The sequence below is a fragment of the Argiope bruennichi genome, chromosome 6 (genome assembly GCF_947563725.1).
Source record: "Argiope bruennichi chromosome 6, qqArgBrue1.1, whole genome shotgun sequence".
NCBI classification, from domain to species: domain Eukaryota; kingdom Metazoa; phylum Arthropoda; class Arachnida; order Araneae; family Araneidae; genus Argiope; species Argiope bruennichi.
This window is the reverse complement of record NC_079156.1, coordinates 75,834,902-76,123,259: the sequence shown is the minus strand read 5'-3', so window position 1 is coordinate 76,123,259 and position 288,358 is coordinate 75,834,902. Positions and strand designations below refer to the sequence as shown.

At 29.2% G+C, this 288,358-nt stretch overlaps 5 protein-coding genes across 6 annotated transcripts in view; 4 read left to right on the top strand and 1 right to left on the bottom strand.

Annotated features, from left to right (window-relative positions):
• LOC129973068 (uncharacterized) overlaps positions 1-2,817 on the top strand; it is a 10,490-nt gene extending 7,673 nt beyond the window's left edge. Inside the window, exon 2 of the mRNA XM_056087430.1 lies at positions 531-2,817. Coding sequence (XP_055943405.1) covers positions 589-1,497 — 909 coding nt within the window. The 5' untranslated portion in view covers positions 531-588 and the 3' untranslated portion in view covers positions 1,498-2,817. The remainder of the gene's footprint in view (positions 1-530) is intronic.
• A 16,490-nt stretch (positions 2,818-19,307) lies between these two features.
• On the top strand, positions 19,308-36,260 carry LOC129972590 (uncharacterized). Its single transcript, XM_056086781.1, has 5 exons — positions 19,308-19,483; positions 22,148-22,655; positions 26,810-26,878; positions 30,665-30,769; positions 35,963-36,260. The coding sequence occupies exons 2-5, from the start codon at positions 22,160-22,162 to the stop codon at positions 36,145-36,147; spliced, it is 855 nt and encodes a 284-aa protein (XP_055942756.1). The 5' UTR covers positions 19,308-19,483; positions 22,148-22,159; the 3' UTR covers positions 36,148-36,260.
• A 17,532-nt stretch (positions 36,261-53,792) lies between these two features.
• Positions 53,793-79,135, top strand: LOC129972713 (techylectin-5A-like). The gene is made up of 6 exons (XM_056086951.1): positions 53,793-53,978; positions 62,974-63,148; positions 66,088-66,254; positions 71,760-71,865; positions 74,192-74,356; positions 78,425-79,135. Exons 2-6 carry the CDS (start codon positions 62,974-62,976, stop codon positions 78,712-78,714), a joined length of 903 nt encoding a protein of 300 aa, XP_055942926.1. The 5' UTR covers positions 53,793-53,978; the 3' UTR covers positions 78,715-79,135.
• A 2,840-nt stretch (positions 79,136-81,975) lies between these two features.
• Positions 81,976-93,528, top strand: LOC129972678 (techylectin-5A-like). Its single transcript, XM_056086899.1, has 6 exons — positions 81,976-82,127; positions 84,274-84,451; positions 85,921-86,087; positions 87,707-87,812; positions 90,062-90,226; positions 93,208-93,528. The coding sequence occupies exons 1-6, from the start codon at positions 82,116-82,118 to the stop codon at positions 93,495-93,497; spliced, it is 918 nt and encodes a 305-aa protein (XP_055942874.1). The 5' UTR covers positions 81,976-82,115; the 3' UTR covers positions 93,498-93,528.
• A 2,133-nt stretch (positions 93,529-95,661) lies between these two features.
• LOC129972908 (genetic suppressor element 1-like) lies at positions 95,662-244,666 on the bottom strand. 2 transcript variants are annotated; one of them, XM_056087221.1, is made up of 17 exons: positions 244,436-244,666; positions 130,170-130,400; positions 127,445-127,656; positions 126,039-126,226; positions 125,719-125,922; positions 123,531-123,713; positions 122,984-123,237; positions 120,987-121,216; positions 119,054-119,803; positions 116,371-116,422; positions 114,633-114,866; positions 112,650-112,769; positions 109,386-109,535; positions 106,802-106,987; positions 102,560-102,754; positions 100,385-100,488; positions 95,662-97,666 (listed from the first exon to the last, which is right to left on the bottom strand). In XM_056087221.1, the coding sequence occupies exons 1-17, from the start codon at positions 244,515-244,517 to the stop codon at positions 97,571-97,573; spliced, it is 3,471 nt and encodes a 1,156-aa protein (XP_055943196.1). In that variant the 5' UTR covers positions 244,518-244,666; the 3' UTR covers positions 95,662-97,570. The 2 variants fall into 2 exon arrangements, with proteins under 2 accessions (XP_055943196.1, XP_055943197.1); XM_056087222.1 differs by lacking the exon at positions 244,436-244,666 and adding an exon at positions 136,211-136,272.
• Positions 244,667-288,358: the final 43,692 nt, after the last annotated feature.

The window sequence follows — 288,358 nt, the reverse complement described above, 5'->3', positions numbered from 1 at the left end:
TTAACTAACGCATCTATTTGTAATTGTATTGCAAATGCAAATACTATTCATAATTCAAAAAATAAGTTGTTGTAATTCTTAAATTTTCATCCATTGTGAAATTGTTTAGATTATTGCATATACATAGATTATTGCTAAAAAGTTTTGATGTTGCACTTTTTTTTTCCCCTTACTTTTTTTTTTTTTCAAAACTAAGTAGGGCTTTCATTTCTTTTAATTGCTAATGGGAAAAAAATTACAAAAATACTTTTTTAGTAACAATTGCTGCTGCAAAAATTTAAAAGACGTGATTAAATTTTTTTCTTAAAATTATTCAGCATTTGTGCCATTGGAGAGCATAGTTATTAGACTAACTTGAGATCTTTGATGGTTAATAGCTCATTGCAGTAAGCATGGTATTGTTGATGATTAAATGCCCTCAGGCAGTTAATACAGAAGTATCTTTTATCCTTATAAAAATTCAGAAAGTTTTCTTTTATTGTTTAGTGTATGCATATTTGTTTGTTTATTCTTTTTATACTTTTTTTTAGGTTTAATGTATTCCAATCCATTTATTTGTTGCATACATTGTTATAAGAAAACCATATAATGTCAGCATTTGAAAAAGATTCTTCAGAGTATGATGGACATGAATCTTCTGATTTTCCCAAGATGTCTGAGCAATTAACAGATTCAAATAGTTTGCAATCGGGAAAGACTTATGAAGGAGAAAAAAATTCTGGAAGTTTGTTTCCTCCAGTTTCTCAAGAAACGACACCTGTTTGCACACAGAATGTTAATACTTCTGTCGCTGATGACCACCACACTCAGGATGATAACCAGGCTGTTTCATGTGGGAAGTGTGAAGATTTAGCTAATCCTGGTCCTTGTACTTCCAGTAATAATCATTCAAGTGTGAATACTACGACTTCCTTAGAGAATCGTGTATGTCATAAGCAGGAAGTGAGGGATAAACCATTTTTTACGTCTCGTGCTGTTATTTTCGAGCAATGTGCGAATGATTTTTGTCAAAAAACTCAAAATGTGTGCATATTAAAATTAAAGGAGATAGCTGATGAGGCATTTTCGAGGGAACCTCGTCTGAAAGATATGACTGTGAGGGACTACTTCCAATCCCCTGGATTGGCGGGTATTCTTTCTGATTACTTAAATGATTGTGTTGGTATACCTTCTAATTATCAAGATGTCAATAAAGGGTATGATTTTCCAGAAAATTTTGAAACAGAAAAGCTGTTGAATGTTATAAAGAGTTTTGTACATTGTGTCATTTTTCATATAATTCCAAAAGATGGGCCGATACCTATTAATGTATCATATTCACAAATAATGAATGCTATAGTGCACAAAATGTCAGTTAGGGAGGGTGCAATTACCTTATGCATATTTGGAAAGATGTCTTCATTGGAAATGATTAAAGTGGATAATGTGTTGTCAAAATTAAATTTCGTTGCTTTACTTGTGATATTTGATGAATATAAACGCAGGCAAATTACTTAAATATAAAGAACTGAAACATGGTTATTTTATGTTTTATAATTTTTAATTTGTATGGTTTGATGATTAAATTGTTCTTCGAATAATATTTGAATACATAAATTGCTTGAATTTTTCATTATATCTGGTTCCCACGTCGTTCTGTGTAGACATGTAACCATGTGTCTCTAGGATATTTGTTTTCATTTGTAGATAGAGCAAGGCATGAACTTGTTGTACATACATTGCTTGAATTTTTCATTATATCTGCCTGTAATTCCATTTATTGATGTATAAAGTGTTCATGTTTCTTTTACTTCTGAAATGCATCTGTCTGCGGAAAGCCGTTAACTTTAATGCTATATGAATAATCTGAATTTCGCCATTGTAACAGGTGGAATGAGCACCGTTTGTTGCATAGCATGGAAAAAGTTCACAACACCCACTGGTTCCCTCATCGTTAATTATTGATCCATCTGTGTAGACATGTAACCATGTGTCTCTAGGATATTTGTTTTCAATTGTAGATAGAGCAAGGCATGAACCTGTTGTACATAAATTGCTTGAATTTTTCATTATATCTGCCTGTAATTCCATTTATTGATGTATAAAGTGTTCTTTATTTAATGTTTCTCTTACTTCTGAAATGCATCTGACTGGCGGAAAGCCGTTAACTTTAATGCTATATAAATATCTACGATTTCGCCATTGTAACGGGTGGAATGAGCACCTATTGGTGCATAGCATGGAAAAAAATTCACAACTCCCACATCGTCTTCATCGTTAAACATTGATCCATCTGTGTAGACATGTAACCATGTGTCTCTATGATATTTGTTTTCATTGGTAGATAGAGCAAGGCATGAACCTGTTGTTCGCTCATATGACTCAGAATATTTGTTTTTATTGGTAGATAGAGCAAAGCATGAATCTGTTGTTTGCTCTTATGACTCTAATTAATCTGCATATCCAGCTTCAGACACACCGAGATTTCTCCATTCCCTAAAGGACAAACAGGCCTATAGAGAAGCTGAGAGTTGAAGTGCACTCTTAATTACAGTATAAAAAGTACAAAAAGAAAGGAAAACAGAAATTACAGATGGTTTCTTAACATTGTATTTGTGTAAATAGAGTATTAAGGAAAATAGTTGGAATATTTCCTCAATATTTGAATATATAGAGAGTATAATACTAATATTTACTTGAACTATTAACTGGTATATTTGTTATATGTCTTGATGTGAGCTTGTATTTATTCCATCAGTTTATTGATAAAACATTGTCATTGCTGCATATTTTAATCTCTGCGCTTTTTGAATTTCAACTGTTGTAGAAAAACTCATCATTTTTAATAAATATATGTGTAGAGTATTGTTACGTTGAATTTTATTTTAGATTCAATTTCTCAATGAATGAATAGCTGCACAAGTATGAATTTATATATATGAGCAGATTTTAATCAATTTGTTTCTGGAAGGAAATTTCATTTATCGAGGATGGCCAAACTGGCTTAATGATTCATTTTCGTTTCTTTTTGCTCCCTTTTTTCTGTAACAATGTGCATTGCCATTTATTTAAAATACTAGAATAGTTATCTGGAAGGGGCAGTACAAAATACGTGCTGTTCCATACTTTCTGCAAATCGAAAGGCGTTCGAATTTCAAGGTTTTAGATACAGAAAAATTTATTTAAGTTATGCCAGGTAAGTATATATTTAAACTTTTATGTGTTGTTAAAGAAGAATATGCAGATTGATCTGATCAACGAAATATAAAAAAGCAGAATAAATTTGATGCCCCCAAAAATATATCAACCATGAGAAAAGCTGCTCTAAACACAGTAACATATTCGATCATCATTCTCATTAATATGTCGTTTTGAAGCAATTGCTTGAATGGCCTGTTACAGTAATCAACTATACTATATTGAATTGTAATTGCGGTATTTAATTACGTGAGTCAATCGCGTAAAATTTAGTATGATGAAATTTTAACTTGAAGCTTTTAATTTTCAGTTGTCTTGATTTCTTTCGTGGAGTTATTGAATGTCCCTATTCATTTGAAAAAAAATTTTATTTGTTAGACCGATCTTGCCAAGGAAATAAAAAAAATAAAAAAGTAGACCGATCTTGCCAAGAAAATAATAACAATAAAAAAAAATTTACAGTTTTTTTTTTATCATTTTATAACGATTTTCTTTTCTTTTTATAACTTATAGAAATTTTTTTCCCAAAGAAGTCTCTCTTACTATATTAAGGTTTGTCCTGAGCAATGCCACACATAAAGCCCCTGAAGTTAGGAGCATGAAATTTGGAAAATTATTTTTTGGGCGTTTAATTAAAAAATAAAAACAGAATTTTAATTTTTCATCATAACATCAAATCTGCAATTATTTTCTATTAAAAAATAATCTAAAAAACTCATTTAGAACATGGCATTGTTCTGTCATCAATTCCGTGGCAATTTTGCCAATCGTATGATGATAGCCATAGGAATGCTTTAATTCTTAGCTTGATAAGATTGCAAATAAAATGAGTAAGTGCAGGAAGAAATTTACTTTTTCCACCCCAGCCATGCTGAATCTTATTTATTTTTGTTTTTATGAAAATCAACTACAAATGCTGTGCTTCAACATAACCAACTATCGATAATTTCAGAAATGTTGTATCTATCTAAATGAATTGGTAAATTATTAACCCTCTGGTTGCGTTATTCTTTAAAATCACTATTTAGATGCGAGGTTTGCAAATAAGTTCAACTATTTTTCAAAGAAAGTGAACTAATACTATTGTTACACGATAATAATATAATAAAAATCTGTAATCGTAAAAATAAACACTAAACTGCGAAAAAACGCGGTATGCAACAGAAAATGGATCGATTTCCAACCCACGGGATCGCGGCTGGAGCGTTAATTTTAAGATATATTGAAAAAGATCACAGATTTTTTTATTGTTTTTCTTATAAAAGTAGACTTAATTTGTTGGTATTGATTGTTTTTCATTTTTATGATCATTTCTATGTTTTTGTCGAATCCAAAAAGGCATTACTTTACAGTAGAAGGCATTGTGCAAGTATAAAAATAAATATTAAAATTTAAAGAATATGCTTTTAAAATTAAAAAAAAAATTCAATAAAAAATAACATTAAACATAAATAAACTTATTATAAAACAGAAAATTCCTGTGCTTAGAAAATACACAGTTTACCTATACATAATTATACAAAGGTGCTTAATATTTTTTGGCTATGTTGCTTAAAAGTACTCAGTCTTTGCTGCAATTTCTCACTACGCAGCCAGTAATTGGTCATAATAATAAACATTCAGATCTGTATGAAAATGCAGTACAAATTCTATCCAGTTTAAAAAGAAAATTTAAACTTATTTTTATTTAATGAAATTTAATTATTTTAGTACCAACATAAAATTTTCTATATAAAATCAATTTTTTTATTAGACTGTCCTGGAGGTATTCGATATTTTGGGGCGGGGGGGGGGATCTGACCTTACTCTGTGGATCAATAACCAATTAAATGTGAGAATTGAAACTGAAGAGAAAATGAGATGCGTTTTGATCGTTTCTACCATATCTACTGTCAACAAAGTCAATTTCTTTGTTCGGTCTTTAGTATTTGAATACAAAGCAAAACATTTTTTATATGTTAATATTAAAATTGATTATCACCTGAATAAGACATGCATCATAACACTATCAAAAAATTTGTTTATATTCTTTCCTATTTAAGATCTATGTTCTTCATTAATCTTTATTTTATGAATGCACAAGTTAATAAATTTTACATCTTTCAAACTATTAAAACAAATTAATTCTCTTAGTTTTTATTTTTTAACAAGCGATACATAAAAATTTTCATTCAAATTATTGGTGGAAGAGAAATCTTATTTGCAAAGTAAAATAATTTTTATATTAATAAGTTGCTTTTATAACATTGAATTATGCCGGTAATTTAAAATATTTTGCTATTGTTATTTTTAAATATTTGTTCCAAATATCTGTTATTTCAATCATATTATTAATTAAAAATTATTACTTAATATTAAATATAAAATTTATTAATTGTAATTAATATTTAATTTACTAATATTTAAGTAACGTGTGATTGAATTAATTTATCTATTTCAGCTTACTTCTTAAATTTGATTTTTTTTTCAAAACTATTTATTTAATTTCTTTATTGGAGTAAACCATTTTCTGAAAAATTTGAATTAAATAGATGTGTAATTTCTTTAAATTCTTCACTTTAGTTCTATATTCTACCAATAGATGGCGCCAGGTGTAAACGGAATATATGCAAAGTCAAGTCACAATTAAAAAGGAATAGTGCATCATCAAATTCGAATATCGGAAATTCAAGGTTACTCTCATGAAGTGAAGCGGCGATTTCACACTTTCCAGTGAAATCACCGCTCCGATAAATTTCAGTGATATGCAATTCAATGATACGATAATTCCAATAACCGGTCCGTTCACTTTCCATTCACAGATTTCTGTACGAGAGCTTCCATTGGACAGATCGTATCGATTGTTACTTTCCAGTGAAGTCACCGCTCCAGTAAATTTTAGTGATTTCGTATCGATTGTTACTTTCCATCGTGATCCAAAACCTGTAATCGAAATATCACCAGTAAGATCGTATAAAGGATTTCAATCACACCCCTCTTTGAAAAGTATTGATCACTGGTATTTGTGACTTTTTGATATTGGTTACGTAATAACCGCTCGTAAAATATTCGTCATCCCTAATTAGCTGTACCTGGCCACGCATTGCTGAGACTGGGTCTTTTAAATGGGGGGGGGGGAGTAAAGAGAAAGCGTATGTTTCAAATGTGATTAATTTTGCAATCTTGTGTCTTTTTGTACTTCCATTGTCTGTGCCCATACAGAGATTGTCTGTTTGCCGACTTTAGAATGCTCAACATATAATTGTCCTTGTGAGAAGAATCCTCGTCCAGATTTAAACCGCACATTTCTAAATATAACCCCAGTTTTCTTGTTGATGACTGCAAACGCCATTCGAAATGGGAATTGCAATCTCTTAAATTGAAAGGTCATATTTGTTGGAATCGCAGGATTGCGAAGAATGGGGACATTTTCACCTTTAAAAGGTCCTTTCAAGATTGTTTCCCACTATTTTTTTTTTACTGCAAGCCACGGCCATTGCAAAGTTTTGTTTGATTAATATTTCACAACATGATAATTGGCACGCCAATTTTCAATTACACGTACGATGGCATCCCTGGGAGGTCGGGTGAATACAAAAATTATGTTGGATAATTAACTGCTTCATCTGCTTCCAAAATATTGTCGATGGACTTTTATGTGACTGCCTCAATTTGAATGTTAAACTAAATAATATTGTTGATTTCATAAATGGGCCGCAAAGAATAGATCTTTCACTCAGCCAATCATGATTCTTGTAATTAGTTTAAATATTAGGAAATACTTTTGAACCAATCCTTCTTTTGATGTCACTAAAATGCAGAAGTTATGAGGCAATGAAATTCGTTTCTGAGGTAAGATCAAACAGCACCCCTTCCGTTTCCAATTTCTGGCAATTTAATATGAGAGTATCTCAGATAATCAATAGTTTTATAGCGTGGCATGTATATTTATATTTAATTACTATGTCTTTATGTACCGTCACATAGTAGAGTATTTCAGGCAAATATTTACTTCATCCGCTGGTGTCAATCAGGGAATTACAGCCAATATTTGCCTGAAATCTCCTGCAAGAAATAATGCGTTCCCAAATAGCCTGACGTTTTCCGCCAACGAGGAAGAGCCTCGAGTGAATTTTTATGAGCCTTTGTGCATTATCCCAATTAATAAGTTTGAATTTCTGCAATATTTTTTCCCATGCCGGATGCTTTGGAAATGTTGCCTGTGGGAATTGCAATTAATTGCATGTTTGATGGCAATTTCAAAATGGAATGAATAATTCTTCCAACCTGGCAGTCATTCCGACTTACTGACAGCAATGTCGGTGATATCTCGGGTGCAAGAGCTTAGGTTATTTCATTTTGAAACGGAATTGCTTCCAGAATTAATCGATCTAAGAATATTTTGTTTTACTAGTTCCACCTGGAGCATCTAAAAAAATTTCTCCAGCCCCGTTATCGACAATTTGTATTATTTTATCGTAAATGTATTTTTTGTCAAAGCATTTACTTAAGAATATTTGATTGCACATACAACAAAGGATCACCCTACTATGGTTTTGTTTACGGCGCATTTTTACATCAAACGATGCAATATTCGATAGAATTCCCATTTGATTGGAAACTTTATGAGATATCTAAGTACAAATCTTTGATTATTATCGTCCCCTTCAGGGGCAACCTTCTTCAGGTGAGACTGGCTTCACAAACCCGAGATACGCTAATTTGGTCTGCCTTCAAATTCTACTCCTCAATGTCTACTGCTTTCTGCTGTCGTTCTTCCTTTCCTCGATAACAAGCGAAAGAGCTCTCCACGAGAAGCTGTCGCCGCTCTATTTGCTTCTTATTCTGGACAGCTTAAAACTCCGTGTGTTTGCCGCGCGTGGTGACCCATTAGACGGGTGGTGCACTGAGGTCCCCGGTGTATCAATAGGCTTGTAACTAACCACCAGAATGGTTAGTCTGCTAGGGATCAAGCGAAGGGGTCATCTCTTGGACTTGGCGTTAAAGGTGGACATTGTCCTCGGGGATGACTCTGAATGTTTAGGTTCCGACTAGCACTAAGGTAAGCGCCGAAGTTGGGAAAGGCCAGAGATGGTGGCTGCCTTCCCTTGGGCTCCGTGGAGGGCGGTGCCGTCGTGCCTGAAAATTTAGTAATTTCATACCGGAAAATCTAAACGTTCTTCCTTCAACTGGTAAAACAATCGACTTTTCAAATTAATTTTCCAAGGTACTGTATTGTTCATTTCCGACTAAAGAAACATTCCATGGCGTGTCTCCTTTTCTCGTTGAAAAGGGTATTGTTGAAAACCTATTCTAAGTGAAATCTATTTAAAAAGTCAGATTAGGCGATGTTTTGGTTGAAGTTGGATCTGTCAAGAAGATTTTAAGTAATTGTCAACTATTTCCGTTCAGGTTAATCCTCACCCATCATTAAACTTATGCAAGGGAGTCATATCATGCTGTGAATTCCGTAATTTGCAGATTGAAGAAATTATTGAAAAGCTTAAAAACCCGGGAGTGAAGTTACAGTAATACAATGCAAGACGTATTACTGTAAGAAGGTTATACTATTAAGCATAAAATACATTGTGTTAACATTCAATTCTTCTAAATTACCAGATTATATTAAAGCGTGATACATGCGTCTTTCTGTAAGAGCTTATATACCAAACCTTTTGAGATGCTTCCATTGTCAACGTTTTGGGTATTCAAAATCCTATCGCAGGACGCTGACATGCGTCCGTGGCGCAGAAGTCGGTCATGACAGCACTAACTGTACTAATGCAGAGAAATGTGATAACTGCAAGGAAGATCACGCTTTTTTCCTGAAACTGCTCTACTTGGAAAGAAGAAAAAGGAATAATTTCAACTAAGATGAAAAACTAAATATCTTATAAGGAAGCCTGTAAACTTGTTAAGCCCAAAATCCCTATAGCTATAAATAGTTACGTCTCTGCTGTCTGAAAATTATCCGCAACCATATCCACTCAGTGGGATTCAGCTGACATATTTTCTAGCACAAATACACTTCTACGCACTTCTGCTCCAAAAGTATCTTCATCAGTTAACGTTCAGAATTCTTCCTCTGGATCTATTGCAGTAATCTGTGAAGGCACTTTCGCTTTATCTGATTTAACAGGTTTTCAAACTGTCACAAATTGGGGGAAAAAAACTTTTTTAAAAATCTACCAATTAAAGAAAATGTTATTTCTAATGTAGTTAAAAAAAATTACAAAATTTTAAGCCACGTCCCTTGTTCAGTCCTTAATTCTGTGGTAATAAAAAGTAAAGTTTCAACCATGAAGGCTACTACTAACGTACATCCTGTTAAAACTCCTTCAGTTGGTACTTCGTGTTTTACATTTCTTTCTTCAAAAGAAACAAGAAAAAAAAAATTACAATTACAAGAATCTGATGCCGTTGCCCTAACCTATGGAGCTCCTCCTCTGCATCTGAAGTGGATATAATTGAATATAAGATGTTTGAGGATTTGGAAAGCTCATCTCTCTTACCCTTTAAAAACATGAAAAGAGGAAATACATTATTCCTACAAAATATAAAAATATATAGCATTTTCGCTTCTTTTTTCCCCCACAGGTTTTGTTCCCCTTATTTTTTGTCTGTAAACCTAAACTGAAGACAGGTATATTGAAAATTCGAATTTGTTTAATTATAATTAAATGTTTAAGCATTTTATCTATATGGCTTGCATGGTTGTTCCGCTTAATACTCTTCATACTTCAGATATATATATTTTTTTTACCATAATATTTATCGGCTTTAACAAGTTATATTTTATGATTTTTAGAATTCAATATGAGAAATTTGAAAGTGCTTTTAGATTTTAGCCATTTTTAATTGTATGCCACTATACGTTTTAGCACCTTGATCTTATTTATCTACCATATGTTTGGCGCTGCATAGCCAAACATGGCTTTTGCGACCCTTGATTATTACCACGGTTTCGTTGTAGATTTCTGCTATGAAAATTATGTTCATACTTGAATTTTCCTTGTCTATACAGAAGATATTTTTAGCCATATGTTATTTATATTTCTTCCTTTACTGCTGGAAATGAGGAAAAATAGGTGGTCAGTATGATTGCAAATAAGGCATGAATTTTATATTAATGAGACGTGTTGCGCATGTTATTAATGCATGTATCCGAGTGTCGGTCTTTTTTCAATAAATTCAGAGCTAGACTTCACTGTCGAAATAGACATTGTAAGGCCGTTGACATTTATCAATTACTAAAAACATATTGGACCTGGAACATTTATCAACGGCATGTGAAGGAAGAAGCATTCACCTTGATTGGGATGCCTGGTATACATTCTGCCTAACCTATGTTCTATAAATTTATTAGTTTGTCTTCCGAAATGCTTTCTACGTTTGCATCGTAATTAAGGTAAATATGGAGCAACCCACCGATTATCTACTTTGGTACAACTGTTTCGCATTTCTATGGTTGCTAATTTACCGCCATCTTCTGTGTAAAGGGTATCCTGTAACTATGATGAATACAAATGCTTGAGAGATGCTTGGAGCATACCTCGTCCTTCATGCATGGTGTAATTGGTAATGTGATACAATACCTGAAGGTATATGTATCACATTTTTTGTCTGAACTTTCATGTAAATCCTTATCGACCTCGGCATCGGGTATTTCAGCGCATATTACATGGTCAATTTCATTGGAATGTTATAGAGTTAGATTTATGTATGTGCACGATGCAATCCTTTCTTTTGTCTTTCGGCTGAGTGCACGAAATGAACGCTATGATAAGTCAGCCATCTGACTCTCCGACCCGCCACGAAGGCACACGGATTTAAATCATAAAAACTGAATGACCGGAACGTCGCAACAGCAACATTGGTGGGAACTGTGGTTGAGTCCTAAGGGCCGTCACCGGCCACGGTATAAACCTCTCCGAAGGAAGTACGTCCCATCATCGATGGGAAGAGTCAGATCCCCCACCTATTAGTGTACCCTCCAGGATGGCGAGATCCAACCACCATGCCGGAAGCATCTCATCCTCATTTCGAGGTGCCCCCCGGGGGGTTGAACGCTATGATAAAATACACTTCGGATTCCAACTAAATGCCACATAAAATAATGAAATCAAAATGGAAAAGAATCGAAATTTATGAAAATTCAATTTAACAATACAATCGGAAACACTAAAATGGAATTATAAAAAACTATTACAGGATATCCCAAAATGTATGCAGCAACTAATATTTGCAGATTCGGATAGAATACGTCAAGACGAGTAATTTGGTGTATTACGTGTGGAATATAGCGTCATAGTTTAATTGAGGTGAGCAGTTTGTGTTATGAAAACTTCACTGTTATGAAAAATTTTGTAAGGGAACAGAGCCGCATCCTTCCTCCTTATCCGATGTTCCGTGCTTTTGGACATGTCGAGTTGTCGTGCCATCTGTTATACCGAAGATGATGGAATTACTTTGCACACTTTTTTCACTTTCGGAACATTAGCTTCCGTTCTTACACGCATCTCTTTTTACCCCATCGCTAGTACATTGTCCAACACAGTGCCAGACTCTTTAAATTTTTCGTACTTACTTTTGATCGTCGTGTCATTTATATTATGGTGATTGTCGAATTTTTTTTTCTTGAATTTTTTCACTACAGCCTCTGGTGATTTATGATGAGTTAGCACCATAAAAGACTATACTTAATTGAATATTTGCTCATTTTAGAATCACAACAATTACGTACAATACACAGTAATTTTTTTAGCGAGCGCGGCTCATTCTCAACAAACCTATTATTTCTAACCTTATATGCCACGGAGGTGAATTTGCATATTCATTTGCAGACACAGGTCCTCACAGGTTGCCACAAATTTACGTAGTCACCTAGGAAAATTTCCATGTTGTGCAATCGTCATATGCATCGTAATTTGGAATATAAACTGTCGGATTCGTAATGAACGTTCTTCGTGTAATTAGACTACGTTCCTGTATTCGGGTACTCCACATGTGATATATCTAGGGATGACGAATATTTTCAGAGCTGTTATTACGTAACCAATATCAAAAAGTCACAAATACAAGTGATCAATACTTTTCAAAGAGGGGTGTGATTGAAATCCTTCATACGATCTTACTGATGATATTTCGATTACAAGTTTTGGATCACGATAGAAACTAACAATCGATACGCTATCACTGAAATTTGCCGGAGCGGTGACGATACGATCTGTCCAATGGAAGCTCTCGAAAGAAATCGGCGATTGGATTGAAAAGTGAACGGACCGGTTATTGGAATTATCGTATCGTATCATTGAATTGCATATCACTGAAATTTATCGCAGCGGTGATTTCACCGGAAAGTGCGAGGCTTCACTGGAAAGTGCGAAGTCACCGATATTCGTATTTGATGATGCACTATTCCATACAGATCATTTTTTATTGCTCGTGACATGATTGACTTTGATTACATGTACTCTGTTTACTGCTGGCGCCATCTATTGGTAGAATATAGGACTAAAGTAAACATTTTAAAGAAATGACATATATTTTTAACTCATCTTTTCCAGAAAATGGTTCACTCTAATAAATAAATTAAATAAATAGTTTTGAGAAAAGAAATAAAATTTAAGAAGTAAGCTGAAACAGATAAATTAATTCATTCACACGTTAATTAAATTAGTAAATTAAGTATTAATTACAATTAATAAATTTTATATTTAATATTAAGTAATGATTTTTAATTAATAATATGATTGAAATAACAGATATTTGGAATGCATAGTTAAAAATTACAATAGCAATATTATTTGTTATTCAAAAAATCGTGGATTATGCATCTCTAGATATATCAAAATACTCGTCTTGACGTGTTCTATCCGAATCTGCAAATATTAGTCGCAGCATACTTAGGTGGATACCCTATATATGTAATATTAATATTATAATAATAAAAATTAATATAGCATGTGTTGTTTTTATCTCCAACAGATGGCTCTATTTGATATCTCGCAATCTGTTTGAAACCATAAAAAAAACAGTATAAAAATATGTTTTTACTTGTAACAGGAGTGGCATCTATGTAATAAGTATATAAAAACCGACCTGTATTCGCTGCAACACTGTGTCAAAATTTCAAAGCAATCGGTTTAGAACTTTCAGAGATTACCGCTTTTAAACAAACGAACATTTACATTTTTATTTATATAAATTTTAAAAATAAATAAATAAAACAATTTTTTTCAGCTTTGTTATGATATAAGTGTGTTTTTTTAATTATTTTTTATTCATTATTAATTTATATTATAAGGAAGAATTTATAAGATCTGTTATTGAAAACTTTTGTTAATGTATTTATAAAGTAACTGAACTCTGAAAACTTATTACTTTTTTTAAAAAAAAGTACTATAAAATTAAAAATATATAAAATACGCATATGTTAGACTTCATAATAAGATATTATCTCTTGATATTTTTTGATAAACTGTGAAATATGATCATGTATTCTCAATTTTTTCATGGTGTAAATTGCCTATTTGTTATAAACTGCGAATATTTTTTCAACATAACATAAATAATGTTAAAAGTTATTAGTGAGTGGAACTGCTTCAAATAATGAAATTTTAAATCATTTTGACATTTCATGTAAGTTTAAGAATATTTTATTCCAAATCCTAAATGATGATTTTTTTAATAATTTGGTTAAAACTATTTTTTAAAAAATATTAGAAACAGTGCATATGTATATATGTACAGTGAAACCTCTTCGAACGGCCATCCCTGCGTAGCGGTCATCCTTCTTAACGATCTACTTTTCCTAGCATGGATTTATTGTCCGTAGACCTAACGTTAAAATATTCCCTAACTCCATCTGAACGGTCTCCCGTAAGGGCACCTATTCCATTTTTCAAGAAAATGTAATTACTTCCCGTCTCTAACTGAGAATCGAAAGATTCAAGTTCAGTTTAACCCCCTCTCCCCAAGCGTCTCGTTCGACAGGGTCCTGATTTTGATGCTTTATATGGATGGCTCAAATGTAGAGGCGAGGGTACTATCGACGATTATATTGCTTCAACAGAATAAATACCATTAGAAGTCAGAAGTAATCACAGGCAATTAGAAATTGTCTTCATAGTATTATTCAGTGCGAAGTCACTGAAGTCAAGAAATCACTGATACCACTAATCAAGCAGTGACTTCACACTTGCGAAAGCTATCTGTGAATACCCGTGCAATGCAGTTTCGAATGATTTCAAAGATTCTGTAATTCTAAGAATAACTGTGCTTTCACTTTTCAACCCATTCACAGATTTCTCCCTTTCCCTTTATGACCTCAATTAAAGGAATGGGAGAATAGTTTCCCTGAGATTGAAAGTCTTTTTCTGACATTTCCTGTCCTCCTGAGGGGGGACCCTTTCTTTTTCCTTCTTTACACACTTTCTTTGGGAGGTGTCAGTCTGAGGCGAATCTTATGGGCAGATATTCTCTGTGGGGATCTGAGTTCTCTCACAGTGTGATTGTCCCGTCAATTAATTCTGCGGGAACACAGAAAGATTGAATTGAGGAGACGTGTGTATATATATAAATATATAAACACATTCTTTTTCTTTTTTAGTAAATGGTTGAATAAAACGTTTTATATTTATCATTTATTGATATAGATAAAATTAGATATTTGGAGGATAGATGGTATAGTTTTTTTATTATTAAATTTAGCTAAATAAAATTATTAGGTGATTTAAATTTTGGTTCGAATAACCTTCAATTTTGTATTTAACTCATCAGGTTTATTAAAGTTCTCTTAATACTCTGCAAAAACCAAACTTGGGAATTATTTAATTTAAATATTGTTACGAAATGTCTGGGGTTTGTTTGGATAGTGGAAGTTATATGGTGTGAAGAACGCTCAATCACCAGGCGGCAGTAGAAAATAAAACAATGACGTTTATTTACAAGAAGACACACAGGACAGCACAAAGACGACAACTATATACAGCACAGAAGACGATTATCTTCAGCCGAGACTTGCAGCAACAACAGCATACACAGCAGCATATAACAAGACTCTACTGTAGACAGTAGCGCACAGCTTAGTTCAGCACTAGCTTCACTCCGTCGCTGCTCCGCTTATCTCTGGAAGGCCATTTCTTTACCGTCGATTCCGACTACTCTTCGACTCCACTGGTCCACGACTGCCCGGCACACAAGGAAAAATATTAGGAGCGCCATCTCCGATCGACTAAAACTTGGGGAACATTTCGAAATGGTTTAGACAGAAGTGCGGAAAGGTCTTGAATGAAGTTGGGTGGAAAGGAACATCGTCTTATGTAGTATTGAGGAGATGTAGGAGCGGGCGAATCAGGAGTCTTGTTCTCGGCGGTGGGCGTGGTTGGTTTGATATTCAATTTTCAGGGATGAGAGCGTCTATGATTATGAGAAGTTTTTCTTGCCTGTTTTTTTGCTTTTTTCCTAAGTCTGATGGCCTGCAGGATATTGGGGAATTCAATCAGAAGTTCTCATCTCTCTGAGGTCGTTGAGGTGGCTTTTCATTTCTTTAATGTCGTCAATTTCGCCTGTTAAAGTTGTCTGGAGAGGCTGTGGCCGTCTGGGTTTTGGTCTTTGGGAAATGGTTTCTTGGTCTCTTGAGGGGTTAGTTTCAATGTTTTGGGGATTTCTTCTGTTTGTAACTTCTCATAGGATCTTCTGGGGTAATTTTCTGTTGAAATTTGGGCTCTTGGGATTGCAGGACATCCTTTCCAGGCTGCAAGGTGGCCGGTCATATTACAGTTGATGCATACAGGGTTTTCTATTTTTTCTTTTATTTGGCAGCCGCTGGTGGGATGGTTTCCGTTGCATTTAATGCATCTGGGTTTGATATGGCAGTTCCTGACAGAATGGTGAAAACCGGAGCAGTTATAGCTGGTATGGTAGCTGTATTTTTGGTTCTGTATGGTTCTATTTTCACGGACAGGAAACATAGGTGCTTGAGGTTATAGATGTTCTTGTAATTACCAATTTTTCGGACTTCTACGAGGAATAGGGGGAGGAGGGTTCTGGATCGGAAATTCTTCATCTGGCTGATTCTTTGGATTTGGTAGTTGTTAGATTCAAGTTCGGTTTTAATGTCGTCTGTTTTGGAGTTGATCGGGAGTCCTCTAATTACTATTTTGATAGGTCTTTCTTCAGGGGCTTCATTGATGATAAAATCTTCTTGCTTTTTGATTTGGAGGAAATTAATTATTTCTTGTCTGGTGTCTTCTGTTTTTGGTTGTATTTGGATGCAGTGTCTTTGATATTGGTTTTCTGTTCCTGGGTGATTCTTCATTATTTCTTGAAGGATGAGGTTGTAGTTTTCTTTTATAACAGAAAACTACAACCTCAAACTACTGATTGTTGCAGGGGTTATGGATGTCTTATCAGATTCCTCTAGAAGGTGCGAGAAAGCGTTTTCCGTGCTGAGTTTGAAATTTTCCTCAGTGCGAGGCTTTTTTGCTGCTTTTTTGGATGGAACAGGTTGGAAGTCGTCTTGGGAATTTTTCTGCTTTTGTGATATTGGTGATTCCATGTTTACATCAGAATTTGGAATTTGAGGTGGAGGTTGGGAAGATCTTGGATTTTCAGTCGGAATTTGGCGTGTTGAGGTCGGTGTTGATCTGGAGTTTGAAGTTGTTGATGGGGTGGATCTGTTTGCAAAGTTTATTGAGTTGAAATTGTCATCGAGTATTTTTTGTACTTCTTCGTGACTGCGTGTTCTATTAGCTATATAAGGATCTCTCATATCATTCGTCCTTATAGGAGGTCCGGCTCCTTCCATGACTGAAAAAATTTGTCTAATAATGACATAATCAATGACTGCCCGGCAGCTGTGGCTGCTTCCTTTTATAGGTCTCAGGAGGCGGGGCTAGAAGCCTCTCAACCAATCAGGAACGTCCGAGGCGTAACTCGGTTCCTACTGGACGGATCAGGAAAATTCAGGATGTTTCGGGTATAATCTATTTTGGCGCCAAAGTCGTTGCCAAGTCGCCAAGTTCTGGGATATCCTATGGAACCAACTATGCTGGGAAGCAGCATCACAGGTTTGTAACAATATTAAATTTATGTAAACTAATTTTATGTACTATGTCAGTTAAATGACAGCATCATATAGACTCTGTTTGAATTTTACGCTTTTAATGAATGAGCAACCGCTATAATGTGTGTTTATTTATAAATTGTATATTTGAACCATTAAGCAGCAGAAGATATATTTTTTAGAAAGTTATGTAAATAGAATAAGATTTATGCTGATATTTATTGAATTACCTTATTAAAAGGTAAAATGCTGAAACGAAGAAATGGACCTTTACAAATTTTGATCTTTAAAACTTTTATGATTTTGTTGAACAGTATTTTCAAATTAGAAATTTTTATTTTAAATATGAATTAGTAATGTTATTATATATAATTATTATTTATATTATCGAAATAATAGATTAACTTTAGTGATTTCTTTTAACTTCTAAAACTATATAGTTTTGAGAGCCACCGCATTCTGCTGTGCCTTACTTATAACAATACCATTTTGTAAGAAATTTTCTATGAAACATATTTAAGAAATTTGCAAAAAAAAAAAAAAAAAAAAAAAAAGCAGCATTTATTTTAACATTTAAAACTGGTAATTTGAAGATACTTTTATTTAACTAATAAATATTTTCTTATTGATGAGATTTTATGATTTTTTTAAATACAAACAATGCTTGTTTCTCTTATTAAAACTTTCTCTGAAAAAATAAAATAAAATCCTAATAAAAATAACATGTAGACATTACACACTGGAATATAGTTGGCTGACAGTCAAAAGGCGGGTTACAACCCTTTTTCATTGATTCCTTTATTTTCAGAAATTTCGTTTTTATTCGACTTTTTCCGATACTAAGACTTGGCATTATCGGCATTTTTTTAAAACAAATGTATAGCAAATTTATGAATTATTATATTTTCGAGTCTACAAAATCAATGATATCATTTCTCTTTTATGTAGCTCTCAAATAATTATTAGAAAAAAATGTTAAATTGGCAATTTATTTATTTGCATTACAATTAAAAGTATTTTAAAGAAAAAATTAATTTATTGAAAAATGAAAAAAAAGAAATTGAAATGAATAATTTAATGCGAACATTATAATTTTTTCAGCCAAAGAAAAATCTATGTTAGACTGAAAACGAAATTAATATTATAATAAAAACTTAGAAATTTTAATAAATGAAACTTTTTTTTTTTTTTTTACCATACTGCCAACCTGATTACTGATGGTGTATAAAAATCATTGATTTATACCTTATATCAATATTTAAATTTTCTGTTATACATTTAAAAAAAAGTATTCTTATTTGGATGAATTTCTATGCATCATCCAGAATGTATTTAAAAATCTCTGATGGGAAATTTATCAGTGACAATTTATTTAAAATATGACTTTTATTTTTAAAAGGATTTAAAAATAAGTCATACATTTGTTTAAAACAAAACAAAACTTTGCATTCTTTGACGGCATCGGAATTCTCACACTAACCGGGCTCAGACAATTTAATTAATGTGGATATCAAATCGCTTCAATTATGGAAAAATATTAAATATATAACGTTAATTATAACTTTATCCATTTAAGAGATAGCACATAAAATTAAGACATCAACACGTTAATTGCATTACTCAGTGAAAACATTAAATTTCATTTAACAAACCAGTTGACACACTAGATTCCTACCATTTTATTAAATATAAAAAAGAATGCGGCTGTGGAAAATTCAGCTTTTCCAAGCCTACTGTTCTGAGCCAAAGTCAACAATAATAGCATCATTTTTAGAGAAATATTAGATTTATTAAACGCAATTATGACCAAATATAAATAAATTATATCACGGTATTATCCTTTTATTCAGGAAGAACGCGCATAAATAAGGTCTGTCTTCTTCGCAAGAACCAATGGTTGTTCTCACCATGCCACAGAGAAAGATATCTTTCTCTGTAGAGAAGGATATCTTTCTCTTTGCACCACCATGCATTACAAAACTGCGCTTCATTCTTGGCGTGTATTTTTTCATCGTTTGGCGCAAAAAGCTTTTCGTAAGCAACCATATATCTAGTGTGTCTTTCTCTCTTTTCCATCACTAAAAACTCGTCTTCTAGAGCTACTTCCCTCCATCGCTTCTAATGGATTTCTTCCCTTTGGACTTCTAGATGGGGGATTGAAGCGTCCTCCTGTTAACGAGTCTCTTCGTGACAGCATTTGTTTTGATGTTGTTTCCGATATTCACTTAGCATTACGAAGAAGAAAAATCATTCTTAAATGTTTGTATTATGATTTGTTGTATTAATACCTTACTTAATGGCAATTATAATTATTTGAAGATTTTTAAATTTGCATTATACTCATTTATGATAAAAATTAAAAACAGAAATAATAATTGATAAATTGTTTTATGTCTAGCATTTTAATTATTGTTTTCTGTTTTATTAAATTGTAGTTGGATTTTATTGGTTTATGCTACTTGTAAAACAAAATTTTGCCAGTGAGCCTTTAAACAAAGTAGAAGCTTAATTTAGTTTTCGATATCAAAAACATGAAATTAAAGCGAACTCGGTTCCATCGCAAAATGGCGGCCTCGGACATTCTACAGAATGCCAGATGATTTTTCAGTAAAGAATGAAAAGTATGAGAATTATATACATTCTCTAAACATTGTTTGTAACATAGTATTTCACCCTTAATAGAATACCTGATTAATCAAAGATTTTTAAACTGATTCAGTTTTGGAATAAAGAGTCCACGAAATATGTTTCATCATCTTTACCGGCATAGTCACAGAAAGTAGAAATTTTTGACAGCACTTTACATGCATGTGCATCACTGGTTTTTTAAAATACAAGAACTAAAAAAAATCAATACTAATTAAAATTTTTTTTATAGGTGAGAGTTCAGAGGAATGGGACAGGTGCATTTAAGTTTACATAATAGATTAAAATCTATTTCTGTTTTCTCCATTAGATAGAGTTGTTATAGCCCTTTACTTGATCCTAATTGTTACACCAGTTAAAATATTATTTGTGTTTAAAATAGAAAACCGGATTTTTATGCCTCAGAAATAAATACAATTTTTTTTTGTTTTTGTTTTAGTCTTATTATTTGTGAAATAAAAATATTTTAAATGTATAATAAAGTGGAAGATATAGTGTTTACAAAATAACAGTTAAATTAATCTTAAATGTAACATACTTTATGTGATACACATTTTAAAAGAATGGGGTAATATTAATTAGTGTGGAATGGAACATACCAATTACATTTCGGAATATTTTCTAAATTGCTAAATACGTTATCAATCAAAGTTTTTAATTTTCCTTAGTGTTGTTTAATAAAGTTGTTGGGGTGTTACAATGTAGTAGTAAGTTGATAATTTTAAATTTATTAAAATATACGTTAGTATACATTGATATGTTGAATAATATATATATTAAATAATATAATGTAATGAAGGGCAATAATAAAAAAAGCTGAGCTTCCATTTATCAAAACAAAGAGCATAAAATAAAGTTTCATTCTTTTTGAAAAAAATTATTTAAGATCACCAATATCTTTAAACGTGTTAAAATATTCTTTATGTCTGTTAATAATTGTATCATATAAAATATGAATACGTACTGTATATCATTCTGTATCATTTCGCATAAAAAAATTAATATCTACCTAAAAACATGTTTACTACTCAATTTCAGTTGAGGGAAATTTTGCTGTAAATATAATAAAGTGGCTATATAATAAATATTAAGTAATGAAAAAAATGAAGCTAAATTATTAATGTTATTTATTAAAGCTTTAGTTACTTTTCTTTAAAAAGAATTATAGAATTATTTATATAGAAATGCCATGAATATACAAGAAAAAACACACAGAAAGTGAACAAGAGATTAAATAATAACATGTTGTAAAAGAAAATCAAAGTTTTCAAGAAAAACTTGTTTTTATGTACTTGCTGTTACTCTGTTTTTGAAACAATGCAGCACAAATGGAGATTTCAAAATCAGCTTTTGTTTGCCATGTCCAAAATCATTGAATGAAAAGGATATCAATATACATTATTTATTAATTTTAATTTTCTCAAACCTTGTCCTCTACAAGTGTGAGACAAAAATGTACAATTTTTAAGTATGTGAATAAAAATTAATTGTTTGCATTTTTTTGTTTTTAAAAAAATAAAGAACATATTGTTAGATTTTTATAAATTGCAGTCTTGGAAAGTTGAAACATTTAATAAAAAATAAATAAAATCTGACCCACTCTTTCCAACTCACCCTTATTACTGAGCTATTTAAAAAACATTAAAACCAAATTTCAAACATGTGGCATAAAATTTTGTAGCAGTTTATTATAATGATAGATTATTAAAACATTGTAGTTTTGCAGTGTATAGTTTTTGTGCTTCAATGTTATTGAATCTCATTAAATGTAATTTTTCTTTTGAAGACAAAATATGATTGATAATAAAATATATTATGCCAACAATATATTTTATTATCAATAGAAGAGAATTCTATTATTGCTATAAAAAATATAATACAAGACATATACAATTGAGGAATATAATCACAAATTGAAAACTACAACAATTATTGGGAATTTAGTTTTTATTTTAAGAGAAATCTGTGATCTTAATTTATTTTCTAGTTTCTTGAATATTTTAGTATTGTCTGCCATATTTAATTTTTATTATTTTGTTTTTTAGTATCAATTCACATTTGATCAATTTTTAATGAATTTTTTTCTTCTATTTATATATATTTACTTTTAATCTAAACTTTAAGGCAATTTTTTTTTAATGTGAATTTTGTACTAGCCATTCAGTTTATTCAATTAATTATATTTCCATTTTTAATTCTGAAATCATAATAATTACTTGTTTCTTTATATACCAGTTTTGTTATTTTTTAAGGATTTTTTCTTCTTCTCCTATTTAGAAGATAAGCAAAATGTGTGATCAGAGTGGTAGTTCAAACTATTCACCGTGGAATACTGATTTTTACCACCAGTATTTGCAACAACATGCTAGACTGACTGAATGGATACTAAACCTGCATCAGAATCTTCCACAGACATGGCCGAATCCTTTAGATCATCAAAATCATGTTTGTCATCATAATCATCATCAAAATCATGTTTGTTGTCATAATCATCATCAAAATCATGTTTGTCATCATAATCAACATCAGCCTGTTTCACAAGGTGTAAATTATATTCCTCATCAAAGACATCATTATCAACATCAAAGGCGACCATATATTCGGCGCAGAAATACCAGACAAAATTCGCGTCATGATTCTCATCACAGAATTGGTAATGGTAATGAATATGATGCAGCCAGTGTTGAATATGTTGGTGATAATGGAAATTATGTACAGGAAGAAGATAATGAAAATGGTGTATTGGAGAAAGATAATGAAAATGATGCAGCAGAAGAACATGATGGTAATTTATGAAATGCCTATTTAATTGTTTTTAAAATTTAGTTAATTTAAAAACTGTCAAATACCCTTGAAATATAATCCCCCCTTTTTAAAATAGAAAATATTTTTATATGTTTTTGGATAATTTCTTGACTATTGTTTAAACTGTCTTATGCTATTGAAGTGCAGGTTTCTTCCCCTTAAAATGGTACGTCATTTTTATTATGTTTGCTACAATTTTCTAAATTAACATAAATACTAGCTTAAAAGGCTCATTTTTAAATTAACATTGTTTAAATGTAAATATATGTTATGTGTGGGCGTAGTGCTTTTGAAAATTGGCAATATTAATTTTGGCCTTGATTCCCCCCCCCCTGCTATTGTTTACTAGATTCTTGTGTTAGATCTCCATTTATTAGATTCTAATGGCTAATCACCAAAGATTGCCCACTAGTTGGCTCTTTTTTAATTAATGTTTGATAATAACATGTGATTAATACCAAAGTTTACCAGTGGTATGCAGTTAATACACAAGCACATTTCTATGTTGGGTGCATAATGTCAAAAAAATTTGAAAATCAGTTTTAAGTGCCTTAGTATGGTTATATTTTGAAAAAAAAAAAAAGGTCCTTAAAAAATGTTTAATTTTTTTTTTTTTTTAGAATTAGAAAGGAAATTTTTTGAAGGGTACCTACACATATAAAGATAACATTTAATGACTTTTTCCCATTCCTTCAACCATGCACAATGCCATATTGAAATATTAGGAAGGCTATCCCGAAGTGGCAGTGCAAAATATGTATTGTGTCATACTTTTTACGACTCGAAAAACATTTGAAACTCACCAGAATTCAAAGATGGTAAAGAATTCATTTTCATTATGCTTGATAAATATATGTTTAACCTTTTTATATTTTAAATAAAAATACACAGATTGGTTGGCAAGTGGAAAATAGGAATACTGCAGGGTGAATTGATGCGCCAAAGAGATATATCGAACATGGGAGAAGCTGCTCTAAATTCACATAACAGTGAAGCATTTATAAAACATTACACATTTGATCATTGATATAATTAATATGCCCTTTTGTGCAATCTCATAAACTACTTATTAAAAGGATTATACTGTACTGTATTAAATTGTAATTCAATGTTGCTTGTAATTATGTTAGTCGATTCCGTAAAATCTTATATGATGAAAGCTATAGGTTTTTCAATGATAAGAATTTTTTTAATGGTTTTTTTTTAAATATCCCCATCTATTTGAAGATGTTTATTTGTTGGATCAGTCTTGACAAATTTTAGTTCTTGTATATAAAAAAATCCTGTTAAATCTGGTGCTTTGAAATTTTTAAAGGAATAAACAAAAAATTTCAAAAACAATCTTTAGGTTTGTTTTCAATGTATGTATATGATTTTTGCTTTTTCTCATTTTGTAACTTTTACAGATTTTTGTTTTGTTTTGTTTCCCATTGAAATCTCTCTCTCTATGTACATGTTTGTCGTGATTGACAAAGTAACATACAACACAAATAAATGAAGTTAGGACAGGAAATTTGAGAAAAGTTGCTTCTTGGGTGTTTGGTTACTATGAACAGATATTTCAATTAAAGAGTAGAAACAGAATTTTAATGTATTTCTGCTATAACATCAAAGTTTATTATCACATAAAAAATATTTTTACAACATTTTAAAAGTTTTAAAAAATAATTTTTTAATGATATTAATTTTTTTTAAAAATTAGTAATTTTTAGAAAATTAATTTTGGACACAGTTTGTAATAATTATTTTTATTGTAATGAAATTGAAAACAATGTCATTGCTTCATTGAATCAAGGAGTCACGTTAAACATGTTAATGTTACAATAAAAAAATTTTAAAACTTTTTAAAAAATTTAAAACTTAAGCAGTTCTCTGAATAAAATTCTTTAATTTTTGAGTGCTATTAAATTTTAAGACATTGAAACTTATTATCTTGTATTAGTTTGAAAAACTATTTTTTAGAAAATACATCAACTATTGTTTTTTTTTTATTTTTATTTTACTTCTAACTATAGAACTGATGTCTTTATAATTTTATGAATTTGTTTCTTTTATCTAAAAACTAGGGATTGTGAAATTATTTTCATTTTTGCATAAAAATATTTTGTTTTATTTCACCTCAGTTCTTAAATTTATATGACTTATAATTAAAGAGCATGAGTGAAAGCCTCCTTAATATATAAATTTTGTCTTGCTAAATTCTAGATAATAAATAAACATAAACTGTTTTCTTTTTTTCTGTGTGTATGCAAATATAAACTTATTTTTAATATGCTGTTATTTCGAATAATGTTAAATTGCTACTTTCTTTCTTTACTTTTTCTATTCCTTAAAATCACATTCCATTATAATTAGCGCAAGTGTTATTTGAAATTTTTTCACATCCTGAATATATGTGCAGGAAAAAAAACAAGGATTTTTTTCTTTCCTTCTAGATTTGAGTGGAAATCCTGTACATGTTTTAAATACGAAAATTGAGCACATAGTGCACATTCACAAGGAAATCATTTTTATTTTTGAAAAATTATGGATGGGCAATCTTTTAACAATAAAGAGAATATTTGTTGGTGTTCTACAGGTCAGACCATTTGACATAAAGTTGCTAAATTTGTCTCTTCTATATCTTGTACACTTTCAAGCAATAGTTTTTGAAATTTTATGAGTTAAAAATTAAGCTGAATTTGGTAGTCTTTCCACTATAACTTTCAAAAATATAAATGCATAAAAATAAATTTTGCACAATTTTAAAATTTAAAAAATTGTCTTCTTAATGATGCAAATTTAACAATTGTGCTTATTTTTCCTGAATTTTCCTAATTTTTTGAAAATATTTTTTACCTAATTTCCAACAATAAATTTCATTTTTGCTTTGAAATTCAAACTTTTATTTTTTCATCAAATATTTAATCGTGTTGTTTTCTACCATTGTTGAAAGCTAAAGAAGTAGGATTCTTTTTTTATATCTGTGTAGCTTAAAAGACAAAAAAAGTGAGGTTACAATATTACAGAATTTAGAAGAAATTCTGAAGAAAGTTATTATTATTATTATTATTTTAAACTGTCAGGTCTCCATTTGAAAGGTTCTTGTACATAATAAATATGTTATATAAGATGATTAAAATAATCCGGTTTTAATGGTTGACAATTTGGCAGAATCGTGGATATGAAGTTGTATCTAATGCGATATTTGAAATTAAATATAATCAATATTCCTTTTGAGACAGCCAGTAAGTAATAAAATGATTTAATGAATTCTCAGTGATGAAGCAATGCTTAAGACAAATAAGGAAAAGTAGACTTATGGCATTCTCTGGTGAACTTAGTGAATGGCATGTCATGTTGAGAGAATTGCATGAAATGGTTTAAACAAATTTTTATAAAATAAATTAGTGATATGAGATTTTGACAATATGTTTCAGAAAGTTAGAACTCTGTGATGAGGAAGCTTATGCTATGGTTTAACATATTCTCAGACAATAACAGTACTATATAGAGAAATTAAGTATATTTTTGTATGTAAAATTTTTAGCAAAACCAAGATATGTTCTAGCTACAATCACCATATTGATTTCATTAACTTCATTTCATATGAAATGTCACATACCTTCAACATGTCATCAGTGTTTGCCTGCTCCGCCACCCATTTTTGAAAGATATAAAATAAGAGTTTTGACAAAATCCTTTAGCTTGAATAATTGGACACATTGATCAGTTTAGTTATGGTAGTTCATTTACTGCAAATTTTTGGATTAGTTATAAACTTTATCTTATAGAAAAGCTTGAATATAACATCCATGAGATTTTTAATATTGTATGGACTGATTAAATCAAAATCTGGAATTTTAAATGGTTACCTGAAAGGCATTTAGAAAACAATGAATCATAACTAATACTCTGGAAAGCAATTTGGTTACCAAAGATTTCTAGTGCCAATAAATAATGTGTAATAATGTTCTGTCAAATAAAAATTGATCTTTTTTTTTTTTTAATAATCTTTATTTACTTAAAAAGTATATTAATTCCAATTTCATTAGTTTATTTTTTGTGTGTTTCAGAAAAAGTTATTGAAAAAAGAATAGTGTATTGTATAAGCTCTAAATTTATTAATTTTTAAAATTTATTTTTCTATTACAGAAGATGATGATTCGGAGGGTGAATGGGTTTTTAATATTGAACCATTGATGGCTTTCAGAGCTGAAAATGGTAAAAAAAAAATTCTTTTCTCATTATTTTTTGTATTCTGTTATTTTTTGCATTCTGTTATTCTACTTGATTTCTTGACCATTTTATAACACTTGAATACTATTTGTAGATAAAATTAAATGCCTCTGCTTATTTTTTTCTTTAATGACCTAGCTTAATTTGTTTATAATGTGATTCGATCATAAATGATAAGTCCGAAGAATTTATCTCTTAAGTATGAACATTAGTTTTTAGACTAGATGCTTTATTTTTATATATTATAATTAAGAAGCATTGTTTTGAATTCAAACAATTTTATCCATTTATTGATTTTAAAAGATGTGATGATCTTTCAAGTACTGGAGTATTATTCTGAATTAGAACCATGTTAGGGTATATATTGAGTGGTTTTATTATTATGACCAACTTCTCAATGCAATGTTGCACCACCTTTTGTCTTTAATACTGCACCAGTTCTTCTTGGTATGTATTCTATGAGATGTTGCTAGGTGGAATATGAGACCATATTCAATTAATTGCACTTTCCAATTCCATAAGATTTGACAGCACTGGATTGAGCTGTCTGATGTCCCATTGAATCTCATGCCACAAATTCTCGATTGGATTGAGATCTGGTGATTGCGTGGGTCAACAAAGCAAAATAAATGCTCTGTCATATTCTTCGAACTATTTAATGACAGTGCAAACTTTATGACAAGAAGCATTGTCTTGCTGAAAGTATCCATCCACAGCAGGGTACATCATTAACACAACAGGATGTACTTGATCTGCAATAATACTCAGAGTATAATACATTTAGAGATTGTTTTACAGGAATCAATGGACCCATAAAATACCTAGAAAACATCCTCCAAACTTTAATAATTGCTTTCACCAGCTTGAAGTGTGGTAATGTAGTTGGGGTCCATGCTTTTGTGCTGTTTTCTCCATATTCGCGCCTTGCCATCTGCATGGTGTATTGAAAACACAATTCATCAGACTACATGACCCTATTCCAATCATCTATTCTTTAATCCTTGTGTTCCTTTGCAAACTGGTGATATGTTCTCTCATTAGGTAGACAGTAGAGGCTTTCGAACAAGTCGTTGGCTTCCATAGAAAATACAATTCATTAGACTACATGACCTCATTCCAGTCATCTATTCTCTAATCCTTGTGTTCCTTTGCAAACTGGTGATATGTTCTCTCATTAGTTAGACAGTAGAGGCTTTCGAACAAGTTGTTGTCTTCCATAGCCTGTACAGTGTAATGTACATTGAACAGTTCGTTCAGAGACATTTGCAGCTGCTCCTTGATTCAGATTTCCTGCTATATTCTCTTTTGGACTGAAAACAACTCTGGCAAGTCACTTTTCAGCTCAAACATTCAGTAGTCTGTGATGATTCTCAAGCTTGATGTTGAGACCTAGTTTTCTGCTTTGCAGTCCACTCTGTAAACATTAATAACTACTGATTAATTTTGTAAACATAACACTTCACAAGTTCAGCTGTTTTGTTGATACTGTTCTGATGCCCTGAGTGCCCCCAATTATCTTATGTTCGAACAGATAAATCACATTTTTTGTCTATATTTTAACAAGCAAAACAATTTCGCCCTCAAACGACAACACTGTGATGCAGTAGCTCATTTTTATAAAATTGTCAGGTGGTCGTAATAAAATGGTTGCTCAGTTTATATGATAAGATATTAATATTACAAGAGATGCTGACAAAGGAAATATATTATAATTTAATATTTATTTCCTATTCCTTTCTCTAAATACTTATTGTCTTAAAAAATAAGCATTTACAAATAAAAAAAATTACAACTTAAAAATTAAGGAGTTAAAAAAAATTTTTTTGTGAGCTAGGAGAACCATTTTCCCCCCTGATAATAAGGAAGTAAAAAGAGAAAGATAAAAGTGTGGAGATATCACATCCAAGCTATTGCCACAATTTTATTTTTGTACTTAAAAAATCAGGTTACAAGATTTTAATTTCAAATTTCATAACAATGAATGTTGTCAGATTGTTAGGATATGTCAGTAACTGCAAATAAATACAGTGCAAACTAAATAAATGCTTTGTGTACCTGGGAAATTGAATAATTGTAGTAAGTCAATTAATTCATGATGTGGATTGTACAAAGAACAATATGTGGTGATATTAAATGAAGAGATATTAGCTATAAGAAGAAGCATTGCCTTGTTCCATAACTTGCAACATTTTTTTTTTTTTTTTTTTTTTTTTGTATTTGTTCTAATTCTAAAGGTCTAATTGCTTATTGTTACTAGCAATGCAATGCTTGATCACTGCTCAATAAATTTAATAAATTGGTAACAAAGTATTTTATGTAAGTTAAGAAAATTGAAAAATTATATATCCATTTTTATTACAACAATATTCCATAAAATTATATTTCTGATAACTGTTAATTATTCTTGATAATTTTTGATAGAATATTTCTCTGAATCATTGTAAATTAATGTTTTACTCATTATTTTTTTTTTTTATTTTTGATTGATTTGTTTTTTTGTACTAATTGTATTATAAACAGTTCTAAAAGTATTAGCCTAGGAGAATTACATAGTGTTCCAATTGCTTTGGAACACTATGTAATTGTTTATCATAGACTTAGTTCTCTTTTAAAAATCTGTTTCTGTACTCTGTAGAAACAACTATAATACTACCTTTAAATTAAAATGGCATATGTGTAATTGGGTTCCATTTTTGGTAATAGGATATTTGGTGGTGCTACTCCTAATGTCATGTAATTAGATATATTAATGACATTAGGTAAAGATTTACACTGTAATAAAATACGTTTAATTCATGAAATTAGATTTAGGTCTCTTTTCTAAAATTTCTTCTATATTCTAAATTGAGACTATCATGAAATCACTCCTAGAAGTTGACATGCAAATTATTGCTTTTAAAGCATCCTTTATCGCAGATTAAAGAAAGTCTTAAAGACTAGTCATTCCACACATCAGGAGTATCATTATATTAAGTGTCATCAGATAAAATTGTGCTTATTGCATGCCATAAGAGTGCTTGAAGCACAAATGCCACCTTATTCTTCCTTTAATATTTAGCTCTTTTGTAGAATTTGCTTCTGTATTCTAAATTGAGATCATGAAATTACTTCAAGAATTTTTTTCATTAGTGTTTTCTCATCGTGTTTTGATAAAAGGTTAAAGAATGGAGGTTAATGGTACTACTTTGATGTCTGGCCATATGAAAAATCAAAGGTATTACCATATTGACAGACATGACGCATTTCTTCATTTTATTATTTTTTGTGATTTCTTTATTCTTTTTTTATATTTTTAATATATCAAGCACTATTTGTATAAATTTATTAATTCTATTATTAGTCATACTTATTTTACTACTCAGTGTTTGTGTTTGGTATAATTTATTTTATGAAATTCCCCCCTCCCATCTGTATTATGTTTGTATCAAGAGTCAACCATAACCATACCACCTAAGTTATTAATTGCTGTATGAAATTGCTATTATGGAATCTACAGCATTAAGCACAAAGTTAATTTTATGAAGCAAAGTACTCTTATTCAAACATACAAGCTTAAGTTCATGGTATGGTATATATTTGTGGTTATATAGTGAATGGAGAGTAAAAAGTTAGATTACTGCTGCTCCTGATAATAGAAAAATAACACTTTTTTTGTAACAAAATACTATGACGCAATTATGAATTTATACTTTTAACATTTTGGGAATTATCTATATGTGTGTATATATATGTATATATTATTTAATTATTATTGTTATTGTGTTTCTGAAGAGAAAGAGGTAGAAGAAGACACCAAAAGTGAAGCAAGTATCGTACTTATAGATGCAGTTTTGGATGAAAACTTTGAATTTATTCAGCTGGATGATGCTGGACAGAGTATGCATATAATTTTTATTATCTTGTGTAGTATATGCACAATAGATGCATATTAAGTTAAATGTGAACAGTTAACAAATCTGAACTATTCAGTTTTAATATTTTGAAAGGGAAGTAAATTGCTTATTGTAATTTATTTTGTAGAAATCAATTCAGATATATACACTGCACAGTAGATTGACTCTCTCTTTTTTTAAACATGATTAGAACCATGACATGAACTTAGTGAAAGGTGCCAGATTGCATAACATAATATCTTGCTTTTAAAGTCAGTGAATTTCTTAGAACAAAAAATAGTTATGTAATATTCATTTTTCTAATGATTCATATTAGATGTTATAAGAAAGCAAGCATGAATGGAGGTGAAATCTTTATTATTATTATTATTATTAAACTTTTGGAATATTTCAAATATCTACAGCCCCACCCCCCAATATCTTGTCATCTGTAATTTCTTCAAGAATCTCCTTATAGTAAACTTAATTCATCTGATCATATGTATAATCTTGATGATCATCATATATGTGGGCATTTTTAATATGATTTTTAACTTGAATTTTATATTATCTGAAATTTACCTACTCTGAACTGAAAGGTCAGTAATATTAATAAGAAGTAGTGAAACTTATACTTTTTCCTTTAATTTTTAACTCTTTCTGTATAGATGTGTGTAATAAATCTCTTTTATTCATGCCTTTTTGTTAAACTACCATAATTTATCATTCAGTTGCTACTTTACAGTCTTTTTTGTAAACCAAAATACTTAAACAGTTATACTTATCAGTTATTTCAAAATACTTATCAGTTATACTTTATTGTTATACTTCCAAAATAAGGTAATACAGGGTTGTCACACCACTGGGTAGACAGAGAGAAATGAAAAAATACAGGGAAATTTTCATTAAGACAGGCAATTTTAAGTTTCTTAGTTATTTTTTTCCCATCAAAAATTGCCAATCTCTAAAGACTACAAGAATAAACGATTGTATCAGAGCGTCCAGAAACGAAACAATACCATTCTCGATTGTGTAGGATTCTATACAAAATAAAGGGATTTTGCTGTTTCCCTTCCCTTTGTTTTGTATAGAATCCTAAAAATTTGTCTTTTTAGATGCATAAATATGAACTATAATTTTTTTAAAGGTAAAAATAGACACATGTTTATTAAGTTAAAGAGTGAATTTCTCAAAATATTTTCCTGCGGAAACTGAAACATTGTCCATCTTTTGGGCCACACATGAATTATGTGAAAAGAAAATGTTTGGTTGTTTTGATGATTTGCATAGAAAAGAAAAGAGAATATATCTCTTTCAAGAAAAGGTATTCTGTGTTTAGAAAACAAATATTAGTCTGAAGGATTAACTTCTGGTGAATGTAGCATATAATACATCACATTCGAGTGAAGTGATTTCAAGATTTACTTCATTGGTCTGGCAATGCACGGGCAAGCATTTTTGCTTTTTACCATATTCCGAATGTTTCTCGTTCAATGCTTGTTTCTAATTGATCAACCGTTGCTTGTATCATTCAAAATTGATGATTTGATTCAGTTGTAACATTTCATGTCTTGTGTACTCTTTGTCATATGTATTGAAATGAGCATTTTTAAATCTCTGAAACAGTTATTTGTTTTTTTTTTACAATGAAAAATACATGAATTTTATTGGAAATTTTATACAATGGGGCATGTTTCTTATAAATGCCTAACTGCAAACAATGTGTTTTTGCTGCAGTTTTCTTTACAATGGAATAATTTTGCATCACTTAATCTAGATGCTGTTTGTTTCAGTTCTACATATTTTCTCGGCTAAAAACTAGAAGTGTGCATTAATTTTTTGATTGTTGTGAAACCATTACAAATACAACTAATCTGATTTATTTGCAATCAAATTGTACTATACATACCATATACAGTACCACTCCTGAGTATCCAGCCTAATATAGCAGAAGGGTAGGCCAGATAACAGGAAAGCCAGATAGGCTAAAGTTCGATGTGCTTATTTCTTTGCCCACCTATACCAGAAATAGTTTTTACCAAAACTCACTGCTATAAAACATATTTTCTTTTTTCTTATTGAATATTAAACCCACAATTTATCTCAAGCTACATAAACTGTGAATGCGCCTGCAGTCCAATGAATCATTGAAGTAGTTGCCAATAATGTGTTTAGTTAAAATAAAAGGCTCAGTACTGGTAGTTTATATATGTTTATACATTGCACTGCACATTTCAAGAATTTATATGAGAAAAAATAGATAAAAGGTTATAAACTGTTCACATTTTAACATAAATTTTGTAAACTTCACTTTAATATATTTAAAATAGCATTAAGCGCACCCCAAGAACAATTTACAAATACCATACGCTCTGTGTAGTTATAATCAAGATCAGCAGGCAACAACTGAGGTTTGTTACACACTGACGAAACAATGAACAACAAGCAGAATGGTGTTTTTTTCCTATCACAACTTGTATTTTGCACACGCCACATATGAGGATCATAGCAGATTCCCACTTCCAATGCTTTGGCAATGTTGCTAATGCAACACCTTGCCTTTAACCCATTCACGCCCAACTTAATTTAAAATTGAAATTTTGTTTTAAACTTTTAAAATTATGTTCTAAACACTTAAATTAAATATAATATGCAATTAAACTCCACACCATTAATTTAGGATCCGAGATAATTACTGTCCTATAAATAGGACGCTGGGCGAATATGGAAGTTTTTGAACTCTTAGTACTTCTCCTTTGTTTTTAGTTACTTGATTATGTTTCTGTTCCCAAACAATTGAACTTTAATATTTAATGCAAAATAAAATGAAACACAAATAAATTTGACATTTTTTTATTAAGTTTAAACATATTCACAATATTTATGGTAATTTGGAAAACATTTGGTACATAGAGTTACATTACATTTCATTCAAAATGTAAGAGGTTTTCCCGAACAATTTTGAATTTGACATCGTCTTTGTTTTTCTCTTTTACCAATTATATGGCCAACTCCATTACGTCTAACAGTGTCTATTTCCTTCACTCGAGATGAAATTGTATAACTTGGTCTACTGATTTATTTTTGTCCTGTGTTGCCTTTTTTTAGATAGGCTAGTGCAATATGTCTCCTTATTTCTTTGATATTCTTTTTTTCTGCATTTACCATGTTGTACATAACGCAGGTATTTACAACAGCCATGTCTAGAATTCGGGTAAAAATTGGCCAATACCATTTTTTTCCATGGATCTTTATGGTATGCTTCTCTAAAAGCCAATCATGAGAATCAACACTACCCATGTTTTTGTTATAATTATTTACGAGACATGGCTGTTCCGATTTTATTTTTTTTAGCTTTTCCTTTTACACGCCTTGAAACAGATGTTAGTGGCTCAATTATGTCAAAATTTGTCACAAGTGTAACGCATTTGTTATCATTCCATTTTACCGCAGTAATTTTATTTTTCACATCAAAGTAGAAATCATGTGAACCACGGCTAGTCTTTTTGAAAGTAGAACCAATTTAAAGGGGACAATGCTGTATTCTATCACTTCTTATTGTTCCTATTGCTCGAAATCCACTCTTTCTTAGGTCAACTAATAAATTTTAGAAATTAAAAAAAATTATCAAAATAAACTATATGACTCTTGGGATCAGTAACTGGCTGAAGAATTTTTTTTTACAACTCGAGTTCTCAATGATTCTTTTGAAAGAACCACGGTAGAAGCAGCACCGACAACTTCCTTGCCGCAATACAAATCAAAATTATAGCAGTAATCATTGTTCCTACATAATGCCTACATCTTATACCCGAGTTTCAGTGTCATCAAAACCTTTTTCATCTGTTAATTCATCTACTTCAGGTGGTAAAGCAATCATTTCAGACTCTAATTACTCCGAAAATAGATATTCTACAACTTCCTCAGCAGTTTTTAAAAAAAATCCGTGACATCTTGAGCACCTATGAAATAAACTACATATCAGAAAATTTAACGAATCTGCCCAGCGTCCTATTTTTAGGACAGTAGTTTAAATTGGTAATTAAAACTATTAAAAGTAATAATAATTTTAAAACGTTATAAGATATCTGATAATAGAATATCTGAAATATAAATTCTGAAAAAATATTTAAATTTTCCTTTAAAACCTTTTCGTACGATTACAATGAAATTCAGCAAGAAAAAATCATGAAAATGACGAAGTTCACGTGTCTGCAGCTGGCTGAAAAATGCTTCCATCCGGTCCAAATTGGTTTAAGTAAGTAGGGTGAAACCCTTACTCTTCAGGGGGCAGAAAAAGAATAGACGAAACGTAGAATAGCTTTGTTTATAATGGTGAAAATGAACTGTCCTATAAATATGACACTGGGCGGAAACGGGTTAATTACGATAAACAAAAATTAGGCTGGATAGTCCTGAACCAGTGTTATGGTTCGGGAGTGTACTGTATGAAAAATGGGTTGAATTGTATTTTTGCACCAATAATCTACATATCTACAGTGAGAAAACTTGTATTTTATTAAATCTTAGGTTCTTTTCTATTGATAAGTATTCAAACAAGAAAACCTCCCACCACATTCTAGCAATATGCTATCAGATAATGATTGCTAAGATTTGTTTATCTGTCAGTAGAATTTGGTACTGAGTGCCAAATTATGGCTCCATAATGGAACCTTAATGGAATACCAATTGTTACTGAGCTAAAACATTAGTGTTTAATTTTGGTGCTTACACCCATCATTAGGATTGCCAGAATTTCCAATCTGCCTGTGAATTAAGGTTAAAGTATGGTAATCTCTTGCTGGCATCTAGTGATTATTGTCATTTCTACCAACTGTAGTGATGTATGTTGTCACACACATGGTATTCACTTTACTTGTATAATGTTAAAGGTAGAAACACACATGTACAGACACACACAATGCTAAAGATAGAAAGCAAACATTTTTCATATTGGTAGTAGTAATAATTAACAATTATAAACTGAATGTAACAGATGCAGTAGATGTTTCCATGTGCTGTTTAGTATTCATGGAAATTCACTAAATACACAAAAGGATAAAATTCAGTGTCAATTTTAATCTTAAATTAATCTTAAAATTTTGCAGTCAATCAGAAATTGTAATTTTGTTTTTGATTTTTAGGTGATTGAATTTTTTAAACCAATTTGATAATCACAGATTTTTTATTTTTACAGTGCAGAAAGTGTGTGACAGACCCAGTACTATTGATGCAAAAGATGATCTTGATTATGATAAGTCAACAAGGACTTTTTTATATGGAGATAGAGCTGATAGGATTGCTGGGCTTGAAACGTCTTTGGAAATAATGTTTGATCACATCAGTGACCTGCACGAGCCAATTGTATATCCTCTTGTTTAATTCACACACTGAAATCTGTTATAATGGGGTTTTTTTGATAATTTTCTAGTTCTGTATTTTTGCTTTTCATATTCATGTTTAGTTACTACATTAAAAAGGTACTTTGTTTTGCATTCTTATTGGAAAAATTTATTTGAAAGGTGTCTTAGAATTATTCATAAAGGCCTCCCCCGAACTCCCCCCCCCCAAAAAAAGAGATTTAATTTTGTTCTGTCAAATTTTATCAATATATTATCTTAAAAAAGTCTATTATTTTAGACCAAATTTACCAATATGATTCAGTGTCTCAAAAATTATAAAGATAGTATCTAAATTTATAGAATACATGCCACAAAATAAATAAATAATAGCAAAAATAACAAAAAAAAGGGAGTTATTAATGTTATTATTACCTTCCTTCATATCGGGGATTATATTTGAATTTTAAAATGAGCATTAGAAAGAAAAAAAAATATTTATAAAAAGAAATTTGAAAATCTGGAAGTTTTGTAATTCATTTTTGCAATGTTTAATAAGATTTCTAATATTTATCTATCAAAAACTAATCTCTTTTTGATATAATGCTTATTATAGAGCCATGTTTATGGTACTTTTTGTAACAAATTAAAAAGTTGAAAATATAAGCTTCTCAATTAACACTTTTCCCATAAATAGTATACCAAAGCGGTATAGTTTATCAGTGTTGAGTAATTGAATTAAACTTATTTGTTGCATATTGGTCGTTTTGTAAGATGACAGTAAATCTAATTAATATGGGAAAACAGGCATTTATTAATCATGCTAAAAAAGGAAAACATACAAGACTTATCTGCCAGTTCAAAAGAGTCATCATTGGTGTTGGATAAAAGGTATACAGGAAAAGATATGTCAAATCTGAAAACATCAAATTGAATGTCTGACCGATTTCAAACTTTTTAATTGAAATAAAATCTGAATTTTTATGAGCATTAAAACATGTTGCATCACATTTGTTCTTTAATGCATTCAATGATATTGAAAATGTTTTCACATAGGTTCACTGAAAGTGAAGTAGTTAAAAAAATGTATGTTAAGCCATACAAAAAGGTCATATCTTATTTGTTAAGGATAAACAATGAAACCGATGGCTTAAAAATCTGTGCAAGTTGCAGGAATTGATACTAAAATACATAAATTGACGAAAATGAATAAATAAATTTTAAAAAAGAAAGTAATCTTGCTTTGTAATGTTTTTTGGTTGAGGAGTCATTAAATGATTTTTGTTCATGGTAACAAAATTGTTTTGTATTCTATTTTACCCGAATCCTTAATTTTGTGTGATTTACAGTTAAAGAGCATGAGAGATTATATACCCCTTCTAGATATATAAATATTGTCTTGCTAAATTCTAGATAATAAATTAAGATAAATAGTTTTTTTGCTTTTTGTAAATATTTCAAAGAATGTACAATTAATATATACTCATTATAACTAGCACATGAGTGTTATTCGCACATTTCCTCATATCTTGAATATAAATAGAGGGAAAATACGGAATTTTTTTCCAGATTTGAGTGACAACCCTGATTTAGTAATTTAAAAAGATACATTTTTTTTTCCCCTGCAAAAAAGCATGTTGCCGTGTATCAAGTATGTTCTTCATTGACCTTTTTTAGAGATGTTGCATGTTTTTGTAATAATTTTCTTTTTGTCAGTTTTAGGCATTTCCATCATATGATGCATTATCTGTTGTAACAGTTAGAAAAAAGTTAAAAATAAAATTATTCATTTCATTCCCACTCATTCAGGGCTGCCATGCCACCGAAAGAACCAGGAAAACATTTAATTTAAAAATCGAAAGAAAAATTCAGGACTAATATCACTAAGTGAACTAAGGTTCTCACAAAAGTTTTATTTTGCAATATCTTTCGAGAATGGTAGGTGGAGAAGTAGACCAATGATAGCATATCTAGGAGGTTATGAGTTTACTTAGGAAATAATTATCCTATTGGTTTGGGTTGGGAGATGGGTTCAATTTTTTTGTTAATTATTTTAGATATATACTTGCATATTATTCCTTTAATGTTTCTGCCAGTTATTTTGCTTGCTCAATTTAATTATTTTGTCTCAATATAATACTTTACTTAATTCAGGGATGCCATTCATCTGCGGATCTGCTGTTTTTGGAATTCTCATCTTTTTCTACTTTCTAAGAAATCTGCTGTTGAATTGTGTAAACAAGGTTATATTGAGGGAAAAGCTAGTATATAGGAAATGCAAAGTATATATTTGGCAAATTGCTGAGAAATATTCATCTTAAAATAAGAATGTGGTTTCTGGTCTCAAAAAAATTCTTCCACATCTGAATTTTATACAAATTAAAGTTGCTTGTTGTGCTAATCTGACTTAAAAGTCAACTATGAAATACCTATCGAGTCATGTCAATGAAAAACCTGCAAAAGAAGGGGAAAATAATATTGAGTCCGAGATATAACGTATGAAGATCCATTAAAAAAATAAGCCAGTTATGAATCCGAGATATAACATAAAGATCTATTAACCATTAAAAATTTTTTTTACTTAAACATACTAGCGGGAGTGGGCTCTTCACAACTTTCTTGTGTACTATCTAATAAACTTTTCCTACCAGAGATGTCCCTATATATGTCAGTGACGTACAATAATTACGAAATATTAACTTTTGCTGCGAATTTAACATTTTTACTGAATTTGTAGTGTCAGTCTTGACGATTAATCCCTGGCATGCGTTAATAGTACCCAAAAATCAAATTTGTATTTTATACACATTTTTCTCAACCGATTCAAACAAAACTACACTTGTAGTCACAGATTTCCATATCTAATTTGACATATTTCAATCTTTGCGGTTTTGAATTTTTACGTTTACATATTTTTGAAAGTACAGATCGACAGACAGTCAACCTGTTGTTGATTTAGGTTCAAAATTTGACAGGGATCCACACTAGATGTTCAATGTGTCGACCGAATTTCATGTACCTATCTCTTTTCATTTTGTAATTATCTAGTTAAATTATTTTCGAATACCCGGGTGGACGGACTTCCTCTGTACGGATTTTAAACAAAATTTGATAGAAATCTGCAAATTTGGAGTAATATACTAAATTTCAACCGTCTAGCTCAAAGCGTTTTTGAGTTATCTTTGTCACAGATAGGCGGACGGACATTTTCCAAATGATGTTATTTGAACTCAGGGAAATAATCTAATACGTGGAGATCCGTCAAAATCTTGAGTTCGAATTTTTTGACGAATTCTATACTTTCTCTATATTACGTATATGAGAAAATAACTAGCGAGGTATGCTTACAATCAAGTACTGGCTTTCTCCTTATATTTGTTTTCCTATATACATTTAAATTACAATATACTTATAGCGTCTTTGTGAAAATCAAACTATTGATTTTCGAACTTTATAAATATTTTGAAATGAATATAAAAGCCAATTGGAATGTAGTCTTGTTTTTATTTTTTTTTTTTTTTCTCTATACATTGATAATTTAACTCGTCCTTTTTATATGTTTTCCTTCGCACATTGTTTCGTATTGCTTTTTGGATTTCCTTTTTGGTCAATCACAACCCAGTTAAATAAATGTAGTTGTTTTGTTTAAAATTAATTTTTTTTGAATAAATAACAGTTATTTTATGTAAATATTATTGTTCTATGAGGCTTAATATAAATCATGAATGAGAACTTAACATTAGTTTATCATAAAGCAGATTTTTGTACTATAGAAGTACAAAAATTTTAATTTTTCAATGAATGCATTCAAATTTCAGGCATTAAACTTCGCTTAAGAGCTTGCAATTGTCGAGTTACATAAATTATTATTTTTAAATAATTCATTAAGATAAAGATAAGCAATTACTTAATATCTATTGTATGGAATGATTTAAAGCTGCAAATATTTTTTCTCCTGTAAAGGACTGACAACATTATAAAAAACTTACCTAATTAAAAAGGTGTTTAAAAAATTGTTACGAAAAACAAAATCTTTTTTCAAAAAACAAAATAAAACACGATGGAATATTTATTTAGATATGAATATTTATTTGTAATGAATTATTTTTCATAATGGAAAATAAAAGTAAATAGTCTGATGAAAAACACACACACACACTTTCTTTCATACACACACATAAAACAAAAACAACCTTTGGCGACATATTTATGATCCCACTCATAGCTTGCATTTTCTGTAAACTTTATGGATTGAAACTAGCTTTGGAAGTCTTGAATTTGCAGTGACTTTTTTTCTTACTGCTTGTTTCTCATTCCTGTTATAGGTTTTTTTTCCACTCGTAAAACAATTTCTAAGGCTGCGGTAAAGTGTATAGGTATGTATATGACATAATTTATGATTCAATAAAATATCTCCCTTCCCCTTTTATAGGATACGAAAATATGAATAACAATTCTTTTGAGAATGATTCTCATCCAATAAATCTCTTTTGCATTTACTTCTATCATAATGGGCTAAAACAAATAAGTGAAAAAAAAAAGACTGTTGTATCTGTTATTAGTTTTTGCACATTAGTTGGGAGTGGCATCCTTTTGTGATATGGTTATGGTAATTATTTTTAGATTTTTCTTTTCTTTTATTTTTTTGTATGTCTGGTTGTTGACAAAATTAATTAATTTTGTATCTTTAAATAAGCAATTCTTTATATATATATATATATATATATATATATATATATAATGATATTTTAAAATCTGATTTAAATTTAATTTCTTAAGGTTTTGCTCAATTTAGCCCATATTAACTTCATTCTAAAATATTCTCTTATTTCCTGATCCCATTCCACTTTTTTCTATCTAATTAATTCAACGGAAGCTTTGTAAAATTGCTGAATCGGCTAAAGACAGAGACGTTCCCACACTACGAGTGAAGGGATAAAATATTGCTGATATAAACAAATTCCACAAAAAAAAATCCCTGTGTTTCCCTTGCTTGTGATTCACGTGTGTTAGAAATCCCTATTAAAATCTCACAGTATATATTCACAGGGATAAAATTTTCATGAGCTTTCCCTAATTTCGCTTCTGCTTGTTCATAATGCGTGCTTCCCCGGTATGAAATAAAACAACGTCAAAAATCGAAAGTCTCTTCACTGTCATCGAAACTATTTTCTGCTTCAAAAATTATGCTTACATTATATATATATATATATATAATATATAATTTTTTCTAATTCCGTTCCGTTTTTTTAATTCCGTTTTATTCTCTCTCGGGAGGCAAATATGATTATTTACATGAAGGCCCAGCGCGGCACAAAAGCAGAAGGCAAAAAGGAGATGAACAAATGATCACAAGACATATAACATAGGATTTCCGGCCATGTGCCGATGGAATGACCTTTGACAAGGGCCAAAAGTATCACTTTCATTTGATACGTAGTACTGATGGAGCATTATTATTACAAAAGGATTAATTAAACCGAAAGTGGAATTAGATCACGAAATAAGAGAATATTTTAGAATGAAATTACTATGGGCTAAATTAAGATAAAATCTTAGAAATTAATTAAATTGAAATTAGAATTAAAATTTCATTACATATATATATGCGTATTATTTTTAAGTTATCTATCTTCCCTTGTCTATCTATTATCTTTGCTGAAAAAACGCGATTTTTCTCACTCAAAAAAACATTTTTTATAACTAATTATTAAAGCTTTTTTTTCTATCTGTTCTCATCTCTGACAATGTCATATAGCGCCATCTAGGATCCGATTTCACCACGGTAAAACTGAGTGTAGTTTCAAAAATATAAGTGATGATAGATAAACTGTGAAATGAATGCTGTAATATAGCAGATTGCTTAGAATAACATGTTAAACTAAGTGCATTCATGATTTTATTTTTATTTAAATGACCAGTTCATAGGTAAGATTGAAAAAAAATATTCATATGTAATCAGTATGAGATTCGTATTTAAATTTTTTTCTCAAAAAAAAAAAAAAAAAAAAACGCGGATTTTTACAAAACAGACAAACAAATAAAAAGTAAGAAACTGACGAGCTTAATTTGGTCTCCCTGGTCTATTTATTTATTCGAATATCGAGACTACATTTTTTTTTTTTTTTTGTATTATTTTATCCCTTTGAATTGCCAAACTGCAGCAATTCCTATACTTATTTCAAAACTGAATTTTTTTCATGTATTCGTAGGTTTTTTTGGCCTGACTCAAAGATTAAAGATCGTTCTTTAAAGTTGAATTTTTTGTGGGCGATTTTCCCTTAGATGTAATCTTGACATTTTTTTATTGCAACCCTAAAAGCCATATGTCACATATGTACAATCGTCAGCAAAAACAATGGGACAGCTCTATAACTTCTCTTTTTATTAGATCTTCACAAAACATGTGACGATGGAAAGGACTCAAGAGGACAAGTTTGTTTAGATACATTGATTAACTATGCTAATTAATTAATTAATATCGAAATTTTCCTATTACGTTACCAGATTTTTTTCTTTTCTGTTTTATCGATTGCTGCTTATGGAAGTAGCCACCCAAATCTTTTTTTGTAAGCTTTTGGTGAAGAGTCCAAGAGTTATAAAGTTTTGAAAAATGGCGCGACCAATGTTAAATGAATCATAAAAACTTATGGTGTTATCTCGAAACTATTATATATATTTATTAATTTTTTAAAAATTTAAGAATATAATTTTGCTACACAAAGGCACGGAATAAATTTTTAAATTTAAAAAATTAATATTTTTTACAAATTTTTAAACACGGTTGTGGTGAAAAAGAGAATTGTAACGTGGTAATATTTTTATATGACGACAAAGCTGGAATACTAAAATATTACAATCCTAAAAATTACTTGCATATCTGTAATAGTTTTCGAAATATTTTGATCATAACTCCAAAATTTCCACCGTCGATTGGAAACACCTTGATAAGCCTAGCTTACTTGTTGAAGAACTGAATATTATTTCCAATTGTTTCGTTATAATGCGTTACCTATTTTCAAACACAACACTTTCATTGGCGAAAAAAATTTCAAATGAGTGTTTTACCTAGGGGAAGGGGGAGGGAATCATCAAGGTCGTCTAAAACATGAAATTTCAATAAATTCATGACGTCAAATTAGACGATTACAGTGATTTGTCATGTATACTTGATACACGAGAAAGTAAAAAATAAAAATTTAATTCTAGGGAAATAAAGAAAAAAAATGACGAATTACTTTGTCAGCATAAACATTAAGCGTATGCAGTTATTTTAATAAGATGACGTCAATTGAATTTTCTTCACTGAATTGACTTTTATTTCAGTAATTTAAAGTTTTAAATTTACTTTTATTATATTGATCTACTTAAAGGATTACTGAAATCTATATTAAATTTAAAATCAAAGTGCTATATCTTTATTAAAATCAGAGAGAGTGATGTCCAAAAATTCTATCATAGTCTCTTGCTACTTCGGAAAACGCTTTGAAATACACTAGCGTACAATAGTTACGAAATATTAACTTTTGGCCTGAATTTAACATTTTATCTGAATCTATCGTGTCACCCTTGGCGAGTTATTTGGCGATTAGTCCTTTGCACGCTTTATTAAAATCCAAAAATCAAATTAGTGTTTGAGACACGTTTTTCTCAATCGATGGAAATAAAAATTTGACACAAAAATGCACTTGTAGTCATAAAATCCCATGCCATATTTCATATATTTAAGTCATTACGTTTTTGAATTATCGCTTTTACATGTTACCGAAAGTACAGATCGACAGGCAATCACCCGTAGTTGGATTTGGCTTAAAATTTGACAGGTTTTTATGGATGCTAAATTTATGCGCCAAATTTCAGCTATCTAGCTCTCTTCGTTTCGTAATTATCATGCTAACTTATACTCAAATAGTTGGTCTGATGGACTTCCTCCGGGCAGATTTTACTCAAAATTCGATAAAAATCTGCAAATTTGTTGTAAAGACCGCACACCAGATTTCTAGCTCAAAGCGTTTTTGTGTTATGTGTTTTTCGTGTCAAGAAGATTTGAAACGATAAGATTCGTCAAAATCTGGAGTTTGAATTTTTTGACTGTTGCTATACTTCCTCTGTACTATGTATGCAAAAAAAAAAAAAAAAAAAAAAAAAAAACACCTTCTTAGCTTAACGAATTTCCTGTCTGATTAATAATCGCTTTGACATGAAAATAAAATTTCCTCCTTTCTATAAAGGCTGATTCGTTTGCTTAAAATGCAATTATGCGAATAAGTTTTTTTCCAGTGAAATGAAATTTCATTTAAAAGTATTGGAACCAATTCACTTCATTCACAATAAAAATTTCTGGGCATTATTGAAATGTTTAAGACCGGATCAAAGATAGAGACGGGTTCAAACATATTTTGAAAGGTAAAGAAATGCTTAAAGTTCTTGTTAAAAAAATTAGATGGAAATTGAAAATGAATTTTTATGCTAAAGTTCAATCTGAATCATGTTTGGTTAATTTTTTGGAATTTTAATGAAATAAAATGAAAAAAAAAAAAAGAAAGGACTTTTTGTTTTACTTAATATTTGATCTTTAATGGGTTGACTCTTTTCTGATGGAGTTCTAAGCTAACAAAATTAATTATAACTCAAGAACTATTTAGAATTTTAAAAAGAAATTTTATATGCATGTATAAAAAGACATAACGGATCGAATTATTGAAAATCTCGATTTTTTTCAACTGGAAAATTCCGAGATGCTTCGTTAATTAACATGGTTAATCAGTTCTTCGATCTAAACAAACCTATTTTGAGTAATTTCCCTCGATTTCAATTTTGTGAAAGTTCGATTATAGACAAGAAAGTTACAGAGGTATCCCATTTTTGGTCACTATTGTACATGCTTGCATTATATGTTTTGCCATCCAAGATGGCGGACTTACGGAGTGCTATCCAAAATCGTGCTTCATTTTTCCAGTTTGGCATGATTTTGTCGCGATTAACGAGCATTAGTCTTAAGTCTTATCTGCATTTATAATGAGATTTCAACCATCTTGAGCAATTAAGAATTTAAAATAATTTTTTACTAATTATACTCTTTAATTACAGGCTGTTTGTGAAAATCTGTTGTCTTTTCGTATTATGTCATTTCAAATTGAAAGAGGGTTTAGAGGCAATGGTGTAGCGAGAGTAAGTGGCGCCAGGTCATAATATAATTTTTGCGCCACATTTCCCCAGTTGTAATCAATTACATAGCAGAGCGAAGTCGGATTCGATTAGTGATATAATTTTTCTTTCCCTGGTCTTATTTAACTTTAAAAAGAGGCATAAACGCATTAATGTTCTGTTTTTAAGTATTAAACTCTTTCCAATCAATTTCTGAAAAATATTTTGTAATTTTTATAGTTGCATTTTGTCTATTAGAAGTTTTATAGACCGGAGGATGCCCCCCCCCCCGGTAAGTACAGAAACCTCATCAGGGGAATTATTTGTGGAAAAGAAATTTTAATTTTCTCTGTGTTGGTAACCTTTGTTTCTCCAGAGTCTTTATGAGATTTACTCATATGGATAGATGAATCCTGGATGCTGTTAAGCATAAAAGCTTCGAAACTACACTTGCTAACATTTTTGAAGATAAGATGTTATTGTTTTTATGCATCATTTGTATTGCAGCAAACTGAAAAATTTAAAAATGAACATGAAGAAGGTGCGTCTCGTTTTTGTAATGAAATAAGATGCATCTAAATTAAAAATTTTATAACAACTGGTGTAAATACATTTCTCTCGTTGCTGGCACATTTTACGAATGCTTAAATTTGTTTAAAATTGCATTCACTCTGTCTTCTCGAAGTTCTGTACACTTCAAATTGTTTAAAATTATATATTGTTACCAATACTTCCGGGGTTCTTTCCGATTTGTTGGCGATGAAATAAAGAGTCCTTTAGTAACCAACGACGACTTTTGTTAAACACGAATGCAAAGACAACACAAATCCACAGCCGAGACGAAGACAGGCAACACACAGCAGGAAACAGTAGCCCATAAGTAGTAATAACAACCACGGCACACAAAGCGGCCAGACAAAATTCAACAGGAGGAGGGAATTTATGTAGCTTTACTCTACGGTCTCTCCAAATGTCTGCAATTCTCTACTGTCTCTTCGCTTTAGCTGTATCCAACTGCTGACTCACTACTACACGGTTGGGTGCTCCCCAAAGGATTCGATGCTGCTTTCACAATAAACACCAAGACATGGAACACAGTTCAATTCAGCAATCGCTTGAGCTTCACACAACGCTTGCGCTTCGCCGGACTGACCCAACTATTCTGTCTTCTCTTTCCACGATTCAATACTCGACTCGTTTCACGACTATTTCGGCTTGAGACTGCTAGTCTTTTATAGTTCCCGGGAGGCGGACAGAGAAGTTCCTGGAACAATCAGGTTTATCTCGATTCTTATTGGCTCCATCGCTAAAATTCTGGAAGTTTTCAGTACTATCTGTTTGTAGCCAAAGTCGTCACCAAATTGCCAAATAGTCGCCAAGCTCTGGGATTACTCAGCAGTCAACAGTGAAACGGTCTTTTCAGTGATTGAACCAACCGTGCTGGGAAGCAACATTACAGATTTGTAACAATACGTACTACCAGGCTCAGAATTTTCTTCAAAGCCTCATGGTCATTGAAGTACATAGTAACAGAACTGCAGGTTTTCATTTAATATAAAAGACTGATGAAATTGAATTCTACAGCTCTGATATCATTAGGAACTACTATTATTATGAGCTGGTTAATCTTATTTTCTAATAATGCATAAAAAGTTTATCAATTTGCGGTTATGTCTGTTTTCTAATAGATATCGTATTTGTTTTTTATAATTAAAAAGTCCTTTTTTTGTAATTTTAAATGTTCCCATTCGATACGTGGGAATAAACACAAAACTGACTATGTTTGCAAATATCTAAATAATAAAATTTTCCGATCTTTAAATATACTGGATATGATCTAATATTCTTATAAGTAACCCCCCTGTGAGAGATAGAGTAAGAAACATGTTAAAACGTTGTTTGAAATAAATTGTTGAGATGTATAAATAACACAAGTAATCGTAATTCCAAGATTCATAAATTGACCATCAGCTCTTATTTCTGTATTTTGTTTGAGCACCATTTAAACAGTTGATTAAGGAAACGTAATTGCGTGATTTGAGCTAATTTTATCAGTGATGGGGGCAGTTATTCCCTTTGAAATGTATATAACCAGAATAATAATTTGCATAGAAAATCAGTGGAAAGTGGTCTCCCTAAAACTTTCTCGCATACTCTCTAATAAAGGTGTTATCCCAGAGAATACCTTACATAATGCTGACGTACAATAATTACGAAGTATTAACCTTTACAGTGAATTTAGTATTTTTACTGAATCATTTGCGTGATCCTTGGCATGCGGATAATAGCATTCGAAAACCGAATTTGTGTTTCGGATGAGTTTTTCCCCATCGATCGAAACAAAAATTTTACACATAGCTATATTTGTAGCCACAAAATCCACCCCCTCCCCCCAAATTTGATATATTTAAGTCACTGCGGTTTTAAATTATCGTGTTTACGTGTTTCTGAAAGTAGAATCGACATACGGTCAACGTTGTTAGATTTGCCTCAAAATTTGGAAGATGTCTACATTATAGATAGTAAATCTATGCGCCAAATTTTACCTATCTAGATTTCTTTATTTTGTAGTTATCATGTTAACTTATATTCAGACATCTGGTCTGACAGATTTCTTCTGAAAGGGTTGTGCTCAAAATTTGAAAGAAATCTAGAAATTCGATGTAAATACCATATACTAAATATCAACCGTCTATCTCAAAGCGTTTTCGAGTTATCATTCTTACAGACAGATAGACATTTTTTAAAAAATGTCTGAGGAACTCGCCGAATTCTGATACGTGGGGATTCGTCAAAATTTCAAGCTCGAATTTTTGGAAGATTGCAATATTTTCTATATACTCTAAATACGAGAAAGTAAAAATTCATTTGCATATTTTGACATTGTTTCTATACCTCGGTCATGCAGCAAGTTATTCAACCTGAAGATAAACAAATAACTACCGAAACTTTGAGAGTATCATCATTATAACCCCTCCCTCCCATACATAGGTTGTGCCGCCTTGTTGATCAAATCATTTATTTCTGTGAGATAGACTCAAATGCTTCTCCTGGTAATATAATAGCCTTCTTTTAATTTCAAAACAACACGCGCCTAGACAGATTCTATGCCAGTGTTTGTTTTGAACGGTTTACTGCAATGATATTCGAATATACACTTGTGAAATAAATTAAAAAACAAAGAATAAACAGGTGCTTTATGTTAATTAATTCTGTTAAGCAAAATCCTATGAGAATATGGTTGGTTGATAGCTGAAGGTTAAAATTATCACGTAGTCCAATGGGATTAACACAAATATGCAAATTAATGTACAAATTCTTTCAACAGGTGTAGAAAGTAGTCAATACGAGTGTTGCTCGTTGCCAGGATTGTACGAATAATTAGACAAAACGTTCACTTTTTACTATAGAACGTAAAATTGAACACATACATTTATTATGGAAATAGATAATTCTGGATTTTCAAAACATGCCAGACATCATAAAGTAAGAAAATGATCTTGGATTCTATGTTCTTCATTTCGGAATCGTACATTAGTTCTTATAATTATTCCTTTCATTTATTATTTTAGTGTTAAAAAAACTATAGATAAAGAAAATCTACATAAAATGCATTGGTTCACCGTTTATATTTTGTGAAGCGATCTGTAAACTAGCAGAAAAATGATCATTGATAATCGGTTTTAATTTAATCTGTTATATGAGAGATTTTAAATAGCAAATTTTAGCCAAAAATTTAAAAAAAAAAATGCCTAAGTGCAGAGTACTTTTTAAAAATCCTTATTCTTTTTTAATTATTTATAATGGGTTTCAGTATATTGTATACAAAAAAAAAATGCACAGTTGAAATTGAAAAGTAATTTTAAATAAAATCATTATATAAGAAGACAATATTTCCCTTACCATAGAAAATAATATTTCATGATACAGTCAGAAATTTTTATTAAAATTATAAAACACCGCGTTTTTTAAGAATTATGAAATAACATAAAATAAAATTAATTGCTTGTAATTAGGTATGTTACTAGAATAATATTTCAGGATTAATCAAAGCCATATTTGATTTTAATTTAAGTCAATTGCATGGCCTCTAAAATTATATGAAAGCTCCAAAATAATTTCAAATACCTTTAAAAAATTACAAGTATTCTGGGGCTTCTTAAATTGTGAAGTCAGTAGGCAATTGCTTATTTTTCTTATTTAATAACCCGCTCTTCAATTCAGTATAGATATAAAGCTAATAAAAATACACAACTTGATTGCCTGCCCCAATTTGATGCCTAAAAATATTTTGTTGAGAGAGCCATGAACATTATATTATGTATTAGATATTTAATGAAAATTAAACACAACCATTGCTGAACTATTTGGTCACCAATGATGACTAGACTGAATCATCAATCTAGTGTACACGTTCATATGCTCGCCGCTTATTTTAATTAGATGCGCTAAACCTCTTTAATATTTCACTCGTTAGTACGTCACTTTTAATTGGTTCCGATACATTCCTGTCCGTTTAAAAAGTCTTTATAACGTCGCAAATTGTACATGAGAAAGATAATTCGAGAAAAGATATTCAATAAACAGTGATTTAATTAGAATTTAAGTTAAGCGTTAGAGTATTCGAATCTAAAAGAATTTTGTAATGGGAAAAAAATGTTAAGTATTTCCTTTCAAATTTCTCTTGAAAGACAGAGAAAGTTGAAGGGAAAGAAACCCGAAAAAAGGTTATTTTTATGAAAATTATAATTTTTATCAGTTGATAAATTTATCTAATTTAATAAAATAATCTGAAAAAGTAATGGGCAAGCTATGATCCATTTAGAGGTTATGTTTGGTCCGCCTTAGATTTTGAAATAATAAAATTTTGTAGCTATTAGAAATGTTAAATTTATGGCAAACTATAGATTTCAGAAATTTAATCACTGTTTCATTAATTGCATTAATACTAAATAATTTCTCATAAATGTTTTTTAAATCATCATTTTTAGTTTTAAAATAAAATATACTGGTCGGTCAAAATTTCTTTTTCTTTCTGGCTCTGTCGAAAAAGTCTGCTCTGTTATTTATTAAAATATAATAATATATCCAATAATGGAAATAACATTTTTTATCTAAAATATCATAATATATCCAATAATGGAAATTATATTTTATTGTCACATTCATTATAAAAATATCATAATATATCTAATAATGGAAATTACATTTTATTGTTACATTCTTTATCTAAAATATCATAATATATCTAATTATGAAATTACATTTTATTGTTACATTCTTTATCTAAAATATCACAATATATCTAATAATGGAAATTACATTTTATTGTTACATTCTTTATCTAAAATATCACAATATATCTAATAATGGAAATTACATTTTATTGTTACATTCTTTATCTAAAATATCACAATATATCTAATAATGGAAATTACATTTTATTGTTACATTCTTTATCTAAAATATCACAATATATCTAATAATGAAAATTACATTTTATTGTTACATTCTTTATCTAAAATATCATAATATATCTAATAATGGAAATTGCATTTTATTGTTACATGTTCTGTGATGAAATTCAAGTGAGGGGAAATATGTATGCATAATTACTTTAGAGGATAGTTATCATTACATGGTATTCAGTTATTTAAAAGAAGATTTTAAAATATTCTACATTGTATTGTTTAAAGTTATAAGTATAATAGAGTGATGAGATGAAAATGAGATGAAATCTCATTACACAGCAAACAAACCATTATACTATAATATGGACCTAAAGTAAGAATTTAATTGTATTTTGAATGATCATTCTACAGTACATAGTTAGGGGAGGCATTCATTTTAGATCTTTCTGTTTAACGAATTGTGCCTAGTATTTCATGCAATCGTACAGTTAAAAAGTCAAGACAACATACCAAATATCACTCAAATATGTTGATTATATTTTTGAGTTTCCGTATTTATGTACACAAGGACGGATTAACAAACAATTTATTCTTTGAAAAAATAATACATCCTCTAACTAAAGTATTTTATTGCATTTTGAACAGTAATTCGGTCTGTGTTCATATGGCTAGTTATTTCAAAATATTGAACGAATTTTACTTTGTTTTATTATTTCTACTAATTTATGAGACCTTCTATTTTGAGAATGGTTTGTCTTTTAGATTTAAATAAGGTTCCATAGAATACTTGAGATAATTATGTATTATACTTAACTTTTGGGCCGAATTATAATATTTAATCAGCAAAATGGCATGACTGTTATTTAAAGGTGTAAAAATGTAGTAAATGGATGCACGCATAGCATGCGGTCAAGTTGGTTAAGTGGTTAAAAGAACCATGAAATATTAAATTTAGCAAAATTTGCAAAGGGAAAAATGAAAATAAAATGATTGTATCAAAGAATTAATTTTCTTAGAATTCATGGTAAATGGTTTCATATTCAATACAATAGTTTATCTATTTAACAGATAAAATATACATGAGTGTTTAAGTGCGCACTAGTATTTTAGTAAAATTAAAATACCTTTAATGCAAATACACTGTTTGTGTGTTGTGAAGAATTTAAAAATGCCTGAAAAGTAATTTTACTGGCAAAAATGTCAACTTATAGTAATAAAATTCTGGCAATAAGATATGCGTGATATTTGAATCTGAAATATATATTTTGAAAGTTCACTTGATCATATATAACATTTTGTGTAACATATTTCATTATTATTCTTATTGTAAAATGTTCGAAATCTGAAAGACTTTAAGGCAGAAAAGCAATTTTCAAAATTAATTTAAAGTTGTGATAATTTTACAATATCGCAAGGGGCAAAGACGGATGTCCAAAGCTAAAGTAACAACTGATTTTTAATTCGTGAATATCATTAATAGAATATGAACCAAGAATGTCTAACTCATTAGACGAAATAGGCAACATTCAAATTTTTAAAACAAGTATTATGTTATGTTACTTGTATTTTTATTAATACCGAACTTCCTTGTACCTTGCTTAGCAAGTTGTATAAGGGTCTCCAAAAAGTTAAAAGCTTCAAATGAGCAAGTAAAAGAAAACTTACTTTCATTTTTTTTATTTTATTTGGAATTCTTTCCCTGTAAGCACTATGGTTAGTTAGCATTATGATTAAGTTAATTTGATGGCTTCAACGATAAAAAAAAACCCAGTCGAAGTAAAATATTCTGTAATTACGGACCTTTCTTTTATAACTGCTTCAATCAAAAAGTGTAATCGTGATATTATTCACATGTGAATTACTCAGCTTTTTCAAACCTGATTAGCCGGTATTAGTAGAATTCAATTACCTTCATCTTTCCTCACACGTAAAATCACTGAGCTTTGTTTTCAATTTTTTATACTTTCTAATGATGAATATTATGTTTTCTTATAAATGATCACATTGTATTATATTTTTATAAACTTATTATAACTATAGTGGTAAACAAATAGGCGACAACTGAGATTTTTAGTGATAATTCCATTATTGATATTGAATGACATTCTATGTGTAACGCACACATTGATATTATTCGAGCTACAAATACGAAGCATATTATAAGTCACATAAAATTCTCGGGTTGCAAGCTAGACACGTTTGGTCAAAATCTATCAAATTTGATTTTTCGTCCCCTAGGATATTTTTTATATTACTTCAACTCTTTATCGTCTACCTCTACTAATTTGCTTTGATAAATCTGAATCTTGTTAATGAGGAATCCAAATAAGTTATCCTTTACAAATTCTTTAAATGATATTTTAAATATTTTTATTCTCTTTATTGTTGTTTGACGTTTTAATTCTTGGATATATATATTTATGACAGAAAACTCAGAAATGTTTATTGTAAACTTTTCGATGATCTCACTTTTGCGAATTCGAAATAACAGTAATGCCTAACAAAATGCAATTATTTCATATCAAAACTCTTTTAAAATAACAAACAAGGTTACTTGCGACAGATATCCCTTGACCTAGTTGACTTTCCTAAACTCTAAATGCTTCACACTCATAGGTCAAACCACGAATGTCACTAACGGGCCGAAACATTTCATAGATCAGCGGAAATCTTTTCTCACCTTTTTATCATGATTAAACCCAAAAAAGCGTGAATTTTAACCATTACATCTAACGAACCTAATCAACAAGTGAAATCATTCGAAATATGTTAAACAAACTATCCTGATTAGGGCCTCTGAACATATCGCTGTCCACACCAGGCGACAGTGTTTCCTTGACTGCGTTGAACCTTGATGAACTCGCCGGAGGCAATACATGCATCAACAGCAATAATAAAAAGACGAGCTTTTCATTAATCTTAATAAAAGTTCGTGTAACTTATTTTACGAGAATCTGTCGGATAAGTGATTAGATTGGTGGGAGAAATGCTGCGCTGATTAGGTTCCCGCAAACGAACTGACTGGCGGAATTAACAAGCTGCCTGCCTTATTTGGAGAAAGAGGATATGACGATGCATTATACGATCCTCTGAGGACATGTATTTTACGTCACTTCCATTTTCTGGAATTATATGGTGGATGGAAAGCAAATATTTCTGACATCATCTCTTTTAGACTTTGTTGTTTGCCTCGGGTAGTTTTGTTTTGTTACTGGGTGAGGTCTTGTGCAAGGTCTACGCAGAATTTTGGGTGCACAAAGCGCGGTTTGTATTTGGCCAACTTGGATGCTTTGAATTTGCATAAACATTTCCAAAAGTAAGTTTATTTTTTTTATGTATCACATTCTCCCTTTTTTTTAAAAGGAAAATCTAATTTTATTTAATATTCTAACATTAATTAAGAAGCGTGCTAAAATTATCTGAAGTATTTAAATGTACTATCAGATTATAACTTATGGCATATTTTATTTGACCCAATTTAGTTGCAAAGTAAGGATTTCATCATAAACTGTGCATCATATGGAAATCTTAGATTTTGTAAGTTTAAATTCGAATGCGTGATAATTTTATTTAATGCACTTTTATTTTTGAAGCTATAGCAATTTTTTAAAAAAAGGAAGCAAAAATAATTTCATTCGTTATAATCATTTCCAAATGAAAAAAAATCTAATTTTTAGTATATATATATATATTGCTTTAGTTTGTAATAATATTGCTTTCCACTGGTACACTAAAATTTTCGTTACCTATTCTTCTGTTCTGTCTGTGTTGTCAAAATTTATGCACTCGTACGAATACTTTTAAAATGCAGATTCATGACTGTACCATCGGGAACTAACTACAAATCGTACTAAAGAAAGAAATTTAAGTGTTCTTTTTAATTTTCTTCACGTATTTTTACAAAATGGCACGTTTTGTAATCTTTTTTGGATTTATTTATTAATTTTACGAAAATGCATTTCTTATTATTTATTATTATCGAGATTATGAATAACATACATTCGCATAATTATTTTTAATCAGAAGCTAAAGATTTATAAGTATGTAATAATAAAACAAACGTAATTAAAACAGATGAGAACCTCACCAATAATGTCTAACAAGACATTAACATTTTAATACTTTATAATTCGTAGGTTTTGAATTTTTTTGGCAAAAGGCTATCAATAGTCCTTTAATCAATCTAGTACTTGTGGCTCCCTTTCAGTCCATTGGCAGAAGGCAATCGCCTAGACGAAAAGCCACCACAGGGACAGACACAATATCATTGGCAGATTTACAACTGGCAAATCTAAGCATCTGTCTGGAGTTGACAAATTGCAGGAAAGGACGCAGACATATTGATTAAAAATTTGTCATAAATCTGTTTGTCATATAAATTTGTAAACCAACAGTAGAAGTCACTCCAAAACTTTCTCGCATATTCTCTAATAAAGAGTCCCAGAGAACGTCTTGCATGCCATTAGTGTAAATTAATTAAGAAATATGAACTTTTAGCTTGAATTTAGCATTTTTACTGAATCTATCGTATGACCCTTGGCGTTTTTTTGGCGATTAATTACTGAAATCGAATTTCTATTTTAGAAAAAATTTTCCCTGTCGATTTCAACAAATTTTACACACTTGCAGACACAAATTCACATACCGAATTTCATATATTAAAGTTATTGAGGTTGTGATTTTATCGAGCTTATATGCTTCTGAAGGTACAAACTGAACAAACTTTCAACCTCTTGTCGGATATTACATCTGTGTAACAAATTTTATCGTTCTTGCTTTCTTTGTTTTGTAGTTATCGAGTTCATTTTTATTCGATCAGCCGGACAGACAGCCTTCATTTCAACGGATTTTGCATAAAATTTGACAGAAATCTACAAATTTGATCTGAAGACCGTATACCAAATTTCAAATGTTAGGATTGCTCATCGATGCGACTGCAGTGAGTCGACTGTTTCTCGCCTCATAAAGAGATTCAAAACTGAAGGAACCGTAGATAAAAAGCCTAGAGGTAAAAGTGAAGATTAGTGTGCCCCCATCCGAGTTTGCCGCCAATATGGCAACCCAACGGAATTCTCTTCTAGTAACCCTAATGTTGTTTTATTTACTACTTTTTACAACGGTTGAGTTGTACATGAACTACAACTATTTTATGAAAAATGTTAAATTAAAAATAATAAAAAAAATATCGATTAAAGATTTAAATTTTGTTCTTTATCATAATTAAAAGTTTTTTTACTACCAATAAGAAACTGCAATTTTATTTTTAATGTGAATACGAACAGAAAATATTTATTCTTTTGCATTTTTTAATTGTCAGTATGCGTTTTAAAAAATCGTATGAATTCTTACTTTACGAAATCGTCTGCATTCTCACTTTAAAAATTCAGCTGCAATGGAATTCTTCGCAGTTCTCATAATTGTTTTGGTACTCTAACGTTTGATTTCCTTGATAATTTGTTATGACGGCAATTGTGCAAGAATTGATGTCGGGTAAATGGGATGGAAGGGACAGTATTTCGAATCTGCAGAAGGATGAGTGGAATATATATATATATATATATATATTACGAGTTGATAAAGTTAGGAAAGGATGCTTGTTTGAAATTTTGTATAGAGACTGGTTTGGTTGCTTCTAAATGTGAATGTCCGGTGTGTGGTGAGAATATGAAATTGATTGATTTGGATGACAGAATCGATGAAAAGATCTGGTGTTGCAGAAAGAAAGGATTGAATCCCCATATCCCTTAATTCCCTCTTTTCTATTAATTATGTACGGTTTCTGTTATCCACACAGTCCTTATGTTTAATGTGCTAGCGAAGCTACTAGGTTCCCGCTCCCGCTGCTAGCGAAGCCGTAGGATGTTTTTTTTAAGTTAAAAAATTCTGCTCAGTGCCTTCTGCAGATGCCTTTGTCATCTGTAGAAGGCACTGAGAAGTCTTAAAAAATACATATCAGTGAAAAATCATAATTATATAGCGGGAAGTGGTAACCGTAACTGTTCCGCAGCAGTATTTGTTTACTTTGTCCACCATCTTTATTGGCGACTTGACATCCTTGGCGCAGCAAGGTGCACACTAAAATTCACTTTTACCAGCCTAAAAGTGATTCTTTCGAGATTATCTTCGAAACATGCTGATGCTACATTGACACGATTAGGCCGTAGAAATAAATTTGGAAGTTCTGCTACACTTGAAAGAGAATGGAATGAGTTCACGCTTGTCATTGACAGTCCCAGAACATTTCGCAGGAGGCTCTGTAAAGCTGGTTATAAAGCACAAGTACCTAGCAAAAAAAAAAAAAAAAAAAAAAAAAACTGGCCGAAGCAATACGGAAAAAACGATTGGAGTGAGCCAAAGTGCACAAAAATTGGAGTATTTCGGAATGGAGACAAACTACATTCAGAGACGAAAGTCGCTTTTTTTCTTTTTAACGCCGGACAAGCCTGACCATGTTTGGTGTAAAGCAAAGGAAACCCTGAGACCAGAATGCCTGGTTTGTACATAAAAACACCCAAAAAGTATAATGGTGTGGGGGTGTATGTCATATCAGGAAGCTGGAGACGGCTTCATTTTGTACAGGGAACCAGGAATGGTGATAAGTATGTTGGTGTGCGGAAGGATCAATTGCTTCGTAGTGCTCGTGACACATTCCTGAGGCAGAAATGGAAATTTCAGCAAGATTTAGCACCCTACCATACATAATAAAAGATAAGACAAACTTTACAATTAATATTAAATTTCATTTCATTTCAGTTCTGATCTATATCGAAACATTTGTTATTTTAGGTAAAAGCTGCATCTGCAAAACATGGTATTAATTTTTTCGCATGGCCAGGAAAGTCGGCAGATTTAAACTCCACTGAGAATATATGGAGTATGAGAAAAAAAATAACTGAGAATCATTCTAGAACAAAACGAGAACTTTAGGAGACAATAATCAATTTGGCACCATGAAATACCGAAAGAAATGTTGCAAAACCTTGTGGATTCCATGTCTAAAAGAGTGGATACTATGATCGAAGCCAGAAGCTTTCTAACCAAATATTAAATACTTTTCAGTTAATTTAAACTTATTTATTATCTTTTAGGATTTAAAGAATGTGAAATTTTTTCTTTACTTCATTTTATTGCGAGGAATCAAAATGAATTCCGGTGCTGATAACTCGCAAAATTTTGCTTGTATTTTATTCTTTTTGAAGTTGGTAATTTTTTGTTCAATAACTTAATTACATCTTGCCTTTAGACTAATTTAGCATATTGACTTAAAATAATATCACTTTAAATGAAAAAAATATTACTTTTGGGGACTTATTTTTGAAAAAAATGTGAAATTTCTCAAATTTGCAATACTTTAGACCAGTAGTGTACATATATATATTATAGATATAGTTTGATTGGAGCTGACGTCCTGGCATAGGGGTAGCACATCTTCCCCGTGATCTGGGCGTCCCGAGTTCGAATCCCGGTTCAGGCTTGGTTGTTCTTCATCTGTGTTCTATCTGTGAGGTGTGTGAATGTGCCCCCCTGTAAAAAGGAGTTGTGCAAGCGAATGTGTGGGTTTCATCTTCATATGAGTTAGAAGTCCGACTTCTGCCCTCGGGTGCTCAGGGGTCTTTACCCTTGGAAGCTACTGCACCCACTTTCCGTGGTAACGCGGACACGACATCATCATCATCAAATATAGTTGGATGATTGAAATCGCTAAATTGGCGTCTTTTTTTCTTGGCGCTTTCTGGTCGCTGTTAAAACCTAAAATGTTAACGTAATGAATCATTAATATACTGATTAAATTAAAAAAGTATTTGAATATAAAAAAAGATATTTTTTAAAAGAGGAGCTTCTATTAAACACTGTCTAAGACTGTAAAATATTTAAATCCGACGTTACACAGTGCACAAACATAATTCCAAAAATGTATTCATTAAATTCTGGAGATGGAAATTTTCGATGACATATGAGTGTGTGCGTCATATTTTAAAGCTTTCTCTCTAGAAGGTTATATGCTGTTTTCTTTCCCGCCTTCAGTCTCTGTTTCTATTATTTTAAGAATTTTCTTCCCTCCTAAATAACAGTAATTTATCTATTTATATAAATTGCGTATAAAATTGATGTTTATTCTAAGCATACAACTAAATTCTTTGTCTTGAATATAAATTTTTATTAAGAATAGTATTTCTTTACTAAATTGAATGCTCATAATTTCTAATTTCCGCGTTTCATTTATTTATCCTCTTTGGAATTTTCATAGAGGAAATAATGAGCGACGCAAACACCAAAACTATTGAAGACGGAAATTGAAACGAAATCCTGTTGGGGATGACATCAACAGACGGGAAAAAAGCAAGGAAACGTCGTCTTTTCACCGCTTTTTTCCGACTTTCACTTTCTAAAATACGCAGTATAATAGAAAGGAAATGTATTTTGATCGTAAAATATTCGATCTCCAATAACCAATAAAATTAATAATGAAATTATGTCAGTCTGTCTGAATATGATAACTATAAAATGAGGCAGATAAAAATTGGTATAAGATCTTTGAGCCAAAAAATGCATATTCGTGTCGAATTTTGAACGGTGCCTAATAGAGAACATATCTGCATTTAAAAAAAAAACATTTTCTACGATTTAAAATTTAATTATAATGTAATATTAGGTTAAAAATTAATACTAAAAGAATGCGACTGCAATAAGAATATCGTTTTAATTTTTAACATTCCTTCGAAGTTTAATATTTTTTAATTTGCTTTGTAAAAATAATGACTCTAAAGAATGTTTAACCCTAGAAATCGGGACTTTTTATAATTTTTTTTTTACAAAAAAATGTTTTGAATAGCTGCATATAATTAAGGAAAATTATTAAAATTTTAGTATTATTTCCCGTAAAATTAAAAAAAAATTAAAACGTGCCGAATTATGAGTTACATTATGAGTTAAGCAATATTCCAGCAGCACAAATCACATTATAACAATTCCGTTATAAAAATAAATCTCTTTTCACCAATATATCTTTTACAAAGAAAAAATTTGTATTTTTAATTGTAGAACTATTCATAAAATAGCAATCAAAATATTTTTCCAAGTTTCCAATTTAAATCTAATTTTACTAACCAGATTATTATGTATCAATATTTTTTTACAAGTGTTTACCAAAAAGTATTTAAAAAAGGATTTTCAAGCGCTCATTGTTACCTCTTTGGAACAGTGGTGTGAAACTTATAAATGAAAATAAAAGCGTTTAGCCAAATTGTTACCACTGTAGGATTAACATAGTATCTATGTCATATTAAGATGCAAGTTCCAGAAACTACAACTGGTATTTATGTTCGATTTTGACAATTTTTATACCGTAAAAGAACAAAAGTCTACATATTCTGCTGGCAATTGTTAACATGTCAATCATGTCTAAATTGGTAAGTAAGGTCAGTGTTTTGCTGTTAGATAATTTGGAAGGAGCGAGTTTATATGTTTACCATTGTCAGAGTTCTAATTATTTACGAACCATTCATCGAATCTGATCCCATTTCTTTTGTTTTTCTTTCTCTTTGTCTTTTTTCATATTATCGTAAGAAGAGAGAATGCTGAATAAAAGTCAATTAATGATCACGTGATACACGTCATGTCGATTTTAATTCGCAATACGTATCTTAATTTGGATTCCTGTAATATATCTCATTATAGTGTAAGGTCAGGAACATACGAAACACTATTTTGTTATTGAACTATTTCGTCTCTTCTCTAAACGATTAGGTCCATAAATATGGTAATACGACAACTTGGCGATCTTTTTGGTCCAAAAAACAGGATCTTTTGTTCCTTCTCGACTGATAGTACGATCATGACCGATAGTATGGCCGCATCCATTTTATATAATGACTCTTTACTGATTTGGTTTCACTAATTTGAATATTGAATCATGAAATAATTGTTCATCAAATACATGTTTTTTAAAACCAGTGCAGCAAGATTGTCAAAGACAAAATTGTTCAGCAACAAAAACTCGCCCGTATGCTTTTGGTCTTTTGGAATGTAGTTTCACTTTTGGTGGAATTAAATAAACAATTGATCATAGGTAAAAATTGACGTTGAGAGGCGCTCTTCAGGAGGGGAAAAAAAAAAAAGGTCGTCAAGTTTGTGTGTCACCATATGTAGGGGATGGGTAATCATTAAAACTTCAACAAAACTAGCTTGGCGCACGAATTTATTACGTGTTGTGATGTCATGTAAATAGACCTCATTATATAAAAAGAATTACAAACCTTTTGACTGCAAACACTATCGAATACAATTGTTAATATTTTTAAATGCAATTAAATGAAGGTATTTAATACATTTTTTTGCGTTAAATGAATTATACAAACTCGGATAAAATCTCCATATAAGTTCAATATGTGATAAAAGTAAATAGTAAAAAATATTATAAATATGCGGTAAATGAATTTATTTAAGTATTTTAATTTGATCATGTTGATGTATCATGTATGTTCTCATGCCAATATAGTATGTAATATTTTGAAAAATAAAATATCAATCACACAGTTTTATTCAGTATTAATTAAATACGATAAAAGTCAGATTTAATAAATTTGAGAAAAACTGATTAAGAGATTCCATAAAATAATAAATTATTAAATATACTAAAAATTAAAACGTGCGGGGTTTCAAAAAGTACAATTTTATTAGCATACAAAAATATTAAAATTAATTTCCGTCAAAAAAATGTGGCGGTCGAAAAAATTATAAGAGTGTGAAGAACTGGAAACATTACGACAAGGAAATTAAAATATTAAAAAGAAAAAAAAATCCTTAACAGTAATTAAAAATCAAAATATATTATGAATGTAATTAAAATTGCGATTTTGTTATAACTTACAGTATCAGTTCCTACAGTTTTTACAATTTTTGTTCTGATTTCCAGATTTTTCATGAAATATTCTTCTGTTAGTGCTCTACTAAAAGTGCATTTAAAAAAAATTAGTTTATAGCAGTTAAATTTTTAGAATAAAATATAAATATTCGTTAATAACAACAACAACAACATCGTGCAATTTCAGACCATTTGGAAGTTAATGCAGCGGATTAAAAAAATCGTTTGCTTTTTTTTTATTAAAGTACAGTAATTAGATGTTTAGTATTTTTTTATTTTTATTTGTCGTCTTTCGAAAGTGTTCAAATAGATTGTTTTGCGATTTTATTAAAAAGTGATTTTTTTGATGGTAGATGTTTTTCTTTTCTCTCCTTGTTTTTTTTTATCTGAATCAAGTTTTATCTAGAATTTTTCGCGCTTTTAAAAAAAATTATCTAAAACGACATGCACTTTTCTGATTCTATAAAAAATACTCTTTTGAAATATTTAAGTGAAATATTTCTATTATTAAAAAAAATCGGAACCTTGTGACAATGAAATTTATTAACGCTCACATGATAACAGTCAAATATGTCACATCAGTTTAGTTGCGTTTCTTTCCTTGCAGAAAGAAAATAAGAAAAGGAAATAGAATAAGACAACTTCCAACTGGATGTTAAATGACATGCACGTTCGATACGTGAATTGACTACATCATCATCAAACCCTTTATAAATAACCAAAAATCATTCTTAAATATGAAGATTTTTTTATATAATAATTGCCATATACACAGCCAAAGGAAGGTGAAAGTTGTCACTTTTACAACTGTAATTCAAATGTATTAATTAATTATTAAAAGTATCATCTGCAAAAGACGATTATCGATTCTGATCAATTGCAGAATATTATTTCTCGGTTGATGACAAATGATATTTGTAATGTGCAGATCGTTCTGCAATTGCTGATAAATGACAGTAATAGTTGTGGCGTATGGATTATTTTGCGGCTGATAAAAATTGAGAGTTGTAGCGAGTGGATTATTCCGCAGCTAATTATAATTAAGAATCATCCTGAGTTTATTATTTTGCGGTTGAATGTAACTGAGAGTTGTCGCGAGCGGATTATTCCGCGGCTGATTATAATAGAGTTCACGCGAGTGGATTATTTAGCCATGATAATTGGGAGTTGTCATGTGCGTACTATTACGCGGCAAATGATAATAATTGATCAGACGCAAGACATGTTCTTCGGTTTATGATTATTGATTGATTTCATGTCAGAATAGTTCCGCTTATGTATGCGCATATAGCTATTATATATGTAAAATAATAAATATTGTTTCTAAATTAGTTAATAAGAAGTTTGTTTCATGCCTGTAAGAAACTTTTTTTTTATGTGAAGTAAAAGACTCTCTTATGCAAGTTATCTTCATTTGTTTTATTAATTCTGGTTTTATTTTTAACAGATGATTTTCTCCTCATACCGGTTTCTGCAAATAGCAGTCTTGGCCGTTCTGTATCTGGCGGTGAAATGTGATGAACCTCCAAAGGAGTGCGGGGCTGTCAAAAATGCGAAGGCGGAAACGTATCTCGAAACTGCAGCTGCTCTGATTGACAAATTAAGAGAAAACTTGCCAGAAGGTAACCGGATTTCAACAGATTTTTTTTTAACCAGTTAACTGTATTTGACGAGTATACTCGTCATGGAAATGGGCAGCAATTTGCGTTGTGACGAGTTTATTCGTTAGGAGTAATAAGTAGTAAATATAGCTAAATTTTTGCGACTCATTTTAGATACGCATTTTCAGAAGAGACCGAAACAGTTAATTGGTTAATAATTGAATATAAAAGTAGAAAAATATTTCTTTGTAATTTTATCTGCAATCGCTTAGTGGCAAGGTCGGATTATCAAATAGACAACTATCTAAAGACCTTAAAATTTCGAGGGCCCGAAATTTCGATATTTTTTTCCAATATTTTTCAATATATTAATTTTTTATGCTTTTATTTAATTTACAAGAGCCGTGCACTCAAATTTATACAAAGTAATATTGAATGTTAGAACATTATTTTAATTTTCTTCATTATTTTTTTTCAAGTTTTATATTATGTCATTTAAATACCTTGAAAACATTTTGCTTTATAGTTTTAAAATGTTTGATTCTATAACTAAGCAGAATTTATATTTTGTTCATGATTATTTTTCTAATTATTCAGTTTAAAATTGTTTTTAAACGTGAAGCTTGAATTTTTTTATATATGGTATACTGAAACCAACTGTCTTGATAAAGACTTTCAAACGAATTGACAAAATATTTCATTGCATTTTCTTCAAAACATTTCTTATATAGAAAATTAAAATCAGTATAAAATCAAACGAGACTTGCCTTGTTTAAGAATCTTTAAAAGTCTGAATTCAGCACGTGGATTGCAATGGAAAGATGTTGAGTTTTACTTGAGTAATTTTTTTGAGGATAATCTGTGTCGAAACCAAGTTGATTTTAATTTTAAAATCCAAATTATAAAGAAGTCATGAAAATTGGATTTTTAAACTACCAGTTTAAAATTAAAACGAGGAAATTAAATAACTGCAAACAATTAAATCTTTAAAATACAAATTAACTGAGACTCTTTTTGAGTTTTGGAGGATAAGGAGCCGACTAGACGTGGTATCTATACCATAATGACAAAAACTTCGTCTTGCATACGGACATAGAATATGCTTAATCCATTCTGAATCAAATGTTCTGATATGATGAGGGAGAAGAGGTTCCAGCACAAGTATCGTCCTCGTCATTTCCCATTGTTCAAAATTATATTTTCCCTAAGAAATCATTAAATACCTTCTAAATAGAATGATTATTGAACCAAACCAAACTTTTCTTAGTTTTTAAACCATTAAAGCCGCATTAATTTTTTAAATAATTTTTTTATTAATTTCTTGTATATTTTAAGTATATATTAATTGCATTGTTAATCCTTTCGCCTGCATTGACACGTCTATTTTTTGCATCTATTTAGAGAATTTCCGATTTTAAATTCGATTAAGTATCTCGTATAATTGTAGCGATGACAGATCGATGCAAAGCAAATATCGATATTCTCAGAATCGCTTGGTCTTTGTCAAGAAAATTTGCTAAAGGTAATTATTTTTCGCATCAAAAAATGTCGGCATGCACCAATGGAGAATGTTGAATTAAAAACGGATAACTTTCTCTGTTAGATAAAACTGCAATTTTTGAGCTCGCATTTTAGTATTAAAACATATATTAAAATAGAAACACGCTTAAATAATAGCTCAATTTAAGTAAACTGTTGATCCTAAAGCGATCAGTACATTCTAAATGAGGAAAGGAAATTATATTAATAAGTTTATACACACAAAAAATTGTTACAATTTTATTTATTGTATCTAACTTTAATTTTTATGTTTATATTTCTGGTTGTGTCTTTTCGGCTCTGTTCTCACTAGAATCTATCTGTGCTTGTCGACGTATAAATGCGATGGTTCAAATGTATAAAAATGTAATTAAATATTCAGTCTTCCACAGAGTTATTTAGTATGTGTTGACAATTACCCGATTACACTAACATGTTCTAATTTTAATCTTTTACGGTAACAAATACAACCATTCTTCTTTATAGTATACCTTTTTTTTTCAAATGTTTTTGTCCGATTTTGATGAAATTCGGCTCATATGTTCCTTAAGAAAAGAGAAAAGTCTTGTCATTTTTTTCAAATTCGGAGGCTAATTAAAATATAAATTAATTATAAAGAAAGGTTGATACTTTTGAAAATATATTCTTTTCAATTCTTTTGAAAATATATCTGAAAAATAATTTTCACATTATCCTAAAATTAAAAATCACCTTCGTGATGATGCCAATTTAATTTCTGTAATATTTTTTCTCTAATTTTACTAAATTCCTTTAACTAGAATTGATGCACAATTAGTAATAACAATTTTATTCTTATGATTTAGATTCATTGTTTCTTCTAATCATTCAACTGCGCGCTTTTGTCAGTGCTAAAATTAAGATAAAATTCTTTTTTTTTTTGGGCATAACTCTGAAGTAAGAATTTAATTTACACTTTTAATTTATATTAGTACATACATATATATTAAAAATTTTTCACACTCAATCATTTCTGTTCGACTGATTGTGTTAATTCATATTTTCAATCTTATGAAATAATGAGGTGAAATGTTAAATACTTTCCATATTAACCCTTTACATTCGGATGGTGCTTCTAATCATCATTCAAAATGGTGCATCATTTCGACGTTTTATATATTTATTGTTTAATTTTAACAGTTAAAAGTAACTGCAGAGTGGTAAGAAGATGTAGATTAACGTTTCGGGGAAATTCAATTTAAAACAATTATATATATATTTATTTTTCTGAGCGATGAATAACTCGTTGTATTAGATGAATAATCCTGCATCGAATTATTTTTCAGAGTGCATTGGGTTAATATTAAACACCGTGGAACATTAATGCTACGGGGAATAAGCTGGCGACAAAAGTGCTTAGTGTACCATAAATTTGTTACTGTAACTATTATTTTCTCTAACAGAAGGCAAAAATGACTGTAGTTGCCCTCCCAAGCCTATGGATTGCGATGAAATAATGCAGTGTGGGCATAACAAAAGTGGAGTCTATCAAATTTGGCCACGTAACCGAGTAATGGTTGGAAGCGTCTATGTATATTGCGACATGGAAACCAGCGGAGGAGGTTGGACAGTAAGTATTCATCTTTTCATTTCCAGAAACGATGACCTACATTATGAAAAAATAATCTCAAAAGGTGAAATTCGGCAACAATCACTGAAAAGTGGGATGGGTAAAATTGATAGGGAAACTTTAATCCTAAATGTTAAAAATCTGAAAACCTATGCATTTCGAGTTATTATTCTACTGTAATAATTATTATTATTATTTATATTATAACGCAAAAGAGAATATTGATGGATTAGTTCCCCAGATATCCAATGAAAATATTAAACTTATCAGTTAATTAGGAAGAAAACTGAAACAAGTGTTATTTTATAAAAGCCTTATACGAATAATGCTTCTGGTTTTTATCATATGATCAGACTGTAACCGTGATTAGAATAAAAACATCTATAGATTGAAAAAAAATCTCATTGCAAATTATTGTTGTTGCCATCTGTTGTTTAAATCAAGAAAAATTTGATACCGTTTCCTGAAACCCAAAGGCAATGGAAATTTGATTTAGATATACAGCCATTAAGATATTAAACAATAATTGTGGAACCTGCATTTCACTATACCTCAAATGTACCATCATGGGATCTATATGTATTGAACATGAACCGAAGTTTTTGTGTGAATATGTGTGTGTGGGGGGGATGAGCTGTTCATGGGGGGGGGCAAGAGCAGAAAACGATTCAAACTGAGTTGTTACTCCAAAGGTACTCTAAACTCAGTTGTTACAGGGGTGGGATCGATTACCATGGGGACTCGTCAGCTGTTCTGCTTTCTCTAAGACTTTAAAATGTGATTGAGGGCCTCAAATTAGATACTTATGAAAAATTGAAATTTATAGAATAATGAAATGGAGCTAAATTAGTTTTCTAATGTGGTTTTGTGAATTCCTAATTTGACGAATTTTATTGATAAACATAAGCTCACATGATAGTTGCTATTTGGTATTATTTATTTTCTCTTAAGCAGGTGTTATACGATGTGTCGAACCTACCCTCGAATGTTGGATCCAAAGTAAAAAAAAAAAAAAAAAAAAAAAAATTGGGCAGTTGTTTATCACATAGCAGAGACAAATGTTTCTGCTATTTGATATGAATAATATTTGATCCGATAAAACTTGATCTAACGTTTAAAAGTTTGAGTGGACCAATTAAAGGTGGAAGAAGTTGCATTTGTTATTACTGCAGTAGTGGTATTTTTTGATCCAGTTTATTACTTAACTGATCAATTATGTCTCATTTTTTTACTTGATTAACGGTAACAAATTGATTCGTGGCGTATAGCCGTGCGTTCACCCAAACGAATGATTTGGATGGAATGTTCGATATTTCCTTTAACATGGACATAAAAGACGGACAGCAGGCGCAATATTTTTCAACTAGAATATTCAATACTTGGCATTGGAGTCTCGTAATTCAAAGATCCGCCACATGAAACTACAAACTATCAAGTTCCCGATGATCGACTTTGTATCATTTGGTGTATACGTCAAATTTCGTCTTTCAACAAAGTGTTCTAATTATCTCCGATTTGAATTCAATTATTATAAATAATCACTATTGACATCTGCTCTTAAACAAAATCCGTTTGCGCTTTTCTTTCCTGTAACCTTTAATTAGTCATTTTTTTTAAAAAAAATTAAGTACTTTCTGCTGTCGTAACTGATCGCATTCATACCTTTTGAGCAGATATTTTATCAAAAATTTAAAGGGTTTAGTTTCGAATCAAAAGATTGGAATTGATTAAATGATGAGAGTCTGATTTATTTTTCATTTAAATATTCATTGCATCTTTTTTTATTTCATAAATTTTTATTCCATACTATAGGAAGCCCTTTGTATATGAAACATACAAAGAAAAAGTAATGCAATCGTGAAATTCTAACTCGAGATTTTTAAGGAACTTCACGTTATTAGATTTCACCGAGTGTGTAAAAATACAGCTTCAGAAATGTTTATCAGTTTGTGAATATAATAACTAAAAAAATGTTTTGGGTTAGACAGAGGAAATTAGATATGTGGTCTTTGTATAAATTTTGTAGATTTCCTTTGACTTTTAATCGAAATTCACTGGAAATTTGACCGTATATCTTTCCAAATATAAGTAAACACACGATTACTGCAAAATGTAAACGTTTTGGTACTAGGAATTTTTAACTAATTGTTGGTTTGAGTTCATTTGTTTTTTTTTATGGCATAAAAGCCATCTTTGGCTAAGTCGCTACACATTCATGGAATGAAAATATTTTTTATCAATTTATAATAAAATGGAAACATAGAATGTCTACGAAATCCAGACGTGTAAAAATGCGAGTCATGAAGACGCACAACAATGATGTAGGGTATGGTAAATTATTAAAAAGCGTGGCTAATTTTTATATGCTATTATAAAAGCTAACAATTTTTTTAAAAAACTAAAAAGGTTGATATGAGGTGTTTTGGAAAATCAGGGTGATACTTCTGAAAAAAAGTGCAAAACGCTGTGAAGGAAATCGTGGACATTCTACATGAAATGTAATGTATAAAACGGATATAGGACTGTTATAAATTGTGAAAAATGGTGATGGTTCTCCCATCAACAAATGTTGGTGGGTGATTCGAGTGGTACCAATCTTCACTCTACGATGTTGTCCAGATTTTTGCTGGGTAATTTGGAACAGAAATCGATTGTAGGCTTAATTGTATGGACCTTATTACGAATCTGTGCGTCCCAATCAGTTTGCTACTGGGACTGTGCATTATATATTCTTGTAAACTGAAAGAGATATCTCTGTTGGCAGGAAAGTTGTAGTAGATTTTGCTGCCATATCAGCTTTTTTATTTCACGAAATTCCCACACGTGCAGGTGAAGATTATGATCAAATTTTGAATCAAATCTGTTAAAGGTTTGACCGTTGGTCAGTCTGTATTTTCTGATTTATATAAATGCGATAACTCAAACACAATGACTTAATAAAATTTTATTATTATTCGCCGCTTTAGTATCTAAAATGTATATTCATTTCAAATTTTGAATTAAATCTATTAAGAGGTACCCACCTATCATGGCTGTCGATTCGCATATGTCCAAGCTTGGTAACTCAAAAACACAAAAATTTAAATTTGAAGTTTGGTGTGGAATTTTGTTACTGAAGTTTTAATTTTCAATCGATTGGAAAAAAAATGTTGTTTAAAATGAATAATTCCTTTTCTTTATTATACTATGAAATACAACATTCTTGTATGTATTCTCGGGAAAAATTAGAAACTGTGAATTCGAGGCGTTCCCAAGATCCACAATTTTATGAAGGGTAAAAGAGAATAAATCCTTTATTAAAGAATATGTGAGAAATTTTGGAAAAGACATCTCTCACTGGATTGTAATAGTATTATTTTCAAGGTCCCTACAAATGAAAAGATTGAAAGATAAAATTCACTTTTTATGGTGATCAATTATTGCAATGGGAAACAATTTTAATAGTCTTTCAGTTTGTTTTTATGAAGCCGAGTTCTCCAAACTTAGTTTAATTGAAGACAGATGCAATATCATATCTGGATTTGCATTAATTAATTAATCAAATTATTAACTCACGCATAAGATAATTTTTATATTTGTGGAAAGTATTTAAATATTTTATTGCTTTTAGTTAATTCTTGATTCTATTCTTTTTCAATAACCTTTAGGACCTTCTTTTCTATTTTTTTTATTCGAGCTTGGATATCAAAATCCTTATTAGCCATCCTCAACTACCAGATCTTCGCCAATTACATCAGTAGTGTTAATCTGATCATGTCAGTCAATTTTGATGAGCTACATATTATCACAAAAAAAAGTGCAATTTTAAATGGAAACCTTAGCAGTAAATATGAGATTTTTGAATGGTTAATAATGCCTGTATATTGTTAAAATCTTTCCAGTTCTTTAAGCTAGTGTCTCTTCTGAAATTATATCTTGTTTTATTTCTCAAAAAATTAGGATGGTGTGATCATTGATCACATATCAAGGAATCATGAGCTTACACATAAAATTACATTTTCCAAATCGAAACCATGGTCATGTCTTGGGAAATCTATCGTATGTTACATATGTAATGTATAGTAATATGGTTTTGGGTCAATTTCTCTCAAAAATAAAGAGTGGCCAACCATTGATGATATATTTAGAGATTAAATGCTTTCACACGAGGCAAGATTAGTGAAATCGGTTTGGACTGGAATACTAATTCTTTGGTTTTTCCTTATTTTCTCTACTAATTATAAAGAAGAATGCGTGCGTGTGTGTTGGCGCTATACAGACTAGACCGTTTGACATAGAACTGCTATTTTTGGCATACTTTGGAAGCTGCAAATGTGCGCATCGGAGTGATTTTTTCCACAATTTTAATCAATTAACAAGTAATATGAAAAAATAATTCAATTCCTACTTAGTTCAACAAAGAAAAATTTTATTTTAGTTACTTTTTATTAAATAATTATCAAAAAAATTAAGTATTAAAAATTATTGATTTTTTCAAGAATTGTACACGCATTCTTCACCTTCACGTGAAAAGTACCAAAAACCTTACATTTTACCGAATGAGCTACTGTATGTTGATTTCAATTTTCATTACAAACTGCTAAAACTCTATTTAAAGTATTAAAAATTAATTAAATTTAATAATTAATGAAATAATATTTGAAAAAACTGTATTAACATCAAATGTCATCCACTACAAGTTTAAAAAATGTATTTGAACTTGAGTGGATGAATAAAAAGTATTTTATTGACTATTGAAAATTTGAACAAGATACATAAATATATATAGGGAGAATGCGAACTAATAGTTTGAATTGAAAAATAAGGCGACATTTTGATATTTTTTTTTTCCTGGATAACTCGGAAAATTTATTATTAAAATCAATTTTCACATTATTTTAAAATTTAAAAATTCTTTTTTTTTAATAATACTGTTTGCCATGCAAATTGTTTCGAAATTTTGGATAATAAAATTTGTTTTTCGCCTAATTTTCAACAACAGATTATATTGTTGGCGTGAAATTTAAAACATTATCTTTATTTCGTCAAATATTGAATTGTATAATTTTCTATCATTAATTAAAGCTAGAGAAGGATTCTGTTTAATATCTGTAAAATTTACAATAAAAAAAAGTTGAGTAGAGTTGAGTTGAATTTCATGGTACTGTAACTAAATTACAGTACCATGAAAGTTAGAAAATACATTATCCAGATAGTTACGTTTTTAATAGCAGTTTGATGTCATGGACTATTTCTCAATAGAAACGTTCATGCACAGAGAACTTATACAAGACTATTAAAACAACACGACTTTAATATCTTTGATGCTTTGAGGCTTAAAAATAATTTATTGACGGAATCATGAACATGGCGTGATATCTGAAAGATTAATTTGGAATGAAGTATACTTTATATACCTTAATCCTTTAATATCTTTTATCACTTAATATCCTTGAATTTTGTTAGCCGGCTAGTTACCAGAGGCGGCTAATTTTAAACATATAGTTAATGTTTTTATCTCTTTAGGTAATCCAAAGAAGAGGAGATTACAGGAGACCGGCTGATTTCTTCTTGAAATCCTGGCATAGCTACAAGAATGGATTTGGGGATCTTCGCCGAGATTTCTGGTTAGGTGAGTTTTTATTAATTTCTAAAAATTTTGCATTCTGCTTTATATTTTTAAATAATATACGATTTTTTTAATGGTAACTGTATGTAATTGCCAACTGCACTCGCATTTTTGTTTTAAAAAGACAATGCTGAAATTTTCATCTGATATAGTAAAAAAAAATGTAAATCCTTGTTCAGATAAAATAATTTTATGAACGAACTCCTGTGCGCAAACAAAATGGAATTAAAGTTTTAAATATTAAATACAATTCCTTATGGGAATATTACAAATTGCAGTGGTTTCTTATTTCACGATTTCAGAAAAATTTCTGCATGTTTTCTCATTTTTGCATATTTACTTTAAACCTAGTTCTATACTTTATATAAAAGACTATGTAAAATTGAAAAATCTGAACATTGACATATTCGTTTTTAAAATCCTGAAGTATTTATTTAAATCAAAGAAATATTATTTTAAATTCTTAAAAAAATATTTTAAATTTATTTCGAGCCATGGTCAATTTGCAATGTCAAGGTGACCTTTTTATCAACAAATGTCAAATAATGAAAAAGTAATACTAAAACTTGAGTAACTGATTTTATAGTTTTGAAACAGAGTCTCAGAAAAAAAATGTTCACTTGTTTTTTTAATAGACTTGAGAAAATTGGGGAAAAAAATGCATGCGACTCATAAGCGAAAATGCTCTAATCTTTAGACCTAATCGATAGAAAAAAAAGATCAAGCGCATATAAAAGAATATGCATTCGAATCAAGGCGCAATAGTTTTTAAAAATTATAGAATAAATGTGCAATTCTAATTGCAAAAATGCTTTAAATGGCGTAATGAATTATATCTTGTGTTGTTTAAATTAATGCATGTATTGCTGAATAAATTACGAAATTCCAATTTTGAATTAGCTCTATTAGTAATATTTAGCAAAATATCTTTCTCTCATTAACATTTTAAACAAGAAAAAGTTTCACTCTTATGCGACCAAAACTACAGCATTAAATATTATTGTGTTAGAGGATTTTAAACCATTTTGTTTGCCGTTGTGAGGAAAAGTCTGCGAATCAACCTTTTAAGTTTGCCGCTGATTGGTCTAAAATCCTGAAATGGAAAACTTCATAACTCGGTCAGTTTAGTTTGATAAAAAAGTGGAACTCTATTTTGTTGAAATTGTTCCAATATCTAGATTAGTTTACTTGAGCATTTTTCCAACGAAAAATACATACTTGTTTTTCATATTTAAAAATTGGCTATTGGGTTACGATTTAAGTAAATATACTATATTCATAACACTTTGTCCAAGTAATATTTTGAACATAACTAGTGTAATTATTAATGAACGAATGAGTAATGTGTTCTAAGAAGATTGAAAATCTCGGTTAAGCTCGTAGTTGGGAATCTAGCACAAAGGGGACGAAAATGTTGGCAGTGGTTGTTAAAATTTTCATTTGCCTACGATTTAAGACAAAGATAGTCCAAATTAGGCAAATTATCATCTCATCATAAATAATTTTCATGTTGTAAAATTTTCGATAGCAGAAATTGCTTAGACGGTTGAAAATCGCCCTCCCCCTTCCTAGTGGGCAGTACTTTGCCTCAAATGAAAAATAAAGTTGGGTAAGTTAATTTTTCTGTTAAAAATAGGAAAATTGTGGGAATTAAATTATAGCTATCAGTTCATCCTATAAAGATAGTTGGACGATTTTTTGTAATTGGATGCTTATTTAACAAATAAGAAAGCAATTTCATTTTCGAAGACACTATCAATCAAAAATTAAAGCAATATTTATAAATCTAACTTAAAAAGTAAATATTTCTTAAATCAAAACTATTAAAAGAAATACAAATGTACTTAGAGCGCGCTATTTCTGCTACACCTAACACACAAATGAACTTATCCAAATGAGAAATAAATATTAAGTTTAAAGGCAAAAAAAAAAAAAAAATGAAATAAAAAAAGGAATTAAGCCTAAAGACTTTATCAAAAATCGCCTTCAGACTGGGATTTTTTTTCTGTGAGGGGTCTAACTTTCGTCTAAGTATTGACCCCTCTTGACCCGAAAATCCCAAGAAATTGAGGCTTTTGAAGACAAGAACTGATAACAATAAAGCAATGATAATAAAGTACACAAAGATAATAAGCAAAATATTATTTAAAAATTCAAATCTAAGTAAGACCACAGCAAAATTGAATCAAATCCCTATAAGACCAGTATCAAACTATAAAATTAAAAAACGTTAATGAGATATAAAAGCAAAGAACAGACCAGTCGAATGTCAGAGACTAGTTTAAAATAACCATAGATTCATAAACCGAACATTTTTCTTTCTTTCCAGGGAATGATAATATTTATGCCTTGACCAACCAGAAAAAATACTACCTCAGGGTTGATCTCACCGATCATAACAACAATTCCCGATATGCCTTTTACGACCAGTTCTGGATTGATGGAGAACATCATCATTACAAGCTGCACGCATATGACTATAGTGGAGATGCTGGTAAGTATATTCAACACATCCCTGCGACTTTTTAAAAATAAATAGTAAACTTTTCCTAAAAACTCTTTCGATATCTAATCTCTATTGCTTTTAAAAAAAATTATCTCTCTGATAGAATTAATAACAATCAATAATCTACTTCATTGATTTGACCCTCTAATGGTTAATATTCGAGAAAATCCATGCTTTTCTTGAAGCACATTGGTAATCTGGTGGAAGAGTTTGGGCAGCTTTTACTAAAGATTTTTATTTTATCTGTATTATTGTAACTTTTAATGTGTAACTATTATTGTCCTATTGTTTTAGGGTATTGTTTCTATTGTTATTATGTTTGACTAAATATTTCCATAAAAGCGTGTGGCTTTTATGCTGATGTATTTTAGTATCCGTTTCTCTATTTGGGACATCTGGCGCTTTCCCCTAGAGAGCTTTGAAATTTATGTCGGTTTTCGATTTTCAATATCGATAAGTGTCACCTGTGTCTTTCTGCTAGATGGGGTTGCTTTGTGGCATTGTCATCTAGTATATACCTCCATCTGGCTTTTGGCCTGCTCGGGGTTGGTTTATATTTATTTGTCGTGTCTGAATGCGATGCTGTATGAGGAATATTCTGCTGATAATGGTATGCAAGTTTGGAGAGGTGATTCTGGATCAGATGCTGCCTTTATTACCTGATAAGTGTTTGAAATCACAAGCTCGTGCCAAAATAGTGTTTTCGAAATAGAACATTAATTTGATTAAACCTAAAATCGGCACTAATCGATGCTTCAAACTTTGATTCAAAATTTTGATCAAACGTTTCTATTAAATAATTGTAGAGGCAAAGGTTTCTAGTTCAGAATACATAGCTAATTAAATCTAGAACCGGAGTTACACGATGCGTTGAATCTTCATTCAAACTGTTGATCCAATGCTTGTGTCAAATTATTCGTCAGTTACGGAGACGGGTATTTCTGTTACCGACGGGGTGAATAATTTCTTTAATTTAATTTGATCCGACTTTTTAGATTTAAGCTGGCCAATTGTTAGAAAAAATTACAGTTGTTACGACTATAAAGATGGTATTGTCATTAAATAAAAATGAGATATATAAAAATTATTATTTACAATTAACTCCCGAATATCCGTTTCACGACTATCCGACTTTCGTACAATCCGGGCTTAGTTTTCTTTTATCGTAATTAAATGAGGAAGGGATGGCGTCTATTAAGTCATTTATTAAGGACTTTTTCAAAACCTGAAATCTGTAAGTTTTGACTCTTATCTCAGGTTACCTTCTCATATCTGTGTAATTATTTATCAGCGAAAAATAAAATCAGTTCGAGCCAATTTTCTTAAGAACTAGGTCTACGATTCACGTTAATGTTTTGTTTGTTTCCAGCATTTCAAGCTGGGCATTACAGAATTTATGCTAAAATGTAAATAGTTTATATATCCTTTTGCTTTTTCTCTAATAAATTCTTGAAACGTCCAGTGCAGTATATAAGCACATATAAACTACCAGAACAGAGCCTTCTATTTTAACTCGACACGTTACGGGCAACTGCTTCTATGATTTACTTCGCCACGGCTGCTTTCGCATTGGGATAAATGGAGGGCTTAGTATTCAGTAAGAAGTGTGAAAATACGTATTATAACAGTGAGTTTTAGTATAAAAACTTTGCCTTCTGGTATTGGAGAGTAAAGAAAGGAATTCCAACCATCTGGCTTTTTTTGTTATCCGGCCTGCCCTTCCGCCACATTAGGCCGGATACTCAGAAGTGCACTGTACTTGATTAACGGCGGCAAAGTGATAAGTGCCGTGTAGACTTACGCTGATACAAATAAAGGACTTGCTATGAATTTTCTATACTTCTTTTAACTGGGGTTAAAGGACCGAAAATTAACGGATCATTTTTCAACGCAAATACTCGAAGCTTGACATGGGAAGTTTGTGGAAGACAGTGCTACAAACTATCTGATTTCCGTTGTTGGAAGGTATTCATAGCAGCGTCTTAACCCTGCTTACTTAAATAGTGAAATATCTCAAGCCGATTCAATTTTTCAACCCATTACACAATTTGGAGGATAGGAACGGATCAATAATTTAAGGCATCTAAGAATATTATGCTCACAGACTTCATACGTTAATGAGTGAATCGGTACTTTAATGATTAAGATCTTGTCAAATCTGAATTTCTATTCAGATTCAGTATTGATTAGACTGTATGAATGTAAATGCTGTGTGACTGTATATAAGGATTGTACATTGTTATGATGTACGTGTAAATTGATTGTATGTGAACGTTTACAAATTTTTCACTTTGTTTTTCTCAGTATTTTGAGTTCGAGATATTTTGCTATCATGTAGTGTTGTCACATAATGTATGTTTGAAAATTTATCCCCGTAACTTAATCCATTAACTGCCAAATTTGTTTTTGAAATTTTTGGACGTATAATTTATATGCACACAAAGTTTGGTAACAGTTTAATTAGATTCAAATTACATTTTGTTTTGAAAATTGATATTTTTAAAGAGCGGTATCGTTATAAAATTATCAATAAAATCAATTTAATACAAAACAAGATCGAGTGAGTAGTAGATCGTTATTATAACCTTTAAATTACATATTTATGTACGGTATAATATTCATTATAATATTATATTTCATTATAATATAAAAACCAAATATATGATGCTTTTGATATGATAATTTTGTTCCGCTCAACTTACAGACGAATTTCTAATTTGTTCGCTTATTGCAAAGAAATGAAGCACAGATTACAAACTTCTTGCTACACACGATATTCATATATAGAATAAAACTTAACTGTCAAGCCTAACAAATATATTTTTGGCGCCGAGTGGTGTACGTAAAATTTCAAACTCCCCAATGGGGATCGTGGCAGCTAATGGGTTAATAAAATAAATTGCGTTGTTGTTCGAGGATATCGTTCAAAAAAGGTTAACATGTAAATCTTTTTTTAAAGTTTTATTGTATTTAGTATCATTTTAAGTGAGAAAAGTTTAAATATGATAGCTTTTGTAATCTTCATATACAGTTAAAGATTAGTATTATGTAGGCTTGAATAGCAACTATTGAAGTTGTCGATCACAATTTAAAATATAAATAATTCAATGCTGTAAATAAGGGATAACTAGTTTATCCAGCTTGTTGACGATGAAGATGGAGATGGTAATATTATGAGGAGAAAGAACTGACGTAAAAACGCAGTATGTAGTTTTTAATGTTGCAACAAGCGAGATATAAGTTCTGTTGGCAGTATTTACTGCAAGAAAATAAAACTGTTATCTAACAATAAAAAAGTAGATAAAAGTCCTTAGAAACAAGCATTTTAATATTTAATATAGTAAATTCTTTAATCGAAAGAAAACTCGAAAATTTCCGAATTTCATTTAATTGTATAAATTTTTGAATTTAGGAAAATTTCTTCATTTGAATAATAAAAGTAGAAATAAATATTAAGTTTAAATTGCAAAAAAAATGAATAAAATGGAATAAAAAAGAAGGGAAAGATTAATCCAGTCTGACGACTTCATCAAGGATCACTTTTAGACATTCACTCAAACCAGGTTTTTTTCTGTGAGGGGTCTGACTTTCGTCCAAGTATTGACCCCCTGTGACTCAAAAATCCCAAGAAATGGAGTTTTTAAAGACAAGAATTAATATCAACAAAGAAATTACCTTAAATTTATACAATAATAAACAAAATATTATTTCAAAATTTAAATCCAAGCAAAACTACAATAAAATTGAATCAAACCAAACCTCTGTAAGTTATCTTAAATAAGTGATTATATTCGTTTAAATAAGCGATTTATAAATTAATTTAGAAGAAATATTGTATATTATAAGACCATTTATTCCAGTTTTTAAGTAGATAATCAAACAGCTCTAAATTGAAAAAAGTTGAATCAACTTTACAATAGAGTTGCTTTATATCGCTTTACATAATGAATGAATTTAGAGAATTTCTTATTGCTTAAGATTTCAATTGACAAGTCAGTGACATATTGAAAATCCCATCTTTATCCAGTAATTTTATTGCTGAATTGTTCTCTTCAGGTGATGCCCTCTCCAGAACCCATGATGGTCAGAAATTCTCCACCATCGACCGAGACAACGACAACAGCACCTACCACTGCGCCCAGAAACACAAGGGTGGTTGGTGGTTCGCTGACTGCCACACCTCCAACCTCAACGGAATGTACAACAGCGAAAAGGTGAAGAGCGCTGATGGTATCATTTGGTCTACATGGCGAGGGCCTTCCGAATCGCTGAAAATGACCGAGATGAAGATTAGGCCCATGGATTTCAAGGCGGGTCTCTTGGACATGGATATAGACGCTGTCTAAAATTTGCTATCTTCGAAATGCTTTTGAATACGTATTTGTGTGTATGTTCTAGCTTTGATATTCAGTTGTGTATTTAATAAAATTTTTTGATTTGTTAGAATCTGTTAGATGTGTAAAATGAATTTTTGAGAACTTAGAAAAGATAATCTTGTGGATTTCAACATTCATTAGTGAATCTTTTGAGATTGATACCAAATTATTTATAAATAGTATTATTTTTCATTTGATTAAAAATAATAATAGCAGTAATAATTTTAGATTGGATCATTTTTAATCTTTATTTTGAGCTTTTTCAACTCTTTCTAATATATGACAGCCTCTTGGCCTATACATTCTTGGAATAATCTCGGAAAAAACTTGTGTGTCAATTTTAGCAGTCTTGTCACTGCAATTTGGAATTTTAATAAAGTTCTTTTTTCTATTTACGTGTTTTTTCATTGAATGTTCAGATACATTGTTTTTAAGATAAATGTTGCTTTTAAAATCCAATTATTCCATTAATCCAATATTCATAAATATTATTTTTTAAATAGAAGATTCTTAATTTATTAATAGTTTACAATTTATCTGAAAGTCTTTAAAATTGCAGGTAATTTTAGTATGGGAAAAAATTGACATTTTTCATATATAATCCATACATCAAAAGAATTATAATTTACATTTATTCGTATGAAGAAATAAAACGGATATTTTCAATAGAATATTGTCTAAACCTTTCAGTTGGGACAGCTATTGCTTTGAGATATAATTGCAGATCAATGTGGCATGCTGCATTACATGTAGTGCAAAGGACGTTTAAACAATCGACATGAGGGAAAAAATATAAGAATGCCATTTTGCTTAAAAAAAGATTTGTGAAATATTTATTAAAAATATACCTCCGTTGCAGATGAAATATTAAACGACAATGATTTCGTAAAAAAAGTTTATCAATTATATAGAAAGTCCTAGTGACGTAGAACTTTTTACCACCACTGTAAAATTAAATAACATGAGAAACAAGGTGATTGCCGGGATTTCTAAAAAGAGATTAAAGCATCACATTCTGTTCTTTTTTGGCGACCAGCTAGTTCGCCTGGAATATTGGTTATATTTAATTTCTATTAAATCTTGTAGATATAATTTCAAGAACTTGATTCTGCCAAATTGTCAACCAATAAAATTGTTATTTTAATTATTTTACATATGCTCTATTCATTGGGAGCATTTCTTATAAAAAATAGTCTCGTGATATCATAATTTTCGCGGTGTTGTAACTTCATTTTTTTGTTCATTTTGTAAACTATACAGTTATCAAACAATTCTTCTTGAAGTTTCAAACAGGTAAGAAAATCACACAATAAAATATTTGATGAAGCAATGAAAACGGTTTGAATCTCGGTAGCAAAGGAATCTATTATTGGAAATTAGACAAAATTGCTGTAATTTAGGGAACTTTTAAACAATTTTAAATTAGTATCATTAAGGAAATGTCTTTTAATAGTACTGTAATATTTTCGGGTAGGAAAACATCAAAATTTCGCTTAAACTTTAATTAAAAGTTTTATAATGCAATGCTTTTTTATTAATTTGTTTATTTATAATTAGCTATTTAAAAATTTCTTACTTATTTTAAAATTTACGGCTCACAAAATATTTTTACAAGATGAAGAAATATTTAAAACACTGTTTGTATCTGGTGTTTTCGAAATGCACTTTTCAACGGTCCGACTTCTTTCAAACTTCGCGTATGAAAAAGAAAAACGCGCACTGTTCTTATTATATGCAGATAAAAAAAAACTGAAATAAGATATGAACTTGCAAAAATAAATGTGGCTTCTACGTAAAGGAAGTCTTGCTTTCTCTCTCTATGTAGAAAACCGCAATTTTATTCTCTAAATATGTCCAAGATCAAAAATGCTGAAATAAAACTTGCTTTAAATTATTGGTGGATTTCAATATTACGTGCAAGTTTATATATATTAGATATTAAATTTATACTCTAAAAATAATTACGGCTGCTAAAATTCCATCTTGCATGAACCAGTCTTATTCTTTAGCTATACATTCCACAGAATTTCAGTTTGCTATTACAAAAGAAACCAGCAGAAGTGGTATTCACAAAACTTTCTCGCATACTCTGTAATAAATTTGTCATGCTAGAGAACGCTTACATAGCATTGGAGTACAATAGATACGAAATATTAACTTTTGGCGTGAATTTAACATTATGTGTCGTCCTTGGCGTGTTACTTGGCGATTAATCTTTGGCATGCGTTAATAGTATCCGAAAATCGAATTCGTGTTTTAGACACGTTTCTCTCAACCGATTGAAACACAAATTTGACCCAAAACTGTGCTTGTACTCACAAAACCCAATACCAAATTTGATAAATTTAAGTCACTGCATTTTTTGAATTATCGTGTTTACATGTTTCTGAAAGTACAGATTGACAGACAGTCATCCCCTTGTTAGATTTGGCTCAAAATTTGAAAGGCGTCTACACTGTAGATGCTATATCAGCGTACCGAATTTTCATCTATCTAGCCTTCTTTGTTTGGTAATTGTCATGTTAGCTTATATTCGAACAGCCGGACAAACGAATTTCCTCTGAATAGAATTTACTCAAAAATTGACAGAAATCTTCAAACATGGTATAAAGACCATGTACCAATTTTAACCGTCTAGCCCAAAGCGGATTTGAGTTATCTTTTTACAGATAGGCAGATGGATGGACATTTTCCAAAAATGTGTTTTTCGAACTCAAGGAAATCCAAACCAAGCAGATTCGTCAAAATTTCGAGTTTGAATTTTTTGAAGATTACTATACTTTCTCTATACTACTTATACGAGAAAATGAAAACTAATTTTTAATCTTCAAACTGTTTAAGATACCCAACTATCTTCGGTGAAGCAAGAAATTCTCACTTAAAATTTTTTAGGATAAGATAATAAATATTAAGATTAGCAGAACCAATTTTACCAATCAGGTGGTTAATCCCCCTTGGTGGACATAACAGAAGGCGCCATAGTGCTTGCTCAAAGGGGAAAGATGAGATTAGAAGATTTGCAGGGAATAACACAGTAGAGAGATAAGAAAGTCCAGAAATGAAAGCCAACCAAACTAGAGTCCGTGTATCTCGGTTTTTCACATCCTTCCGGACAGAATGACATCATACGATGAAACTTTCTTTCGAACAGCGAATATTCGAAGAATATATAAAAGAAGGAAATTCGTTTGGACCGTACCTGGTACCTTATCTTTGACTATTCCAGTCAAAGAAGTATTTCTAGGGACAGGAGATAAAAGGTATATAAGACATACAAGTCACAACACAACTTCATTTCGCATTTCATTCAAAATTCACCTGTTGGAAAGCTTTAAGCTGTTTTCAAATCATTCTTTTGGAAACAGAAAAAGATGAAGCATATCGTGAGTAAAAATTATTTTTATTTCAATTTTCTTCAAATTTTATGGTTATAAAAATTACTTAATGTCTATGCTTAATTGGTTGCTATTATTGTTCGAAGAATTTGGTTTAATAGTTGTCTTTAGAAAATGAATATTGAGAAATTATAATTACTTCTCGAAATACCTTTTTTAAAAGCAACAAAATAAAGAAATATATTTACTATTTTTTTTTTACTAATTTTAAGTTCATAAATGAACAGTTATTTGATGTTTGTGTTTGAGTAGTTTTCGATCTAATTTGAAAATTCGGAATAGAAATTTTCAAGTCTTGTGAATTCGTCAGAAGAATATTTTTGTGGAATTTATTTTTCCGAATTTAATTGCAGAATTTCCTTATCACTTTTTAATTGAGTCTCCATTTTAATTAATTAATAAAAAATTAATGAGAAATTAATGTAAGTAATAGAGAAGAAAAATGAACAAATGAAACATTATTCTACAAGTCTTCTCTTTATGTCAAAATTAACGAAGTCAGATTATAATTCTTATAAGCCTCTTAATTATTAGCTGGAAAAATTCTTTATATCCTTTTTTTAAGGCATAATGGATATCATAGCAAATAAAGATTAAAAATAAAAAAACAATAACAAATAATAAATGAAAATTCTTTAATTAAAGTACTTTTTTAAAACTCAAAAATGTTTACATTCAAAACGAAAATCATAATAAAGTGATGCAATTGGTTATATAAAAATCATAAAATATTATGAATTTGATTACAATTCTAATTTGTTTAGAATATTTCTGCTTATCTCCCACGCTTTTGTGATTTTATGTGTTATATATTTACTGTTTTAAATGGTACAAAACCTATTTTATTTGATTTTTAATATTATCCTGAATATTATGAGCAGAATTCATAAAGGATGATTTCGCAAACGATTTTTTTAAATATAATAATATAAATTCATATTCGCATAATATAAAAATAACTCATGTAAATTCCATTATTAAATACACTGATTATCATGCATTTGTCTGCTTGTATTGCTAACAAAATGTTCAGTATATGAGTTTTTTGATTCCTATTGTTACAGTTCTTTTATTTTATGTACGAGTTATTCTTTTAATCAATTTCTAACTTTCACATTAGAACTTAATTGAGTTCTTTTTTTTTCCGTGCTTAAAATTCTGGAACTTTTTAAAATAGCTTAAAATGCTTTTAAAATAGCACATAGCTTCGAAATGTATTAAGAACATAATGTGGATTGACGAATGAATATCTCCGTAATGAAAATGGAACAACCAATATCTTCAACGGTTAATACTAGAATAATACGAATTCTTTATTTGTCCAAGAAACACATCATTAGAAGAAGTGTTCTGTGTCTTCATGGCTCGGAATTTCAAATAAAAAAATTCCTTGACGAGTTTTTTTTTTATTTTGTATAAAGGCATTTTTTACTGCAGACAAATATGTCAAATTTTGAATACTCCTGCAGGTGGTCGTTCATTACTGAAACCAGGAACTTCTGCGCTTTACAGTGCAAATTTAGTAAGCTTGTTCAATATGGTTTTTAGTGCTAATTTGTCATTATTTTAGTGCTAATTTGTCATTATTATATTTTTGATAATTTTCTGCGGTAGATTTCTGTTGCAATCGAATTTAAACTATTTTCATCATCAAATACTTAATTCCGTCATTTTCTTCCATTGTTGAAAGCTAAGGCAGAAAGATTCTGCCAATTAACGACACATTTTAAATGTGAGTTTAGTAGGTAAAATGACATTACAGCGAAAGGCATTGACAACAATAAGCAGATGGTCGCCAGAAACAATTATTTTTGAATAAAAACTCTGCTGAAATATTTTTTGCAAATTTATTGAGTTTTGTATGAAAATTATTTAAACCGCATGGAACATGCCATAGTAAAATTAAAGTAACTTCTGCTATTTTTCCTATAAGTTGACTAGATTGATTGCACAGTACCATATGGCAATTGGTGGCAAAAATTGGAACTAATATTTAGATCTTTTTTGTATAAAATTAAATACCATTGTTAAAGTAGTATGCCGAGCAAATCTAGTTACGTTTATTTATATACGGACAAAATATTTATGACAAATGTGTTCCTTTTATTCCGTAACTAATAAATTTTTATTTCAGATTTTTGGAATCATCTTTACCGTGCTTGTAACTTCAACACGTGCAGCTCCAGGACTATTTGGGTTTGGGCTGGGTGGTTACTTTGGTAGCCATGCAAGCGACGGAAACGCGGGTCAGTCTTCAAAAAGTTACATCAAAGAAAAAGATGGAGCCCTCAACCAGCCATCTCGTCAGCAAGGTCATTATCTGAAAGTGACTTAGAATTTAATTGGCATCTATTTCTATAAACTTTATTTACAGCAATATCTTTTTCATACACTCATATAAGTATCTGACAAAACTTTTAAAACTTTCTTTCATACGTTAAAGGCAATTCTCAGATAGTAAATATCTTTTTGAGAATATCCGATTATGTGATTCAGAATTAAATGATATAAAAATATCTATTTAGATTATTTCTTTAAAATAATTTGTTAATTCCTTTTTTAGCCATTTTTTTATTGTTAAGCATTAGATGTTTTCCTCAAATTAATGTATTTGACATTTCTGCTCAAATTAGAATACACAATTACTTACATTGGTTAACTAAGTATTAGTTACCAAAATATATTGAAGTTGTAAAATAGAATGCATTAAATACGTGTTTAAGGCAATCCGAACCAATACCATTGAGTTTAAATTTTCCATTTGCACTCTTCTCGGCATTTGGATATATTTTTATTTTGAAGGTATGAAAATTTTTGTTTCAAATAAACACCTACAGGTTTAAGTAATATTTTTTATTTAAAAATAATTTGTAATTTCTTCAGATAAATTTTATTTTTAAATATTAAAAATTCTGAATATCTTTAAAGTTTTAAACTAACATTACGAAGAGCTCAAGAATTAAATTATGAATTTGTTATCCGAAGCAAAAGATGTTTGTTTTACATATTCTTATTAAAATAGTTAGAAAAAGCACCTGAAAGTTATATACATTTTAATCAAATTATTTATGCATTATTTAACTTGATTTTTTTTTGTTTGTAAAGGCGAAATTCTGTAATAAATTTATACTGCATTCCAACACATTATAATTAATTGCTCAGAATTTATTTCACAACGCTTACGTTTCTTGCGGTCTTCCTGTATTATTTAAAAAAAATTATTCACAATGTTAATCATCCACATCTTTTTAATTTTTTAAAAATGATTGGTTTTTACAATTTGATTTAATTGAAAATAATTCTATTTAAAAGTTTTCTTACAGCTTTTTACCGTATACCATAAAAGTTGACAATTGACAAGATTTTATCTAAAGGTTTATAAGACAAAATTTTAATTCATGCCATACGATTGGCGCAGCATAATCGAGGATGGTTTTTGCGCCACTAAATTTCCTTTGATCAATCAATCAAACTAATGTTCTAGGATTTTGAAATTATGTATGCTTATGTAATTTTAAAGAGGTGACACTATTTTAATATTTTCATAAATAGATTATCAATTAGTTGAGAAATGTAACTAAATTTTGGTTCTTTATTAGTGATGCCATCTAGTAGTGAATTTAAGAAAAATTAATTTAAAGATTCCCTGATAATCGTAATAATGAATTATAAAACAATGCATTAAAAAATAGATGTTACTAACAATTTTTTTTCTAGGCCATTAATAAAGCACGTTTTTTTAAAAACATTTTTATTAAATTCATTCTATTCTACAATTCAGAAAGCAAAGATGACTGTAGTTGTCCTCCTAAGCCAATGGATTGTGACGAAGTAATGCAGTGCGGGAAGAATAGCAACGGCGTCTATAAGATCTGGCCTCGCAACAGAGTGATGTCTGGAAGTATAGACGTTTATTGTGACATGGAAACAAGCGGAGGAGGCTGGACAGTGAGTATTTATAGAGCATTAGAAGTGAGCAGACTGTCTAATATCACCATCTATATGTATATTTTCAAGCACAAATGATTTAATCTCTAAAGGTTTTCCAAGTTCCCCTCATCCATATTGCATACTAGCCACCTTTGGCAACCAAATCCTTCCCTTACAACATTGCTTGTGTTATTTTCATTTAAAATTGGTATGTACAAATTAATGTCCCCCCCCATATAACTTTTAAGTATTAAAGTATGATAAGAATCAAAACCATGTTATTTTAATAGCGTTATATTTGCTTTGTTCATTGTGTATACGAATCATTCTCATTGTGTCAAGTTTCATGATATCGTAGTGTTAATAGAAACGTAGTTTTTAGGATTATCATCTTCTAATTCTCCCGATATTTTAACTTCAACTTGTTATTTCTCATATATACTACACAAATATTAAGTAGAATACTTTTTACTTATCTTTCAACAATGGAAGAAAATGTCGCGAATAAATATTTAACAAAGCAATGAAGGCGACTGAAATTTCATTTCAACAATGAAATTTTTTCTTAAAAATTGTGCGAGAAATGCTTTTTAAAGGTTGTATGATTTAAAAATTGTTTTTTAAAAATTGTATGCGTGATTCAAAATCCATGAAAAGTTTACACGGCAGTTAAATTGATATAATTAAAAAGAAGTTCTTTGAATTTTAAAATGTGTAAAAAATTTTCTATCACAATTTATTTTTTCAAAATTATTTTTTATTTTTTATTTATATTTTATTTCGGAAGTTATTTGGAAAAAAATGGCAAAATTTTTAATTAATTAAAATTTAAAAAAAAATTGCTTTGTTATGCACATTCTTACTCTCCAAAATTTGTGACAAATTTGGTAATTCTAGATCAAACGGTCTGCAGTGTAGAGCACAGATATCCACATAATCCTCTTTATTATCAGAAGCGGTAGAGATAATTTTAAGAGATAATACTTCATATTATGTGCGTTTTAATCGATATGGATGAAATAAAGTTTAACAAATTGCAACTTTTTAAATATTTGCATAAAGTTCTGACTGTAAAATTCAAGACTGTAAACGTGACCGTTATTTTCAAAAATTGGTTTTCAGAATCTCAGCTGAGTAGAAACATTGTATTGTAAATTTTTAAAAAAGCAAAAATTTTTAACACATTTTAAATGCTATTTAATTATAGAATCCCACATTTTTTAAAAAGATTTAAAGCAAGTCTCCAAATGAAATTATAAAAAAAAGTACCTACTTTTCTTATTATTTAATTACCTACTTTGATTATTATTTAATCCATCTCTTAAATCATATACCATTACGTCCAATTTTTTTCATTGAAAAAAATTGAAAATTATAATGTTCATTCAATTATTATGAGTTTATAGATTTGCCGATCTCGTAGATTAATTCCTAATGAAACGAAAGTTTCAAAAGATCTTCACTGAAAATTTGTAATAGGAGGCTCTTACAAGAGTCAGTTTTGTTTAAAGCAATGATTTTTCTGGCACACCACTTAAATGGAAAGTAAAATATTTAGTTCAGAATCAAAAGACTTAAATGAGATCCACGTAATATTAGAAAATATATTGGAGATTTATGTTTCATTTGTGTTGTAGATTATTCAGAGAAGAGGAGACTACAAGAGTCCAGCTGATTTTTTCCTGAAATCATGGCACAGTTATAAAAAGGGTTTCGGAGATCTTCGAAGAGATTTTTGGTTAGGTGAGTAGATGTGAGAAATTAAATAATTTTCAAAGTCAGTGATTTCTAAATTTTTTTCATTTCTCAGTGACCAGTTTCTTTTTCAAAGAGCATTTTATAGAACTTCAACAAGCGTTTCTCACAAGGTAGTAAATACATTTTGCTTATTTATATCCAAATAAAATAAATATTTTCGGTTATAAAAATAAAAATACTCAGTATTGTTCTCGAAATTTTTTTATGTTTTTCATTAATGAAATACTATGGCTTAGTTAATTATCACAAAAATTTTATTTAAACTTCTCTTCTATTTTTATTAGAAATTTTTCAATTATGAGTCGTATAAGAGAATAATATAAGTAATTTGACATTACTCCTCTGGGTAATATAAACTTTATGAAAAAACTTATTGTTATTATATATATATATATATATATATATATAATATTATAAAGCACAAAATTTTCCTGCTGCCTGCAGTTTTATTTTTAATAAATAACAGAATTATTTTAATAAAAAACACCGCCAGAGAGGTTTAAAAAGTAAAAAAAAAAATAATAAGGCCTAAACAGGCACAAAATCACTCCATTGCCTAGCAATTGACTTCCCATTAATTTTCTAATTTCAGAATTGTATGTGTCAATTTAATTATTTATTAAATTTTGAAAAAATAATACAAATTGAAAGAAAAACTTCACTTGCACAGAAATGAAATTAGTATCATTGGAAAGGTAAAATTTTGAATTTTATAAAGCATAAAAATATTTCTCGTTGTATTATTGATTTCAATGTTATCGCAGGGGGGAAAAATCAAAATTTTTGATTAATTTCTAGTTAGTTGAATGTTTGATTAAATGATAGCTCTGAATGTTTACAATATTATTACTTTTGATATAAATAGTAAATGTTCCTCTTTTGGTTGAATATGGCTCAGTTGTTGAGGAGATGTGGATTACACGTACGTACGTACTTGTAAAGACTTTTACTTAAACAAAAACAAAGAAAATCTATTGAATTTTTTTAATGAGCACATCAATTAATGTAAGAGATTAACTTGTTGATCACAGTGTAGTTTCTCAAATTATCTTACCAGACAAATATTAAACTGTGCTTGGATACCCTTCATCAGAGCATTGCTGAAATCCCGATTTTACATAAATAAGTAACAGCAAATAGAATTACTTTTTTGAGCATTGAAGCTTCGATATTCGTCTTTTACTGGCTACAAAAATATTTATTCGATTTTATGTCTTGTTTTAATAAATTTCTATAATGCAACTCAGATTATATTCTTCTGTAGCAGTAAATATATATGGAGCAATGGCATTAAATTAATTTCGAACTTATTAGTTATATCTATAGAATAATTTTTAAAACATATTTCTTGAAAACATCATTTTTTTAAATAAAATATTGGTAAAAATGACTTGAAATATGGAATAAAGATTAAAAATGCGTATAAAGTTGTAAAAAATTATATAAATCTTACGGTATTCCTACGACGAAGTCGAAACTTTCAGCATCGTCAGGATGCCCTCTTATTAACATTGCTTTAGACAATTAAACAGAGGTTATCAAACTTTTTAAAATCAAAATTTCCCATTTTATGTAACTTGTATATGAAATTATAAAGGAGAATCGGGTACCAGATTTTCTCCGAGGCGGAAAAATTCTAGTCAAATCTACCATAACTCGCTAAATTAACTACAATACAATTAGAAATTTTTTTAAAAAAGGGTTGACACATTTGGCGACTTATCTTCTGAAAAACGCTACAACTTATCATTTGGCGCTTTGCACCCTATTCTTCTCTTCTCACTCTATGTGGAGCCGCGGTGGCCTGGTGGTAAGGTCTCGGCTTCGGAACCGAAGGATTTCAGGTTCGTTTACCGAATCCACCGAAGAATCATTGTATAAGCGGGACCGGTGCATGTTAATTCAGCTGGCCCAAACGTCCTCTCGCTGGTGTGGTGTAGTATGGAGAGGGGGACTCCAGCTCAGGTTTCGTCCTCGTCATCTGACATCGATTCAAAATTACGAGGTCCGTCCCAAAATAGCCCTCGTGCTGCTTTAAATTGGGACGTTAATATACAACTAAACTAAACTAAAACTCTCTCTATGTAGCCGATTTTCTTAGTTGTTAAAAAAAGCTGTTCAGAGTTTCTCTTTATTATGCTAAATAAAATTATACTTTTTTTTTTTTGAGAAAATGTTTTAAAAAATCCAAGAGAATTCGTACGATTTTTTAATACTTTATTTTGCATTTCCAGGAAATGACAATATTTATGCCTTATCAAACCAGAAAAAGTACTACCTTCGAATTGAACTCACCGATCATCGCAACAACACCAGAGTTGCATTTTATGACCAGTTCTGGATTGATGGGGAATACCACCATTATATGCTGCATGCGTATGACTACAGTGGCGATGCTGGTGAGTGAATTTAAACGGAGAGGCAGTGGTGGTACCTTAACAAAATCTTTAATTTGACAAGTAATGTTATCTGATTTTTATAATCTATCATCTATATTCAATCAATGTCATAAATATTACTAACGTTGGTTTACCAATATTGTTGCTGAATTAATTTTTCTCCAATTTCGATTAACGTGACATCAGTCACATGATGAAAGTATATACGCATGTCAACTAGCATAAAAATAAAATAGGAATTTTATTTTTACTGCTCTTGCGATAAATCGCCAAAAAGGCAAACTTGTCACTCATTTGGCGATTGGCAACTCTGTTTGGGTGATATTGGCGTAATTTGAAAACGAAAAATAATCTCATTATCTTGGTATAATCTGAAAACTGTCAAGTAAACTCGGGTATGCAACCAAATTGGTAACTTACGTATAAAGGAGCTTGGAGATCTTGGTACAATATGAAAATTGCCAAGTAAACCCATTATCTGGCACTGATGGCGTAATCATCTTAAAATTGCCGAATAAATCCAGGAATGTAACTACCTTGTGTGAAATTTTGACATCGTACGTGAAATGGGGCTAAGCAATCTTGTGGAAATCATAAAATTGGGAAGTAAATCTATTATTTTATCATTGCTGCTTCATTTAAAAAAATCGCCAAGTAAACACGGGGGCAATTAAAAGTTAAAAGTACCTTGGGTTGTAACAGAACAGAAAAATAGGTAAGACAGGCACAACACTATCCAATACATGGTGTTAATTTGGTAAAGTTCAAGAGCATATTTTTTAGTCAGAGTAATCTCATCGAGTGCTAATTCTATTATTCAAGATCACAAGTGTAATTTTTTTTTTTTTTTTTTTTGCGATGGCATAAGAAAATATTACCTGCTATGACTATTCTATCGATTGGACTTAATTTTAAGAATATTTTTTTATCTTCATACGAAAAATATTTCGTGTTTCAGTTGATTACCAATGATTATTAAAATTTGTATTCAGCATCAATATTTATAAACATATTCTTAAAATCATCGACTTTTTTCATTCTTTTTTCTATAATTTTATGTTTCATTATATCAGTACACAAAGTATATGCCTTCTTCCTTCATCCTTCACCATTCAAGTAAGACAGAGCATTTATGATGATTTATACCAAATTAAATGTGTTCTATCATCCTTTAAACTATGTTCCAAGAACTTTAAAACATCCTATAAAATGGAATTAGTTCATATAATGCCATAGTAGTATGCTAAATTCAATCATGCGTATTCACATTCAGAGTTTGTATCTACAAGAATGCATATTGGATTTCGATTCTGAACAGTTAACCCTCTCACTACTAAATCGGCTCAACCGGCTATGAGAATTCTCTACTAATGGGTAGTTTTGAGGTTTCATGTTGCAAATGGGGGGGGGGTACAGGATATAAAGCAAGTTATTACTACAGATACTCCCGCTTTACATGATAAATTCCTTATTTGAAACAAAAACCGGCTCAAAACCCGTCCATTAGTAAAAACTTTCCACTGCCAGGTTAGTAGTATTGGGAGGCTTAATGTGAGTATGAACTAATATCATATTTGGTATATTTTTAATTTTGTATAGAATAGGATTTGTAACAATTGTCTTATGCTGTTCCATTAAGTGATTAAAATACTGCCCCGTCATGTGTAATAGCTGTATTTAATCACTTCCATTCATTATCCTTAATCTGATTATGTGCCATCCGTTAGGCTTATACCCGGTCTTATGTTCGAAAAGGGCTTTTAGTCTTCTGACAAAGCCAATGGAATCTTGAGACCAGAAGAATCTATGCATTATCAAACCTTTTAACGGACCTTAATTTTTTCCGCTAAGTGCGGTGTCATTCTTACATGATTACGTATTGAGCATTCTCAAATAACTCATAAATATATACTTTTTAAACAGCAATCATGGACTGTTACAATTGCCCGTTATAATTTAATTGAATGCTTATCTCTGGACTCATTGTGTTTTAAATATTTTGACTCAATCGTTTGTTGTCTTCCGTTTTTAAATGGATATTAACCAGATTTTAATATTTTCCTTTATTTAAAGACAGCTGATTTTATCATTTAATTTTGACATATTGATTTTTTTTCTTCTAAATGTTACTCTTAGTTTAGAATTGACTTTTTAAAATATATTTGTTAAATTATTGGACATTTTCATAATTTTTCAGTCTATTCCGAAACCTATTGATTTTTTTTTTGCATAATTTTGCACAGCTTATCTAGAAAATGGATCTTGCGCCGATATAATATTTCCATTTTCATCTATCCTTCCTTCCTTTCATTCATTCATTATAGGAAAGTAAATCTATTTCTTACAGAATATGAAGCCTTAATAGATTAAAAATATTTTAGTTGACTATTTAACGTCGTGTTAGCGAAGCAAATACTAGGATATTCAAAACAATCGCACCAATTGCAAATGATTGTAACTTCATTTTAAACAAAGACAGGATGAAAACTTTGAAAACAATACAAAAGAAAATTAAAATCTTGTTTTAGTACATAACTGTTCTATGTGACTTTTCTTAGTCATATAAAGTATGAGTAGCATCCATTTGGCAATCCATTTTAATCTAGAGATTATGAAGCATGTTCGCAGCCATTGATGAACGCTCAATAGCCGCTTACATGTAGCTATTTAAATTTCTTGTATCTTTCTTTCAATGTGCTCATATTTTTTGTGTGCAACAATGAACGAATTGAAAATATGTACAAAATATACTTCACAAAGTAGTGAAATGGATTACATCATAGATGTTGCTCGAGTGTACAAGCAATTATACAATAAAACAAAACTTGAATCTCCCTTCAGAATTATGTTCAAATTTCTTCTTCCAATTGTAGTTTATTGAGAAGTCATTTACATCCAGTCTAAATATCTTGAATACCCCTTCACATTTATTTTACTTGAAACGAGTTGAATTCTGAAATTCTTTTGCATATTCTCTTCAGGCGATGCCCTTTCAAGAACTCACGATGGCCAGAAGTTCTCCACCATCGATAGAGACAATGACAACAGCACCTACCACTGTGCGCAAAAACACAAGGGTGGTTGGTGGTTTGCCGATTGTCACACGTCCAACCTCAACGGGATGTACAACAGCGAAAAGGTGAAGAGTTCCGATGGCATCATCTGGGCCACATGGCGGGGATCTTCTACTTCACTGAAAATGACTGAAATGAAAATCAGGCCTGCAGACTTCAAGGCGGGCTTTTTAGATTTGAATATAGACGCTGTTTGACAGCTGTTGTCTGTATTTATTTCTGAGCGTTGCCAAGTTTTGATTTTATAACTGTCTTCATAATAAAATATTATGGCAGAATCTGCTATATGCATCTTTTGTCCATATTTTAAAAATAATTTGGAATACTCGGTCTCTTTAGTTTTAGATCTAAGGGTCGCGAGCAATAATCTGAACGATCAGTCTAAATATCAATAGTTTGAGCTATCAGAATGTCTGCGGAGAAATAATACTAAACTATGCAGTTTTTTAGTAAAATTATTTACTTTTGCTGTTATTTTTTTCTGCGATAAATCCTTATTTCTTTCAGTCTGAAAAATTGGCGGGGAAACTTCGTCGCCAAAGTTATTAAATATGGGATTCGCATGCGTTCTTTCTTAACAAATGCATTATTATTATTTTTTTTTGTCAAGGATAGTGCTTTATTTGTAAGCAATTATGGGATATTACTATGAGAAGTACGTAATGTATAATACGAATTTTATGCATGCAAATTGTAATACTTCGAAAGAAAATTTAACCGAGAAAGTCAATATTTGCATTCTACTTCTCTAAACATTATCATTTAGCTTCAAAAGCGAGATTATTTGAGGCTTTAAGATTCAGAGTAGACTTTTTCTCTAAATTCAACTAGATATCATATTTTGTTAACACTGTTGAATTATTTGACATACGATAATCGGTTGATGTTGTTGTTACTTACGACACTTTACAAGCCAGCTGACGAAATGTCAGCTATTTAAACCAAGTGTGCAGTAGCTTCTGAGAGCCAAGGCACCTGAGCACCTGAGGGCAGAAGTCTGATTTCTAGCTTATATGAAGATAACACTCACACACTCGCTTTCACAACCCCTTTTTACAGAAGGGCTCAAGCACACCTCACAGATAGAACACAGGGTAGAGAACAACCATGCTCGAACGCGGGGAACACATGCTACCTCTACGCCAGGACGCCGGCATACTATAATCAAGTGTAATATAACTTAAACTGCTTTGACACTTTCTAGAATTGAAAGAAAATATTTTTAAATTTTCGTTATAATGCCTAGTTTAATTCAGCGAAAAATATGAAATTGGTTTATTCTTATTCTCGGTGTCTCAATTATCAATGAATATTAATAAAATCTATGTATTTCAAATGAAGAAGGTCAGTAGCGAACCTTGAGCACGTTCGTTACAAGAATTCTCGCCTGTGGTTCGGACCATCTATGTAATTTGAAGACTCCTTTGCTATATTTAACTTTAGCAGAGAATGTAGCACTAATTAGAAAGTGTTAATTACGGACGATTCACGAGGCAACTAACAAATTAAATGTCGTGATGAAATTATCCAGTGATACTATTCCTATCACTGTATATTGTAGATGTCAAAATTATGAATGAAAGATTTCTTCTTTAAGCCAGGTGGTTCATAAAAATAAATTTCTTCCAAAAATTTGAATTTAAATTTAATATATTTATTTAAAATTAATTTGTTTAAAACATTATTCATTTATATAATATTTTCTAAACAAAGATTTTCTATTAAAGTCAAAAATATGGTCAGTAAATTATTCTGTTAGTGAATTGTTAAATTATTCTAAAATTAATGGGCATTGGTAATTATGTGATAATAATGAATTCATACACACAACTGTCAATAATACAGCAAAAACTCTTCCATAAATATTGGTTTCATACACATTAAAAATAACGATATTGGAAAATGTATTTTAAAATTTTAAAAAAGATTAAAATTTGTATTTTAAATTTTTGTTCGTATCTATAATTGTTTAAGGATATGATTTCAAAGTATTTCAATTAAGAATATTAACAATCTTTCAGGTTAATAATTTCAATCATGTAAAAAAAAAAAAAAGGATTTGCCTAGGTTTTATAAAAAAGTTCTGCCACCTACTTTTTAAAAATTTAATTTTATTTTCAGATTTTTTTTTTGCATTATTCATTGAATTAAACTTTTAATCCTTTAACTTGAGCCTTAAGAAAAAGTTAGTAGTATTTAAAAATTCTGAAAATTAAAAATTGCCTAAAATATTAAAACTTTAACTAACTAACAAAAAACAAATTTTTTTTCCAGTATTTCATAGCTTGTGGTTAAACATTGCAAGGACGCCAAGAAAACAACAAAGTAGCCAAGAAAACAACATAATTAATGTACCACATTTATTTTCTCGTAACCTAAATAAAGTAAAATATAAATATAACAGCGCAAGTATATGTATCAATGTGCAAAATATGAAGGTAAATCACAAAGTTGTACAATGATATATCAACAAGAAAAATTCCATGACAGTACTTTATACAGAAATGACACTGAAAGAGGTACCGCAAATTATACATTTGTATACAAAGGTCCATTCTCTGAGGACTAGCATAAAATCACTAGAATGTGGTCGTGTGTTAAAATACTTCTGACATGGTCCCTTCTGATGAGGGTGGTCGCTTTGGTCCTAGACGTACTTACAGCGTTTGAAATATCAGAGCTGGAGGAATGCGGAACGATTTAAAAGTAGTTGAAATATGATAGCACTTAACCCATTAATAACTAAATTTACATATAAATTTATATTTAAAAAAATTATAACTTTAAACTTTTATTTAGTTATTAGTAAACTTTTAATTCTGGAGATTGTGACATATGTTTATTGTTTGGTATAGCAGCTATGATTATGGTTTGTCTCTTGTTGTTGAGATACGTTATTTACACGTTAAAATTATAAAAAAATAACTTTTTTTGAGAAAGTTGAGAAATATCAATTAAAAACAAACTATGGTTTTTGAGTTTGCTATTTGTCAATCACAAAATCTTTTTAAAAATTATAAAATTTCTACTATGCAAATATTTTAGGATATCAGGCTAGTATGCTAAATATAAAGATCACTGTGTTGATCGGACATTATATTAATCAAATAGTAAATATAAGAAAAAGATAACTGTTTTGAGAATATTGACTAGAATTCAACCCATTCTCCAATGAAAGTTTTATTATCAAACTTTTTGAAATATGTATATTATAGATGCAATTTTAAGTGTAATATATTAATTATAAGGTTAATGTATAATTTTAAGTATAAATCATACTGAATTTCTGAGACTTGGAAAATAATTCATGGGGTAGTGAATGAAAAACGTCTTTTCTTTTAGAATTTGGACTAGAATTCAAACTTTCCCATCTTTAGTTTCTTTACAAACTTTTTGTAAAATATTCTAATTTTAATTTAGAATATAATTTTATATAAACATAGCTTGCATAAATGTCTGGAACATGATGACTATTTTGAGAATATTGACTAGAATTCAACCCATTTTCTAATGAAAATTTTACTATCAAACTTTTTGAAATATGTATATTATAGATGCAATTTTAAATGTAATATAATAATTATAAGGTTAATATATAATTTTAAATATAAATCATGCTGAATTTTAGAGACTTGAAAATAATTCATGGGGTAGTGAATGAAAAACGTCTTTTTTTTTTTAGAATTTTGACTAGAATTCAAACTTTCCCATCTTAGTTTCTTTACAAACTTTTTGAAAAGTATTCTAATTTTAATTTAAAATATAATTTCATATAAACATAGTTTGCATAAATGTCTGGAACATTACAGAAATACAAAGAACAATATAATATATAAAAATATTTTTTAAATAATACTGACTAGCAAGGAAATAAATCTATTCAAGATTATTTACATTATCAAAGCTTTTGAAATATATCTTGGACAATTTTTTTAGTATAATTCATTAAAAGTCCACTTATTTGCAAGAATATCCTTAACAATAAATGTAAAATAAAACTTTTTTGCGGTATATTGACTAGAATCATACAATTCCAACTTCCCCCAGCTCCCTTGAAACCAGAGAATGATAAAAAATAATTAGACTAGCATAAAAATGAAAAACATTCATTGCCTTCCTCATCACGGTGTGACCGCCATAATCTTTATACAATATCCCTGAAAAACTTTAAAAAGGAATTCAGAGTTCGTAGAGAGAAATTGCTGGATGCTTTAAAAATGCAAAATATACAGTAACTGTCCTTGTGATTGCAGTTTTACGACATCTATCGTTACCTTCCGGGCTGAAGGCACTGTTTGAGATGGTCGATGGCGTGCTGGTATTTCTGCCTCTCTTCGTCGAGTTCGCGCTTACATCGAAGGAGATCCTGTGAAAAAAAAAAAAAAGAGTTTTTTTAGAAACCATTAATGGTAAATTTACTAAGCATTGTAAAGGGTGTCCAAAAATTAACGAAATATTTGAATTTACCAGAATTCTTGCAGTAAATTGTTGGCAATACTACTAAAAAATCATTTGATAGCTGATAATTTAGGATTAGTAAAAATAGAGCGTTACACGATAGAATTTAGCGGTTTGGATTGCGCGAGGATAGAACCTGGGACCTTGTGGTTCGCAGTTCAGTAACGTGACCAGGATACAAAAGTATATGCTCGTGTAGCGTAGTTGTTAACTAGCTTATATGCTATTCACCACAGACTCTCCCTCCAGTGAGTCGGAGGTGAGACGAATGATATGGTTGTTGAGTGGTGAGGCATTTAGCTGTTGTCTAATGGGCCTGTATCCAGTTGAGTAGCGCCAAGCGTTATGGCGATCGTGTCTGTGTGAGTGGTTGCTGCGTCAAGTGAGTCTGACGATTTTGGTTGCGGGTAGATGGCGCCACAACAGCTGTACGAAGGTTGAAGGTTCATCGTCCGAGGTCACCAATTTAGCGGTTTGGATTGCGCGAGGATAGAACCTGGAACCTTGTGGTTCGCAGTCCAGTAACATGACCAGGATACAAAAGCATAGGCTCGTGTAGCGTAGTTGTTAACTGGTTTATATGCTATTCACCACAAGAACAACGTTTTTTCATTCTTAATCAATATTTCAAAAATAATGAACGTCTGGCAGCCACAGTTCGAAAATTTGGGAATTGGTTCCCTAGATCGTGTGATTTAACACCATTGGAATTCTACTTATGGGATTATTTGAAGTAAAACGTCTATGCCAACAAGCCCAAAAGCACGTGTGCATTGAAAAAAGAAATTGAATGCTGCATCAACGAAATTCATCCCCATTTACTCAGAATGGTCATGGAAAATTTCGACAAAAGAGTGCGTATGTGCCAGCAAAGTCATAGGGGCCATTTGCCCTATGTGTTATTCCATACATAACCCTATCCTGCTTACTTTATGATTCAATAAAAATATAACAATTTAAAGAAAAGAAACTGTGTTTTTTTATTTAAATTAAATCTTGCGTTAACACGTTGTTCTATCGTGTAATGCTTCATTTTTACTAACCCTAATCTATCAGCTGACAAATGTTTTTTATTAGGGGTGCCAACACTTTCCTGCTCGAATAGTGGCAAATTCAAATCTTGCGTTAATTTTGGGACCTCCTTTTTAACGAGAATTTAAAACACATTTCTCACAAAGTTAATGCGAACACAAAAATCATCTAAATCTCTATGGTTCTTGGAGAAATTATTTAACAACTTTTATTTCGTTTTAATAACGTGGTATATTAATTTTTTTATTTAGATAATTGCTTTCTGCTTATTAATCCAGTGTATATGAAATTTCGCATTCGATTTTGAATTAACTTCTCGAGGAGTCAACGAGTTATCATGGCACTATTTGCGAAATTTGTACCGAAAAGTCAAACAAACAGGTAGACAAGAAAGCGAATTAATATTGCATTCCTAAGTAGTTCTAAACAAAGTTTAAGATTTCGAATTTCAAGAAGATGGTAATTTGTAACCGATTATAAAATTTGTAAAAAAAAAAAATAAATAAATAAAAAATGACAGTGAAATTTGACGTTTTAGACTTCTCTTAGTCCGAAAAATATATTTTAAAATTATATCTATGATTCTATCTGTCTGTGAACACGAAAAATATTTTGAACCAGATAGAAGAAATCTGATATGTGATCTTTATATCAAATTTGCAGATTTCTATCAAATCTTGAACGAAATCCAATCTGAGGATATTTGTCTGTTTAGTTTCTGAATATAACTTAAGAAACTACAACTCACTTAACACGATAACCACAAAATGAAGAGAGATTTGATAAAATTTGACACACAGATGGATCATCTAAAGTGTAGCTATCTAGCAAATTTGGTACCAAATACGTCAAGGCATTAATAGTGTGTCACATGTATATAAACGTGACAACTCAAAATCGCGGTATATTAAAATTATGAAATTTGGTATCTGATTTTAAAACTATAATTGCAATTCTGTATCAAATTTTGTTTTCAATCGGCCAGAAAAAATCGTCCAAAATAACTCATGCAGTGATCTGGTGTTTGTGTATTAACTGCATCTCAGTGATTACTCGCCAAAGATTCTATGCTAACAGATTCTTTCATAATTATTGTTCACCAACTGTATTCATTTTAATATATTTATTAGACAATATACGATAAAGTGTAGGGGAGATTACTCCTGTTTTTTTAATAAAATTTTACCTTTGTATCCTCCGTCCCTATGTCAGAGCTTTCCTTACCCTCCCAATCTATCCTATTAAGAAATCGAATATTAAAGAGACGTGCATCTAATATTGGTCATGTAGATGTGTATATTAAAAGAAGCAAAGGATAAACCTTTAATGCCTCCTATTATTATGCTTTACATTTTCCTTTACCTTTTCTCATCATGCAATAATTTCCTCACATTCATCTATTTATTTATTTTCTTAATAAAATACTGAGATTGCGAGGAGACTTCATCCATATCCTGGAAATTTGGTATTCTGAGTTATTAAAGTAAATGAGTGCTTAATAGTTTACATCCCACAACACACAATGTTTACCTCAATTGTTGATTTAGATTGTGATAGAATACTAGTAAAAATAATAATAAAAGAGTTCGCTCACCGACATCTGTCTACTGAGACCATCAGCTTCCATTTTAAGTTCTTCTTGCGTTTGACGCAGTTGATGGCATCTCTCTAATAAAACTACTTTTTCACTTGATTGTTCTGGAAGAAAAATGTATCTTTGTTACATATTTCACATAAATGGATTGAATTGAAGGAACATGCATTACAAAAATTGTGAAATCTGTGACAAAATAAAAGAAAACACGATGTTAGTCTTTTATTTCTCAAAAGAAGAGATAATATAAAATAATTAAAAAAATTTCTAATGATGTTTTGTTGCCAGGCTTTCACTATAGATAGACCTTAATGTTGTAACGAATTTGCATCACCAAATCACTAAGTCTCCTTATCTTATTTTCATACAGTTTTACAGATAACTCTGGCAGGACGGTAGATGCTGAATGGATTCAGCACTGATAGATGCTGAATGGATGCTCGATCAGTGACCGCCCTAATCTTGGCGACAAATTTAGCGACTATTTGGTAATAAAATCGATATTGGGAAATGCCAATTTTATCATTGAAGTAGAAGATGTGTCCGTCCAGATGAGCTGTAATCTTGTAAACAATGTCTTTAACTAATGAAATTTATCCCAATAAACTTTATGCACAATGTTTAAGAAATTATAAAAATTATAATTTGTAGCACATTCTGGATGTAAAAATATAGTAACATTAAAACTAAACAAGGTCCTAAATTCCATGAACTAAAAATCTTCCTGGACATTCAAATTAGACTAATTAATAAAATGGATCGTAACAAATCGTGATTCACTAATAGAAAAAAGAAATGCGTTGCTAAATACAAACTAAAAAAAATAAATAATGAATCAGCATAAAAAAAAATTCTGACTTCAGCTCATTGATCTTTGCTGTAATTTATCATAAAAATGTGTAAACAAAGCAGGAAGTTTATGATCCCATAAGTAATTTTTATTCATACTCAGCTTCAAGCGCACTTAAAAAACATTGCCTGAGTCGGTAGATGCCAAAACAGAAGTTGGGTCGGCGTCCTGGCATAGGGGTAGCGCGTCTTCCCCGTGATCTGGGCGTCCCGGGTTCGAGTCCCGGTTTGGGCATGGTTGTTCTTCTGTTGTTCTATCTGTGAGATGTGTAAATGTGCCCTCCTGTAAAAAGGGGTTGTGCAAGCGAATGAGTGATGCGTGAGTGGCAAAGTCGTACTCTTGGCCCTAGTTGGCGCTGCTATAAAAAAATAAGAGACGTTCCCCCTCAGGCTTAAATCGCTGTCTTCGTAACAGCGGGCTTGTCAGTGGCAAGTGCCATAAGAAACAAACAAACAACAAACAACAGAAGTTGGGATTTCACATCGACAGAGATACAGTGCACTCCCGAGTATCCAGTTCTCGAGTATATTTGGCTTCCGTACTATCTGGCCTATTTTTCTTTTGTCATAATTAAATGAGGAAGGCACGGCGTTGCATTGGCAACGTTGCCAAGGCATTGGAAGCAGGTGTCTGCTATAATACTCCTACATGTCGTGCGCAAAATACAGTGAATGAAAATAGCAGCGTTCTGCTCGTTGTTCATTGTTTCGTCAGTGTGTAACGAATCTCAGTTGTTGCCGCGGTTCCTGATTATAACTGCACAGTACGTACAGTATTCGTAAATTCATATTCTCTGTGATTTGAGATAAATGGAGGACTTCTCAATAAGAAGTGAGAAAATACACATTATGACAGTGAGTTTTGGTATAAAAACTTTGTCTTCTGGTATTGGTGGACAAAGAAGAAATGAACTCGGCTTAGTACTCAATAAGAAGTGAGGAAATACATATTATAACAGTGAGTTTTGGTATAAAAACTTTGTCTTCCGGTATTGGTGGGCAAAGAAATGAAATCATAGAACTCCGGCCTATCCGGCTTTTTTGTTATCCTGCCTGCCCTTCCTCCATGTTAGGGTAGATACTCTGAAGTGTACTATACTTTTAAACTCTGTCTAGCGTTGCAGATGGTGATCAGCAATTATATATAGATTTTGTCCATTTATAACTTCAGAAATATTTTTCACAAAACAATTCAATAATGATTTTATTTTATTTAGTATTGGATAATGGAAACTGGTGAATTTTATTTAGGCTTTGAGGTTATATTAACTACTCGGAGCAAAAAACGAATACTTAGAATTTCAATTCACAAATCATTTGATGTACCGTTTTGATGCCTATAGAAGGCTTCCATGATTGCTTCTAAACCGGGCCAGTTAAAAGAATTCTTTAAATCAGCTAGGGTCTTGTCCACGGGGTTGGTGAAGAGATTAGGTTCTACCTGAATACCCACGGAACAGTTGCCAGCAGTTACAACTGCTGGGAGTGCTGGGAGATCATTCGTTCTCGTAACTTGATTGTCTGGAAAGGAAAAAAAGAATAATTTTAATAATGGCATGATTATTAGGAAATAACGGATAATTTTTATTATAACTCAGCTTTAAAAATAACCTTTCAGAGAACGTTTAGTAATAATGTTTAAAGCATTTTGTGGTAGATTATTACTTTGAGGTGACTAATTCCCAAGACAAGATTATCTGGAAATAAGGAACAGCTATTAATATAACTGAATGTTGAAATTAAATGTTCAGATGTACAGTTAGTCATGAAATTTGATACATTTTGTATAAGTATAATACTGTGAGTCTTCCATGACATAATAGTTTGGAAATGAAGAACAGTTTCGATTGCAATTGAATGTTAAATTAATCGTTCAAACAAATATTTAGAAATAAAATTTTTAACTTGGCATGATCATCTAATATCACAGGAATATGACATGACTTAAATATAACATGTGACAGGATTATCAAGAAGCAAAGAACAGTTTTAATTTTATATGGATGTTAAAAATAATCTTTCAGATAGATGCTTAGTAATAATGTTTATAGCTTCCTATTATAATATATTATCTCAAAAAACATGATTCTTTGGAAACAAAGAACAGTTTTAATTTCAAATGATCAACAAAAGTAAATGTTCAGATGAGTATCCAATAATAATGCTTATCAAACTTTCTATAATAATATATTATTGTGAGATACTTATTCCCGTAACATGATTATCCGGAAACAAAGAAAGAATAATTCCGATTTTATACGAATGTTAAAAATATACTTTAAGATATACGTTTAGGAATAATGTTTTAGTTTCCGATAATAATAAATTATTGTAAGAACATATTATTACGGTAAAGATATATTATCATATATTCCCATAACGTGATTCTTTGGAAACAAAGAACAGTTTTAATTTCAAATGAACAACAAAAGTATATGTTCAGACGAGTATCCAGTAATAATGTGTATCAAACTTTCTATAATAATATATTATTGTCAGATACTTATCCCAGTAACATGATTATCTGGAAACAAAGAAAGAATAATTCTGATTTTATATGAATGTTAAAAATAAGCTTTAAGATAGACGTTTAGGAATAATGTTTTAAATATATAATAATATAATAATAAATTAATCTAACATATTATTACAGTAAGAATATATTATCATGTAATCCCATAACATGATTATTTGGGAGCAAAGAATAGTTTTAAATAAAAAAAATATCAAAAGTAAGTGTTCAGATGGAGATTTAGTAATAATGCTTATAGCTCTCTATAACAATGCGTATATTATAATGAGATACTTTTTCCAGTAACTGATTATCTGGAAACAAAGAAATAATAGCTCTGATTTTATATGAATGTTAAAAATAATTTTTAAGACAGACGTTTAGGAATAATGTTTTAGCTTCCTATAATAATAAATTATTGTAAGAACATATTATTACAGTAAGAATATATTATCATATCACCCGATAATATGATTATTTGGAAACAAAGAATAGTCTTAATTAAAAAAATATCAAAAGTTAGTGTTCAGATGGAGATTTAGTAATAATGCTTATAGCTCTCTGTAACAATACGTATATTATAATGATATACTTTTTCCATTAACTGATTATCTGGAAATAAAGAACAATTTTGATTTTAATTGAATATTAAAAACAAACGTTCATGTGGATGTTTAATAATGAAATCTATAATTTTCAGTAATAGTATACTATTGTGAGTCAAGATTATTTCAGTGACGTGTTTGTTTGGAAAAAATAACAGTTTTGATTTTAACTGAACGTTAAAAGTAAATATTGAGATGGAAGTTTAGTGATGATGTTTACAATTTCTTATAAAGTATATTATTACCTACTGCGAGCCAAGCTTATTCCCATGAAATAATTGTTTAATAATAAAGAACAGTTTTAATTTTAAAAGTAAACATTGAGATGGGCGTTTAGTGATGTTGTTTATAGCTTCTTATAAAGTACATTATTCCAATTATTATGAGATGTTTTATTTCGGCAGACATGATGGTTTGAAAATAAAGAAAGTTATAATTGCGATATGATTGTCTAGAATGAAAATGAATATCGGATAGAAAAAGATTATTTTGAAATAATGAAGAGTTTTAATTATAACTGATCATTAAAAATAAAGATTCAAACATTTAGAAATAATCTTTTGAGCATTTTTCAATGGTGTATTCCTGCGAAATAACTTATCTGTTTAACATAATTGTTTGAACAATTTCGACAATGGCCAGATTCTCTAGAATAAAGAACAATTTTGATTGTGAGGATATTATTCAGAAAATAAAGCAGTTTAAATAGCGGCAGCAGTTTTGATTTCAATAGAATCTTAAAAATGAACATTCAAATGAATATTTCAAAAATGGCCAGGATTGCAACAATGTATTAGGTTGTTATAAAAACTCTGCTTAAAAGTATTCATCTTAAATGTCAAGACTTATTCTGCTGGTAGCTTAGTTGAAAAAATTTGCCTACAGATAATTCAGAGATTATAATAGAAAAAGAGAGAAAAAGAGACAAGGAAGAGCTGACCATATCCAAAAGTAAGCAATATGAAGATAAAACATATACATAAATGATAAATATATGCCCTACTTCTTTTCGGCTCTTATTTCAATTTTTTAAAAAGAAAATTATTTTATATAAAGTTAGGCAGATATACAGTGGATTTTCTTTAATGCACAAGGTAAAAATATTTGAAGAATGGGACATATTTTGCTGGTAGTTTAGATGATAAAATTTGCCTAGAGGTAATTCAGAAATTATAATAAAGAAAGAGAGAAGCAGAGACAAGGAAAAGCTGGCCATATCCAAAAAATAAGAGATAAAACATAAATGTATGAAATATATATGCCCTACTTCTTTTTGACTCTTATTTCAATTTTTATAAAGAAAATTATTTTAAATAAAGTTATGCAGATATACAGTGGATTTTCTTTAATGCACAAGGAAAAAATATTTGAAGATTGGGAAATATTTTGTTGGTAGTTTAGATGATAAAATTTGGCTAGAGGTAATTCAAAAATTATAATAAAGAAAGAGAGAAGCAGAGATAAGGAAAAGCTGGCCATATCTAAAAATAAGCGATAAAACATAAATGTATGAAATATATATGCCCTACTTCTTTTTCACTCTTATTTCAATTTTTATAAAGAAAATTATTTTAAATAAAGTTAGGCAGATATACAGTGGGTTTTCTTTAATGCACAAGGTAAAAATATTTGAAGAATGGGACATACTTTACTGGTAGTTTAGATGATAAAATTTGCCTAGAGGTAATTCAGAAATTATAATAAAGAAAGAGAGAAGCAGTGACAAGTAAAAGCTGGCCATATCCAAAAATATGCGATAAAACATAAATATATATGCCCTACTTCTTTTTGACTCTTATTTCAATTTTTATAAAGAAAATTATTTTAAATAAAGTTAGGCAGATATACAGTGGGTTTTCTTTAATGCACAAGGTAAAAATATTTGAAGAATGGGACATACTTTACTGGTAGTTTAGATGATAAAATTTGCCTAGAGGTAATTCAGAAATTATAATAAAGAAAGAGAGAAGCAGTGACAAGTAAAAGCTGGCCATATCCAAAAATATGCGATAAAACATAAATATATATGCCCTACTTCTTTTTGACTCTTATTTCAATTTTTATAAAGAAAACTATTTTAAATAAAGTTCGGCAGATATACTATGTTTTTTAAATGTACAATGTGAAACTTTTAAGGTAGCAAAAGAAAAATAATATTAGCGGCAATAGAAAACAATAATATGTTTTATCTTTTGATGTTAAAAATAATTTTTTTGTGAAAAAAATGTAAAAATTTCTTTACTTATCGATCACATCGAACAATTTATGTGAATATGTAATTAAAAAAAATATTAAACAGATTATGTTAACATATTTTATTTATCGTAAGAGATGTAAAGGAAAAATATATTAAGAAAAATAATAAAGCGCCATAAATAGTTTCATGTTTATCACATTTCCAAATCAACAACTGAATGAACAATGAACTATGGAATTATGAAACACACTTACTTCTGTGACTAGGCTCTGGAGTTGCAAATCTAAATTCATTTTTGAGACTATGCCCCCTTTTAAAGGAGAATTTATTGAAAGACTTATTGTGAGGTGATGAGTATGAAGAATCATTTCGTTCCGACGGTGTAGAAACTGAAGATGAGTTCAAGGATTCGTTTGATTCTGATGAATAATGGTAAGGCACTGGAAGAGAGCAAAATTATCCGTCAAATAATTCTCAGTTATTTCTAATTTATAGCAATTAAAGGAGGAAGTAACGAATATTGAAGAATACGAAAGACATTAAATAAAAACAAAATTATGCTAAATAAAATATCTTTAATTGAAATTTATTTGAGATATACACACAATCAAAACTTGGCTCGAAATAAATTGTTCAAAGCCGAGCTTTTTTTTATAATTTTTTTTCTTTTTTTTAAATAAGGCATACAAAGTAGAAACTATGATTGCTTGGTATTTGGTTATTCATTTACAAAGAGAAAGTATTGCAATTACCAAAAGATGCTTTTAACCCTTTAAAGGGCTATTTTTTTTCTAGTCATATTATGTTAAAATATTTTTAGGCTTGAAATTAGAATAAGAAAAGCGATTCATTTAGCTTAATAGGTAAATTTAATTTGATTCATTAATTAATTTGATTAATTAATAATTAAGTGACAAACCAAGACACATCATTTTGTGTGAGATAAAGAACTGAAGCATCTAAGTTTCTGTCTTTCTAAAAAAATTTGTCAGAACTTATGCCAACCTACATAATTTCATATAAAGATAGATAAATTTGGTGGTAAGTATACTTCCCACGGCCTTAGAAAGGGTTAAATCGACTCGGCAATTTCTTATTAATATCGCATTTGGAATTACTGCTATTTATATGACTGCAGACATTATAATTAAAAAATGAAATTCTACAGGAATTTTTCTTCAGTTTTAGACAGGCTAAATTTTGCTTGTCCTTTGCTACCGGGGGCACCCAAATATGGGAATGAGACGCTTCCGGTATGGGCGTTGACTCTAGCCACCCTGGCGGATATAATAATGGTGTGGGGTTGGCTACCCCAAGCCAATAATGGGATGCGCCTCCTTCTAGAAGAGTTATACCGTTGTTGATGATAGGACTCAGCCAGAATACCCGCTAATACTGTTGCAGGTTCCAGATCATTCAATAATTCTATATACGAAAGGGTGTGGCAGAACTATCTTTTTTTGGGGGTATTACACAAAAATTGTAGATTTTTATGAGATTTTGGACAAAATTTTTTGAAGAGAAATCTATCTACAAATCCACGTGGATATGATCATGATAACTGAAAAATAGAATATATCTGTCAAATGATCTTTGTCATAGAATTATGATTATTTTATAATTTTGAACCAAATCCGGCAAATAATTGACAGTTTGTTGGTTATATAATCTTCTGCATGCAAAACTGAAGATTTAAAAATTTAATTAACTAGATTAATTAAATTTGGAGTCTCCCTTTGTCTCCAAAATTGTAGAACTAATGTCAAGTTTTGGATTCAGTCAGTCAAAATAAAGATGATCAAAAGTGGATGCTGGGTTATTTACTTTGTCATATTAAAATTAATGGCAGTGATTTGCAGTCTTCATTTTGATTTACAGTATTTAATTCCAGTATTCATTTTTTATAATGAAATATTCAACTCTTCATGATGTACTTAAATTAATATTTTTATTTAACACACACGCGCACGCGCCAGCTCTCCTACTATTTAATAACAATTTATTCCTATATTTATTAGCGTCCCAACAAATGAGAATTAAATAAAATTCAGTAAATATTTTTGCATGTATGTAGAAATGAAATGTAATCAGTGAATAGATATGAATCAACAACTAATTTATTAAAAATCAAAGTATCGAGTTTAGTTTAGTTTAGTTATATTAACGTCCCGTTGTAAAGCAACACTAGGGCTATTTTGGGACGGACCTCGTAATTTTGAACCACGGTCAGATGACGAGGACGACACCTGAGCTGGCACCCCCTCTCCACGTCACACCACACCAGCGGGAATCAAAGTATCGAAGTACCAAGGAAATGTTAAAACAATATGAACTTTTTTACCAACGTTTCATCAGTAAAATATGCGAATCAAATAATATTTTCCTGAAGCGTTTTTTCTCACAGGCGCAAAAGGCACTCGTTTCTTGCATCAAAAATCTCTATGCCTGAAAAATTCAGCGAGTATCGCAAAGTTTTGCCAATGACAGATTTACGATATTGTAATGGAGGAAGGACCTCAAAACAGTTTTGCCTCTATGACCTCATATTTTCAAAATCTGCCACTGATTATTCCAATTAATACTTCCAGTGGTGTGAGGTGACGAGGACCAGAGGGGAGGCATAATTGCCCAAAGAGTCAATCTTAAGAGGAGCCGTGAAAGTAAAATATTAGTAATTTTATTTTACTTTTTGAGCCATGCATGACAAATGGGTGAAAAAATAGGATACACTCTGGGCATCATTAAATACTGTTAGGCAACTAATTATTTCTTGCGATCTTGTTCGTAATAGCATTTGATTAAATTAATGATATAAAACTGATGAAGAACTCTCCTCACCTTGTTCAGCTTTCGGTGTGATTAATAAATTCGAAGGAGAGTATTTTACATCCATCATATCATCAGCTTCTCCATTTAACTGTTTGGAGGTAAGTCCGTTGCTGACGGAATTCATTTCTTTTAATTTTCTTAAGTGGTCCAGTTTTTGAGCTGAAATGGATAGAAACACAAGATTAAACCCATAATAATTAATAAATTTTCCATAAAGAGATGGCATGTGAATTTTTTATTGTAAATTTTAATAAAAATATAATGTCTACAAATAAAAAGAAATTCCTCTCGGGCAAGCTATAAGGCAAAGGTAAATTCCTTTAAATATAAGTTATTATCTGGCAACATGAATTGTTGATGTTCGAAGAAACAGTCAATATTCGGGCTTGAAAATCACTTTTCAGCGCACACACACACACAAACTTCTGAAAGAAGGATAGTTTTAGGTTATAAAAACCATGATCTTTCAACTAAAGACATTTTCCCGAAGTCGTATTACGAGAACCATTGCAATAGGTAGTCTTCCTACAGAAATCTACCTAATATTCGTAGTTGAATAAAATTTTGTGAATTTTGTCTAGCGATTCTTTCATTCTAAACTGCCATTTCATAAAATCACGAAGTAAAAAGAAAATTTATTACTTGGTATGACTGAATTTTGTTTTGTATAACTAAAACATCGAGCTTTTGAAATCTTTTTATTAAATTTGTTTTCGGCTTAAAAGAAACTATTCTGAAATAAAACCTCACAATTTGGAATTTCTTTTTAAATAAATCAAATCTTGAGTTTATTCACTTATTTATTTCAAGTGGATTTTTTTTAGTTAACAAGGCTTCTTAAGTTTGAAAATGCTTTCTAAAAATATTTTCTTAACAGTTTATGTTAACGTCCTATTTATAGAAAGTTTAAGTTAAGAAATCATAATGCATTCTCAAATTTCTAAAACTTTTCAGCCAGCACAATTAATTACAATTCATTAAAAAATTTTGATGCCATGCTGTGCTTCATTAATTTTATTTATTTTTTCTTAAATTTATATTCGGAACTTTTCGAAAATAATCTTTAATGTGACATTTTATATATATATATATATATATATATATATATATATATATATATATATATATATATAAATGTATTATAAAATTTTTTATCAACTTCTCGATATTTTTTCAAAAAAAAAAAAAAACTTTTTGAAAGGAAAAATTTTCGAAATTAAATTTTACTCTTCATATCTATCTAAATTAGCTGAGATATATACTTTCAAATATGATTCGTTATTATATATTGGCTGTATATTATTATACGTTAAAGGAAAGGTTGATTCCTTGTTTATTTTAAATTTTTCATTACATAATTAACAAAAGTTGAAAATAAAATAATAAATTTCAGAATTCATGTAAGATGAAAGATTTCACTGCTCTATAATCTTAATAAGTTCAGAAATTTGTTTGTGTTTAAAACAAAAAAACGTTGCCATTTGGGGGAAAAGTATACTGCTGTAGAAGCATTCAGAGAAGAAAATTTAAAAGGCGAATATTGTTTGGCATTTTCCTTAGAAGAATTTAGAGGCAAAACTAAGGCATAATATCGTTTGACATTTCTTGTAATTTCTATAATGTAATTTTTTTAATGATAATATTTTCTGCTTTAAGAAATAAATATACGAAAATAGTGTAAAATTGTTTCCAATTATGGAAATTTAAAAAAATTTTCAAAGACATAAAGCTCTTTAAAAAAATGTAGAAATTTATGACGTTGGGATATAAGCATTCAAAAGTATTTTTAAACTTCCGAAATTTGTTCAGGTATATAGTGAATATTTCCTTTAATTTGATTGCCTTGAAACAGAAGTAGAATTAAATTTACATGGCAAATATTTTCCTATTATTTTTCATCTGCTTCATCTATAAGATGGCGTTATATTTATTCATAAGGTAAGTTATAATATTTCTCACGTAAATATAAACATTAGCGCTTTATAAGGTTTAAAAAACATCCAGAATACAATTCTTAATTTTTAATCAAAAGCTGTGTGAATTAATATGTGCTTCAAAAATAATAAACAATATTTGATAATTCAAAATTTATTAATTAACAAATATTAATATTTTAGTTAAAATGGGAGTAGTATCACTTTACTATTATAAATATCGATGTTATGACAGTAAATAAAAATTAGATTATTTAGAAATAGCTATATTTACTAAAATCCTTCTTTTTCAAAAATGCGGAAAATAAATAACTTTATTAATTAATCATTAAATTATTCAAAATTAATTAGAAATTAGCAGAATTATAAATATAGAATAATGGAACAGGATTAAGCAGATGAACTAATGTTTTTATTCTGAAAAAAAATGATAAAATGTGAAACATGCAAATATGAAACATTGTGATTGTTTGATCAGTATTTTTATTGTTAATTGAAAAGAGACAAAATGTCAATGAAGAAAATATGGAACACAATTTGTTCTAAGACCAAATTTTTTTTACTTCCTAGTATACGTAGTATAGAGAAAGTATAGTAATCGTCAAACAATTCGAACTCGTGATTTTGACGAATTTCTTCGTTTTAGACTTTCTTGTATTCAAAATATATATTTTCCGAAAATGTCCATCTGTTTGTCTGTAAAAAAGATAACACAAAAACGTTTTGAGCTAGACGGTCGATATTTGGTACTTGTTCTTTATACCAAATTTATAGATTTCATTTAAAGTCTGAACAAAATCCATTCATAGGAAATCTGTCTGTCCGGCTGTTCGAATGTAATTTAGCAATAACTACAAAACGAAGAGAGCTAGATAGATAAAATTCAGTATACAGATTTATCAATTATAGCGTAAACACGATTCAAAATTTGAGTCAAATCTAATTACACGATGTTCTGTCTGTCGGTCTGTACCCTCAGAAGCATGTAAACGCGATAACTCAACAACACAATGACACAATCAAATATATGAAATTTGGTATGAATTTTTATGAATATAATTGTATTTTGTATCAAATTTTGGTTTCAATTGGTTGGAAAAAAATGCGTGTAAAACACAAATTCGATTTCTGGATACTATAAACGCATGCGAAGGATTAATCGCCAAATAACTCGCCAAGGTTAACAAGAAGAATTCAGTAAATATGCTAAATTCCCACCAATATTTAATTTTTCAAATCTATTGAAAGCCAATGCCCTGCAAGACATTCTCTTGCGCGTCAAATTTATTAGAGACTATGCGTGAAGGTTTTGGGGAAACCACTTCCGCTGGTTTATTACCTGTCTCACTCTTTGGCACAAACAACCGCCTGGGAGAGGATTTCCGATTGACATTTGCCAGCATTCGATAGTGACGTCGAATTTTCTCTTCTTCAACAATCCGCTGAATGCGCTCTTTTTCTGGAAAGGGAAATACTTCAGATCAACACTTAGAATTGCCTTTTCGGGAACAAATATTGAATTATGAATAAATTAGAAATGAAAATTCTTAGTGTGATAGATTAATCACAAAATCGTTGATATTAATTAATAAATTAGAGTAATTAAAGAAAATATTATTGAATGCCATTATTAATAAATTAGAACATTCTTTATTATTTTTAGAATATTATTATTCTTATTTCTTCAGAATTTTTTTTTATAATATTCCTTAATGAATTTTATCCTTTTTCATTTTTTTTGCTTAATTCGAAGCGTAATTTTTATTTAAATATAAATTATAAATACATAAACTAAATATTGCTTGATTGAATAACAATGTCTAAATTTTTCTTCATTCTCGAATAAATGTACGAAGATTTTGTTTTAAAAAGTATTTATTTGATGTTTATAAAAAAATAAATCGTTTTGGTGGTTTTTGTTAGAAATAAATTTTAAAATTTCTTACACCTTTTATAATTTAATAAACATAAATATTTTTTTTTTGTTCTTTAGTTATACTGTTTTATTTTTGGAATAAAAAAATATAAATGTTTACATCATTTACAAAGTTAATAATGCTGTACTAATCAATTAATAACAGTTCATTTAAGGCAGTTTAGTTTAGAATACCACACTATACAAGATAATAGTTAAATAAAATCAAATTAAAAACGAAAATATTATTTGATAACTGAACAAAAGAAAAAATATACCAAAAATAAGTTTTTATCATAAGAATTTTTAACAGCATTCATTTTGAAACTTATTTCAGATTTCGCAACTTCAATACAATATTTAAACTTATCGCCGCATTTGTATTTGCGAACTATAAGTATATCTTAAGTTTTCAAATAAGTTTGATATACCTTCCTTTTCAGTATTGGTTCGAAGTTAAATCATTGTAAAACGTAATCAAGTTTATTAATTATCTTATTGCATTCATGATAAACGTAGAATTTTATTAACTTTATTCGTATGAACCTTATTAAGCCGAAATTATTAAATATAAAACTTTTAAATGATTTAATTCTTGCTGTAAAGCAGTAATGTGGTACAAATCATGTATGTATCTATAATTCAGTATTAGCTGACCGATGATGAAAAATGATAATAAAAGGATAAAAACAAATCAACATTGTTCTAAAAAAACTCTGAAATTTATTAAAATATAGATAATTGTTTCATCTCACTTTATAGAATTATTTTATGAAATAATTATTTGCATATAGATAAACTTTTCTGATATATTAGAAAATTCTTATACAAACGATAAAATTATGCGGCATTGAGATGCCATGAATGTTTAGTATTTTCTTCACATCTAACAGATTTACTATATAAAATAGTTCAATAAAGAATATAAGATGCTGACATCTGCATCATTATATGAAAAGCAAAGTATTTCTGATAATTTCTTGTTTTAATTTCAATTTTAGAATTGATAATCGAAATTTGGATTAATAGACATTTCTAATTAGAATTTTGTATTAATTAGAATTTATAAATAAATAGAATACTTTTTATAATTCCTTCAGATTTGATTTGGCTAAGTCCTATTGTTCATAGTTTTTTTAGTTAAATGAATTAAAATTTTTAATGAATTAATTTAACTAAAAGTCTACAAAAAATAGGACTTGAGTAATTCAAAGCTTAATTATTAGATATTATTAATTAATTAGACATTTTAGATACAGTTATTATAGTCCTCCAGCGTCGAATTGGCCAAGTTCCATCCACTTCATATTGATTTTACAATCATCCAGGAAGTTTTGGATCACTGTAAAATTTAAAGAATCATTTCATTCAACTTTAACACTCAGAAACTTCCTGAAAAATCATTACCTTCCTTCTTCACCAGCGTAATTGGCGTGAGGCCAATTTTGAAAAGGAATTCCAACTTAATAGGGTTAGTTTCCGCCCTCAGTTGTTCTGCTAAACGATCCGAGTAAGCATTGTTTTCTACCACAGAAGGCTGAACGCACGTGTCCTCCTGCTCCGTTTCGAGATTCAAAGGAGGAATGGCAGAATCTTCTCTTAATATTTTTCGTCGCTTGAGGTACATATCAAATTCGATTTCTGGAAAAATATTATGATTTATTACAATTGATGAACTTACAATGAATTAAATTATTCGAAAGATTGATAATAAAGTCTTGAAAATATTTTTTTAAATGTTTTTTGTCAAAGGCACAGATGTATAAAAAATTTCAAAATCCTTTGACTTCACGAAGTAAGCGAAGAAAAAAGTCGATTAGAAAATTCTGTCATTGCAAAGATGAAATAAACATTAAATAAAAATACTTAATAACATTGTGGATGGATTATTACAAATAAGCTACTTTTTGTGATAAATCTTTAATAGAGAGGTACAGTATGTATAATAAATAATATATCTCAATAATAACTATATTTCGCTTCAAGAAATACGAGTAAAATATTACTGAGAAAGTATGGTACCGAATAATTTATTGCGGCTTTATATTATTATTTTCAGTTTTTCGCAAATATTGCAATTTTCTTTTCACTTCGAAATATTTGACAAAAATATTTTCAACTTATTAAAAAACTAATTAATTTATATTAGATAAAAATTATTTTTAAATATAAAGTTACAGCTTTTCTAAACATTCCTTTTTAATTTAATATTTGATTATAATTAGAGTTTATTAAATAAATATTAAAATTTCATTTTTTAATGGACTAATAAATTTAGATTAAATAAAAAAAATTTATTGCATGTATTTGCTTTTTCTAAAAATCCTTATTAATTTCTGTGTTTAAATCTTTAATAAATTTTATAATTCTTAAAAAAAATATTATTGAATTTCGAATCATTTTTCATTTATATTCAGAACTAAATAGCTTCTCTCATATGAAAATAAAATTTAACTAAATCAGTTACTTTACTTACAATTAATTTAAAATTATTAAAAACATATTGTAATGGGGAATATGCAATTGTATAGAAAGCGTATGAAAAATTGATAACAAAATCCCACCTTAAAACCATTAAAATAATTAAATAAAAGCAGTTTTAAAACATTATTATAGGTATACTGAAAATAATTTTTTTTCATATTTCTTGTACTTCATTTTGGAGTGTTTAATTTATGATTCATTTTTATAGATGTTAGGGGACAGCTTAAATAATTTTTTTCGCTAAAATCTACTACGAAGTGGCGCCACATTCATGAAATAAAAATTTTGATAAATTAATTGATTTACTTGTACCTAAGTTCTGAAAATATTAAAATAGCGTACATTGTCGAACAGGCGATTGTAGAATACGCAATGTAAAAAATTTCAAAATTTCAGCACATCAGAAAGTGATTGAGAAATCGAATACAAAACTGACTTTTTTATAAACATGAAACGAGCGAAGTTAAATATAAGTATTTAATAATAAAATCATGAAAAGTATCTCTTACATTAGATTACAGATAAAGGGAATATATTCTGTAATTAACCTTAGCGTTAATAAAACTGTACTTTTTTTACTTTTATTTCACTTGAATGTGAAAAATAAAAAAATATCTAATATTTAAAATAAGACTTATCCTGACAGATTATATTAACTTACTTTTCCTTTTAAAGTGAGTAGTCAAACCTAACAACTGTAGGAATTTCAATTTCTGAAACAAAACCAAAAATACATGTATTAAATACACTACAGCTGAAAAAAGTCAAATTTTAGTATTACAAATTATTAATTAATTTTAAATGGTTAAGCATATTTTGATTTGATGGTAACAACTACTTAAAAATAATATCCCATTGGAATAAATATATAGAATGCGTTTTATTTCTTACTGTCCTTTTAAAATTAAGTCTTATTAATTAAACTCGTAAGGTTTAACGGCTTGAAACAGATAGTTAAAAGAATAATTATTTTAGAATAAGACAGCTTTTAATTAATTATTTCAGTGAAATTCCAAAAGCGGAAGAGTTAATAATAATCTTTTTCAATTAAAGCTGTAAATCATCTTCTATTTAAAAGCTAGAATAAAATGAAAAAAAAAGTAATGAAATATTAAACTTTAGAAAGGCTGTAAAGCTTAGAGTTTTATTCCTTTCCAAACAGTTGTTACAGCTCTTCGTCGTTAGTAATTAGTGAATGAAATAGAATTAACTTGGAAATTATCTTTTATTTTGAGACTGTAACATTTAACGAGAAAAAGAGGAAATAATTAATTTTGGATTTATGACGGATTACTTTCTTCTTGAATTTCTCCTCATTTAAAATATTTGCATTTTAAATAAATTAATGAAAATGAAAATAATCTTCCATTTCTCTCGCAGTTTGTTTTCTTGATGGTAGGTCGAACTGAAATTTTTATTAATGAAAGAAATCAGATTTTATGAATATAATCTATTTTCACTTTCTATTATACGAAGTTTATAAAAGGGAAATATTAGAATCGTTAAAAAAATTCGATCTCGAGATTTTGAACGAATTACCTTATTTCAAACCTAAAAAAGCTAAAAAAGAAGTTTTTTTTTTTTTTTTCAATATTTTGTTGCTCTGTCTATGAATTCAAAAACACTTTCAACTAGACTGAAAAATTTATGCAAGATGTTTTTAAACCAAATTTGTGGATTTCTAAAATTATAATTACAAAAAAAGATAGTTAGATAAATAAAATTTAACATTCAAATTTATTATTTAAAGTGTGATTATTAATAAATTTTGGACCAACTTTTCCAAGAGGTTGACTATCTGATTAGCCTGTATTTTCACATGCATGTAAAACTGATAACACACACAAAAAAAATGAAAAAAAGGATTAGATAAACGAAACTGGTACACAGTTTAATCATTAAAAGTGTAGTTCGTCAGCCAATTTTAAATTAATTCTGTCGAAAGATTGATTATATATATTGATTTGTACTTTTATATGCTTGTAAAAGCGATAAACACAAAAATGCAATCACTTAAATAAATAAAATTTGATATGTGATCCTTTTACTAAAATTGTTCTCTGACATATTGTTATCTCACTCCGTTGGAAAAAAATCACCCAAAATGCATATTAGGTTTTATTTACTGTATAACGAAGTACAATGCTCTCAAATGTGGACTCTAAAAATAAAAATCTGGTCACTCGTAGTAATCACAGTCTTGAACAAGGCCCTCAATTTTATGCGAAAGAAGGAGGACAACATATTAAAAAGAATGTGAGGAAGTTTCAAGTTGATCACTTCCGTACGTTTTCAATGTTAAAAGTTTCAATAGAAAACTTTCAGGTACTTATTAATATTATAATTTAAAAGATATAGGCTGATTTTCAATTAATTTACTTGTGAAAAATAGATGTATTAACTCAATGGACCTATGAAATCTTGCTAATTTATTCTTATAGCATGTAAATAGGGAAAAGTCATAAAAATGCCATTCAAACCGTAGTCATCATTGCTTCTATATAATTTAGCCTCAAAATTTAATGTAATTTTCCTTACAAAAATACCAGCTAACTTAGAGAAAGACGAGAGAGGTCATTTTCATAATAAAAATTGAAATAACTTTTTTCTAGATAAAAGGTCAGATTTATAACTTTCTCATTAGAAATCGGCTAAGAAAATTTGAGGTTTTCTAAAATGTAAATATATATAAATTTATGCAAGTATATTTCTAAATTTTTTATAAATTTCTGGAAATGAAGTGGGATGTCTGACTTCCGTATGTATTTTAAAATCATATGAATCGTTAAAAAGAATTCACAGCTATGAAGGAAAATACAAACAATAGTTCTTTTTAGTTATAATAATATTCAGTTTTAAAATATATTTTTCAAATTTTGGGAGGAATACGATAGCAATGATATTTAATTCATTTTTGGTGGATTTCAAAGATAAGTTAAAAAATTTTAATGATAAATATTATATTTGAAGATGTACATTTCAAGCATATTTTACCCTTAGAAATACATAAACAAAACAACATATTTGAATACAGCTTTTGAGCTGAATTAAAAAAGTCAAAAATGCCGATTAGGCTGATTACAGCGCTAGAATACTTGAAATTTAACATATTTTTGATCCGAATTGTAACCACCATACGATTAAAAATGTTTAAACTTAAGGTGAAATTAAAAAAACCATGGAAGCAATTACATCAAATAACAATTTTTAGTTGATGATAGTCAACTGAAATATGTTAGTTCTGTTTAGTTTTTTAGGCTTTTTGCTAAATCAAAAGGTTTGATAATTTTATTAAAAAAGAACAAGAACTTAAAAAGTTTTATTAAATTGAGCAAGAAACTTACCTGTGGACTTGAGTCAAACTTCTGTTGAGGTATTTTCGTAATTATAAGAAAATTTTTCAAACGGAGCTCTTCTTTGGCATCATCTTCATAAGATTTAAAATCACCTTTCTTTAGATTTTTGGCGTCTAAATCAAGTTTACTGACAACTGGCGTGAAATCTATATTGCTCTTGAGCAAGGGAGCATTGTAGAACTCATTAAAAAGTTTCTGAGGAACGATTTCCTTTCCCGTTGTTGTTGACTGATGACTAGACTTGAAACTAGGAACTACCAACCTATCATTGATATTATTGGCAGTATGAGTCTTTGGTAAAGCGTGCCCATTCATTTCTAGCCTGCATTTTTCGGATTCCAGCAACCTGGCATGCATTCCTTCATTCTGGTAAGGACTAGATTTCAATATGGCACCATTCACAGCTTTGCGCTGATGGTTTTGAAAGACATTGTTGCGGTCCTCTTTGGACTTCTTTGATTCGTGGCTTTTTCTGTGATTGTTTGTGCAGGCCTTTTGCAACTTCTCGTGTCGCCATTCATGAGGTCCGTGATCTTTATTTGACAGTTCGGTTATATGGTGGTGAATCGAATCGAATCTTTTTGTGTCCGTTGTGGAATGCTTCTTTGTGTCAGCACCAGAAGATTCGATGGCTGGAATGTTTGACTGCTTTTTCTCGTTCGTATTCGATGGACTAAAACGCATATTTGCTTTGTCATTCACGTGGCCGTCTTTGGTTGCATGAGGTCGATGTATTTCCTAAGTGGAGACAAAATGCTGTCACATAAAAGTGCAATAATTAGCATACAATAGAGAATTATTTTGCTGAAATTAGGTTGTTTAGCTTGAATAACAAACAAAAAAGGCTCTTGACACACACACACACACACACACACACACACACACACACACACACACACACACACACACACGCACACGCACACACGAACACACGCACGCACGCACGCACGCACGCACGCACGCACACACACACACACACACAATTAAATAAAACGACATAAAAATAAATTTAATTATTTTTAGAAGATATTCATTAAATTACAAATTAGAAGGTTTTGTAGATAACAATGACAATATATTTTTTGCCACAATTTTACTTTCTCGTATACGTGGTATAGAGAATAATAATCGTAAAAAATTCGAACTCAAGATTTTGACAAATCTCTAAGTTTTAGACCTTTCTGGATTCAAAAAAATTTATTTTGGGAATCTATCTGTCTGTCTGTGAAAAAAATAATAATAATAAAAAAAAAGCTTTGAGGTGGAGGGATGAAATTTGGTATACGGTTTTTACATCAAATTTATAGATTTTTATCAAATTTTGATCAAAATCCGTTCTGCGGAAGTCCATCTGTCCGGCTGTTCAAATATAAGTTAATACGATAACTGCAAAACGAAGAGAACTGGATAGATAAAATTTGGTATACAAATTTAATATCTACAATGCAGACGCCTGGAAAAGTTTGAGTCAAATTCAACAAGGGATTTACCATCAGTCTGTCTGTACTTTCAAAATCATGTAAACGTGATAATTCAAAAACGCAGTGACTCAAATGTACCGAATTTGGTATGGAATTTTGTGATTACAAGTGTAATTTTGAGTCAAATGTTTGCTTTAATCGGTTTAGAATAAAGTGTCTAATACACAAATTCAATTTTTGGATACTATTAACACATGTCAGAGATTAATCGCCAAATAACTCGCCAAAGATGATACAGTAAATTCAGTAAATATAGTAGGCTAATGTCATGTAAGGCGTTTCATGGCATATCGAGTTTGTTAGAGAATATGCGAGAAAGTTCTTTGAAGACCATTCTCGCTGGTTATTTATTCTTTATTTGGAACTTTATAATCAGAATGGAAAAATTTCCGGTATTAATCAAAGCACGTATTTATTAGATACAATTTGAATTATTATACCTGTGGTCTAAAAGATGGAGGTTTTCCGAACTCTTGGCTGCCATTTTCTTTCGGATAATTAGCAACTGGCTGCTGCCATGGCGTCCAGAGTTCAGCTTCTTTCTTCATAGGTTCTGGACTAGGTTGGACCACCAAGTTTAAAGGGATAGGATTATTTACAGTTGTAGGTGCTGTGGCATGATTACCAATCGTTGTTGGCGGGCACTGAATCACAGGCGCATTTCTCACACCTGAAAGATATATTTATAAATAAACCGCTGAAGATGACCTTCCATCCTTTCATCATAGAAAAAGAATAAAATTCCAGGTGGTAATTATAATAAAAGGAAACAAAATGAAATTTTATTCCTTTTATTTTTATCAGAGTTGCAAACATATCTGTTTCCACACAGTTATTGAACATTAGAAATCTCTGTAATCAAACTTAAAATAATATTTCCGAATTATAAATAATGTCGTTTATAACTAACTAAACCTGATAATGCTTTACTATATGGAATAAATAAGGGTATAAATAGAGAAATTTTTAACTTTTTGAAACGACGTAAAAATAAGAAATAAATTGCTTAAATAACTTACAAAGAAAAAAAATGCATGAAAAGGGTTTGCTTCATTGTATTAGATGACAAAAAAAAATCTTAATAAAAAAAGTTGATGATGCTCGAACTAGTTTTCAAGATGTTATTTCTATTTGATAAATCAACCAAAAATAAATAACTTTTTTATAAGCTCAGAGCAGTATTGAAGAACAAAATTTCAATATTTTTAATGTGTCATCTATAAATTAAAGGTAACCAATCAAGGCTATATATATAATTCATAAACAAGAAAAGTACTCTTGACCAGATCCGTTTTTCAGAATTTTGTCTAGAGATATCAATCGAATCATCTTGGGAATTCTAACAGCCTATCTAAGAGTCCCATCTTTTTGAATCCATATATGGCTTCTACTTAAAAACAAAATTGCAATTCCAGGAAAACTTATTGTCTGATATGAAAACTTAATAAGAAAATTGTTTAATAATTAAAAATAAAAAAATACCTGTTGAATTATTACTCCTAAACAAAGAAAGAACTTTTTTTGGAGAGGGGGGGGGGAGGTGAATTGTGCTATGAAAAGTTTTAATTAATTATTTAAAAATGCAAATATATTTAATGTATAATTGTAAATAGCTTGTTAATAATCACTAAGCCTCATATTTTAAATTTTTATATAATGTTTGCTTACATGATAAAATACAAATCAGAAAGAAAACAGTTCTCTGAAGAAGAGAAAAAATAATACATATATTAAATATAAATGAATGCAAAATTTTAAAAGTTCTTTACTAAAGAAGATTTCTTTCCTTCTCAAAAAGCTTTTATCAAGTAAATAAATGTTCTTTTCACAAACATCTAAAAGTATTAGAAGTTTATTTAGCAAAAAATAATTAACATTTAAGCTGAGATAATGGAGCATAAAATAATAGCTTCAAGAAATTAGTTTTAAAGTATGATTTTGTCTTTGTATTTAACTGTTTAATTTCAATAAACCTTTTTATATTTTAATCAATTTAAAATAGTACAAAAGAATTCGGAAAAGTATTTAATAAGTTTTCATTGCATTTAAAATAAAGTAAATAACTCATATGCTACAGCAAATATTTTTCTTCTTAACAGAAAAAAGAAATATATTTCTCGAAGACAATACATACTAAATTACTTTTATAATAACCCTAAAGAATCAAATAAATCAAGTATTTAATTGATTGTTATAAAAGAATATCTGCAGACGATAACAAATAACTTATCGTCTTCAAAAAACTCAAAGAAAAAGAAAGAACAACAAAACTTAAATGATATTTCTGGAGATTAAATTTAAATAAATATTTATACAACTATAAACTTTCCAGTTTTATGCTTTCATTTCTTTTAAGCAGCAAACGATATTAAATCATTTTTTTTCAAATTACTTATTTTATTACGAATTGTTTTTAAAAGAATAAATTCCGTCTTACTCGGAGATTCCGTTCTTTTGCTACTGGAGCTGGAATAATTTGAATTATGTGATTTCTTGTGTTCTTCTCTCTCCCTGTGAGATTTTTCGCGCTCTTTTTTCTCTTTCTCTCTCTGCTCTCGCTCCTTGTGCTCTCTTTCCCTCGATTCCTTTTCTTTGTGCTCTTTCTCGCGTTGTCTCTCCTGCTCTTTCGTTCGAGACTGGTCGAGTTCGATTTCTTTTTCGCGCATTCTTCTCTCCTCTTCTTGTTTTAGTCTGGGAAAACAACCGATTTTTTTTATATCAGACAATATAAAACATATTTTATTCAGGCAGTTAGTTCGCCTGTACTTAAAAGACCATTGGCTTGAAAAGTATGATGGAAAGCATTTAATTTATATGATAATACATTCTCAACCAAAAATGTATGAAAATACTTATTATTAAACGCTTTTATTGTATTCTCTATTGAATACAGATTGTTATAGAAATATTGTTATTTTAGTTTTAACATGGCTATGCTATTTAATGGTAAGGCTTATTACAAGTACATGTGGTTTACTGCTTACCTTTCATGATTGATTATATTGTTGTTTGTAGAACCGATTGACAGAGACTGAGCAAGAAGGTCAGCCGCATACCGGCTGTTAGGATAGAAGGCGGCTGGAGGGCCCATCATGCTGGGCTGAGGGTATGGCATCACAGGTGGTCGAAGAAGGCTGTACCGCTCCAAATACAGAGGATCATCGAATCTGTACAAAGATAAAAGTTCAATCACTTTATCTTACCGAAGTAATAAATAGAAGATTTGTAAGAATCATTGAGGTCTGAATTATTAGAATTCAAGTATTGCTCTTTATGATAGTGAATTTCATAAATGAAAACATTTGGTTGCTTATGTAGCATTAGATATGAATTTCATATCCAAACTTGAGGATTTGAAAATTAATTTTGGCTTATTTATACAGGGTATATCAGGGGGATTATACACGCTTTAAACTCAGGGTACCAGGGTGTATCAGGAGGATTATACACCCTGTAAATTCAGAATACGAGGGTGTATCAGGGGGATTATACATCCTGTAAACTCAGGATACCAGGGTGTATCAGGGGGATTATACATCCTGTAAACTCAGGATACCAGGGTGTATCAGGGTGATTATATACCCTGTAAACTCAGGATACTAGGATGTATCAAAGATTAGAAACTTTCAGGAGTTCAGGAAACTTGGTCGAAACGCTTTCCTGGTTTGGTAGTGACATAAAACACAAGAAAGGAAGGCCAAGAACAAGATGAGAAAACATGTTTATCGTTCTTAGTATGGAAAAAATGCTGGGAAGTCTTTGGCTGGTGTACACGATAGAACCTGAATGCAACGTGTGATCTACAGTGGATCTGGTGGGGTGGCGTGCAGTGCATTGGCTCGCTCGATAGCCAAACCTCACTTGCTTTGATTACTTCTTCTGGGGGTACGTCAAATCAATGGTGTACGAAACTTCCAAAAATTCCCAGTGATGAGGACCTTATTGCGCACATCGTGGCAGCTTCTGTGGAAATCGGGACACACCCGGTATTTTCTCTAACGTTAGATCTTTAATGCGCCAGATATGTGATGAGATTAGAAATAAAGCTATTTTTTTTCTTCAGAATTTTGGTAGGTTTCAAAATACTATACGGAATTATATCAATAAGTTCCGGAATCACTTCTAACATTTCCGTACCTATATCAATGACTGTTATAGTGGGATATTTGCATTGATATATATGTGGACTGCTCAATAACGTGAAACATTAAGAAAAATATCGTAAAAGTTTAGCTTCGTGATGACGATATTAAAAATATTTCGTTCTAAATTAGTGAAATCCTTGCCAAAAAATATACAGAATATTAGATATAGGAGGACATATATTCAACTAAAGTGCCATGCCATGCATGCAAGTGAACTTATGTTAATTAAACTATATATCGGAAAATTTGTATATTTGTCCCAATTAATTTGCACAATATTGTAGTAATATATTACCAATATTGAAGGTCATTATTTCTGCAAGTACAAAATAGAGTTTTCATCTGTTGGTACTTTGCTAAGATAGGCTTTGAAGTTTGTTGATAAGCCTATGTTCGATTTTTTTTTAAAAAAACAGTGAACTTAAGCAAATTTTAAAATACATTGTAATAGAGATTTTGAAACATTGTTGAAAAGAAAACATCAAAAGATAAACTTCCTATTTACATATCTTATTTTTTATTTATAAATTGATTATAACGGGTAGATGCTGATTTATAAACTGATTTATTATTTATTCCAAAAACAACTAAAAACTGAATCCTAATTAGAAAAAAATTAGGTTTTATTCTGTTGTATTAAAATAACTAGTCGCAGTTATGCAAAGAAAGAGCAAAGAGCCGATTCTTAATTATATATTTAAAAAACAACATCTCTGCTTACTTAAAATAAACAGCAGAAATTCAATGCTGTTTTCTTCAAAAATGTATCGTATTCTGAATTAATGTTAGTCTATGATAAAGAGATAATAGACATTTCAACTCTGTATGACAAAACTAAATACATTTTTACCCAGTCTCTGATATTGAATTCAAAACTCTGGTATTTCATATTCATTCAAAACTGAACACACTTTGATGCGCTATTCAATAGTGATTTCGAAATAAATGAAAGGATTATCCGTTTCTGATTGTAAAACTACGATTGTTTACAACATACCATTTTCTCATTTTAGTAAAGGAAGCTTACCTATATGCTGGATGAGAGAGATGTGGGGGAGGCAAGAATGCAGGGGTGTACGGATAGGAAGCGGCTGGATGGGGATGCTCAAAGAGGGACAAATGGTGAGGGAGGGTGTTCCGAGATTCCTCTGTTCCCCGATACGGTTGAAATCCCCTTGACGACGTTAAGGAATCGTCTGGCCTAGGTAGAGGTGCAATGGTTGCATGAGGCCTATAAAGAAAGAATAAAAGTAAGCATTGGAAATTCCAAAAAAAATTAAGGTAATGTCAGACGGCGTTATGAACTTTTAAATTAAGCAACAACAGTTATTGTTTATTTTTATTTACCTTGATTGTGAAGAAGACGTTGAGCCAGATAATCCTTTATTTGGCATATTCGACTCATCCCACTTTTCTGAATGTGCAGGCCTAGGACCTTTGGAAGAGTCCATCTTCACCCCAAGGGAGTCCTGTAAATGACCATTACTTAATGTGCTTGAGTTATTCCCCTGCTGTACATTGCTTAAATCCATAACCTACAATGGAACAATTGCATTAAATATTTTGAAAAGATACTTTAACACGAATTGAAATTTTGTATTGAATAAAACCACAAATAGATATATTAAATAAAAGTCGAATAAATACTATAAAAAATATAATTTTTGTTAAGTGGTATGGCCAGGGCAATCTAGTAGCGAGATTAAAGGATTGCTCTTACAGGCTTGATGCTGCGCGAATTGCTGTTATGAGATTTGATTTCTCCATATATCTGTGGGCCTGGAGCATGTTAAACTCGCATATTGAAAATCTATGTTAGTATACTGTGCATATTCAAAGAGAGCAATGCAAGGACACCTATGGCTTCCTTGTCTTCTTCTAACCGAGATTGAAACAACGATGGCAAACCCAAAAGTTGTTGCTTCAAAGAGGACATTAATCAAATTAAACTACTCATATCTCGAGAAGAAACGGTCATAGCTGTAAACGAAGGAAGGAAGTGCCATATAGCTCTTATGAAATGACGCTATTGAAATTGAAGCTCAAAACCATGGCTAGTCTAATAATCAATCTATTGCATCGAAAAACCAATCGCCATGGTGGCAATGGAAAAAAATTATCATATGCCTTATTCAAAAATGAGGATTGAACTCCAAAATTGAAATTGAATTTCAAAGTAGGGATCAATCTACTTCTAAAGAAAAAAAGACAAACGAAAAAAAATGTCATATAGCTTTTACAAAACGATGCTAATAAAATTGAATTTCAAAATGCCAGTTTAATTAAACTCATTAAAAAAAAAGCAAGCATGACTACAAACGAAAAAAATTGTGATGTAACTTTCATAAAACGGTGCTGTTAAAATTGAGCTTCAAAATAAGAATTAGTCGAGGCAAATCAAATGAATGCGGCAAAAAACGAACAAAATAAGTTGATACAAACATCTCAAAACAATGCTATTAGATTTGTTGTTGTTGGGGTTTAGTGGCACAAGAGCTATTTTCTGGCTGAATTGCGCCAAGCAATGCTATAAGAATAATCATAAAAAGAATTATCACTCTAAGGACATTTTTCATACTGGAAATTATGAAGTCATCGTTTCACATGACTGAGTTTGAAAAGTCTTGTTTATATCTTAATGGTTAAATTCAACAGCTGAATGAAAGAATTGAAAATATTTATTACAATTCATCCCTAAATAAATAAATACACACAAAAACACTAGAGAGTGTATAAGTTTAAAGGGCACCAACCTTCCTGCTCTCGGAAGTATGTGTGGCGACGGGTCTACTGGGGGCGATTGTCATGACCGGGGGCGATGAAGCGGCGTACGATACTTGGTGATTGGTGAGGAACATAGCTTGAGGGGGCGGCTGGGCGTTCGAGACGCTTCTCTTGGGCGTCAGAGATCCTTGGCTCAGCACCGGGGAGGAGACTGGGGAGATCTGGGTCAGGTCTTTTTCTCCTAGAAGGAAAATGAGTATTACTTAATTTGGTCTGAATGATAAACAGTTTTGTTTTGAAATGTGTTATAAATAGAAAGTAGGTATTAAAGGCATTATTGTAATGTATAAATAAAAATTTCCACCTTTTAGAATTGATTATTAGCAGAAGATTAGAGCTAAAACATATGAATATGAGAATTTTAGAGGTTTTTTTATTTTGTTTGATTATAATAGTAGCGATAATTTTTCAGTAGGAAAAAAAATTATGAGAATTTTTTTGTTGAAAAGTAATAATACATACCATTTAATTAATGTTCATTTTATTATGTACGACTGAATCGTAAATTAAAGTTTATGTGTATAACAATATTTAACATAAAAAATTTTAAATGTTTTTTTTATTTATTATTATTATTATTATTTTATAAAGGACACTTAAAAAAAACATCTGTTGAACTTTTCTGTAAGTTTATTTTAGAATTTGTTAATGACTTTTCATAGTTTCTCATTGATAATGACAAAGAAATTTAACTTAATAATTATCCAATACTTTATAATTATCCAATTTATCACCTTTTATAATTTAATAATAACTTTTATAATTTTATAATTTAATAGTACACAGTAAAATGGATGATAAAAATTGGATGCATTATTTTAATTTTTAATTTATAATTTAAGAATAGTATTACTATTATTCAAAAAAGAAATTCTCAAGATTTTTTCCGCCCCCTTAAAAAGTGTCTATATAATTAAAGATAAACAAAGAAAAAGTAATCGGGGGGGGGGACGCTTTCTAATATAGAACTTCTTAGGAAATTTTGTTTATTTGTTTTTCATAAATGGTATTTTTTCGGCATAAAAATCGTGTGGATTTCTTAGTTGAATAATAATAACACTGTTCATAAATGACAAATAAAAAATTAAAATAATTCCACCAATTTTTATTACCCATTTTATTTAGTTTGACTAAATCAAAAAATGCAGATCTTGTCTTGAATAATTTAAAATAGGACATTTTAATTTTCTTTTTCTTTTCCTGCTTGTGACTAACAGTACTTTTTTCGTACTTTTCCGCTATCAACAAATTCGTATAAATTCTTGCTGAATCACAATTTATTATAATTTTAATTTGATACAGTCGTTTAGTAAAATTAATGTAATTCTTTAAATAAGAATTATTTTCTCCCACATTTTTTATTTTTGGAATTCATAAATATGACAGAAGCAAATATTTCTACGTGCTGCTGCACAAATTTTAAAAATTCAGTTATACAGATTATAATTTAAGAGTGCATGCAGTAATTTAAGACAAAGAAACAGTAAATATTACAATTTAAAAAGTGCTTTTTCCCTCTTGATTAGTGGTATCCCCGCCCTTCAGGAATGTCGATCTTTTCTCATAACTTCCCTAGAAAATAAACATTCCAGTACAAATGTTTCTTTTAACTTATAAATTTTGTCTTGATTAAAAACGCAATTTTTAAAAATTGCTTCAAGAAGTGCTTTTTTAAAATTTATATTAGGCAGTTTTGCTGATTGTTTCATACTACTCAAAGGTGTGAAACAGAAGATATTGGAGTTGGCACAGAAGAGACAGTACAGCAGACTAACAATACGGCATTGGTGATATTACAATAAATAACAATGGATAATAAATAATAACACTAACAAACGCATACTCTAAAAAAAATAAGCGTGCTTACCGAAATACTTTGAATGGACAATGAAAATTGATTGATAGAATGGGAAAAGCTGCAAGATGTACCATTACTACTAATTAAATAATCCTGAATATAATGTTGTTTGTCGATGATGGTCGATCGATGACCATAGCCTTCCATGATCAGTGAACTTGAATTGTTGCTGACAGCATATTTCATTCGAACTTAATAAATAATGTTATTTCTATATTCTTCATATAAAGACCAAAAGTCAAAAAACGCAGTTAACTAAGTATGAGCCAATATACAATGTGTATTGGTAAATCAAATGGCGAAGTACAGGAAGTTGTTGTTACTATGTTCTGAAATGATTATAAAGTAAAAAGTATAGCTTGAAATGGATGAAAAAATGCCAAGAATTTAAGAATTATGCCTGATGAAACAAATTTGCAATTTATATATTATATATAACCAAATTATAAATTTGGAAATGACTAATTCCTGGCTGTAATTTGTGCTTAAAAATTCGGAAGCCAGCATTTATACTTATTTCAACTGCCAACGTTGTGATTACTGCACACTGATGGAAACAACTGATATTTTTCAGGTTTGTAACTGTAACTGCAGAAAACTAATAACATAATATTCTCTTCAGAATCGACAGAATTGCCATCACTGATCTGATTATTTAAAAAATACTTTAAGAAAAAAGTCCAGGCATGAGAAATCGAGTGATCTTGAAGTTTCGAACGTTTTCTTGTGTTACAATCAAGCTTATATGATTATTTTGACGTGTCCAAATATGTTCTATCATCTCTTAAAGTTTGTGCCATGGGTTTTGAAACATTTTGCATATGCCCATTACTTACCGGAAACAGGATCCACAGCTTGTTTGGCCAACTTCCTGAGCGCAGCAGCGAAACTGGAGGTTCTGTTTGCTGTGTTGAAAGCAAGGTTGCCACCTTCGTAAGATGGGATGTTCGGCTGGGGTGGCACAACCTGATGCAGGGGCGACACGGCAGCCATGGTCCGGGGCTTCTGAGGTGGATTGCAAGGGTGCTGCATGGACAGGGGAGGTGGTTTGCATCCATGGGGCAAGCCTGTAAGAAATGTGATTCATATAACACAGTTCTTAAATCTTTGAATGTACAGAAATTAACAAAATGTATAGTTGAAACATCCTAACAGAAGTTTATGGGGCATTTAAATATCTTAATCGAATACATGGATTAATCTAAACCATGATATTATTTAATGAATAATATAATACAATAATAATGCCAAGTTTTTTTCTTCAATTCCGATTCTGGCAGAAATTGTATTCCAACTTCACATGACATCACACTGTCATCGTCTTATCATATGCCATTCAAACATTATGCGTTAAGACTGAAAATTCGTTTCCTGATTACCTTAAAAGAAATCAGGAAACAAAATACTGGGGGGGGGGGTATGAAATATTAGTGTTTTATAGGACACACCATTTGATCAAGAATTACCAAATTTGTCACATTTATGCATTATGCATTGACAAGTGGAAATATTCAATGAAGAGCTAGCTACATTTAAAAATTTTTGTGTAAAATCTTAATTGATTTAAAATTAAACGAGGTTTTGAGATTTTTTTCCACAGTAACTTTTTTAAATATTATTGGACAAAAATTATTTTTACACTGTTAGCATTTACAAATAAATTATCTTTTTAATGATAATAATTTAATCGCCTTCCGATTTATTCACTGGATTTAAATGCTTTCTTTAAAATATTCTTTACATCAATTTCAGCAATAGTTTTCATTCTTGCCATGAAATTCATAGCATTTTCATTGTTTTTTTCATTTATTTAATAGCATGAAGTCATTCCATTGTTGAGAAGTAAAGAAAAAAGATTTTGTTTATTATTTATGCAGTTTGTATGAAAAATATAAAAAAGGAAGATCAATACCACTTATGTGTGTACTTCGAAGGTTATCATGGAGTTAAAAAATTACCTTCCTAGTTATGTTTCAAATGCCGTATAATGACATGAGAAATCAGTACATTAGTAATATTTATGGTTATAATAAACAAAACATATGGAGGGTAATTAAAATGACACGATTTTATGCCTACTGCAACTTAATGCACAAAATTACTCCGTTGGGGGAACTATAAATTTTGTTTTTGATATTTTTTTTCTACTTTTTAATCTTTATTACATTTTATTAATTCATAATAATATTATGAAATCATGTAGCAATTTTTTCTTCAAATTCATTGTAAGATAGCGTCTCTGTCTTGAAATCAAAATTGTATTGAAATTAATTTTCGCTAGTATAATCAAATTTTATTTGATTTTAAATTGAAAATTAAACAAAACCTTAGGATTCTAACACTAAAAAATTAATGAAAAATCAATTTTCAAAATTCTGTATTTACAAATAAGAACGAAATCAAAGCAAATAAAACACAGCGAATCTTCTAACGCATGAGAAAGTGCAAAATACAACAAACCATGAACCTCTGGTCACTTCCAGTGGATTTCTCCCTCCCGTTGTCACGGCAACGCAGTCGGCTCCTTTGTTCCCACCATTCTGTCGGCATTCCATAAAGGGATGGATGGGTAGGGGTGAGCGGAGACCTAATAAGGTGCTCTCCAGCGTCGGAGGTCACATGTGAGTGGACAAGGTGCCTCTCAATTTCCGCTGAATGCTGCCTCAAATGCCTGGATTTTAAGGGAGATTGTTCGCCATTCCATTCAGGTTAAATAAAGTGCGGGGGTCTGGTATTGTGGGCAGACAGTTTGTAAAATTAGATCCTTTTATATCTTGAAGTGAGAGGTAGATTTGAAACAAAAATTGATTAAGATTCATTTACAGATAGCATTTTCAGAAGATTGAAGTGATGTATGCACTGGCTAAACCTTTTAGCGATTTCTTTTATCAATTGATATTTTTAAGAAAATGTTTCTTGGATTAGCAGTGGTGATATGTTTATTTTTCAGAATTTCCTTCTTCAAATATCTACTAATAATAAGCTGGCGTCCTAGAAAAGGGGTAGTGCGTTTTCCCCGTGATCTGGGCGTCCCGGGTTCCAGTCCCGGTTTGGGCATGCTTGTTCCTCCGTTGTTCTGTCTGTACGATGTGTGAATGTGCCCTTCTGGAAAAAAGGGGTGTGCAAGCGAATGAGTGATGCGTGAGTAGCAAAGTCGTACTCTTGGCCCTAGTTGGCGCTACTATAAAAACAAGAGACGCTCACCCTTTGGCTTAAAATCGCTGTCTTCGTAACAGTGGGCTTGTCAGTGGCAAGCGCCATAAGAAACAACAACAGCTAATAACAAAGATGAACGTGCGCGTGTGTGTATGAGTGTGTATATTGGCGTTTTGCAAGTCTGATCGTTTGGCCAATATACGCCATAAGGGTGGGAATGTGCACCTTGGAGAAGTTTAAATTTTTTAAATTAGAATAAAAAAAATAAGGTAAAATTTGCCATTTTTTCAAGATATCTTCCGAAACTATTATTGCGCACACACAAAAGAAAAAAAAAATTTACAATGTTTCAAAATTTAAAGTTTTTTTAATGACAACAATTTGAAAACAGGATGGATATTTTTCGGAATTTTCGTAAATTTTTAAAACATTTTTTTTAAATTAATTTTCAACAACGGATTACGTTGTTGTTTCCGAAATTCAAAACCATTTTCACTGTTTCATCAAATATTAAATCGTGCGATTTTCTCTCATTGTTCACAATTAAAGAAGATGGATTCTATTTAATATCTGCATTATTTACATGATGGATAGTAATCATGATAATAATAAAACCTCTACAGTTACGATGTCACGAAATTTAGAATATAGATGAGCCGGAATTTTATGTTTGCAACAGTGCTTTCTTTGATGTTATGCGACTGGGCACCATTAGAGAGGTTCATGCACACAATAAATAAAACATATATAAGAAAATTAAAACAACGCGGCTCTCATAACTAATGATTTGGCGGAATCATGAATATGAGGTTATATCTGAATGGTTTATCTAAAGTAAAATATAACGAATATATCCGGCGGAAGAGTTGGCGATTAATATCTAATAAATATAATGGCTGGAGAAAATAGTTTTAGCCATTTATTTTCTTTCTTTCTTTCTTTTTTTTTTTGTTGGTTTCATTTTCCGAAAGAAATTAAATCGCATTTGTGCCTAAAAGTGCTAAATCCGGAATTGACAAATTAGTAAAAAGAAGGAGCAAATAGGTCCATCATCTTAATATATATAAATTACGTGTCACGTTGTTTGTCCGCGATGGACTCCTAAACTACTTAACCGATTTTAATCAAATTTGCACACCGTGTGCAGTTTGATCTAACTTAAAAGATAGGATAGCTCTTTTTCAGAATTTTTTATTAGAATTTTAATTATTAATTAAAAACTAACTTTCCCGCCAAAAAAATCTTTTCATTTTCCCCACCGCCAAATGAGTACGGCTTCAGTTTTTTTCCCCAACAGTCATGAGGCTAGGCTTAAGATTTTTCGGCTGATTATTTGAAATGATTCTATTTATTTTCTTAATCTTTGATGCATTTAAAATTAAACATTGTTAATTAATCGATCTTTCAGATTCATTCTTAAGTACTTTTGAGTTAAAATAAAACAGAATAAAGGAAATTAAAAATTTCTATTCTGCATAGCGTTACCCTAACTGGCGTAGAAAAACTCACGCATTTGTGTTACCGTAACTGGCGTTGAAAATTCACGCATGCGCATTGTGTTCTGATTGTTGACATGACAACAATTATCAACGAATGATTTAAATTATTTTTTATGTTAGTTGCATGTTTTTTTTAATTAAATTGTAATTATGTTAGTTATATATTTTTTGTATACGCTTATAGTTTTAAGTACATTGTTTTTTTAGTTTTTTTAAACCTGTTTTCAAACGATTATTTTAAACGATTCGTATTATTTTCTTAGTGTTTGATTCATTTAAAATGAAACATTGTTAATAAATCGTTCTGGTCATGATGAATCTCAGAATATTTTGTTGACAAATTCTTGAAATATTACATAAATTAGGAAAGATATTCTTTAGTGCCCATAAAGTTTAAACGCTCAGAGACTGTTTTCAGTAATCATATTACAAAAAAATACTTTGTTTCAGTAAAAATTATTATTATATTAATTGCAGATTAATCCTTTCCACTTTAATTTATAGCATAAATTCTACGAGAACTAACAGAAAATTAGAGAGATACATATTACGTTATGAATGAAGGCGTTTATAATATTATGAGTGAATTATATGACTATCAAAATTTGAAGTTTTAAAATATTTTGTTGAAGAAGCTATTAAAGTAGGAATTGCATAAAATATTTAATTATTAAAATTTTAACGAACATTAAGATTGGCGAACCGGCTGGTCGCCAATGGCGGCTAGTAAAAATATAAAAATTATTCAAAAATCCCATTAACAAGAATGGAACTAACAAGTGAATTGTAAAAAAATATTATAACAGTTAATGACATTATTTTTGCATCTGTCTTTTTGATGATATTTTGAAAAAAAATTATTTTTCTTGTATGATTATTAAAAATAACTTCAATTGCTGAAATGAAATTCAATCTATTTTTGTTTTTCATCAAATATCCATTATTGAAAGCTAATGTTTGTTTATTGTTGTTTGGTTTATGCCACGAGACCCAACTATATTAAGCAATTGATTAAAAAAAACAGCAAACAGATTTGTAAAAGAATGAAGTCATTAAAATAAGTAAAATGCAATTATAAAAAACAAACCGAATTTCTGATGAAAATATGATGATAAAAAAAAAAAGATTTGTTCAAAATTATATTTATCAAAATGTAAAATAAATAAAAACAAAGTAGAAAGTTAAATATCTAATAACGTTAAAAAATTAACAATATTTGAGTGGAATTTCTTACTTATCGAATCTTGCAACTTTAGAGACGATGATAAGCAATAAAAATAGGGTATTCAAGTCAAATATGTATACACTAAAATCAATATGATATGTGGAACAGAGCAAATCTGGTTTCTCTCGCTGAAGGGGAGATTACACTGAGTGAAGCGAGTGTTTCCTACACGATGGCGGGTCAATTTGACATCAATTTATCAATCCTCCGCATATGATAAATAATATATTAAATAAAAAAATAAAAAAGATTTAAGCGTAAAAACAACTCCTACTTATATTCTTTATACAAATATCTTTTCTTTCCAATTAGTTTGATAAATAGATACAGAAATGTGACGAACATTTAAAAAAATATAATTTAAAAACAAATATTGAAAAAGTGGTGCCGTGGGGACTCCAGAATATAATATGATTTCTTTTCACTTCTTTTCGTCATTACTGATTAAAAAAGAGTCATTTTTATTACCCTTTCAAGGTTTTTCGTTTTGAAAAGAGATATAAACGTGTTAAATGTTTCCACCTCATGCCGGGCTTGAAGATTGATACTAGTCATGAATACTCCTCCCCTCCTCTCAATTCTAAAAAGAAAAAATGCACGCGGAATCTTCAACTGAGCATTGCTTTCTAAACCTGAATAATTAGAGAACTTCTTTGAAATTTGAGGGAAAGAGTTATAATTTAGATAGTTTACATGGTGCAGTACCACAGTATTGCTCAGCCATCACAACGAATTGAAATGAATCTTCATTTTAAACAATTTCATCGACGGCTATTTATGAAAAATTGAGAATAATCTTCTTTTCTCACAATTTACGTGGAGGAACATTGCAGCAATTTTTCCACACTCACTATGAGACGAAACGAAACATTTTCGACACCACTAACATGGAGGACAGATATACAGCCATTTTCGCACTTCCAATTCCAAACGGGAAATGAAAACCCTTTTTTACACAATTTCTGTTGGACAAAATCATGGATAGTAGCAAACTCACCTGTCAAGATGGACATTTTGTAAGCTTTGTTTCAACTGTCGATTCTTGCAGGTTCAGATCACATTCAAAGCAAGAGGGGGAAACAATCGTTTCGAGTTCCAAAAGAGTAAACAAGTGCAACGGATCGATACCAGCATCCTTTTATCATCTATCTCCCTTTACTCCCCGTGCACGTGGACCTTTTCATTTTCTGTCTTGATAGGAACACGGACTCCACTGTTGACAAGCCTAACCCCGCCACCAATGTCGCCAACGAAGCCAAACACCGCCACCGGCAGAAAGTAAGGAAAAGTAAAATGAGCAGTTTTCAAGTTCTCTTTTGCAAAGAGATTTTATTGGAAACGTCAAAATATTCGACTTCCTGACTTTCACGAATTCCCCACTTTTCAGCCTTACTTTAAGCAAGAGAGAGAGAGAAAAAACGAAAAAAAAATGGGGATGGGTGGTATTTTTAGAATTTAGTTTGTCTGTGAATACGATAATTTTAAAATTTATCAAGCTAGAGAAATAAAAATTGGCAGGTGTTTTTCACATCAAAACTATACATCTATATCGAATTTGGATAGCTGGATTGTTGCAAATGGGCTGTTACAACAAAAGAACATGAGTATTCTAAAAATGCAATGACATAAATGGATGAAACTTGACACCCAGATTTAATAATATTTTATATGTACATAAAATTTTGGACCAAATAAATTACTGGACTAGTAATTCGTTGGTGTGTGTGTTCTTATGTTTGAGTATGAAATAACTTCAAAATATAGAAAGCAAGGAAAATGAAATGTGGTATGTTGACCTACATCAAATCTTAAAATGGGAAAAATCAAACAGTAGAATTTTTAAATTACTTGATTTTTATTTCATTGTTTTATAAAGAATGTATGTTAGTACAAAATGTCCATACTTTCAAGATTTCAAATTGGTAATAATAAATTATATTATTTATCATTGCCTGTATATATTTCATTTGCATTCATTAAATTGTGGATGTAAAGTTTATTATCTTCTTGTACAGCTGGATTTACATGTACAACTTATGATTTTAAATTTTCTTTATAAAGTTAAATAAAATGAATGAAAAATATTCTAATTAATGTTTTTTGTCGCAAGTTTTCATCCAGCTAGCAACCAGAGTCATAAATAACTTAACAGTCCTCTTTTCCATTCAAATTTTTCTATTTGAATGTAGTTAAAAAGATTTAAGTGTAAAAACGTGTCCAAATATAATAGCTTTCATGTACCATTTTATTATATTCTATTTCCTAGTAACAGTTTTTTTTGGTTATTACAGTTTTTTATATATACATTGCCTGATAAAAAAAAGCCATTGTTAAATAAAAGCTATCTCTATCTTCCTATAAGAGTCAATTTAGCAGATATTCTGATGTGCCGCTGGCGGATTTTTATTTAATTCCTACACAATTTTGTAGACATCATAAATCGAAAATAATCAGTTTAATACAAAATAAAAAAATTATGTTCATCATTATAATGAAATGTAATTATTTTATGTTCATAATAAATTATCTGTTACTAGTTAATGAAAAATAATTTATCATCCAAACCCTTATAAATTTCTCGGAAGGTTTAATTAATCAAAATAGATTAAATGAAAACAGATATCTCTAATTATTTTCTTTTCAAGTTTTAAAAAATAATGATTATTCTGAAAGCTATTAGGGAAAAGCTTCAAAAAATAATTAGTGAGAAATCTAAATAATTATTTTACCACCACATGCAAAGATAATTTTTAATTATTTCATAAAAAATATATATATTACCAGTTTGAACGAAGCCATTTCTAAAGCCAACAACTCGTTAGAATAATCAATGCTATCATCATTAAAATAAGTAATTATTCCTTTAAAATACATCCCTTTCGTACTCATTCCTCACCATATATAATTGCAGGAAAATTTTGCCGTGTATGTATTTTATGTTGTGTTTTATACGATATTGTTTTCTGTTGTTATACTAAATAACATAATTTATATCTGTTTAAAATATATATATACAGTGGTGGCCAAAATTGTGGACACTTTTGAAAATTTTTATGCTTTCTAACTTTGTTTGCTTATATAAAATGTAACGTTTTATAAAATGCAAACTCTTATATATCATTTTAGAAAGAATTTAATGCTGATTTCAATACAAAAAGCAGAATTCAAATATTTACGGTACAAAAAAAGTTGAGCTGCAATAATTATCGAGATACATTAGATGTTGATGACTGCAGTGAGTTATCAGTGCTTAGTAGGGTAGCCTTTATTTTTTATTACAACTTCACACTGATGTTTCATTGAGCTGAGGACAGTTTTAAGCTCTTTCTTCGTTGTTGTGGGATGCCAGGAAACAATTATAGACTCAATTAATTCTCTTTTATTTGATGAACGCTTCATATGTACAAGAATTTTCAAACAGTGCATAAGTTCTCTGTAATTTTGATTTCAAGACGGTTTCCTGGCTATGATAATAATTCAATGCGCTTTGCACTAAATCACGCTTTCAATATTTTTGCTGTGTGGCAAAGAATTGAATCCTGCTGAAAAATAAATGATGTGTTGTTGAGAAAGAGATCACTGACGGAAGGTATAAGTTTTGTCTCTAGAATAGTGTCAATGTATTTTCTTGTATTTAATGCCCCATAGATAACACGAAGGAGACCAATACCCTCTGCTGACATGCATGACCAAGTCATAACACTAATTGAGTTCTTCATAGTTGCCTGAATACAGTCAGGATGTAGCTCTTCGCCTATTCTATGTCCTACATATTTTCGCCATCGCTACCGAATAACAAAATCTTTGTGTCATCACTCCATATAACTTGAAATCACTGATCATCGGTCCAATTAATGCGTTCATTTGCCCACTGTGATCTTTTTATACACTGCTGTAAACTGAGATAAGGATTTTTTTGTTAATTTCTACCTCTTAGTCCAACATCTAATAATCTTCTCTTGATTGCTTTTGAACTGACATAAATGCCAGCATCATTTAATTGGCCGCTGATGGCATTCTTTTATCTTGGAGACATAGTAATTTTATTCTTCTATCATCAGAAGACGCGGTGCACCTTTTTCAGCCGTTTCCTGCTTTGTTTTTAATTGAATTTGTTTCCTGATATCGTAAACAAAACTTTCGGACTCCAGATGCAGTCATTGCTCCACCCATCTGTCTTGCAATTTCAGCATAGGAAAGACCACTTTCTTGTAACACATTAATCTTAGTCCTCTTTCTAGGTGTCCAATATATTCTTTTATTTGATGCCATTGCTTCTTAACTAAATATTAGAAATATTTACAGAAATTGAAATTATATATTAAAATGATTAAAAAAATTTCTAACTTACAATTTGATTACATAAAAAACAGTCTTCCTTCTGCAGAAAAAAGCACAATAATGACTTGTTCCAACTTTAAACATGATGTCAGCTTCTGCTAGCAGTTATTAATATTTGATTAGTTCCCGGAATAAGAGCAGTGATTTGTCAGGAAAGTTAGAAATTACAATACATTTCATCAATGTGTTTGTTATTCAGATTAAAGTAAGAATAACTTTTTTTGCAATGCAAATATTTAAATTCTGCTCTTTGTATTGAAATAAGCAGTAAATTCCCATTAAAATGATATGTAAGAGTTGGCATTTTGTGAAATATAACATTTTCTATAAGCATACAAAGTTAAAAAAACATAACGATTTTCAAAAGTGTCCACAATTTTGGCCACCACTGTATATATAACGAATTTTAAGAGTTTTAATAACCATTTAAACAATGAAAATATTTTATTAACAAAATATAAATATTAATAACTCATTATGAATGACTTAAGAATTAGATTCAAGCCCAGGAAAAGCACTAATGTTTATTTCATAAGATGATCTGTTTTAAGTTCAAAGAAAAGTGAATAATTTTTGTTTATTTTATAAGAATATATATAATAACAGCTCCGAATTGATGCATGAAAATTTGGAACTCTGATATTTGATTTCTTAACAATTTGAAATATTAGTTAAGATAGGTATGATAATAATTAAATTTCTAACTATTTTTAATTTGCCATACAGGTCAACTTTATTAAGTATAAGAGACCAGACGACTAAAAAAATAGATTTACCTAATAATTGGAATAAAGAAGATTGGATCTAATAAAAGCAAAAGAGAAAACAATTTTTTAAAAATTAATATGATAGTAAAGAATATTTATTTGTAATAGTTTCTATAAATAATTCATAATTAATTATTAAAAGTAAATCCTTTTATTAGTAAAATGAAAATAACTATAATTAAATTTTTATATAATTTTATAATTAATAATTTCAGTCAATAAATAAATAATAAAAAAAGCATCATCCAATATTTTGAAGGCAGCAAAATGTAAATATAACATCAAAATTAGCAGTTAAGTTTCACTACTAATGCGCTCAAAGTTCTTTATAAGCTCTTCATAAGAATGAAGTATCAGAAAAAATTATTTATTGGAGATCATTGAGAATGAATGTACTTTTAAAGTATTTTCAGTTTAGAATAAAAGGGGAAAAAAATTCAGAAACTGTTTTTATTTTGAATAAACTAAGTTAAATTCCTATTACAGGCGATATTTTAGAGTTACTTTAATATGAAATTTAACAGGCAGAATAACTTTAAAATTACCGATGGTTTGTAACGAAAAATATTCGAATTAACCAAGTTCCTTTGCATTTTTGAGAAGTTTCATGTTTATTAAATAATGAAGAAAATACATATTTTTCCAATTCTAGTAAGAAGTTTGCTATACCCAGACCAAACGGAATGCTATCTCAATTCCTTTCAGTACAATAAATTCAGTACAATGAATGTTATCTCAATTCCTTTCAGTACAATAAATTCAGTACAATGAATGTTATCTCAATTCCTTTCAGTACAATAAATTCAGTACAATGAATGTTATCTCAATTCCTTTCAGTACATTAAATTCAGTACAATGAATGTTATCTCAATTCCTTTCAGTACAATGAAAAAAAGCAAGTTCCATTTCCAATGATCTACCTTTTATTCTTTTCCTATATCGCCATTTACAGCGATCACCAGCCAAATCCAGCAACCTAACTGGCACCTCTTTCAATGAAATGGCAAACGGTAGCCACTATCAGTGAAGTGTAGAGAGCGAGTGAGGGGGAGAGGGTTGAAGTGAAAGGTTGATGGTTTGATGATGTTCGCGAGGGGGTGGAATGGAATCATCGAGCTATCGTGTGTGGCGGCGACCAGCTGACCCCAGAGGCTTTGTGACTCAGTGGCGGAAGGCTCGGGCGCAGCTGCCGCTATCAACATCGGTAGGAGGTGAGGGACAGAGTAGCCCTCTTCCATTATATCGAGGAGGGGGGGGGTCTGACTGACTTGTATTATCCAGGAGCATTCCTGCTCTTCTAGAGATAGCTAGTGCTCTAGATGGATAAGGGAAGGGAAGAATTAAAGAATGGGGGAGGGTGTGACACCTTGTCTGTTGGTCCGCTACGAATTAAGAGTGACGCGATGGGAACAGTAGGAAAAAAAATCTGATGCCCTTAATATTAGCTTGTTTGCAGTATCTGTTCCCGAGCAGTCAGGTTTTATAACGAGATTAGAGAAAGTATTCGTTGATCAGTCTTTCATTGTGGATTAGGCTTATACTCAGTCACTTCATTTTGAAATGAATCAGCCGTTTTCTAATCCTGCTATGTCCAACATGTTTTAAAGGATAATTGAATGGGGAGAAGAAAGGGAGATTCGATCCTTTACTCCAAACCATCGTAGCATAATAATATTTCAGAATTCATTCATATTATTTTTTTTAAGGAATTCTATTAATTATGACAATGATAAAGCGTATAGAAAAAAAACTTAATACTGTTGCAAACGCATATAGAAAAGCATAATTATTACAATAATGAAAAGTATTTCTGTAAAATGCTCTTAACAACAGTTTGAAAAATTTATGAAAATGGAAAAAAAAAAAAAAAATGGAGCCGAAATGAAACTGGTATTATTAAAAAGCTAATCAAAAAAATAATTTAAATTGGCACAAAAAATTGGATAATTAAATTCTCCTAAGTTACTGAGTAGAGTCTCAATATTTCAACTAATTTTTAATAAATCTAATGAAAAATTTCCGAAACCATTTTTTATTAAACATCTGTAATTCCAAGAATGAATTACCTGCCATATTAAATAACTCTCGGCTTGCAGTCTGCCTTATAAAACTCTCGGAACGATTTTTTTACGATGTCGTATTAAGACACTGTAATTTACAGCTAGTAAGTTTATAAAAATGATAAGTAAGTTAGGAGAGATATAATAACTTAGGAGGTGTCCGTCGAGCGAAAACTCCTCCTACAAGAGACTTAGACTGATAAGCCAGGTCTGTTTAATTTAATAGAAGTATTCACTACCTAGATACCAAGTCAGATTGTCAAATTTACAAAAATAATTAACAAACTGCCTAGAGGCTCACAGAAGTTGTAGAGTCTAACAAGTTGTTGATTTCTATTGCAATATTTTTAGGATGAATTAATATCGTGTTTTCATTTGATTTCCAATCTCATATAGTTTAATTTATACAAATAAATCATCATTTATCTTATTTATTTTAGAATATTTTTCTTAGAATGTTTTAACGTTTTCAACTCCTTTGAGTACTGATGTAGTGTAGACCAAATTTTTGAAGCTGGCCATTGTATCACTAGTCAAAATTTTGATTAGAATTTTTAGACTGTGTCAATAAATTGTTGTGAATTTTTAGATTTTTTTGAAACCATTTATTTAAAATTAATTTTTTTGCGTGAAATATAGAAATTAAATCTCATGGTTATTACATTTTTTAAATCTAAATTTATCATAATATTATCTTTTAAATGTTTATATCTGTGTAATAAATTAATATAATATAATATAATATAATATAATATAATATATAAAATAATACAATATCATGTAACGTAATATGATATGATATATTATAATATAATATAAACATCTAATAAATGTAGATAGTATAAGAAGTTTTGACAGCATATATGGATAACAAATAAAAATAATTGAAAAATACCTAAAATAAGAGAAAATAAAATAAAAATAAGAAGAAAAAAAATAAGTGCATAATTTCGAATTACAGATAAAATTTCAGCACTTAAATTAGAGAAAACCAAACGGAGAGAAGAAAAAGAAAGCCAAATTACCACAAATTTGAATTAAAAGCATTCGAATTAGAAATAAGCATTCAGAAAAAATTGGTATATCTTAAAAAGATTAACAAAATATTTGATAAATAAAAAACATTTCCACTGTATATGTACTTTTTAAATAGACGGAACAATAGAAAATTTGTGAATCTTAATTAGAAATTATTTTGCGCTTTGTTACAATACATTACAACTATGGAAAAAACTTTATATTTTGTCATGTCTAAACAAAATAATTTCTTAAATATCCTGTTTTTAAAACAAACAGAAAGAGTGATATTCAAAGGCGAATTCAAGTACGTATATTCCTTAACCTAAAGAGCAAAAGAAAAAAAAATCCCTAAAAGCCTAAATTCTTTTATCTAGTTGACGCCAAAAGCTCTCGAAAGTAAAAAATAAAAGACACGAACCAACGGTGTGGGAAGACTTTTTTTTTCGCTTTTTGATAACCTCTTCTCTTAAAAGAGTCTTCGTCGTCTTCCTCGTAATTTATCTTCCCCTGAAAGCTTTTGGTATCCGTAAGAAATGCTATTTTGTATTGATGGATATTTAAATTGTTAAATTTAGATTGATGAAACCACTCGCTTCACTTCAGGCTGAGGCGATCTTCCGAAAGAGGGGTTCTGACCGTTATCGATATAATCTCTAATGTCGAGGATAAATTAGCCGGTGAAGCGAAGTGAGATGAAGTAAGACCTTTTTGTCTGAAGTGGACTGAATAATAGAAGATGGTGAGATTTTTCAGCCATTAGTAAAAAGTAAGCTGTCTTTTCTTTCTTTATTTTTCATGTCTTCTCGCGTTGTTGATTTGTGTCGAAATAATTACGAAGGATTTTTCATTTTTATGAAAGAGAAAAAGCGGAGTTAGAAAATCAGCAGCATCGTAATGATTATATTTTAAAATAGGGATTGAGTGTTATATTGGTAGAAAATGAAATGGAAAAGATAAAAAAAAATTGAAGGGCCAAAGAATAAAAAATGTTGATGTTCTCTAGTGTAAAGTAATATATATGTACATTTTTTTTCCTACAAATTTCAAATCAAAGCTTTTTAGGATTCTGAGAAAGAAGTTCTGTTTCAAATGTAATTAAAAGCTGTATGACTTGTAAACAGCAATCTGTTATCAAAATTACAATAACTGCATATTTTAAAACAAGTTTTGTTTGAGTTTGAAATTTTTGTGTTGAAAATTTTTACAATTCTTCCAAGTCATGCTTAGATCAAAGTCAAGGAAGATGAGGAGGAAGGTCAGAAATTGACCACTTTATAGCAGGAGGGCCGCCTTGAAAAAGGTGCCAGTTTGATGAATTGGGCCAATGTTATGGATGGATTATGATAAAGAGAGCAGTCGGCTACAAACGAATCCTGTCTGTACTGTTCTGTTCAGTGGTGGCGAGGTGGTCGGTTGTTCACAACGAGAACAAATCATTCCGAATTATGCAAATTCATCCTTAATTAAAATTCTAGCCAGTAAAAGGTAGAAATAATCTGGTGGAAGAGAGGAGACGTAGAAATAATCTGGTTCTCGCTTCTCTGTTGGTTTAGCAATAGTTTGCGGTTGAGTTACATCAATTCCGATGACGGAAAATACCTTTTACAAGAGTTGGACGGTGATGGTCTTTAGGACTCCATCCCTCAGTTTACATCTATGTTGTCATGAGAATGTCCATTGAGATTGATCGGGGTGCTTATGAAGGGTGGGGGTACCAACAATGCTATGCAGTCAAAGGCAAATATTAAGATGTCGGACAAGGTAAATAATACTATGACTAGTGTTACCAGAAGCAATACTTCTCTTGCTGGTTTGGGTGGTGGGTGACTGGCAGCAAATTCAAGGAAAGTATCAAAATAGATTTCAAATTCAAACGCTCTTTTTTTTAGAGAAATTCCGATAAAAATTAGTAGTATACCAGCTCAGAACACGAATGGCTAGATTCTATCAAAAAGATTCAGCAAGAATTTCCCGCCAGAACTCATTAAATCTATTGGAATCAATGTATTTAATACATATTAAAATGATAATTAAAAAAGATAATACAGTTTAGATAATTACCCTTGTTATTTCATATCAATAATAATTGAAAAAAATCTGTCTGAATATCGTTGGTACAGTAAAACAATTAAGTACAAAGGTATTACTTATTTTTCAAACTTCCAGCAGCAAGTGAGTGACAAAAGCTTTCGACGGGATACGTCCAATATTGTATGCCAAATGTGCATAGACGCTATGTATTAATTACTATTTTTGGAAAAGTGTATTTTCGTAATCATGGTTCATAAACTGTCAAATCCAATTTCATTCTCGAAAATATTTTCCGGAAGAAAGTACCAAACTTCGCCAACATATTTACATATACAAGTACACAAGCCCCGTTCAATTTCCAACAATGCTGGAAGTAAGTAAACTAAATGTTTCATTTTATATCATTTATTTTGTGTGTGTGGCACATGGTGATTCGTTCACCATTTTATTCAGAAACATCTTGTATATTATCAATGACCCTGGCTTGAATTTTCACTCGAATAATTTTCCGAATAAAGATACAGTTAAAGAATATTTCGAAATGCAAATAGAATTCATATTATTTATATTTTGAATCAAATATTTCCACGAAGTAAAACCAGAGATGTGCGTAGGTTTTATAGAATAGAAATATTTATGTAGAAATAATCCTGTGGCAGTTTTGTTTAACGAGGAGGAGATTGCGTGTGTTTGTGTTTATGTGCTGCATGAGAGAAAGAGAGAGATAAAACTGAAATTCAATTTTTAAAAATCATTTTCATTTGTTCTAAAATAGTGAAATGTCTATGACAAGAAAAACGAATACATTAATATTATTATAATTGAATTGTCTAATATTACTACCTTTAAATATTATTGAATTCCATTCTTAGAACTATATATCTTTCAAAACCCTTCTTTCGATGAATATTTAAAAACCAATTTAAAAGAATTATTGAAATATTCTTGAAAAGTGAATGCGTTAATAACTGTCTGATAATGATGTTTTAAAATTATTAAAAATTTTATTGCATTCAATCCTATGCATTTCGTACATTTTAAAAGCAATTTATTATGAATCTTAAAAATGTTATAAATTCAATCTCTTTAATTTTGAAATATTTGTGCCACTTTCTTGAATTTACACTACTTTAAACTAAGAAATGCAACCACAGGTTTAATATATAATTAATCATTAATTATAAATAAATTTAAACATATTAAACATAAATTTAATATGTTATGCCAGCTAACAGAAAAAGCGGAGAATCCTCCGAGTCTGCTAGTTTCAGTTTATAAACAAACAGTGAATTTGAATTGATTTATAGATTACCGTTTTAGATGATATCCAAACAAAGTTAGTGATTATTTTCTCGCTTAACTATTCAAGACAAGAAAATATTAAACACATTCAAAGTTTTCAAAAATCTCTAAACTAAAATTGCAATTATCCTTTGTTTGAACATTCTAAATAATTGAACTATTAAATAATTTGGATTTTCTATTCCATCCTAACTAAGCAATTTTCATTTGTTCTAAAATAGTGAAATATTTATGAAAAGAAAAACAAATACATTAATATTATTATAATTGAATTCTCTAATATTACTACCTTTAAATGTTATTGAATTCCATTCTTAGAACTATATATCTTTCAAAACCCTTCTTTCGATGAATATTTAAAAACGTACAAGTTATTTCGAAGCTTTAATGTTCGTAATATATTTATCAATCGATTAACTATTCACTTTGTACTATATCAGACAAAGAAATGCTATTTCGTTTGTATAACAATTAATCAATTATTAAATATTTGATTATACACATTTGAATAAATTTACGCTGCCATGCTAGGCTTTACATCCATCCTAGAAATGACCGAAAAAACAACAACTGAATCCTGCCAATCTGTTAAGTTCAGTATAAAAGCAACCGCGTTAATTTGCATTGGTTTATAGATTACCATTTTAGATGATACCTAAACAAAGCTCTAATTCCCTTTCCCGGTGCATAGGTAATTGCCTTCCCCCCCTTAACTTCTCGAGACAAGACATCCTTAAACGCACTCCCGGTTTTCAAAGATGCACCGAGCCCAAAATTGCTTTCTTCCTTTGTTCGCGGCTGCTTGAACACGACTATCGAATATTTTGAATTCCCACTTCATTCTAACCAAACGATCTTTTCGGCAGAGAGACAAAAGGGGGGCATAATTAACTTGGAAGGATCCAAAAGGAAAACCACTCTCCGATCCGGACACACTTAGTAGACGTTGTTCAAGATGTCGAACAAAAGAGTTTCCCTTTTAGACTGCTTACGACGACTTAACGACCGATGCGAAATAATTACCGCGCATTCAACGAAACCCCGGCACAAAATCACCGCGGCTTGAGTGTTTTCAGTTTGCGACTGCTTTATGCAGATTTAAGTAGCTTTAAAGCAGGACGCGACCTCTCTTAATTATTCCGTTAGGAGTTGGTTTTAATGTCCTCCTGGCTGGAAGATGGATGTTCCTTCCCCTACGCGGAAAAGAAGAATTTCACAAAATAGGCAGTGAGTGGTTTGTCATTAACCCAAACTTGCCATCATGGAGTTTTGACTTTCGGCACTTCGTTTTTAAGTTTCAACCCGCCGGGGATTTAAGTTTGGAAAATTATGCTGGAATTGTTCGTAGTTATATACGTGAACTAATGCATTTCATTTTTTTTTATTGAATTGAATTCTGTAACAAGTGTTACTGCTAGAATTCTCTTCATAAGAGGATTGTTTGTTGAGATCTTAATCAAAAATTCGCGCATGATATATTCGGTTTAATTTATGGTCATGGAATGGGCTGGATTAAGCCTTCTAACGGTCTTTAGACAATGAGAGTCAGGAATACTCCCCCATCCCCCAATTTTTCCCTCCACGTCTTCTAAAAACAGATTTTTTTTAATCGATTCCAATTTAATCTCAATTAAGCAGCAAATTTCGACAAATCGATATAGCAAAGTATTAAATAGTAGCAGAAGACTTTCCAAGAGAATTTGTTTTAGTAGTTTATAAAAAACACAAAATTATACTTTAAAAGCAATTCTATGCTAGATAGTAAAAAGAATGACAAAACTGCTTAGCTTTATCTTAATACTGCTTAATTATAGTATCGGACCTTTTTAAAAAATTATAAGGGATCATGTTTTTTTTTAATTATAAATGTAATGTAAAACTTACTAAAGATAATTAATTAGAAATCTTGTTAAAATAATACTCCGAAATTTAAGCGATACTTGATTTTAATTTGAATAAATTCGAGTACATGGTCTTTGTAAATTTAATGAAATACAAAATTAAAATCTTTGGAAACACCACAAAAAATTTGCCGAAGCATCGATCCCCCCACCCCCAGAAATGCCCGATTTCTATGAAGTTCCTTACTAGTCCAGATCATGGACATATCACGATGACCCCGAAAAACCCGCTACTATTAAACACTGCAATTATAAAAGTATAGTATTCGATACACTATCTTGATAATGTCTTTTTGCAACATTGTCGCCAGTAAATTTTATTTGCGTACAACTAAATTTACTGAAATTTACTTAATATGTTTGAGATATATTAGTGCTAAGTCTCCAAGACTTATATTATTAGATCTTATTTACTTGTAAAGGGATTTCCTCGGAGGGGCACCTCTAAAAGAGAATGAGTTGCTTCCGGTATGGTGGTTGGATATCGCCACCCTGGAGGGTACATAAATAGGTGGGGGATCTGGCTCCTCCCATTGATGACAGGATGTACTTCCTTCGGGAAGAGTTGTACCGTGGCTGGTGGTTGACCCTTAGGGCTAAATCACAGTTCCCGCCAATGTTGCTGTTGCGGCGGTTCTGTTATTCAGTTTTCTTTATCCGTATGTCTTCGGGCGGGTCGGAGAGTCAGTTATTTGACTTACTTGTAAAGGGAAGATATTATTTTCTGACAGCTTAAAAGTTTTTTTAGATGCATGATCTTGATGAGTACATTTATTCATCTTTTTTGGTATGTATAAAGATAATTGATCATTATATTTATATCTTTGCTTATTTCCAAGTAGGTTTTAATAACCTGTTAGGTGTCCTTCTTCAGAGAAGTTTCACAAAATTGAAAATGATTTCCCATTAACTAAAATTTGCCATCATGGACTTTCAGCAATTTGGTTTTACTCATGAATTTTAGAGCAGGGGATTAATTGTTGCACATTTGAAAATGTGCTGCCACTGAAGGCTGTCAAATCTACTAACTTGTTAGACATGTGATTCTGAGAATATCTTCTAACGAGACAGTCACCGATAGAATTTTATTTATATATTTTTATATTCGACTTATGATTAATATGACCGGCGTATAGTCTGCAATAAAATTTTGTTATAGTGCATATCAAATATTTATATCTTATATGCTTATTATCTGAAGATAAAATAGATATATTGTCTCCAAATGATCTTTATATCGATATATTCTATTGAAACTGTTTTTGGGGTACATTCCACATAGGTTTTATGTTTCTCAAACATACATCAAGCTTTATGAAAATATGCTTGCAATTTTGGCATTATTTTCTGTAACAGAACTTTATTTAGCTTGATCTAATATTGGAGGCTAGAAAATAACACGTTTTATTACATATCGAAAATCTTGCAGCATATGTGGATTCGATAACATGTTGACCATGAGAATTTTATTTGGTTCAGATTTATTATTAGGTTTGCACCTTTTTACTTAATATTATATCAATATATATTTCTTAATATTTATTCTATGCTTTAATATGAACCACTTTAGATATCTCCGGCAAGATAGGCCAAAAATTGTGAAATTTAATTTCAAAATTCTCTTGAAAGGGAATATTTTTAGATTATTTTGCTTTTATCTGCAAATGTCAAATAACAAATATTCTATATAAATGATATTTAAACATCAATAACTGTTTATTCTAATTTTGTATTGTTAATGGTAACTACTGCTATTATAATTCATGAAATGAAAAGTTAAAGAATAATTTGTTAAGGTTCTAATTCAGGTTCTTTTGGAAGATTTGAAGAAAACAATTGATTCCATTCTTTTTCTTTTTCTTTCTCTATTTTTGTTTTTGTTTTAGGGAAATTTGTTTTATATAATTCACCAGTGATTCAAAAATATGATTCCCTAGTTTTATTCCTTGTCGAAATTTTTTTCGATAGATTTTGATCCATTGTAAACTTTTATATTATCTAATGAAATAAAATTTTAAAAAAAATGTATAATTTTATATTACAACAATTATTGTACTTTACATGTAATTTAAGAAAATATTACATAGGGCATCGTATAAAACTTAAAGTTGTAACTATGTAAGTAAATGCAGTAGAAAATATTCAAAAGTTTGAAGTTCTTAATCTTCTTTTTTTTATAAAAAAAATTATTTCCATTTTGAATAATTTTTTTGCCTAAGTCTCAAATAGAGAAAAAATATATGGCATTCTTTGATTTGTTGGAAAGAGCATCCACCATTACTGCCCAAAGACGATTTAAAACTCAGAAAATAAAACACCATACAAGCCAAATGAATAAAAATAAATTTAAACAAGTCAATCAAAAAATCGAATCCATTTTCATTTCTACCAAAAGCTTGGTTCAACAGTCATTCTTAAAAATAAGTTTTCTAATTCAAACTTCTGAATTAGGAAATATATATATATCAAGCTTTCTAATTCTTTTTACCGAAACCTTTTATCATGTTTACTTAGAACGCCAAAACTATTTTAAATTGCACTCAGACTTAACGGTGACTCTGCATCCGTCTGTTTACAATATAAGTTCGCCTACCTACAACTAGATGGCGCTAGCTATTCCATCGTTTTGTCTGAAAAATCGCCTCCTGTTTTGGTTCAATAAATGAATGCCGGGGAAAAAAAACCTGCCGAGAGAAAGGCATTTCCTAGTGGCTTGGCGAAGGCAGGAGTGAATCATGAAATTATCCTCGGTTACGTGCTTGTCGTGTAGGGCGATCAGAAGTATTGAATTAATATTTTCTCAACCAGTGCAGCTATTATTATCAGCTGACGCTGCATTCTGATATTGACAAATCGTTTGCGCGCCGCTAAATTGGCATTAGCATTCGAAAAGAGAGTTCGCTGATTTTGCACATTTTTTTCATTGAATAGAAAAGAGAATTATTTTTATGCATTAGAAAAGAGAATATTTCTCGCTTTTAATAGAGGTATTAAGTTAAAAAGGATTGCCCTGCTATTTTGGCAGTTTTGCTTTATTATATAGCTTGCTAATGATGTATCGGCAAACAAAGATTATGTCTTTAGCATTTCTGTTTATATGTCATCAAATGGTGAAAATAATCTATATTTATAACTTGGATTCAGCTTGGTAGAAATTTAGTTTTTCTTTTTTTTTTAACTCTGAGTTGTTATTTTTCGCACTTTAAAAAGAAAGAAACAGAAAAGTATATATTTTTTTCGGTATCATTTTCTTTTGGAATAACCAGTTCCTAATTTAAATTTAGTTTAGTTTCTTAGTTTTATTTTAAAAAATCCTGTTAAAGCTTCACGAAGAGTCACTTGTTAAGGAATCCTAAAATTTCATTCATAGTAAGATGACCCTATTAGTCCAAAATGCCCGTGAACATTCTAACGATATTTTGAAGGCATTATCTGTCATTCAAATGATCTGAAAATAACAGGATAATATTGTACGATATCTTAATACTAATAGAATAACGGCATCCGTGCCTTCACCTTTCTTGTTAATTTTCTTACTACAGAAATGTGAGGACTTATTACCCATAAATACAGACTTAATTTGAATCAGACTTTCATATCTAAAGAATCTGCTAAGATAGTCCACAATCATACCAGAAGATAGAATAGGGAATCGAACCTATGACTCGAATTCACAAAATCTCCCTGCAGATGTTTATGATTTCAATTGATCTGGTGCTTCTTCCAACAGAAGCACCTCTTGGCGTTTATGAAAAGTCTGTTGGAAGATTCGTCTTTAACAAAGTGGATACTCTCCAATAGAAGCACTTCATCCAGTAGATCTAGAATCTGTGTACTTCTGTCTTAATTGTAAGCATTTAAATTGTCATTGCTTATGATAATAAAATATGTTTCTTTACATGCTTACAAAAGTCGAAAAATTCAAATTCAAATTATATTATTTGCATTCTTACATAAAAACTATTAAAAACTTTTCATTCTCTTTCGACTAAGTTCCATCTAGACTAATCAATTGTAAGTTAAATTGGTTGAAAAATTATATTTTTTAGTAGTATTTGCAGTTTAATTTGTATAAAAATGATTAACAAAACGCAAAAATTTAATCCAAGTATAATTATTGACCAAAATCTGAAAAATTCATTATACACTCTCAATTGTATGTATTATAAACAAGCATAAATACTGAAATCACATTTTATGTTTGAAAACTTTTTTATGGTTAATTGCATACATTCGTAAATCATATAAGTTGTCTGTCTACTTATATATCAGATTAATATTTAGTTTAAGGAATTATAAATATTTCAGGAAAGGTATATAAAACTATAAAATCAAAAATAGCATAGAATTATCTTTCACTATTTACCTCACCCCATACTAATATTTTTTTTTCAAAATCTCTGGAAAATTTTTAAAAAATGATCTAAATCACCAACTTTCTTAAAAATACAATACTCAAATAAATCACAATAAAAATGCATGAAATAATCCTGAACTAATTGCCTGCCATATCTAAAAAATGTTTATGGCTTGATACATTTTTTGTTACAAAAATATTTCGGATAAAACGATAAAAAAAAAGTTATTGTAGTAGATTAAAGCATAAGAATGAAAAGAACAATGAAAAAGTTTATAAAACAATGCAAAACAAACAAAGGATGTTTTTGAATACTAGTAAGTATCAATGAATGAATCGTTTCATTTTTCATAAATAACGGATGTTCTAATTACTAAATTCACTCAATTTTCTATAATGAGTTTTTAAAATATCTGTTTTTCTCCAACAAGAACTTCTTTTTCATCTTCTGAAAAATGCGAAAATTCTACGAGTAACTTCTATTATTAATAAGTAAATGTTGTTTTCTTGTGCGAATACTTTTATATCCGGGAAGCCATTCTTCAGCAATATGATGGCCTTTTACTTCCTTTGATGGTTCCATTTTATATAAAAAAACAGGCATTTTCTTCCCAAGAATTGGCCGCTTTAGTATATTTTTAGAAAATAAACAAATTTTCCTCCTTTCAAGCCTTTATTATTTCTAATTTATTAGTGTTTTCCTATATGAAACTTCTTATGCCAGTTTTACGCTTTCTAGGAAGGAGTTAAATTATTTAATTGGAATAATAAATATTTCCTTGAGAGAAAGGTAAAGATTTCCTTACAACAAGATCACAACACGTAAAAGCAAATTAATTTAAAAAAAGTAAAAATTTTAATAATTATTTAGAGGAAAAATTTAAACAATTGCAACAGACGAATAAATGAAAATAGAATACAGAAATGTGAAGTTACCTTAGTATTTGAGCAAAAAAAAAGAAAAAAAAGAGATAAATCTATTTATGTTAGAAAAAAAATCTCTTGATTTAAAAAAAAAGTAATTATTCATAAGCAGTGTTTGTAATTGATTGTTTGAAATTACAAAATGCGTTAATAAAGAAAAAAGTTGAAATAGCTGGAAATGGGCAGCGATTAATTGTATTCCCATACTCAATGTAGAAATCAACTTTAAATTATTTCATTCATTTTGGCAAATTATTATAAAATTGCGTATGAAAAACTATAAATGAATAGCAATTTGTTTCCTTACAAAAGTATTTGTACTTAATCAACAAGTTTTGCATATAAATAACAGTTCGTACTTTTTTTATTGATCTTTAATCTTTCTCCGCTTATGTGACTCGGAATTCAATTTAATTATATTGATGTACCCTTTTTTAAACAATATAATTAGCTATTTTGTGATAGGTGCAATTTAAGGATGAGAATTTTTGGGTCAGCTGACACAGTCAACATTTGATTCGTAACTTCTTCTTCTTCTTTTTTAATTTAGACATATTTCTAGCTCGAGGATATTTGGCATCCGTCGTTAGATTTAACTATCATTGTGTTTTGGGTGTGGAAGCTACAGTCCTCTCGGGTGCAAAACTTTTTGAGGAGGGTGGGGGTGCCGACTCAATTGTTATCATCATCATTTGGCTACAGTGAAAAACGACAAAGTTCTTTCTCAATTAGCTCTCTTACTACTATAAAGCAAAATATCAATGCAATAAAAGGAATTCAAAATGCAATCAATACATTGAACAATCAATGCTACAAAATTTGAGTAATTCTTCCTAAATTAAGAGGGATTGCACCACTAATTTTTAAAAAAATATTAAACAAAGCATACGAAAAATTGCCAAAATTTAAAAAGTTAAATCGGACGTGGAAAGTTTTATCCTAGATACACGAAAGTTGAAATCATTTTATATACTTAAGGGGCTATAGGATATTTAACAGCTAAAACAGACCTCGAAAGTTGGTCGAATACGAATCTCAATAACGTAAGAAAAAAATATTATATTTTATATATTTTAATATATAAAATATAATATTTTTTTCTTACGTTATTGAGATATTTTAATACGTTTAATACGTTTTTTTTCTTACATTATTATATATTTTAATATATAAAATATGAGAATATATTTTTTACCACATTTTTATAAAACATTTAACCTTATAATTATGAATTTTTAAGTCAGTGAAATAATCTACATTAATTAAAATATATGTGAAAAAAACATAGTCCGTATAAATTGCCGAAGATAATCATGCAAAGAGATAAATATTTTAATGGAGATTTTACTTTTGTTTTTTACATGATTTACTGGAGTTATTTTACTTTTTATGTTGTTAAAACATGATAACGTTTTTTTAAACACATTTTTAACATATTAGTAAGCTCTGTAAACAGTATACATAATAATGTTTTGATTTTGCATAATTTTCTTTATCATGTGCTTATAAGCAGATCTAGAAAATTTCATATTGATACGATGAACCATTGTCGTTTAATCTGGCGTAAGCTCTGAAAATATAGTAATGAGAAAAATGGCTTTAAAGTAAAAGTTTCTGAGTGAAAAGTCAACAGTGACCTTCAAGCTTTTGACTATATCTTTAAACTAATTAACGTATACACATGTGTCATATAAAAAAAAAATTCAAAAAAGTTTCGTCTATCAAAAGAAATTACAACTTTAAAAAAAAAAAAAAATTAAAGGTTAAAATACCCTACAGCCCTTTAAACAATAGCAAAACAATTCATTAAAGAATTAATGACATAATAAAAAAAATTCCCAAAAACCAAATCCTGTCTTTACGCCATATAAAAAAACTCCCACGCAATCTTAGTCATTTATCCAGGCGAATTGACTTATCAGTGACTCGGTGAGCTTTTCTTTGCGCTCTCTTTTGACCTTTTGTTACCGCGAGAGGTGGGAGGCGGGCGGAACGTGTGTCCGTGTCCGACTGTATCCAAACATAAGGTGAGGAATCGATTGGGCAAAGAGAGGAACAAAAACCTCACAAATGGAATTGATATTTCCCTCCACCTCAGCCAAGAAATTAATCACGATGGATGCGGACTTTTTTGTTTTCTCTATCGATTTTCATCGATACAATGGAGGGAAGATATCGATTCGCGGTCTATCGTCACATTGCTATCTCGAGCGATGTTTCTTTCGTTCTTTCTTTTTCTTTTTGTTTTGTTTTCTTTTTATTTTGAGGATGATTTTGCCAATACAGAAGTCACAGATTCGTGAAAATTTGTTTTGTTATGGGAAAACAGGAAGAATCAAAAGATTAATTATATTCTATATTTTATTTCTTGAATATTTTTTTTTAAATTTTGTTTTGTTGTTTTTTAAAATTTAGTTAATTTTTTTTTCTCTCGATGTTAACTAAATTCGTTTCGATATGTATTATTAAATTATTATAAGTATTATTATTACTATTCAGAAATAAAAATTCAGTTTATCGATAAAATACCAAGTTCCATATTATATTATTATAATATTTAATATACATATAAAAATACGTATATATATATATAATATTCGATTTTTGTTTTTCCTATTAACTTGATTCTAATACTTTTGTATATATATATATATATATATATATATGTGTGTGTGTGTGTGTGTGTGTGTGTGTGTGTGTGTGTGTGCGTGCGTGTGTGTGTGTGTGCGTGTGTGTTTAGTTTACCATTAGTTTAAAAACCAATTTTTTTCCCACACTATTGAAACTCAAGAACTTCTGCACTAAATTTTAAGCTGGTTAGGCTTTTGGTTTTCCCCACGTCTCTCAAATTCTAAATACCATAACATTAAATATATAACACTGCTCTGAAATATTCTTTTAACTTCATAAAAAAAAATGAGCACCAAATCAAAACTTTTTGGGAATGAAGCATCGACGGTTAGCATCTTATTGTTTTATTTTGCTCTATTTGACAAATACTTATTTATAATGGTTTTGAAATCGAGTTTGGGCCACGATTAGAGTTGACATCCTGTTTATATGTGTAAAATCTTGCATTCGATATTAGCCATCCATTAAGTAACGATGTTTATTAAGAGCAATTTTTTTCCCAATTAAATGATCTAGTTCTTTAACGTTAATTGTTTGAAGCAATTACATATACAAAGATTGACAAAAATTTCATCTTCGTCTCATTAAAATAAAATCAAAAGATTTATTTTATCCATATTTTATAACTAATACTACTAATACTTATTACTTATATTACTAATAATGATAATAAAAATGTTAATAATAATAATAATGTTAATGATACGTGCCTGAAGCAATTGTATCACAATTATTGAGAAGATTACTTAGAAAGCAAGTAACAGCTGTCAAGAAAACAGATGCCAAGAAAATTTTGTTGCTTTCATTTTACTGTCTAATTTGATATTATTGAACGCAAAAATAAAATTATTTAATCCATAAGCTCTAATCAACATGTTTAAAATTCCGCATGTAGGAAGTTTATCAAAGATGTTTTATTTCTGTTCATCCCATTCCTTTCAAAGTAATGGCTTACCTGCACTCAAAGAGTTAGTGCAAAATAACAACCATTACAGTTTTTATAACAGTTGATGGAAATCAGAATTCAGTATAGAATGAGTGCACAGAAACAAACTTCCTGGAATTAAGAGTTGCTTACCAACTGTGAAATTAATCAAGCAGGAAAACTACATTTACAGAAAATATGTTACACACTGTCGTCTGAAACTGCATAAATAAGATTATCGTTACATAAACATACAATCACATCGTACAGTAAGTACCATTTGTGAAAATGACGAAGCATGGAAAACCCTATTTACATAAACCCTATTTATAACAGTTGATGGAAATCAGAATTCAGTATAGAATGACTGCATAGAAACAAACTTCCTGAAATTAAGAGTTGCTTACCAACTGTGAAATTAATGAAGCAGGAAAACTACATTTACAGAAAATATGTTACACACTGTCGTCTGAAACTGCATAAATAAGATTATCGTTACATAAACATACAATCTCATCGTACAGTAAGTACCATTTGTGAAAATGACGAAGCATGGAAAACCCTATTTACATAAACCCTATTTATAACAGTTGATGGAAATCAGAATTCAGTATAGAATGACTGCATAGAAACAAACTTCCTGAAATTAAGAGTTGCTTACCAACTGTGAAATTAATCAAGCAGGAAAACTACATTTACAGAAAATATGTTACACACTGTCGTCTGAAACTGCATAAATAAGATTATCGTTACATAAACATACAATCACATCGTACAGTAAGTACCATTTGTGAAAATGACGAAGCATGGAAAACCCTATTTACATAAACCCTATTTATAACAGTTGATGGAAATCAGAATTCAGTATAGAATGACTGCATAGAAACAAACTTCCTGGAATTAAGAGTTGCTTACCAACTGTGAAATTAATGAAGCAGGAAAACTACATTTACAGAAAATATGTTACACACTGTCGTCTGAAACTGCATAAATAAGATTATCGTTACATAAACATACAATCTCATCGTACAGTAAGTACCATTTGTGAAAATGACGAAGCATGGAAAACCCTATTTACATAAACCCTATTTATAACAGTTGATGGAAATCAGAATTCAGTATAGAATGACTGCATAGAAACAAACTTCCTGAAATTAAGAGTTGCTTACCAACTGTGAAATTAATCAAGCAGGAAAACTACATTTACAGAAAATATGTTACACACTGTCGTCTGAAACTGCATAAATAAGATTATCGTTACATAAACATACAATCACATCGTACAGTAAGTACCATTTGTGAAAATGACGAAGCATGGAAAACCCTATTTACATAAACCCTATTTATAACAGTTGATGGAAATCAGAATTCAGTATAGAATGACTGCATAGAAACAAACTTCCTGAAATTAAGCGTTGCTTACCAACTGTGAAATTAATCAAGCAGGAAAACTACATTTACAGAAAATATGTTACACACTGTCGTCTGAAACTGCATAAATAAGATTATCGTTACATAAACATACAATCACATCGTACAGTAAGTACCATTTGTGAAAATGACGAAGCATGGAAAACCCTATTTACATAAACCCTATTTATAACAGTTGATGGAAATCAGAATTCAGTATAGAATGACTGCATAGAAACAAACTTCCTGAAATTAAGCGTTGCTTACCAACTGTGAAATTAATGAAGCAGGAAAACTACATTTACAGAAAATATGTTACACACTGTCGTCTGAAACTGCATAAATAAGATTATCGTTACATAAACATACAATCTCATCGTACAGTAAGTACCATTTGTGAAAATGACGAAGCATGGAAAACCCTAATTACAGATAGTACAATAGTTTACGAAAGTTACGAAGTTCAGAATAATGACAAAGAAATGTGCTAATTTTTAAAAAAATCAAACTTGTGGAAGCAGAAAAACATATTTTACAGATTATACAGTAGTGTTACAAAATCAAAGAATTATAATGTTAGAATACCGGCATATGAATGTTTAGAAACCCTTTACAATTCTGAGAATTGTAAAGAAAAATCTTATTTTAATTGTACAGTAGTGTTCCTATAATCAAAAGAGGAAAGGTTTAGAATAGCAGCACACAAACATTCAGGAATGCTTTACAATTCTGAGTACAGTAAAGCAGAAACCCTTATTTATAGATTGTACAGTAAAATACATGTACGATTTAAAATAATGATAATAAATGACTATCCAGCTTAATTTATATTTCTTTTCAAAGTATTTGATTAAATTATTGTAAAAGTGAGAGGCAATCAAAGATTTTGTTTTTGTAATTTATTGTATTCAGAAGCATTATAAGCTTACCATACCATCCTCGAAATGAGTTGACTCAATATGAAAGGACTTAACCCTGAATCCTAGAGACGGCAATATTTATTAACCATAACAATATTTATTACAGCCTCATAATAATATACCAATTCGTAAAAATATAACATTAATATTATTATGATATTTATTAAACAAATACAAGCTTGTGTTTTTATTAAAAGGCCATAAAATTAATTCAGTGTAAAATAAAACTTTTAATTCAGGAATCATAAATTTCTCGAGCAACAAATTTCATTTCTATTCACTGAAAAAGTAATTAGTGCGTTAAGCTGTACGCACTGATTATATTTGATAAGCAATTATTTTCATAAAAATATTTATTTAAAGAAATTGTTTTTTTTTTTTGAGAAGAACAAAATGCTAAATTATAAGGCTTTGATGGAAATATTTTAAGTAAATTGGTATTTCAATCGAATATATAATATATTGTTTATAAAAGGAATATTTATGAGCTATCAATTTTATGATATTCAGTTTCGCTTGATTTCCTTGCATAATAATTTTAGCCCTTCACGCTTTTATGATTTAACTTTGATAATAATTTTTTTTTCGATTTTAAAGTAGGTTAAAAAAAGATGATTTTAAAATAATGATTATTTTTTTCTTCTATAATAGCGTAAAAATTATTTATTAATTATATAAAAATTAGGGACAATTGCAATTTTTTCTTCCTCAAATTTCCAACCCCATGCAGTCCATATATGGCATAAAAATTAATTAAAATTAATAAATTAACCCATAATTATATTCTAAAATGTTAAAATTTTGCATTGTGATAAAGAAAAAAGACACCTGTACAAAATTTTAGAATTATATCAGAATGTGGATGAAATATCGATTATGGGATTCCATTTTAAGAAACATGAAATATGTCCAATTAAATAAATTATGTGAAAACGGAAAATTCACCAGAAGCAATAAATGTACAAGAGAGCAATTATCGTTTATCATCTTTTTTTCTCAGAAACATATAAACATCAGATCAAAGCAATGTCTTCATTCCGTGTCTGTCTGGTCTATGAATGCTATCTCAAAAATACTTTTAATTTAGATTACAACAATATATGATCTAATAAATATTATCTACAAAACTTATTTGAATCGGCTCAAAAGGGTATACTAAATTTCAGTGCTTTTTATGAGTGTTATCTGAAAAACATATTCAAATTAGATCACACAATGTGCTATATATCTCTATTGATCTATAAATGATGTCTTCAAAACATATTCATATTGCATAAAAACGGCATCCAACTTTCAGAACTGTTTTATAAAAATTATCTCAAAAACACATTTGAATCGGATCAAAATGATGTACAAATATCGGTGCTGGTCTATGAATGTTATCTCAACCATATATTTATATCAAATCAATAAGATATAATGTATTTTAGCGCTGAATCATGAATGCTTTTTCAAAAATATATTTACTTCAAAGAAAAAATATATACTTTTTTTCAGCTCTAATGAATGTTATTTCAAACGTAGAGTTAGATTAGAATTAAAATGAGATGCTTAATTTCCAAAAATGGTTTATAAATTGTATCTGAAAAATACATTTATATCGAATGAAAATGATATACTAAATATCATTATTGATCTATGAATATTATCTCAACCATATATTTGGCTAAAATTCATAAGATATATTTTATTTTAGCGTTGAATTATGAATGATTTTTCAAACATATATTGACATCAGAACAAAAATATATACTTAATTCCAACTTTAACGAAAGTGATTTCAAACATAGATTAGATAAGAATTAAAATGATATACTGAATTTACAAAATGGTATATGAATATTATCTGAAAAATATATTTACATCGAATGAAAAGGATATATTAAATATCAGTATTGATCTATGAATGTTATCTCAACCATATATTCATATCAAATTAATAAGATATGCTGTATTTTAGCGCTGAATTATGAAAGATTTTTCAAACATATTTTTATAACAGAACAAAAATAAATGCTTAATTTCAGCTCTAATGAATGTGATTTCAAACATAAAGTTAAATTAGAACTAAAATGAGGTACTGAATTTTCAAAATAGTTAATAAATTTTATCTGAAAAATATATTTATATCGATTGAAAATGATATATCAGTATTGGTTTATGAATGTTATCTCAACCATATATTCATATCAAATCAATAAAATATATTTATATTAACGCTGAATTATGAATGTTTTTTCAAACATATATTAACATCAGAACAATATTTTCTTCCAACTCTAACGAATGCGATTTCAAACATAGAGTTAGATTAGAATTAAAATGATACAGTGAATTTCCAAAATGGTTTATGAATATTATCTCAAAACATATTTACATTGAATTGATATCCTAAATTTAAGAAATGATCAATGAGTTTTTATAATCAATACAAATGTTATTTTTCTGTTTGTATTAGAATTTCATGCCATATATTGCAATTCATTTCTCCAGAAATCATTAGTTTTATACTTCGACAATATTCTGTAGTCTTTTGTAAGGCCACGAAAACTCGTCGCAAACACAAGCTTTTTCAGTGAGTCAATATTTGCTGGATTTTGTACCGACATGACACGCGATTTGTGTGTCACGAAATTTAAACCATTGATTGTTCCGCCTTTTGACTCGAGATCTTTTTGATTTGCTCTGTTGATTTATGATTAATCAACTTGATTTAGAGTGCAGATGAAATCTGTTATTTGTAAGATCTGAGCATAAATTTATCATATTTTTGTTTTCCAGTCTTTTTTGTTTGCAAGCAGAAAGTTACTTTTGAGTAAGTATTTAAAAATATTTTCGATAGAATAAATAGCATCGACTAAATATCATTTGTTCGTTTATTGTTTTTCTTTTTTGAGCTATGTTGCATTAAAACTTTTTTTTTTTTTTTATAAATTATGTAAAGATAAACATCGTTCCATTTAATTTATTATTCCAAATAAAATAAAAAATGAAATCTAATAATTCGTGAATATTTTGTCGTTTGTACTTTAATTTTTCTACAATTTTAGGTGATTTGATGAGTTTTTTTTAGCAAGTTTATAACTGATTTTTCATATGAATATTTTTCCAAGTTTTTTTTAATTGCCATTAAATTATAGAAATTTAGTAAGTTATGAATTTAGGACTATAAAATATGCACTTAAACCTTCTCTAAAGAAGAAAAATTTTGTAATAATATTTTTCTTATACTAGTTTTTCAGAAATAACCAAAAGAAAAAAAAATTAATTTACATCGCCTTTTTAAAAAAGAAAACATTTAATTTAAAAAAAGAAATCGGCCGATGAATTAAAACTGAAAGAAAGAATCGTATAAATATGATTGCATTTTCCTGCTTGAACTCTAGAATTATTAGAAATTATTTTGCTTATTAGCATATCTGGCGAATTAGAAATAAAAAATATAATATTCTCTGAAGGAACAATGTTTTACATGGCTTTGAAAGTCTTTTTACGCTTGTGTATCATATGAGTTTAATGAAACATTAAAAGCAACAATCAGTGCGAATTAAATATAACTCTATTGACCATAAAGCATAATAAAAACTTAACAATCATTTGAGATAATGCATCTTTTTAAATATAGATTTCCTGTTAGAATACATTTTCAGCCACTAAACCACTTTAAAAGTTTATTACTGAACAAACCTTGAAATTCAGATAGAGCTCTTCTACGCATCTGTAAATGTTGTTCTTCCGCTTGAATCATCTTAAAGCCAATAAGCCACTCCTTGGTTGTGGAAGGAGATGGAATAAGTAAATGGGAGTACAGTAAAATTTCAATTATTTAGATTAAATGCGGCAAAATCCACTCTAGATGATCGAATAGACTTATAATTAATTATGAAAAAAATTGGAAGCTGGTTATTTCTAAAAAAAAAATGCAACTTGCTACTTCATATTTGCTTACTGATTGCAGAAGTAATGCTGCTTATATTTTGTATTAGCTTATATTTTTTACATTACATACTTTATTAAAATATCATTGATTGAAGTCAAAGTCAGTCATTTTACTTCTTTGCGTGTTTTTAGTCGGTAAACATTTTGCATGAGATTTCCTTTTTTTAAAAAATCTATCCGAATAATTGAATTTCGGATAATAAAATATTCATAAAGTTATAGATTACAATGTTCTAGAATTAAATTTTTTGAGCTAAAATCTTATTTTTGCTGAGAAAGAAAAAAAAAACATTTTTTTTTTCGAAATCTCACTTTAAAAAAATATATTTTATTATGTATTTAAAATTGACTAAATTAATTTTCAACAAAACTAACATCTCATTTCCATGTTATACCATTATAATAGGTAAGGATGAAACTCATATTTTTGAACTTAGTAAACTTATCGAAAGTGGCAACAAAAACAGTTTCTCTATCTGTTGCTCTTCACAATATCAAGAGGAAGGCTTTAAATCCAAATGGTTTACATGCTTCAGAGCCACATTCAGAACATATCTTTGATAGAAACGGGTCTCGAAGTCGTGGTCTATCTCCTCTTAGACTCTTAGGGATGGATTATCAGGTAAACTTGATACTGGTTTCAGCTCGGCAGATTCGGTCAAGCATTTCTTACGTTGATGTGGTGTGAAAGTCTGCAGAGTGGGAAGTGAATCAATATTGTCGGACCGTTATTCAAAATTAACCTCCCCCAATTTCTCTCATATATATCCAAATAAGGATACTAATTTTGAAAAATAATAAAAGAAAAAACTCCAGATAAAACTGCTTTTTTTTAAAAAAATGTGTGATATAGTAAAATTATATATTCACATCTATGAAGCTTATAACACAGAATATTTTTAATTAAAAAATTAATTTTAAAATTTTGAAGTCAATTTACAAAATAAATACTTAACAACTTAAAAGCATTCCGGTAATACTGGAAGTCAACCCTGTTTATCGTGTTACATCTTCAATTGTTGCGATTCTTTTTTCGTTCTAATTTCTTCAGTTATGTTTTTTCATTTAAATAAATTTCTTTCTATTTGTGATGGAATTTTACAATTGATTTTTTGTTCGCTTCATAGTATGATAGAAATCTGAAATTTTACGCATTTACACATTCTTCATGATAATGCTCTATTTTAATAATTTCAGCCCATAATTAACAATTTATCAACTAATATAACTATAAATTTCTGAACTATTGTAAATTTAATTTCTGCACAACTGGCGCCATCTAGAAGCAAATTCGGAAAAAATTTACTTCGATATATTATTGCATTTATAATAATGATTAGAAAATAATTAAATTAGATCATTCTATTTTATGATAAACTAATTAAACTGTGTTTTCAAAATTTCTTTTCATTAAAATTGTTCAATACTTTAATAAATTAATTTTTCATTTGGATCCAGAATTTATGTCATAAAATTTCTCACTGAAAAAAAGAATAATTCTTCTATACTATATCACTTTAGAATATAGACACATTTAAAATATGTGTTATTGAATTAGACCACTCGTCTCCGTACCCATCAGTCACGCAAAACCTTTTCAGCACCGCAAGGTGCCAACGGATTGTGGGACAAAACCACCCAGAACACGTGACCCGACTACATAATCGTCTATTGTCTGCAGTGGGGTATACATTAAAGGAACACCGTGCGTTTTCCCATGCGTGATGGGATTTCCTTTGTTAAAAAGTTTAATTCATTAGTTTTACTCATTTAATACGGTGTTAAATTACCTGTATTATCTAAGCAGTACAAAGCCTTTATTAATAAATTTCATTTTCATTATCTAAGTAGTGCAAAATCTTTTTTAATAAATTTCATTTTTTTATTATCTAAGTGGTGCAAAACCTTTATTAATAAATTTCATTTTTTTATTATCTAAGTAGTGCAAAGCCTTTATTAATAAATTTCATTTTTTATTATCTAAGTAGTACAAATTCTTTTGTAATAAATCTCAGTTTTTTTTATTATCTAATTAGTACAAAGCCTTTATCAAGAAATTCCATTTTTTGTTATTTAAGTTGTGATGATAATGATGATGTCTTGTCCGCGGTACCACGGAAAGGGGGTGCAATAGCTTCTAAGTGTAAAGACCCTGAGCACCCGAGAGCAGATGTCTGACTTGTAGCTCATATAAAGATTAAACTCACACGTTCGCTTGCACAACCCCTTTTTACAAGGGGGCCCATTCACACACCTCACAGATAGAACACAGATGAAGATCAACCTTACCCAAACCGCGATTCGAACCCGGGACGCCTAGATCACGGTGAAGATGCGCTACCCTTATGCCAGGACGTCGGCTTTTTAAGTAGCACAAAGCCTTTATTAATAAATTTCATTTTTTTATAATCTAAGTAGCGCAAATTCTTTTTTAATAAATTTCCTTTACTTTCCTTTATTGTTGATGCTTTTTGAATCTCAACATACTTCAAATTAAACTTTAGGTGATATATTAACAGAAACTACAGGTTTGCATGCAAAACAAATGCATCGATTGGAAATGGTTATAACATCCTTTTAAGAGCAATAGGAAGAAAAATTCGAACGTAATTCAGAAGAAAGTTTAAAGATCTGCTTGAATATCTTATTACCTTGCCTTACAACCTATTTTTAGTTACACCTGCAACATCCAAACAATAATCTATTTCATGCTTGATATTGTGAAGAGGCTCTCAAGTTTTGCAAATGCTCGGCACGTGGTTGTCTAAATATTTGAAATTACAATTTACCTCTTCAGTTCATTGGTATGTATAGGTCCTGTTCATGGGTCACTGTTTAGAGGTCACCGTGCGACCAAGAGAGACCACATGGAGTAATTATTTCGTAAGCAAACAAAAACTTAAGATTCTTTCTGTGTTATGATAAAATTTTAATCGTCATTTCAGGCTTCCATGAGTTCAAAAAATATATTTTTAGAATTGTATTTGTCTGTCTGTGAACACAATAAAGCAAGTAAATAGAAAAATATTAGACATCAGACATTATGAGCAAAAATTATTATGTGATATGTGTTTTTTTAAAACCAAAATTGTGGATTTTTACCAAATTTTGAACAAACTCCGTCTGCTGCATGTTTGCCTGTTTGCTCATACGATTTAGGGATAATGACCCCAAATCACAAAGGATAAGAAAATGAAGTTCATCTCATGGTTCTCATCAGTAATAATTAACCAATACAATTAAGATTTCTCAATTGGTTGACTCTGTTTTGATCTGCCTTTTTATGTATATGTAAACAGGATATACCCCAAAACACAACAAAATAGAATAATGAAACTTTGGATACGTTATCTTAACATTAAAATGGTAGATGTGTATCAAATGTATATGGTAGTATACATGCGTGGAATCAAATGTATGGTGCAAAAGCAGTTGTATATTATAAAAGTAGATTATATCAAATGGCTTCCACATATGATGGATATTGTTGGTATCTTATCTTATGTGATAGCATAGTAATCAGCTTCATTTCTAAATCCTATTTGTAAGACATCAAGTAAAAATTTAGTGCAAATCCCTCTTCTTCTTATACGATACATAATATTTTTGTTATTTTATAAATAAATGATGCTGTTTAATATATTTATTAAAACTATTCATAATTCTTAGTTCTGTTAAACTTATTCTAGTTTGAGTAATATAATTTATAGTCGAATTTTTTAGCGCATTGATGTTTACTGTTTAATTCTTGATTCTCTATTTCAGTCCATATGTTGATTCATGATGAGTATACTTATTTGATTAATTATGATGATGATGATGTCGTGTCCGCGTTACCACGGAAAAGGGGCGCATTAGCTTCTGAGGGTAAAGACCCCTGAGCACCCTAGGACAGAAGTCTGATTTCTAGCTCATATGAAGATGAAACTCACACATTCGCTTGCACAACCCCTTTTTGCAGGGGGTCACATTCACACGCCTCACAGATAGAACACAGATAAAGAACAACCATGCTCGAACCGAGATTCGAACCCGGGATGCCCAGATTACAGGGAAGATGCGCTACTCTTATGCCAGGAAGCCGGCATTAATTACGATCTGAACCCGATAAAAATTCGAATCACGTTTGTTGTTTCTAATAACTAGTCCTGAAGAAAAAATATCCTGGAAAGCCTTTATCAACTCTACAAAAACTATGCATATAATCTTAAAAAATAACAGTAATGCTTTCGTGTTACAGAATAGAAAACTCTATCCTTTGTGAAATATACAAGTAACATTTAGTCGCCTGACGATCTTTCTCACCTCCCCCTTTCTTTTTGTTGTTGCCATTCCTCCCATAGAAATTTCTATACGATAATAGTCATTAGAACAGGTTCATGAGTTGCCTGTCCGCGATGTCATACGTCAACCCTCTTACACCCCCAACCATTACCGTTCTACCACCCTCTCGGCATTTAGATCGACAGTCAGGAGTTAGAACGGAGGGGGATAGAGAGGAGGGGGGATCACTCTCCGCCCTGCGATGAGGGGGTGGATCAGCGACCGCGGTTGCGGTTAGCTGCCAAGAACCGAGAAATTACATGTTGCGTAGTGGAGCATGTCCCGATGAATTAATGATCAATTTAGGGGGCCGTTGCCCCTAGCAACAGAGGGCCTAATCCAAACAGTGATGACGCTCCTTTTTTTTATCGTTTGGAAAGGATTTTTCTCTGTTCGTCAGTTGGAACGTGACATGTCTGTCGTCTGTTAGGATGACCGATTACTGATCAACTACCTTAAGTCTCAGACAGTTCCACTAATTTTTAATATTTAATGGGTTGCAAACCACGTGACTTGACTCTGTCAGGATTATTATAATTAATTGATTTTGCTCTGAGCAGTAAATGTGCACCCCTAATTTCCGTTTGCTACACGCACAGTAACTTCGTTCTATCGTTCTAAAGAGAAATCAGCATTTTGGAGATAATCCAGTTTCCTAAAAAATAGAAATGTTCTCTTCAGGACTTGATTACTGAAGCAGAATTTGTGCCATCCATAAGAAAAAAAGAATAATCACGTCAATGGCATAATAATGGAAATAGAGTATCATAAAGACAAAGAATTAGTTCATTTACATAATTTTTTAAATCCCAAATGTGGTGAGGAATGATAAAAGTGATATCATTCTCCATGTTCTACCTATCCAACTTACGCCACTGGCGCATATGTTGAGGTGAATTTATATTAAAAAGGGTTTTGCTATGTCTAGATGGCTTTGAAAATTCATTTTCAAATCTCCCTCCCCAATTGAACACGTGTGTAAGAAACATTCTGATTTATATCCAGTAATCATGCTCCAAAGGGTGGGGGGTCACCTTATGTTTAGTTTAGTTATATTAACGTCCTGTTGTAAAGCAACACTAGGGCTGTTTTGGGACGGACCTCGTAATTTTGAACCACGGTCAGATGACGAGGACGACACCTGAGCTGGCGAACCCCTCTCCACACCACACCAGCGGGAGGATGTTTGGCATGACGGATTTAACGTGCAACAGACCTCCTTACACGACGGCTCTTCGGTGGAATCGGGTCTCGAACCTGAAACCCTACGGCTCACAAGCCGAGATCTTCCCACCAGGCCACCGCAGCTGTGGGGATCACCTCATAACTGAGGATGAGAAACTTCCGGTATGGTAATTGGTTCTTGCTACCCTTGGAGATGGAGAACTGGTTCCTCTCATCGGTGATGGGACGTACTTCCTTAGGGAAGGGTTGTACCGTGACCGGTGATGGCCCTTAAGACCCAACCACAGTTCCCACCAGAGTTGCTGTTGCGGCGGTTGGGTCATTCAGAATTTTCTGTGTGCTTTCCGGCGTGTCGGAGTAGCCAGTTTGCGGTTGTGGTATCCAATAATTATCTGTGAATCTTTCATATTGTTTGAAAGTATCAAAATGCAAACTAGGAAATTACTTAATATTTTTTCATGCAGTTGGCCTTCGATTATTATTTAAAACATTTTCTGAGCATTTCACTAACATTTTCGAGGACGTGAATGCAATAGCATTCATTTTCATTGTTATGCAAAATGGTAGGAAAGCTATAGCTTCCATATTCATTGACATAAATGAATGCCATAGCATTCATTTTTTAAAAAATTACGATTTTATGTAAGAATAAATCTTCTGCTCATTTTGGTAGTTCATCAAAATGGTTACTATCCACGAACGAGTTAGAATCAAAATACAAACCATCGAAAACATTCTGTTAAAATTCAAATTATTCTATTAGTACACGAAATTCTGCTTTTGTTGAACAGAAAATCAATCTATAGAAAGCAACGGATGTTCATGAAATATATTTAAAAATAACAAGAAAAATGTAGTTGAAAACACACGATTCACACATGTATATATAGACAAATATTTAAGTAAAATGTATTAACATATACATTAAATTAGGGCCTCTCAAACTATTGTAGAAGTATCAGTAATGGTAGAGAAAATCTTTTGGGGGTACAATTTTCACACAATTATTTTTTTCATTTGGTACAAAATGTAAAAAAGTTGAGAAAATCATGCATTGAATATTTAAATAATGCAAATACCAGATCTATCAGTGAAATTACTAAAATATGGTTAAAATTTATGTTTTTAAAAAATCTGTAATCCATAAATTCTATTCATAGATTCATTTGAAATAAAAAAAGAAATAATTTAAGAAATAACTAAATTAATTGAAGAATTGCAGGTGCAGCTAATACAGAGGGAGGAATTGTTTAGTTATTACTAAAAAAAGAACATGAATAAAATGTAAATTTTCTTTTGTGTTGACATTAACATTGTTTCGAAGTTTTGTTAGACCAATAGGGTATCATTGGCTAATTTAATGTGTTTAGATGAGAAAAGCGGTATCTGAACTTGTCTTTTAACCTATAATTTTCTTAACATTTTGAAGCGGAAATGATTGGTATATAAATGATACCAACTTCTATATCTTCTAAAGGAGTATGAAAATGCCTATGTGTTGGTTCATTATAGAACAAAACGTTCAAGGTAGAGCTACCAATTTGTCACAAATATATTTTGAAAGGCAAGAATGTGCATCTTGGAGCATCTCTTTTGAAATTTTGATTAATTAATAATTAAATGAGATTTTGACATTCAAATGTTGTATAAAGCAGATTTCTACACTATTTTAAAATTTATAATATTGTCTTTTTAATAATACCAATTACTGTGTGAAATTTTCCAGAATTTTGACCTTTCTCAAATAAATTTTTTCCTGAAAAATTTTCAACAATAGATTTAATGTTGTTCTGAAATTAAAACGGTCTTTATCCATTCATCAAATAATTATTCCCTCGATTTTCTGACAGATTCGTGATAAAAAAAGACATTTTTACATATTTCTAAAATTCATAAAATTGTCTTTTTACTGATACCAACTTTTTACTGATTTTTACTGATACTGTGTACGATTTTCCTAAATTTTGACAATTTTTAAATAATTTTTTTTCTGCAAAATTTTTAACAATTATATATTGCATTGAAATTCAAACCGCCTTTATTCAATCATCAAATATTTATTCTCGTGGTCATTTAAACGAAAGAATAAAAATTATGATGATTATCTGTTCACTTTTGGCCAGGAAATAGAAAGCAAAACTACATTACCGCGAAAAACAACGATCCATTTAAAATGAATTATCCAAAATATTTAAGCTTTTAATGGCACTGTGATGTCAAGGGAATTGATTCCATTAGGACGTTTCATGTACACAATAAACAGAGCGGTTGTAAAGCTATTAAAATAACATGGTTTTAATGCCTATCATATTTTAATGCTTAAAAGTAGGGGAAAACTTTGTTGAGGGAATTATGAACATTAAATGAAACAAAAGAGTTTTAATTGAAATTAAACACAACGAATATTAAGAGCAAACCGGCTAGTTGCCAAAGGCGGCTAGTTTGCACTAAAGTACAAATTCCATTAACGGATATTAATTAATCCCCATTAATGGAGCTCTACCTTAGTACGAACATGCCATGCTCATTTAATCTCCATCTTTCCAGATAATCGATTATACAGATAATTGAAGAAGCCACGTTCATTTCATAGGATAAAAATATATTGAATTTAGTTAATATATTAATTTAATGATTACAGAAAAATTGCCTTTTAAATTCCACATGCCTATATATATATTCAATATCTACAATTCTACACCGGATAACTGGAAATGCAACTATTAATTATGTTTTATTGTATATTCCACAGCTCAAGATTTTCATTTCATTTCAAGATTTTTGAAGTTACCTTTGATTCAGAATGTACTAATATTTTATTGCACATTTAACTAATAGATGGTTATTTTTGATTAATCAAATTTTCTGAAAATTATAAAAGAAATTCAGGCTTTTTAATTCACAGGCTGAAAATTTTTATAATTTGGACAATTTTCAAATGTCTACGATGCCGAAACTAATATTTGACTAAGAACATAAAACATTATTTACTAATAGAAATGAAATGTAAAAAAAAAAAAAAAAAAAAAAAAAGGAACAAACTGTAAGGAAAATTTTGCACGAAGCTAGGTTCAAGCTAGGCACGAAGAAAATTTTTTTAAAAATAATTTTGATTTTTAATCAGGAGAAATGAAAAAAAAAAAAAAAAGTGAAAGATTTTGAAACCCTATGTATTATCGTCACCTGCAATTTAAAAAGTTTTGCCGTACATTTTTCGGATAATATAAACATAACCGGTAGAATGGCGCTAATGAATTCTACCTAAGATGTTTTTTCCATTCTTGTGTCATATTTGGTTGTAAAGATGGGAGAATACAAAATTATGTTGACTTCCCAAAGACTCCCCCAAGACAGCATTTCGAAGCATAATACCTCTTTTCCTCTTCTTTCATACTTTTCGTTTTTCGCCACTTAAGTTTACAGAATACGATGAAAATTGTGAAGTGATAAACCGAATGATTGTATTGCCGTCGCGGCTGCTTGTTCTTCGGCAAACAACAGTGGGGAATAGATATTCTGAGCATCATTCTTTAGGGGGGGGATGGAGGACATTGAGACGACTAGTTATATGTTTATTCAGTGGCATAGAAGTAGGAGGTACCAGCCTTTAGGGATAAAAAAACAATTATTTGTTGTTATCTCCTCTTTTGACGGAAAGAGTGAAAAATATTACTATGGGCAGTCTCGATAAATCCTTGCTACGCCACTGCAATCATTTTAATTTATAACATCAAAATGACGGAAGAATGCAAAAATTGTATGATCCTTCAAATTTTAAGGAGGACATCATCTTAAAATCTTATGATCCCTAATTTTTAAATATAAGGAGCTTTTTAACATATAGTGAGTATTCTTCTTTAAATGTAAACACAAGGCGATAAAATGAAAATAAAAGTTTTGTTCAGAAAGTTAAAAAAGTATACAATACGGGCAACAGAAACTATTCTATGATAAGAATTTTTGAAGTAACAGTTATCTAAATAATCTAAATTAGATATGACAAAAAATATTATTTAAATATTGTTATTGTTGATAATTGTTATTTGAATGCCTTCATACTTACTGCTAAATAAAACAACAAATTATATTTAGTTTCAATGAACAATCAATTTATTTGTATGGCTAGGTCGTTCTTTTCACCATTTTCTACAAGTTTGGTTTATATGTACATAACAGTTGCATTTGCGAAAAAAAAAGGGGGCCAGACCATTATGTGATAGATTGCTCTGTGACAGAAACCTTTCCTTTTCCCAAGCTCAATATTGAAAACTTACCGCTCTAATGCAAAAATTTTGTTAATATGATCATTCTCTGACATGAATTGAGAGTATAATGAAAATTTACCCTCATTAAATTATTGAGGGTAAATTTACGCTAATGATTTATATCATTTCCATTAGCAATTATGACGTTTACGGCTTACTTCTTCAATATAATTTGTATGTTCTTCTTGGTTTTTATTTTCCCTTTCTGTTTATAATTCTGTCTTAATGTAATTTTCGTTTGGCTATTTTAGTCATAAATCTCTATCAGGTTTACCGTTTTCTTCTTGTTTATTTATTTCTACTAATAAAAAAGTTGAATGTAGGTGTGTGTATGTATGTGTGTGCTGGCACTCTACCGGTCAGACCGTTTGATCTACAACTTCCGAATTTGCACATACATATACTATAGAGGAGGAAATGTGTCCTTTGGAGTGATTTTTTTAAATATTAAATATTAAAAATGGAGCCGAATTTTGGCGTATTTCGGGCCTAACTTCGAGAAATGCTATTGCACAAAATGAAAATGCTCACTGTTTCAAAATTTAAAAGATTGTCTTTTCAATGATTACAATTTAATGGAGTACAATTTTTTTGAATTTTAGCAATTCTTTAAAGATACATCCAATAATATCCAATAGCAGGCTTTTGCCTGAAATTAAGACATTTTTTATTGTTTAATAAAATGCTTAATTGTCTGATTTTCTTCCATTATTGACAGCTAAAGACGGAGGTTCTGTTTAATATCTGTGTAGTTAACAAAACGAATTAGAAAGTGACGCCACATCAGCGAAATTTAGAAAATAAATGAACATTTAATTTTTTTATCGCTATAATACCATGGGACCGGTTTCCATTTAAAAAAGTTTATGTTCACGATAAACAGAACTTAACTAAGACGATTAAAATAACATGACTTTAATGTCTCACAATTCGATGAATCACGGACATGAAAAAACGAACATTATATCTAAAAACTTGAACTGAAATTAAATACAACCAACATCCTGGACGAACCAGGTAGAGGCAACTATTAATAATAGCAATAAGCGATATTTATTTGCTATTCCACAACAAATTATTTAATTTTTCGAACCAACATCTATCGAAGTAAACAAAACTGATATATAAATCTACTAAAGTTATTTTATTAAAATAAATCCCATGCTCTATCAAATAAATTTCAGTCTCAGTATTAAGCTGGTTTTTAATGCTTGTAACAAGATCCAAAATCGATCGCAAGCACCACAAATATTATTCACATCTCTTAATACCCATCCCCTAATCCAATAATGCATCTTTAAGGGGCGATCTTTCGAACAAATCAACTCGATCCAGAAAAGAGGCTCCCATTGAATATGTGGCTTTCCCCCGAAAAGGCTCCGTGTGAAGTGTGGAGTGAGCGTCGAGAATCAATAGCACTTGTTCAATCAAAAAGCACCAACCATCGAGCTATTATGGCGGCCGCTCCTCTCTGTTTCGCCTCTGCAATTTAATACCTATTCATCTCCTCCCTCCTGCCTACATCTGCATGACTTCCAACGACAGGGTTGCCATTTTTCAAGCGCGCCAACGCTTCCCTTCGTTTTCCGGGTTTCGCCAAAATAGCATTGTTGTAAAAAAAGTGTGAGACAGAATGAAAATAAACAGAATTTTTGTGTGTACGATAATAAACGTACTAAGAAGATTTTTTTTCTAAAAATTCAAATGTAATATTTTTTATGCACAAAATTTAGCAGATTTTGAACTTATTATATTAATATGTACCTTAGAGGCACAGGTAAAATTATAAAAAAAAAATTACAATAGGCAGACAATATATATATATATATATATATATATATATATATATATATATATATATATATATATATGAATTAATTCCAAAACATAGCCGTGTATTGGAACTAATTCAAATTAAAATCAAGTACCGCATAATGTTAGAATATAATATAGTATATGGTACGGTATTTAAAAAATTTATAGTATGGAGTTTAAAAAAAAATCTAAAATAATGTTTGTGCTTCGTAATTTTTAAGTTTTATTGAATAGCATTGAATTGAATAACATTTAGATTGTGCTCAAAAGTTTTTTTTTTCTTTTCAGTTAGCCATTTCTTTTGAAATTGCTTTTAAATATGAACCCTGCATTTTTTAAAACTCAAAATACTGCAAATAATTGTCTCAAATGATATCGATAGCTAAATTTCCTCATTTTATCAAATTTTTCTATATATGTATAGAGCATTAAAATCAATAAAATATCTGGTGTAGGAGATTAGAGAGGAGAAAAGGGTGCCTAGGTACCTAGCCAAGGAACCCCTGTAGGTTATATTAGCCCTGCTGCTTTTTGGTCTGTTTTGAGTAATGTTATACACATGCTCAAGATTAGAGAAACAGACAAACAATCAACATTTAGGAGAATTTAATCCAAAATTTGATAAATATCTGTATATTCTAGTGATACGATATATGCAATACTTCGTGCCGAAATTCAGTCATCTATTTTGGTTCTGTTTTTGAATCGTTGTATCCGTAGTTCTTTCAATTTGGCCGCAAATTTGATCTAAATATACAATTTTGGTATAAATATCATATATCAAATTCAATTCACTTTACTTCTTCTATTTCTGAGTTATCATTTCTTATCTGATCGTTTTTTTAAACAGATTTAGGAGGGAGGCGTAAAACATGAAGACTCAATAAAATTACTAAATGGAATTCTTCGTCATTATAATTCAAGGATTTGTAAACTTCGTATTAGAGGGCAATAATATTTACTAGTATTATAAAGAAGCCCAATATTAAAATAGCCATAGTATTATTATAATATTAGTATGATTTAGTTTATATGTTTATATTATGATTCTAAATTTAGCCTTATGTTTTTTGGAAGGTTTATGTTCTAGTAAATTATGTAAAGTTTTCAAGAAATTTGCAAAATTTTATATCTTAATATGTATATTATTTTGATACACTTTATCTAAACTAAATACTAATAAGTCTTGCTGGAAATATTTTAAATAATCAAAGTGAGTGAATGCTCAGTCTAACTCAATCAATACTTTGGCTACTAAGTGAATCATCTGTGACTCACACTTTTTTATTAAATTATACTATCTATATTAAAGTTAAGAGACAGAAAAATGGGATCGTCTAATTAGAAGAATGATTTGAATCACATACTTGTAGCTATAAAGGTGTTAAGCACACCATTCTTCCTGACTGCGCAAGTGCTTCCTTGAAAAAAGACTCTTAATTTTGAGTTGAAGTCAGATGCCGAGGACGACACCTAATTGTAAATCCTACTGTTCCAAATGAAAAGGGTCGTTTTAATTTAGTAATTTTAATTATACTGATTGGAAAAATGGCACGAGGGATTTGATGGAAATGGAACTGGACCTTCATCAGTCAATTTTGCAATCCCATTTGCGGATACTCATCGGTAAAGACACCACAACTTTTATAGCAATTTAATGATTTTTAATTTCTTGCATTTAATTATGGCAAATTAAACATCCTTCTTCGGAAGTTATATAGAATATTTGTTTTGAAGAGAACTGTTGCTTTTGAATCGAAATCTAAAATTGAGTATGACATGTGATTCAAGTATCAATTTTTCCAAATCACAATAGATCGAGAATGATCGTCTTAAACTAATAGTTTTAACTATATCAGAAGAAAAATGGTACAGAAAATATTTAATAAAATTGAGAATTATATCAACGATATTCCATCTCACAGCAGGTTTCATTGACGAGGCCATCCCAACATTAATTATAGTTTAATGGCTTTTAGTTTTCTCCTACAGCACGCATTTACAGGGAAAATACCGTAATTGTTAGTAAATTCGATCTTGAGATTTTGATGAATTAAAATTTTGTAGATCGCTCTGTGTCCGAAAAATATATTTTTGGAATTAAGTTTGTCCTTGAACATGATTACTGCCGGCGTCCTGGCATAGGGGTAGCACATCTTCCCCGTCATCTGGGCATCCCGGGTTCCAGTCCCGGTTTGGGCATGGTTGTTCTTCCGTTGTTTTATCTGTGAGATGTGTGAATGTGCCCTCCTGTAAAAAGGGGTTGTGCAAGCGAATGAGTGATGCGTGAGTAGTCAAGTCGTACTCTTGGCCCAAGTTGGCTCTACGATAAAAACAAGAGGCGCTTCCCCTTAGACTTAGATCGGCTGTCTTTGAACAGCGGGCTTGTCCGTGGCAATTGCCATACGAAACAACAACGACATGATTACTGAAAAACATAACGATAAATTTCATATAAGGTCTTGACACTATAGTCTTAGGTATGTATCAAATGTGGTCCAAATCCTACAAAGGGAAGTCATTCTTATCTGCACGTTCTTGTGTATTTGTATAAAATAACTTCTAAAGTCAAAACGGATGAAGATTGACAAATTATTTTATGAATAGAATTGTAAATATGGTTGACATATTAGATACAGTAAATAATTCGAAAAAGTTTGAAATGCATTCTCAATAATTCTCTTTATTGTTCTACGAAATTAAGTATATAAATACTTTATGTATAACATATTTAATATATATGTATATACCTTATATTGTATATACTTTAGAACAGAATGTTATAACATTGACGGCAAAACATTATCACAAGTTCTAGAAATAAATATTCGGAATAAGATTTTGCATAAAGGGGCAGTATTTCCAGTTAATAAAATTCCATAAGCAAAAATATTTTTACGTTGTTGGTGAAAATAGAACTTGTTTTAATTGGATACAAATAATCTTCCTATTTTTCGCAAAGAATCAAATTTTTTTTTCTATTCTGGAATATTTAGGAATTAATACCTTAAATTTTAAAAAATCGTTTGCATTTTAATATTTTAGAAGCTTTTTTTAAATAAATTTTTTATGTAAATGACCCTTTAAAAACAATATATGTATCAACAATTTTTAAGAAATAGGTTTAGTTTTCTTTAGCAATTAGATCTAATGAGAAAATATTTTTCTTTTTAGACGATTAAATATTTTTCAAAAATAGATTTGGTCTATAAAAGCAAATGTAAAAGGAAAAAGAAATGCCGAAAAAGATTTTTTAACATTAAAAAGAGTAATTATTTCCACCAACATTTTGTAAACAATTTTTTCCTCACTCGATTTAGAGGTTATTTCTTTCTTTTCAATAAATGCAACAGAACTTTATTTTCTGTGATTTTTTTTTCTATTATCACGATGTTTTTTCCTCTCTCCCAGGTTCTTTAATAATTCAAAATAACAGGCTTCTTGGAAAAGCATTTTTTAATCTTTAAAAGTTGTTTTTATATTTTAATCTATGCGATGAATTAATGTTTAATGAAAATAGAATATTTATTTTTGTTTCGCTGTTAATTTACATAAAATTCTTCAACTTATATATAATGCAAAAAATGCTGTTTTTTGTAGCTGAATCTTAAATGACGATTTCTTTTTCTATTTGCATAAATTAAAGTAATTCAGCAAATATATATTCCATATTTAACGAAGTTCCATATTTAACTTTAATTATGAAATTTCGATCAGAATGTATAACTTTTTTTTTCTCCAATCGGAATTTTATATTATCAGAATTATTTATTTATATATTTTTTATAATATATTTTAATATAAAAATATGTTTTTATATATTTTTTATAATATATTTTAATATAAAAATATGTTTATATATATTTTTTATAATATATTTTAATATAAAAATATGTTTTTATATATTTTTTATAATATATTTTAATATAAAAATATGTTTTTATATATTTTTGGTCATTATATATTTTTTTCAATATTAAGTAAACAAATAAAAATGATAAGTAATTGCCAAATAAATTTGACTTCAACATTTTGATTAATTTCCAAATTGTTGACATAAACTTCTAAAAAAATAAGATTTAAAAAAATCTTAACCACCCTCTTCATTTTTTTTGTCTTTAATTTTCAGGCTTATTATTATAAATATTATTAGATTTAAAATAAAATCTTGAAGAAGTTTACCTTTTGATAGAGCTACATAATCATACGGTGCAAAAATATTGAATTAAATTATCTAACTGACTGTTAATTACTCTCTGAAATCGTTAGAAAAGAGTGTGTTTTCACTGATGATACAGAAATGTGAAAAAGTTTAGAATTCTAGCACATCGGAAAGAGAGAAAAAATTTGCATATGAATTCTCATTCCTTAAAAATTCCACTATTCCTGCTAAACAAAAGTATATAAGAGAATCATCTTTGAATCAAATTTTGCATATAGTCTTGACAGGAAAATTGAAGATTTCTATCACAATTCAAACTGATTCGTTAAGGGGATTTCTGTCTATCTGTACCTCCGTGTTTATATAAACTAAATAACGCAAACATCTAGGCGATAATTGTTGACATGTCGTTTTATTATCACTAAACGAGCGGAACAGTATTAAAGTTTGGACCAGATTCACCAAAATATGGTTTGTCCGTCGGTCTGTTTATGAGTGCGCATATTAAAGCACACTAATAGAGAATTAATGTTTGAAAAAGTGGAGGAAGCTTCATAAATGAAAATCAACTCCCTGTTTTGATACCAGTATTATATAACCATATCATATTTAGACTTAGTTGTTTAATCTTTTGAGTATTGATTTTTTTGAAAGAATTTTTGTATTGGGAACTGTTTTAATATGATGATGCATGAAGCTATATATAAAAAGTTTACTGATGAATAAAGATTTATTAAATTTATTAGTGTAAAGACAAATAAAGATAATTAAAAGTTTTATTGAGAAATGAAATTCGTCATCCACAACTTAGGCAAAACAAATACTTGACAGTATCAACCATTAAATTCACCCAAGGGGTCAGAAAGTAGCGGTAAAAAATGCATATTCTTTTTTCTTCACTGCTGTTAAAAATAATAATAAGAAAAAAAAAACAATATATTGTGTCAGAATAATGGAAATATAAAGGGTTTAAATACCATTAGTTTATACAAGATTTCACATTGTTTTTATATAAACTGGTAAGTTCGGTTAATGAGGTTTTTGTGACTAAATAAGAATTTTTCTAAATTTTAGTTGTGGATAGATTAGGAGTATTACACATAGGTGGCAATAGCCCATCATTGAAAAATTCCGTATCCTGTCAATATCATTATAGCTGGCAGATTTTAAAAACATTAAATACATATATTGAGGGGATTGTTAATGGAATCGAGAATCGACAACAAAACACTCCGTTAACAGAATTGAATCTGAAGTCATATCGAATCATTGCAGTAAATTACTTCATTACGATAAATGCATTAAAGAATGTATTTTTCTCTCAATTAGTATAATAAAATAATTAAAAATAACTGATTAATTAAATTTTTAAAATCTTGCTCTTATCAGTAAAGCGAGTAAAAGAATATTTAACTATAAATGTCAAGAAGAGTATATTTCGATAAATACCAAGACGATTAAAGAGTATATTTGATATATTTTACTAAGTTACGTCATGATATGTTTTTTATAATTTTTAGCTGACAACTTTTGTAAAGCATTCCCTCAATATAATTTTTATTATCTCCTTTAATTGGTAAATTTTTGTCAAGTTTTCCTCATTATTTTTATAATCTCCTTTAAATGAGATAGGAGAATGTTAAAAGCAAAATATAAAGTACTAGCCATAATATTATAAAAAGCAAAATTATAAATTTTGTGAAGCGTTTCCTAAACATGATTTTTATAATTTCATTTGCCAATTTTTTGCTTATAATCTTTTTCCCCCTTAATTTTGCTAAATTAAGGAAAAAAATATTTATTTTGGGCTTTTCTTTAACTGAGAAGAATCGTACAAATATATTATAAAATCCGTACAAATATATTATAACAACTCCATTATTAAGAAGCTGTGACGCTTATTTAAGAAAAATCTGTACATAATCTAAGGAGTCATGCAAGAAATAATGTTAATATTGAAGCGAGTGGATACTCAGAAGTAATAAAAAAAGATGATTTTTGATAAACGAACTAAAATTAAATCCTTATTATCCCTTTTCTTACCCATAAAATAATTCAATATAAATTTATTAAAAAATAGATTCTGATAAATTTCTCCAATTTTCACTACACGAAAGGTTTGATCATCTTATTCGACTGGGAAGCAGAAAATAATATTGATTTTTTTAATCCCCGTCGGGTTTTAAATTTATTATTTTTTGATTTGGAAAAAAATATAAATAAAAAATATCTTTCTGCAAGTGTACAATAATTAGATATGTAAAAAATTATAAATTTTAAATTGGTCAGTTTTTTTTTTGTTTCGATGCTCTTTTTAAATAATTTTTTAAGGAAAAATCTTGCATGAATTAATGTTTTACGATTGATCCCAGGTCTGAATTTTTTTTGAATTTGTTTTTAAAAATTAAAAAAAAGTTTAAATATTTTTTTTAATTAGATTTTGATACATTCTTTTTTCCAACTTTTAGAACCCATAGAATGCGGTTATTCTACCAGGTGCATAAAAAAAGAACGACCCTATTTTAAAAATTTATATTTTCAAATTCAATTTAAATATTGAACATCCTATAACACATATAACAGAAAAACATACCAAAATTTTATTTTTAACTATGCTCAACAGGTGGAAATTATTTGAAATCTGATTATTCCCACAATTACATGTGGATAGTTCAATTTTTTCAATAAAATAGTATCACATCTCAGCTGCGTTTGTATGTTAGTAGTTTACTTAAATGAGGAGCTCTTACAGTGTTGGATTAGACATGCAAGTAAGATTGATTTAAGTTCAATAAAATAGCCACCAAGATCCCAAGACCTTAAATACTGTGATTTCTTTTGATGGTTTACACTGAAGACCTTCTTTAAAGGACCCGATTTCCAAAAACAGTCAATTAAAAAGAATGCTAATTTAATACAAAATAGAATTTTCATTTACTTTTATTTATCTCGAAACAGAATTTTTTAATAAATTGAAACGCAATAGAATAAAATTTTCTTGTACGCCATACAATATAAAATTTATTAACTAAATTTGATTTATTTATTTGTAAATAGTCAGAAATATTGTAAAATCATCGATATTTTAAATTATGTTACAGTTTAGTTTAAGTACAAAATGAAACCGTTAGTTCTTTCTTCATTAGAACATTATACTTGGCGATAAATATTGGCAGGATGCAAATGATTGTTTAGAACCAAACCAAGTGATAGGCGTGCCAAATATGGTAAACTCCCACCATGACACTCCTTGCCCTATCCTCTCGGGATCCAGTCAAAAGGGTATGAGACAGTCTCGAAAGATAATTGGCTGAATAGAAACTGAAAATCAAACTAATTGCACTGCGAAACTAGGATTGCCAAATCACATGGGGGAGTCGGAGGGAGGAGGAGAGGTGTAGATGCTGAAAATGCTAAATTCGCTTCTTTAAATAGATGAAATTTCGTCTCTTTGTGTTGTACGCATTTACTGCAACCTTTTTTTTTATAACAACATTTTCGTTTCGAAATTGAGTTTGACGTAATATCAGTTAAAAAGAAAAAAAACTGGCAATGGTTGATGGAAATTCAGCGGGGAGAATTCTACGCGCTGTGTTCAACGAGATATTTGAGTTCTGTAAAAATGCACGATTCTAACGAGGGGAAAAGTATTTGCTTATGTTAATGAAAACGGATTTATAGAAGTTAATGGAGTTTGTAATGTATGAGGCTTGAGATGGGGAAAAAAATTTACCAGTTTTAGAAAAGCACTTTCAGGGATTAGTTTTTTAATGCACCAGTTAGTTTAAGTAGAGAAATGAGATTTATATGGTAATTAATATATCAGTTTCCGATTTTCGTAATTATGTAAACACGTAGTTGTCTAGAAATTTCTCTTCTTTTTGAAGATGAAATATAAAAGTGAAAGACTGTTTTAAATAGGTTAAAATCATATGCAATGGTAATTTTTCTGTCTAAGGAATAAATAGATGGATGATTTTTGTTATTCCAGTGGATCTTATTTAATACATTTTTCTCTGGTGTATTCCAGTTCTTATTAAACACACAAACAGGCTAATTTCTATGGTGATATATTTATTTAAAATTTGATACATAAAGATAATTTCGGTGTAAAAATTACAAACCAAACTTCATTCCTTTGATATTATGCGCGCTTGTTTTATTGTGATTATATAAACAAATTGATAGACATAATTATAATTTTTTTTTGACTCGGCGAAGTCGGAGGCATTGGTAGAGATTATAAAAATCATTCGGATTTCCCGTTAACAATAAAAATTACTTCATTTATAATCAGTAAGAATCCACAAAACAGGAACATCCGTATGACGAGACGTCAGTTAATCCTATTTTAATCACTTAACTGTGCCGGCGTTCTGGCATAGGGGTAGCGCGTCTTCCCCGTGATATGGGCGTCCTGGGTTCGAGTCCCAGAACATGAACATGGACACTGGGCATGGCTGTTCTTCCTCCATCCCATCTGTCAGATGTGTGAATGTGCCCTCCTGTAAAAAGCGGTTGTGCAAGCGAATGAGTGATGCGTGAGTAGCAAAGTCGTACTCTTGGCCCTAGTTGGTGCTACTGAAGAAACAAGAGACGCTCCCCCACTGGCTTAAAATCGCTGACTTCGTAACAGCAAGCTTGTCCAGGGCAAGTGCCATAAGAAACAACAACACCACTTAACAGTTTTATTTTCTTTACTATGTAATAAGATGACACCTTCTATTTTGGGAATATTTTCTTATTTTGATTCAAATGGAAATCCATTGAACACTTGACTTATCTATGTATTTGAAGGGATTTTAATATTGAATTGTAATAATTAAGAGTGGTTTATTTTTTGATTACAACTATCAAAATTTGATAAATCGATGCACGTATGGCATACTGGCAAAATAGTTAAGTGGTTAAAAAAACTATATATGGTCTAATTTTTTTGATGGATTCCTATAAAAAGAATACCTAATGAAATGGTTTTCATGACAAGATTTCGGGAAAATTTCTGCAGATCTTTACCGATCATGGCCCCCTACAACCTAAAACCTTTCTTGGTTCAAAAGTTATATATATACATATAACGCTTTGTCCGTGTTATTTTGTGAAGAGGATAACTAGAGTAATTTTGTTTGGATTTTAACTGGCTTGCAATATGTAGTTAGGAATGTAAAAATCTCAAGCTAGTTCGTAAATGGCCCATCTAACTCAAAGGGGGTGGAAATGGGAGAGATGAAATTTTCATTTCCCTATAACTTTCTTAATATTGAAGACATAAAATAAATTCACCTTGCCAATTAGCGCCTGATTAAAATAAACAACCTTTGTATTTAAAGTTTCACGATAACTGCAATATCTTAGAAATTATGGTCTGAAAAGTGAATTTCAAGAACTTCATATTGACTGTTTCTAATGTCAACAGTTTATGTTGCCAAATAGTAACTTAGATGTACAGGAATCTTATCTTTGCCTTCCAGCTTGACGAGAGGAAATTTTGTTAATAACGGAGAATTGCAATATAAAAATAAGCAAAACTAAGTGTAGTATTTGATGATATGATTTGTGCAATGCATTCAAAAGAACATTCATAAGATTAAAAAAAAAGCATTTAGAGGTATGATTTAGCTCTGTTTTCATTGAAGCCTATTGTCAAAATAAAAGAACATAAAGTGTTGGATAGTCTGCAAATGTTTTCACCACAATATTTAAAATATGTTGGTATGTTTGTCAAATGATTATGACGTTGCATGATTTGATTCTACTGGAAATTTCTAGAGAAATTATGACACTAAAATATATGAGGATTGGAAATTTAATAGTGGCAATCTACTACGATATACGGTGCCTCTAGTTAGAAATAGTTAAAGTTCTTTCATTTCGCCGAAAGTGATATTAAAGCCGTAAATGATTTGAAATAATAACAGTTCTGCATATAATACTGATTGTGCTTTAAAAAGTCTCTGAAACCGATCGGTAACCCTTATTTGATTTTTTTTTTGTTCTTTGTGGCTGGCAGTTTCGTTATCCCGATGTAAGCATACATAGACATAATTTGGTTATTTACTGTCGAGATATTTCAAAGATTCTTAAATTAATGGACCGCTCCATCTAGCCATCAAGAGAATGGATGCCAGTGTCCTAGCATAGGGGTAGCGCGTCTTTCCCGTGATCTGGGCATGGTTGTTCTTCCGTTGTTTTACCTGTGAAATGTGTGAATGTTCCCTCATGTAAAAAGGGGCTGTGCAAGCGAATGAGTGATGAGTAGTTAAGTCGTACTCTTGGCCCTAGTTGGAGCTACTTAAAAAACAAGAGACGCTCCCCCATTGGCTTAAATCGCTGTCTTCGTAACAGTGGGCTTGTCCATGGCAAGTGCCATAAGAAACAACAACAACAGAGAATGGATTGTATTTTAAGCATTTTATGACTCTTACATTGCCAGAAAACCGCCAGAAAATCGTATTCAATGATAATGCTGGATTCCAGCTTCGAATAAAAGTTTGTTTAATGATTTTTTTTCCTAAACCACAGCAACGTGAGGATGATCGACTTAAAATAGCAGATTGATGTGTACCAATTTCATACGTATGACAAATATTTAGTCAAAGTGGTATTCGAACCAGGGATTTTTCCAATCCCACATCCCATTCCAATTCATTCGACTGATAAAGAAATTATTAGTGATTAGTTATTCGTCACAGGGCAATAAATTTTATAAGATAGTAGCAATGTTCAATCAACTGATTCAGTTTTTATCATTAACAACTAAACTGTTCCAAAGATACTTAAAAGAAAGGCACATCTCTATTCGAATCTTCAGTAGAACTGGTATTTCTTCAAGTATTTTAAGACTTTGAGATCGTTGAGGAAAAAATTCATACTCAACTCAAGGGCTGGATTGTAATTTGACATAATAACGGAAAGAAATATCATTTTTCACTGATTTTTTTCTCTCCAAGCCTTAGCTAAATACGGATTATGATCTAAAATGGCCGATTTAATCTGTACCAATTGCACACATACGGTAGATATTTTGTGGAAATGGGATGACCCGATGAAAAAATTAGTGAAGACTGGTTATTTATCATAGGACAATAAATTTTCCAAGTTGGTAACAATGTTGTGCCAGCTGATTCAGTTTTTGTCGTTTGCAAACAAATTGTTCTAGCACTACTTCAAGTATTTTAAGGCTTTGAGAAAGTCGAAAAAGGCTCATACTCAACTCTGGGGTTGGATTGCAATTTTTACATAATACTGAAAAAACATTATTTTTCATTGATTTTTTTTTTCTTCAAGTCAAAGCTATGTGCAGATGATCGATTTGAAACGGCAGATTTAATGTGTATAGTAGATATTTGGTAGAAATGGGATTCGAATCAGGCAATTTCCAGTACCACATCTGATTCACTGACGAAGATGTTGATGAGGATTAGCGACCCATCGAAGGCTAATGTTACAGCGCTGTATCGGTTGTAATTTTCATGTTGTCAGTATGAGATTTCCAAACCTTGTAGAAATGAAAACTAGAAAAATATTCTTGAGATACAGCTTAGTCGGAATAGATTCTAATTCAGCAGCAGAAAAAAACATCGTGCTTTTTCTAACATTTTTTGCAATCATAAATATAAAAAATGTCCTGTCCCATTCTTTTTTTCCTACTAAATGCGAAATCACCCGCACGCTAAAAGGGCAGAAAGCTGTTCTGCAACGAATAAAATCAGATATCTAATTATCTGGTCGAGGATCAAGAACGATTTTAGAGAGCAGAAATAAAATAAAAATATAAAACTCCTAAAATACGATTAAACGTGTCACGAAACGCATGGCGACAAGTATAACTGTCACGAAATTCATTTTATATTTTGGCCCTCTAACACTGTCATTCAAGGTCACGTTTATAAAAAAATAAAAGAACGTCAATCAAAGAGGGGGAGGGGGAAATAAAAGTAAAAAAATTCAAACACTCGTTCCAATCTCGGCAAGTTTTGGACGTTTATCAAAAAGATTCGTTTTTGCGGTGGACAAAGTGACCCTCTAAATGATGGAGATCTAAATGGACTGGAAAAGTCCACGAAGAATAACGGTCATAAAAGGCCGGACATTGATAGCTATTGACCCGCCCTCTGTCGGCTGGTATCGCAGTCACTCGAATCCCGATTTGAGGAATGGAAGCGGTTGCTCAAAAAAATAAATGCCTTTGTTCTTTTAATCAATCGGTATCGGATTGCAAGCGGAAAATGATTTATTTCTTTCAATTCCTCTGGGGAAATACAAGCAATACTCTGATAATGTGAATTAAGGAATATTATTGGTTAAACAAAGGAAAAAGTATTTTATGCATCTCTTTTTTTATATGTCAGTACGTTGTAACAAAAGAAACATTTAATTTTATAGCGATTAATAAAAAGGAAACTTTAGCATTTAATATTGGTATATTTTAATTATGTTTACGATTTATTTTAAAGTAGCGTCAGAGAAATTTAAAGGCAGGTCGAGGAATTTCAAATTGTTGTTCAAAGATGAAAAAGGTTCTTGAATTGGAACTTCTAAATTTACACATAATACAGAGGAAAGAGCGTTCTTTTTTGTTCAGTTTTTGACAAACAGACAATCATTTGAAAATTTTTTTGCCAAGGGCTTCTAAAATTATTCCATTTAAAAGTATCCATAGCATTTTGAGAAATATATGGAATGCAGTTTATAGGTAGTGATGAAAGATTACTTTTACATATTCAGTTTGTTCATTATTTTATTAGAATTTCAGAAGCATATCACAAACAATAATATATTATTAAATTCTTTTTTACTTCTATTAAATTGTTCCGTTTTCTACTTTCTATAGGATTTCTTTCCACAGCGGAAGTTTCATAATACGTTTGAAGAGTTTGAATTTTTGTCATTGATATGAGCCAGTCAACGAGACTGTGATACAGGACCATTATTCATTATTATTCAATATCATTGTTTTATATTATTTATTATATAAAACATTATTAACATTATTATATAAAACATTATTAAGGCATATTATTTATATTGTTTTATATTGTAAATACTCTTTCAATGAAAGTTCTCAACTTGTCATTTGTAGCTGGTTCTGTGCAATAGACATTATGATTCAGTTATCTTCAAAAAATATTCCAGAATGTAGTGAGGGAAGGGACTAGGGAAAAGAAAACAACTTTCATTGAAATGCGCATTAACAAATATATATTTATCTCTTTAAAACTCTGTTACTGTCAAATGTAGAATAACTCCACACTGTTACGTATGCACCAAGAAACGTTTATTTAGCCAAAATAGGGATAAAATGAAATGTTGTTTCTTATGGCACTTGCCATGGACAAGCCCGCTGTTACGAAGACAGCTGTTTTAAGCCGGAGGAGGAGCGTCTCTTGTTTTTTCAGTAGCGCCAGCTAGGGCCAAGAGCTCGACTTCTCTACTCACGCATCACTCATTCGCTTGCACAATCCCTTTTTACAGGAGGGCACATTCACACATCTCACAGATAGAACAGAGGAAGAACAGCCATGCCCAAACCGGGACTCGAACCCAGGACGCCCAGATCACGGGGAAGACGAGCTATCCCTATGCCAGGACGCCGGCGTAAAATGAAAGGAAATGCATCTAATGAGACGGATTACAAAGTCAAGGCTTAGTAAAAGAAAAATTCCGAGAATACTCATATCTCAATGCCTACCGCTCCTTAGCTGAATTAAATCGTCCGAAAATGCTCATCTCCCGATAGAAAACTTTAGAGAATATTTTATACAATATCTATCTGATAGAATACTTATTTTCTTCATTTTATATGCTGATGCGAATGTGTTTAAGCAGTATGAGAATTGATATGACAGCCAAGTTCCTTTGTGGTATCAATATAACTTTACAAAAATACTGAAATTAAATGAATTGTGTAGAATCATTTGAGATCTTTTACTATGCTTATTATCCTGTAGAATCTTCTAAGAGCCTTTATACGAAAAATATACTTTATAATTAATAATTTATCTCAAACAAGATATTTTGCCGGGCTACAGAATATTTTATTATTAGAAAATAAATTTCAGCAAAGAAAAAAAAACCGACTTAAAAAGATATGTAATCCAGATTAACGTTACCTACGCAAACTTTAAATAGGTCATTAAGAAAAATAAATATCTTTAATATGCCACTTTCCATCATTAACATTAGTTCATTGTCAAATTAAATTGAACATTAATTCATCTTTGAGCCTTTATTCATAAGTGATATAACTTAGAATTTAAAACATTTTTAGCGCTGTTTTGTTTTTATTAGTTTATGATACAATGCATCAGGTAAAGGAATGAAACAGTATTTAAAGTTTATATATATATATATATATATATATACACAGGGTGTTTGTATGTATGTGTATATGTGTGTGTATATATAAATATGTATATATAAAAGTGTATATATATATATATATATATATATATATATATATATATATATATATATATATGTGTGTGTGTGTATATATAAATATGTATATATAAAAGTGTATATATATATATATATATATATATATATATATAAGTGTGTATATATAAAAAATGTATACACACTTTAAATAATTGTAAATTTGGGGTTTATTATAATTCGAATAATTTTCAACATGTAAAAGATTCTACAAATATCATTCTATTGTCTTGTTTTTCGCATGTTCTCAAACTGATGCCCGTTCTGCTCCAGACACTGCTGACAACGCGAAGCGATGGAATAGCACACATGATGGAACAATTCCCTTGGGATATTCGTACATTCATGTTCAATGGTTGCCCTCAATTGAACAACTGTTGCAGGTTTATGGACGTCCTGAACAGTTCCATCAGCTTCAAACTTATCTCTAATTCGAGTGATGGTAACTCATGTAGGTGGCTCTTTGTTAAACTCCCTCTTAAATTGTCTTTGCACTTCTACTGCATTTTCATACTTCCAGTAGCATTTTAGAATAAATTTCTTTTCTTCAAATCCAAGTCTGTCTGCCATCATTCGGTTCAATGGGTTCAGTCAGTAAATAAAGAAGAAATAACTTAGTTATCAGCTGCTAAAATGTGTATACATTTTTTTGGGACACCCTGTATATATATATATATATATATATATATATATATATATATATATATATATATATATATATATATATATATATATATATATATATATATATTTCTGTATCAACGATAAAACATTTCAAGTTTTAACCACAACATATTAAACTGTTTTTAAATGGGACGACAATTTAAAAGGAAATGGAACCGAATGAACAATTTTTTCATTTTGAATATCGTTTTTTACTCAGATAACATCCCTGCTTATAAAAACATTCTATTAAAATAGGGTGATATATTGTGAAATAATATTGAAATTTTTTTTTGTTGCGAAATCAATAATACAAATCGGATATTATATTCAAGACGAATCTTGAGTTGCCAAAATAGAGAAATAATTATTTCTTAGGAAGTAGGTACTCTATATGAAAGGATTAAATTATTAAATAAAGACCAAAAAGATCTTTATTCAAAAATTAATGAAAACTTAATTTTTTTTCTCATTCCCTAACAGTATATTATAACACAAAAGCAAGCAGCATAATATAACGAAAATTAATGAAGACTTACATTTTCCCCCTAATCACCAAGTAGTATATTATAAAACAAATGCCATTTTTCAATCAAATAAAATTTTTAAAAAACCATTTCAGTTATATAGTCTTCATATAATTTTTTTCTCCTACATTAATAAATTTTTGAAGTTATTTTTATTTTACAATAATATTTTTCATTGTTTTAGTTACTGAATTTTTACTTACCCACTTTTTGACGGTATTAAATAAATAATTTATGGGTTTTTGCTGTTGTATAGTTAAGAATATATTAAAAAAATAAAATAAAGATAGAAATAAAGATAAAATAAAGCAAAAGAAACCCCTACACATTTCCCTTATTTATTTTGTTATAATGAGCCACTTACAATATGAAAGCTAAATTTACTGAAATTCAGTAGACATATAATTTTTCTTTGAGTGAGATATGAATCTAACAATGAAAAAGTTTCAGTATTCATCCACATATACATTATTTGTATACTTTAAACATATTCATGCGTATTAACATATTCATATACGTTAAAGAAGAAGCTATTACTAAACCGTTTCATAACTTTTACAATTTCATTTTATTCTTAAAAAATTTGCATAGTTGATCTAACATTCTGGTTTACAAAGCTGTTTGAAAGGCTAATGTAGTCTAAAAAAACCGATTCTACCCATTATCTTCTTTATTTCGTTATTTACCACGGCTTCATTTGATTTTAATAACGGAAGATCATGCTCAATGAGGGATAATTCTACGTTGTTACATATAGAGCTGTTTGAAAGGCCCATTAAACATAGAAGATACTACAAAGTCAATTTAATTAGATTAAATTGGCATTTAATCTAATTAAAGGCCAACTTTAATCTAAGTTCTAATCTAAAATTCTAGCTAATATCAATATGTGAAAGGTGTTTTTTGCGATGAGCGAGGATAGAACCTGGGACCTTGTGGTTCGCAGCCCAGTAACATGACCACAATACAAACGAAATTGGCCGTGTAGCGTAGCTGTTAACTGACTTATAAGTTTTCACTACAGAGCTATTCAAAAGGCCAATTTAGCGTAGGAGATACTACCCATTATCTTCAACAAGTAGTAATATTTTCTAAAATAATTTTATTTCGGTGTTGATTAATTAATTGCTAATCTAACATTCTGACTAATAGAAGCATTTGAAAAGCTAACTTATCAACAAGAGAGAAGATGCTACCCATTCCGCTTCTTTACTTCATAATCTTGTTTCAATACAAACAAGTGACAATACGTTTTTCAAAGCTTTCCAAAATAAATAAACGTCGTTTCAACGATTGTCCTCTTTCCTGTCCACTTCAATATCAGAAAAAGCAAATGGCAATTCCTCAAAAAAAAAAAAAAAAAAAAAAAAAAGCATCATCCACCCTCAATTTTTTCTTTTTCTTCCCTATCCTATTCCCTCTCCTCTATTCTGTCCAAATAATTGCAAATGCCGCTATTTGTCGCCAGACCAAACAACTTTGACACACGGCCAAGAAAATAAAAAAAAGCTAAAGGAAAGGCAGAAGAAGAAGAAGAGTCCGGCCAGATTGACAAAAGAATAGTCGCTTGTCGCCGTCTAAGCGCACCATTGGTTTAAGGTCACTCTGGGAGGACCAAAACAAACAACACACACACACACACAAGCCAACAAACAAAACAAAACAAAAAAGAAAGAAAGAAAAAAAAGGCGAGCGAATCTATGTGGAAGTAAAAAAGCTGGGGGAGTTGGTGGGATATATAGAGAGGGGAAGGAAAAAAAGAAAAAAAAAATAGAAAAAAAGGAAGAAGAAGAAAGAAAGGATATAAATGGACATCTCTCCCGGATAAAGTGATGAAAGAAAGAAAGTGTGGAGGAGCCGCTCTGGAAGATCAGATGCGCACCGGCGGAGAAGAAGAAGAGATAAGGGGGGTGGGGGGCGAGAGAAGGAGAGAAGAGAAGCGCAAGAGCAAAAGGATGCTCTGCTGTGGGATGAGGTACTCGACCTTCTCACGTGCCACGTCAGTCGGGGTTATTGGGAGGGGTGCGATAGCTGCAATCTCTTCTCTCGCCACCCCCATCTCCACTACAGATAGACAAACCTAAAGGGGAGGGTGGAAGAACCAGGGGTGGTGTGGGTGGAGTGTTCGTGTCCGGGAGTCCTAATGAGGTTGGAACGTGCCTCCCCATCCTCTTCTCTTTTCGTTTCATCCGCTTGGATGTCGCTCTTTCCGCATCTTTTATCTCTATCCGGAGGGCTGTTTCTGTTTTCGGTGGAAAGCCTCCAGCGCCATCTGGAGGGATGTGTGGTCGTTGGAGAACTCTTTTTTTCCCCCTTTTCGTGCGCGCGGTGGTTTTTTTTTTCATTTGCTTTTTATTTGTTTATTGTTTTTGATTGGTACTATTTTGTTTTATCCGACTGCGCGCCTTGTACTTAGCAGATTGAGTACGAGAAGATGGGTTCTCTTAGTTTGTTTTTTCACTGTAAGTTTTCTTGCTTTTTTATTTAGTAATGTGTTCGTTTATTTGTTTGGTTTAGTTTTATTTTATTTTTTGGGGTTTTTTTTTCATTTATTCCCTCCTCCTCTATCCACCGCGTGCGTAGTTAAATGCATTCTAGTGTTCCCTTTTTTTTATAGTTCTTGTCTGCGCATTTTAATCAATTTTTGATTTGGAAAAACTCGCAGAATAGTTGTAAAGGTTAAAAGGGATTGTGTGTTTGAAGATAATATGCTTCAGTTGATTTCCATGTATAGACGAGTTACTGAGAAATTTGTGGTATAGAGAAAATATCCAAGTCTTTACTTCTGTCGTAGCACCAAGCTATAAAAAGTGGGTTGAAAAGAATAAAAAAGGAATCTAAAATTTTATAGTAAGCTTTTCTATAATAGAAATGGAAGGCAAATGATTAATTAGAATTTTCCGACAATAAAACAATCTGAAGTAGCTTTTTTTTTTAAATAAAAAAAACGAATTGGTTTTGCTTAGTTTAATTTAGTGTATTGTGTTAGAATGTCTCTTTTCAAAGTTGTACGCATCATTTCCTTGAAGGCCTTTATAAATTTAAACATAAGACGACAAGGGAATCACATGAATTGGTTATGAATGTTTCTTGATTGATGATATTCATAGATATAAAAAATTAAAATATCTTTGTTTTGAAATTGGAAATATAATATAAAACTTAAGGCTATTTTATAAAGTAATTTAGTACCAACCAGTAAAAACAAAGGTAACGTATCATCATCGCTAACATTCCAAAAATTCGTCTATCAAAAAATTAACATTTAATTATGGTTAAAATTTATTAGCCGATACCCTTCATGTTGCCAAGACCTAAAAGAAAGATGACATTGTCGACATGAAGTGGGCCGATTAATGATTTCAATTATATTAAATTTCTGATATGTGGCATTTTCCATTTGATATTATTCAGAAGTGATATTTTTTAATATTGACTGAATAGCCTCTTTGGGACCACTTGTCCTGAAAACATAAATATCAATCACCCTGTATAGTAAAATAAGTATTTTAAAACATCCGTTTCTTTGATTCAAATATATATTAAATTTTCATACTACTTCTTAATTTGTAATAACATCTCTTTATTTGAGATAAGTAATTAAATGTCCAATTTCTTGCATCTTAAAATCTTACTAAAAATTTTTTTTTCAATAAAAGTGTTATTTTTCATGTAATTTATGAAAACAGAAGAATATGTAAATAAATCTATAATGAAATAGTCTAAAAGGGAAATAAACTTTTTAAATTAAATTAAAGAAAGCATAATAATAAACAGTATAAGCAGAATTAAAATGCTAATTATATATTAAATTTTTATCCATGATCAATTTTTTAGCGCTAAAAATTAGCAACAAAAATTCTATGAGTCAAATTAGTCCAAAGAATGACTAATTTTAAATATTTTTACTTTGAGAGATTAATTAATTAATTAATCTTAGAATTTAATATATAATATACTAAACGTTACATTTCATTCTTTTAAGAAAGAATTTTTTTTTAATTGCTTCTAGTATTTTCTTATTTTTGCTGTTTTTAAAATAAACAACTACCACTTTCAAATCTCCTTTGCACTGCAGCAAAAAACAAAGAGCAGTCTATGCTTTCCAAATCCATTTTCAATTCAACAAAAAGAATTTAAATCTTCTTAAAAGACAAAACGAATATTTCAATTCCTATATTTCTTTTCTTTAATTATTTCGCTCTCAACAGCCATGAAAAGTTTTATTATTTTATTCTTTATATCTTCGATGCACTTTCATCTTTTAAATAGTCGCCATTTTCTTATTGTATCATAATAAACAAAACAAAACAAAACTCCTTATAACATACGATAGTTTGAAATTCATAATACCCAAGTGACTGGCGAAGTACCCATGTTTTTATTTTTGGTATCTAACTAGTCCGAAAGAAAAGAGATAAAAGAAACTAAATAAAAACAAAGCGTTTCATTTCGCACATTATTTCCTCGATCAAAAAATGTATTAACAACGGAAACTTACAACGAAAAAAAAAATGTATAAATCATGTTACTTTATAAGAAATAATATGAGCACCGTCTATGTTCCTCTTCCATTCTCATAACGAAAAAGAAGAAAGGAACTGCTGCTATTACGTGGTTTCGACTGGAATGTTTTTTATTTCATTTTTCTTTTCTTTCTCTCTCTCAGCATCTTTCATCTCAACTCCCGCCCTACTCATTCGCCTCCGCTAACCCCCCAGCCTCTCCTAAGTCGAGCATGACGCTTTTTCATCTGCTGAGTTCTCGAGTGTACCACTGGGGTTTGCTAAAAATCCAGTTGGGGGGGTGTGGAGGTAGTAGTGGAAAAGTTGTATGCGCAGAAAAATGGATTCTCAAGTTGAATCTGTGTGTAAGGGGAAGGGAGGAGGAAAAGGGGGTTCCAAAGATGTAGAGGGGGGGGGAGGAGCAGATGATGGTAAAAAAATAAAAACAATCCTGAAATAAAAATAAAAATATCGTCCGGTATAAAGCAAATAGAAAGACGTCGGCGGCGACGACTAAGAGTAGAGTAGAGGGGGAATTGAGAAAGATATAAAATAAAATAGAAAAAAGAAAAAGTAAGAAAGAAGAAATATATGAAGTGATTTAAAAACCGTGCGCGTTTTATGAAGAAGGGACTGAATGTTAAGAAGTCGAGAAATTTTTGTGAGAATAATGAATAAGTAAATAGTCAAAAGAGTTGAAAGAAGAACTGAAGAGAAGAAAAGAGAGAGAGAGAGAGGAAAAAAAAGATGGCGGAGCATCTCAATGGTGAATCTTTCTTAATGAGAGACACAAGGAGTCGAATATTTTTAATGAATTGCAATGAAGTAGCTGGAAATGTAAAATGCGAGTCAGGTAAAAATAGTTGGTTTTTATCTTTTAGCAAAGAGGATGGATTGATAATTAAATTTTTGGAGGCAATTTCGTTAAAAGTGCTGTATCTATAGGGAGATGGAAAAAAATGATAGTCGAAGATAAAACGAAACAGAAAAAAAAGAAGAATTTTTCGTTTTTTTTAAAAAGAAGTTTTGGTGAATAAACATCTCAAACAACATAATTTGATCATTGAATAAAAGTTCTTAATTATATAAAAGTATCGGTAGAAAAAGAAAGAAATGCAAGGAATTTAAATAAAACACGTTAATATTAAATTTTATCTCAAGTTCCAATCGTATTTTTTTTAATTCTAGACAAAATGACTCTTTTAAAAGTGAAAAAATAAAATAAAAATAAGAGCTTAAGTAATTTGTTTATCTAAATCTATAATTTCAATTCTTATCTAAGAAATTTGCATTTTATATTTTTTAAACATATTTTAAATTTGTTAAACAAGCAGATTCATCTGATTTTTTTTGTAATATGAGATCAAAATAAACGTTTTTATCCTTTAAAAATGCACTATTCAGTTGAGAAAAATTTTATTCGCTTTAGAATTTTAAATTGAAGTAAACAAGCTTCTTTTTTCTTCGCAAAAAAATTGTAAAAAATGCAAAAATTTACTAAAATGTTTTGATTGTTGAAAAAATTTTTAACATTAAGATTTTGAGAACAATAAAAATATTAATTTTTTTATAATTTTATTTAGATTAGAACTCTAATTTAATGTTGATTTGGATTAAATTTCCAATATCTTTTTTTTATCCTGCTAAGTTAATGAGATAGAAAATGTTCATTCTTGTTTCCTTTAAAATTAAAAAAATATATTAAAAATATTTAAAACGTTTAATTTAACAAATAAAAGATAGCTAGTAAGAAATAAAAATAGAATTAACTTTGAAATATATACTGATTTTTGCAATTGAAACGATTTCTTTTCGTCATTCTTATTTTAATTTAAACATTCATTTTTCATTAATTGAAAAAAAATTACTTCCTTTAAGACCATACGTGCTATTTTAAAATAAGTTTTTAAAAGGGAATGAAAATATTTAATTTATTATAACATAAAAAACGTAGCAATTTCATTTTATTGTCAAGATATTGTTTATTTCATCAGATTTTTAATTTAATTGCATGTGAGGATACTGTACATTAAGAGTGTTATTACACATTTTTCTATATGAATATAAATATTACTAAATTACTGGTAAATCATACTTTCTTACATTACTTAGATTAGAGTTTACTAAAATAAGGTATTAATATTTTTATAATCACAACTAAATAACACAATAATCTTTATCTTTTTATTAGACTTCAAGGGTTAAGGCAAAATAATAATAATAATAAATAAGAATAAAAATAAATAAAAAAACATTAAAGGATTTTATTTACCGTTAATAAGTTTTTTATTTTCCCTCTTCTTAAATGCTAAATAATATTATAGCAAAATATATAATTATTAGCTAGTAATTTTTTTAAATTTTAATTTAAAGAAAAATTATTTCATATTGCTTTCTAGACTTTAATTTAAAATTCTTTAATAAAAACATTATGAAATCTTGATATTAATTTCTTCTCAAATTAACCAGATGGCGCCACTAGTATACAAGTAAAATTTAATTAAATTAGCCGCTTAGTTCTTCAAACTATTAATTCTAGAAATATGAAATTAGAGCAAACAAGTGTGCAAATTTTAAAAACTCTAACACATAAAAAAATGAATGAAAAACTATATTTCAGTTTCACATACATAATACAAGTCAGATGCTATACAAAGAAACTTCATTTAAATGCTTCTAAATCTTATGATTTATAAGTTAGTTGTATGACACGAAATAACATAAGACATATCCTGATACTTATGTACTAGTTTTTATTGTTTGAGATAAAGACTGCCATTAGAAAGTAATAGAATTATTGTAAGGTTTGAAATCTTTTGTTTAAGAAAAATAAACAAAAGTTTAAAAAGTTGTTCCAGCGGTAGAGCACTTTGGTTACTTTGTCCTTTTAATTGGTTTTTACCAAGATCAAATAATTTATGGCTGAAATTTGAAAGTGAATAAGTTTAGGCCTAAAATATACCAGAAAAACAATCAAAGCTCCTTCCATTAGAATAGTGCAGAAGTTAATCGAAGGAATGTCAACTCATATAATCTTCCTTATCTGAATGCTATTCAAAGATATGTAGTTTATTCTAAAATACATCTTAAGTAGCTTTAAAAGGAGAAAATGATAATTTAATTCCTGTCTTAATTAGTTATTTCATCTCCATTGAATATCTTTAATTTTTCATCGTTGATAAAATTTTAATATTTTCGTCATTTTTAATGACGTTTTTATGGCATATTGAGCACTAGTAAAGAACTTTTAAAGTACAAGAGGTTTGTTTTGCAACTGAAGTTAGTAGGAAATTTTATTAGCGCGTAAATCTAAAATGATCTGCTTTTATATATTTAGTTGTATTTAATTTAAAATCATTTGAATAAATTTCTGGTATTGTTTCATTTTTAAATAAATAATATTCTGACAATAATTCTTCTAGATCTAAACATTTATGAAATTCTAAAATAGTTTTAAACATTTATTTAAAGAAATTCTTATTACTAAACCTATTTCATTGAAATTATTTTTGAATAACTATTGACAATCACTTTAGATAAAATGATTTATTTATAAAAAGCTACAAATCTATAAACGAATACTTTTTTTAATTCCAAATTTTTATACAGCATAATGACTCTGATGATATCTTTATAATATAAATCAAAGAATTTTTACATCAAAAACAAGTCACCGTACTAAAAGAAGGAACATCAAAAATTAGGGATGATATAATTCTAGTTAGCAAACTGTAATAAAAGCAATTCTATAAGTCACCATATATAACAATCACTGATAACACTAATTTGTCAGGTACCATACTAAAAAACCCAGACAAGAAATAACATTTATTATCAGTGACATTATAAAATTCATTATCATTGACAATTTTGTTACCCACCGTAATACTATACAAAATGTTGTTTGAAACCATACATTAAAAAAACCAGAAATGAAGAAGCACCAATAATTCTATTTAGAGAGATTATTATGTATGACTGAATCACCAAGCGCCAGTACTTGTAAATAAATGCAAAAAAAAAAATGATTCTCTAATTAGTAATTTCTAGAAAATAAGTACATAGAAAAAAGAGTATTGACCAACGTAATATGTAATTTTGAGAAAATTATTGCACAGAAGATTATTCACCAATGTAACTAGTAATTTTTAGAAAATTATTACATAGAAGATTATTCATCAACTTAATCTGCAATTTGTAGAAAATTATTACATAGAAGATTATTCAGCAACGTAATCTGAAATTTTTAGAAATTATTACATAGAAGATTATTCGCCAGTGTAATCTGCAATTTTTAGAAAATTATTGCATAGAAGATTATTTAGCAACGTAATCTGCAATTTTTAGAAAATTATTACATAGAAGATTATTCAGCAACGTAATCTAAAGTTTTTAGAAATTATTACATAGAAGATTATTCGCCAGTGTAATCTGTAATTTTTAGAAAATTATTACATAGAAGATTATTCACCAACATAATGTACAATTTTTAGAAAATTATTACATAGAAGATTATTCACCAACGCAATCTGCAATTTTTAGAAAATTATTACATAGAAGATTATTCACCAACGTTCATCTGCAATTTTTAGAAAATTAAAAGAAAAGTTAAATATAAAGGAGAAAATATGAAGGAATATAAATAATGACTTAAATTTTTTGAAGCTTTTGAATATTATATGAATTCTATCAAAACGTATGCGAAGAGAAAAGTAAGTGCAGGTAAAGAAACATGTATTTGGTGATAATTTTTTAAAAAATATTGCATATAAGATCATTTAACAATATAAGAACAAAAAAAAAGCAAATAATCGAAAGGGGAAAATATGAAGGAAAATGTGTAACCAGTGATAATTTTCCGAAAATTATTATATACTATGTAAATCCTTATCAACACGAAAAGATGAAAATAAAATATTTAATTGCCGTAAATTTTCCGAAGAATGAATGTATATAAAAAAAATAAGAATCACTCATTCATAAACATAAAAGAGAAAATGAAGAAACATCTGCAATTAGGACAATATTCACTAAGTTATTACACGCAAGGTGAACAATTATCATCACTTATACGAAAAGCAAAGTAAAAACGAAAAAAAAAATTAATCAATAATCAAAATACACTTATTAAGGAAAACTAAAATAAAAAATGAAAATAAAATCTACGATCGTAAATTTCAAGTTACCAGATGAGAACATTATTATTTTTTAAGACATTATTCGTCTTAATTAATTTAAGTCATTAACCAGTTTAAACCGGTTTGAAACAATCACGGGACTTCCCTATCCGTCTCTATCCCTCCCTCCTTCCCTCTCTCTCTCTCTCAATATATATATATATATAATGATAATTTTTTTAAACGTTCATTTTCAATTTTTCTAGCTGGCAAACAAAGTTTTGGAGCTCGACCGATTATTAATGAAATAACAGCTATGATGTCATAGTTTTACGTCAGCCTTTTAAAAACGCAACTACTGTCAAAGAAACATAATAATAATGCAATACTGGTAAAAGCAGGTAAAAAAAAATAAATGCAATTAAAAGATGAAAATTGCCATCTATACTTTATTTATTGCCTACGTGATTTCGAGCTTTAAAACCTCTTAACAGAAAAAAAAACGAAAACAATCATGTTTTCGCATAATAATTACAATATTTAGAAAATTATTGCGTTAAAAGGGATTAGAACTATATTAAAAATTCGTTAAGTCAAACACCAAACGATATAATACAGGGTGTTTATAAAGTCTCGGACCCATTTTGATGCTTAATAACTCATAAAATTATAAAGATATAAACACACTTATGGCATTTATTGATGGAATAACTCATATATTTTTCTTTTCAGGTTTGAATATTTTTACTTTTGTAAATATCGTCTGCGCGTGTGGTTGATTTCAGATAATTTCATTTTCCAGTCTAAATATCTGTACTTTTCTAAATATTGTCTGCTTATTAATTGCATTTTTCTCTCTTTTGTTTTTAGCAACTATTGCAATGTTATGTTTACTTTTTATGTGTTTGTTCTATGTAGTACTTTTGTATATGATGTTTTATTCGAGCGGATATTAAGGAGAATGCATACACCACAAGAGAAAACACAGATTTTATGGTGGTTCATAGAAATGAAATCGATAGTGGAAGCACAGAGAAATTTCAGAAGAATTTACCAAAAAGATCCTCCATCCAAAAACAGCATCTTGCGGTGGAAAAAGAATTTTCTAGAAATTGGAAGTATCGAAGATAAGAAACGTTCCAGACGTCCTTGCACAAGTTATTTTGATGTTGAGCGTGTCAGAGAGACATTTTTACATAATCCTAGAATATCTGTGAGATCAGCGGCAACAGAATTGGATATGCCAATTTCGACGGTGTACAAGGTTATTAAGAAAAAATTAAGACTGCATGCATACAAAGTTCAAATTGTTCAAGTTTTGGAACCGAACGATAGGCCTAGGAGGATGGCCTTTGCAACAGATATGCTAAGGAGGATAGACTATAGGCGTGAAATTGACTATCGACTTGATATTCTCCGTGCGACGAAGGGGGCACACGTGGAAGTTCATTGACAAGGGTCATGAAACTTTTTGAGCCTATTTAACCATTTTTGTTATTAATTTAAATCTATCTTTATTATTTTATGAGTTATTAAACATCAAAATGGGTCCGGGACTTTATAAACACCCTGTATAATATTGGATTCGATATGTCGATATGATATTTTTTGTATTTAATACTATTCGAAAAATAATTTTAATTTTCTAATAATATTAGTTAGTGTAGAATAAAATTAGAATAAGTTAAAATAAAATTATATTAAAAATTCGTTAAATCAAACGCCAAATGATATAGTATAGTATCGGATTCGTTACGATATTTGTTGTCTTTAATATTATTCGAAAAATAGTTTCATGCAGAACACAGTTCGTCCTGTCTTGTCACAATAATAAATATCGATAAATTTTAAAGCATTCGAAAATGTTGCTATGATTTATTTCTTCTCATTAAAAGTGTTATTATAATACAACCAGGTTCAATTATTTTTTTCTTTCTTTGAAATATTAAAGCATTTTTCATAAATATAAATACATGTTTCTCCATCAATTGTATTTTATTTAATCTGATTTATTATTTCAGTCCTGTCATGTAATTTTCTACATCAAAAGTATTGATATTTCTAAACAAATTAGATTTCTTTTGTAAACAAACTAGAATAAGCCTTTCAACGTTCATTGTAAAAGGGATTAAATCTGTTTATTCAACAGATGCTATATTATCTCATCTCTGGCTTGGTATTAGATAGTAATCTTCATAAAAGATGGTAATTTTTATGAAGATTGATTAAATATTCATTAAAAGATGGTATTCAATTTCGAAAGGAATATCCATTTAGCGAATATCGATTGCATAACAAAGGTCACATACATATTTTAAATAAATAGTTACTAAATAATTGCATTTCAAAATATTTGTAAATGATAATAATGATTCGACTGTGAATTACAATAGATTATTTCTCGGAGTTGTAAATTCTCGCAATTGTTTTCAAAGTTTTTAATTGATATTTTGCATTACCTTTTATTAATATGTTTGTTTGAAAGTAATACAAAGCTCGTTTCTAAATAATTTCTAAATCAATCTATTCAGTGTTTATCGTGATAAACACTGAATTTCCATCATAAATATAATAACCTTCCATCATAAATATAAATGTGAAGATTTACATTACCAATTCTTTTTAATTTCTGTATTACAAAACATTAAAAGTCTCTATTTGAATCGCGCCTTCATAGGTAACTTTAAACCATTAGAGATAAGAGAATAATATCAATTGGAAAAATGCTTTAAAAGATGTAAAAAACTATATTAGTATATGTTGTTTAAGATAATAAATATACTATATTAAAAATTTGTGAAATTGAAACTTTAATACAGTTCACGGACGATATTAAACATTTAGATTTAGGTTTTAGGTTTAGGTTTAGTTATATTAACGTCCCGTTTGAAGCAACACTTGGGCTACTTTGGGACGGACCTCGTAATTTTGAACCGCGGTCAGATGACGAAGACGACACCTGAGCTGGCACCCCCCCTCTAGACACCAGCGGGAGGACGTTTGGTCAGGACGGATTTAACGTGCAACAGAGCCCCTTACACGACGGTTCTTCGGTGGAATCGGGTCTCGTACCTGAAACCCTCCGGTTCCGAAGCCGAAACCTTATCACCAGGTCACCGCGGCCCTTTAAACATTTAGAAAAATATTGTTGACTCATTAATATTTTAAGTGAAAAAAGATTAATATTCTGAGATTACATCTGACCGCATTATGAAGTTTTAGATATAGTTATTTTAGATGATTTTAGACCGTTTCAGTGTCCAAAGACAGCAAGCCAATAGATTGGCATGGTTAATAATACACAAGTACATTTATTAGAGAGGATGATAGAAAATTTTGCGAAGACCACTTCCGCTGTTTTTATTTGAAATGCCAAAGTCAAAAAAATATTTAATTAAGTATGAAAAATCAACGCTACAAAAAATTACCTTTTTCCTCAGTGCTTTTATGGATTTAAAAATCACAAAATATAATTCTTTATATCATTTAGAGTATTTTACCAGCTTCAATCATGCAGTTATCTCTAGCGGTTAAACGTTATAGATTAGGCCATGCCTAAATTGTACAACTATATAAACAAAAAATATTATAATTATCAAAAATATCATCTTTATATTTTTATAATTCACTTTCTTGACTTATGATACGCTTATTATCGTGTCTGTTTATGACACGATAATAATAATAATAAACGTGCTAGATAAATCATTTTTTTGGTATAATGTCTGAAAAAAAAAACATTGCATATATATATCAAAATTTGGAAAATAATTCACAGACATTTAATTTATCTGTCTGGGTGTACATAGTTAATGATAACTCAAAGCAACAAATGATAAAAGATGATTAAAATGGGTATATAGTCTTGTCATCAGATATGTTGATCTTCATCAAAAATTTAGCTAGTGTGTGAACCAATCGATTATCAGCAGTAGGCAGCTGAAAATATATTGGTTTTGAGATTGAATAATTGCAAGATCAAGATTTGAATTCATCAAAGAATTATAGCTTATGTGTGCCAGACTTTTGTTAAATGGTTTCGAAGTGGGCACTTGTTAAATTTCCTATCGTTGATTAAAAGTAGAAGGTTAAAGATGGAGGTTCTGAGTCAGTGTTGCCATGTAGATATGATATGCTGACTACGCATAAAATGTTCATGTCCATTTGGAAATAGCTTCTATCATATTTCCAAAATGCATTCGTAGTAAAATATATCATAGATCTGAATTCATCAAAGATCCGGGCACTTGTTATATGATTTCGAAATTTCCCATCGTTGACTAAATGTAAAAGGTTAAAGATGGAGGTTCTTAGTCATTGTTTTCATGTTGATATGATATGCTAATTACCCATAATATGTTCAAAATGTTGATGTTTATCCAAAACCAGCCCCTCTTCAAAATGGACATCAATTTATTTCAACTAAAATAATCATTAGTAAAGTACTAGTTGGCAAACTTTCTAATTCTAAGATTTGAATGATACAAAAAAATTGCACTTCTGTTTTCATGCATTACGAACGTGACAACAACGCAGAAACAAGAAATTCAATTTAAAACAAAGAAAAGAAATTTCAGAATCCAAAGAAAGTTATCCACAACTCGTGGTATTGGCAAATGGAAAATCACATACCAGTAAACCAAAATCCTCTTTCGCTAAATAAAATAAAACTAAAAAAAAAGGTAACAGCAGCAAAATAATCAGATAATGGATCAGAAAATGGAATTTCTGCTACGACCATGAGACGTATCAGCATTACACGTAAAATGAGCCTTGAAGTAAATAAATTTCTCTGGACAAGAAATGCATTTTTAGAAAGAATTAATGGCTGAATATATTTAGCATCTCAAATGAGAACTTCGGTAAAACTTTGAGATTATTATTCACAATTTTTTATTTTATTTTAGTGAAACAGCAAATGAGACCGAGAAATATTTTAGTCCGCAGTAAAGAACTTAATTTCTTTTCCCTAGAGATGTTGGATCTTTATTACATGCAGGCGAACATGTTTTTTTATGATGATTTTAGTCTTTTTTGGAAAGACATTATAAGGAAAGTATATTCAGGCTGCATGTTGCCGAGTAAATATAAAGTCTGGCATAAAATTAATCATAATGATGTAGATTCTTAGAAATCTAAATTGGTTTAGGTAATGACTTGTATAATATAGAATGTATTATTAAATGCTGATTATGCACAAAATGGCGTTTAAAGCTGCGTTCGAAAAATGAGAAGCGATTGGTAAAATTGCAAAAGATTTTTTTAATGTGTGCTTTCATTTTGAAGAAGAATTTAGTTTTGCAAATATATTAATGTTTCCTTAAGAATTGCTGAGTTATCAATTAGAATTTAATTTTGTTGCTAAACAAATAAGTTTAAATTTAATATCTGTAAATAATATAATTCAATATTTTTTGAAGTTATGAATGAATTCTTTAAAAATAAAATTAACTGGTTAGATGCTTTCATAAACCAGGAAACAATTATTTGTTATTAAAACCGAGTTATTTCTTTTGATGAAAATTAATTTTTATTTAATGTTATTCTCCTAAAATTTAGTTAATAGTTTCTGAAAATTTCAACCAAATATTTTGCCTAACTATTCTTAATAGTTTACTCAACAAAATAGTTTTAAATTTCAAATTTTTATAGACAAGTAACATATATTCATTTCTACTGCTCATTGTACTCTGCATTTTTCTAATTATCTGTCGCTATATTTAGACATAAATTATGCCCTAAAATAAGAGAAACAATATTTAAAGATGGATGCACATTAACAAATATTTACTATTGATTAATTCTAAAGTTAAAACAGATTTGTAAAGTACAACAAAATAAGCCTTAGTCTGAAGCTTACCTATCATGGAAAAATAAGCCGAATGTTCATATTTTGATTATAATTAATGAGGAAAAATTCCTTTGAGCAAGATGAAGTTAGTTTTGTTATCATCTAAATTAATATTTTCATATGCTTTTGAATATCTAGGTAAAAATGATGCAATATTTGCTTACTGAAGCAACCACAAGTAATGCCTCATGAATATCTTATAATTCAACAATAATTACAAAATAAATATTTAACATATCCAGTTAACAGAATCAAAAGAATTCAAGTATGATCAGTTTCTAGATTATTTTAGAGCTAGTTTCTAGCAGATTTTTTAAAGCTGATTATTTTATGCATAATATTGTCAATAAAAATTTCTTCACCTTTATTTTTATTTAATTAGTTTTCTTCAAGCTAACACACTTGAGTCCGCACGCATTTAGACAATTTCAGATTAAGGAAAGAAAGCAAAAGTAGATTCTTTTTTATTTGTTTGAAACTGACAATACAGATCATGTTAAAAACATTCGAATTTAGAAGATGAAAATCCGACTTCATTTTATAATCTTGCTTAAAAGAGTCGAATTAATCCTTGTATCTCGAATCCAAAATATTACCATAAAACTATCACCTAACTATTTTGAAAAAAAAAAAAAAAAAAAAAAAAACAGGATATCACGTAAAAATAATAATGAATAATGGATTAAATGGGAGAGTCTCCCATAAAACAATTAAAGATAAAATAAAATATTTTTTAAATGTTCGGTGCTTACATTTCATTATACCAATACATTATTATAAACACAGCATGAAGTCAACTAAATCATTTTACCAAATAATACTTACAATTCTTAAATAAAATACACATTCTCTTATCAAAGAAAGTATTAATCTTAAAATAAATCAATCATTAATTAATGAAATAAGATATTCATTCGAAACTAAACACTTATTTTCAGTCCAAATAAATTAAAAATGAAAAAAGTAGCGTTTTATGTTTCGTTAGAAGGATTTACTTGCAATCTATTTAACTTTATTTAAAACTATTTTGTTACAGAGAAAGATATTAATTAATTTATTAAAAGAGCCTTTTTTTATTAAAAAAAAAGAAGTAAAAGTAACGTTTTATTAATTTATCTCCCTTTGAAAACAACCTGAAAAATGAAAAGTCGAAATTAGAATTCCTTGATGACATATTTGTTTTTATATTTTTCTTCGAAGTTATGATTCATTTATTCGAAAATTCCGAGTCTCCGATTCATTAAATATTTATCAAGAACAGCATGATACTTTGAAATTCGTTTGTTTATTTATTCATTCGTTCTTCTTTTTTTTCTCAAAATTTGATCCTTTTCGAAAGAATGAAATATTTGTTCAAGCATTCAGTATGCACAAACCCAGCGCTTGCTTCTAATTAATTTTTTTTTTCTTCTCTCAGACATTCGCCACCTATTTCATTAGTCATTGTGCTTTACATTCTTTTCTTTTTCAACTCTAAACACTCTCCGAGAAAATTTCGCTTTCTCAAAATTAATTAGATGCTTGTAATTTTTTAATTTACTCGCGGTTCTCTCCTCTTTCCGAATTTCGTATGTCTTCATCGATCGGCGATTCGGATTTTTGGAGTGGTCTCGCTACCATCTGTTGTATATTGCTCGAATTTGGTTATCGAACAAATGGCATCTTTGTTTGCGATATTAAAACGTCATTTTCACGGAAAGAAGATGGCTTTATTTAATTCCGCCAAAAAATAAATTGCGCGAAAGAGATTTTTAAGGACAAAATATCTTAAAATAAGAATGATCAAACAGCAAGGAATGGACCATAAATAGGGTATCATGATGGAATTTTGGATTCTTCTGTTTTGAATTTCTTAATCGATCAGTGGATTGAATTTTTTCAGTGATTTTTTTATTACCTGATGTTATGTTACTCAGCTCGACTATGAAACAAATTGAATCATTTGTTTTTCCAAAATTAAATCGTTCTTCGTTCTCATAGAAATGCTTGTAAATTTGGCAAGAAGATTTTTAAGGATAAAATATCTCAATGAGAAGCTGAATAAAGTTGTGTATCCAAATATTAAATGAATTTTCACAATGGAATTTTGGACTCATAATACATTTAATATTGTTTTGCAATACTGTTTGGCGCAAGCTACTCGCGTTTGGTTTCGAATAAATGGCATCTTTTTTTAAAAATTGTTAACATGTCATTTCTATTTAAAGGAATGGATTTTATCCAGTACCATCAAAATTAAATTGCTTAGGCGTTTTCCTTAACCTCCGATAGACCATAAAAAAACCAAAGTAAAAAAAAAAAAGGAATTTAATGCCTCAAGATAGGTATAAACTTGGTTAATCTTTGAAATAATCGGAGATACAAGCATTTTTCGTATCGGTTGTTCAAGTTTCCGACCCCCTCTTCGAATAATATTGTCGCCATTTATGTGAAATGATCCTTAATATTCCTTTGAAGATCCTCATTAGTCTGAAATCTTTAGCCTTTTAGCTATTTCTTCAATTCGGGAAAGAAATGGAAAATCACTCGTCTCTAAGCCGAGTTCCCCATGAATGAGACAAGGGCATAAGCTTGTCGTAATAGAAGATATTGTTCAATGAACTGATCAGGTGGTTCGAAAGAAACGAAGTTTTCTAGAACTCGATGGAAACAGCTAATCGACGAGCAATCTGGAGAGTGAATGTTTAGACTTTCTATTCTATATTCTATCCTTAAAAAAATTCAAAGAGCTTCTAGATTAATAAGAAGCTTCAAAGAAATACTAAGATTCGTCTGACATCACCAGGGAAAAGTTCTTCGAAGAAGGAATCGGAAACCTGATTCACTGATAAAACAAATGCTTGATCCTTGGGGGGAGGGTGCACCTCGTAATTGAGGATGGGAAGCTTTAGGTGTGGTGGTTGGTTCTTGCCACCTTTGAGGGTGCACATACGTATGGGGATGGCTACCTTCTATCGATGACCGGATTTACTTCCTTAGGGATGGGTTGTAACGTGACCGGTGATGGCCCTTAGGACTCAAGCACAGTTCCCGTCAGAGTTGCTGTCGCGGCGGTTCCGGTCATTCAAGTTTTTCCATGTGCCTTCGGATGGGTTGGAGTAGTCAGTCTATGATTATAACAAATGCTTGAATCGTCAGAATAATTACATCAAAATGTAACCAAGAATTTTTGATTATACGTTCATTTTGTTCTCTAATCTTGCCCTTGTTATGATACATCATAGGTATAAAAAAAACAGTCCTCCGTTTATTGTTTTCTTTACATGAAGAACAATATTAGTTTATAATTGTCCCTCTTTTCTAAAAATAGGTCCAGCAAGAAACGCAATAAATGTACACTTTCCCAAATAAATCCATTTGCCTAGGCACCCATAAAGCTTGCTATGGAACATTACACAAAGAACGGCGAGCGAATTCATAATTTGTTAGCTGCAGGCAACACATGACTGTTAGTTCTCTTTCCAACGAGACTGGCGAATACTTTGCAGAAATAATTCTTAATGAAGAAGGCACCATTAATTTTTAGAACGCAGTTGATTCTGTTAATGAAAGTACGATTTGTTTCGAGCTGTCAAGAGAAACATTTGAGTCGCGCCACGGCGTCATATATTTCCCTCGCCAACACTTCGCCAGAGTGACACGAAAGATTTCGCACAAAATTAATTGCATTTCATTTGGAACGCCATTCTTGTGAAAAGTTAAGAGCATAAACTGATTTTTAGAAATTCTCAACTTTTGGAATCATTAGGGCGAGTCAAATTCGAGGTATTTGAACCAAGATTTATTTTCTTGTTAGCTGTGAAATAAAGGGAAGCATAAGATCGGATTTATAATTTTTAAATTGAAACTTTCTAGTTCATTGCTTTCTCTTTCTAGGTGCCATTCAGAGTTGAAAAATTGCTCTTAAGTCATGAATTTCTGTTAAAGAAATGAATTTAAATAACTCATAAAAAAGACAATTCATCATTTTGTGTTTTACTAAGTAATAACTAAGGCACTTGAGCAATGCCGAATTTTAAAATGAAAATTAATTTTGAGACTTGATTTATAATCTTTTCCAAAATATTATTGAAAAGTTCAAATTTCGAGCATCCCAATGCATTGAATGCATGTGAAAAGAATATCTTATATAAATCTTAAAATGCGAAAAGTCTCTTTTTTTCCCAAATATCTTTTAAAAATACAGCGAAATGCTTTACATTAAGAGCAATGTAATTTAGTTGTAAAGTAATTAATGTTTCAAAATTTTTTAGTTTTATGACATATTTTGGGATTTATGACACTTAGTCCTTTTCTAGTCCTTAGTATATGTTTAGTCAGTTTACCAAGTATCGTCAAAACGATTGCAGAGCATTTATGATAAAATTCTAACTTAAATCCATTAAATAAAAAAATGTTGCCATGCCAGAAATTTTCTGAAAAATTTGCTCACATTTTTGTTTTGCTTCGAAAAAAAGAAAAGTTGACCTTCAGTAGTCAGCTGATCCGATTTCTCGAGCAATTTATTGCTAAAATATAATTAGATCTTAACCACTATTTGAATTAATTCTGTTTACAGCCACAGCTTAATTATGGAATCTTCGGAAAATTTTCCCTAATTTATAATTATTATTATATTTAGGGATTATTTTCAAAATAATCACTAAATTATGGAACTTCTTTTATCTTCTTTAGCCATGCAGTGGGGAATTTCCACTTACAAAAAGTGGAATGAAGAGGTAGGAGATATGTCGATTAAAAAATGTTATTATAATAGTTGTCAAATGAATAAATTTGTAATTTTTATTTTGAAAGTATTAAAACTAAAATGTGTGTACACATTGAATTGCTGAATCATTACTTAAAATATACTTTTTATAGTATGTTGAAATGTTAATTATTCATTAATTGGTTATATTATATTCCACTTGATAGATTCTATAAAATAATAGTTTTTACTGTTCGTCAACGGATTCATGGAACGATGAGCGCATTTCCGGTATTCACTTTTGACCTTGGATTTCCCCCACCATACACTTTTTAGTTAAATTTTAAAATTAAAAATGATAATATTTTTAAGTAGAAAAATTATTAATAATAATGTTTTTTAAACATCAAAATATATAAAATATCATGTATTTTAAAAATAATATTTATAATATTTGTAAGACGTTCTATATTTACAGCAATTTCTTAAATGAAAATAAAATGTTTTAAATAGAATAAACTTTCGATTATATATTGTTGTTAATCTTAAAATATTGCCGAAAAAATTGAATAACATATAGAAAAATAAGCATTTTAATATAAAAAAGATCATTATTATTTTGTAAAAAAGTAATTACCAAATTTTGAGATTGGAAATTTTTTCATTTATTCTCCATAATTTAAAGTTTATGCCCCTTACATAAAATAAAAATTGCTCTGAAATAATTTACTGTTCATTAGTACCTTTTTCCTTCTGTATTACTAATTATCTGTAATGCTTACATCTTATAAAACCGCGAGTCTGCATTGTTAAATGAAAGCATCTCCTCCTTTCGTCTTTACTTTCACTTCTATTTTGATAAACCCATCCTAACGCATGCGCAAAAGCGCGGAGGGTTTTACAATCAGTTGTCAAACAGTAATGTGGCATTAATTTAAATATTTTTTATAGTATTTTACAATAATAAAATACATATTTGTAGAAAAGGAAATCATAAAATTTGATATATTAACTGAGATTAATAAATCAAAAATTTAATTCCCTTAGTTATTTTTATCATATTATTTCCAGATAAATTCCATTGCTCATGATTCATTGGCTAATTATTAAGAAAAGCGACTCATAATATGCAAAAACTGGAGCCTAAATTTGCAACAGCTATTTTAGATTTTAATTCAATAAGACACTGGCCTTAATCTTTATTTAAACATTTCACTATTAGGCTAGCTTTATTTATAGCTTTTTTTATTTAAAAATGTTATTATTTATTAACAATTTAAATTATTAAAAATTAAATTAATTTATTAACAATAAACAATTAAAATTAATTATTAACAATTAAATTAAATTAACAATATAATTATTTTATTAACAATTAAAATTTATTAACCAAGTGTAGTAATTCAAAAGATTCACCAAAAGAAATAATCTTCCATTAGAAATTTTGTTTAGTAAGAAACGATTTTAACGAAAACTTGTATTAAATTATGTAAGAAGTTTGTTTATATATCTAGACACTAGTATCTAGATATTGTTCATATGAATTGAGCTCAAAGTTAGAATTTCCATTATATCCAGATATTCTTATTAAGGGATTAATTTGGGATTATTATGAATTTACTTATACAGTTGGTATAAAATGACACTTAGTGTATGTGCCGTCATAACCAGATATTTGCATAAATGTTTTCAGTTTGCGAATATATATTATATTAAATATCACTATTGAGTAGAGCTGCAGTACGTCCGGATAATCTTACACAAAAAATGAGAAATAAATAGATTATATTATGGAAAATTTTATAGATAAAAAAATAATTAGTTTATACTAGCTGTTTATTTAAAATTTTAGTTAATATTTAAAATAATTTAATAAGAATAAAAATATTATAAATAATTTAGTATTTAAAATTTATCATAATAAAATAGTTATTTGATTGAAAATCCAAGATAATTAAATTTGCAAATGTTTGTCTTGTTCATCGACAAAATTACACCAACTTGTTTACATGCAATTAGAATTGACTCTAAAGTCATGTATTCAATTTAATTCACGCCATACACTTCAGTTAGGAAGACAACAAACTGATAGATAGAGTGACGTTGTATATAATATATAATTATACTCAGAAGTTTTTTCAAGAATAATTACCAGTCCATGAATAAGTTACGCACTAAACCGCATATGTATTTCAGTATAAATTTTATGTTATTTCATCAAAATTTATTGATTTTAAATATTTCCTTCCTAAAAAAGTGTATATGAAAGATATATCGTTATATTAAAGTACGGTAGAAATAATTTCTAAAACATATTGTATCAATAAATGCGATGTAAAAATGTTTATTTCAGTTTAATTAAAAATGAGTCTAAAGTATTTTTTTTAATCTCTTCTAGACCTCAAATAGAAACATAGCAAAATAACAGGTTTATTCAATTAGATTTAAAATAATTTGTCATTGCACTTAAATATCTTTATAGGAGGTTCTGATCTATAAATAGATTGCGATTTGAGATATAGTAAAAAAAAACTTAAATAATAATAATAATAGATATTATTATTAAGTAGTTATGTTAAAGTCGAAACCAAATAAACACTAATAACCTTGATTATGTTCATTGACTCAATTACCAAATCCTATTTAAGCATAATTAAAATTGACTTTAAAGTGGTTTCATCTGTTCAATTACAGAAAGGACCAGACGATCCAATACATCGATATGATTGGTTGAAAAACAAAAGACCAAAGATTCCAAGGCAATTAATTAGTGCATCTGTGCTAATCCATAAATAGATTGCGATTTTCAGTATCTTCTTAAAATATAGAAAAGGTTAAACTTAATAATAATATTCACAGATACTAAATAGTTATGTTAAAATCTAAAACAAATTAACTCTAATAACCTTGATTATGCTCATTGACTCAATTACCAAATCCTATTTAAGTATAATTAAAATCGACTCTAAAGACGTTTCATCTGTTCAGTTACAGAAAGGACCAGACGATCCAATACATTGATATGATTGGTTGAAAAACAAAAGACCAAAGATTCCAAGGCAATTAATTAGTGCATCTGTGCTAATCCATAAATAGATTGCGATTTTCAGTATCTTCTTAAAATATAGAAAAGGTTAAACTTAATAATAATATTCACAGATACTAAATAGTTATGTTAAAATCTAAAACAAATTAACTCTAATAACCTTGATTATGCTCATTGACTCAATTACCAAATCCTATTTAAGTATAATTAAAATCGACTCTAAAGACGTTTCATCTGTTCAGTTACAGAAAGGACCAGACGATCCAATACATCGATATGATTGGTTGAAAAACAAAAGACCAAAGATTCCAAGGCAATTAATTAGTGCATCTGTGCTAATCCATAAATAGATTGCGATTTTCAGTATCTTCTTAAAATATAGAAAAGGTTAAACTTAATAATAATATTCACAGATACTAAATAGTTATGTTAAAATCTAAAACAAATTAACTCTAATAACCTTGATTATGCTCATTGACTCAATTACCAAATCCTATTTAAGTATAATTAAAATCGACTCTAAAGACGTTTCATCTGTTCAGTTACAGAAAGGACCAGACGATCCAATACATCGATATGATTGGCCGAAAACAAAAAATTCCACGGCAATTAATTGGTGTATCAGTGCCGGAGCGTGTCACGCAATAGTTCCATTATGGCGGATCTACCAAATGAGCGCAGGCAAATTTTCCACCAAGAAAATGAGCTGTAATCACTTATTCGTCACTAATAGCTGCAATTATTATGTCCTCCGAAACCGAGAGGTTAAGAACTAATCGAATTAATCATCCTTCCCGCCAAAATATTTCCACTAAATATGGAAGACACATGATTAATAATGAACTTCTTTGGGATCTTGTAGGTACCATTCGTGTAACTTCTAAGAAACTAGTGTTAATTTTATAAATAACGATGCGTTTATTTTAAGATGGCTATTAAATTTCCTATATTTAATTTCGTTTGGTGATTTAATTTATGCAAATAGTTAAGGATTAAGTTTGTGGAGATAAATGATCTGTTAAGAGTTTTATCTTTTTCTTTTATAATGAATTCGTTACATTAGGTTGTCCCATAAGTTTCTTTCCTATTTCTAATATGAAATGAATACACAATATCTACCATTTAAGATATTATTTATTTTGTTATATAAGTACACTTTTGCTCTATTATCTTCTTCCATCTCTCAGGAAGCCTCATTATGCCTTCTTTCTAAAATTATTGTTTTGGACAAGAAATAATCCTCGAGGTGCGCTTTTATTTCGCTGATGGATTTAAAGCGCTTATCGCGAAGAGAATTTTTTTAAGGACAGAAAGAATTGATAAACAGATGGATCGAGATCTGGAGAGTATGAAGGATACGGCAAAACATTATACATACATCATACATGCATACAATCAAACTGTAAGAGCTTCTCTTTTACTACTAATGTAATTTGTGGTCTCGAGTTGTCATAATGAAAAACAACGTCTTGTCGGTTCATTAATTCTGGCCATTTTTTTTTTTTTTTTTTGCTATGTCAGCTTTTAAATGATCCAGTTGATGACAGTATTTAGTAGAATTTATTGTTTCGCCTTGAGGTAGAAGCTCGTAGAAAATTACGCCTTTCCAATCTCACCAAATGGACAAGAGAACCTTTTTGGGTGCAGTCCCGGCTTTGCGACAATTGAAGGCCTATTGTCCTTATACCAAGTGCGTTTTCTATGCACATTTTCTTATAAAATCAATGTTTCATCTCCAGTGACAAGTCTCTATAATGCCGTAAATGTCGCCTTTCGCTATCCATGTTTAACGCTGTAGATGAAAGTCTTAAAAGAGATTGTGGCACAAACTCTGAAACGTACTGTAAAAGAGCTCTTGTACGACTGAAATCGATGACATAGACGGCTAATAGATAAGGCTGCATGTTTGTACAAGCAGTGTCAGATAAGATCATTCATATCGCGGTAAGAAATTAACTTTTGGGACACCCTAATATTTTGAAAATCCTATTTTGCATCTAAATTTTTCGATGCTTTATTAATATCTGGAATAGTATCAAAATTATTTGCAATAATTAGGTTCAGATATGAATCACCAGATATCTTTGAAAATTTTTTATCGTAGAAGTAAGGAGTGATCTAGACAATAAATTGTTTCTAAATAATAAAAATTAAATAATGATTATAAAGATTGTCAAAAGTTAAAATAATATAATGAAACATAAATAAAATGAAAGACAAACCTTATTGAGTGAAATTAGAATTGTGCTAAACGACAAAAAAAAATCACAAGAATAAACTAATTTTTTCTTTTATCAAATTTAATTTTTGAGTTAGATACAATGTAATTCAAAATGAATATAGCAATTACAAACGGCTATAACTATTTAATGAAAAAGAATTTATCGATAAGATTATCACATAGTGCAGACGGAACTCCAAAATTTTGTATAAATACGTCGTAGATGTTCTATGTGACTTCCCTTGGTCACACGGACAATATCTAGGCAGTAGCCCATTTCACACCATAATTCTGAAGCATGTTTGCAGTCACCGACACAAGCGCATTGCAAATGCGTACTTTGAGTTCTTCAATTGTTTGGGCATGGGAAGCATTTGGGGAACATATACACATATTAAATACCAAAAGATCCAAACATAGATATATCGCTTGCTTAAGTATCCTTTTTAATACAAATGTTTGATGTATTAGTTTTTACACTCTAGTATTCGAAATATTCAAAAAAATATTTCAAGATTTTGATAAATAAACATTTTTAGATTATAAAAAAAACCCACCCTTTATTTATTTATTTTTGTAAATATGTCTATCTGAAATTTACTATAACCTATTTCATGTTTCACATTTCTAACATTAGATTTTGTAAATTAGCTCTGAAGCAGGTTGGTTTGTAAATACGTTTTCGTTTCATCAAAACTGTACTGGCAGGAAAGTTATTTTAGACTCTCACCACAAATTACGACTATTCATAAAACTATGGCTATTTTATTTATGCTAAACAATTTTAAAATTATTAAATTCAAAACGTCTATAAAATTTTCAATTATTTTTACTTAGTTATCATTAAAACAATGATTTTTCTATTAATAATTTAATAATTAAATCAATTAATTTTAATATTTCAGGATTGTACTTTAATTTAAGATAATAAAAAATAGCTTGTAGAAATAAATTTGTATCTTTTAAATAGTTTATACTAAGCAAAACAAATATAAATATATCGTCTAAAAAATTATTCTGAAAATATTTGAGGTTTTTTTAATCTCTAATTGAATTTGTCAAAATTTAAAAAATAAAAACATAATCTAATAATCAATTTATTTTAAGATGAAGAAAGGAATATTTTAATTTTATGTTTGCAGAAGATGTAGCTGTATATATTTATTATTAAAATTCGTCACTACAACATTTACTACATCATTAATTTGGAAATATATTACAGTGACGAATAATAGATAATGCATCGATATAATTTTCAGCGAAATTTAAACAAGAATTGCATTTATGTTAAAATAATTTATTATTTTAAATGTATATTAATGTTAAAAGCTCTCCATTTAAGAAAAATTATTGCTTTTATTCGTTAACAAATCATATTTAAAAGATAATGATTTGAACAATGCCATCGTTAATTTTTTTTTCTAAACTTATTGATCTAAGTCTTTGGCACTGTTCCTAATTTTTGTGTTTAAAAGTTGATCACAGCTAACGTTTATCTATTATTAGGCCAGAAAAAAGTCAGAATGTAATTATAAATGAGGTAATTAAGAATTAATTTTACAGTGTTTGGAGAGAATTATCTAGAAATTAATACTTACCCAACTAAATCTTTACCGGAAATTTTCTTAATGCTTTCTTTCAAATCTATTAAGAATGCTCCTTAATCTTCCATCGAGTTAAAGTGTTTTAAAAATAATTAAAACTATTAATTTGATTCTCATTACTATTGCTAAGAAATTTAATTTAAACTTTAACAATAAATGATTCTCACTCAGATTTAAAATGTCCCCAACGTATTACATTGTTTTTCTGAATGCCTAGTGGAAACAATTGAAATTATTGCTTAATTTCTTTTGTTTCTATTGTGGAAGTTAATTTACTATGCCTGAGTTCAGCAAAAATTATAATGAGAATTGTAATTAGAATCTTAAGAGAATTAATCTAATTGTAATCTTAGAAAAATTGTAATTAGAATCTTATGAAACGATGTCAGAGATTTGAGTAAAAATGAATTATTATTCATATAATTCAATATGTTGGCTTCATAAATATGAATGGTTTTAATTTTTGCATAATTTATAATATTTTTGTGAAAATAAAAAAATTCAGATATTTTAAAAATCAGATTGATATAAATTTTTAAGAATTATTCAGTGCATTTATTTCAATCCTTTTTACTTGTTCGTGTTATCTTTTGAAAGATAATACTCACATCAGTTAACTTTTCACCTTCAAATTTAAATTGACTATTAGAAATTTCACATGGAATTTTTTTTGTCAGCCTTTAAACACTCCAATTTGAAATTAATGAATAAAAAAAATCAATACGATGTATAACAATCATATAATTTGGAATGATTTAATAGTATAGCGATTCAGTTATCTAGAAATACAACTTTAAATTAACTTTAAAATTAAACTTTATGATTTAATTTTGCAAATTATTCATACTGTCTATCTGCAATTCGTGTAAAATTTTTTTAATTATTATTTTTAAATACACTTTATTTCAAAATTTTAGTTTCTGAAGGTAAAATATAATTGTAAATGAATATATTAAAATAAATATATTTTAAAGAAAATTTTAATTTCATTTAAATCCTGAAATTAAATATAATGAAATATTTTATTATCAATAAGTCGCTACATTTAAGCAAATCATAAATGATGATTATAATATTTCACTCACTTCAAATAATTGAAACTATTTCGTGCCAAGAGTTTTATTTTATTTTAAAGAATAATTATAGAACTTTCTTCTATGATATGTTATAAATGCGTTAGACAATACTAGTGTTTTGCAACTACTAAAACTCTAGTTAATAATACAAACGCATTTATTGCAAGATTTATTTAACTTCTTATTTAAATTTTCTATTTCTATTAAAGATTAATTAAAAAAAATTATGAATTTCAGCATGGGACAAACAATGAAGTGTTCTAAATGTTATATGAATTCTGCTATATCAGCAAAAGGATATTTTATAAAAACAGATTTTGTTCATTTCAAAGAATTGCTTTGTTCTCAATGTAGTGAAGATAAACCCTTTAAAAGGAATTTCGAATGGGGAAGTAAAGCCTATCTAAAGAAATGAAATATTTTCTGAAGAAAGAAAGAAAATCTGTTCAAAAAAAGAACAACGAAAAAAGTGAACATTCATTTATATTTTTAAAAAAATTGTGGTATGTTTAAATCACTGAAAATCGTTTTCTCTTTATGTTAGAAGTTATTGTATCGGGTGACATTATAAATAAAAGTTTATAAATAAATTTTAATAGTTATTAATTAAATTTTAAGTAATATAGTTTTAAGTAAGTTATAAGTAAAATATTAAAAGTTTATTTTTTTATTTAAGGCTCTTTTTAAATTATTTACCATATCACTGTTTTTCTTAGGAATTATTTTTTTAAATGGGCATATCAAAGAATTTCAAAACCTTTAAATCCAAACAAAAAAAATACTATGCAATAAATGATGAAAGCCTAGAATTTTCTATTTAAATGTTTATATTTATTGCTTTTATTAACTCAAGGTTATTAACTTGAAACGTGAAAAACATGTTTGTATGACCATTGTTGTCTTTCACATAATATCAACCAAAAGCTGAACACTTTCGCATTCTTCCGAATCTAAAAGTTTGCACAGAATATAAATACAGCGTCATAGCCTAGCTTCAAGTACTTAATGACAGGAAAATAATGCTTAAAATGCCATGAAATGACCTCTATCATAACAGAAAAGCCTGTAAAAAAGTTCTCGCAAAATGTAAACATAGCGTCATAATACAGAATAAGTTGTTTATTCATAAACGCATGCGCACTAAATCGTGCAGAGTAACATTTAGATGTTTAGATGGTATAAAAAATCACGTTTCTCACGCAATTGTGACTTCAAGAGAATTGATATATTGGAGAGAACTTTCAGGAAATCATAACAGTAAAAAGTTACTTTCAAAATAAATAAAAAGTTTGTACGGTTGAACAGATGAAACCACTGAAATGTCATTTTTACTTTCTCGAATATAAGCTATAGATGAAAGTATAAATTCGAACTCGAAATTTTGATTGAATTTCCTCCTACACATTTTTGGAATGTCTATCTATCTTTAAGCATAATAACTCAAAAGCGCTTTGGGCTAGAGAGATGAAATTTGGTGTATGGGCATACGACCAAATTTGTTGATCACTTTTCAGGAAATCATAACAGTGAAAAATTACTTTCAAAATAAATAAAAAGTTTGTATGGTTGAACAGATGAAACAACTTAAGTATCATTTTTACTTTCTAGAATACGTAGTATAGAGGAAGTATAAATTCGAACGGATTTTGATTAAATATACATGTTTCTTCAAGAATACAAAAAAAAAAAATGGGGGATGTTTATCTGTCTTATAGCATGATAAGACAGAAACACTTTTGACTAGAGAAATGAAATTTGATATATGGGCTTACAGCAAAATATGTAGATTTCTATCGAATTTTGAACGAAATTGGTTTTGAAGAAATCTATCTTACTGCTTGAGCACAAATGAGCTCGATAACTCAAAAAAAAGCTTTGGATTAGAGAGTTAAAATCTGATATATGGACTTAAGACCAAATTTGTAGATTTCTATAAGTTTTGAACAAATATCAGTTCTGAAGAATTTTGTCTTGCTGTTTGAGCACAAATGAACTTGATAACTCAAAAAAGTTTTGGGTTAGAGAGTTGAAATTTCATATATGGACTTATGATTAAATTTTAAGGTTTCTATCAATTTCGAACGAAATAGATTCACAAGAAATCAGTCTAGCTGTTTGAGTACAAATGAACTCGATAACTCGAAAAAGCTTTGGATTAGAGAGATGAAATTTGATATGCGGACGTACGACCAAATTTGCAGATTTCTATCAATGTTGAACGAAATCGGTTCTGAAGAAATCAGTCTTGCTGTTTGAGCACAAATGAGCCCAATAACTAAAAAAAAGCTTCGGATTAGAGAGTTGAAATTTGATATATGGACTTACGACCAAATTTGTACGTTTCTATCAATTTTGAACGAAATAAATTCACAAGAAATCAGTCTAGCTGTTTGAATACAAATGAACTAGATTTTGGACAGAATCCGTCAAAAGGGTTGATTCTCTGTTATAATTTGTACTTCGAATGTGTAGAAAGCCAATGTCTTAAACTAATGAAATTCGGTATGTTATCTTATGATTATAACGAAATTCTGGTTTCATTGTGTCGGCAAAAAGGCGTCTTAAATAAATATTCACATGGTAAATACAGTAAAAATGTTATTCACGCCAAAGATCTACATTTTCTAATTAGTGTTCGCCAACTTATGACCAAATTTGTAGATTTCTCAAATTTTGTACAAAATCGATTAATAAGAAATCTATCTAGTTGTTTGAGTACGAATGAATTCGATAACAATAAAACGCAAAGAGTTAAATTAAATTGTGTCTGTCTGTAGCAAAGAGAATTCCAAAACTCTTTGAGATAGACAAATATGATTTGATATGCGGCATTTACATCAAAATTATAGATTTCTGTCACATTTTGAACAAAATTCGCTTTGAGAAAGTCTGTCTGTCCGGCTGTTTGTATAAAAATTAATATGATAACTACAAAACAAAGAGAGTTAGATAGATAAAATTCGTTATACAGATTTAACATCTATAACGTAGACATTCATCAAATTTTAATCTAAATGCAACAAGGAGTTGGCAGTCTGTCGGTCTGTGCTTTCAAAAATATATAAATGCAATAATTCAAAAACGCAATGTCAGAAATATATCAAATTTAATATGGGATTTCGTGACTACAATTGCAATTCTGTGTCTTACTGTGTTTCAATCGGTTGAGGAAAACACGTCTAAAACACAAATTCGATTTCCGAATCTCAGGGAATAATCGCCAGAAAGTTCGCCAAGAATCACACGATTGATCCAATAAAAAATCTAAATTCATGCCAAAATATAATATTTTCATAACTGATGTACGCCAATTCCATGTAAGGCGTTCCCTAGGATAATGCCGTTAGTAGAGTGAATGAGAGAAAGTTTTGGGAATACCATGCAAGTTTTTAGAATAAAATCCTTAAAAAAAAAAAAAAAATAAGAAACTCATCATGTAAATTTAAAAAACACAGTATGCTTCAAAACTGATAAAACAAATAAACTGACGTTGATTGCCCTCTGAAAGATTTCAAAGGGGGAAAAAATCAAATAAAATTTATTTTTCTATTTCATAAGATTTAGTTGCATAGATTTTTTTAAAATATTAAAAAATGATAATACCATTCGATTGCTTATTCAAAAAAGTAATAAACTGGTAAAAGCTTCAATTGTAATAAAAGTGTTTTTTTGGGGGGGTGGCAACAAAATAATGAGTCCTTATTAGTTATATATGTTATGTGTAAACATTTGTGAGAGCGGGATTCTTTTCAGAAAGTGCGCAAATATTTCATAGATTTATGCATTTTTAGAACAAATAAAATTTAAAGGACAATTTATTTCCATATTTGTAGTATAATGCATTATCACATCGATTTGGAAGTCAATAGCAATGATAAAATCTATAAATCGTTAAAGAAAAAAAAATGTACTGTAACTGTGATAGAATAATATTAGTGAAAGAAAAATGAAGTGTTAAAAACATATTTGACCAATGTATGAATAAAATTGTAAAAGAAAAAAAAAGCGATATCATTCAAAGAGACGAAAAGATAAAGTCAGAAACATTATTTTGCACTTAAATTCTATGACTTAACTCGCCAAGAAAATTGCAAGTGCCTTGTTTATGCTAAAACCTCTAAGAAGCCAAACGATGCGCCAAAGGGAGCGAGAAATTTCTAAATTGCCGAGAGCGAATGCTCGCCTCTAAAGGATCGTAGAGGAGACAGTGGGGTGGTCAGCGGTCATCGTAATCCGTCCCTTCCCCTAACCCTGCTCCTGACCACAGTCCACCTGCTTTTGCCACTTCTGCTCCGTAATTGGCCTTTCTGTCACGCTTGGCCCCGCTCTCTGCACTCGGAAGGGTTGCCAAAGGATAAAAGGATTAAGCGGTAATCTTCCCTTTTTGGTGGCGAATCGCTCTTTCAGGCTTTGAAACCGCAAAAGGATTTGGCGAGCTTTAATGAGAATCGTAATGCTCCGGTTTATTATGAATAATGTGGTTGTTCTTAGTCGGAAGCCGTTTCTGAGTTAGGAGAGGCAGATTTATTTTGTAAGAGTTGTTCTGTATTTGTGTTAAGAAAACACAAATTTGGAATGAAGAATGCTAAAATTACAGTTCATTTATTTATTTTTACTTCATTTGTTACAATGCTTTATATACTCAAGCAATATACTTTATTTATTACACGATTATTATTATTATTATTTATTACGTGATTATTACTTCATTTGCATAATGCTTTATATATTCAAGCAATATACTTTATTTTTACACGATTATTATTATTATTATTATTTATTACACGATTAATTCTTATTATTTATTACTGGATTATTATTTATTTATTACAATACTTTGTATGCGAAAATTAAATATTTTATTTATTACATGGCGATTATAATGCTCAAGAATATAAAGCATTGCAATCGCCGAAGCATTTGACGTGATTTTGACGGATCTCTATGTTCCCCTCGTCCGAATCAGCTTTGAACCCGAAAAGAGCGTATGTGGAATTATTTTTTTATCTATCTGAACTATTATTATTTATCCTATTATTTTATGAACATGATCATTCAAAAACGAAAATTCAAAACGATCATTCAAAAACAGTTGTGAAATTTGGTATGTGGTCTTGTCACTAAATGTGTTCTTAAGGCCAAATTTGTAAATTTTTTTAAATCAAATTTTGATAGAAATCCATTGGCAGAAGGTTAGTCTATCTGTCTGTCTGTTTGAGTTTCAGTGAACTTATTTTCAAAATGCAAACAGCTAGGTGAAGGAAATTTGGCGAACAGTTTTAGATCTGTATATCAATTTCCAAACAATTCCACTATGGAGCTGACAACTTGTCGAATCTGTATCTATTTATATGCAAATAAATATAATAACTCAAAAGTGCAACGACTTACATGCAGGAAATTTGGAATGTGATTATGTCTTTAAAATAATAATTCCATGTCAAATATTAATTTTAATCAGTCCAAGAAAGGTATTCAAAATAAATATTCAATTTTTGTCACTTTACTACTAAGCATAAAACATTGATCTGCGAGACTGAAAATAAAAATCCGAGTATTCATGACGTTCAATGCTTTGTTCAAAGCCCATAGTTTTCTTAAGATGTAGAAGAGGATGGAAAACAACAACAACACCTTTATTAGGGAACATGAGCTAACTTTTGGGGGATATTACTACTTCCACTGGCTCAATTTGTATTTGCATTGCTATTGGATATGAATCAAGCATTGGTATTTTTTAGTAAACAAAATGCAATAAGGAAAAATATTGCAACTGTCAGAAAGTTCAACATCGATATTTGACGACTTTACAAGTCTAAAAAATTCACTGAGTTAAAAAAAAATAGTATTATTCATTTTTACATATCTGTGTGTGTGACCCCCGGGGGGCACCTCGAAATGAGGATGAGATGCTTCCGGCATGGTGGTTGGATCTCGCCACCCTGGAGGGTACACTAATAGGTGGGGGATCTGGCTCCTCCCATCGATGACGGGACGTACTTCCTTCGGGGAGGGTTGTACCGTGGCCGGTGATGGCCCTTAGGACTCAACCACAGTTCCCGCCAATGTTGCTGTTGCGGCGGTCCGGTCATTCAGTTTTATGGTTTAAATCCGTGTGCCTTCGTGGCGGGTCGGAGAGTTAGATGGTTGATTTTACATATCTGTGTACGAGCACAATAACTCAATGATAGAAATATGAAATTTGGTAAATATTATTACAGGTACGCTGGACTACAAGTGTAGGTTTCAATACGAATTTGCATAGAATTGGTAGAGGGAATTCTGTCATAATGTTTGTCCATTCGCGAGAGTTTGAGCACAATAACTCAAACGCGCATTAATCTAAACATCTGAAATCTGAGCATCTGAAATCTAAACATCTGAAATTCAACTGACTGGAGTGATCTCCCTGAAGCTTTAAGGAATACTTTCTACTAAATTTACTATCCCTTTCTCCACTCCCTTATGAAATTAGGAATCTTGGAAAGCCCATGAGTGCATGGATTTTTATTTTCGAAATCTGCATGTGAGAGTTTATCTGCACCTTCTATTTCAAATTTGTGTGTTAAATTTTATCAATATATCTATATTTGTTTTGCAATTATCATGCTAATTTATATTTAAATAGCAGGAGAGGCAAAAACATATTTCTTTTATCAAATTTTGTTTAAAACTGGATAAAAATCTAATAATTTGGTGCAAAGACTATACACCAAATTTCATCTGTATAGCTCAAAGCATTTTTGACACAGATATTCCAAATATATGTTTTTCAGATTCGGGAAAGTCTAATGAATGGAGATTCTTCAAAATCAGAAGTTCAAATTTTGTTGCCAAATTCAATAAATACTTTCTTTTTGAATATTTTCGCATGCCAGAAAGTAAAAATGCAATGGTCTAGGTGATCGAAGTTTAGCATTTGGTTTTATCACCAGATCTCTGCCATATTTTGAATTGGATATGATGAAGGGTAAGGGTTTCTGGTCTAGAATTTATACGGAACTATAAATGATGAAAAGGTAGGTACAGGAAATCGAATACGTGAAGTATCGGAAATGTGTCATTTTTTGCTGGTCAAAGCGGGCCTGGAGATCCCCATATCTGTGTTAGGAGACTGCCTATATATTATCATTATATTATATATTATATACTATATATTATATTATATATTATCACCCTAAAAATATACAATGAACAAACTTGTTGTTTTCAAAACAAGTGTGTTTTTGCAAACAAATGAAAAATGACTCCCAAACCTTGTTGTCTTCATAAACAAACAAACTATTTAAAAATTAGAACGAGTAAAAATAATTCATTAAATATTTTTCCATTTCCTTCTGCTTTATTTTATTTTATTCATTTATTTATTTGAAGAGGAAAAGCATATATTTTGAATTTCCACTAACTGAAGAAGTCTGGAGTATTTTTCATATAAAAGAATATATATACCCTGCGCTTTTCTCTTCAAAACTATGCCGCATAATCTTCAGTAAAGATCTTATCCCTCTTCTTCCGTGTAAGATTAAGGGAATTGAATAAATCCGCTAATATATTGGTTAATAATAGTAATGAAATATAGATATTTGGTATGAATGTAGTAATTTTAAATGAATATGTATTTTAGACCTTTTTGTCGACTGATTGCTATCAAAATTTGACATACACTGCAATTGTAGTCACAAGAAAACATAACGAATTTCATTGTTTAAGTGCTTGCGTTTGTTTGTATGAGAAATTACAGACCAACAGACGGTCATCGTTTGACAGATTTTATTCAAAATTTTCAAAACAACTATATTATAGATACTACACCTGTATATTAAATTTTGTCTACATTTATTTATCGAGTTCACTTGCATTCAAAGAGCTAGACACGCTGACTTCTTATGGATGGATTTTGCTTGAAATTTTGAAAGAATGCCATAAGTTTGGTTGTATATTTGATATACCAAATTTCAACCTTGTTGCTCGAAGCTTTTCTGGGTTACCCTGCTTGCAGGCATAGGAAAAAAAAGACAGATAGATCTAATTTCAAAAATGTGCTTTTCGGATACAGGGTGATTTAAAATGTGTTGAGTCATCAAAATCTCAAGTTCGAATTTTTGATGATCGCAGTCCTTTCGCTACACTTCGAACATGAGAAAGTAAAAAGTAAAGTGGTTTACAAATGATGACTTCTATTTTTTCCTTATGAAATTAATAACATAAATTCTATGCTTTAAATTATATCAATATAAGGCATTCTATGTAAAATAATTATTTTTATATATTTCGTAAGTTTTGTTATTCCATAAAAACTATTTTGGAATGCTGTCAGATGTTCACGAACAAACTTAAAATTATTGTGTGTGTGTGTGTGTAAAATTTATGATAATTTTTTTTAAAAAAAAGCTTCTGATTATTATAGTAAAAATTCAAATATCTTTTTGATAAAAGTGGGAATCAAATTTAAAACTTAAAATATTTTTTGATAAAATACATTAATTATAACTGTACATCCAGCCCCACCCTATTGATTGAGCCATACCATACTGATTATTAATAATTACATAATTATTCTTTATTTGAAACTAAATATCGAATTTTTAAAAAAAAAAATTTTTTGATTCAATTTCCAGATAACATTTAAGTTTATTTCAACAACCGTTTTTCATCACTTCATCTCTAAAAAACACTGAATAAGATAAATGATACCAAATTACATTGAAAAGTGATTTTTTTTTCTTATTGTAAATTAACATTAACCAAACGAGATATCAGTTTCCAATAAGCATATTGTCCTGCCTCTGACAGCAATCAGCAATATTTCTATATGAGCCTAACACTATACAAACAATTAAAAAAAAAGTGTATCTTAACAGAAAAAAAGGTTAAGGCATTTTCTCTCCCGATAAAACCGCCGTTCAGTTAAGCCTTAATTCAAAAACCCTGCAATCGAATCAACATTTTAATAGTGGACCAAAATTCGTTTCCCTTTGCTATTTTTAAATTACAATTTAAGTTAGTACGATATTAGTTGTTAATACAAGTATCTGTTTATTTCTAAACAACTATTAATGACGATAAAAAAAAAAATCTAAAATTGAAAATCATTATATTTTTTCTCACTAGATGGTAGCACTGTGATTTAAGTTCAACACCATGCAAAGGGATAGCAATCTCTAGGAAGCTTACTATCGTGCATCTGACAGCAAATGACAGTATTTTCCCACCAGTCTATCTTTATGTCAAAAATTAAAACTGAAAAGCCTTGAAGATAAAATCAGATTAAAGAGTCTTTCCTGCTGATAAAACTGCCGCTTGGGTAAGCGTTAATTGAGCAGATCAAAAAACTCCTACCATTGAAAAGATGTATGAGCGGTTGGTCTTAAGTCATTTTCCTTTACAATTTTCATATGACCCTAAATTTATTGCAGCAACCTGTTGTTGATTCAAGCATCGATTGATTTCTAAATGACCAATAATGATAATAAATGATAAAATCGAAAATTGGCACACTTTTTTTGCACTAGATGGAAGCACTGAGATTTACGTTCAACACCATGCAAAGAACAGGAAACATATTGTCGTGTATCTGAAAACAAAGGACAAGTATTTCTCCACCAGCCTATCTTCATGTTAAAAATCAAAAAAAAAAAAAAAATAGAGGCTTTTAATCTAAAATCAGTTTGAGAGTATTCCCTTCCAATAAAACTGTCGCTCGGTTAAGCGTTAATTGAGGAGAACAACAACAACAACAAAATCCTGCCATCGAAAAGATGTATGAGCCGTGGGCCCTGTGTCATTTGCCTTTACAATTTTTAAATTACGGTAATCTTACGGTAATCGTATTACAGCAGCCAGTTGTTGATCCGATTTCTAAATGGTCCTTAATGACGATAAATGATACTAGCCAAAATCGAAAATCGGTCCATTTTTTTCGCACTAGATGGTAGCACTGTGATTTACGCAATACTATTATCAACACTATGCAAAGTGATAGCAATCTCCAGGAAATATACTGTTGTGCATGTGACAGCAAAGGACAAGTATTTCTCCACCAGCCTATTTTCGTGTCAAAAATTAAAAAGGAGAGGCTCTTAACATAAAATCAGATTAAAGAGTCTTCCCTTCCGATAAAACCGTCGCTCGGTAAAGCGTTAACTCAGCAGAATAGCGATAAACTCAGCCATCGAAACGACGTATCAGCGGTGGGCCAAAAGTCGTCTTAACGCAGCGCCGTAAATGAATATTTCTTGTCGGCTGTTATCAGTTTATGTTACGCAGGCGAGCTTTTAGCTCCTACTCATAAAATTCCACACCTCATCTGGTATCCACTCGGCACCTGTCCTCCCCCTCCCCAAATTTCTCACCCACCCCCCGCAAACTAATCTAAAGAGAAAAGCGGGGCAATTAATGGGCTACAAGCCAAACGATTCCTTGGAGCACAATGGCGGACCACTGGAGTGTTGATGAACCCATCTTGCTCTGACGATCTCCCTCATTGAGCCGGAGAAATAACTCCGAGGGAGGAGGAGGAGGAGAGGTTGTCATGGCAACCCGATCCCATGGCAACAAAATCGAGTTGGTGGGTGGCCATAAAGCGAGGCCGCCTATTGACGTAAGCGGCCGCCGACTGCGGATCTTTTGAAAAGGACGCTTTCCGGAGGGAGGAAGACGAAGGTATTATCCTGATTTGCTCTCCTGCTTGCGGACACCCTCGGGGACCGCCTACAAATTACGCGAAGAATCTTCTCCACCCCTTTTCGACCCCGAGTGGATGTTCTTTCCGTCTGTTAGGAGAAACGAGTTGTCACTTAACTGACTTCAGTCTGGACCAATGACGTTATCGCCATCGCATACTGAAGTGAAACTGGAAAATTTATTAACGCCAACAAGAAGTACAAATTTAGCAATTCTGCAAACACTGAAAGCATACTGCTTGCAAGTTACAAAGGATACTTTGAAAAATGTGCACATATATTTGTCCCATGCATAGTGACTCACAAATTTGAATTACTTGAAAAGGGGAGTACTTAGACGTGACTTTGCTTTTGTTAGAGTTTTATGCCACCAAACTCATTTTTTGCTGCTGTAGAGAAATCAAAATTGCAAATGTAACAAAAAATATATCTATAATAAAAAAAGCGTGTTTTATAATAGTAAAAAATATATACCATAATAAAATATTATTTAATCAATATTTGGTAATAAATTAAAACCAATATTTGGAAATAAAAACTTAGGTGACACTTGAAAAATAATCAAAGAAACATGTATGACTCTGTCCACTATGCTTCAAAAAAAAAAAAAAAAAAAAAAAAAAAACGTAATTGACAATGAATATGAAAATGTACATGATAAAATGATTAGAAAACTATAAAGTTCAGCACGAGGAATTTTTAGAGCAAATTTTTCAAAATTAAGAAATATTTTATATTGTAAAATAAGTATGGGCAGTCTGTAATAACTATTAAATAGTCATAGAATAATTGATTACAAATTTGAAATCTTTATTTTATTTTCATATAATAGTAGCTGCTTTTTACATAAATTCTTTAAATAAATGCGTGTCCAAATTTTAAAAAATATGGAAGTAAAAAACTCATTGAAATCTCCAAAGTGAATTTTTTTAATAATTCCAGTAATTTTTAAGAAAGGTATTTGGAAACATACTTTTATTAACATGCAAAATAGTAGGAATTTTTTTATTTAATTATTTAATTTTTTAATTTTTTTAATTTAATAATTTTTTTAATTTAATAATTTTTTTATTAATTATTTGAAATTAATTTATTTTTAATTATTTACTTAATCTTCAGATATTTTGTTTCTCTAATTCATTACTAGATGGCACCACTAATGCGAAATTAAAATTTAATTTATTTAGTGATTAACCTATAACTAATATCTGAAAATATTAAAATTGCTTGACTCGTTTACTTGAAAATAACGCTATAATGCACATTTAATTTAACGCAGAGAAATAGGAGTTAGATTCGTTTAATAGAGGTAAGTTTCGTAAAGTAAATACAAGTAGCTATTTCCATGCGAAAAATGCTTTTGAAAGTCACATGCAGGAACAGAATCCGTCATTGGATTTCTGTAAGGAAAAACTCCTTCCTAATGAACCGGTCGTTAGCTGAGGAAACATATTTACAAGAGTGGTTTTTCCTTACATGATACTCTTATTCGCTTAATAATGTGATTTGAGAGGGTTGTTTTCTCTTACGTTACAAAACTCTTAACTCATCTTTTGGTAACTTACACCAATTAATAGATAAGCCCATCTTAAATTCATTACCGTTGAATCTCCTAGTACAAGAGATCATTAGCGACCGGATCGAAGAAAGGTAAAAATCTTTTTTATGTGCGCTTGATGGAAGAAAAAAGAGAAAAAACTAGATAATTTGTCTCATATTTTAAGATAATAAACTATTGAGTTACTCTGAACTGCGCAGTTTCCAAGACGTATGCTTTGGTGTATTATATAAGTTTTTATATCTCATATGACAATTTATAGCAAGTATTGAAAATCATTATGGAACTCAAGTTGATTTAATCTGATAACGGCCGTCTGGTGTTCCGAGTTCATTAGTCACTTAAGAGGTATAACAAAATCTTTCTGTAAAGGTTGAAATGTAAACCTTTAAGTATCTTACAAGCTTTGATAACAATGTTAATGGAGTTGGGGATATGTTTCATTTGACCAAGGGTTGTAAAACAGCCAGGCTTTTCTGAGGCACGTGCTTTAGATAAATTACGATGAGTTCATAAGTAAAATCTGATCTGAAAGTAACCATATATAGTTTCATTTAGAAAAGGTGTAATATAAATTATTCATCATCATTAAGTACAAGATAATTTAATCAAGCCGATGCTTCATCTTCTGGAGTTATTAGTTACTTCATTGTCAAAAAATAATCCACTCTTTACCTGTATCACTTTGAGCTATTCAAGTTTTTAAGAACCAATACATTTGACAGAACTATGATAGTAACATTATTGGTGAGGGAACATATTTAATTAGATTATTAATTGAAGAGAATTGACCGAACTCACGAACCACATCCAGCATTGTGGAAATATTGAATTATTTAAGAAATAAAAGTTTGAATTAAAAACAGAATTATCATATGTTCCTTTATAAATTTTTATTTTATTTTATTAATTATTCATTTAATTGAAATTATGCATTACTGTGCAAAAGAGGATTTAATCAAATCGCATCTACCTTTTGAGCTTATTAGTAGATACGTTAAGATCTGTTAGATTCTGTTAAGATCTTACTGGAAGCAGTTTTTTTTAACAGGCGCGATATTTGGTGATGTACTGATAGCAACATTATTGGAAATAGAATGTATTTGATTGGTCAAAAAAAAAAAAAAAATGGAATTTGCGGTTTACCAACCCTTCTGGCTCTTTGGGTATATTGAAGTAATTCAAGAATAAAACTAACAATTAAAGCAAAGCTTTTATAATTCCATTTATAAAGAATTTTCAAGAGATTTTTCATCATTATAACATTGTTCATTCCAAAATGATTTAATTAAGTCGTATTTACCACTGTTTAATAAAGGGTGATTATAATTAAAGTTGCACTTTGAAATGGTCATAAAAGGAAAACTACTGGACCAAATGTTTTCAAACTTGGTAATAGTTTAAAGAAAGTCATGGGAATTACTTTTACGTACAAAAAAAAACTCACCACCAGGGGAATAAATGGCACTGTATGCATTATTACTAAACAAAATAAGACATGTAAGCGTCGGTTTAAAATGTGCTTAATCGTTTTTGAAACGGAATGGGGTTATGTAAAACTAATGTCTTGTGATTGGCTTACGGAAGGAAGAAGCAAATGATGTATGCAAATGTGCTTTTACACGTCATTTGGTTTTCCAGATAAAAGTGAGCCTGTTTGTCAAAGTTCTCATTGTCACGAGTTGACAATGTCTCTACCCATGCAAGATCATGCTTTTCTCGTTAATTGTTATTTTGAATGTGATAGCATGGATTGGCGTGCTTTGAAAAGGTATCATTCAGTAAGAGGAATGCGCCGATGAATATGCTAAGAGCTCTTGATGAGAATGCAGCAATGCGATGTAACTTGCTTTCAGAAAATGACAAATGCTACAATGAACATATTTTTAACACATTTCAAAAATGATAAATGCTACATTTAACATATTTTTAGCACATTTCAGAAATGATAAAGCACATTTTTTGTCTTCATGTTCTATTTTATTTAACAATATTGCATACAACGCCATTTCTCCTCCTAGTGGTGAGTTTTTGAACTTTTTTTTTTTTTTTTTTTTTTTTTTTTTTTTTTTTTTTTGTGGAAAAGAAATTATTGTGGGCTTCTTTAAACTATTACCAAATTTGATAATATTTGTAGTTTTCCTTTTATGACCATTTCAAAGAGGAACTTTAATTATAACCAACCTGTATTTCAGTAAACTCAGCGACGATGCAAAATTCTTTTTGAATTCTGCTGTGGGCCGTTTAAGTTCTTATCTGAGTATTCTCTGATAATAACATTTCTGTAAAGGGAATCTTTTTTATTAGATAAGATGATTGAAAACTGTATTTTACGAACCGCATGAGATTTTTTTTCAGTGTTTAATGACTTATAAGTAAAACGAAAAATTAAACAATCATTAAAATATTTTGGACGGAGACCTTACAAGGAAATTCCACTAAACATAATAATTCAAAATGTATATTTATAAAATATATATTTTGGATATAAATTTTATAAATATATCAATTAAAATAATATAAATTTAGTGCGATATATATTTATAAAATTTGCCATATGAATCTAAATAATAGAAAATGCATGAAAGTGTGAACAATCCAACAAATTTCAGTCTGGCGATGTTTAATCGGTCTACCTACATATGTAAACTCTAAAAAGCTATAAATAATATGAATTTTGTATGCTATATTTATAACAAAATTTTATATGAGTATAAAACTTTGGATCTAACCTGCCAAAAGGAGATTAAAATGCATATTCTACGGATTTTAATACATGCTAAAGTTAACTCCAAACATGTAATATTGTGGAATATGAGGAAGTCGAGAGGAGAAATGCTTTCTCCTTTAAATAACAGACAACTTGAGTCAAAAACTATTTCTACACGTGCATATAATGAAATCTCTCATGAAAAATAAGATTTCTGTCAATATTCCTGATCTTTGAAATTATATATTTATGTAATTGATATTTTCCACTTTTATCAAGCTTTTTATTAGTTTTTATCTTATTATATATCTGTTTTATATCTTATTATAAAAATGAAATTTTTAATCAATTTCATTTTTTTTTTTTTTTTTTTTTGCATGATACAGTTTTAAAATTTGGTACGTTTACATGTTCTCGACGAACAATACACTATTTTATTATCATAATATATGAATAAGTTTTAACTTCATAATTAGACCCGCCTAGTATTTAATTTAAAAAGGAATTGAACACCAAAATTCCAGAATTTTTATAATAATGAAATATATACTAAAAATTTAAAAATAGAAAATAAGAAAAATGGATAATTGAATAAATTCTGATTAGAAAAAGAAAAGAAAATTCTACTATTAAGAACACTAAATAAAAATGTGCTTTAAAAATTGTTTTATTTAGATTATTTATCATGTATTTAATTAACTTACGGGCTGAAATACTGATTTGTGCTCTGAGTAGGAATTGAAATTGAAATCGATTAGTTGTAGCAGAATGACATTTTCTTAGAATCGTCAGTCTCTTTTTTCAGACAACTTGAAGCTAACAACATCACTTTCTTTTTTTACTCTAATTATATTAATAAATAAATATGATATAATATTAATTGCTGTAATGCAACTTTACATATTTGTCACTTGCAAAAATTCTGTTTATATCTCTCATATAAATTTTAGATTCTTGTAAGACATACATCTGACTCTTCTATTTCCGAAATTAATCAATTTATGTTTTAGATAATGCAATATTTATTTTTTTGTAAATAGTGTCAATTCACTAAAATTGATTAATATCAATTTCAAAAGAAAAATTTCAAAATAATTATGTTCTTCCCAGGATCTAATATGAGAGTTATAAAATAAAAAGTAATTCTATCAATATCCATTTTTAACACAATATAAAATATATAAATATTTAATTTTCCCATTTTCTGTTAATTAAGAATTATTTAGAAATTAATGAATGTTTATTATGAGTAGTTATTTTTTAACCAAAATAATATCACAGTTGGAAATTAAGAATTTATTTCTGTGCTTAATATTAATAAAATTTCTCTTATTTAAATAGTTGATTAAATATTCAATATTTATGTGTTATTCTATACATTAAAAAATTCAGTAAATCATACATAATAATCTCATCGCATTTATAATTCCATTTATGTCGCTATCATTTACTATAGGGAGTTAGAATATCAACGTCAAGGAAAAATAATGTAATTATCAACTTTCAGAAACAGTTAAATGATGCATAAATTTCATATCGTATTTTTAGATTTATATATCCACAGATAAAATGTAGGGCAAAAGCAAACATTTTTAAATCGAGATTACAAATCTTGGAAATTTAAGCTATAGATTTTTCGTCCTTATTATAATTTGAACAGATTAGAGTACTACGATCCGAAAAATTTATGATTGGAGAAAAAAAAAAGAAAAAAAGAAAAGAAATACATGAAAGCAGCCTCTGTTAGCCGTAAGGTTTAAAATATCGCAAATTAGAAGTTCCAATTTTCCTAAAAAATGAAAAATATATTTAAAACCTTGCTTAGACACTAACAACTATAATTGATTTCAATAAATTATAAAAAAAAAATTATCCTCCCAAAAGCACTTCTAAAATAATTGGATGAAATTTGCTTCTCATTAGACTTTTATGAACAGAGGCATGTATTTCTTTATAAATAATATAGTTAAGCATAATTCAAATTGACAAGGCAGCAAAAGTTATTGAACTTCCCTTACACTTATTAAATAGTTCTAAAATCGATATCGATATAAGTTATCGATATATTAAGCTAGGATTTAGCTTTAAAAATAAATTATTCGCTTTTCATGTAAAGATATATTTATACATCTGCGACTTTGCAGATGCATATCTTGTAACAGGAATTGGATCTCTTTTTTTCATGGAATGCAAAGGATTAATAGAAATCAATCTTATTTTAAGAAAACTAAAACTTTATTCGCATTATGAACTCGCACTGATTAATTATGAGTAATAATTTTTCAAAATTGCCACTAAATATTTGTATACTACTGATTGTAAATTAGATATTTTTTCGCAGATTGTCAAGGATAAAATAATGAATATTAATATTCCACTTTAAATGACATAGTAGAAAATACTGGCCAAATCAATTATCAAACTATAGATCTTTGTATAAAATTTCGCAGCATTAATATTTTTCAAAAATTAAAAAAAAAATCTTACTGAATTGATTTATATTTTAAGACCAATTTGAGCCTTATCAGAATTTATTTTCGAATTCACTGAAATCGAACCAATTCACAGAATACCACAAAAAAAAAAAGTTAAATAAATTCTGAATCAATCAACATATGAAATCAATTCAAATTCTACCAACAAATCAATAAATGTTAATGTCAAATTTGCTAAAATCAAATCAATCTACGTCTGTCAATAATATAAATCAATTCTAAATCAGTTAATATAAAAAAAATCAATTAATAATCTATGGATAAATAAAAAAAATACCCATACATATGCTAATTGTATGGGAAATACAAATATTTATTTTCCATACAGTAATGTTTTCTAAAAGTAAAATCTTTCCCCTCTAATTCATATTTATTTTATCTGCAAACTGTATTATAAAATTTCTCTGTCCAAATTGTTAAATTCCAAGAAGTTCTTAAACAATCAAATCAATTCACATTTAAATTATTTTCGAATAAAAACTCGAATACGTTAAAATTTTTCAAAAATAATAATGCTTCTATACTCGAATGAATATCGAAGATTTATATACTCAGAGATTTCTACACCCACATCCAATTTCATTTCCTAAATTCTTAAAATTATTATTATTTCAGCGAAGAACAATCAAATTTCTTTCACAATCTATTTCAGATTCTTTTAATGTAAGCAAGCCTTCCTTCCTTTTAAATTACGTTGGACGCAGAACATTTCCTTGTCGCAAAACTGATATATTTATTAGTCAATCTTTCTAACTGCTAGCTCAGTACAGAAGACAGTTAACTTCACCTATTTAAAACCAGCTGCATCAATAACCGCTGGTCAAACAACTCAGCCATTAGTAGCCAATGAAAGTAAACGTTGCTACAGCGTATTATAGTGGAAAACGCTTTATTTGTCTTCCTTCTTCTAATCCAAATGTATGAACAGGAATTATGACTGTTTGGTGTTAGTCAGCCATTTTATGTAGAGGTGAATTCTTCGTTACAGCATAACGACAGCAATTTTATGGAGTTTTAGAAGGGGAAAAGATAATTTTCTTAGTTTAAGATAGAAAAGAAATATAGTTTAAAGGTTTATTGTTGATGCCATTTGTAACATCAAAAGTTTTTACATAAAAGTGTGTAAAATAATAGACAGAAAAATTATTATGAGGCGAAAGTTTTATTTCAGTATTACGATTTATTTTGTCAGCATTGCTTAGGAATTTTCCAGACAGATGAGGATTTTCTTTAGAATAAAACTGATATATTGTTCAACGATTTGTAGTTGAAATAGACGAAATATTTTATTAAAATATTGACATAATAACGAAAATGAATTATAAATGAATTATTATATTAAAATATTAACATAATAGCGAGAGGTATATAATTCATAAATTAATTTTTATATTAAAATATTAACATAATAGCGAGAGAGATATAATTCAAAAAGGAATTATTATACCAAAATATTAACATAATAGTGAGAGGCATATAATTCATAAATGAATTATATTAAAATATGAACATAATAGCCATAGGTATATAATTCATAAATGAATTATTATATTCAAATATTAACACAATAGCAAAAAGTATATAATTCTTAAATGAATTTTTATATTAAAATATGAACATAATAGCGGGAGCATATAATTCATAAGTGAATTATTATATTAAATTATTAACATAAAAGCGAGAGGAATATAATTCATAATTGAATTCCTTGCTTCAGAATTATCTTTTTTCAGTATTTTTTGTAAAAACTTTGATTTTTGTTATAAAAAAGAAATAAATTGTTAAGGTTTTTTTTGTGTGTGGATATCAATATATTGAGATAAATTATTTAAATTATTCCTTTTCAATAAAACTTGTGAATTTCTTTATTTCAGAATTATTTAATCAATGTTTGGATGGATTCTTATAAAGATAATATTTTTAATATAAGACTGGAATAATATACCTCTTCGAGATTTATTTTTCTGCCAGTATCAATGTAATGTCTTGCTACAGTGTGTAAAATAATCAAGAAATAAAAGTTAATGCAAGAGGATTTATTTTTTCAATCTCCAACTTCAGCAACTTATCAGTTTTATCAGCAATTTTATGGATTCAAACATACAAAAAAAAAAGAATTTTTTTATTTAACTAAAGGAAATATTTTTAAAGGTTTGTTTTGGATATCAATGAATTATCATACTCAAACATGCAAAAATAGATCTATAAAATTACGACCACGAAAGCTATTGCCAGACGATAAATGTCTTTGACATTTTTAAAAATTTTTTTACAGAACTTTCTTTTATGGAAGAAGTAAGGTAACCTTTTATGAATCTTATGTTGGCTATAGAGGAGGTATCATTTTTTTTCTGAAATTAAAAGTAGAAAATTATTGGGGAAAGATAGAGTAATTAAGTAAAATAATAATAGCATCAACATTTTGTTCAATATTTAAACATAAAATTAATGCTAAAGAAAAAATGTAGCTAAAAAAACACGAGTACACTGAAAATATTTTATAAACATAATAGTTTTTCTTTAATTTTTTTGAGAACATATAAAAAACATTCATTGGTGGATGCATTATGCTTTCATTTTAATGAAGCTTTTAAGGATTGAAACTAGCTCGGGAAAAATTAAAAAAAATATTAAAAGCAGCAACAAAAAAGCAAGTTAATAATGAAACTCAAAATTGAAAATAGAAATATATAATTTACAAAAAAAGATAAATGCAAACAAACTCTGCTGAACGCAGCCAAATATCAAAAGAAATTAGAAATTAAATTAAAACCTATTTAAAAGTCATTAAAACACAAGAGACCAGAACCGCAAGTAATTAAATCAAAATGGACAATTCGAAATTCATTAAAAAGGAGTAAAGCAAGATTAAAAATAATTATTAGAATTTCACCAATGAGTTTTGGGAATCATATTTTCAAATTAATTAATTTTGTTTTCATAATATCAATCATTTTTTAATTTAAAATGTAATTTCCATTAGTAGTATTTTGATATTTCAAATAACTCAGTGATTACCATTATTGGTCAGCTTTAATGTTTAATTGTGATAAATTTCCTTAGATAATGTGAAGTTTTAATTATTTCGAGGGTTTTTTTGCCAAGTACTAAACGTACGATCGATTTCATTACTTGATGTTTTGTTTGAAATCATAAATGTCAAAGTTGACCTGACAATAGATTTAAATTAATCGAATGTAATAAATTATAAACTGGAATATAGATTTTTTTTTTTTGAATTTGAAGAATTATTTGAAGGAGAAAAAAATATGAAGAGAATCATTGCTGCTTTCAGATTTTTTTTCAATAGATAAAAAGCAAATTTAAAATAATTAATTTTTGGGTTTAACCTTATTTTTAATATTAGACTTCATCTTTTATTTTCAAATACATCTTCTGATATTTAAGTTTAAGAAATAAAGGTGTTTATTTGGGGATACAATACATTTATCTAAATAATTTTTGTAATAAGCAAATTTCATTTTTAGTAAAAATTTAGCTCCCTTGAGTATTTTATTTAAACATTACTTAAAAATTCAATAATTGATTCACCATCCTTCTTTTATATTAAAAATTCAGTATAAATAAAAAATTATATATATTTTTTCACAATTAAAAACTTTCCGAATTCATTTAATATAGAATGCAGTTTTCCAAATTTTCTCTGTTCTTTTAAATATGTCAGATAATTTTTAAAAGTGAAATATTATTCTCACGTTTGCTCTAAAATGGATTAATTCTATCATTTTATTTTATTTCATATTATTTTATTTTATTGCTTTTTTTAAAAAAAATAAGAAGCATAAATCAAATAAGGAATTTAAAATTTTATCTTTTTTTGAATTATTTAATTCACTTTTTTTATTTAAAAGGAAAGTAGATGGATACTTAGTGGCATTACTAGTGAATTATCAAAGATGGCGGCAGTACTTTTTTCATGAATAAATTGATAATTCAATTTAAAAAACATTGAAATTGTTTTGTGTCATCGAGAATATATAAGTGAACAAAATTACAAAGCTCTAACAATGAAGAATTGAGAAACTGTTGATAAAATAAAATCTTTACAAAACTTGAAATAAGAATTTGATTAAAAAGGATTTAAAAAACAGATATTTTTTTTTTTGTTATCCGAAACACCAGAGATTTTTAATTTAACTATAATTAATTTTTAATCTTGAGATCTATTGTTTTTAAAATTCATTACCAAATGTTACCATGAGGGCAGGACCAGTTTTAAATATAATTTATGACTAAATGATAGTTAATTTCTGAAAATATTAAAATAGTGTACAGTCATTGAGAATAAGGAAATTCAGAAAAATTTAGAATTATTTACTATAAAAAATATCAAAAAGTGAATGAAAAATCGCTTACAAGATTCGATTTTTTTAAATATGAAACAAGTTGAGTTAATTATAAGAATTTAAAATATATATCGAATGATTAAAAGAAACTACTTTCTTCTTAATTTATGACAGTTTTGTCTCTTGATAACTGCGTTTCATAGATTGCTCGTATGCCGTTTTCAGAAAGTTGTGCAGCAATAATATACTAAAATTTGAGCTTAGCAAACTTTTAATTAATGTGACATTTTTTAAGTTACAATAATTAAAAGTGTTAAATTAATAACAAGTTGAGTTATTAATTTCAGTTTTAATAAAACGTAAGTATAAAAAATCCTTCACTCATGCTTTATCTATAGTTTAAAGATATAATTTCCCCTCTTATAAAAAAAATTCTATTTGTAGTTTTTAATATGATATTTTGTTCATTTTAAATAAAATTATTTATTTTAAAAAATCCTCTAATTTGTTGATTTTTTTTTGTAAATAAAAGTCTGAATAATTGGAAATATAAATATCAAATATATTTCGAGTTTAACCTTCAGAAGTTTTTATTGCAAAACATTTCTCTTAGTTGGATTAGTATCTCTAATGAGATTTTGTGTCATTATATCTTAGGAAGTAAGTAAGCCCCAGTAATCCTCCTAAGTCAGATAATAATAACAATGAATCAAAATCTAATCTCTCTTTCAAAATATAGGCGAAACAATTAAATGTTAAAGCCTAAAAATAAAAGTTCTTATCAGAAGTTTAAAGATATCAGAAGATTTAAAGATATCAGATCATTCTATTAATCTTTTTGATACGAGGAACAAGGACCTAATTTGTTACAATATTAGCAAAAGTGATTCTCTGTATTGTCTTACAAAATTTTAGCTAGCGCTTTTTATTAGCCTTTGATCGTTTGCTTTTATTCTCATTTTAAAAGCAGAAAATGATGGAATAAACACTGTATTTTGAATTTTAATCGAAATTAATAAATATTTTTGTAATTTGTTTCCAATTTATCCTCATTTGATATAGTAATAATTATTTTAATACTCATTTTTTTTTCTTACGGAAGAAAAAGGATTTTTAATTGATGAATTTTTATTAACATATTTTATATTTATAAATTTATTTATAAATTAAAATAAAAAAAATTACATATTTTATTACTCATCTGTTTTCATTTTATAAAGCATAGTACAGAAGGTATAACTTCCACATATTTCAACTAAAAAAGGATTAATTTCATTTAAAACTTTTTAAGCTGCGTTAATTAAAAAAACATTCAGGGTTTAAAAAAATTATATTAAACACGCTTTTGCCATTAATATTTGGAAAAAAAGAAGAGGAAGAAGAAAAAGAAGATTCGAGCAAAAATGAAATAATGCTGTACATTAGTTTTTTCTAGCAGCAAGTTTTTCCAAAATCCAGCAAATTTTTTTTCAAACTTTTCCTTTTATATTACAAGCAAAAGAGTATGGGAGCAAAAAGCATACATTTACATTTTGAATTCAGTTTAGATACTAGTCCCTTTTTTAACGCGTATCAATTTCTGAAACAAGATTCTTCAGCTGAAATAAATTATATATTTTTAAACATCTAAGCTATCATATTTCGGAAACCGAAAAAAATATAGATTTGTAAATGATAAAGGAAATGTTCTGCATCCTTACACATTATATTTATCATTGCAATTAGCCTTCCTAAACAGTAAAAGACCACATGCATATTTTTTGCTATTCCTTTTATAAAAAGCAATTCAGATACCAGTTCCTTTATAAACGTATACAATTTTCTGACAGAGAATTATCCTATAAAGCAAAGAGAATTAAATAAAAAATTGCTCTAACCATTATTCCGGTAAAAATAAAATAAAATTCATATAAGAAGAAAATGTCCTACAACCCTGTACATCATGTTTTCCCTTGGAGCTAGCATTCTCCCAAAGAAAAACACTTACACATTTTTCTTTTTTTATAAAGCATTTTATATGTTAAATGGAAGTCTATTTTGACTTTAGTGTGGATATCAGCAGCTTAATAAATATTTAGCTGTTACAGAAAATATTCCCCAATGAAAGGAAAATATTTATTAATTACAGAAAAGAAATTTTTATACTGAAATTAACGCATTTATTTGAAATTCCTGCTTCTTGTTCAGTAATACTTGAAAGAAGATTCAAACACGAAAGGAAAAACCAGTGTCAACAAACGCTTTTACTATTGCTCTCTGAAAACAAATAAAAGTTTCACATTCCAAAAGGAAAAGGTTATTACTTATATTTATTTCATGCATTCCACTGTAACAGTCACTTCTATTCGATAAAAAAAATGCAATTTTTCTTAAGATTATTATTTTTGAAAATATCTATGTTATCATAGGATGATAAATAAAAAAAATAACATTCTTATGCAAATAACAGATGTAAATGAATGACCTTTCTATTAGGTGAAAAAGAAGAATTAAGCAAGAGAAAAGAAAGAATGCATAAAAACAATTATCTTCTTTGCTGGTGACTGAAAGAAGATTTACACTAAGAGAAAATAAAATGAATTACAACCTTTCATTTAACGCAGTTCAATGAATCAGACCTGCTTTTCAAATGGTAAAAAATTCATACAGGCATCATCAAAAATATCTCACCTGTCTATCAACGACAACTGAAAGAAGATTCATGCACCAAAAAAATAGGCGTAAAAATGCCATTTCCTATCAAATATTGATAAAAAAAAAGAAAAAGAAAATTCGCCAGTGAAAAAAAAAACCCCACCAACACTCTTGATACTGATGACTAAAAGAAAATTCAAGCTTCAAAATAAACCTTATAACATGTTTTCATTTCATGTTTTCGACTGAATCTATCATGAAACGTGCAAATTCATAACAATTAGTTATCACTAAAAATGCCTCAATAATCCATCAACGACAACTGAAAGAAGATTCATGCACCGAAAAATAGGTATAAAAGATATCATCCTCTATTAGGCACTGATAAATGAAAACATATTCTCTCATGAAAAAGAAAAACCATCGCTTTTGATACTAGTGACTGAAAAAAAGATCCAAATTCTACGAAGAAACCGTACAACAACCTTTCTTTTCTTGTTTCCAACTACATCACTCATCCTTTTCAAAAGTAAAAAAACATGCAAATTCATAACAATCAGTTAGCACCAAAAATGTCTGTAATCAACTGAAAGACGATTCATGCACCAAAAATATCTGTGTAAAAGATACTATTTCCAATCAAACTCTGATAAATGAAAGAAGATAATCGCTAATGAAAAAGAAAAACCATCGCTTTTGATGCTGGTGACTGAAAGAAGATTCAAACTCCACGAAGAAACCGTACAACATCCTTTCGTTTCATGTTTTCCACTGCATCAGTCCCTTCCAAACGATTAAAAAAAAGCATGCAAATTTTTCCTTACCTGGCAGGGGGAAGCAGTCTGGCATGCCGACGGGCCTCAGGTACACCGCTCCGTTGGCCGCGAAATAATCGTTCAAAGACATAGTAGATAATCTCTCTCTGTGGAAATGACTGAAGAAAGACACTGGCACAAGACACGAGCGTTCACGGCTTTATCGATCCAGCAGGATCGCGTTCCGGATAGCACATGAGTAAAACAGGGATAGTTCGTGCTACAACCTGCACGGATACAGGTCGCTTGGCATCTGCGGTTGCTACGATTGGTCGGACGCGGTGCTCGCACCGTGGCGCCCGTTTGGCGAGCTGGGCTTGGCCCGTTTGGCTAATAAGTGTCCAGAGGAGGTTTTGAGTGATCGGTGACATACGGGAGGTGATATGCGCGTCAGTTAGGTTAGCAGGTGGCATACGTTATCTGTGGAGAGAAATGGGAATTCTGGCCTGGCTTTTTGTTACTGAATTGGATGGTGTCGGTGTTGATCGGTTTGGGAGGATGTAAGCAAAAATGGAGATTCGTTATGGGATGTGATGCAGAAAATATGATGAAGGATGCTTTATTTAAGGTTTAAATATTACATTATTTTTCATCCCTCATGGTATTTCAAATTAAATTTTTAAATTAAAAAAAACTCTTCAAACTATAACTAGGTAAATAAAAATTGAAATGCATAAACAGAATTGTTTGATAATACATATTCATATACACATTTTGAAACAATTTCATTAGTGAAAAAAAAGTAAAATTTCTTAGTTTATCAACAATTTTCATAACAATTTCAAAAATTAGCATGTTTATTGAAGAGATGAGAAGGGATGGAGTTTATCCACATTTTGAAACAATTTCATTAGTGAAGAAACAAAAGTAAACTTCCTTAATTTCTCAACCATTTTCATAACAATTTCAAAAATTTGTATGTTTATTGAAGAGATGAGAAGGGATGGAGTTTTTCCACATTTTGCAAATAATTTCATGAGTGAAGCAAAAGTAAACTCACTTAGTTTCTCAACTATTTTCATAACAATTTCTAAAATTAATTTGTTTATTGAGGAGACGAGGGAATCGAGTTTTAATTATTATCATATTAATAATTTTTATTGCTAGCAACTGATAGCTAAACATCATCATTTAATAACAACAATACAATCTCCATCGCCAAATTTTACAAGAGGGAGAAAAGATATAATTCTTCATAACCAATAACGGATATGTTGGACTTTTTTTCGTGTTTTAAAAAGAGGTACTAACATTTTTATACGAAATGTAGAAAATAAATTCATTATATTCACTTTTTTTAGTAAAAATTAATCTAGCTCCTTTATCTGTTAAATTTGAAAAAATTAAATATTTTTTTTACTATATTAAAAAACTATTCGCACAATAATTATAATGCAGACAACCGTTTTTTTTTTTTTTTGCATAACCATTTAAGTATTAGGTGCTGTGAAGCAGTATAATTCATAATAGACTTTAAAGATAGAGATTGCAAGAAGAGAGCCAATTAAACATGAAATATAAAAAAAATAATAATGAGTTGTCCATATTTACAATGAATTATTTCATTTTTTTAAATAAGAAATGCTTTGTATCTAGGAATTAATTCTTCCTAATTATGATATAATACTATTTAATTAGTTTATCATTTAAGGATATATTATTTCTAAAGAAAAATTCGAAAAAGTTGGATAAGTCTTATTTCTTTAATCAGATAATTCTATCTATTCCATCCATACTTAATTCTCCTCCGATTTTAATTCATCCTGAATCTCAAAGAATTTAATTATTGAGATATTTTATATTTATTCTAAAGCTTTAACTTTTCTTCTAACGGTTACATGTACTTAATAGATGCATCTCTTATATTTTATAAAATACGTCTGCATTTTCCCGCTTACAACCTTGTGACCATTACTTAACTTCAAATATTATATCACATATACAAATACACTATTTTCACCTACAGATCTAAGAAATAAAAAAATCTTATAATTTCTGTGAATTTTAAGTAATAAAAAGGTTTAGAATGTTTTTAAGCACTATAAACTTTAAAAATCTTTGATTTTTCTTTTCTGTTCATAAAATGTTTTAATGGAATAACAAAAATTTGTTTTCAAAATTTCATTGGGTTATTGTTTAGTTGATGTCAAATAATTCTTTTACTTCTTGTTGATTCCTCTAGAAAGAAATTGGATATATAAACCGATTTCCTCATACATTTAAAAGAAATATCATCATATATTTTTAAAAACACGCAAAATAAATAAATATAAAAAAAATTGTAGCTAATGAATTTCCAACAAAGTTATCATAAAGCTTATTTTTTATGGAACATAAAAATATTCGTTAATATTTTAATTGATTGATAACTATGTCAGGCTTTATTGAAAAAATTAATTTGTTTGTGATAAAGATTTGATTTTTTTAATACAGTGAAATTTCTTTAAAAAAATATCGATCTACCTCATTTCCTCTACTTTTATTTCAATCAAAATATAAGTTGACTAATATAAATATAATTATTATCATTATTATTATTATTAATAATAATATAATTAATAATAATAATAATTAATAATAATAATATAATTAATATTTATTATTATTAATAATAATATAATAATAATAATAACATAATTAATAATAATAATTATTATTAATAATAATATAATAATAATAATAACATAATTAATAATAATTATTATTATTAATAATAATATAATAATAATAATAACATAATTAATAATAATTATTATTAATAATAATAATATAATAATAATAATAACATAATTAATAATTATTATTATTATTAATAATAATATAATAAGTTGACTAATATAATTGAGTTGAGACTAATATAAAGAAAATCACTAATTCTCTTAGTTTTACAAAAGTAAATAGTAGAGAATAAATTAATTTTCAAACCTATTATATACATGAAATGACTTTGCAGGTAAATTTTCATAAAATGATATAGATATTCATATCAAAATTTAAATTTTGATGAACACTTGATAATCTTTTAACATTAATGTTACATTAAAAAGCGAATTTTGATGTTAATACAAATTTTATCATTTAAAGTACATATCTAAAATGTGCATTTCAAACAGTGAAGAGTCGTTTTAAGTTCTTAGATGGTTTTAAAATACGCAGTTATATAATATCTGATTTCCATTTCTGATCTGAATAACTTCATACATGAAAATAGTTTGCAACTATGCGTTAAAGCATTTTATTTTAAAGAAAAAAATTATCGGATTAGAAATTCTAAAAATTTAATAAAATCCGCAAAAAATTATAACATGATAAGGCTTTGGGTGTGATCCGCTTATCTTTATATATTTTTTAAAAATTTATTCTCAATAAAACAGTAGCAATAATGTGCGCACAAAAAATGCATTATTTTGGCGCAATACACGTGAGTATAATTCTATGATTAAAACAAGGAAATATATTGTTTCAAACTATACTTTAAAATAATTTAATAAAAATAAAGAAAAACTTACACGGTAATAAAAGTGATATCATTGATAATCTTATTTTTTAATTTTAAAATATTATGAAAATAATTGTTTCTTTTTGTGCAATAATTTGCTCTGAAATAATAGAAGAAAAATACTTAGCTTTTACTTATCTTAAATTTAAAAAAAAATCTCATCAGTTTTATGAAAAAATTTTGAAGAAATATCATCTGAAAATATCCAGAGCTTTTATTATTACAAACAGTTTTATAGCTTTTTATAATTAACTTCATAATTTTCATATTTTGTAAAGATAATTTTATAAATCATCAACAGAAAAATAAAAATAAAAATTTTTAATGAGACTCATTTAATTATCATAGATTTAAAGATTGTCAAGGATTTTATCTCATATCGGCATTTATTTCAAGAATTTAACTTTGTTTAAAAGATTAGCTTGCAGACAAATTAATTATGTTTATAAGCTGGTATACTATCTACAAAATTGTGTCGTGTGATAAGTATACTGAAAGATTCCTTTAAATTGTCCTACAGAGCACCTAAAGGGTCTAAAGGTTTATCATATTTGATAATACTGTCATGTAGGGCTGTAGATGTTTATTAAGAAGATTTTTTTCATATGTTTATTAAGAAGAGTTTTCATTTGAATGCGTGTTAACAAATATTTTTCTAAAACTTAAAGATCATATTTAAGTAATCCGGAAAAATGAATTGCTTTTGAACATATAGGAAATAATGAATGAAATGATAACTAGAATTCTTCAAATTTTTTAGTCTTTTAAGGCTTTTAAAATATGAGAAATATATATTTGTACTTCAATTAAATAGTATACACTTGGTACAAGAAACTATAATATGAATATTGCTTCATTATAAATTCGATAATTTGACTTGTTATATACAACTAGTAATAGCGTCTCATACTATAAATTTAATGGTTTATACTTAGTTTCTGGAACAAAAATTTGAATACTTTACAATGAACCCTTGATGCATTGCACGTGATATATAAAACTATAATTCATATATTTTTCATTATAAATCTACAATCTTGTTACATGGAATATAATCTGAATACTTTCTGCATACTTTTTATTTGTGATTCGAGTATTTTCCCCGAATTTTCGATACTTTACCCATGGTACACAGAATTATGATTCGGACATTTTGTATCATACATTTAATACTTTGCAATATAAATTTCATATTCTGTTCATGGTACATGAAACTACAACTCGATTATTTGGCATTTATTACATGAAATTGTTATGAGGGAACCACTTTTCTTTTATTCCCTGAGATTTAAAAACTGAACTTGTAAAAGGAAATACATTTTATGCATTATTACTTTTTAACAATTCAGCTAAGCTCAAGTGATTAGTCACTAATCCCATCAGATATCACATGAATTAGATAAAATTAGAAATGTTCGATTTAAAAGATGCATAAACGCTATAGATATAATAATGCTCACAAAATGTAATTTGTCTATTTTACAATGCTAGTAAATTATAATTAAATAATTTAAATTAATTAAAGAAAATTAAAATAATTAATTGATGTGACAACGTTTTTACTTCTGTAATCATATTTGCTCATTAATAAAACATTTTTACGCTTTTAATAATTTTAATTATAGAGAAGTAATTTTTTTGTTTAATATAGTTGATCTGAATGCAAATATATATTATCAAAGAAAATATGTTCCAATATAAAGTTCAAATAATTAATATCCTTTAAAAATTAGGCTACAATAAATTGCAAGAATGTTATTTTATGATTAAAGATGCACATTTTTATAAAAATGAGACCTCCATTTTTTTTTAAAAATTATTCATTCAAAAAATTATTACTTCCCCCCTCCTCCTAAAACAAATAGAATTGCCATTATCTGTCAGCAAATTTACTATATTACATTTAATTATACAAAGGGCCCACTCAAATCGTAGACAAAGAGTTAATTTCTAAATTTTTGGAGAAAAGCATATACTTCCTACACGAAAAATGTTATAAATGTTGTATAGAATACTAGATATTGTTAGTGTCAATTAATATACTGCTGAAAAAAATTACGAAGTTTAAATTTTTACGCAGCAGTTAGTCCAATTGAAAATCTTTAGTAAAATATTCTTGACATACTAATATTTAAAATAAAAGAAGTTTCGCACTTCTAAGATAAAAATTAACAGAATAAAGAAGTTTTGAATTTTATAATTTTAGATGAAATAATGGTTGCTAAGAAGAATCACCGTGAGCTAATTTATGAATCTGTCACATTTCTGAAACAAAAATAAATCGAATAATGACGTTTTCAATTTTATAATTTTAGATGAAATAATGATAGCCAAGAAGCATCATCACGGGCTAAGTTGTGAATCACTCTCATAACAAAAATAGATAGAGATGCACAAATGAATTTTAAAAATTTTTTTTTACTCAGCCAGTTTTATTCCCAAAATTGCGGAAATTTGCTTCTCTAAATTTTAGTGTGCAAAAAATATTTTACTCAATATGTCTGTTAAAATGAGCGATTGTGAAAAAAGGTAGGCTTCGTAGACATAAAATATAATTTCTTATATCATTTAGAATTATCTAAATGAAAATTATATTATCTCTAAGATGTAGTAAATTAAATATTTGGGTACAATATGAATGATCTACCAGTAAAATAAATATTCTATAAAAGAAAAAAATACAAAATAATTCATTTTAGTTAATCAATTAATTATCTAAATCGATAATAAAAGCATCTTACATCATTTAGAAGAATTATCTAAATGAAAGTGTATATTTTCACTAAGGTTTTGGAAATTAAATACTGGAATACAATAAGAATGCTCAGGAGGTAAAATAAATATTTTATAAAAGAAAAAGTACAAAATAATTAATTTTGAGTAACAAATAACTATCTAAATTGATAATAAAAATATTTACTTTTTAAATAAAAATAAATCAGTTTAGATATTACATTTCTAGAACATAAAAAACTAATGGTTTAAAATTTAACTATTAATACTATAAAATAAGTACTTGGCATATATTTCTTGTTATTATAAATTATTATATATTAGAATTATATATCTTAAACTTTCCGTGTTAAAGATGGAATAAAGTTTCGTTATCGCCTTTCATTCCAGATTTAAATTTATCATTTACTTCACTTTATTTTTTTTTTTTTTATTTTTTTTTTGTCATCAGACATGGCAAACGGATTCTATTGAAAACAAATTTAAACCCAAATGAATTGTTATCTAGCGAACAATCCGGAAATCAATCTTTTCTAACTTTCTGAGAAAAAAGTTTGCTGTTCAATATTTCAGAAGGGTAAAAGGCGGAAGACAACGCTGCTTGCTGAACTATACCTTGGGCGGTGTCCAAGAAAATATTTCAAAGGTGATAAGGTCAGTTTCCCACTTCGGGGATCATTTGAGTTGAAGTTATATTTTTCTTATCTGCTCATGAGAAAACACTCATATAATCTGTTCTGCAGAGTAGTTTTTTTCTCCATAATTAGATATCTTAAATGTTAACAAATAAACGTAAAAAGGATTAATAATTGTACCAATTTTTTAAAGAAATATAAACTATTTTATCCGCCATATGTGTTGGCAGTATGCATCTTTCTTATTTTTTACTGATTTATTTAAAATAATTACAAACAAGCGATACTCTTTTTTGCATAAAGAATACTTGTATATTATTAACTACATATCATTTGTGGAAAGATAGCTCTGAAAGAGCCTATTAGAGTGCGATTTTCAGCGATTTAATTGTGGGAAAAAATAAATTCTCGATATAAATACTTGAAAACTGAATGCACATTTTTGACGCCTTTTTTCTGATCGACTAAAACCAAAATTTGTTACATATCTACAAATGTAGTCCCGAAATCGCACGCGATATTCACAAGTTTAGTTATTGGCATTTTTGAGTTATTTCATTCTTATGTTTGTGAAGGTACAGACTGTCAGATGTTCCACATTTGGTTCTAAATCTAATAAATATATTCACTTTAGATGCCAAAACTGTATGTCAAACTTCATTTACTTATTCATTAGTTATCGTTTAATTTATTAATTACTGGGAAAAATAATTTTTTGACATAAGTAATAGAAAACTAAATATTCATTTTGACACTTTTTTCTGACCAACTGAAAACCAAAATTTTCAGAACTAAAGTTGTAATCGTGAAATCGCATGCCAATTTTCATTTGTTTGTCATTGTATTTTTGAGCTATTTCATTTATATGTTTGTCGGCGCTGCCGAGCTTTTTTTAATTCTTATTTCTCATCAGAAAAATTAATAAGGCAAAGACTGCCCTTTTAGTAAATAAATGTAAACGAAAATAATTGGCATGACACCATATTTAAATTTTTTTGACAACATTTAATTGACGTAGGACGAAACATAACATATATGAACACTATTACAAAATTTAGCATGAGAACATCATAGAACTCCGAACATCCATCTCTCTCCTCTCTCGGCACCGTCTCTCCCGCCGTACTTCTTCTCCACACTCTTCCCTTCAGTTCGTTTTCTGGTTCTAATCATCCGCAGCGCCCTCATAATGTTTGTAAAATTAGAGTTCAATCTGTGCCGGAGTTGGTTTTAAATCTAATATATATCTAAATTTTAGATGCTGAAACTGTTTGTCAAATTTTATTTACCTCGTTCCCTCCATTTTATAGTTATTGTATAATTTATGAAAGTTAATTAATATTGTTAAATTAAAACTATAAATATGGTTGGCGAATATCAGATGGAGAAAAGAGATTAGTATTAATTTATTTTATACTCTTCTTGGAATTTAGTATATTGAAAATTACTGAAAGATGTGTGTCATTATCTTCAAATTGGTTTGTATTCTTAAATTATATCTCAATAATAATGTTAAATTATGTCTCATTAATATTCTCATATTTTATCTTTTGAATGTCGTTAAATTATATACAATAAATGATGTCAAATTATATCCCTTTTATGATACTAAATTATCTTTCACCAATTAAAATTATGTGTAATTAATGACTTTAAATTATTCCCGATAAATGATGTTAAATTGTAACATTAACGATTTGAATTATATCTGATAAAGATGGATCAGTTATATCTCATTAATAATACTAAATTATGCAAAATTAATGATGTACTATTACATTCAAAAAATTTCGAAACTTTTAAACTATTTTTCAAATATAAATGAATCATGTCATTTTCGCTACACAAGCAATGTGACCAACGAATCTGAATTGATTTCAACTAGTTAAAATCAGTAACAATGTCAAGTTTAGTTTCCCATTACAAGGGATTGTATATAAAAATGGTAATGAATACATAACTCATTACCTGATATCAAATTATTTGCCATAATTTTCAATTGTCATATTTTTCATCATGCCATTGGCATTATTTCCTTGTATTTCAAGAACCAGCGTATTCTCCTGAAATGATCTCATGTGACTTTTTCTCCGAGTGAAGAATCTGTTTGAAGGAAACCCTTCTTAAGTTCTGAAGAAGTGCAACGGAGGAAATACTTTAGAAGTTGTAAAAATAATGCTTGTTATATTGACATTTTTGTATGAATGATGGCAAAAATGTATAGTTGCACAGAGAAGAATAAAAACTATTTAAAATGTTCTATCTCTACTCATTCTTTTATAATAAATAAAATATTTTTTTTTATCGTAACAGTTAAAGATTTAAAAGATTCACATTTAGTTGGAATTCATAAATCGTTAATTATATATATACATTAATTAAAACATTATAACAACATTATAAAAAGTTATATTAAATAAGTTTACGTAAAAGATACTAAAATATTTTCCTGAAATTTTGAATAATGTGATTCATTTTCCAAAATATGTCTTCAAGTACAATCTAAAACTATTTTTTTAATCAAAAGGGAATTGTTTGAAACAATATCCGAAGCAAAGCAAATTCTAAAAAATGTAATTACCAAACAAGATACTGTTTCAAAAAACAACAATAGGGAAAATATTTTCTCAAGAGTAATTATTATAATTATTTGGAAAATACGGCATACTGAAGAATCAAAATACCAGCACTGAAACGATGAAACTCAACTAATTAAATATTACATAAAATTGTTTTCAAAAATGCCGATGGGATTCGTATTTTCCATCTTCAGTCATTAATTTTATTTAAATTATTTTCTGTCTCCTATTTATTCAGATATTCCGATAATTCTGATTTTTATCGTTACAATGTGAATTTGCAAATAAATATTTTATTCTCAAATGAGTTTTAGAAGGTTTATTACATTGTTCTATCTTTATGATGTTAGTTATACGATATAGTATCTCTTTTAATTTCTCATAAACGAAACACAAAAAGAAACAATAAAATAATAATATTAAATTAACAAATAATTCAACTACGAGATTTTAATGAAGTCCCATGTTTTAAATATCCCTGGTTTCGCAAAATAATTTTTAGAATTACAATTTCTGCCTGATATATGAATAATCAGAAATGCAAACACATATTTGGATGAAATCTGGCCTGAATTTTTATGTGTACAGCTGCAATGATAACTCAAAAAGTGAATGACTTAGATTAATGAAATTTAGCATGTTATGTTGTAACATAAATGTGTGAAAACTATTTAAATTCTCAAATATTATACCGAAACAGTCATAAGAAAGATATCCAAAATGTGTATGTAATTTTATTCATGATGTTACTTAGCACAAAACCTAGCGTGCTTGTTACGTCATTTGACACGTTATTTATCGCTTCGATTTTATTAGATCATCATCTGCGATTCCTTTGCGAATTCGTTAACTCTCTTTTATTTTTGTAAAGAAAAAAAGGAGTGGAACGAGTTATAATATGCATGTATTAAAAAATCTTGAACATTCCTGATAGTTTTTATAATGGAAAGACTTTAATCAAAAATGAATAAAATTAAAATTTATTTTTATTGTGAACATAATGAGCAGCGCTGAATAATACAGACGTAATTAACTTTAACCCTTTTCTAGAATAAAACACTATACTACAGTGAGAAATTCTTATTGCATTGTTTATGTTAATTCTAATGTATTCAAACTTTGGAGTTTTTGACAACCAGAGGTGGCAAAATAATCTACTCTAGCAAACCTTAGTTCTTTCTAGCAGCAACCAACGAAACTTCTTTTTAGGTGTGGAAATTTGCACAGAAGAGTAATGCTCCATTATTGTTCTCAGTATTTGATCATGATTCAAAATTACTAGGTCCATGCCAATATAATTTTCGTGTCATTCCGAAAGAGAAAATTAATATAACTAAGCTTTGTATACAGATTCAAGTTCCATAAGCATCTGTTGACTTACAAGTATATACTCCACTCGTATACCTAAGTAGATCGCGTATCAATAAAATGGAAACTTATGTCTTTAACCCACTGTTATTCTAATAGTTATCCTCTGTCAGTTTAGGATAAACTAATTATCGCTCCTTGGCATATGTTTCATTTGATTTTTGTTTGTCGTTTGCAAATTCCTAATGTTGCAGTTTTTATTGAGATGCTGGGAACAGTGTTTTACAAAGTTAATCGAATATTGAAGATTTAGCTGATATTTCGGGGTTCATTTCTAAAGTCTATATCGAACAGCTTTGAGTGGCGTATCGGTTCTTCAAATGAATGATAACTTTTTGTATTTCCTTGCAAATACTGGATCGATCTGATGGATAAGATGTTCCAATGAAAACATGATAATCAGTGGGAGTAGGTCAAATGCATGAAAACGTAGAACTATGAAGTACTGGTTATATACACTGCATTTCAAAAACAGATGAATAAAATTCATGCTAAAGTAGTAAAAGAATTAATTAGGGAGTAAAATGCAAAATAAAAGAGAAATTTATCGCTTAGAACGATTCGAATAACCGAATATTGTTGTTTTATAACAGCCGATGCCACCTGAAGTAAAAATTTTATTAATGAAAAATTAAATATTTAATTAATTCTCTAAAATATTTAATTAAAAATTTACTTATACTTTAATGTTTGTAAATAAAGTCTTAACGCTGTGTCCGAGAAGGTAAAAAATCTATTTAATATTATCATTCGACGGAATCATAGCGTGTCTTTAACCAATTCTTCAAATTAACTTATTTTTAAAGCAAAATGTTATTATATGATGAGCATAATATTTCTCTAATTTTCAATTCTATTTTAATTTAAATTGAAAAAGTAGTCCGCTGCTCCAAACAGTTTTAATATCTTGTAGTTCCTCAAAAAATTATATTTTCTTCCATACAATTTCTAAAAGCTGCAGAAGACTAATTTTTGAAATAAATTATGAACAGTTTTTAAAGAATGATACAGTATTTAGCTAAACATTTTGATATGTATTTTTAGCTTTAAATATCAATGATGCTATTTTCAACAGCGAATTTGAATTTCCAGCTTCCATTAAAAGCAGTAATCAAGTTTTGAAACATTTTTTTAAGTAACGTTCATTTTTTTTTTTTTTTGAATTTTGCATAACAAAATTCAAAACAATTTCATATTAAAGTAAAGATTTTTATTATTAATAAAAAATAAATCCAATTTAAAAATATCCTTTTACCATATTTTAATTATTTTAAATTCAGCTTTTCTTATTACATCTCGGATCCAGTCCCATTGTTCAATTAATGAATACTGCATATGGACAATTTAAACATAGTTTTTATCTAATAAGAAATTAATTATTCAATTAATTATCATCACACCTTTTCTAAATTTCTTCTTTAAGCTTTATAATATTCTTAAGCAAAATCTTTAAAAAATTACAAAAATGAATATTTATATCGGAAACAAGTAATCTAGTTTTTCAATTTTATTTATATAGATTATTGGATATCTTAGAAATAAGAATATTTAAAGTAAGAATTTTAAAATTTACAATTAGAACAATGAGTAATGTTTGGAGAAGTTATTCTCAAATATAATGTGTTCGTTTGTGATATTAAATTATTTTTGAAAAATATTTTCTGCTTTGGGTAAAAGTATAATGAATTTATATTATAAAAGTATTTGAGATTATTTTTTTAGTTTTCCCATTAGCGGGGAGTCAATTTATGATGGCACGTTAAGGATGTAGAGCACCGCGTTTATTTATGTTTAGAAATAGCTGAGAATCTACACTTACTTCTTTGTAGACATACGTCACTGCTTAGCGTGAGAGAACGTGCAATTAAATATTGTTATGAACAGATACGTTTTTCAAATGACTGAAAGGGAATATGACATCATTTAATTTAAAATGCATCAATTTTCATCTAATATTGGGCAAAAATGTATTCATCCTTAGTTAATTTACCTTTAGAAAGTGATTTCAACGAAAATCTTTTATTCTCTGATAATGAATTCTCTGATAATTTATATTGAGCATGACATAGTATTATAAGATATTTATTTATTTTAAATTACTACCATCGACTAAACGAATAACTGAACTGAGTAGTATTTAATATATGTAAGTTTAAAAAAATATTTTTTGAGTATTTATTTACAAGTTCTTTTAAAATAGTCAAAATTCTATAAAAATTCTATTATTCTATCGATGTCTCATTTCACGCCATAAATTAAAAACGTGATATAATTTTAGGATTTGTTCATTTAAAAGTAATGTGCTATTAGATAATTTTTTTGCATACGCAATAGCGCCAATCATTTGATTGTGACTTATATATTGGCCAAGTATTACAGTATTATCATTGTTGCAACAATTTCTTTCCATAGAAAGCCATTGATTCACTTGTAATAGATTGATTGAAGCCCGTACCTCAGACCACAACTTACATATTATACTCTTTTTGTGATATTCTTTTAATGGCTTCTCATATCCAGACTAAATCATTTTTAGGTATTAATTCGAGCAAGGCTCTTAAAATTTCATCAATAAATCATCATAATAATTTCTGAATATTTCGATTATGTATTGCGTTGTGACTTATGGCACTTTACAAGCCAGCTGACAGTTATCTGTCAGCGATTTAAGCCGAGTGAGCGTCTCTTGTTTTCTCAGTAGCGCCAACTAGGGCCAAGAGCGCGACATAGCTACTTCATGTGTCACATTCGCTTTCACAACCCTTCTTTAAAGGGGGGAGCACAATCACACACCTCACAGATAGAACACAGAAGAAGAACATCCATGCTCTAAACAGGGGAACACACGCTATCCCTATGCCAGGACACCGGCATATTTCGATTATTGGAAGATAATACTCAAAGATATGAGGTATTTATTTTCGATTTGTAATAAAAATAATTTTATTGAAAGCTGAAGCATTAGAAGTCATAATATAGAATTTTAATAATTCAAAAGGCGTTTAATCACAAACTGCAATACATTTATGAATATACAATAATACAATGAATATATAATTTTTCCTTGAATTTGCATCATTAAACGCGTGAAAAGTTAGATTTTAAATAAGTTCTGTAAATATGAAGTTTGAGTTGAAATCTTGTTTGATTAGAGCATTACTATTAGGGAAATGCCAAATATTTCTTCACAATATTATCATTTTTTAAATTTCAACTTTAGATTCCTAATGTAAAAAAACAACAACCATAGACTGTTTCTTCATAGAATATTTTCATCTTCGAATAAAGTTTTATTAATTGAAAAAATTATATTCCACATGCTCATAATTGTCTATCACAAAATTGTTTTTTCTTTTAATTTAAAAATCCATTATATCATTACATTTCTAAATAATAAATATTAAAATTACTAAAAAAACAATAAATAAATTTATTAAATAAAATTTAATGAAATGTGGAATTACATACCCGACAATATAACAACTAAATTATGCATAATATTATGTTAAAATGTAATTGCAGTTCTTACAATTCAAATAATACTGAAAAAATGTTTCTGCAATTAAATGGGCACAATTAAAAACCCAATAACTTCTCTAAGTATAATATTTAAATCACTATGCGATTACAGTATCTACATTGTTAATACTAAACTTTTTTTTCTTTATTTAAATGCATAATGAAGATAAATAAGGAAGATATTAAGGCAAATAATGAAGATATTAAGGGAAAGTACTGAAGTAACAATGCGATTACTATGCTTGATAATTAAGAATGAAAAATGTTTCACGAATACAAATTTTGTAAATTGTAAACAAACTCTTTGTATAAAAATTAATAATTATTACAAGGTTTGTAACTGTCTTTAGAGCTTACAAATGGATTAACTAATATACAATGAGACTAAGATATACTGTCCCAAATAAACTGATGCCTCATAAGCAACTTACTTTGTAGATCAAATAATAGCCAATTATATATATATATATGTGTGTGTGTTATATATATATATATATATATATATATATATATATATATAACAGATTTCGAATCCTGTCGGCTAAATAATATGTAACATATTTTGTTTGAAGCAGAATGCAGGTTTGAAGACGTTGAAGAGACATGTTATATTTTTAATTTAATTTTATTCTCTCTTTAATATCCGTCTCAGGAAAGCAATTTATTTGCAAGCAGACGCAGTGCGGCATAAAAGCAGAAGTAAAGAAGAGCAAAAAGAGCCGAAACAAATGATCACTAGTCTTATATAAGATGGGATTTCCGGCCACTCGCCTATGGAATACATATGATGACCTTTGACACCTTTAGAAGGGCACCGAGAAGATCACTTTCATTTGATCGCATTATCGTGGCACATTATTTTTTATAAAGGAATTAATTAAATCGAAAGTGGAATTGGATCACGAAATAAGAGAATATTTTTAGAATGAAGTTACTATGGGCTAAATTAAGATAAAATCTTGGAAATTAATTAAATTGAAATTAGAATTAAAATATCATTACATATATATATATATATATATATATATATACTGCCTCTCAGAGCATGACAACCGATTAATTAATAGAAGTGTGTATTAATACATTTTATCCTAAATAAACGACTGCCTTAGTTAAACAAATTCCTTTGCATATCAAATTTTCTATTAATTTTACTATTAATATTATATTTATTTAAGCATTTTTTTTCCAATCATGTCGGTATCAACGTGTGATGTGAAGTCACGAATTTAACAAATCAGTCAAAGCTGTGGCGGTAAGAAGTAAACAGGTACCCAATTCCCCAAACTAAAAAAAAAAAAAAAAAAAAAAAAACGAAAATTCTTTATTAATATGTAACTAGTTAATGTTATACATTTTAATTTTTTGCATAAGTTATCGCTATTTTTTTTTTTTTTGCAAAAAGAATAAATTTAAATTATTTGAAAAGAATAGTTAATGTTATAAAAATGTGGGTATATTTATATATATATCCTATCTTTCGGAATTTTGGTCATGGAAAAACAAAATGACAAAATTAAAGGGTTTTATAATATTGGTTATTTCCAAATCTTGTTTATTAAGAGGATATAAGAATCATGCTTTCACTACGCATTCCACTTAATAAATCTATAAGTCAGAAGAAGCTAATGCATTTTAAGGTTATCTAAAAAGATTATTCAGAAAAATAAAGTCAGTTAACCTGCCGTTAAAGAATTGATTATTCATATCAAACATCTTTCCAACATGAAAACTTTCCCTTCTCGGTCAATAGATCATTATTGTGCTTTGTGAGATAAAAAGCTTTTGTTAAAGAACAATCAATCCTATTGTAATATGGAGCACTCTTGTCACTGCAAGTACATCAATGGTGGAAATACATGGAACTTAAATTTCAACATAGCCGCCTTTAGCAACCAATTTGTTCGTCCAGATGAATGATTTTGTAGGTTGTTGATTAATATCGAATTTATTTAAAAACAATTTCATATTGATATTCGATACGACCAAAAAACAAGAATTCAATTTAATTGTTTTACCTAAAATTAAAAAGTGATTATATTAAGAAATAAAAACGCGAGTGAAAATTTCACTTTTAAATTAATAACTGACAAAAGCACGCTACTGAATGTTTTGATAGATTGATTATTGAATTTAGGAATTGCAATATCTGACCAAAAGTTCAATACCGGTATTCAGTATTTTTTAGATCTTAATACCGGGATACCGGTTTTAATACCGGTATTAGAGATTTTAGGAAAAGAAAGAAAACACGGGTGTTTCTTTGTTTTATTTACCAGTTTTATTAGAGAATGTAAATATCACAAAAATAATTTGTAACTTATAAACTATAACAGTATAGAAAAACTCACGAAAAAGTAAAGGAACATCTTATTTTTTTCAATCACAAAAAAGTGTTGTTGTTGTTTCTGATGCAAGGTGGTATAGCTGCGCTATACCACCTCCATGAAACCAAAGATCTCTAAAAAGTCTAAAAACAATAGTAGATACCTTAAAATCTCAAAAATCGTAAAATTTAAATATTTAAGAATATGATTGGGGGAGGCTTGATCTGCCCTGCACCAAGGACATTCAGCAAAGATCCTCCGTCCGTGTTGAAAGGTGAGAGATATGGTTGTCCACTTAAAAAACGGGAGAGGGCCGTTTGCTGTTTTCTAGAGACATTCAGACAGTGACACCAACTGGGACTCTTACCAAAGTACCAAGGGTGAGCAGGTGGGACTCTCCAAAGTGCACTCGACTCCATCTTTTTGAAAGAGGAGATTTCAGAATAAGTTAGTGTTGCATCATCATGAAATATGTCAGCTGAGGCAATCTTAGCTAAATTATCCGCTATCTCATTACCATTTAAACCAACATGTGAGGGGACCCACTGAAAGCGTATAGAGTGTTCAGCGGAGAGCCTGGCAATAATAATGTTTAGATAAACAAAAAAAGTGTTAACGTCACTATTCAGTCTGTGGTACTGTTACAAATTTTTGAAATGTGATCTTAAAAACATAATGAAACAATTGTACTGTCATTAAGCCTGTAATGCAATTTTGAGCAAAAATTATGAGCTGTCGAAAACGCTCTTTCGGCATCTAAGATAGTTGGTGGTACTGTTAGCAATGCGCGATACACTTTTTGCAAATATTTACTTCTAAATACCTCATCTTCAAATAAATCGATTACTCGTCGGATGGTTTTGGATATAGCTGATTTCTGTATTGTATTTTGGTTTGTTGAATTTTTTATCGCTAATTTTAATTTTTGTTCAAGAGACAATTCCTTTCCCATTAGCGCCATCATAATCTCCGATAACTGTACCGAATTCTCCTGAATGTGGATAGGTTTGTGGGTAAAAAAATTTTTAAAAAATTTACTATAAACTTGACCAGATTTGAATTGCTTAGTCTCTTTTCATCTTTTTTATTTTTAAAATTATTATAATTATGTAAATACCGTAAGACATTTTCTATTTCGGCATGCCTTTCTTCTGTGAGATTTTCCAATATAATATATAATTCTTCAAATAGTGATGTGCACTGTTCTTTCAGTGACTGCAACATGAAATTTATTGTTGCATTAGCTGTTAATAAATTAGAATCTCTCCGACATAATGCCTCAATAGCCAGTTTTAATATTAAGTTATAGCAACATGTTCTGGATAAGTCGATTTTGGCTTTTTGGATTGGATTTCTCAGTTTCAAAAATCGTTCCATCATTAGGAGTAAACTGTTCCAATGTGTTTTAGAATCTCCTCTTAAACATATCCTTTCATCTTTCCTCTCACTCCTATTTTGTCAAAGTAAACCCATACTAACGCATGCGCAAAAGGTGGAGGGTTTTACAATCCATTTTTTATTATTAATAATAAGTCAATCCTTGTGCACCACAAAGTACAGCACAAGGCTTACAGAAGTAAGTAGAAACAACTACATACATAGATAAAAATATGTACACATAAAAATAAGGTTAAAAACAACAGGATAAATAAACAACAAAACTAATTAAAAATTGAAGCAGAAAAGGCAATAAATTTACAGAATGAGAAAAAAAGCCATTTTGTGGTCGACCAAAACATGAAGCTGAGGTGGAAACTTAATATTACAGGCATCGAGATCCACAATAAAATCTCTTCTCCCTTCAGTAAGTTTGGAGCTATCCAAAAGCTAGTGTTCGACATTTTGAATTCCATTCACGCTGCAAGAGCACAGATCAGTGTTCGATAATCCAAATTTCTTGAGATAGTAATTGAAATTACCGTGTCCAGTAAGAAATTTTGTTAAGTGAAAATCACTAAAGAAATGCTTGTAATTCAACATTTGAGAAATTGTGGGGAAAATAATTTGGTTAAAGAGGCAGTTGCCGAATTTTGGTACAGCTCGCTCCATAAGAGAATGGTCTTTTTGTGATTCTCATTATGGATGTGAGATTTGGGGATGCTCACAGGATCAATGATGTTTAGCTTTGTAGCTTGCTTTGCAAGCCAATCGGCTCTTTCATTCCCTAAAATGCCAGAATGACCTCGGACATGAGAAAAACAGATACTAATTTCTCTTGCTTTAAGCTCGTAAAGAGTGATTTGAAAATTCACTACAATTTTGTTGCAGGAAGAAATATTGCTAAGCAAAAATAAGGATGAAAGAGAATCAGTACAAATAAGGAACTTGGATGACAGAGTACAGTGGTTTACGATCCATTTGAGTGAGTTACTGAGGCACAACAATTCTGCTTGGAACACACTACACTCATCAAGAATTCTAAACATAAAGTGTTCCATTTCAGTTGCGTCTTGAAACACAACAAAAGCAAGTCCAACACGGTGGTTGAGTTTACTGCCATCAGTAAAACGCACTACAGGAAAATTGCTAAGAACATTGTCCTTATAATCGATAATTTCGATAGGAACACGTTCAGCAGGATGTGGAAGATTGGAAAAAAAACACTTTGGAATCCTGTGTAATTTCTACAACATTATCTTTGAAATCCTCGCAATGACAAAGCAGGCTTCGTAGCTTACAGTTCTGTAGCCACGTATAACTCTAAGTAAAATTCTTCTTTGAATTCTACGAAGATTTCCGCAGTTACTCTTTTTTTTCAAAGCATTACCCGAAATTCTAGAGGCATAACAGACAAAAGGAACAATTCCCTATTTGTCGATCATACCAATAACATTGGATTTAAATCCAAAGGTGTTGCAAGAGACAAGATTAAGTCCTTTCAGAATGTTTTCACATTTTTTGGAGAGATGTAAAATATGATTTTTCCAACAGAATTTGTCATAAAGCATTACCCCTAGATATTTGATTTCATTCACCATTTCAAGTCGTATGTTGTCAAAAAAGAGTTGCTTGCTGGAAAAGTCCACGTTCTTTTTCTTAATTGCCATAACCTTCGATTTATTCGGGTTGAATTCCATTTTGTAATCTCTTGCCCAGTTTAAAATATCATCCAATGTGCTTTAAGCAAGTTCCAAAATATCATCAAGACATTTTCCCTGAAAGCAGATGAGCAGATCGTCCGCGAAGGTAATGGTTTCACATCCTGAGATCTTCGAAAGCCTAGCAAGAAGGCTGTTCATAATTAAATTCCACAGAAGTGGACCAGAGACGGAGCCTTGGGGACAGCCCCTTTGCAAGGAACGGGAAACTGAAACACGACCGAGCGTAAGAGAGGCAGACCTATCATTCAAGAAATCTCTGACCAGATGAAATATGTTACTTGGAACAGCAAAATTTTTGAGCAAAACGGGAATACCCGGCCACCAAGCATGATCAAAAGCTCCTTTGATATCAAGAAAAATTAAAATTGTAAGCGATTTTTCTTCTTGCATAACAACTACGCCTTTCAGGTAAAGGAGAGCATCTTCACAACAGTTTTGCGGAGTGAAACCGAACTGGGTCTCGTTTAAGAGTTTTTTAATGTGCAAACACCAGGACAATCAGCTTTTCAAGACATTTTCCAATAGTTAGTAGGTGGCTGATACATCTCAAATTGTCCAGATGTGGACCACGAAAGTCCTTATTTTTCGGAATTAAAAAGATGTTTGCTCTCTTCCAGGAGCGCGGAAAAGTACTAAGCTGTAAACAAGCATTAAAAAGTTTTGAAAAGAAACAGGGGAACATCAAGTGAATGCGTTTCAAAGTTTCATTTTGAATGCAATCAGGACCAGGAGATTTATTAAGCTTAAGGAAGTTAATCACTCCATCTATTACTGCAGTAGTAAATAGAGAATCAAGACACGAAGAATAATTTTCCAAGGCTTTAGTTCGTCGCAATCCGTGGAAAGGAATATCCGTATTAATAGTATAGATAGGAAAGCATTTTTTATAAATCTCATTTATAGTTTCTTCCACAGAAGTGGTGGCGGAACCATTTGGAAGACGAATCCCAGAGACTTCAATTTTTTTCATGAAGTTTTGTTTTATACCGTACGTATAGATTTTCTTCCAAACATTATGTTCGTTAATATCCTCTAGAAAATCCTTCCAAGATTAGACTTTAGCCTCTTAAAGCATTGAACTGTAATTTCCTTTATTTGTTAATACTTCTGTCAATAAAGATTTCTAAGAATAAAATTCCGAGTTCTTTGATACCTGCGGCTAGCAGCATTGGCCCTTTTCCTCATATACTCAATCCCTATACTCCACCAAGGAACCCTTTACAATCCATTGTTATACAGTATTTTATCACTTCTCTTGATTGCACGATGCAACTTTGTATTCACAGTCTAATTAATTTCATCCGTTAGGGAGACATAAAAACAAAAACGTATACTATTTTGCTATGTTGATGATCCCTGAACATAGAGTGGAGAAAATTTAAAAGATTTCTAGTAAATACCGAAAAATCGGTATTTAAACTTGTGAATACCGGTATTACAAAATTGAACAAATGGTTCAAAATACCGATATTCAGAATTCCGGTATACAGGTATTGCAATCCGTAATTGAATTATATCATAATATTTAAAAATATTATTACAGATAGTGTATCAAATTGAATTAAAAATACTATTAAAATTGAGAGGGGAAATGGAAGGAAATGGAACTGATATCGTTAGAAAAATAATTTTTGAATTTCTAGAAGATAAATTCAGCATTTTTATAAAATAATTGTTTAGAATGATTAATTTCCATAAGAAAATCATAGCTATTACTCCTCTGTCGACAATTACGCCTATTTTTGTGTTCTATTAAGCTTTCTGTTTAAAGCCTCTTTCTTGATTTCTTTTATATCTTCGTTCATTGAATAGACTTTTTGATGACACGACGATCCCTCTACAGAACATTTCTAATAATACTTTGAAGCTATATTTGAATTTTAGTTTCAGTGCAATTGTAAAAACGTTCAATGAAGCAGTTTGAAATTTATATGATGGTTTGTTTACATTCGGTTCTGGTAATACGATAATCTATACTTATATATAAAGCTCAATGTGTGTGTGTGTATATTTCAACGGAAGCGGACTCGATTTAAATTATTTTTAGGTTAGTTCTATGCTTTTGTAATTAAATTGTATTTATGTTAGTGTAAGTTCATCATTTTTTAAGCAATTTTTTTAACCTGTTTTCGACCGATTATTTGAAACAATTCTGTTTATTTTCTTAGTGTTTGATGCATTTAAAATTAAACATTATTAATTAATATACCTGATTAAGATGAATCTCAAAACTTTTGTTGACAAATTCTTGAGATATTACATAAATTAAGAAAGATATTCTTTAGTTCCCATAAGGTTTAAATGCTCAGTGACTCTGTTTTCAGTAATCATATTACGAAAAAAAATGCTTTGTTTCAGTAAAAAATATTATTATATTAATTGCAGATTCATCATTTACGCTTTAATTTAAAGCATAAATTCTACGGGAGCTAACAGAAAATTGGAGAGATACAGATTACGTTATGACTGAAGGCCTTTATAATATTCTGAGTGAATTGAAATTTGAAGTTTTAAAATATTTTAATGAAGAAGCTATTAAAGTAGGAATTGCATAAAATATTTAATTATTAAAATTTTAACGAACATTAAGATTGGTGAACCGGCTGGGCGCCAAAGGCGGCTAGTAAATAATAAGAGCAATTTCTGTATCATGTACGTTAGCGTATTATATATATAGATTTTTTCAAATTGATTTAATATCTTTACATACATTCGGATCATATTCTAGTGTTCAAAAATAGCTATGATATGTTATGAAATTTTCCAAACACGTGTCTTTAACTACACGTTAATTTAATTTAATTTTTTCATTTGCCAAAATGTATGAAGTGGGAGTTTAGTAATCTTTTAAAAATCTGTTCTAGAGATTGTGAGGAATTTTTACATTTAAAACCTTTATGAGTCCAAAAAATTCATTCTTAAAATTAAGTTAGTTCTCCTTCATCAGGAGAAATCTCCTGATGAAGGAAGGATATTTGTTATGCATGATATTTATACCATATTGCAAATCTTTCGAATTTTAAATGAGATCAATCGTCGAATGATCTCTCGTCTATTTATTCATTGATAATTATATGTGAGCATGATGATTAACCATCAAGGGTGGTCTCCTCAAATCTTTCTCGCTCACTCTTTAAGGGAGGAGTTATCCCTCTCCCACCAAACATGAAATTGTGCACCTTGAGCAAGGCTACGAATACTTTATATGGAATTGGCAAGCAATAGTTACGAAACATAGACATCTGAAGGAATCTAGCATTTTTACTGAAATATATCATACGATCTTTGGTGATTAATGCCAAGTATGCGGTTAATACACAAGTACCCGGAAATTGAATATATAAAAGTTTTTCTTAGAACCAACTGAAATTAAAATTTGTCATAGAATACAATTATAGTCACAAAATCACACATTAAATTTCATTTATTTAAATTATTACATATACTTGCATCTGAAACAGATGATCAATCCTTCAAAAGATTTCGTTCAACATTTTTTAATAGTCTATATTTTAAATGCTAACCCTATGTGCCAAGTTTTATCAGTTAAGTCTTTACACCTTGTAGCTATCGTATTAATTTATACTTGGGTAACTATTTCTTCTAAGTTGATTTCGTTCAAAATGCGATACAAATCTACAAATTTGGCTTAGACACCATACATAAAATTCCATTCGTCTAGATCACAATGTTTTGAATTATTGCATTCATAGAGAGACAGATACAATTTCATAAACGTGTTTTTTTTGGACTTCTGAACTTTGGACTTTTGGCGTTCTGAAACGGAAAGATTTGTCTGAATTTCGAATCCAAATTCTTTGCCGATTACAGCAATTTCTCCTTGTATAGTTCGTATACTAGAAAGTAAAAAATAGCACCTGCTACTTATATGAAGTTAGATATATTGTATTTTTCAAATTTTGTATATTGTATTCATATTGTATATTGTATTCATATTGTATATTGTATTTATATTGTATATTGTATTTCAAATTTTGGGACAATATATAAAAAAAAATTAATGCATTCTCTCTTTGCAACGAAGTTAAACACAAAACTCTCCCTTCTTTTGGAAATATAAAAAAACCTCCTTGAGCTGGTGGTATTGTACTTTCTTTTTTATCATCTCTTGGTATTTACATATCCATTTCTTGTATGAAATTTGCTTCAAGGAAGTAAATATTTCATTGTCTTTGAACCAAAGGATCTTGAGACTCTCAGAACATTCTCTCCAGTAAAGCTCAGGGCTCGTCATTTTGTGCACAGTCCCCTTTCGCGACGGGCTAATGGGGTCGAAACAGGACTTAGAGAAATCTCCATTTGCTTAACAAGGGATTGAGACCCGAGAGCACGGACGTATCCATCCCCTGGGATAAACCGCACGCATCACATATGGGGTAGGCAAACGTGCCGCATTACACAGGGGATGAGGGGGTTGCTGCTGATATTCCACGAAACATGAAACAGTTAGGCGAGACGGCTTAGAGGCGGATCAGCGTTTTATGGAGTTTCGTTTATGTTTATGTTTCGCCATTCCGGCTTGTGTTTGTTTCCATCAAACGCAAGGGAAAATTGGAGAGACTCGCACGCGCCCTCTATTGGAGTTTCACGCTCAGGATCCAGGAAACTGGTGCAAGAAAGAGATTTGCATTTCTACTAAATGCTGAAATTAGAAGGAGTTGAATATATTTGGTTCTCTAACTGGCTGTAAAATGTTAGAGAGTTCTATTTTGCATCTTGATATTTTACTACCTTCTTGGTTGGAGATTTTGTATGCATTTTTTACTGCTTTCTGATGTTTTAAAGTTTTGAAATTTTGTACAATTGTATGTTCTTAGTAGTAATAAATTACAGCAGTATTTTTTGGGTTTAAATTATCAGTTTGTTGGCTCACTTTGTTTGTTATTTACAAGCCGCCTCTAATGATAAGTTTGTTTCCTGAGAATATTGCTTTTGTTTACTTTGTTACACATCTTGGGATTCATAATTCCTTCAAAAATTATTTTTGATTGTTTAATTGTAACAAACATTTAATTCGTGTCATTTTAAAAGTCATGCCTTTCTAATGCAATCGAATCCCATCACATCGTAATAATATTTAAGAGGCATGCATGGCTTTATTTCAAGGATTTATTCTAATATTTGTTCTCTTTATTGTCTAACTATTTCTTGCTAATGTAATCAAATTTCATGATAGGACAGTATTATTAAAAACATAACTTTCTAGGTAAAGTATTTTTTAATTCCAACTTTTCTTTTACATTATTGTAACTTCAATTTCTAATTTTTCATGTAAAACTGCATGGATTTTTAACAGAATCTTTTTTCTAAGCTTTCAACAATAGAACAAAATCCCATAATTAAATCTTTTTGTGAAACAATGAAAAAGGTTTGAATTTCGATGCAACAATGTAATCTATTGCTAGAAATCGGGCAAAAAAATATTTTAAAAAATTGCAAAAATTTAGAAAAAAATTTGGAAGACTATTAAATTAATATCATTAAGAAGAATTAAAGAATTTTTTTAAATAATGTAAAATTTATTTTGGTGCAATAAATCTTCCAGAAGTTATCACTGTAAGATGACCAAATTCAAATTAATTTTTAATTAAATAAAATTCTATTTAAAATTTCAAAAAAATGGCTTCATGATGCACATTTCCATCATCCAAGGGACCATATGTGCGAAATTTGGTAGCTGTACATCAAACGGTATGCTCTAAAGACTGCCAAAACACAAATACATACTTATCTTTAATATAAATAGATATTAATTAATTAGTTAATAAAATGCATAAAAATTATTCATTTAGTCCAAATCATGTTATTATTAAAAACTGAGGCGTAAGAAAATTAAATTTAAACAAGAACACTTTTAAAAATGCGCATTTATTAGTGAAATAAAAACTGCATTTTTTATTTTAATTATTTGCTATCTTTTACTTTTCAATTAAATAATCTAGTATTATAAATATTATGGAAAGTAGAAATAAAATTGTTCTTAAATCATTACCATATGGCCTCACACTATGAAATCAATACTTAATTACATTAATCGCTTTATCTGTAATTAAGTTCTGAGGTATTAAACTATTTTATTTGCATCAAAAATATCAAATGTACATATTTCAAAAATGGCAAAACTAAACTGCAAAAGTAACTAAAAAAATCTGAAAAAAGAAATATTTTCTATAAAACGAAAATAGCCAATGTTTTCAAAACATAATTACACAGAATTAAATTCCATCATTGAAGTTTCAATTTTGTCTTGGGCTACTTTCAGTCAATAAAAATTTTTCAAAAAAATATATTTTTAAATTTTTGCAAATTATTTTATACAATTAGAATACCATATTTAAAAAAAAATGAAAATGCTACGATAATTTAGAGGATTCGCTTTTAATATTTACAGATTAAAAAATTTTTTACTTAATGAATTCTATTTAATAATTAATAAAACAATTACAGAAAGAATTAATGAATAATTAATCTAATAATAATAGATAAAATAAATAAAAAAGGAAATCTAAAAAGCACTAAACACACAGAAAAATTTGAAAGAACAATAAAAACATATTAAATACCTAAGATTTCCAATTAAAAATTTATTTTTCTGTCCTTCTGCTAGTCTTAAACTTTTATGTTTAAGACCGATGGGAACAATACTCTATGAGAAGACATGTTTTTTTTTTTTTTTTTGAAATGATCATTTTTGATGAAAAATTTCTAAATATATGTTCATTATTGAATATAATGATTCTAGATGAAATACTTTTATATATAGATAATAGTTTATTCGAAAAGAATGAAATATTCCCAGTTGTAATAATGAATAAAAAAAGGCAAGCGATAAATAAAATTCTAAAGAAAAAGATTTAAATGAAATATTTAATGATGCCATACATTTGAAATTATCTTTTGGAATTCTTTCGTTGGAATTTTAATTAAAAGCAATTTAATCCTCGACTATTTCGCATCGCTATTTCCTTTCTATTTTTCGCAATGTTTTTTCTTTTATTTAATATTACAATTTTTTATGTGTTCTTAGAACAGTATATATGACAAAAAAATGTCGTATAATTTCCTTACGTTTAAAAGTTCTTATTGAAAAAGAACTATTTGCGAAACGAAAATGAATCAATAATTATTAAAAAATGCTACTATTTTGAAAAAAAACAAAAACATTTTGATGTATTGATGCTTATTAAAAGAATATTTGAATGGACTTTTTCTTTTTTAATACTATTCACAAAAAATATATATAAAATTAATTTAAATAATTTAAATTATTTAATTAAGAAAATCAATTTTAGTGAATATTAAATAATTTGAAATCTATTATAATTATATATCAACAAAAATATTAGAATACTATTATAATTATATAAATATAATCCATAAAATTTTTAAACTCAATACAGAGATAAACTAAAACTATCTACAGAGTAATTAAGGATTACTCCTCAAAATTATTCGACAAATTATAACATAGCATTAACCACGCATTAATTCTATAGAAAAATTCTTCCAACAACTGAGCTTTGCGCCAATAAATAATATTTCGGTCCTCTAATACCTAAATCGAAAATTATTCGTTTCGTTAATTTTGCAGCATTTAATTATCAACTGTCAAGCCATTCATAGGGCATGATTTATCCCATCATTATGATCAAGAACAGCTCTTTAAAAGCCTCATCCAACAACAAACGATTCAGCATCCGCCGCATTCCATTCAACCAATCTGAAATCTTTTAAACAAATTATGCACTTTTCCTTCAGATGCGAAGTAGCGAATACCTAGATCTTTAATAAATGCCACAGCGAAACTAAAAATTTAACAGTGCGTGACCTCTTACAATATGTGGCGTTATCTACCACTCGGAGTATTTTCCAAGCTACACATCCAGTCGCCATTTATGGTCATAAAAGATGAAGATGAGAATCGACATAAAATAATGGAACTTTTCTCGCCTTTTTTATAGAAAAATATTACTCCAATCATTAATTGGCGTATTTTTTTTCTTGAATGGGAAGTTTTATTAAAAGAGAGCAGTGGATTTTTCATTTAACTCCTGTGTTTAACAAGAAAAATTAAGTATATATAATATACAAGAAAATATATTACAAGTATTCATATGGTTAAGAAAACTGTCAATTGAATATAATAAATTTAAGTCGAATTAATTCGATTAGTATTAGAGTAGGATTAAGTCTCTTGGGTAATAAAAAACCATACTAAACCCTATTAGTAAAAAAAATCATAAAAACCATATTACTAAACCATATAAACCATTTGTAGTAAACCACATTAGGCGACGGAGTTCAAAATCCTCTTTGCATTTCTTTGACTTCGAAAATCTAATATGCTTTTATTGATTTGATTCAATTTATATGTAAACAGTTTTAAATAATAAACATACTGGCAAACTGATTTAACAAAACATTTAATTCCTGGGTAATTATCTTCAAAAGAATATAGATATATATGTATTAAGAAAGATAAATCTTAATATAATTTTATGCAAAATTATTAAAAGAATTCAGAATTTCTAAACAAATTTAAAGGATTTAATATAAAATTTGACATATCTGTACAAGTATGCCCAACAGCAAAAGTAATAAAACCACAATAAATAAGCAAATTTCAGAAAAAAAAAATTTTATTCCTAAGAATAATATTTACATATGCAATTTACATTACATATGCATACTTAATTTTAATTTGAACTAGCACTTTTGACAACAAGTTGGCTTTCGGTCTACTAAATCTTTCAATTAAGTATTTTGTATAACTTTGCCCTATGGATTTCTTTTGCAAAATATTTTAAACATTGAATTTTGATTGACATATATATTTCATATTATTTTTTAACATTTATAGCCATGATTCCGTCAACAATTTTTTTAAAGCATCAAATTTTCATATATATTAAGGTTTTGTTATTTTAATACTCTTAAATAAGTTCTGTTCAAGGTGTACATGAACCTTTCATTGGAAATCAGGCATATGGCATCACAATGCAATTAAAAACTAATTATCCAGGTTATGTATTTTTAACTTTCTTTCATCCAGTCATCTATTCCGTAGTACTGTAATTTTATGTTTTTATCCGTCACTTAAATTAAGCAGATATTAAACAGAATCGTTCTTCCTTGACTTTCAACAATGAAAAAAAATCACGAAATTAAATATTTAGTGAAAGAATGAAAATTATTAGAATTTCATGGTAATAATGTTATCTACTGTTGAAATCGGGCCATAAATATTTCTTAAGAAATTTCCAAAATTCATGAAAATTTTACACTACTATTAAATAGTCATAATTAAAACGAAAATTTTTAATGTTTTGCAACGGTATAAAATATCTTTGTGAAATGGTATTTTCTGAAGTTATCTCGGAGAAAATGCCAAAATTTCGTTTAATTTTAAATTAATTATAATTTTTAAAAAAATCACTTTGAGTAGGACATTTTCCCCTACAAAGTATATCTGTGCTAAATTTATACTCTGAATTTAATGATCTATCCTGTAGAGCACCAATATATTCTAATTTACTGTTAATAGAGTTAAATATGAACGTATGACAATTGCGAATTAATTGAAAGTGCAAAATTATATTGATTGAAAATGTCACGAAATAAATCAAATCCTCTTGTGGGAGAGGGGTTGTGGCTTTTGGAACCAAGTCAGTAGCCTATCTTGCGATATGGTAATCTAGGCCTGATTATATCATGCAATCTATTGTTAAATATTCCAATGAGGGCAATTATTTTATTTATTATTTAAATTGAAATTAATTCAAATGAAATTAGAGCTTATTTTCAATTAAATAAACACGGAACACGGAAAAGTAATTCCAAAACACGGAATAGTAATAATACCAATAATTTAATTAACAAGAATGTTTTCACCTATGATTTTGTATGTTTATTCAATGTGGCGCTTATTCTGTTTATCTTCGTAGTGTAAATAGAGAGATTTAGAGATTTCTTTTTAATTTCTAATCAATAATTGATTAAATCCAGTAGTTGACCCAGATGTACAATTTTAATGCAAAGAATCAACAGTTTATCTGTGTTTCATATTATGTTCTTGGGCTGGTTTTATACAAGATCAGTAAACAGATAACATATTAATAAATTTGGATCAAAATGAAATACAGAAATAGAATTTCATTATAGATTTGAAGCTTTTTAGATTAGTCTGTTCACTTATGGAATTGCAGATACACAAACAGATTTACTCAAAAATTAGGTACGAAGTTATAATATTGCTAAAAATTGAAATAATATTTTAAGAAAAACTCACTCTTATCAAATATGGAAACGACATCATTTGAATATATGATAAAACTATATGTTGAATAGATTTAATTTATTGATTTCTGGAGCTTATATAACAGTAATATAAAAATAATTTATATATACGAATACATATTTATAAGCATAAACTCTGTGCACAACTTCTAGACAGTAATTAATTCTAAAATCATTAATTCTAAATCACTGCATTTCTTGAACCGCGAAACATTATCCATAATTTCATTATTAAACTTGAGCCGTGAAACATAAGATATGTCAAATTAGTTTAATTGTCTCATTTTCATTATTTGATTGCACATTAACAAGAATTTTCACATTTTATATAAAGTATATATTGTTGAATAAAATGTCTTAATTTCTTATTATTCTTGAATAAAACATTGTCAGAACTTCTTAAGCTGATTTTTATTGACATTTCACATAATATCATTACAGTGTAAAATATTATCCTGTATTCCTGCAGATCTTTTTCGAATTCTTTGGATGCATAAAATTATTTATAAAGAATGTCAATAATTTAATTATATTTTTGAAAGCATTCAGTATAGTATAACTGAAATAGGGTGACAAAAATTAGGGCAGTCATCTGGAAATTTATATAGCGTTCTCCAGTGTAATTATATGATATTTTGCTATTTCAGAATAAGAAATTTTTCCCACTTTAATAAATACTCAAGTTGCACGAATGTATAAATGAAATTTCACAAATAATTTCAATAAATCCTGTTGCCTCTATATAATTAGTCATTACTGTATAATTAGAAAAAGCGTGACTAAAGGGGGACCAATTTCAAATTTTTTTATGGTACTTATGTTATTTTAACTATAAGTAAAATTATTCCTTGTATATTTTATTCCCTTGTTACGTAATTTCAGTAAGTGATGGGGAAAAATAATTTTTAAGATAAATTTGAATTGCTATGTTTAGATAAATGATAAATAAGTAAATAATGAGTATGTTTTGAGTAAGAGCTTTTTTCTGCAATCTTTAGTCTGCATTTAAAAGAGTAATACCAAGATTTTGTTTCAACGAACCAATTTCAATTTCAAATATTATTGTATATTTCAATAATATTTGTAAACGAAAATATTATTGAAAATAAAAAAAAAGATGTTATTAAAAATAACAAATAATATCTGATGTAAATATTTTTTAGTATTATTTTGTGTATTTTTCCTTGAGTTGCCATGTATTCACATGAAACTTCAAAACATGAATTCTTTGTAGTTTTCCCAATCGTATTTGAAAACACCATTTCATGACGTATTAGAAACAACGACGTAAACATTTCCATATTAGTAGATACATTTGATATTTTCAAGCATTCCGTTAAATCTGTTGTGAAAGTGAAGTTATATACGGCAATTTATAACAAAACATGTCACTTGCACGTTAACAATACATATGCTGAAACCAAGGTTTTCAACCTTTCTTACGTCTCCGCTTCTTGCAGATGATCAAGTAACGTTGTGTACTTTACGATGGTCATAAAAGTATATCGTTTCCACTTGTTGATTCACCTGTCGGTCAATACAGCGACAATCTATCTACAACTCGAAATACATACAATATTAATATGCCAACAAAAATAAGGCGAAACTGGTTGCATTTAGCGAAAAGCATACGTTAGTAAATTGTAATTTGGATTTCGTGAAGAAACGACATATTATTACTTTTTTTTTACCTAAATAAAAGGAAACTTATAATGTAAGCAAATAATGAATGATTTCATAAAAATGTTAATGCTCTATTTGCAATTAACAATATTTCCTCTAAATAAAAACGGTAAAATATTTATACAATACCAGGCTCAGAAATTAGTTTCTTTTCTCTGCAACTCATGCTATATATGCATTTTTCATCTCCACTGTGCAAAAACATACTTTTTTTTATACCTTTTTATATTTTTATCATAAAATATATAAAGCATATTAGCTTATTATTATAAATAATAATAAGTTATATATATATATATATATATATATATATATATATATATATATATATATATATATATATATATATGTGTGTGTGTGTGTGTGTGTGTGTGACCCTACGTTTAATGCTAATTTTTCATCTCCTTAATGCCTACTATCCCCGCTCTGAATTTATCTTTCGAATTTGGCAACACCCACTGTAAACATCGCTACCGATGTTGCAGTGATGTTTTATCATGTCCATTTTAGTTTTTTTGAATATCTTTAAAAAATTAAGTTTTCACCCTACACCCTTATATCAAATTAAAGAGAATAACATTCCTTACATTTTCAAGTTTTTTTCAAGTTTTAATAATCTTTCAAATAAGGGTTCTAAACTACTTTTTCGTTTTCAGTAATTTTCGAGCCCCTGGATCATCCAATGGGCAAGCTATCTACATGAAAAAGAAAAAACTTTTAAGAATGTGTTTTCACTTAAAAATGAAATTCATAGTTGAAACAGTTTGTAAACATAGTTAGTTAATTTTTTACAGTTTCCACAAATTCTCGAACTCCCTATATTTTTTCCGATTTTCACGTAATAAACGTTGTTTGGGGCCCTATGTTGTATGGTAAAATTCTAAATGAATAAGTTCAAGTAAATATCCAGTAGGTCTTCTTTTATTCTCTATTCCCCAGCGTTGAAAAACAAAAATAAATTATTAATTATTTTACTAACCAATCAATACCAATTATCAACCGGATCAGTGCAAAACCCCATTTTTTAGACAATTAAAAATCAAGGAGTAAATAGAAAAGAATATTGATAGTTACATTTATTTAATGGTATTACCCTGCATTGATCATAAAAAAGTATATAAAGTTACTCAATAGACATTGGCCTCTTGTTAACCAAGGATGTAGTACATTACAGAAGTGTAAATAAAATCAATATTAAGGTTCAATATTTAATTCAGAATTACATAGATTTACAATAAAAGGATCCAATAAATAAGTTTGAAAGTAAGTAATGATAGAATGAACCGATTCTTTAAAACCAGTCAGAAATAAACATCGTTACCTCTCAAATGAGCTGTTTCCTTCTACCGAAAATAAAAATATCACTATCTTTTTATAATATTAAAATTTTAAATGTGAAATGTAATGGAATTTGGAAATTCAATTCAATATTATTATGCTTCAATAGTTTCATGCAGTTTTTGAAATAAGACTACTAGCATGTGTTTCATAAAAAAGAATTAATTTCTGTTTATATGTAAATGTAAAAAAATGAGAGAGAGAGTTCTAAAATTATGTTACTGAATCGAAGTTTTATTTTACGATATTGATAATGTAGTTAGGGTTCATAAACTTTTATATGAAATAAAAATTGGAGAAATGAGTGCAATGTTTGCTGTTGGGTATTTTTTCAAGGCTTTTTCTAAAGAAAATGGGCATTTAAAAAATATTTTTATGATTCTTTTCGAAAATGGTAGGCAGACGGTAATGACGTATTTAGGGGTTATAATCTTCCATATAAACAAATAATTGTAGAAATGTGTCCAGCAGATTATTTTTGCTAATTATTTTAAATACATGGATGCTTTTAATAATGTGGATCCTCTTCGCATTGTTTTTAAAATGCGAGTTCTTATCTTTAGGGAATCTTAAACAGATAATTAATAGCAGAAAGGAAATATTATTAGCGTATGTTTACTGGATCTCTAGCCTATAGATTTCATTTTGTATAGATACATGAAATCTAATATTTATAGCACAGTATATGTTACAATCAAAATTTTGTAACATAATAAGGCTAAATACCTCTTGGAATGCTTAATAATTATCCTTTTGGAGGGAATTATCTACAATATCTGGTCTATTAGTCTTGACGAAATTTACTTTGTCATGGAAACAATTCGGAACAGCAATTTTAATGCATTTTGTTGTTGAATTCTAAGAGGCTTCTGAGGCTGCACCTGGAGAATTTACTTGAAAAGTAAGAGTAGAAAGGCAGTTGAAGCACCGAGTTCTCACTTTTAAATAAAAAAATCTATTAACTTGAGAGGAAAATTGAAAAAAGGTTTGTAAGTAATAAAAAAAAAACTTATAAAAGAAGTAATTGAACTTCATGGTAGGGTAATTCGGCAAGTATTATTTTCGTTTTTGAAAAAAGTAGTTTATAATTAGCTTATAGCTAAAGTAAATTGAACATTTTATATATATATTTTAAAAAGTTGTGCGAAAGATTTGAAATTCCGATCAAAATTTATTACAAAGAAAAAAGGAAATGATAACGATTTCAAATCTGTATCTGCATTATCTTTTGGAAAAATTCGACTTTGTTAAAAAATATAAAATTTTCAAAGTACTTTGAATGAAATATCAATCAGATTTCGAGAACACAAAAATAATAGTACTTAATTTTTTAACCTGATTTCAAATTTTATCATAAAGTAAATTTTCAAAAAAATAATGCAAATTAAATTTGAAAAAGAAAAAAAAAAATTTTGTTGTATCTGATTTTTGAAAAGCATCAAATAGTAATTTTTGTGAACACAACGGTTTTTTGGCGGTTCATTTTTACCATTTTGCTGTTATGCAATTTTCAACCATACAGCTATTATGTGTTTTTCCGCCCTACTTTGATACTTTCCATGACAATGTTATTGGAATAATAACAGACAGGAACGCACACGCACTTCTGCATTAATATGATTTAATGTCCCACGAATCTTCCATATTAGTCATTAATATTTTATATATTATAATTGGAATATTTGGCTCAAATTTGTTGTATTGAATATTGTATTTTTGTTGTATTGAATATTGTATTTTTGTTGTATTGAATATTGTATTTTTGTTGTATTGAATATTGTATTTTTGTTGTATTGAATATTGTATTTTTGTTGTATTGAATATTGTAATTTGTATTGAATATTGTATTTTTGTTGTATTGAATATTGTAATTTGTATTGAATATTGTAATTTGTATTGAATATTGTATTTTTGTTGTATTGAATATTGTATTTTTGTTGTATTGAATATTGTATTTTTGTTGTATTGAATATTGTATTTTTGTTGTATTGAATATTGTAATTTGTATTGAATATTGTATTTTTGTTGTATTGAATATTGTATTTTTGTTGTATTGAATATTGTATTTTTGTTGTATTGAATATAGTGTTGTAATATTGTAATTTGTACTGAATGTTGTATTTTTGTTGTATTGAATATTATATTGTATTTTTGTTGCATTGAATATTATATTGTATTTTTGTTGTATTGAATATTGTATTGTAAATTGTATTGAATATTGCATTGTATATTGTAATTTGCATTCGATATTGTATTTTTTAAATTACATATACACTTAGAATAGACAAAACTTTTTGGCATATGTATAATAACGTGGATTTTTTTTATTTAATTTTTTTTAAAAAATTAAATGGGAAAGAAGCAAGCTTAAATTGATCGAGATCCGAAAGCATTTCAGAAACTCTGAATTAAGTAGCCTCTCAAACTTCTCCAAACAGCTTAAACAAAACTGTTTACCTTAAAGCAGTGATTGAGATTCGGTAGCCGCAGTAAATCAAGCATCTCGTTGTCAAAAATGGCGGCCTGCCATTAGTCTTGCTGGCGGAAGAAGATTTAGGCCTAACTTCCTTCCGCCTTCTCAAAAATGCTCCTTTCTATTCAAATTGGCTGACAGGCAGATAATAGGAAATGCCTTTCGGAGCAGGTTGTTAAGTTAAGAATGAACTTCAATTATTGCTTTTCGGGATGTAAGGCGTTAAGCTTGCCTCTTTCCCATTATTTATCGCAAACGTGCAGGCGAACCGATTTAAATATTTGAGCAGATTAGCAGTTTTGGCAGAAGGGGGTTTGGGGTGGTAAAGAGGGAGGGGCAGTCCGTGCCATTAGCAAGCAGAGTGGTTTCGTTTGGGTTTGTTTCTGCATCACCCTCCATTTGCATTCGAGGGGTATTGAGAACGATTTAAGTGCTGAAAGGCTGCAGAATTGCACGTCTCTGGATGGTGGGAGGAAGGGGGGGGGGGGTAGCGAGGGGTTGCATAATTTTAACACATTGGTTGAAGTCATATCTCATGATGCCGTGAAGATATTTAAATTTAACACATTTTCAAGTATGCAAATCAAACAGGAGCTCAAATGATATGCTGTTGCGCACATCATTTTTTTTATACAAAATAAAATTGTGAAAAAGATGATCGTTTTATAGAACACATGAAAGGTGTCAACATCTTCTTTCAATGAGTTTTTTTATGGATTTAGTTTCATTCTTATTAATTATGGGTGATTTTTTTTGTTTAGTTAATAAACCGTTGGCTAATTTTAATAATTAATGCTATTTATTCATTTTTTTATTACTTTCCGACTGTTTGAAAAAAAACTGGAAGAAAAAAGAACTTTTAGCATTTTGTTAACATTTTTTTAAAAAGTATATAAGAAGCAAAAAAAAAAAAAAAAAAAATGTCACTGAATAATTTTTTTAATATTATGCTGATATAAAAATATGATCACAGCTTTGAAATTCTAAACATGCTTTCCCGTTTATATAAAAGATGTAAATATTTTTAATAAAAAAATTTTAATTGGAGTATTTAAAAAAGTAGGATTTAATAATTAAGGCCATTAATTCGCTTTCTCGGATACTTCCCGGCTTTTCAAAAAAAATAATAAATAAATAAATAAAAAACTTTAAACATTTTGATTACATTTTTTTTTTGAAATTATATAGATAAAAAAAAAAGTGTCATTGAATATTTTTTTTAATGTTATTCTGATATAAAAATATGATCTTAATTTTCTCAAATTCTGAAATACTTTTTTGTTTGCTGTAAAATATGTAAATATTTGTTGTTGAATGAATTTTAATTACAATATTAGAAAAAAGTAGGTAGTTTTTGAAACACATCAAACATTTCTTATTAAATTTTAGGACTTTAACGTCGATTACAATTAGAATAAATTTCGTATATCACCGAAATATGAACAAAATTCTCAATTAAAAAAAATTGAGCTAAAATTTATGAAAAAAGGAAATAAAAACTTTCTGCACTGGAATGCGCAAATAATCTAAAATTTGTTTTTTCTTAATAACGGCGATAAATTTTCAAGAATTTGTATGGGAAATTATTAAACCTATTAAACCGCATCAATTACTTAAAAAATAATTAAGATAAGCATATAATGTCCAGAGGCTTTCTAACGAAAATGCAGTTCGGGTCAGCACCAAAACTGAGTTTCTACTTTTAATTCCTTTAAAGAGCAGTGGACATAAGATATTTATAAAATGAAGGCATGGAATTGAATCATCAAAAATTTATTAAAACTTGTTCTCATTTTTAAAAATTTTAATTTTGAATGAATTATTAATTTAAAGTATTTAAAGTCTTGCTTTGATCGAAAGTATTGAAAAAGCACGTATAATTTGCAAGTAGGGAATTTTTATTGCTTTTTTTAAAAAGTATTTTACATTTTATAAAGAAGTCATCTATGTTTATTCATTCATATTTTGGGAAGCAAGATAGAATGCCCTTTCAATTAGATTTTTAAGTTAGAAAAGCAAGTTTTTTGTGAAAGTTTTTATGTTAAAATATTCAAAGAATATTTAAACCTAAATATTAGTACATTTAAACTTACCGAGAGAAAACTAATGTAAGCAACTTAAATTTTCTACTAGTAAAAAATGCTCCTATGTTTTAAATAAAACTATCTGCAAACATAATTTTGGACTCCTGGTAATGACCCCAAGACACGTGATCCTTCTTTCTTTTCCTAATTAGATTAAGATACAATTGAGCAATAGGTTTAATTTATTTAATATTTCAAATATAACATCGAAAAGTTTCTAAACTAAAACAATTTGTAAGCATTCGTTATTTATTTTGTGTTATTTATGTTTGATTTTAAGAAGTCGCTAATAAGTAACTCAACTTAAAAGACAACAATGGGAAAAAATTAATGATTCATTTATTATGAAATTAAAATTTATGACCAATAAAAACCTTCAGTTTTAAACATTTTTAAACCTTATAATATTTTTCTCAAAAGAATCTTAGAAATATGATATATGTTTTGACTTTCATATCTAATACTGAAAAGTTAGCTTAAACAAATATAATTACAGTCTAAACAAATAGAAATATTTAAGAACAAATATAATATTTATTTTATTAAACTCTTAATTATTTCAAAGATTTTTAATTTAAGACGTTTAAAGCATAAAGACGTTTGTGCATTAAGAACTTGTTTTCGAGTTGAAATTTGAGACAAAGTCAACAGAACAATTTTAAAAATATGCAATTTATTTTGACTTTTCTTATATAACAAAGGAAATTTAATTTAAAATTGATTGAAAACAAATATAAAGTTTATATAAAGAAACACAACATATATACTTCCGAAGAAACTAATCACTCGCTTTATTTATTTATTATTTCAAAACATTCTGAAGTTAAGACCTTAAAAATATTAAAAAGCTCTTTTCAAGCTTAAAGGTGAAAAATATTTTGAAGAACAATTTTAGAAATATGATATATACGAATTTCATATCTAACAAAGAAAATATAACTTAACATTAAAGAAAAAGCAAATTAAGGATAATATAAACAAGTAAATACTTACCCTTTTAAACAAATAAACCATTCATTTTATTAATTCATTATAATTTAGAACTTTTTAATTTAAGATATTTAAAGTATAAAGCTCTTTCGTTATTAAGAACGCCTTCCTTCATTTTTTCATTCGAATTTAACAGAAAAGCCCTAATTACACTCGCTGAGAAATTAAATTATAAGCTTTAGAAAAATTAAAGCTTCCGTGTAATTAAATTCGAAAACGAACACTAGCTTTTAACGATGCTCCTACACCTTCTGACAAAAACGTACAACGATTTTTTTTTTAATTTTAAAATATTCTACGAAAGAGTGAATTCTATTTACTCAGTGGATTTCCGAAAACTTTTATTTACAGAGAATAATAAAAGAATCTAGTGATTCAACTATCAGCGTTATAATTTCAGAGATTAGATGGAATTAATTGAGGAGCTAAAAATTACTTTCTGTCTGTGAACATTTTTCCGTTATTTTCGTAGTTTTAGATTAAGTATTAAAGGAAGCGCTTTTTATACCGTAATTGGTATGAAGTTCATTTTGTGTGAGAATTTAATTTGAGTCTTTTAAAATATAACCTTAATTGCGTTTTTTTAATAAAAGCTCTTTTACCTGAAAAATTGAAGAAAAATTATTGGGACTTTTAAATTAGAAAAGATGCAATTGTTTTTTTTAAATTTTAATTAAATCTTAAAGAATCAAAATAAAAACTCAACTGTTGCGAAAGAGATGTTGGTGTTTCTTTTATTCTAATTTTAAAGGAAATGCATAAATTTTTAGGCTGAATTGGATTAAAGTAATGTCTTTTTCTTATTTAAGTGAATTTTTATTTCTATGGTATCCGCTTATGTTATCTTTTACATTAAATAAAAATCTTACGTAGATTAGTCATCCAAAACTTAATTAATGCAAGCTTTAAAATCAAGGAAAAAGGAATTATTTACTATAAAAATGCTTAAAAATAGTTAATAATAATACTCAGAATATTTATTACAATAAAAACTTTTTAAATATTTCAGTTCGACAACAGCTTCAAAAGGAAATAAAAATTGTAAAGCGAGGTGCTATCGAATTTCGATTTAGAAACCGATCAAATACTTATTTTAGTCTTGTATTATAATGATGCATATTTACTTTTAAAATATATAGCGAGAACATTTTAATATTATATTTATAATTTCAGCTAATTTTAATATATATTTAATATAAAAAATAAAACATACTTCCAAAATGCTTCATTTATTCAGATTTTTTTTTTTAATTTTTGAAGAGTGTCTAAAAATTTTATTTTAATTCTTTACAAATTTTATTATCTTTTATATTAAATTAAATTAAAATTCATGATAATTTTTCAAATTTATTTTAAATTTTCTAATTTATTTCAACTTAGCCGATTTTGGCGAACCGTCTGTTCCATCAGGTTATTAGTTTTTTCAACTAGTTTAATATGGAATTCATTTATTTAAAATCTCACCTAGTTATTTAATAAGGCTAAAAAATGAATTTAATGAAATCAGTTTACTTCAAATTATTGTACATAATTATTAAAAAGTACATATAAAATGAATGTGGAAATGAAAATCCTATTTCGGAGATAATGTCTAAAAAAGGAAAAATTTTACTTTCATTTTCACATTAGGCAAAGTGCGCAATGATTTGATGGACCAATGAAATTAGTTTGAATTTCATCTCTGCAGTTCCATGTGAATCAATAACTCAGCAACATAATACGATAAATTGATGAATCAAATTAGGCATCTGAGCTTTATATCAAAATTAAGAATCGAAATCAAAATTGTAATTGTGAACATACAACTATCAACGGAAGTATTGTTTATTTGTCTCTGTACTTATGAATACTATAATTCAAAACTATTTGAGTAAGATGGGTGAAATTTGGTTATGATATATCAAAATTGTTGATCACTACCAATAAATCTATCTGAGAGAAGACTATTTGTGCGTTTTATTTTACAAGAGAAAATAATAAAGTGATTGGAAAAACAATAAGGAATTTTATTAACCTTTATTTGATTTGATTTATCATAACAATAAAAACTTAAAATAGATTGCATATCAAATGTAAAAACGTAAAAAAGATCGTATATCAAATTGTATTTATATGAAATATTACAGAAAAAATTGAATCGGCATCCTTAAAAGATTATTTTGACTTTTTAGAGATATTGAATTTCTAAAAATATAATTGAAAACCATTGGATATACTTTCACTTTTAAATTACATTTTAATCAAACTTGGATTTTGAAAAGTTAATAGTTGTCGTTTTTCTCGTCATCAAGCGCCCATGCGCTACACTTCATCTATATGAGGTAAAAATTATTCTGCATTTAGTAATATTTCCTGGGCTTTTTAAGATTTGTTTTACTTCTAAATTTTTAAATAAATTTCTCTTGTTGATTCACAAAGAAATTGATTCCATCGCTCTTTTTTTTTAAATGTGAAAATTAATAACGTTTAATATATTAATTTATTTCGCCTTCTCTATTCATCAAAAAAATTTCACAAATATCTCAGGCCTTCTTAATACCTCGTTTAAAGACAAAATATATATATATTTGTTCAATTCACATTCCCTTTTAGTGAATTTAAAACACAGGCAAATCAATAAAATTTTAAAAATGAAATGAAAATACACTATCTCAAAGAGAATTAAATTTTCTTGCAAATTAGTTTTGCATCTTTGTGACTGGGTTTTATTTTTGCTTGCATTTTTAATTTTGTAACTGATTATTTTTATTGATTACTTATACCAGTTTGCTTTCTTTTTAGCAAAGTTTAAAAATAAATGTTTACATTTTAGTTTACTTCCGAAAAAACCCATTTGATTACAAATATCATGATGCCTAGAATTCAATTAAATCTTAGCGAAATGAATTTATACAATTCAAACATATTTCCTTTTTCGGATGTAAGTAGTGAATAAATCGCTCGAAGCATTGAATACTTTATTAAGATTTCTTTTAACATTGAAGTGAATAAGTTTGAATAGGTATCCATGCAAATTGTTATGGAGGGATATAATAAAAACATTTCATAACATTGCAAATATTTTTGTTAAAAAATTGATATTTTACATTTAAATGGAATGATAAATTACTGCATTTTATTTTGATCTATAAATTCAAGCAGATTGAAAAAAATAGCCGGTGAAATTATTAGAATACTATAAAAAATGTACAGATATTATTATTTATTTGTTATTAAGATATTAAGATACTATTAAATAAGATATTATTTGAGAAAAAAATTGTTTCAACAACAGTATATTTAAAAGACATAAAAGATGATGGATCATGGCACACGTGAGATGCGCCACCCAATTTAATTTTGCTATGCACTGTAATTCATAGCAGAAAAGTAGGCAAACATAATTTTGTAATTTACCGCATCAAACACAGTTAAGACAAGCTGCAGTTAGATTTTAGCTGGTATGGGTTGCAATGCATATTCACGTTTTTGTGATGTCAAAAAATTGGTGAATGCTGAAGAAAGTATTAACAGATAAGAGTCAAACTAACATAGGTCTTATTTTGGAACGAAGAACAATTTGAATCGATATAATATTATCTATTGCTTACTTGATGACAGCACTTGTCCAAATGTTAATTATTATTGTTTAGAAATATAATGTATATCTCGGTTTCGGAAAAATTAAATTAGTGATTGGCTACTGAAATAGTTTTGTTGTATATTGGTACCAATTGGTATGGTACATTTTAGATTGGTTCAACACTTCTTTCAAAATAAAAATTAGTTTCAAATAAAAACTTCACTACGTTGAAGGATAGCCTGGAGTCAAAGTCGTGCTTTCGATGTGAGAGAATCATGGGTTCAAAAGTCAATTATATCAAATCTTTGCCTTCTCGTACGTCAGCATACATTCACATCGCCCAGCGTAGGAACTAATCACTCTCACACTGATGAGGCATGGAAGCATGAGGAATCTGATTGCTTCTCAGATTTCTACTTTGTTCATTGACTACTGCATAATCATTGCTACCTAATCAATATGGTCTTCATGCAGCTTCGGGATGGATAGTTAATTCAAGAAATTATTTATATGTTTTGCCAATTATAATAATGTATTATGAATTTTGATCCGTAATCTATCAGTTATTTACTAATACGTAATTATGAAACTGTAGTTATTAATTGTCATAACTTGTATGAAATCATTCTTTCTTGTTTTTTCAAGATAATTTTAAATTAAAGAATATGTTGAGTTTTAAAGTATAAGTCCAACTTTCGATGGGAGTTATAGAAAAAAAATTCTCGCGATCAGAATAAAACTGCTCCTTGTCTAATATGGCATGTTTCAGGAAAAATAGTAGTCTAATGATGAATTTTATTTCAATCTCCACATTCTTCAGAAATGTGTAAACATTATTTTTATGCTGAAATAACGGATATTACTGGTATTTCAAAACAAATATTTCTAAAGGGTGTCCCAAAATTAACACAAGATTTGAATTTGCTACCATTCGTGCAGTAAAGCGTTGGCAACCCTATCAAAAAATAATTTGACAACTGATAGTTTAGGGTTAGTAAAAATGGAGTTTTATACAACAGAACAACGTATTTTATTGTGAACAATATTTAAAAAATAATAAAAGTCTGGCGGTCACAGTTCGAAAATCTGAGGATTGGCTCCCTACATCATGTGATTTAATACCACTGGATTTATTTCTTTGCAGTTATTTGAAATCAAAAATCTATGCCAACAAGCCTATAAGCAAGCGTGCATTGAAGGAGGAAATTCATTGCTTCACGAAATTCAGCTGCATTTATACAAAATGGTCATGGGAAATTTCGACAAAAGAATGCATATGTTCCAGCAAAGCAGTGGAAGCTATTGCCTTATGTTTTGTTTTAGACATAACTCTATTCTGTGTGCTTTATGATTTAATAGAAATATAACAATTTAAAAAAAAATTGTGTTTCTTATTTAAATCTTGCATAAGCACGTGTTCTAACGCATAACTCTCCATTTTTACTAAGCCTAAACTACCAACTGACAAACGGTTTTTTAATAGGATTGCCAACACTTGAATGATGGAAAATTCAAATCTTGCTTTAATTTTAGGAAAGCCTTTATGATTTAGTGTGCCTAAGTTTGCTAAAATGAAAGCAAAATCTGATCATCCACCAGTTTATAGATTCAAGATAAAATTGCCTTGAAGTTTCATTGTTTATTTAATATGCATTAAACCTATCACTGGAGGTAATATGGTGGCTTGAAGGTAGAATTGTGTACTTGATGCAATGGATTTTGAG

What these genes read in the sequence shown, in the direction of transcription:
- LOC129972590 (XM_056086781.1), top strand. Translation starts at nt 22,160, where the DNA reads ATGTGTGATCAGAGTGGTAGTTCAAACTATTCACCGTGGAATACTGAT. An exon ending in TGCAGCAGAAGAACATGATG is followed by an intron (nt 22,656 to 26,809) that starts GTAATTTATGAA and finishes TTTCTATTACAG; the next exon opens with AAGATGATGATTCGGAGGGT. An exon ending in GCTGGATGATGCTGGACAGA is followed by an intron (nt 30,770 to 35,962) that starts GTATGCATATAA and finishes TTATTTTTACAG; the next exon opens with TGCAGAAAGTGTGTGACAGA.
- LOC129972713 (XM_056086951.1), top strand. Translation starts at nt 62,974, where the DNA reads ATGATTTTCTCCTCATACCGGTTTCTGCAAATAGCAGTCTTGGCCGTT. An exon ending in AAGAGAAAACTTGCCAGAAG is followed by an intron (nt 63,149 to 66,087) that starts GTAACCGGATTT and finishes TTTCTCTAACAG; the next exon opens with AAGGCAAAAATGACTGTAGT. An exon ending in TGACTATAGTGGAGATGCTG is followed by an intron (nt 74,357 to 78,424) that starts GTAAGTATATTC and finishes TGTTCTCTTCAG; the next exon opens with GTGATGCCCTCTCCAGAACC.
- LOC129972678 (XM_056086899.1), top strand. An exon ending in CAAGCGGAGGAGGCTGGACA is followed by an intron (nt 86,088 to 87,706) that starts GTGAGTATTTAT and finishes TTTGTGTTGTAG; the next exon opens with ATTATTCAGAGAAGAGGAGA. An exon ending in TCGAAGAGATTTTTGGTTAG is followed by an intron (nt 87,813 to 90,061) that starts GTGAGTAGATGT and finishes TTGCATTTCCAG; the next exon opens with GAAATGACAATATTTATGCC.
- LOC129972908 (XM_056087221.1), bottom strand. Translation starts at nt 244,517, where the DNA reads ATGTCTTTGAACGATTATTTCGCGGCCAACGGAGCGGTGTACCTGAGG. An exon ending in CAAAAGAACGGAATCTCCGA is followed by an intron (nt 121,217 to 122,983) that starts GTAAGACGGAAT and finishes TATATCTTTCAG; the next exon opens with GTGTGAGAAATGCGCCTGTG. An exon ending in TACGCTGGTGAAGAAGGAAG is followed by an intron (nt 112,770 to 114,632) that starts GTAATGATTTTT and finishes TTCCCTTTCCAG; the next exon opens with AAAAAGAGCGCATTCAGCGG.